The following is a 288358-nucleotide window of genomic DNA, read 5'->3' on the forward strand; positions in this document are numbered from 1 at the left end:
CATCAAGAAGAACAAGGACACCTGACATTTGGCACACATACGCTGGTCACGTTTCGTTTCAAGCCACCCAACAACCTGATTTGGAAATGTTGTTCCTTCAGTGTCTTTCTTTCAAAATTCCCTTCCTAATGATATTGTATTTCCTAGTACAGCACTTGGGATACAGCGATTCAATGTAGCAGCACAAGGCCTTCTTCTCAATGGCATCACGGGATGAGCAATAATTCCAGTTCCTACCACATTCCAGGAATAAACTAGAATGGAAATTATTGTCCAAACATGCTGGGCACGGAGGTTTGGGATTTTAGATCGCAGGCTGTTTGGGTCCAGTCAGTGCCTTGCTTGTTCTGATCAGCTGAATGGATATGCTGATTGGAAACAAACAGAGTCATAATGTACATTTCTGGCATGACCCAGACAATGGCATTCACATACCACATCACTGAACTGTGAGGTCACAGAAGCAGTCGACAGCTCTCTTCCTCCCTCTACAAGGATTTCAGTGAGTCCCTCTCTCACTGCACCCCCCAGGTCATCTCCTCTGCACAGAAACTCTTACCTCCATCTCCCCTCCCCCTATTCCCTCCACCCTACCCTTTATCTTAGCCTGCTAGGCTCTCTCTCTCTCTTATTCCTGATGAAGGGCTTATGCTCGAAACGTCGAATTCTCTATTCCTGAGATGCTGCCTGGCCTGCTGTGCTTTGACCAGCAACACATTTGCAGCTGTGATCTCCAGCATCTGCAGACCTCATTTTTTACTCGAAGATTTCAACCTACTGCGAATCCTCTTACAAGGATGCCTTCCTTGAAGAAGCTCTCTTCATCCCTCTACAAGGATTTCAGTGAGTCCCTCTCTCACTGCACCCCCCAGGTCATCTCCTCTGCACAGAAACTCTTACCTCCATCGCCCCTCCCCCTACTCCCTCCTCCCTACCCTTTATCTTAGCCTGCTTGGCTCTCTCTCTCTCTTATTCCTGATGAAGGGCTTATGCTCGAAACGTCGAATTCTCTATTCCTGAGATGCTGCCTGGCCTGCTGTGCTTTGACCAGCAACACATTTGCAGCTGTGATCCCCAGCATCTGCAGACATCATTTTTCACTCGAAGATTTTAACCTACTGCGAATCCTCTTACAAGGATGCCTTCCTTGAAGAAGCTCTCTTCCTCCCTCTACAAGGATTTCAGTGAGGCCCTCTCTCACTGCACACCCCAGGTCATCTCCTCTGCACAGAAACTCTTACCTCCATCGCCCCTCCCCCTAGTCCCTCCTCCCTACCCTTTATCTTAGCCTGCTTGGCTCTCTCTCTCTCTCTTATTCCTGATCAAGGGCTTATGCTCGAAACGTCGAATTCTCTATTCCTGAGATGCTGCCTGGCCTGCTGTGCTTTGACCAGCAACACATTTGCAGCTGTGATCTCCAGCATCTGCAGACCTCATTTTTTACTCGAAGATTTTAACCTACTGCGAATCCTCTTACAAGGATGCCTTCCTTGAAGAAGCTCTCTTCCTCCCTCTACAAGGATTTCAGAGAGTCCCTCTCTCACTGCACCCCCCAGGTCATCTCCTCTGCACAGAAACTCTTACCTCCATCGCCCCTCCCCCTAGTCCCTCCTCCCTACCCTTTATCTTAGCCTGCTTGGCTCTCTCTCTCTCTTATTCCTGATGAAGGGCTTATGCTCGAAACGTCGAATTCTCTATTCCCGTGATGCTGCCTGGCCTGCTGTGCTTTGACCAGCAACACATTTGCAGCTGTGATCCCCAACATCTGCAGACCTCATTTTTTACTCGAAGATTTTAACCCACTGCGAATCCTCTTACAAGGATGCCTTCCTTGAAGAAGCTCTCTTCCTCCCTCTACAAGGATTTCAGTGAGTCCCTCTCTCACTGCACCCCCCAGGTCATCTCCTCTGCACAGAAACTCTTACCTCCATCGCCCCTCCCCCTACTCCCTCCTCCCTACCCTTTATCTTAGCCTGCTTGGCTCTCTCTCTCTCTTATTCCTGATCAAGGGCTTATGCTCGAAACGTCGAATTCTCTATTCCTGAGATGCTGCCTGGCCTGCTGTGCTTTGACCAGCAACACATTTGCAGCTGTGATCTCCAGCATCTGCAGACCTCATTTTTTACTCGAAGATTTTAACCTACTGCGAATCCTCTTACAAGGATGCCTTCCTTGAAGAAGCTCTCTTCCTCCCTCTACAAGGATTTCAGTGAGTCCCTCTCTCACTGCACACCCCAGGTCATCTCCGCAGCACAGAAACTCTTACCTCCATCGACCCTCCCCCTAGTCCCTCCTCCCTACCCTTTATCTTAGCCTGCTTGGCTCTCTCTCTCTCTTATTCCTGATGAAGGGCTTATGCTCGAAACGTCAAATTCTCTATTCCTGAGATGCTGCCTGGCCTGCTGTGCTTTGACCAGCAACACATTTGCAGCTGTGATCCCCAGCATCTGCAGACCTCATTTTTTACTCGAAGATTTTAACCTACTGCGAATCCTCTTACAAGGATGCCTTCCTTGAAGAAGCTCTCTTCCTCCCTCTACAAGGATTTCAGTGAGTCCCTCTCTCACTGCACCCCCCAGGTCATCTCCTCTGCACAGAAACTCTTACCTCCATCGCCCCTCCCCCTAGTCCCTCCTCCCTACCCTTTATCTTAGCCTGCTTGGCTTTCTCTCTCTCTTATTCCTGATCAAGGGCTTATGCTCGAAACGTCGAATTCTCTATTCCTGAGATGCTGCCTGGCCTGCTGTGCTTTGACCAGCAACACATTTGCAGCTGTGATCTCCAGCATCTGCAGACCTCATTTTTTACTCGAAGATGTTCACCTACTGCGAATCCTCTTACAAGGATGCCTTCCTTGAAGAAGCTCTCTTCCTCCCTCTACAAGGATTTCAGTGAGTCCCTCTCTCACTGCACCAACCAGGTCATCTCCTCTGCACAGAAACTCTTACCTCCATCGCCCCTCCCCCAGTCCCTCCTCCCTACCCTTTATCTTAGCCTGCTTGGCTCTCTCTCTCTCTTATTCCTGATGAAGGGCTTATGCTCGAAACGTCGAATTCTCTATTCCTGAGATGCTGCCTGGCCTGCTGTGCTTTGACCAGCAACACATTTGCAGCTGTGATCTCCAGCATCTGCAGACCTCATGTTTAACTCGAAGATTTTAACCTACTGCGAATCCTCTTACAAGGATGCCTTCCTTGAAGAAGCTCTCTTCCTCCCTCTACAAGGATTTCAGTGAGTCCCTCTCTCACTGCACCCCCCAGGTCATCTCCTCTGCACAGAAACTCTTACCTCCATCGCCCCTCCCCCTACTCCCTCCTCCCTACCCTTTATCTTAGCCTGCTTGGCTCTCTCTCTCTCTTATTCCTGATGAAGGGCTTATGCTCGAAACGTCGAATTCTCTATTCCTGAGATGCTGCCTGGCCTGCTGTGCTTTGACCAGCAACACATTTGCAGCTGTGATCTCCAGCATCTGCAGACCTCATTTTTTACTCGAAGATTTTAACCTACTGCGAATCCTCTTACAAGGATGCCTTCCTTGAAGAAGCTCTCTTCCTCCCTCTACAAGGGTTTCAGTGAGTCCCTCTCTCACTGCACCAACCAGGTCACCTCCTCTGCACAGAAACTCTTACCTCCATCGCCCCTCCCCCTAGTCCCTCCTCCCTACCCTTTATCTTAGCCTGCTTGGCTCTCTCTCTCTCTTATTCCTGATGAAGGGCTTATGCTCGAAACGTCGAATTCTCTATTCCCGTGATGCTGCCTGGCCTGCTGTGCTTTGACCAGCAACACATTTGCAGCTGTGATCTCCAGCATCTGCAGACCTCATTTTTTACTCGAAGATTTTAACCTACTGCGAATCCTCTTACAAGGATGCCTTCCTTGAAGAAGCTCTCTTCCTCCCTCTACAAGGATTTCAGTGAGTCCCTCTCTCACTGCAACCCCCAGGTCATCTCCTCAGCACAGAAACTCTTACCTCCATCGCCCCTCCCCCAGTCCCTCCTCCCTACCCTTTATCTTAGCCTGCTTGGCTCTCTCTCTCTCTTATTCCTGATGAAGGGCTTATGCTCGAAACGTCGAATTCTCTATTCCTGAGATGCTGCCTGGCCTGCTCTGGTTTGACCAGCAACACATTTGCAGCTGTGATCTCCAGCATCTGCAGACCTCATTTTTTACTCGAAGATTTTAACCTACTGCGAATCCTCTTACAAGGATGCCTTCCTTGAAGAAGCTCTCTTCCTCCCTCTACAAGGATTTCAGTGAGTCCCTCTCTCACTGCACCCCCCAGGTCATCTCCTCTGCACAGAAACTCTTACCTCCATCGCCCCTCCCCCTACTCCCTCCTCCCTACCCTTTATCTTTGCCTGCTTGGCTCTCTCTCTCTCTTATTCCTGATGAAGGGCTTATGCTCGAAACGTCGAATTCTCTATTCCTGAGATGCTGCCTGGCCTGCTGTGCTTTGACCAGGAACACATTTGCAGCTGTGATCTCCAGCATCTGCAGACCTCATTTTTTACTCGAAGATTTTAACCCACTGCGAATCCTCTTACAAAGATGCCTTCCTTGAAGAAGCTTTCTTCCTCCCTCTACAAGGATTTCAGTGAGTCCCTCTCTCCCTGCACCCCCCAGGTCATCTCCTCCGCACAGAAACTCTTACCTCCATCGCCCCTCCCGCTAGTCCCTCCTCCCTACCCTTTATCTGTGCCTGCTTGGCTCTCTCTCTCTCTTATTCCTGATGAAGGGCTTATGCTCGAAACGTCGAATTCTCTATTCCTGAGATGCTGCCTGGCCTGCTGTGCTTTGACCAGCAACACATTTGCAGCTGTGATCTCCAGCATCTGCAGACCTCATTTTTTACTCGAAGATTTTAACCTACTGCGAATCCTCTTACAAGGATGCCTTCCTTGAAGAAGCTCTCTTCCTCCCTCTACAAGGATTTAAGTGAGTCCCTCTCTCACTGCACCCCCCAGGTCATCTCCTCCGCACAGAAACTCTTACCTCCATCGCCCCTCCCCCTAGTCCCTCCTCCCTAACCTTTATCTTAGCCTGCTTGGCTCTCTCTCTCTCTTATTCCTGATGAAGGGCTTATGCTCGAAACCTCGAATTCTCTATTCCTGAGATGCTGCCTGGCCTGCTGTGCTTTGACCAGCAACACATTTGCAGCTGTGATCTCCAGCATCTGCAGACCTAATTTTTTACTCGAAGGTTTCAACCTACTGCGAATCCTCTTACAAGGATGCCTTCCTTGAAGAAGCTCTCTTCATCCCTCTACAAGGATTTCAGTGAGTCCCTCTCTCACTGCACCCCCCAGGTCATCTCCTCTGCACAGAAACTCTTACCTCCATCGCCCCTCCCCCTAGTCCCTCCTCCCTACCCTTTATCTGTGCCTGCTTGGCTCTCTCTCTCTCTTATTCCTGATGAAGGGCTTATGCTCGAAACGTCGAATTCTCTATTCCTGAGATGCTGCCTGGCCTGCTGTGCTTTGACCAGCAACACATTTGCAGCTGTGATCTCCAGCATCTGCAGACCTCGTTTTTTACTCGAAGATTTTAACCTACTGCGAATCCTCTTACAAGGATGCCTTCCTTGAAGAAGCTCTCTTCCTCCCTCTACAAGGATTTCAGTGAGTCCCTCTCTCACTGCACCCCCCAGGTCATCTCCTCTGCACAGAAACTCTTACCTCCATCGCCCCTCCCCCTAGTCCCTCCTCCCTACCCTTTATCTTTGCCTGCTTGGCTCTCTCTCTCTTATTCCTGATGAAGGGCTTATGCTCGAAACGTCGAATTCTCTATTCCTGAGATGCTGCCTGGCCTGCTGTGCTTTGACCAGGAACACATTTGCAGCTGTGATCTCCAGCATCTGCAGACCTCATTTTTTACTCGAAGATTTTAACCCACTGCGAATCCTCTTACAAAGATGCCTTCCTTGAAGAAGCTTTCTTCCTCCCTCTACAAGGATTTCAGTGAGTCCCTCTCTCCCTGCACTCCCCAGGTCATCTCCTCAGCACAGAAACTCTTACCTCCATCGCCCCTCCCCCTAGTCCCTCCTCCCTAGCCTTTATCTTAGCCTGCTTGGCTCTCTCTCTCTCTTATTCCTGATCAAGGGCTTATGCTCGAAACGTCGAATTCTCTATTCCTGAGATGCTGCCTGGCCTGCTGTGCTTTGACCAGCAACACATTTGCAGCTGTGATCTCCAGCATCTGCAGACCTCATTTTTTACTCGAAGATTTTAACCTACTGCGAATCCTCTTACAAGGATGCCTTCCTTGAAGAAGCTCTCTTCCTCCCTCTACAAGGATTTCAGTGAGTCCCTCTCTCACTGCACCCCCCAGGTCATCTCCTCAGCACAGAAACTCTTACCTCCATCGCCCCTCCCCCTACTCCCTCATCCCTACCCTTTATCTTAGCCTGCTTGGCTCTCTCTCTCTCTTATTCCTGATGAAGGGCTTATGCTCGAAACCTCGAACTCTCTATTCCTGAGATGCTGCCTGGCCTGCTGTGCTTTGACCAGCAACACATTTGCAGCTGTGATCTCCAGCATCTGCAGACCTAATTTTTTACTCGAAGGTTTCAACCTACTGCGAATCCTCTTACAAGGATGCCTTCCTTGAAGAAGCTCTCTTCATCCCTCTACAAGGATTTCAGTGAGTCCCTCTCTCACTGCACCCCCCAGGTCATCTCCTCTGCACAGAAACTCTTACCTCCATCGCCCCTCCCCCTACTCCCTCCTCCCTACCCTTTATCTGTGCCTGCTTGGCTCTCTCTCTCTCTTATTCCTGATGAAGGGCTTATGCTCGAAACGTCGAATTCTCTATTCCTGAGATGCTGCCTGGCCTGCTGTGCTTTGACCAGCAACACATTTGCAGCTGTGATCTCCAGCATCTGCAGACCTCGTTTTTTACTCGAAGATTTTAACCTACTGCGAATCCTCTTACAAAGATGCCTTCCTTGAAGAAGCTCTCTTCCTCCCTCTACAAGGATTTCAGTGAGTCCCTCTCTCACTGCACCCCCCAGGTCATCTCCTCTGCACAGAAACTCTTACCTCCATCGCCCCTCCCCCTAGTCCCTCCTCCCTACCCTTTATCTTAGCCTGCTTGGCTCTCTCTCTCTCTTATTCCTGATCAAGGGCTTATGCTCGAAACGTCGAATTCTCTATTCCTGAGAAGCTGCCTGGCCTGCTGTGCTTTGACCAGCAACACATTTGCAGCTGTGATCCCCAGCATCTGCAGACCTCATTTTTTACTCGAAGATTTTAACCTACTGCGAATCCTCTTACAAGGATGCCTTCCTTGAAGAAGCTCTCTTCCTCCCTCCACAAGGATTTCAGTGAGTCCCTCTCTCACTGCACCAACCAGGTCATCTCCTCTGCACAGAAACTCTTACCTCCATCGCCCCTCCCCCTAGTCCCTCCTCCCTACCCTTTATCTTAGCCTGCTTGGCTCTCTCTCTCTCTTATTCCTGATCAAGGGCTTATGCTCGAAACGTCGAATTCTCTATTCCTGAGATGCTGCCTGGCCTGCTGTGCTTTGACCAGCAACACATTTGCAGCTGTGATCTCCAGCATCTGCAGACCTCATTTTTTACTCGAAGATTTTCACCTACTGCGAATCCTCTTACAAGGATGCCTTCCTTGAAGAAGCTCTCTTCCTCCCTCTACAAGGATTTCAGTGAGTCCCTCTCTCACTGCACCAACCAGGTCATCTCCTCAGCACAGAAACTCTTACCTCCATCGCCCCTCCCCCAGTCCCTCCTCCCTACCCTTTATCTTAGCCTGCTTGGCTCTCTCTCTCTCTTATTCCTGATGAAGGGCTTATGCTCGAAACGTCGAATTCTCTATTCCTGAGATGCTGCCTGGCCTGCTGTGCTTTGACCAGCAACACATTTGCAGCTGTGATCTCCAGCATCTGCAGACCTCATGTTTAACTCGAAGATTTTAACCTACTGCGAATCCTCTTACAAGGATGCCTTCCTTGAAGAAGCTCTCTTCCTCCCTCTACAAGGATTTCAGTGAGTCCCTCTCTCACTGCACCCCCCAGGTCATCTCCTCTGCACAGAAACTCTTACCTCCATCGCCCCTCCCCCTACTCCCTCCTCCCTACCCTTTATCTTAGCCTGCTTGGCTCTCTCTCTCTCTTATTCCTGATGAAGGGCTTATGCTCGAAACGTCGAATTCTCTATTCCTGAGATGCTGCCTGGCCTGCTGTGCTTTGACCAGCAACATATTTGCAGCTGTGATCTCCAGCATCTGCAGACCTCATTTTTTACTCGAAGATTTTAACCTACTGCGAATCCTCTTACAAGGATGCCTTCCTTGAAGAAGCTCTCTTCCTCCCTCTACAAGGGTTTCAGTGAGTCCCTCTCTCACTGCACCAACCAGGTCACCTCCTCTGCACAGAAACTCTTACCTCCATCGCCACTCCCCCTAGTCCCTCCTCCCTACCCTTTATCTTAGCCTGCTTGGCTCTCTCTCTCTCTTATTCCTGATGAAGGGCTTATGCTCGAAACGTCGAATTCTCTATTCCCGTGATGCTGCCTGGCCTGCTGTGCTTTGACCAGCAACACATTTGCAGCTGTGATCTCCAGCATCTGCAGACCTCATTTTTTACTCGAAGATTTTAACCTACTGCGAATCCTCTTACAAGGATGCCTTCCTTGAAGAAGCTCTCTTCCTCCCTCTACAAGGATTTCAGTGAGTCCCTCTCTCACTGCAACCCCCAGGTCATCTCCTCAGCACAGAAACTCTTACCTCCATCGCCCCTCCCCCAGTCCCTCCTCCCTACCCTTTATCTTAGCCTGCTTGGCTCTCTCTCTCTCTTATTCCTGATGAAGGGCTTATGCTCGAAACGTCGAATTCTCTATTCCTGAGATGCTGCCTGGCCTGCTCTGGTTTGACCAGCAACACATTTGCAGCTGTGATCTCCAGCATCTGCAGACCTCATTTTTTACTCGAAGATTTTAACCTACTGCGAATCCTCTTACAAGGATGCCTTCCTTGAAGAAGCTCTCTTCCTCCCTCTACAAGGATTTCAGTGAGTCCCTCTCTCACTGCACCCCCCAGGTCATCTCCTCTGCACAGAAACTCTTACCTCCATCGCCCCTCCCCCTACTCCCTCCTCCCTACCCTTTATCTTAGCCTGCTTGGCTCTCTCTCTCTCTTATTCCTGATGAAGGGCTTATGCTCGAAACGTCGAATTCTCTATTCCTGAGATGCTGCCTGGCCTGCTGTGCTTTGACCAGGAACACATTTGCAGCTGTGATCTCCAGCATCTGCAGACCTCATTTTTTACTCGAAGATTTTAACCCACTGCGAATCCTCTTACCAAGATGCCTTCCTTGAAGAAGCTTTCTTCCTCCCTCTACAAGGATTTCAGTGAGTCCCTCTCTCCCTGCACCCCCCAGGTCATCTCCTCAGCACAGAAACTCTTACCTCCATCGCCCCTCCCCCTACTCCCTCCTCCCTACCCTTTATCTTAGCCTGCTTGGCTCTCTCTCTCTCTTATTCCTGATGAAGGGCTTATGCTCGAAACGTCGAATTCTCTATTCCTGAGATGCTGCCTGGCCTGCTGTGCTTTGACCAGCAACACATTTGCAGCTGTGATCTCCAGCATCTGCAGACCTCATTTTTTACTCGAAGATTTTAACCTACTGCGAATCCTCTTACAAGGATGCCTTCCTTGAAGAAGCTCTCTTCCTCCCTCTACAAGGATTTCAGTGAGTCCCTCTCTCACTGCACCCCCCAGGTCATCTCCTCTGCACAGAAACTCTTACCTCCATCGCCCCTCCCCCTAGTCCCTCCTCCCTACCCTTTATCTTAGCCTGCTTGGCTCTCTCTCTCTCTTATTCCTGATGAAGGGCTTATGCTCGAAACCTCGAATTCTCTATTCCTGAGATGCTGCCTGGCCTGCTGTGCTTTGACCAGCAACACATTTGCAGCTGTGATCTCCAGCATCTGCAGACCTAATTTTTTACTCGAAGGTTTCAACCTACTGCGAATCCTCTTACAAGGATGCCTTCCTTGAAGAAGCTCTCTTCATCCCTCTACAAGGATTTCAGTGAGTCCCTCTCTCACTGCACCCCCCAGGTCATCTCCTCTGCACAGAAACTCTTACCTCCATCGCCCCTCCCCCTAGTCCCTCCTCCCTACCCTTTATCTGTGCCTGCTTGGCTCTCTCTCTCTCTTATTCCTGATGAAGGGCTTATGCTCGAAACGTCGAATTCTCTATTCCTGAGATGCTGCCTGGCCTGCTGTGCTTTGACCAGCAACACATTTGCTGCTGTGATCTCCAGCATCTGCAGACCTCGTTTTTTACTCGAAGATTTTAACCTACTGCGAATCCTCTTACAAGGATGCCTTCCTTGAAGAAGCTCTCTTCCTCCCTCTACAAGGATTTCAGTGAGTCCCTCTCTCACTGCACCCCCCAGGTCATCTCCTCTGCACAGAAACTCTTACCTCCATCGCCCCTCCCCCTACTCCCTCCTCCCTACCCTTTATCTTTGCCTGCTTGGCTCTCTCTCTCTTATTCCTGATGAAGGGCTTATGCTCGAAACGTCGAATTCTCTATTCCTGAGATGCTGCCTGGCCTGCTGTGCTTTGACCAGGAACACATTTGCAGCTGTGATCTCCAGCATCTGCAGACCTCATTTTTTACTCGAAGATTTTAACCCACTGCGAATCCTCTTACAAAGATGCCTTCCTTGAAGAAGCTTTCTTCCTCCCTCTACAAGGATTTCAGTGAGTCCCTCTCTCCCTGCACTCCCCAGGTCATCTCCTCAGCACAGAAACTCTTACCTCCATCGCCCCTCCCCCTAGTCCCTCCTCCCTAGCCTTTATCTTAGCCTGCTTGGCTCTCTCTCTCTCTTATTCCTGATCAAGGGCTTATGCTCGAAACGTCGAATTCTCTATTCCTGAGATGCTGCCTGGCCTGCTGTGCTTTGACCAGCAACACATTTGCAGCTGTGATCTCCAGCATCTGCAGACCTCATTTTTTACTCGAAGATTTTAACCTACTGCGAATCCTCTTACAAGGATGCCTTCCTTGAAGAAGCTCTCTTCCTCCCTCTACAAGGATTTCAGTGAGTCCCTCTCTCACTGCACCCCCCAGGTCATCTCCTCTGCACAGAAACTCTTACCTCCATCGCCCCTCCCCCTACTCCCTCATCCCTACCCTTTATCTTAGCCTGCTTGGCTCTCTCTCTCTCTTATTCCTGATGAAGGGCTTATGCTCGAAACCTCGAATTCTCTATTCCTGAGATGCTGCCTGGCCTGCTGTGCTTTGACCAGCAACACATTTGCAGCTGTGATCTCCAGCATCTGCAGACCTAATTTTTTACTCGAAGGTTTCAACCTACTGCGAATCCTCTTACAAGGATGCCATCCTTGAAGAAGCTCTCTTCATCCCTCTACAAGGATTTCAGTGAGTCCCTCTCTCACTGCACCCCCCAGGTCATCTCCTCTGCACAGAAACTCTTACCTCCATCGCCCCTCCCCCTACTCCCTCCTCCCTACCCTTTATCTGTGCCTGCTTGGCTCTCTCTCTCTCTTATTCCTGATGAAGGGCTTATGCTCGAAACGTCGAATTCTCTATTCATGAGATGCTGCCTGGCCTGCTGTGGTTTGACCAGCAACACATTTGCAGCTGTGATCTCCAGCATCTGCAGACCTCGTTTTTTACTCGAAGATTTTAACCTACTGCGAATCCTCTTACAAAGATGCCTTCCTTGAAGAAGCTCTCTTCCTCCCTCTACAAGGATTTCAGTGAGTCCCTCTCTCACTGCACCCCCCAGGTCATCTCCTCAGCACAGAAACTCTTACCTCCATCGCCCCTTTCCCTAGTCCCTCCTCCCTACCCTTTATCTTAGCCTGCTTGGCTCTCTCTCTCTCTTATTCCTGATCAAGGGCTTATGCTCGAAACGTCGAATTCTCTATTCCTGAGATGCTGCCTGGCCTGCTGTGCTTTGACCAGCAACACATTTGCAGCTGTGATCTCCAGCATCTGCAGACCTCATTTTTAACTCGAAGATTTTAACCTACTGCGAATCCTCTTACAAGGATGCCTTCCTTGAAGAAGCTCTCTTCCTCCCTCTACAAGGATTTCAGTGAGTCCCTCTCTCACTGCACACCCCAGGTCATCTCCTCTGCACAGAAACTCTTACCTCCATCGCCCCTCCCCCTACTCCCTCCTCCCTACCCTTTATCTTTGCCTGCTTGGCTCTCTCTCTCTCTTATTCCTGATGAAGGGCTGATGCTCGAAACGTCGAATTCTCTATTCCTGAGCTGCTGCGTGGCCTGCTGTGCTTTGACCAGCAACACATTTGCAGCTGTGATCCGCAGCATCTGCAGACCTCATTTTTTACTCGAAGATTTTAACCTACTGCGAATCCTCTTACAAGGATGCCTTCCTTGAAGAAGCTCTCTTCCTCCCTCTACAAGGATTTCAGTGAGTCCCTCTCTCACTGCACCCCCCCAGGTCATCTCCTCTGCACAGAAACTCTTACCTCCATCGCCCCTCCCCCTAGTCCCTCCTCCCTACCCTTTATCTTAGCCTGCTTGGCTCTCTCTCTCTCTTATTCCTGATGAAGGGCGTATGCTCGAAACGTCGAATTCTCTATTCCTGAGATGCTGCCTGGCCTGCTGTGCTTTGACCAGCAACACATTTGCAGCTGTGATCTCCAGCATCTGCAGACCTCATTTTTTACTCGAAGATTTTAACCTACTGCGAATCCTCTTACAAAGATGCCTTCCTTGAAGGAGCTCTCTTCCTCCCTCTACAAGGATTTCAGTGAGTCCCTCTCTCACTGCACACCCCAGGTCATCTCCTCTGCACAGAAACTCTTACCTCCATCGCCCCTCCCCCTAGTCCCTCCTCCCTACCCTTTATCTTAGCCTGCTTGGCTCTCTCTCTCTCTTATTCCTGATCAAGGGCTTATGCTCGAAACGTCGAATTCTCTATTCCCGTGATGCTGCCTGGCCTGCTGTGCTTTGACCAGCAATACATTTGCAGCTGTGATCCCCAGCATCTGCAGACCTCATTTTTTACTCGAAGATTTTAACCTACTGCGAATCCTCTTACAAGGATGCCTTCCTTGAAGAAGCTCTCTTCCTCCCTCTACAAGGATTTCAGTGAGTCCCTCTTTCACTGCACCCCCCAGGTCATCTCCTCTGCACAGAAACTCTTACCTCCATCGCCCCTCCCCCTACTCCCGCCTCCCTACCCTTTATCTTAGCCTTCTTGGCTCTCTCTCTCCTATTCCTGATGAAGGGCTTATGCTCGAAACGTCGAATTCTCTATTCCTGAGATGCTGCCTGGCCTGCTGTGCTTTGACCAGCAACACATTTGCAGCTGTGATCTCCAGCATCTGCAGACCTCATTTTTTACTCGAAGATTTTAACCTACTGCGAATCCTCTTACAAGGATGCCTTCCTTGAAGAAGCTCTCTTCCTCCCTCTACAAGGATTTCAGTGAGTCCCTCTCTCACTGCACCCCCCAGGTCATCTCCTCTGCACAGAAACTCTTACCTCCATCGCCCCTCCCCCTAGTCCCTCCTCCCTAGCCTTTATCTTAGCCTGCTTGGCTCTCTCTCTCTCTCTTATTCCTGATCAAGGGCTTATGCTCGAAACGTCGAATTCTCTATTCCTGAGATGCTGCCTGGCCTGCTGTGCTTTGACCAGCAACACATTTGCAGCTGTGATCTCCAGCATCTGCAGACCTCATTTTTAACTCGAAGATTTTAACCTACTGCGAATCCTCTTACAAGGATGCCTTCCTTGAAGAAGCTCTCTTCCTCCCTCTACAAGGATTTCAGTGAGTCCCTCTCTCACTGCACCCCCCAGGTCATCTCCTCTGCACAGAAACTCTTACCTCCATCGCCCCTCCCCCTACTCCCTCATCCCTACCCTTTATCATAGCCTGCTTGGCTCTCTCTCTCTCTTATTCCTGATGAAGGGCTTATGCTCGAAACGTCGAATTCTCTATTCCTGAGATGCTGCCTGGCCTGCTGTGCTTTGACCAGCAACACATTTGCAGCTGTGATCCCCAGCATCTGCAGACCTCATTTTTTACTCGAAGATTTTAACCTACTGCGAATCCTCTTACAAGGATGCCTTCCTTGAAGAAGCTCTCTTCCTCCCTCTACAAGGATTTCAGTGAGTCCCTCTCTCACTGCACCCCCCCAGGTCATCTCCTCTGCACAGAAACTCTTACCTCCATCGCCCCTCCCCCTACTCCCTCCTCCCTACCCTTTATCTGTGCCTGCTTGGCTCTCTCTCTCTCTTATTCCTGATGAAGGGCTTATGCTCGAAACGTCGAATTCCCTATTCCTGAGATGCTGCCTGGCCTGCTGTGCTTTGACCAGCAACACATTTGCAGCTGTGATCCCCAGCATCTGCAGACCTCATTTTTTACTCAAAGATTTTAACCTACTGCGAATCCTCTTACAAGGATGCCTTCCTTGAAGAAGCTCTCTTCCTCCCTCTACAAGGATTTCAGTGAGTCCCTCTTTCACTGCACCCCCCAGGTCATCTCCTCTGCACAGAAACTCTTAGCTCCATCGCCCCTCCCCCTACTCCCTCCTCCCTACCCTTTATCTTAGCCTGCTTGGCTCTCTCTCTCTCTTATTCCTGATGAAGGGCTTATGCTCGAAACGTCGAATTCTCTATTCCTGAGATGCTGCCTGGCCTGCTGTGCTTTGACCAGCAACACATTTGCAGCTGTGATCTCCAGCATCTGCAGACCTCATTTTTTACTCGAAGATTTTAACCTACTGCGAATCCTCTTACAAGGATGCCTTCCTTGAAGAAGCTCTCTTCCTCCCTCTACAAGGATTTCAGTGAGTCCCTCTCTCACTGCACCCCCCAGGTCATCTCCTCTGCACAGAAACTCTTACCTCCATCGCCCCTCCCCCTACTCCCTCCTCCCTACCCTTTATCTTAGCCTGCTTGGCTCTCTCTCTCTCTTATTCCTGATGAAGGGCTTATGCTCGAAACGTCGAATTCTCTATTCCTGAGATGCTGCCTGGCCTGCTGTGCTTTGACCAGCAACACATTTGCAGCTGTGATCTCCAGGATCTGCAGACCTAATTTTTTACTCGAAGATTTTAACCTACTGCGAATCCTCTTACAAGGATGCCTTCCTTGAAGAAGCTCTCTTCCTCCCTCTACAAGGATTTCAGTGAGTCCCTCTCTCACTGCACCCCCCAGGTCATCTCCTCTGCACAGAAACTCTTACCTCCATCGCCCCTCCCCCTAGTCCCTCCTCCCTACCCTTTATCTTAGCCTGCTTGGCTCTCTCTCTCTCTTATTCCTGATGAAGGGCTTATGCTCGAAACGTCGAATTCTCTATTCCTGAGATGCTGCCTGGCCTGCTGTGCTTTGACCAGGAACACATTTGCAGCAGTGATCTCCAGCATCTGCATACCTCATTTTTTACTCGAAGATTTTAACCTACTGCGAATCCTCTTACAAGGATGCCTTCCTTGAAGAAGCTCTCTTCCTACCTCTACAAGGATTTCAGTGAGTCCCTCTCTCACTGCACCCCCCAGGTCATCTCCTCTGCACAGAAACTCTTACCTCCATCGCCCCTCCCCCTAGTCCCTCCTCCCTACTTTTTATCTTAGCCTGCTTGTCTCTCTCTCTCTCTCTTATTCCTGATGAAGGGCTTATGCTCGAAACGTCGAATTCTCTATTCCTGAGATGCTGCCTGGCCTGCTGTGCTTTGACCAGCAACACATTTGCAGCAATGTACTTATAACTGACTGCAGAACATTTAGACAACACAGTGATAACGTTCCATTAAATCTGTTGTGTTTAGCAATATATTAGCACTCTATATTAATACATGGGAAAATAACTGCTCATTACGAGGTCCTTGCACTTAAAATTCACAATTTGCTCTTGGGTGTGTAACCAGACTCATCACTGCAAAACCTCGAACTATGATTTGTGCATTGCTTTCCTCATACTAAGTCTTAAAAGTGTACTGAATCGAATGGATTTTGTGCTTTTTGGAATATCGATCATCTGTGAACAGAATTTGCTGTTAAAATTCAGAACAATGCTGAAATTCTTTACATAGATATTTCCAGCTCAAGTCGCATGCAAGGACGTTGGGTTAGGATCATGCTGGCGTTAGTAGAGCTGCACAATTCTGCTTGGATACTGATGCAGAGCAGACATTCACTGGATATGATTTATGAAGGGCTCAAGGTAAGATAACATGTGCTGCAGATATCATGGATGCTGTCAGGTGATTTTTACAAATGTTGAAACTTCATTTTCACCAGCACCCAATCCTGTGCTTGTCAATTGACCAGTCTGCCCCACTCATTTTGCTGTTGTTCAGATACGTCGCTAACTGGTCTGTTGTGATGGAACTTATGAACAATAAGTGGGCGGCACGGTGGCACAGTGGTTAGCACTGCTGTCTCACAGAGCCTGAAACACAGGTTCAATTCCCGACTCAGCCGACTGACTGTGTGGAGTTTGCACGTTCTCCCCCGTGTCTGCGTGGGTTTTTTCCGGGTGCTCCGGTTTCCTCCCACAGTCACAAAGATGTGTGGGTCAGGTAAATTGGCCATGCTAAATTGCCCGTAGTGTTAGGTAAGGGGTAAATGTAGGGGTATGGGTGGGTGCCGGGTCGGTGTGGACTTGTTGGCCGAAGGTCCTGTTTCCACACTGTAAATCTAATCTCATCTAATCTAAAAAAAACTGTCCAGCTCTAGCTTGGAATCTATGTGGGCAGATTTTGGAGAGAGCTGTAGAGGCTCTCCAGCATCTTGTCCCTGATCTTAACATGAATCATTTGCTTACTACAGTCACTGAAATGCGTAATAGTTCGCTTCGTACGCTGGTAGATTAATTATTGTTCAGTTCATTAATTTTTAACTGAGAATAATGCTGTCTGGTTTACTTAAAATATGTAAGGCGTAAAGAGACATTAACTCTTCATTGAACAATACGTAGAAATCACTTGCCATACGGTTCCAACAGGCTAATCAAGGCGCAGACCTAAATTGTTTGCGAAACAGGATTCGTGAACAGGGCTATGTGCGAGGCAACATCACTAACCTCTCTGGTGGACACAGCTACACAGAGGGAGTAACTCTTTTCTACATAGTCAATGTAGTGCTCGGTATTAATGCTGGATCCTTTGGCTGCTGGATTTCCCTGCGCCAGGTTATGGGAAAATTAATAAAAGTGAAACATATAATTCAACACATCGTCACCAATCTGCCTGCTGCAGATACACGTAAAATATTAGTAAGACCAGCCATTTCCCAGTCCTTGTGGGCAAGTAGTGCCATGATCCATTTTGTTGACGTTCCTCAACATGTTATGTAGGTACCTGCGTGCTGAATGGGGCAGACTTCAAACAGATCGAACAACCAAAGACGAGGTCTCCATGAGGTGCAGTGAGCCATTGGCAACAGCAGAATCATATTCTGTACAACTCATTCAGACTGCAGCCTCATGAGCCCACATATTCCCACTGCACAGTGAGCTTCACGCCAGGAAGCCATCCTCGTTCAAACAAAACTACAGAAGAACATCTCATTAGCAGTCCCAAAACAGACCTAGATATGTGGGGACAGCCTGGAGAAACTCGTCCTCTCCAACAATGAAGCCCCAGTTATGGGGGAGCGCAGTACATCAGAGAAAATATAAAACTGTTGCATTTGTAACGAACTTTAGCCAGATGGGCTGAGCAGATGATCCATTTCAGCGATCTACTCTGGGACCCAGGACCACCGATACATACTTTCTGACAATTCGATCCACTCTTCACAAATTTAGGAAATGGTTGGAGACGCTTGAAACTGTTAATACTTTCCAGAGATTGGCACATCTCTAGCCCAGCTGTTCGATTTCAGTAAGTATATTGACATCTGTCAACAATGTGATAAATTGTCGAAGTATGTCCTGTACAAATGAAGCAGGATACTAGCACTGTAGACAGTCACTGACCCATCGGTGTACGGTCTACCATGTAAATGAGAAGGACGGTGTCTGCACTCATGTATTTGATCAGCAATAACCTGTTCTGTGACGTTCAGTTATTGTCCCGTCAGCCTGACACAGCTCCTGACCCCATTGCCAGCTTCAATCAAAAGACTGAAATTCTAAAGGGGCGAAATGTGCAATTATACCTCACATCAAGGCACCATTTAACAGTGCGTGACAACAGGAGCCAAAATAAAATTATAGTTAATCAGAATCTTGGCGAGGTACTCTACACGTTGAAAGAATCACCCGCAACAAAACTGATCATTGTCCGTTTTGTAATTCAAACTGCAGAATACCTCTGTAGCTATTGTTCGGGAAAGAGAGAGTCCCAGGCTCAATAATTTTCACCGGCTGCAATGACCCATTCTCCATCATGAAGTTCTGACGTGGTAACGGTCACTGATTATGCAGTTCCTGAAATAGTCCATGGTCAATGCCACAAGCCTTGGAATACGTTCAGGTTTGGTCCGACAAATGGCAGTTAAAGTTCACGTCACACAAATATTACACAGGTACGACAGTAAAGAATCAAAACATCCTTCTTTGATACTATCACTGATTACCCAACCTGGTATTTATCACCATCCTAGGTGCTCTCATTAACAGAAACTGTTCTGAACTAGATATATCAATAACATTGTCTTCAAGAGCAAGTTAGTGACCAGGAATTCGGCAAAGAGTAGTTCAGTTGTTGACTCCAAAATGCCTGTGATTAAAGATTGTGAGAAGATTTGTAGCTCGGGTGCTCGTTGTTATGGTTCTGTTCGCCGAGCTGGGAGTTTTTGTTGCAAACGTTTCATCTCCTTTCTAGGTGACATCGTCAGTGTTTGGGAGCCTTATGTGAAGCGCTTCTGTGCTGATTCCTCCGGCATTTATACTGGTTTGAATCTGCCGCTTCCAGTTGTCAGTTGCTGTCTGCTGCAGTGGTCAGTATGTAGGGTCTAGGTCGATGTGTCTGCTGATAGACTTCGTGGATGAGTGCCATGCCTCTAGGAATTCCCTGGCTGTTCTCTGTTTGGCCTGCCCTATAATAGTGGTGTTGTCCCAATCGAATTCGTGTTGTTTGGCATCTGAGTGTATGGTTACTAGGGATAACTGGTCGTGTCGTTTCGTGGCTAGTTGGTGTTCATGGATGCGGGTTGTTAGCTCTCTTCCTGTTTGTCCTATGTCGTGTTTTGTGTAGTCCTTGCATGGGATTTTGTACACTACGCTGGTTCTGCTCATGCTGGGTATCGGGTCCTTTGTCCTGGTGTGTTGTTGTCTGAGAGTGGCTGTTCGTTTGTGTGCTCTTATGAGTCCTAGTGGTCGCAGCAGTCTGGCTGTTAGTTCAGAAATGCTCCTGATGTGTCGGAGTGTGGCCAGTCCTTTGGGTTGTGGCATGTCCTCATTTCGTTGTCTTTCCCTAAGGCATCTGTTGATGAAATTGCGCGGGTATACGTTTCTGGTGAATAACTTGTATAGGTGTTCTTCTTCCTCTTTTTGTAGAAATATACACATAGACAAGGAAGAAACCACGATCTCATTCGATGTAATGGCACTGTTCACTTCTATTGACAAAACCATAGCTAGAGAAACAATATCCAACCTGCTGGACATACACAACAGACAACAGGACGCTGAACCTATTAACAAAGACGGCATACTTAAACTACTGGACCTGTGCCTCACAACACACTTCCCGTTCAACAACCAGATATATGAACAAATCAACGGAACACCCATGGGCTCACCGAACTCCGGACTCATAGCAGAAGCAGTAATGCAAAGGTTAGAAAAAACAGTTTGAACGCAATTACAACGCAAACTCTGGGTCAGATACGTGGACAACACCTTTGTAATCATCAAAAACACAAAAATAGCGAACACACACCGGTTTATCAACGCCACACTCACAGGAACCCGATTCACGAGAGAGGAAGAAAAGGACAACCAGCTCCCATTCCTAGACGTGATTGTACAAAGAACACCAAATGGAGAATTCACCACGAAGGTATACAGTAAAGCCACACACACAGACCAAGTCCTGAACCCTGAAAGCAACCACCCGAACACACACAAACGAAGTTGCATCAGGACATTATTCAAAAGGGCCACAACACACTGCAGCACACCTGAACTACAAAAAGAGGAAGAAGAACACCTATACAAGCTATTCAACGAAAACGGATACCCGCGCAATTTCATCAACAGACGCCTTAGGTAAAGGCAACGAAATGAGGACATGCCACAACCCAAAGGACTGGCCACACTCCCACACATCAGGAGCATTTCTGAACTGACAGCCAGACTGCTGCGACCACGAGGACTCATAAGAGCACACAAACAAACAGCCACTCTCAGACAACAACTCACCAGGACAAAGGACCCGATACCCAGCATGAGCAAAACCAATGTAGTGTACAAAATCCCATGCAAGGACTGTAAAAAAACACTACATAGGACAAACAGGAAGAGAGCTAACAACCCGCATCCATGAACATCAACTAGCCACGAAACGACACGACCAGCTGTCCCTCGTAGCCATACACTCAGATGCCAAACAACATGAATTCGTTTGGCACAACACCACTATTATAGGACAGGCCAAACAGAGAACAGCCAGGGAATTCCTAGAGGCATGACACTCATACACAAAGTCTATCAACAGACACATCGACCTAGACCCTCTATTCCGGCGTCTGCAGCGGACAGCAACTGACAACCGGAAGCGGCAGATTCAAATCACTATAAATGCCGGAAGAATCAGCACAGAAACGCTTCACAGGAGTCTCCCAAGCACTGAAGATGTCGCCTAGACTGGGGACGAAACGTTTGTAACAAAAACTCCCAGCTCGGCGAACAGAACCACAACAATGCCTTTGATTAAATGGACCGCCTGAGAAAGAGTTGGTCGTATGTCCTGTTAAAACATTAAACAGAAATTTGGATAAGCATATGATTATGAAAGTTTCTAGAGGAATATGGGCCAACAGCACGCATGTGGGCCGAGTTTAGTTTTAAGTTATGGTTGGGTACACTGTAGGATCCGAGTCCATGCTATGTTACTCAAAACCTACAAATATACTGTTGTTCCATTATTTTGAAAACACTGCTTTTGAAATTCAGGGAACTAAACAACAATTAGCCAAATACCAGCAATGGAGAAATTATTCAAGTGATTGTGCTGGACAGGAGTTACTTGCATTTGGAAAGGTGGATTGCTTAAGGATAGCCAGAACAGCTTTGTACATACGAAGTCACGTTTCACAAACATTATTGTGTTTGCTGAAGAGGTGGCCGTATATCGTCTATAATGACTTCATCAGGGTATTTTACACGGTTTGACATTAGATCACAAGGGATCAGAGAGATCGAGCCAGCTGAATATAAAATTAGCTTAACAGAATGTGGTGGGAGAAGGTTGTTTTACAGAATGGTGGCCTCTGAGCGGCGGTGTGCCACAAGGATCCTTGTTCGGTCCATTGATTGAATTATTCACATAACCATGTTCATTGAGAATACAGGAATCATTATTAGTAAGTTTATTCGTGTTTTACTGTGCACTGAATACGGTTATCAAAGAGGGTCTTGATGAACTGAACAAGTGTGCTGAGGAATGAAAAATATATTTTTATTCAGGTTTTGGATTTTTATTTAACAAATTAGTAAGTTCCTCTTACTTCGTGGCCGAATGTTAACTCGAAGGATGCCAAGCGTGTCGATTCATTTGGCGCATCTGCAATGGCAAACAATACGGATGGAATACCGTTATCCCAATTATTCGGGTAATCCTGACAGTATGCTCTCAACATAGTCGTCAATGCCTGATAACACATTTCTAAACATCACTCAGGATGATATGCACTTGATTTAAAGTGCCGTATATCTGAGCTATGCCTACTTAAACAGCCTAGCAGTAAAATGTGCTCATTTATCCGACTGTCTCTCTCTACATAGCCCATACGGTGAGAAGAAAGCTATTAACTTCACGACCAGCCTTTTTGCCTTGAAACTCCGAAATGGAATTGTCTCTGGAAATGTGGAAGACCCAATCATTATGGATCACAAGTACTGGGTCCCATGTTTAGTTCTCGGTTGTGGATCTACACAATCAATTTAACCCGAGTTAAATGTTCTTCAAATGCTGGAATTTGAACAAAGGTGCTGGACTCAGGAAAACCTCTGGCTTGCTTATCATTTTGGCGTGTATGGCAGGTAAGGCAAAAGCTAACCACATCCTTGTGCATTCTAGTCCAATGAATATGTTTTTGAGCCTGAGTCTAATTCTTTCACGATGTGACCTCCTACAGTTAGTTCGTGTGCTACGCATACCACCCCCTTCCAAGTTACTGGCAACCGAATCTGGTGCATTTCAACCCATCTCTCCTCTGCACTATCCTGCCATGGTCTCTGTTTCTGTTTAAAAATTATATTTATTCGATAATTACCCTCAGGAATATAATCGGCCTCCTTTTCGGAATATGTGCCCAATATGCATCTTTTGTCATTTTGTCTTACTGTTGCAAAGTTTTCACTCTTGTCGGACCTGACAACCTCTGTCTGACCCGTTACCTTTTTAGCTTTGTCCCACACCATTGGGTCTAATTTTCATCTGTCTCCTTAGTTTTTGCTAGCGCTGTGACTTCTGATATTGGGATCTGGTTTGTCCACAGTCTGAGAAAATATCAGCATATTTTGGCTTGAACTCTTCATATTCTTGGTTTCCCTTGGGCTTCTTCACAAAAGGGGGAGTCACTCACACCTTGAAATTTGCTAATTCATTCCCAACAAAGAACTGAACTCCTGGAACTATGACTCTGTCAATCAGTCACAGTGTAAATTCCTCAGTCTTCGGTTATCAATCCAAACAAATCTTACGTAGTAAACGTTGCATTTCTATGCATGTCGCCCAGAATTTGCCACACTCTCAGGTAACACATGAGAAACAACGAACCGTTCCACGCCCCCACCCCATGCCACTCCCCAACTCCCCCAGCTCCGCTCCACTCCAGGGATGCCTCTAAACACTGACACGTTCCTCTGGTGTAATAACTCATTCCTGAAACTATGTATAAACATATGCACAAGCATGATACATCAGCTTTTATCAAGCTGCCACTCAAATGAATGTTAATGCACCACGACAATATGAGTGAAATGTAAAATCAGAAAGGCGACTCATCCCTTATGATCAGTGGTCGGTTAGATCAGGGATCTCTCAAAATTATAACTTCTTGTTCTTTTCTCTCATTTCGTTCAGCATAAACTTTACAGACACAGGCGAATTCTTTCGAGATCAGGTACTAACTCAATTCCCAGCCACTGCCTGGGCTGTGCAACGTCCTGCAGCCCCTCGGCTTTTATTGGGGTTTCCTTTACGACCTTCATTAATGACACGGTCTAACCTTCTTTTTTAAGAATCTTTTCCCACAGGACCTTTCTTTCACGACCAGCACTGCGACTTTTTGAATTTATCAGTGGAATCAAGTCAGGCCCTTCATGTCCTTCACCCACTCATGGACTTATTATTTAATCTGTGGTAACCTCTTACCAGTGTTCTCTACTCTTCGTTTGATAGTGGACGATCTCCTCCTGTCCCACCTTCGATCCCTCACACGACAGAATTCTGCCTGGAATCCCGTCTTTTACACCAACATGTATTCATCACTTCCTGAAAGTTCTGTTCCACGAGGTGAATTCTTACCAGCTCTGGAAGTGAGTTTTTAAACTCCATCATCAGAATAGTCTTTCCTGTAGCCTCATATGTCCAATCTATCTTCAAGGCACGCGTTGATCCATCAAAATGCCGATATTTAATTGTTTCGAACTCAACATAAGTTTTACCTGGTTCCTTCTTTATGTTTCTCAACAGCTATCTGTGCACTTCTGGTAACAATTCATAATCACTTCAAATAGCCTGTTTGACCTCTTTATAATCATTTGACCTCTCATCTGACAGCTCGCAAATATCTCACAAGCTCTGCATATCAGTCTGGCCTGTAATAGCATTCCCCACATATCCTCGAATCACTCGATCTCCCTCGACATTAGTTCAATGAAATAAATAAGAAATTCAACATCTTGCTCAACAAAAATGTGGCAGAGATTCGACATAGTTGAATAAATTAGTACGTTCTGTTTTATGTCCTCACCGTAATTTGACTTTACCGAATAAGTGGCAAGCTCTCATGTTGAAACTCTCTCTCTCTCTTTATCTCTCTCTTTTTCTCTCACTTTCTACTTTCTCTTTATCTCTCCCTTCCTTCTATCTCTTTGCTCAGGCAAGCACCGTCTTTCTCTCTCTTTCCCTGTCTCTTTCTCTTTCTCTGACTCTCTCTCTACTCTGTTTCTTCCCATGTCTTCTTTCTATCATCCTTTGTTTATCTTTTAACTTAATTTCACTCAGGTGTATTGCAATTTTTGTGCCTGTACTGCACTTTGCTCGTTCTCTGAGACACAAGTTTTTGAATAACTCCCTTTCACTTACTGCTTTTCTTTCCTCATTGGTTAACCCCAAATCTAACGTATTTCCTAATTCTAAAACTTTGCTTTGTTTTTTCCTTCTAAACGTTCCCATCAAATTTGAGAATCATATTTGAATCTCAGATGATATTCAGCACTTTTAAGGGCTACTTTTTGCACTTTTAATTTAATCAAACACATGTCACCAGAATTAAACAAATCGTCTCGCCGATGTTTTATTTTACGATCTAGGACATTAACTTGTAAGTGTTTGAAACTACTGGGCATTTTTTCAAAACCTAAATCTATTCAAATCTCTCCAAACGTCAGACTGAATCTGTCAAAACCTGTTCAGAGCATGAATCCAAGCGCCAAAATCTTCAAATTATCCCCGAACTGTTAGGACACAGCGTAAACCTCTCTGCTAACTAACACAAGCAACACAGGAATGATTCATCCCGTGCTGTAATCTGTTCAAAATTGAGAGGCAACGAACTATCCTCAAAGTCACCATTTGAAGCAAAACTGAACAAGGTTATTTTTATGTCATAAGTTAGTATTAACTAAAAACTATTTTATAAGTCCTTCATCATAAACTTATCTTTTAACTCTCCGTCCACAATACGAGTTCGATTATTTAAAAAATCTGTTTACGACTTGCTGAAAAATAATCAAGTTGAATAACCAGTCAACTTTGCCGAGTTTCATCAGTCGATTTTACTCTGCAGATTGTTAATTCCGGTCGGGTTCCATGCTTTTCTGTGCAAAATCCTCCAGACAGATACCTCTCAGAGGCGCCTTACTTGCAGCCGACATCTCATGGCCTTTTGGCAATTATAATTGTCACGCTGACCATCTGTTCAAAATATCTGCCGTTTGCACCCCAAGTACCAGATCATTACTTACGTTTTAATATTATCAGAATACTCAATTGAAACGTGATTGAAGTTTGGTGTCTTGGGGTATAATTTAACCTGATTGGACGAAACTCATTTTGTCTTTGTCTCATCACAATCCAGCTCCTCAAGCCGTTTCGAAGAAATGTTACAATGTTACTTTCTGCCGGACATTTTGTGGTTATTTCAGTCCTTGCTAGCTTTTCAACTCTCTTAAAGGAACAGTAAGCATAACACAAGTCTGAAATGATTTTTGACGTCCTGTACATTTGTCTGACAGCCTAGACAATTCATCTCATGCGTTCTGTGAATGACGATGTAATTTTCAGAATATTTGGGTTACATATGACGTTTGAATTAAGTTCCAGCTGACATCAAATGAAAACAAACAACCTTGCAAACTTGAAATTTGACCCACATGCAGGAAATGCTGGGTAAAATCAGCAACTGTGACTGTATCCGTGCTTCAGAACTTTTCTTTACAAGGTACCAAGAAATATCTGTTGATCCTGAAACCTTCAGACGTTTGACAGCACTAAGAACAGGCTGGAAATGTAACGATGACCACGGCTCAAAATCGTATTCTGAAGCAAATTCTATTTACTCAGTCTAAACTATATTTATTCAATAACATGGAAAATAATGTGCAGTGTTCTATTCACAATATCCTGTCCACAGAAAAAGCAGTCTAAATCAGAACTGACTCATCACTGACTAATACATCTCCTGTCAGGTCGGAAGGATAGTGATAATACATTTTATGTTAATTACAATTCAGTTATAATTATTAAATATGATGGATTGAACCAGATTATGCGAACTAGGTATACTCATAATTTGATTCCAGTATTCCGATGATATTCATTTAACATTATCAAGGCCACGAGTTTCAATACATTTACTGAGGCTTGGATTTTAGACTGAGGTGGGGATTTCAATCATATGAACCAATTGCCAAACCTGAAATCTTTTACCTTCCCAGATGCCAAGAACATGCCCCATAATGATTCATGAAGTATTTTTTGTTATTGCTCATTTCACATTCAATTTCAGCGTTCTGTTCTTCACCAAGTCTCGATCTTGCATTGCGAAGAAAACGCGTGTCAATTTATCCATTTTACACCTTGCCAGGCCATGTGAGCTCATTAATGATTTCTGATCCGATGACAAGAGCTTCCACGTTCTCTAATAACGCAATATGTTCCATTGTAAGCGGTGTGGAAGTGGGGACAATTCTCGCTCTGCTCTTTATTTGCGGTTCGGTCTATCTTCATTTAGATTTTATGTACAGGCACGTAATACGCAGCGATTTGGTCAAATTGCAATGTATCAATTGAATTATAGATTATATATTTCCCTAGAAGATTTTCTTCAGCATTAAGTTTCAGTAGTGTGTTTATAACTGTGCAGCCTTTGACATTGATTTACCTAAATTTAAGGCTACATCAACTGCTGAACAATGCATGTTCTTTCACAACCTTGCCGTCGTGACGCTTTCTGCTCACTAAGGAAGTTATTTTAATGTCCCATTCAGCAAACTGCATTTGTAACCGTTCTTGTAAACTGTGAACGACATGCAACACCATTCATTGTTGTCTGCATTGTAACTGCACTGGCGAAAGCACCTGTGTATTCCCTGCTCAATTAAATTTGTCAGATAAGACGGAAAGTAAATTAAACACAGGAGGTGATATGGACACTCTGCGGGAGTTCTGGTTTGGAGCACTGAAATCACTGAAAAACTTAAAGCATGTTTAAGTCTGTTATATCGCAGCAGAATTAGGGTATTCACTCCATTAAAGGAATATTAAGAAACTGCAAGTTACAGACATCCTGAGAGAAATCTTGTTTCCAAATATTAGGAGGAAAGTGGAAGTTTCAGGATGTACGAACAAGGCTGCTGAGTATTTATATAACCATTAGAAATTAGAGATTGGAAGGTCTTTATCTGAGGAGTCATCGTTTATTCGGTCAAGAAAAGTAAGGGCTCTAAAGTAGTCGACATGGTTTGTCTTTACTTGATGTATAAAAAGGCTAATCCACAGTGGGGAGCCGAGAGATGACCTCAAAGCTATGGGTTGCTCCCCCCAGTCTCATCACATCGGAGGAGAAATCCGAGAGTATTAATTGCGCTTGCGACTCAGCATTTGAGCAGTAAATGTCTCCAGTGCACTCTTGTGGACGTGTGGGCATTCGGAACGGGAGCAGCGGCTGGGAATATGGCGGGACATTCGTGAGCCTGAGGGAATTTTCGGTAAAGTGGACGGAGAGGAGAGGCCTGTCAAGAGTGCATGGTGCTGGAAAAGCACAGCAGGTCATGCAGCAATCGAGGAGCAGGACAAGGGACTTTTTGGTCAGGAGTCCTTCATCAAGAATGAGGCTTGGAGCCTCGGGTGTGGAGACATAAATTCGGGGTGGGGGTAAGGGGTAATGCAGCTGAAAGTGCAATAGATGGATGGAAATGGGGTTGAAAATGATAGGTCAGAGAGGGCGGTGTAGCAGAGAGGTGGGAATGAAGATTAACAGGATGGGCATGACATGTGGACGGTTCTGAGCTGTAAGATCGGAACTAGGGTAAGATGTGGGATGGGAAATTTGGAAAATGGTGAAGTCCACATCAATGCCCTGGGGTGAAGGTCCCTGAGGCTGAAGATTAGGCCTTGTTCCTTCGCGTGGCATCGTGATGGAGTAGCAGTAGAGGTGTCCCAAGCACTTCAATTATTCGGCAGAGTGGGAAATAGAGTTGAAATGTTTGACCGGGGGCGGAGGAGTTCATTGGTGCGGGTGCCATGGCGAAGATCTCTGAAGCACTCTGCCAGAAGGCGTCCGGTTTTCCTAGTGCAGAAGAGACCGCATTGTGAGCAACTGATACAGTAAATTACATCTGAGGAAGTTCTGGTGAAACGTTGATGGGTATGGAAGGCTTCTTGGGGTATTGGAAGGAGGTGAAGTGGGAGGGGTGGGCGCAGGTTTGACAATTTCTACGGTGGTAGGCGAAGCTACCAGGCGGGGAGGGTGGTTTGTTCCAAAGCGTGAACCTAATATGGTGGTTGTGGAGGAGACATTTTTTTGCGGAAAGCAGATAGTGGAGTGAAGGGAAAAACATCACTGGTGATGGGCTCCATTTGTAGATGGCAGAAATGTCGGCGGATGTTGCAACTTATGCAGAGGTTGGAGAGGGCTAGCAGTAAAACAATTGTGTAGGATTGCACGGGCAGGAAGGGGAGTGCAATAGTGAGATGACGAGGCAGGAATACTGCCAGATCCTGGTCATTTACTACAGAAAGCGATACTGCTTTAGATCCTGTTGGATTGCTAATAGTCTGTCGAGGGAAGGAGGAGGAGCAGCAATCAATCAAGATCGATGATCATGCTAGTTTCTGCTGGATAGGGGAAAGGCAAGAAGTGTTGAAAGATATGATCCAAATATACGGAAGCCCTGAGGTTATAAAGCCCCCTCTGTTTGGTTCAGGAAGAAAGTGCTGAAAAACTGTTGCTGGAAAAGCGCAGCAGGTCAGGCAGCATCCAAGGAGAAGGAGAATCGACGTTTCGGGCATGAGCCCTTCTTCAGGCTGATGCCCGAAACTTCGATTCTCCTTCTCCTTGGATGCTGCCTAAATTCCTGCGCTTTTCCAGCAACACATTTTCAGCTCTGATCTCCAACATCTGCAGTCCTCACTTTCACCTCAGGGAGAAGGTGAACATCCAATCGTCAAAGGGTGCATTCACACCATCAATGTGTGTATAACATAAGGGACATGGCACTCAAAGCAGACGGTTTGGTATCAGGCAGCAAGCACAGCAGTTGCATCCCAAAAGCTGTGATGTCAAGATGACTCAGGATTATTACTTCTCATTTCCCTTCCAAAGCATTGTCCTGATTCTACTCAAGTGAACGTGCCTTCCCCACATTTCCAGACACAACATTCCCCCACGCAACGACTGGCTTGATGAGAAAGTTTTTCTCTCAACAACATCCGTTGAAAATAATTATAAAACTGAGCCATCTCACTTATTGGCCTTTGAAAGAAAGGTAGACAGTGTTTTCATGGCTATTCTGTGCTGAGATTTCATAGTTTTGAAATCCTCGAACTAATCCTCTCTTGCCTTCCGCTCTCCCCTCCAAATTTAGCACTCCCATTTTCAAAACTCGCTTAACAGCGATCTGTGAACCCTCCACTGCAGACTCTCCAACACATTTTCAACAACGTGCTGCCCAGAACTGTACACAGGACACCCAGAAGAATGGACTGACGTAGACAGTAAGGGCGAGGCAATATCTAGTTTGATAACCAACCTGCACACAACGGCAGTGACGGTGATGTGTGAGTGATTATTGACAATTGTAAAAGCAGGCAAAAAGGACATAAATAAATAAATTTACAACAGGCAGAAAGACTCAACTCCAGGTGCTGTTCCTCAATGGAGTTTCGAAGCAAATGTATAATCACTTTTCATTCTGCCTCAATGTCATTGTGATAACTTGCCGTGCAATGCAATTTTAATTTTGCAGAATCTTGTTCGATCCAGCCATGCCACACATAAAAGCAAGTTTTCTGAAGGAAGGAAGAATGTACAAAATGCAGACATGTCAGGAAAATGCAGAACTGATTTGAGAGACATATACCATCCATAAAACTGTATGGTGTTGAGGACACTGTAAAGATAAGACGGGACTGGGAGGTGCCATGACATCGTAGAAAGAAGTACTGTAAATGACGCAAAGAGATCAAAAGGTCAAGTTGGCTGTGAGTTTGAAGCAATTCACCCACTCATCTGCACATGTGTTATCGACGTCATCGGTCACTATTTTCAACACTGGTTACCAATTTGGGTGAACTTTAAACCAGCGTCTTACCCTTTCGGTGAACACATTGGAATCACGGTGACAAGGTTGAGATGATGCACAGTTTTATGTCTGAGCTATTATAGGGTTGAATGCAATGACAAAAAAGGGAGGAGGGATCCGCTTTAAGTGCAGATAATTAGTCAGTCTGGTTATGGCCTTGGTTAATATCAGTCATCACAGGTTTGGGTTTGAGGAACATGGAAGGGAATGCTGCTTTTATGGGATCTCGGGTGTGGGGCAACTTGGCAGGAAGGCCGAATAAGTGGGAGAGGGTGAAGGAGTTCTCTATTCTTGGCTCCTGTTGCTGAAAGGTCAAGCTCAATGAATAGAGAATTGTTCAAAGGGTCTCAGAGGTATACCGCATCGAAACAGATGCTTCGGCCCATCATGTCAATGTGAACGTTGTTTATCAAATGGAAGCAATTCACTTTGCCTGTAGTTTGTCTATATCATTTTAATTTAATGACAGATGTTCTGTTGATTGGAAACGGTTAAAGTACCCTGTCAGGCTGCGGCCTATAAATATTCCATAATCGACTTAACGACTGGAAGTGAATTCGTGCAAATTTCCTTCACACTGGATGAATTTCCTATGGACGAATCTCAGGAGGAAAGTCTCCATTTTTCATCGATGCACCCTCCTATACGTCTACAGAGCAGCCAAGGACAGAATTGCAGTTCCTGTGAGCAAATCCACAAAGGTGACATTAATAGAAGCACAACACTCTCGTCAGCCACACAGAGCAAGCACCACGCTGTTTTCCTGGATAGGAGCAGCAATGGACTGCAGTCGTTGTTCTCAACTTTTAGACATTCATTGAACATGGTCACAATCGCTTTTGAAGCTGTATCTGTTTTAGAGTATTAAGCCTATAAGAACGTTGCTTCAAAGGAACATCATTTTCTATGTCTGCATGATGCATGATCAGTTCCCTGCTTTTTCACATTTGTCTATGCAGGTGATTGTTACAACTGTTTGAGCTCATTTCGATTTTCGTTTGAAGGTATATCAATAATTTAACCCAATGTTCAAGAAATTCTTCATTGTTCATTTCGAGTAATAGTTTAGAACGGTTTGAAATTGAACCCCTGTTTTCAGGTGTAACACGTTTCCCCTTATTCTTTTGATCTAGTTCGTGATTGAAACATTTTTGAGCATATTCACATGACACATTTTGAGAGCTGTATAGATGATTGGCCAATGAATTGAAAGCGATGTGTGTTTTGGGATTGGCAACCAATGACTACCAGTGTGCCTCAGGGATCAATGCTGGAAACTAAATTGTTACCAATTATAGACTAATAGAGGTGTACAGCATGGAAACAGAACCTTCGGTCCAACTCGTCCGTGCCGAACAGGTATGCCAACCTATTTCTTTCCCACCTGCCAGCACCTGGCTGATAATCCCCCAACCCCTTCCTATTTATATATCCATCCAAATTCCCCTTAAGTGGTGTAATTGTACCACGCTTCAAGCCTACCTCAGTCAGCTCATTCCATACACATACCACTCTCTGTGTGAAAACGTTGCCCTCTCTCGCCTTAAAACTATGCCCTCTAGTTCTGGACTTCCCGACACCAGGGAAAAGACTTTGCCTGTTTACCATATACATGTCCCTCATAATTTTGTAAACCTATTTAAGGTCACCTCTCAGCCTACGACGCTCCAGGGAAAACAGCCACTGCCTGTCCCGCCTCTCCCTACTGTTCAAATCCTCCAAACCTGGCAACACCCTTCTCAAACTTTTCTGATCTCTTTCAAGTTTCACAACATCTTTCCGATGGGAAGGAGATTATAATTGCAAGCAAGATTCCAACAGTGGCCTAACCAATATCCTTTACAGCCGCAACATGACTTCTAAACTACTTGACTCCGTACTCTGCCCAATAAAGGAAAGCATACCAAACGACTTCTTCACTATCCTATCTATCTCTGACTTCACTTCCAAGGAGCTCTGAACCTGCACTCCAAGGTCTCTTTGCTCAGCAGTACTCCCTATGATCTTACCATTAAGTGTGTAAGTCCTGCTAAGATTTGCTTTTGCAAAATGCAACACCTCGCATTTGTCTGAATTAACCACTATCTGCCACTTCTCAGATGACCCATGAGCTCGTCTGGTCAAGATCCTGTTGTAATCTGAGGTAACCCTCTTTGCTGTCTACTCGACCTATAATTTTGGCGTCGCCTGCTAACTTACTAACTGTACCTCTTATGCTCACATCCAAATCATTTATGTAAATGATAAAAAGCAGAGGACCCAGCACCAAACCTTGTGGCATTCCACTGGTTACAGGCCTCCAATCTGAGAAACAACCCTTCACCACCACCCTGTGTCTTCTAGCTTTCAGCCAGTTTTGTATCCAAATGGCTAGTTCTCCCTGTTTTCCGTGAGATCTAACCTTGCTAATCAGTCTCCCATGGGGAACATTGTTGAACGCCTTACTGAATTCCATATGTATCACATCTACAGCTCTGCGCTCATCAATCCTCTTTACTACTTCCACAATAAAATCAATCAATTTTGAGAGAGATGATTTCCCACGCACAAATCCATGTTGAGATATCCCTAATCAGTTCTTTCCTTTCCAAATACATTTATGTCCTGTCCCTCAGGATTCACTCCAATAACTTGCCCACCATCGACATCATGCTCACTTGTCTACAGTTCCCTGGATTGTCCTCACCACCCTTTGTAAACATGGGACCACGTTAGCCGACCTCCAGTCTTCTGGCACTTCACCTGTGACTATCGATGATCCAAATGTCTCAGCAAGAGGCCCAGCAATCACTTCTCTCGCTTCCCACAGAGTTCTTGGTGACACTTGATCAGCCCCTGGGGATTTATCGTTTCAAGACATCCAGCACTTCCTTCTCTGTCATATGGACATTTTGCAAGATGTCACCATCTATTTCCCTAGATTCTATATCTTTCATAGTTTGACCTACTGTGGTTTTCCCTACAGTCTATATCTTCCCTATCCTTTTCCACAGTAAACACTGATGAAAGATACTCATTTAGTTCATCACCCATTTTCTGCAGCTCCACACAAATGCCGCCTTGCTGATCATTGAGAGGGCCTATGCGCTCCCTTGTTACCATTTTGTCCTTAATATATTTGTAAAATCTGTTTGGATTCTACTTAATTCTATTTGGCAAGGCTATCTCATGTCCCCCTTTTGCCCTCCTGATTTCCCTGTTAATTGTACTGTTGTTTCCTTAATTCTTGTCTGAGGATTCACTCAATCTACCCTGTCTATACTTACATATGCTTCCTTCTTTTTTAAACATCAAACTCTCAATTTCTTTAGTCATCCAGAAGTTCCTATACGTACTAGCCTTTATTTTCAGCCAAACAGGAATATACTTTCTCTGGATTCTCGTTATCTCAATTCTGAAGGCTTCCCATTTTCCAGTTATCCCTTAAGCTGCGACAATCCGACCCCAATTAGCTTTCAAAATTTTTTGCCTAACACCGTCAAAATTGTCCATTCTCCAATTTAGAACTTCAACTTTTAGATCTGGTCTATCCTTTTCCACCATTACTTAAAATCGAATAGAAGTATGGTCGCTTGCCCCAAAGTGCTCCCTCAATGTCACATCAGTCACCTGTCCTGCCTTATTTCCCAAGAGTAGGTCAAGTTTTGCACCTTCTCTGGTACGTACATCCACATAGTGAATCAAAAAAATGTCTTTTAAGACTTAACAAATTCCCCTCCGTTTGAACCCTTAACACTATGGTAGTTCCAGTCTATGTTTGGAATGTTAATCCCCTACAATAACCAACCCTATAATTCTTACAGATAGCCGGGTTCTCCTGGCAAGTTTGTTTCTCAATTTCCCTTTGACTATCGATGATTTAGAATCGGCAGCCAAGTGCAGTGTGTCAATTTTCGCAGATGACACTACGAAGAGTGGTACAGTGAAGAATACAGAAGGATACTGACAGGATAACTAAGTGTGCAAGATTGTGGCAGGTGCATTACAACGCCAGTAAACACAAAGTCATCTATTTTTAAAGGAATAACAGTAATATAGACTATTATTTAAGTCGTGAAAAATTGCAGCACGTTGCGACGAAGAGGTACCTGGGTGTCGTTGTGTATGGCTCACAGAATATTGCTTGCAATTGCAGCAATTAAGAAAGGAAATGGAGAAGTTTCCTTAATTGGTAGTTGGATGGATATTCAAAACACCAAGATGATACTGCAGCTGTATCCGGGGAGATGTGGCCACACCTGAACGAATTGTGTACAGTTTCCATCTTCGTAATGTAATGGCATTGGACGGGACGCAGAGGAGGTTCACTACATTGATACTGGCTTCTGAAGACAGTCTTCCTCGCTGAGAGGATACTCTTTGGAATTTAGATAAATGGGCGGGGTGTCTCATAGTCACATACAAAGTTAGGAAGGGAATAGGTAAGATAAAAGCAAGGAGATTTTTCCACTAGGAAGTCATATTGAAAGGAGGTGGCACTGCCATTAAACAAAGGGAAGCAGATTCCAGACTGAGTTGAAGAAATGTTTCTTCACTTAAATGATTGTGAATCTGTAAATGTCCCGACCAAACGAAGCAGTTGAATCCGTCAGGTTTTCTGATTTTCAGCCAAATATAGATCGATATTGGAACACTGAAGATGATAAAGGTTATTGTGACTAAGCGAGTAACTTGAACTCTGCTGGTGAAAACATTAGCAGCGATTTCATTGAATGGTGTAGCAGGCTCGAGGTACCAAGGACCAAATCGTCAAGGACGAAGGTGAAGAGCCAGAGGCGGTTATGCATGTCGGCAAAAATGACGTCGGGAAAAAGAGGAGGAACACACTACAGCGGGACTTCGCAGAACGAGGAAGAAGGCTGAAAAGCAGCACGTCCAAGGTGGTTATCTTGGGTTTGCTTCCAGTTCCTCGGGCTGGTGAGGCCAGGAAAAGGGCGATAATGGACTTGAATTTGTGGCTGGAGAACTGGTGCAGGTAGCAAGGATTTAAATTATTGGAACACTGGGGTATGTTTTGTGGTAAGCATCAATTATACAAGAGCTACGGTTTGCACCTAAATACGTTAGGGATCAGCATTCTGGCAGGCAGGTTTGCTGCAGCAGCACAACTACGTAGCAGGTCGGGGGAACGAACTGGATGTTGAAGAATGAAATTGGAGGGAAAGTAAGAACAAGCGAAGTCATGAAAGGCAACTGTATCAATGAGGCAGAAAACTCATAAAGGGATCATGCTGTAAAGCTGAGTGAAATATAAGTTGATGGAAAGGGTGACGGCAGTAACAAATTTAAAGAAAAGTACTATACATGAATGCAGGAAGCATTAGAAATAAGATGGATTAGCTTGATGCTCTTTTGGAAATTGGCAGATACGATATTGTGGGGATAACTGAGACGTGGCTTCAAGTGGACAGGGCCTGGGATATGACTATTCAAGGCTACACGTGATATCCTAAGGACAGACTGACGGGCAAAAGGGGTGGGGTGGCTATGTTGGTAAGGGATGATATTCAGTCCCTCGCACAGAAGGACCGAGATTCAGGGAATGTAGATTCAGTGTGGATAGAGCTGAGAAATACTAAGGTAAAAATACCATCTTGGGAGTGATCTACAGGCCACCAAATAGTAGTCAGGATGACGGATGTAAGTTAAATCAGGATCTGAAATTGCCCTGTCGCAAAGATGTTCCTACAGTTATTATGGGGGATTTAAACATGCAGGCGACTGGGAGGATCAGGATGGTATTGGACCTCCATAAAGAGATTGCGTGTAGTGCCTCCGAGGTGGATTCTTAGAACAACGGGTGCCGGAGCCGTCCAGGGAGAAGGCAATTCTGGATCTGGTATTGTGCAACGAACCAGAATTGATCAGGGATCTCGAAGTGAAGGACCCATTCCGTAGTAGTGACCATAATATCATAAGCTTCAATCTGCAACTTGAGAGGGAGAGGGTACAAGCGGAAGTGCCAATATTTCTGTTGAATAAAGGGAACTATGGAGCTGTGAGGGAAGAGCTGGCCAAAGTTAAATGCTGCAATGACAGTGGAGGAACAATGGCGGAGATTTTTGTGTATAATGCAAAAGTTGCAGGAACAGTTCATTCCAAAAAGGAAGAAAGATCATAGAAGGAGGTGGGTGGCCGTCGCTGACGAAGGAAGTTAACGATCATATAAAGTCAAAACAGAAAAAGCATAACATAGAAAAGAAAACGGAGGATTGGGAAAATTTTCAAGAGCAACAGAGGATTACTAAGAAGGCAAAACGCAGACAAAAAATGAGGTACGAAGTTAAACTGGCCAATAATATAAAGGAGGATAGTAAGTTATTTTTAGACATGTGAAAGGCAAAAAAAAAGTGAAGACTAAAATTGGGCCCTTGAAAACAGAAACACGGGAATAGATTACGGGGAACAAAGAAATGGCAGAACAGTTGAATTGGTACTTCAGATCTGTGTTCACTGGGGAAGACACAAGCAATCTCCTTGAGGTAACAGTGGCTGAAGCACCTGGACTTAAGGGAAGTTATATTTGACAGGAATTGCTGTTGGAGAGACGATTCTGTCTGAAGGATGATCAGTCCCCGGTGCCTGATGGTCTACATCCCAGGGTACTGAAGGAGGTGGCTCGAGAAATCGTGGATGCATTGGTGATTATTTTCCAGAGTTCGATAGATTCGGGAGCAGTTCCTGCGGATTGGAGGGTGGCAAATATTTACCATTTTTTAAGAAAGGTGGGAGAGAGAAAGTAGGAAAGCATAGACGAGTTAGTCTGAACTCAGTGGTGGGAAAGACTCTGGAGTCTATTATGAAGGATGAAATTACGACACATCTGGACAGTAGTAACAGGATAGGTCAGAGTCATCGTGGATTTATGAAGGGGAAATCATGCTTGACTAATCTTCTGGAACTTTTTGAGGATGTAACTCTGAAGATGGACAAGGAAGGTCGAGTAGATGTAGTGTACCTGGACTTCCAAAAAGCTTTTTATAAAATACCACATAGGAGGTTAGTGAGCAGAATTAGGGCGCATGGTATTGGAGGAAAAGTACGAACATGGATTGAAAGTTGTTTGGCTGATAGGAAACAAAGAGTAGTGATGAACGGCTCCATATCAGAATGGCAGGCAGTAACCAGTGGGGTATTGCAGGGATCAGCACTGGGGCCGCAGCTTTTTACAATATATGTTAATGATATAGAAGATAGTATCAGTAATAACATTAGCAAATTTGCTGATGATACTAAGCTGGATGCCAGGGTGAAATGTGATGAGGATGTTAGGAGATTACACGGTGAACTGTTCATATGCATGGCAGATGCAATTTAATGTGGGTAAATGTATGGTTATCCACTTTCGTGACAAGAACAGGAAGGCAGATTACTACCTAAATGGCATCAATTTAGGTAATGGGACAGTACAGAGAGATCTGGGTGTTCTTGTACACCAGTCAATGAAGGTAAGCATGCGGGTAGAGCAGGTAGTGAAGAAGGCTAATAGTATGCTGGCCTTCATAACAAGAGGGATTGGGTATAGAAGCAAAGAAGTTCTTCTGCAGCTGTACAGGGCCCTGGTGAGACCACACCTGAAGTGCTGTGTACAGTTCTGGTCTCCAAATTTGAGGAAAGACATTTTGGCCATTGAGGGAGTGCAGCGTAGGTTCACGAGGTCAATTCCTGGAATGGCGGGATTACCTTACACTGAAAACTGGAGCGACTGGGCTTCTATATCCTTGAATTTAGAAGACTGCGTCTTCACTCAGAGAGTGGTGGCTTTGTGAATGCTCTGCCCCAGATGGCAGTGGAGGCTCAGCCTCTAGATTAATTTCAGAAAGAGTTGGATGGAGCTCTCAAGGATAGTAGAATCAAGGGTTGTGGAGATAAGGCAGGAACAGGATACTGATTAAGGATGATCAGCCATGATCATATTGAATGGTGGTTCAGGCTGGAAAGGCAGAATGGCCTACTCCTGCGACTAATGTCTATTGTCTATTGACCAGATAAACTACTTCTGCTTTTTATATGTGTTATATCTGTGTGTTGAACATCGAACATAGAACGTCACAGCACAATGCAGACACTTCAGCTTCCATGTTGTGTCGACCTGTGAAACCAATCCGAAGCTCATCTAAGCTACACTTCTCTATTTTCATCGATGTTTAAAAATTATCTTTTAAATTAACCGAAACTTGGCGAGACCCCGACTGTTGCAGGCAGCCCATTCCACGTCCCTGCGAATCTCTGAGTGAAGACACTACGTCTGACTTCTGCGCTATATCGATCAACCCTCATTTTAAAGCTTCGTCCCCTCATTTGAACAATAATAGAGACATAAAGGCATAGAGACGCACAGAATGGAAATAGACTCATTGATCCAAACCGTCCATGCCGACCAGATATCCCTACCCAATCTCGTCACACCTGCTAGCATCCGGCCCATACGCCCCCAAGCCCTTCCTATTCGTGTACCATCCAAATGCCTCTAAAATGATGCAATCGCACCAGCCTCCACCACTTTCTCTGGCAGCCCATTCCATACACATACTAATGCTCTTACCGTCCACCCAATCTAACCCTCTGATTACCTTATACATCTCAATAAGTCGCCTCTAATCTTTCTTCTCTCTGACGAAAACAGACACAAATCCCTCAGCCTTTCCTTGTAAGACCTTCCTTCCATCCGAAAAAACAACCTGGTAAATGTGGGCGGCACAGTGGCACAGTGGTTCGGTGTGGACTTGTTGCACTGAAGGGCCTGTTTCCACACTGTAAGTAATCTAATGCAATCTAATGTTCTCTGAACCCTTTCTGTAACTTCCTCATCCATCTTCTAACCAGACTGCAAGCAATACTGCAATTTGCAGCCTCACCAGAGTTCTGTATATCTGAAGCATCACCTCATGGCTCTGAAACGCCGTCTCCCTGTAATAAAAAAAAGCTACCACACCGTATACCTTCTTAACCTGGTTGGCGACGCCAATGGGTAAACGGTCATGGAAACTGTGATCTCTCTACTCATCTACACAACCAAGCATCGGACCATTAGCACAGTTACCTGCATTTGTGTTACTTCATCCTTCAGCACTATCCACAACTCGAACCACCACAGGGTCTTCCACAACTTCATTAACTCATGCCCTCATTTCGGTCATTCATGAAAAAAATGAAAATCAGTTGTTGCTGCAAAGCACACACGTAGCTGAACTCAATGATGAACATTTCCCATCAACCACATTCTGTGTCTCTTGCAGTTAGCCAATTTCTCAGTCAAACCGCCCAATCACTCTCAAAGCCTCGCCTCTGTATTTTATGCAATAGCCACGGTAGCGAATTTGCCAAACGCCTTTCTCAAATCCATATCCACCACATCAATCGCCTTACCATCATCCACCTTTTCGGTCACTTGCTCAAAGAACCCAATAAGTTTGGTGAGGCACAACCTGCACTTCACAAAATCGTATTGCCTGTCACTTATCAATTTAATAATTTCTCGATGATTGTAAATAATATCTCTTACAATCCTTTCCAAGATTTTACTCACAACCGAAATAAGGCCCACTGCTCTATAATGGTCATGGTTGTCTCTATTTCCCTTCTGAACAAGGGACCAACATTTGCAACCCTCCAATCTTTTGGCACTAATTCTACAGACAATGACGACATAAAGATCATAGTCAAAGGCTCTGCAATCTCCTTCCTGGATACGCAGGGAATTCTGGAATCAATCCCACTCGGTCCAGCGGACATGCTGGCTTTCAATTGATCTAAACTTGTTAACACCTTCTCCTTGAAAATCTCAATCCCTTCTTGTCTATGAGACTGTATCACACTTTCCTCCATGACAACATGTTTCCTGAGGAGACATATTCATTTCGCTTTTCGCCTCTCTCCTTTGCCTCCAGCTACAACTTCCTACTGCTATCCATGATTGACCCTATTCTTATTGTCGCCATTCTTTAAACCGATATACCAATACTAAACCTTATACTTTTTCTTTATCGAATCTGTCAACGACATCTCATGTCCCATCTTGGCTCTTCTTACTTTTCTGATTCCGTATTTCCTCGCTAATATTTACTCTCAAGCGCTAGAACTGTGCCTTCACGTCTCATTGTAAAATAAACTTTCTCATTCCTCTTGACAGCATCTTCAACTCCTTTAAAAAGCACGGCTCCCTCTCTGTACAGCTTCCTCTCTGATGTAATGTTCTTAGGAAATAACATATTTTTTCCTTCGATTGACTGTTCTTATTTAATTAGAAGCCTCGCTCAATTTTATATCACATTTAATAAGGAAGACTACCGATTGGTCTTTAATGATCCCTCTCCCAGTTGGTGCACCACTAACTCTTCATCTCCACGAGTAAAACACAGGAACAGGAGAAGACCATTCAAATCATGGAACCTCTCTCACTTTTCAACAGTATCATTTGCTGCCTAGCAGCACATGTTTGCACTTTGGCCTCATTTCTCCTTTAACGACGCAAATTCTCTCATATTTCAATCTGAAAATTTATGGAGGGTCTACGTGCTTTGTGCACGTCAATTCCATAGCATCTTCACACCCTTCTTTTCTGTTTGTGTGCGTGTTTGTGTGTGTGTTTCTGTGTTAGTGTGAGTGAGTGTGTATGTGCTGGTGCATCTCTGTGGGTATATGGCATGCGTGAGTGTCCATGTTTGTGCGAGTGTGTGTGTGTGACTGAGAGTGTAAGGAAGAAGCTGCATGTCAGTTGGATTCAGAGTGTGTGCACGAATGAGTTGTGTATGAGTGTGTAAGTGTGAGTTGTGTGTGTCTGCGAGTGTGTGTATGTGAGTGCATGTGAGAGAGTATGGGTTTAAGGAGAGGACGTGAGAGCGTGCGTATGTGACAGATAGTATGTGTGTGTGTATGTGTGTGTGTGTCTGTATGCGCGTGCGCGTGTGTTTTTGTGTGTGTGTGTGTGTGTGTGTGTGTGTGTGAGTGTGTTGGGGAGTTGTGGTTGGGGGTAATCTGTACCAAAAGGCTCAGCGGCTAAACTCTCAGGCTCTTTCTCAGCAGGAAACTGCAATGGGATGACTGAACCTCTCGTCCGCACTCTGTGACTGTTGCAGAGCTTGAGGAGAGAAAGTTCCTTGGAATTTTCAGTTGTCTGAAAGGGAAGGAGCAGAGAACAGTCCAAAAGTGAAGGAGCAGAGCGCAATTTGCCCCACTGATTCTCTGCATTCCATTAATTGAATTAAGAGATCACCTTCTCTCTCTCTCTTTCTCTCTCCCTCTCTCTCTCTTTCTCTGACGTACACAGAGTTGTGAAATAGGAGGACTGCAATTGCTGGCCATCAGAGTCAAATAGTGTGGTGAATGACCACTCTGTCATACTCACCCCACACAGATCGTAAGTGCCTGGAATCTTCACGGCTTTAGTGATCAATTTCATGTGCTCTTTGACAAAATCCTCGCACTGTCAGAACCAAGATGTGGACAAGAGAGAAAACTGTTCAGCTAATTACATGGAGATGCATTTGAATATTCGAATTAAACCAGTCTCCGCCACTTCCACGACTAGTTCGCTGTATACACGTACCGCCCTTTGTATGGAAAGGCTACCCCTCTCTTCTCATTTATGTCTATTGCCACTCACCTTAACATTACACTGTTTGATTTTTAGACCATCCCACTGATCGAGATAATAACGGCGATTTGTTTCATCTCTGCGACTTATGATTTACTACATTTCTTTATGGTACCCACTCATCCTCATAAACTCCAGGAAAAAAAAACTTCCCAACGTCTCCAGCCTCACGTTATAACTCATACCTTCCAGAATCGGTAACAGCCTTGTAAATCTTTCCTTGCTCCTTTTCAAATTTATTATTACGAAAAGTGGTCTCTCCGATGTCTCACACAGCTCTAACATGACATCTTATCTCCTGCGCTCAATGCTCTGACCGATGTAGGGACGTGCACGAAAATGACATTTACATCACCTTGTCTACCTGTGATGTCACTTCAAGTAAATATGTACCTGCACCCCTTGGTCTGTCTGTTGGACAGCATTCCCCAGGCTCTAGCATAAACTGTGTAAGACCACCCTGGGTTGTCTTGCCAACACCTCACGTCCCAACCTGTTTAGCGTTTGCTCATTAATCAATACCTCCATACTAAAGGATCATCCTGGTGTATTTTCCTGGAAATGCTTTCAAGCAAACGATATATTTCCTTAAATAAGCTCATTTTCCTCCCGTTATGTTTCTTCCAGAACCTTCCATCTCATTCTTACTGAAACGCACCATCAAATTGGACTCATGCGGGAGCGAGTTGCAGACTTCCTGCTGCAGTGTTTCCATGTCTACGCCTTCCCTCCATTGCGACTGGAGCTTAAGGGAGATGTTCTCACACAGTTAACATGACATTGTTGACCAATCTAAAAGTCAGAGACATGGGAGAGATTCTGATTAAATAGGGAATGTTTCCCTGCAGACAATGAATGAACAGATTTCATACTTTAATTGAGTGTGGAGTGAGGGCGACTGACATTTTTTAAAAAAGAGATCCAGACTAAAGAGCACAAAAGTGGTTCTCTCGCTGTGTATCTTCGGGAGTGCGTGTAATTTCAAGATCCGTGGAGAAGATACAGTGGACTTGCTCTAGAAACTCAGCAATTCTGGAAGCAGCTGTGGAGTCAGAGCATGTACGCTCAATGTTTCAGATCCACGATACAATCTTTAGAACACATTTCCTCCTACACAGAGCAATCGAGTCATTTTACACGCATTTCTAAAAACTCTTCCATCAAGACATGCATCAGTGAGTGTTGGCCGTGACTCGTTAATCAGATTAACCGAATTGGGACTGATAGACAGAGAATTAGGATTGATAAGGGCAACACTGGGCAGCAAAGTCCTGCATAAAGATTTCAGAAGTAGTTTTCGCCTTTATCTCTCTCTGTATCCTTCTCTTCCGAGCTAACGTTAAATGTAAGCTTGGCGGTGGAAAAAATCACATATTTTCTTGTTGACTGTAGAGAATTGAGTTGGAGGATCCAGAACGTTAGGACAATCCAGGATTCCCCTTAGTCACCATCTGAATAATCACAATGTCTTGTGATGATTCTCAGTATGGGACTCTCAGACCTGAATGGTCAGGATTCTTTGTGCCATTTGAACTGATGTGTTTCTTGTCTCTCCTGCATAAGGACATTACTGGCTACAGGAGCTGTGGCTGCCTAAGACTCAACAGATTCTCACCTGGAATATGCTTCCAGAGAGACTGTTCAGGTCATAATGAGACTTTGCTTTGCTGAAATGCTGTTGGTAAAACGGCGCCATAAGGAGACATATTATCGCTCCCGGACGTGGAATCAGAATAGCTGTCAGGCACAGTTCTCATAACCCCTTATGTCGAAAGAAACACAAGAGTGCTTGTCACTATTGATTGCATTGTCGACAGTTTTGACAAGGTTTCATATCAATGACATATGTCTGAGTTATGAACTGTGAACTCAGCTTTCTGTCCCTGCGGATGATACGAGACCGGATTATTTTATAAAGCAGTTTTGGTTCTTTTTAATGCCGAACAGTGTAAAGAGAGCCCATTTGGTGCGTCACATCTGCCGTAGTGCATCCCACACTTTCCCTGTCACCCTGCATTTTCAGAAAATAGACATAATCTGCACATCCTTGGACTCTCAGAGGAAACCGTAGCACCTAGGAAACCCACGCTAACACAGGGGGGAGTCCATGCGATCAGTCGCCGATGGTGAAATTGAAACCATTCCCTGAAGCTGTCCTATAACAGTACTAATCATCGGGCCGCCCTGCATTGACGACTTTCAGAATCCACAGTACATTACCTCGTGGGCAATGCAGGGTTCGGTTGTGGAGTGGATCACATGCCCTGTCCCATTCTGACATGGCCTCCGATCACTCACTTCCTCAGAACAAGGGCAATTTTGTCGATAGTCCCGCTTAAATCGATGAGTTTCAATCAAGTCTAAATCGATTTCTCTTACCACGTAACCGAGGAATCTTCACCGGGTTATGAACTCTCGCAGAATTTCGCATTATATGAATACAAACATCGAAGCATCTTATAGAACCGATAAATTAATGCAGCTTTCCCATTGCTGTCACTGAGCAGGGAACATTTCAGATTACACTTTGAGCAGCAAAGGAGGAGTGAATCCCCATCAGCATCAGAGCAGTGGGAAGCCACAACCGCTGTTTTTCACAGCGTTTGCTAGACACCTACTCAGCGTTCCTCTTCTGTGTCAAGGTACTATAGAGGAAAAGTTTACAAAGAAGTCCGCATCTTACCTGGAGATAAGCAGAAAAGGAGGAGGAGCACAAAGAGCGCCATCACTGTTTTCTGACTATCGAAACCACATGAAATCCTGCTTTTATATAACAGGAAATAGCCCTGAACAACGGGTTCACTGTCCAATGATAGATTAGCTACCATAGTAAAACAGGTGAGCGCCCAATAGGAGCGCTGCTTTGTGTCCATGACAACCATCCCTGACCCCAACAGATTGATCTATGCTTTGCTGGGTTGAACATTGCGCCACATTTCCTCACTGCTTAGAGATTAAGATCATAAATCCTCGAAGAAAGAGAGAGAGAATCAGAGTTCCCGTTTGCATATGGTGTGCATTTCCCACAAGGGGCGTACCCTGTGCCAATTAAAGACCAGTCAACGATCCCATCCAGGAGGTCACTTGCGGATCTGAAGGCAGGGAGGTGACTGACCCCGAGAACTGACTGTTCCTACAATCAGTGACTGGCAATGATTTGGGTTTGGAGATTTAGTACATTGAAGGAAACACCGTGGACCCATCTTTATTTCGCATACGTAAAAACATTCGATCAGATGGAGAGCAAACATTATCCTACTGAGAAGGAGAAATCGGAGGTACACTTGGTTACAGCTCTCCCATTTTTTTCGTACCTTTCCCAGCCATCTCACAACTCTAACCTCACAAACAAGTGATATATATTTTTCCATACATTTCCCAACTCTAAACTCATAAAGGACGAATCTCTGACTCGGGACAGCCATAATTCGTGCTGTATATTCAAAATCATCTGTGAATCTGATTTGCAAATTTCCCCCTCCATGTTTACTTATTTGCAGCACGTGACACCGATAAAAGTGAAATCTTTTCCAATTGCAAACAGAGAAAACGTTCTGAAAAAGAATGGAAATGTTCAAATTTTGCTGACTCACTTGTGAAGTCGTTATATTCCGTTGCTGCCAGGTTAACCATAACGTGGACTGAGGCAGTTTCTGAAAGCGAAAATGGAACTGCAATAAAGTTGCTATTTTGTCAGAGGATCTCAAAATATAACTCCTGGCTAGGGCTAAATGATGCACATTGCCTGCTGCAAGTCGCAAATATCTAACACAAAAGGCCAAGCTGAATGTAACTTCTCAGCTCAGACAAATGATGGAGGGGGAACTCAGGAAAGCAGCAATGAACTATGTTAATTCTTGGAAAAAGAGAAGAGCAGTACAATCGTTAACAACAACAGATCCGATAGGAACGTTCATGTGTTTCTTTCGCTTTCTGTTCAACCAGGGGAATTATGAGTCTGTGAACTTCAGTGCCACAGAAAGCGATTGGATTTGAAATTTTACGCATTATTGTGTACAAACAACACATAGATATAGAGGATAATAGAAAGAGAAGGTATAAGCGCTTAATTGTGGGCGTGGAACATCATGAATGGAGACGCTTGAGAAGCTGCCCATCCGGTGTTTGAGTTGCATAAACACAATGCGTTGCATTTTGGTAAAACAACCGAGGGCAAGACTTATAAAAACATACATGGGGCTTTGGGAAGTGTCGTAGGATGGAGAAACAAGGGTACGGGTGGATATTTTTTCCTGGAGAAATGTGTGACGTCCTGGCCATCGTCCATTAGTGGGTATAGGATTAAGGTTGAGAGTTTTCCAAAGCGATTTACCAGGAGTTTGCTGGACATGGAGTGTTTGAGTAGCAAAGAGAGGATGGGAGCTTTTTCACTGGAGCCTATGAGATTGTGGGGCGACCTTGAAAAACTCTTTAAATAATGAGGTGCACAGATAAGATAAATGGCAGGTAACCTTTGCAAATGGTGGGTGATTTGAATGCGAAGAGTGTTTTTAAAGTGAGTGGAGGAAATATGCAAAAAAACATGAGGGGTATTCTTTTTAAACAGCAAGTGTTTCAAGGGAGAAATAACTTCCAAATGAAGTCTTAGATATGGGTACAGGTACAACGTTTGGAAGACCTGCGGATCGATACATGAATAAGTAAAGTTTCAAAGGACTCTGAACAAGATTGGTCAGGTGGGAATGGTTTAGTTTTGGATTATGGTTGCAATGGACTAGTTGGGCTCAAGGTTCTGTTTCTGTTCTGCATGACTTGATGCCTTACACAGATTTTGAGAGACCTTTGAAAGAGATGCCATAAGGGGAGCCTTGTTCAGTGTGGCCGTTTCTACCCTGAGGTGTTGCTTTGTTGCATTTGACTGTCACTGAAATTTTGTGGAAGAGAAACCGGCAATCGCAGCTCTTCAGAGTGGCTACCGATATTGTTAGGGAATGAATTACCAGAGGTAACCCAGGCGTTTCAGATCTCTGGTACAGAGTCTGACCGCGTTGCTCAGTACGGAAGGGGTGGGGGGTGGGAAATCAGAGCATCATTTATAAACGACTCCATAGCTGGGAGACAGATAGAAGTTTCTGCAGAAAGGAGAGAGACCTTAAAATGGATATGCTGTCTCCAAGGTGCCAAGGTTCAGGTTTACTCCGATCGTGTTTTTGGAATTCTTACTCGGGAGGGGGCACGATCTCAGGTCTTCTTCCACATAGCCACCAACGATATAGGGAGGAAAAGGAACAACTAGATTATGACGTGTGAATTTGCAACATGAGGTCGGATCTGGAATTTCGATGTTATGACCATTTCAGAGATGTGAATAGAGCAGGGTCAGCAATGAATGTTGCAGGTTCCAGTGTCAGAATAGGGATGCGAGGAGAAAGAGCGAAGTGTGGCATTATTTGTCAAGCACAGCATTAGGGTAGCTGAACGGACATTTGATGAACACTCGACTACCGATATCTGTGGGCTAAGAACTGAAACAGAAAAGAACAGGTTGGGAGTATCTGTGAGCCAGCGAAGATTTCCAGTGACGTACTGGAAACGATTGCAAAGATGATTCTGGATAGCAGGGAAAGGAACATGTTACTTGTTATTGGGGACTTTAAATTTCAAAATGTTGACTGGAAACTTTGTAATTCGAGCAATTCAGGTCGTTCACTTTTAGTCCAATGCATGCATGAGGGATTCCTGACACAGCATCTGGACAGGCCAACAGGATGTGAGGGTAAATTGGATTTGGTATTAGGAAATTAACCAGGTATTAGTTGTGCAGATAGATGAGCACTTTGGTTGCAAATGATTGCAATTCGGTTCAGAAATAAAAGAATAACTGCGTAAGCTTAGGGTCAGTGAAGGACAGCAGTGAAAGTTTTGCATGGAGTCTGAGGAGACAGGAGTGGCGCCAAATTAATATTTTCCGTCAGTATTCAAACTGGAAAAATACAATGTTGTCGAGGAGAATACTGCAATATAGGCTATTGAGGTTCATAAGGCAGGCCAGGCGAGCTCAAATCTTTGGGTGCTCCTCCTATACTATGGGATTAAAAGCAGAAACAATACCATGTCTTCGGACCCAACAATGAAACAGGTGGCGTCTCCAGTCCCAGCTCTTCAGAGCACAGGTTTGCTTAACGGGAGCTGGGGCTGAGAATACAGTTAGTTACCGGTGAGGCCGACTGAATCAGTGATAATACAAATCGGTGATAGGGATGAGGCTATGAGGACAGACAGAAGGATCGGAATTCCCGGGTAGCAAGGGAGATGGTTGTCCTCTTGACAGAGAGAGGGGACTCAGCAGGAACACTACCCCACTGTGGACATTCCCCAGAGAAACAGAGAAAACATTTTAACTTTTATGGATGACAAGTGAGCCTTCGGGATGAAGGCGGTACTAACAGACAATTGATTGAAACCCGTTGACTCCGCTGCAGAGGGAAATGGGGAAATGCGTGGGAAATACAGTCGTGAACCAATTGTAAGGGGAGGAGAACGGGTTTCCGAACTTTCCTCCAAAGTGCAAGAGGATGTGCGGTTTTCTCTGTGTTAGGTGACAGGATCTCTCAGAGTGGCTATATGGGATTCTGCCAGAATGTGGGTGAGCAGTGGACGAATATTCAATGGTCGTCGGGCACATTGGCACCAACAATATGTGTGAAAAACAAGGGTGGGGACCTAGAGGCAGAGAGCAGCGTGTTGGGAAGCAAGTGCAACAGTGTGATCTCAAATGCAGTGATCTTAGGATGATGTGAAGTGCCACGTGCCCATTAGTGTAGAAACAGAAAGGTATATCGGACAAAGATATGGCCAAAGAGAAGGCGCGATAAGAAGAAAGATGGAGTGGACGAGGTTCTAATTGTGGGCACCATTTCATTCAGAGGAGGAATCATTCCACACTGGACCTCCACAACTGGGCAGGCACTGAAATCATTGGGGTCGTGTGGCGGTGTGTTGCTCATTCAACCGGCATATATATGGACTGTTTTGCTCAGATGACCGTGTGCACAGTGTTCACAAACATGTTAAGAATGGCCACGAAAGCAAAAGGACAGGATTTCAGAGGAAACAGGACATTTCGCTCTATAAATGCTGGAAGCAGTTCTGAAGAGTTCCAACTTATAATCCCCTGGTTAAATATGGACTGCGATTAACAATGCCAATTTATCATGTGAGTTTAGCAGGTCACTGCTGTTTATTCCGTGTCAGTCCAACGATCTGGAGACATCGAGGCCATTACCTTTGGTTTCAGTCTAGATGGAGCTGAAACGACGGGAACCATTGCCTGCAAATCTGTTTCTGAGTGAGGCTGCTTGCTGGGGCAGTGCAGCTGGCGTGGGCTGCGGTGGTCTGCATCTGCCTGTGCACATAAGCAATGCAATAACACTCAGCGTGCGTGCCCTAGTAAGGCACCGCGGTATTAAAACTCTCTCACTCAGCGTTAAGTCATTCGCATGAGGAACAGCAAATTGAGCAAATTGTCGAACAGAATTGCTAAGAGATTTTTGATAATCCCTATCCATTTGCAATGTCGTCTGTTTGCGAAAGGAATTACATTTCTAATAAGCAATGAGATCCAGAGGACAAGGTGAAAATATTCATGGGAAATGCGACTGCGTGAATTCACATTGACAACGATAACATCAAATTCGTCCAAATATCCTCCACCCCCACGGCCCCTCATTCTGTTGGAAAAGCTGCCATTTTGTTTTCCACGTGAAATGGACAAACTTGTATTCTTCCTAAAAAGTGTTAGTGCCTTGACAATGCATCTCCGAAAATCATTGAGAGCAGATATTTGAAAGGTAAGATTGAAAATGACAGAGCGTCGTCCAAACTCAGGATGACGTTAGAGCTAGCAACACTGTGTCAGAAACAAGAACATATTTTAAGACAATCTTGGCCAATTTTTAAACTTTTGGATCTAATGCGTTCAGTTTTCCAAATATTGGCTGGATACCTGAAATGTTTGCTCCAAATAAATGACTATTATTGCGAGCCAATGTTTCAGTCACACTTTTTTATTACTTTTCTGTGCGTTGAAATTACTCCATAGAAGACGGCATCCCATTACCAAAAGGCACTCTTTAGGACAAGTGTCTAACAATTGACGTATGTTAGGCTTCCTCAGAGACAGCACTCAGAGAGGAAAGAACCTCTCACACTTTAATTGTATCTGTGAGCCAATAATACCTGGCTGAATCATATTAACTAATATTCTATAAAGTTCACCTGGCTGACCTAGTTTAAATCCCTCGAAAACAATTGCCATTCGTAATTCAAACCTAGAAATGCCTCATAATCATCACACGTGGAAAAAAATCCATTTCAGTTGCATTGATTGTCTCACTTGCAGTTGTACCACCAGAAAGAGCAACTCAACTTTTAACTGGGAACAAAGAGAAAGACGGAGAGAGAGGGAGAGAACTGGGGGAGGGAGATGCAGACAAAGAGAGAGAATTGGAGAGAAAGAGAGAGAGGGTGTGACTTGTAGATTTCACAACAACAACAGCTACAGATAGCTGAAACTAAAACTGTGATTTTGTGGGATACCTCACACATCTGGCTTCTTCTCTTGCATCAAAATAAATACAAGGGCTCCTAAACGTTTTGTTTTTGTAGGCTTCAGGTAGACCACTCGCCAATTCTGTCACATCTTCCATCTGTTTCAGAAAAAAAAAGCATGAGTGCACCTGTCAAAGCCATAGCATCTCCCCATTCAATGATGGTTAAGGAACAGATATTTGTTTTGGAAAATGAGACTGACGATTGCTTAGGGCGGATCCTGACGACGATGTTCTGAAAAATCTACTGTCGTTGCTATTGTAGACAATAGAGAGTATGAGTTTGGAAGGCGCTGTCTAAACAATATTGACAATTCTCTCAACTATTTCCGGCTGCGACTTGTGCACAGGCATTCGATGAAGAGGAATTTTAAGTCTTTCCAAATAAGACAGATACTTTGCCACGGATGCTATGAGACTTCTTGAGTATTATTGAGAAAGCATTCCACCTAGTAAGCTTTGCTGATTGTGCTTTGAAGATACTTGGATTCCCTTCTTGGGCGACTGTCTATGTAGAGATTGCACATTCCCTCCGTGTCTGCTGGGGTTTCCACTGAGTGGTCCAGTTCCTTCCACAATCCAAAGATGTGGTGGTTAAGTGATTTGGCCTTGCTGAATTGCCCATCTTGTCAGGTGCGTTAGACAGGTGTAATTATTGGGTACAGGAATGAGTCTGAGCGGGTTACACTTTGGACGGTCGGTGTGGACTTGTTGGACCGAAAGTCCTGTTTCCGTGCTGTTGGGAATCCAATCTAATAACTATGTACTGGTTCTCTTGCCAAAACTGTTTTGCCAGCATGTTGTTGCAATGTCTGCTTCAGAAACAGTGGTTAAACAGCTTTGAGACCCTTGAGTTGTTGTCTTTTGTTGAATTACACAAATGCAGCATATAGGGGTGGACGCAGGCTCACCTGGAAACAGGTTTGAGTTTTCCCGTCACTTTAAGTTGGGGTGGGATTTGTAAAGAGGTAGAAGCTCATAGACACAGATCTGTCCCTTTTGCTGAAAAAAAAACTTGTGTACTCTCTCTGCTGCTCCAGAGTTTAATTTTTTTGGATTTTTCTTTTCTCAATGACTGAAAATAGGAGGTTAAAAATACGAATCTGTGTTTATGGAAGAAAGAAAAAAACATCAAATACTGGGAAAAAAACAGCAGGGTTGACATCATCTCGAGAGACTAACCAGAGTCAACGTTGCGTGCACAGTCACACTTCTTCGGAAACCATGGTTTTTGGTGGTGCTGCTACATTTTAACAGTTAAGGATTAAAAGTTGAACAAAGTATACGTTTGGTCAGCCATTTAATGGAGTGGAAGTGATGCCAATTTAACATTCTTTGCTGTATGTTAACTTTATTTTTAAAGAAGAATGTGTGTTTTGGTTAAAGCCTAGTAGCTTGAAGAAATCAATCACATCTGGAACACTGCACCTTTAGCATGCCTTTAGATAAATGAAGTTTAGGGTCGGGGGTATCTTCTTGAAAAGTTGTGAACGGCGCTTGTCCAGTTCATAACAATTCCCACAGCTGTCACTGGACTAGATTCTGAAGTTTCAATGTAATCAAATCTGCATCAGACAAAAGGTTGAAAATCAGAATGAGAAACTACAAGGGTGTTGGAATCCGTTTTACTCTGTGAGTGACTTCTCTGCATTTGGTAAATACAACAGTAACATTTTTTAAAGAAATACAAAAGGTGCGGACTGTCTGTAAAATATAAAAATTAAACAAACTCGGCAATTCTGGTTGCATCTGTGTAGAAAAAAGCAGAGGTAACGTATCGAGTCCAGTGATTCTTCATCAGAAACGTCATTGAAATAAGTGAAGCTACCCTTCATTGTTAGGGATCCCTCCTTAACGAACTCCGCGATGTGCGTTTTGGTCGGAGTGTTGACATCAATTTGTGATTTTATTTCTTGAGCAGTTACAACATGTTTTTGAAACCGGTATCATAGCAGCTGATGTAATGATTTTTGCTCAAGTAAGTTCAACGAATACCAATGATGAGATGCACAGCCATGTTAGTGAGGATGTATTTCAATTGTATTCCAGGGCCCACTTGAATGGATCAGTTCAGAGGATCTTGTTGAACTATTAAGTCCAGACTAATTAAAACAGCTTCTTATATAAGAAATGGAACATGCAGCAATTAGTGAGTGAGAGTGCAGTCACTAGCCGATTCTAGCAGCTGTTCAGATCCCTGGTTATCTCCTTTGTAAACTGCTGACGTAAAACATCGCTGTTAGCTCTGTATGTTTGTGATAGCAGTCCAAATTGATTTTTCTCACAACTCCTTGTGCTTAAAAATTGAGCAAAGTGAGTTACTCTGTGTACAGTGTTACATTGCTGTAGCTTGTGTTGTTTCCGCAATGAGTTTGCTTTGTTAATTTCTAGCATTCAGTCGTAGTTTAACAAAACGGGGCATGTATATTTCAAAAATGGGGTACTTTTTGTTCTCGCGGGGGTAGTTGTGAGTCTTCAGAATTCTGAGAATCACAAGTTAATAAATGAGATTTTTAATGAAAAGAAACCATGACGGCAGAGCTAGTTCCTTGATGACCAATGAAGTGAAAGAAAAGCAGGGATACGCAGAAATATTCAGGAATGTCGATATGAGGATAAAGGTGTGTGAGCTCTGAAAATATCAATTAGCAATGCAGGCTCTAAGGGATAAATGAGCAACTTATGTCTTTTTGATTGCATCTTCAAATGGTTAAAGAATTGTGATTTTCCTTGAGTGCTTTTGTTGAGAAAAAGGCTTCCGGTCAAGAGATGGGAGTGGACAGTCATCAATTCTTACCAGGTTTTACTTGTGAGGCTGGCGATCAGAATAAGTATAATCAAATACCTTTCGTGTGAAGCCAGGTCGTTCGCCCACAGAATCCACATCAATCTTCCAAAGAATGTACAATCCAGTTACTGAAAACCTGTAGCTCGCACTTCACATGGCTAACACATCGACACTGCACATCCCTGAATATTATCGGCTATTTCCCAAGTATAACCTACGTTCTGTGCACATCTTTGTACTGTGACAGCTCTCAGAGGAAATCCACGCAGACACAGAGAGAATGTGGTCACCTGAGGATAAAAGTGAAACGACGTGTCTTGCACAGTGAAGCAGCTATGTTAACCCTTGAGTCACTGTGCCTTGGAAAATCGTTTGATTTTTTTTCAGGAGGAAAACAGTGTTTTCCATCCCTATAATACGTAGAGGAAGCTGGAAATCGCATCACCCTACTCTGAGGCTTATGTTTATTCGGATTTAACAATATTGACTATCAATCTGGTTTTGTATAGTATTGTGCATAACTGAGCCTAAAACAGTTGGGCGTTAGATTTTAATTAAGGGGACACAAAGATCAGAGATTATTGTAAGTTAGAAAGAGAATAACATCGAGCACATGCAGGCACAGAAGTTGATCAGGAAGAAGTTAGCACAGGTACAGATGTGGGGAGAGTGAGCATGATCGGTAACAGATTAGGAGAGATCAATGGATGAAGGGATCACACAGAGTGAAGAAAGACACAGGAGGAAGCAACTGTGGGTTTGAAAGTAGACTGTGTTTTGCAGAGTTGAGATTGAGACGCAAAATGGCAATTGGGAGTGTCTGAGAGAGAATGACAACGAGGGATAGAGAACAAATTAGAGAGATTGAAAGGGATGAAAAAGTATTGAGGTGGATGGGAGAAGCTGTGAAACTAACAGATCATGCACAATAATTCACGGGAGAAGCTGATTTTTGTTTCTTGACAGAATTCTGTCTTATTGAGCCATATTGCAAGTTGGCCACACTTGATGAAACTATGTTACTTTCAGTATAACAGTTTCTTCCACAAACCTGTTACCATTCCGAAATTCTAAACCGCATTTGTGTTCAGTGTTGGATCAATATCTTCATAACCCAGTGTTTTGAAACTAAGCATAAAAAGGCCTTTCTCACAGAAATCGAAAAAGCACAAGTCTGATGGGCTGGAATGTAATTTAATTGTATAAAAATCGGAATTTTAATTGTATAAAAATGGAATCCCTACAGTGTGGAAACAGGCCACTTGGCCTCACAACTCTACACTTGAAACTTCGAAGAGTATCCCATTCAGATCCATATCCCCACCCGATCACTCTGCATTTCGCCTGACGATTGCACCTTAATTACACATCCCAGAACACTATGGATAATTTCGCTTGGTCAATTCAGCTGACGTGCACGTCTTCTGAATGTTGGAGGAAACTTACTCCCACATATGAAGAACGTGCAAACGCCACACCGGCTGTCGTCCGAGGCTGCAACTAAACGTGGTTCTCTCGTGCTGTGAGGAAGCAGAGCTAACAACTTAGCCACCAGTCCACTGAGCTAACATTGCGTTGAACTATGAGCAAATGTGAAGGAAAACTGCCAGAAGCACAGTTGTCGTATTCTCAGCATTTCTATATGTCCATAGGTTATAATCCATTCGTAGTCGATAAATTTGAATTTAATGATTAAATAAACTCGCATAATGGCAGGTTTTCTCCCTGTTTCATTTCATGGAAGAAATCAGTCGACCTACGTGTGACATCAGAAGAGAGAAAAAAGAACTGCTGATGGTGAAATTCAAGGCAGACAAGCAGAAGGCTTGGAAAACAAGGCAAGTCAGGCAGCATCAGAAGGTGAAGATATCAACGTTTCGGGTGTAACCTTCCTTCAGTCCTGGAGATGGGTGCAAGTGTCTTCATAGATTAAGTGGGGTAGTGGTTGAGGATGGTAGTGTGGTGTGTTCAGGAGACGTGAAATCAAATAGAGAGTAAGGCCTGGTTGGTTGATGGGAACAATTCATTTGTTTAGTTTCTGGAAGAAATGCTTGTTTAGAGGAATGGAAGAGAGGGAGAGGGGAGAGGCTGGGGATAGGAAAGGAAAGTATTTGAAATTAGAGAACTCAATGTTGCGTGTCAAGGCTATATTCTCCTCAAGAAGAGGATAACCTGCGGTTTGCCACAACCTGCAGTCAGATACGCTGTGGCAAAGAAGGAGGCTAAGGATAGTCATGCTGGAAAAGTAATTACAACAGTCAACAACTCGGAGGTCAGGACGACTCCTGCAGGCCAGGCTGAGATTCTTTGTGAAACGTGGACTCAGTTTACGTTTGCTCTCGTTCATGACGAGTAGACCTCATCGGGATCACTGGATACCGTAAACTAGATCTGAGGAGGAGCAGATGAACATCAGTTTCACCTGGAAAGACGGTTTGGGACCCGGGATGGAGGTGAGTCAGTGTAGTTTGCCAATAGGTTTTGCATAACTTTAGTCGTATGGGGAGGTATCTTTGCTTCGGGAGCATTTACGGGCCAATGTTACCAAACATTTGGGGACTGAAACGATACTTGATGTGCTCATGAGGGGTTGGGAGAGCAAGGTATTCTTGGTGTTGTGGTTCAATTAGAGTTGTCAGAAATGTTTAAGGATGATGTATTGGATGTAATTATTGGTCAGCCATTGGGTGAGCGCAAGGGTGAACTTGTCTTGATTATGTGTAAAGGGGTTTTGAGAGAAGTGCAGTGGAGAATGGAGGAGGTGCGCTCGAGGGCTGTCTGAATGACAGGGCAGAGAAACACGTTGATTAAGATGGGTGGACATCTATGATGCTTGAGAATGGATTGTCTCATCATCCAAGCAGATGCAGTATCGGCTGAAGTATTGTGTTAATGCTGTGGACTGCTTGACAGTTATTGGCAGGGAAAAGATGCCGTTCAGGTAGAGATGAGAGGCTGTGGGTTTTCTAGCACTCATCCGCGTGGAGATTGCACCCGACATAGAAATGGAGATGTCAAGACAGAGGAGGGTGATGTTCGGCATGGACCAAGTGTGACTCCTTTAAGGTGCCTCATTGTTAACTGCCCTGGAGCATTTGAGGGTGAGTGATAAAATACTGACATATTATACTATTCAATGCATGAACTATTAATAGAATACTTCCATTCTAGCTTCACTTATTTAGAACTACCTAAATTTGTCTTCACGTGAGTTTCATAACCATTGCTCTTTTGAGGAACCAACGTTATTTTCAAAGTTAGAAATCACACAACATCAAGCTATAATTCAACAGGTCCATTCTAATTATTAGATGTTCTTTTCGTATTAATGTATGATAATCCATATCATGATTAGCGTATCTTCTGCATTTGTCTTTATAGAGAACGATGACAAAAGATAATTTCATACTCGACTTCAATTTTTAAATATTAACATGTTAAAAGTTTTATGAAGTGCTTTCTATCGTGATGAAAGCTACTGTACTGGATTGAAGAATGTTTTTATACAAGACTCTGTTTATGACTCTGTCAGTTTATGTTGAGATGACTGTAATGTCCCTTGGCATCTGTTGCTGCATGTCTGTGATCTTGTCTTTTCTGTCTGAGCTTGCGATCTTTCTCTGTCTTACTTCCTAAATCCACGCCTCAATATTCATGGCTCTCAATTACAGGAATACGAAATAGGGAAGAGTTGTGTAAGTTGTGTTTAGTAGTCACCAAGGAATTTTTTTGCAATTTTTCATTTTCCATCTCTCTGCTCCCTATTATGCTTTGATGTTTTTTTCAGTTTAACCATTTTGTGCTCTGGCATCAAGTTGGATGATCTTTATCTACTCAAATTAATCTGTTCTAACATTGCTTAGGCTACTTAGAGACTTCAGAGTGGTAGCCCCAGTCCCTTAAAATTACATAAAGATGGTTTAAAATTAAGGGTTATCTTTTTAAGACAAGGAAAAAAAATAACTCTTTGAGATAAATACTTTAAATATAAAAATAAGGATTAACGTGGAAGTCATTATTCAGTTGACAGTTATATATTGTACAATCGCTCGAGTGTCAAGGAAGAATTTTTAAAGTCTCAGCATTTAGTAACTTTTGGACAAAGCTTTGAATGGGTCTTTTTGATCTTATGTAGAAGGAAGTGTTCTTTGCGTGCTCCGGTTTCCTCCCACAGTCCAAAGAAAAGTGCAGATTAGGTAAATTAGCGATGCTAAATTGCCCGTAGTGTAAGGTGAAGGGGTAAATGTAGGGGAATGCGTCCGGTTGGGTTGATCTTCGGAGGGTTGGTATGGGCTTGTTTGTCCGAGGGGCCTGATTCCATATTGTAAGTAATCTAATCTTATCTAATCTCACCTAACAGGTCCATTTGGAAGCACTAGCTTTAGGAGAACTGCTTCTTCATCAGGTAGCTGTGGTGTTTCATACGTCTTAGAAAATATTGATTCAATTCCCACATTTCTCATGAATTCTGCCTGAGCAGAGCACATTCTCTCATTCTACTTAACATGTCGCAAGGATTTTTTTGCGGTCACACTTCACCAGCTTTCAAACTGGTGCCAGATCCGAAATTGTACATTGGATACTCGAATTGACAAAACTTATTGCCAGTTGCATACTTCACTGCATTTTACTTCAACCATTCATGTGGATGCCACGCATGTTTTTATTATATTACGGCATTGAGTAAATAAATGATAAGTTTTTTTTTATCAAAGTAAATTGTACAGAAATAGTGAGAAATGGAGGAAAACGATGAAAATTTCATCGTTAATTGCGACTTTGACTCTGCTTACGATCCAAGTATATTTTCTCTAGTTCGGTTAACCTCAGTTTAAACTTTACCCTGTCCCGCTGAAAGTGTGCTCTGATACTGTCGGATAGCCTTATTTATAAAACATTTGAACCCTTCCTGACATCACTGCACCTGAGTTCGGCCATTCAAATGGATCTCGTGCTTTTCCTTCTCAATTACGATATTGAGTAAATCCATGAGAAGTGATTTCCCATTTCTACCAAAGGAAATTGAATAGAAATACAGAGCAAAATTTTGCTTTCCTCATTGAAAATGTGCTGGCAACGGTCAAAAAAATCCGTCGAGACATGTTAATTGCGTCGTTGTCTTTGTACCTGAGGAGAAAGCTCTGTGATTTTTTTTGAGTTCTTCAGTTAACCACACTTCCGTTGTCATCCTCTCCCCCGCAGCAAATGTTCTTTCTTCAAAAGCATTCTTCACAATCGCTTGGTCATTCGCACTGGAGTTATATTGTGTTGGATAGATGCAAATTATTTCCGAGATTCATGCCTGCTCATCTCACGTGTTTGTTCTCTAAAGACCACTTTGAAATTTGCAGCCAGCGTTGTTTCACTGGTTCACTGTGGTTTTCTCCTCTGATATGTTTTTCTGGCCATTTGCTATGAAAAGCTTAAAACAATGCACTACACTGAAAAGCAAAACACTGACTTTGGTTCTAACAACAGTGAAGGTACTGGGGTGTTTGGAACCTCATCATCGAGGCTTTACACAGGAACCTAGATTTATTATTGGTATTGGTCCATGGAAATGCCGTTTGAAACTCTGCTTAATTGCTAACACGTCATGGTCCGCATTCATCATATTTCATTTCTCCCACCTGTTCTTGTTTTGCTGCTCAATATTCTGGCAGTCGCAATATAGTGACTACTAGAGAATGTCACGGGTTCCAGGACAGCACCATTGGAGAGAATCACAAAGACAGAGAAATGGTAAAGCGAAGGAGATTCATCATTTTACTCTTTAGTAAATCTGATACTTTCATGGTTTCATTGGCTACTGGGCTTGTTTATTATATATATATATATATATATAGATATATATAGATATATAAATATATATATGCGTGTGTGTGTGTGTCTGTGTGTGTACGAACTGAAGGCATTGATTTTCATACCTCTGCTCTGATCACTACATGATAACAGAACGCGCATCTGCCAAGATACAGCTCCTCAGCATATTTGCCAATACTTTCTTTTACGTGTAATACAGCATCAATTCTGAAATGAGCTCACTCACACTGAAAAATATCCAGGCGAATGCATTGCAAAATTATAATGGCTTCTGCCTATTTCGAGCGACTGTGGACTTGTTCCTGGCACAAATATGCTGACGACAACACTACACCAATATCCAGGACAGAATAAGCTTCAATGTGCAAGTGAATTTACATTTCTCCTCAGTCATCAAAGGATGTAATGCCTTGCTGAATGACAAGTATGAGGCTGTGAATTCTTCGAACGGACAAGCTGTGAATTGAGTAAAAAGTGAGGTCTGCAGATGCTGGAGATCAGAGCTCAAAATGTATTGCTGGTTAAAGCGCAGCAGGTCAGGCAGCCTCCAAGGAATAGGAAATTCGAAGTTTCGGGCCAAAGCCCTTCATCAGGAATGAGGAAAGTGTGTCCAGCAGGCGAAGATAAAAGGTAGGGAGGAGGGACTTGGGGGAGGGGCGATGGAGATGTGATAGGTGGAAGGAGGTCAAGGTGAGGGTGATAGGCCGGAGTGGGGTGGGGCGGAGAGGTCAGGAAGAAAATTGCAAGTTAGGAGGGCGGTGCTGAGTTCGAGGGAATCGACTGAGACCAGGTGGGGGAGGGCAAATGAGGAAACTGGAGAAATCTGAGTTCATCCATTGTGTTTGTAGGGTTCCCAGGCGGAAGATGAGGCGCTCTTCCTCCAACCGTCGTGTTGTTATGTTCTGGCGATGGAGGAGTCCAAGGACCTGCATGTCCTTGTTGGAGTGGGAGGGAGAGTTAAAGTGTTGAGCTACGGGGTGGTTGGGTTGGTTGGTCCAGGCGTCCCAGAGGTGTTCCCTGAAGCTTTCTGCAAGTAGGCTGAACCCCAAGGGATCCTTCCATATCCTTCTATCCAAGGCCTCATGGGATCTTTCCGTATCCGCCACAAATTCACCTGCACCTCCACACACATCATCTATTGCATCCGCTGCACCCGATGTGGCCTCCTCTATATTGGGGAGACGGGCCGCCTACATGGTTCGTACACAACATGGTTTGTTGATGGAAGATGAGGTCGTGGTTGTTTGGGGGCTGTAGGAGGAGGTGTCCGTGAGATGGCACCAGGCTTCAACTGTTTAGAATTCAGTGCACCAAACAAACACAACTTCCCGTCCCGTGGGTGGATGATGAGTTTGGGCTTGGAGTGAAGGGAACTGAGGACGGAGCATTGTGAGAGTGAGAGGTTGGAGTGAAGTGGACAGATTGAGGTGGTCAATGAAAAGTTGGCAGTTGCTGCTGAAGCAACAGAGCAGCACAGAGTATCAAGTGGATGAAGTATTTTGGAGGTAGTAAAAGGGATCTTCGGATGTTAGATGGGACTCCTGATGGAAAAAATAAGCACCGAGTCAGTGGCGGCAGAAGCAAAATATGATGTTTAACTGCTGTTGAAATCCTTCATCCAGGAACGTAGATGGCGCCTGACTTCAACTGAGGATTGAATGTTCATCCTCTGTAAGTGGAAAGTGTGAGGGATGGGTAAAAACACTCACCCAGGATGAGATTAAGGAACTGGCACAGAGTTGGAGTTGGAAGTTGGGGCAAAGGCTGTCATCAAACGAAGTGCCATGTTGTTTGGAGGGCAGAAGTGCAGCATTCGGTGACATGCTCGGGATTGAAAGTGTCCTTACCCATGAATTCGTGGGTCTTCAGCGGCGTTTGCGTTGATTGACTTCAATGGCAGTGGAACTGTCTTTGGGAGCAGCAACAACTGGGAAGGAAATGGCGTTACGATTAGCTTTGGAAGTGATTTCAGCAGTGAGGGCAAAACTGACTTAGAATTGTATCATGGTTTCTGCAGTGTGATTGAGTTTGTTTCCCAAAAAGCCCTCCCGATTGAAACTAAGGCTGCTCCTATTGCACAACCTTGCCACATCGTTATTAAAACTCTGCTCCTCTGTCACACGTTACATGCCCTTTCAATTCTTGGAAGACTGCCCTCTTACATCACTGTATGCCCTTTCCCAGTCTTAGTCTTATTCCTTCCCAGCCAATTCTGCAACTGCAAACTACTTGAACGTCAGTCTTCTCTTCATGTATGTTGCAGTTTGACTCTCCTTATGCATCATTCCATCAGTCTCCTTAAATTTGTAAATAATTTGGTGTATCAGTTATGACAAGAATCCGCTCCAGTGCTTTATACCTCACAATACGACTCTTCCGTCCTCCAGAACACACAAGATTTCATTGCAGAGACAGGTTGCTTGATCCATCGGGTCTGTAGCGTTAATGGTGCAGTTCGAAATAAGTCGTATTTGTCCATACATTGTTCATTTGCCTCTACAACCACGCTCACGCGCGTCATCCACTCTTCAATTGTCGGTTGAACTGCTCCTTAAATACTGAGACCACATCTGTTTCTACCTCTCCCCGGAAGCGACGTCCACATACCTACCAATCTCTGTGCCAAAAAATCTTTTCCTTTCGCATCTCCTATAAACTTGTCCCTTTCCACCTTAATCATTGTATTTGATACTTCTCGTCTCGGATAAAAAATTGACAATGTCCAAATCTCTCAAAATCGTACGGATTGTTATCAGTTCGCCCGTCAGCTTCCGACTTCCAACGAAGATAATCCAAATTTCTCAAACCTCTACTTATAAATGTTCCATTACCTTCCAAGAAACGACCTGGCATACTTCGATTACACTCGTTCCAAAGCACTCAGATCGTTCTTCTACTGTGGTGACCACAACTGTACTCAATGTCACATTTACCAACTTACTAAAGTATTATGGAGCCAAGTTTTATTCTGAGTTCCTTAACCTGATGAAGGTAAGTAAGTTGTACACCTTTGACACCTCGTTACGCTATAGTAATTTATCTTTGAAGGAGCTACGGACTTCCAACCAAAGACTCTCCATTTGTCATTAGTCCTCTGAGTCATGCCATTTGTTCATACTGTCTTCTTGCAATCAATGTCCTGAAGTGCATCTGCTCACACTGATCATGTTCCAACTGCCATTTCTACACCTATCTTCATATACACAGACATACAAATTTATAATGTAGAAATCCCAGGACTGATCCTTGCAAATCACCATTGGTTGCAGATTTCCAGTCAGAAAAAAACCCACTACAACTATCCTTTCTTCCTCTGACCAAGCCAACGTTCCACACTTGTTAATTCATTGGCATGCCATGTGAGTTAATCGTATGTTCCAGCACACCATGCTTGTTAGAAGTTTTAGGAAAACCACCTCAGATTATATTATGGAAGTTACTCTGGAAGTTATTTAGTTAACTTAGTGATGTAATGCATACCCGGCATAATATTACAGGGCACTAGTCCCCGATAATGGTCGTGTACTGCAATAGACTAGCTATTTCACTGGTAGGTAAGTTAATGCTGAAAATGATGGTGGAATAATGTGATCGCTTATTTGTAATGTACGGAAACAGTGTTGCAGACAATGATTAGTTCAGAAATGCAACGCAAGCCTATGTGATTGGTTATGTTAATTTTATCCGAAAAGCCTAGAAACAACAACTCTATAAACTGCAGTGGAACTAAGGTTTAGTGGGCAATCAGGTAGCAATTATGTGATTGCCACAGCTTTTCTTTGCCAATTAAAGTTTAACTAGTTGAGGGATTGTCTGCTTTTCCAGGCTTTTTTTTTACAGAATATTGAGTGATTCTTCCACAGCCATCTTGGCATGTCCAATGGGGCTGGGAAGGGACGTTTACCTTTAAAAAGAGGCTGCAGCATCCGAGGTTTAGCGAGAGCTCTCCTGAGACGGGCAGAATAAAAGTGTTGGCCACACACAAAAGAAAGGGTAAACATTTCGCTGCTAATCTGGGCTATATTTTGTAAAATAAGGGAGGTTCCCAGGAACACAAAAGTGTATAGAAAGCGTCTGGTGGGTCTCTCTGATCCAAATAACCAAAAGGTGGATGGTAAATCAAAGGTTGAGGATGTTCAGGAAAATGGCAATGGGGGTTGATTAGGATCCGAGTCAAAATTCCACGTCGTGTAAATAACTGCTGTGGATTCCGCCTGAAATAGTGAAGGAAAATAAATAAAAACAAAACAGAAAGAAAGGGAGTATCTGGGGACAGAATGGACAGAACCGGTGAGGACTGTTTTATTGTTCATATTATTAAAGTTCAATTAAATTGAAAGCCGGCAGATTGGAAGTCGATGATTAGAAGTAATATAGTAGAGAACAGCAAGTTTTCTAAAGTGTTACTGGATTGTTAATTTTTTTTCTTAAAGTGGCCTGGATGATAATCAGACTGAAGCTCTAGCTCGCAGAAAAACTGTGTGTGTGTGTGTGTGTGTGTGTGTGTGTGTGTGTGTGTGTGTGTGTGTGTGTGTGTGTGTGTGTGTGTGTGTGTGTGTGTGTGTGTGTGTGTTCGAGAGAGAGAAAGATTCTCGAGTTCAACCATTGTGGTCTGCTTTGTACGCACAATTTATTCTTGTGGTCAAATGTTTATGTCTTGTTCCCCAAGCTCGAGATGCAGGAGTGATTTGATTTTGTTTTGCACTGTAGAAATTTAAGATCAAGCTTTTCTTAAAACCTAGTTCAAAGAAGTATCAGTGATTACAGTATTGTTCAGACGCACTCCTCGAATTGTACAGGCAGAACGAATGAGAATAGATTGTCTTTATTAATTAGTTGAAACTTAGGGAGTTTCAAGACTGTTAAACCAATAAGAGACGGTTGCGAGTTGTAGAGTTATGGAATATTCACAACAATTGACGAGATGCTACCGGACATGTAAGGCATAAGGGAGTAAATTGTGTGATTACAGGCAATCGATCAACTTGATTGGAATATATCTCAAGTTGAACAAAGGGACTGAAGTGAAATCCTGCGTTTTTTCAGGATTAAGAAAAGATATCGTAAAAAATTCGAAAAAGTGCGTAAAACGAACTCAAGATTTACTAACTAAATGGTCGAAAGAGGTTACTTTTGATGAAAATTTCTGCGATGAAATGAAAGAATTAATTAGAAATTCCAGACCAAAGGAAAAATGTTTCTGAGGGCCGTTTTGGGGGTACTTGTGTACTTACATTTGGTGTTGTAAATGTCACTCCTTTTCGTGTCCGTGTGATACATGATGAGCTCGTTATGAAATTTCTGTTTGTTCCCTTGGCCAGTACCTGGGGGCTGTGTGGCCTCGAAAGCGGCTGTGTCCAACTCTTCCGTTTGGTAGGGATGGCAACTGCACGCGTGTGATGCTCTTTTGCCTCTCCACGGGCTCAGTTTGATGTTCTGCCCCACCGACTTTGCTCCGCCCAAAATGGGAGTGTGTCCCTGATCCTGCGGTGCCTGTTGAAGGTATTGGTCAGTCACAATGTGTTCAAGGTCAGTCGCTTACCCTGCCATTGGTATTAGCAAGAATACTGAGTGGACTAATCATATCTATTACAATTAGCAGTGATTTATTTAATACTCTGATGATGCCCTCTCTGCTTTCGTTGATTAATTGGATGTGACCAGTCAGACGGCATAGCTGGATAGGTAGGCCTTGGACTGTTTGTTAGTTTCGAAAGGTGTGTCCAGTTCTGGGGACATTGCTGGCCTGGAGGGATCCTTTCTTCGGTCTATGGATAGACTTCAGAACTTACAGAAGCAGCTTAAGGAGAATGCAGGGTGCGGCCACCGGGTCTATTGTCTGGTTGAATACTATTTTGAGTGAATTGGCGACTTTGTTCGGTAAGATTGTGATTGTTGCGGGTGTCATGTTGCTTGATGTTCTATTTGTCTTTTGCTATGATCTACCTCAATTTTTATATTTTTAACGTGTGACAAATCTCTGTTGTTCCAGTGGACTTTGGCTCAGCCCCACCTTCCGCTCTGGATCCGCAGCTTAACTACTATGATCTGATGTCTGGTGCAGTGCTGAAGCTTTGCTCCGATGGAGAGGCCTGATTGCATGTGTTGCATGCACATTTAGATTGTTTTAGACTTTGTTTTTCCTCTTCCAATGCGAGTGGTGTGAGCTTTTGGCCTGTGCTTCCCGTTGCAGAAGGATAATCCTTTGAGTTCTAATCCCTGGAAATTATTGTTGCCCGCTTTTGGGACAGTGCAATCGATTTGGCCTTTGTGCATCCAGCATCCTTGTATTCTTTCTCTGTATGAATGTTGTTGATCTCAAAGAGGTAAATGCATGGATGTTAATTTGGCAGTTATGTGCTAACTTTGTGTTGTAATGAATGCACAGGATCATTTTACAGAGCAGCAGTAACCAATAATGGTAGTTCACATTGGCATAGACTAATTCAATCACCGCGAGATGAGCTCGTACTGAAGGCGATTGTACTTTAATTTGGCAGGTTAAGTTTAATGTAGCGAACTTGTGTGGCAGAGGATTATTAGGTGAGGAAAACAAAGCTAGCCAGTATGACTGGGTATGCTACTGCTATCAGATAAGCGCAGGAACAAAAACTGCATGAAGTACAGAGAAACAGAAGGCTCTTGGTCAGATAGTGAAGCGATTTTCTAGCTGTCACAGCTTTGATTTCACATGATTAAAGTTTAATTTCGTGAATGATTTTCTGTGTCTCCTGGTATTTTTTAATGGAACGTTGAGTGATTTTTCCACAACAGTGCACCGTGGAACCCATACGACTTCATCTTCTCCATCAGTCTACCATGGGGAACCTAATCAAATGTTTCACTGAAATCAATGTAAATGACATATACAGCCCTTCCCTCTTTTATCAACTTTGTCACTTCTTTAAAAACGTCGACGAAGTTCGGAAGACATGACATTCCCAGCTCGAAAGTAAATTGCCTATCAATGCTAAGACCATTTTATTTCAAGTGGGAATAGATTCTATCACTCACTATCTTCTCCAGCAGTTTCCCTATCACTGACGTAGTTTCACGGGTCTATAGTTAACTGGATTACCCCTGAGAGCTTTCTTAAACAAGGAGACAACATTACCAATTTTCAAGTCTTGCGTATCCCCACCCCTGTTCAAGGATGCTGCAAAGATATCTGTTAAGACCCCAGCTATTTCTTCCATTGCATCCCTCAGGAAACTGGGATAGATGTCCATTCGGACATGGATATTTGACCACTTTAATGCCTTTCAGAATATTCAATACTTCCTCCCTACTTGTGCTGACTTTACTGAGAGTAATCATATATATATCTTCTCAACATCCTTCCTGCCCCTCTCCGCGATGAATACCGATGTAAAGTACTCATGAAGAAACTCACTCGTTTTCTCTGACTCCACAACTTTTCTCCTTTGTCCTTGAGTGCGCCAACCCTTTCTCTTGTTACCCGCTTGTTCCTTTTAGATGAAGGAAAGGCTATGGAATTTTACTTAAATCAGCTCGCTAAAGTTAGTTCATGACCCATTTTAAACCCATAAATTACTCGTTTCAGTTTGGTGCTACATTCCTGATATTTTTACAAAGCTTGGTCTGTCTTCAGTCTTCTCAAACTTACGTACATTTCTATTTCCTCTAAGCTAGTCTCACAAGTTCATCTGTCATTCTTGGTTCCCTAAACTTGTCATTTCTATCCATCATTTTGTTTGAAAGAGCCAGATTGATGAGTATAAGGATTCTCTAAAATTCGAGATTGTCAGCACACGGCAGGAGACCAAACCATATCATCATGAAATGTCACAATTGGAAGCAAAGTATTCGAACAAATGCCCACTGTTGTTCATATTGGAAAAGAAAGTTTGAAAAAAAATATTCTCAGAGCATCATGTATCTTTCAGCGGTTCATGTAATTGCACACATTGTTAAATATTGATTATTACTTTATTGCAGTTAACATATTCATGGTAGTCTATTAACACACTTTTTTTTTCTATGTGTTTTATTAACATGCAAAAAAAAACAAAGAAAAGACAAAAATAAGTCCCGATTTAAAGGGTGGAATATAACAAGATTAGAAAATTCTGTATATGTTTTGAAATGTTTCATTTTTCATTGTAAAAGTTTTCATTTTCTTTTGGAAAACCAAACAGTTTAGCTTTAAACGAGAAGTTTTGCCTTCATTCCAGAGAATCCAACATAAGCTCTTCTCTGGAAAAAGGCACTTTTTCTTCGAGAAATGTTTTGAAGAGGGGTCAGTTAATTGAGTTGTTTAGCTAAATGTTTGATTTTTACTTAATCTTACATGTTTGATATGTGTATGTGTGTGTGTGTATATGCATATCTATACATTTAAACATTATTGTCTGTCGCTGGTGAAAGGTATCATATAAAATCCTGCTTTTTGAAATAATGTTATTAAGACCATCAAAGAAAGTAGAGAAAGAGATGGCTCGAACAGTTTGGAAAGTTATTATCCAGCAATATCAGTCAGAAAGTTGGAGACACAGGAAAGATAAGAAGATAGTTGAAGTGCATCGGCTGGCTATTCCTTCCTCAAACAGATATTCAATTATTGGGACGTATGCAGAGGTAGTCTCTCCGAAGAAAATGGAAGAACCATCAGTTATTGAACACTTGGAACGATTTTAATATTTGGAAGCGTTTGACAAGATTTGATAGAATTGTTGCCACAGGGGATTTCTCTGACAGGGGCAAAACACGGGATTCTGTGGCAGTAAGTGTAAATTCAGGATAGCTTGTTGCTGTCCCGTTATTCGGTTAAAAAAAGTCTCTAAATATTTGAAGCATCTTGTTAAACATGAGATTGAGAAGCCTAAAATTATGGCACATATTGGTAGGAATGTCATTTTTAGGGAAAATAATAAATAGTACAGAGTAAATTTAAGAGTGGTGGGAGAAGACTTTTAAAAAGAAGTCAAAAGTGGTAATTTCTTGTTTGGTTCCAACTCTAAACTCAACCAAGGGAAGGAAAAAAAAAACGTAAGGAAGTAAAAAGAACAATTGCAGACGATTGATTGTTCAGGGATATAAGAATTTTTACAAAATGTTTGTTTTTTGGAATAGAAAAGACCAAAAAGGATTGGTCGAATCTAAACTGGAGAGCAACCAATATCTGAGAAAGGTAATTTGCTCATTCTTTCAAGGGAAACGTTACATCTGTAGAGAATGAAACAGGAGTTATTCTAAGGAGCATTATAAATGGTAGGATGATTGGAGAAGATAAGGAATTTGATGAAAGCACATCAATTAGAGGGGAAAAAAACAGACGAGAAAGTCAGAGAACATAGCAAGTCTGAAGAACTAAATTGCATTCATTTCATTTCAAGAGTCCTACAGGGAAGGCTGATGATCTCAGGCAGGTTTAAGAACATGGGATTGGGACATAATAGCTATTAGCAAAACCTGAATGAAAAATGTTCAAGAGTGGCAAATCAATGTTCCAGGCATAAGGTGCCATAAAAAGGATAGAAAATGAGACATGTGGTGGCTGGATGGGTTTAGAGTGCTTGCTGGAGGGCTGCAATTATGATTAGATTAGATTAGATTAAATTAGATTAGATTAGATTAGATTCCCCAGAGTGTGGAAACAGACCGTTCGACCCAGCAAGTGCACACCAACCCTCCAAAGAGTAACCCACCCAGATCATTTCCCTCTGACTAATGCATCTAACACTACTGGCAATTTTGTATGGCCTATTCACCTGACCTGCACATCTTTGGGCTGTGGGAAGAAACCGAAGCACTCAGAGGATGATGAGGGAATAAAATGTTGCATTAACGATGGAAGATATGAAAGTAAAGATCACGCTGAAGAGATTGAACAATATGCGCATTTGTGACAAATCGTCCAGTGAAATATATTGGTAGAAATTTAAAACAAGAAAGGAAAGAATACGTCAATGGGTTTGCATGATATGTTCCCCGACATTAAAAAGAAATTGAGGAACAAATATGTAGGGAGGTCGCAGATGTACATAAAGACATTAAGGTTTTCATAATGATGAATGTTAATTTTCCAAAAATTGACTGGGACTACCGTAGTGTGAACGTTTTGTGGTGAACATTTTGTTAAATGTTTTGAAGAAAATTGTCTTTGTCAATGCGTGGATGCTTCTCGAGAGAAGGAGCAAAACTACATCGTCTTCACTATAATAGGCAGCGCAGGTGACTGACGTAAAAGTGAGAGAGCACTTTGCGTATTGAAGTCATAATTCTATGCCTTTCAAAATGGTTATGGAACAGAATAAGCCAATTAACATTATATTCTTAATTGGAGTACCACAAATTTTGAAGGCATCTGCCAAGGACATTCCAAATTTGATTGATGTACACTGTTAAAAGGTAAAAAGAAAGTCGGACAAGTGGGAGACACTCAACAGTGTGACGACGAGAGTTGCAAGGCATTATGTTCTTTTTAGAGTGAACGGTAAACCTGGGAACATTAATGAACAATGGATGAAAAAAAGTTATTGCGGTTCTACTCAAGAATGAAGGCGAATCTTACTTCATATAAAATACTTATATAATTCAATTTAATTTATTAATCAAGATAAAGTGTGGGGGGCATTATTGAGATAAATATCAGGAAGGCAAAAAAGGATATAAGGTAGTATGAGCTGAAACGGTTAAGAGTAATCTAAACGTATTGTTCAAATACGTTAAGAGCAAGAGGGTAACGATCAGCTTGAGCTATATCTCCTATTTCAGAACCTATTGACCCATTTGAACAAAACTCTTTTGTAATCTTCGAAAACCTTCTTCACTGTCTACTTTGCCATCAATTGTGTTGCCATCCACAACATTACTAAGCGTAGCTTCTATACTCTCATTTAATTCATTTGTACAACTGACAAACTATGAAAACCTAGAACCAGCCTTTGTGAAAACTGCTGATCCCAGTCTTTTTTTTTCCTGAAAGCAAACGCCCAGCATTACTGTCTGCCACATGCCATAGCACCAACTGAAAGTGGGACACAGAACCTCATCAGTCTGGCTGTATCAGAGCAGAGAAAAAAAAACACGGAATTACGTTTTGAATCCAAAGTGATTTTTTTCAGAGAAACATCATATCCAACTCAGTATATTAACTCTGCTTCTCACTCCAGATCCTGTCTCATCTGTTGTATTTCCCCACCATTTTGTGCTTTTATTTCAGATTTCCATTATCTCTAATATTATGCTTTTCTTGAGAGGTCTAGATGTTGAATCTGGTTATATTTGGACAATATGCTTCATTTCTCTTCCCATGACCGGTGCAAGTAACAATTTCATTACACTGGCGTCTGTTCCTTCCAAAAAATAACTTTCCGTTTCTGCTATTTTCAATGCGCGAATCCCAACCAATTGATTTTGATTTGAAAGGTATTTTGGATACAGGGACACTCTATGATGTAATAGGAATACATTATAATTTATGTCATCTTCTGTGATCTTTTTGAATAGGCTTGTATCCACAGGCGATGAAAGTTTTTAATGCATTTCTCGAATAATTACAGCAAAGATGCTGATCATGGAACCCACCATCTCTGTACGAGCTCGGAATGAGCTTTATCACTTCTGTAACTCTGCTGTAATTCCCTGTCGCAGGACACATTTTGTTACCTATGTCTGTTTTTAATTCTGAATATAAAATCCAGATATAAATAATTTTATCAGCCTGTATAACCTGTGATTAAACAGTCCATATTTAAAATATAATTCTGTACATCAAATCAAATATTTTCCAATTCTAGTCACATTACCGCTCATCATTCTAGTTCCCAAAGGTGATCTGTTGTCTTGCTTTGCATTGCATTTCATTCCATTTTCCATAAAGTGCGATGGTTCAATATTCGTGACTGGGAGATATTGGTATACTCAGCTTACGTCTCCTCAGCTACTGGCCCACTTCTTTCTGTCTCCTAACCAATATTATATTCATTCCACTCCTGACTCATTTATCCATGGGATTTAATGGACAAGGTTATTGTACGTTGTTATGGACCAGGCCCGCCTCCTTAAAACATTTTAAAGAAAGTAGCTTAGACCGAAAAGTCGCAATTTTTTTTAATGTGCCATGCATATTCCCAACGTGTATTTGCTGGCCCGACTGCCAAGTTTTAAATAGTTGGAATTTATTTACAAAATCACGGATGAAACACAAAGAACAGAAAATAGAATAACGGATAACATATCCTATCTGAGCTTGACAGACTGTCAAGACATAACGGTGCTCCAAACTACTTGCACCATTCCCAATAAACAAACCCCTTAGAACAAGGAATAAAATGGCACAAAATATTTACAGCTTATGACGTCATAAAGGCAGAAGGAGGGGAAAAACATCCTGTTTTAACTGTGAACCAGACTCAACTAACCCCCTAACTGAACTGACCTGTTCATTCATAGAGCAGTCCACTCTAACTTGGTTATACCAGTTTCTTTTTCTAGTCATCTTCCTGAAGTATTACCTGTTAGGTATAAACAAAATGGTCCCAATGAACAATTCAAATTTCAGACATGTTGGCACCTTGTGTCGTTCAGAACACCTATGAAAAAGGTCGAGGACACCATAACGTTGTAAAAGGACCAGCTTTGGTACACATCCCCCACTAAGACATTGATCACCAATATCTAAAGAAGGCTTGATTCCTCGAAACCTTCCCCCAAAAGTTGCTTAGTATAGTAAAACACACACATACTCTCTGAATGTAAACATGCAAACATGTACAACAAACGTCGGAATAAGATTGTCGTCCTCCCACCACTGAATGCATTCATTACTCATTTGCGTCACGATGATAAGTCAGCAATCAAGTCAGCAAAAATAGTGGAGGTTCCCAGAAACACAAAAGTTCATAGAAAGCTTCTGGTGGGTCTCTCTGATCCAAATAACCAAAAGGTGGATGGTAAATCAAAGGTTGAGGATGTTCAGGAAAATGGTGCTGGGGGTTGATTAGGATCGAGTCAAAATTCCACGTCGTGTAAATAACTGCTGTGGATTCCGCCGTGAAATAGTGAAGGAAAATAAATAAAAACAAAACAGAAAGAAAGGGAGTATCTGGGGACAGAATGGGCAGAACTGGTGAGGACTGTTTTATTGTTCATATTATTAAACTTCAATTAAATTGAAAGCCGGCAGATTGGAAGTAGATATTAGAAGTAAAATAGTAGAGAACAGCAAGTTTTCTAAAGTGTTACTGGATTGTTAATTTTTTTTTCTTAAAGTGGCCTGGATGATAATCAGACTGAAGCTCTAGCTCGCAGAAAAAGTGTGTGTGTGTGTGTGTGTGTGTGTGTGTGTGTGTGTGTGTGTGTGTGTGTGTGTGTGTGTGTGTGTGTGTGTGTGTTCGGGAGAGAGAAAGATTCTCGAGTTCAACCATTGTGGTCTGCTTTGAACGCACAATTTATTCTTGTGGTCAAATGTTTACGTCTTGTTCCCCAAGCTCGAGATGCAGGAGTGATTTGATTTTGTTTTGCACTGTAGAAATTTAAGATCAAGCTTTTCTTAAAACCTAGTTCAAAGAAGTATCAGTGATTACAGCATTGTTCAGACGCACTCCTCGAATTGTACAGGCAGAACGAATGAGAATAGATTGTCTTTATTAATTAGTTGAAACTTAGGGAGTTTCAAGACTGTTAAACCAATAAGAGACGGTTGCGAGTTGTAGAGTTATGGAACATTCACAACAATTGACGAGATGCTACCGGACATGTAAGGCATAAGGGAGTAAATTGTGTGATTACAGGCAATCGATCAACTTGATTGGAATATATCTCAAGTTGAACAAAGGGACTGAAGTGAAATCCTGCGTTTTTTCAGGATTAAGAAAAGATATCGTAAAAAATTCGAAAAAATGCGTAAAACGAACTCAAGATTTACTCACTAAATGGTCTAAAGAGGTTACTTTTGATGAAAATTTCTGCGATGAAATGAAAGAATTAATTAGAAATTCCAGACCAAAGGAAAAATGTTTCTGAGGGCCGTTTTGGGGGTACTTGTGTACTTACATTTGGTGTTGTAAATGTCACTCCTTTTCGTGTCCGTGTGATACATGATGAGCTCGTTATGAAATTTCTGTTTGTTCCCTTGGCCAGTACCTGGTGGCTGTGTGGCCTCGAAGGCGGCTGTGTCCAACTCTTCCGTTTGGTAGGGATTTTTTTTTCCTTTTTTCAACACTGAATGCATTCATTACTCATTTGCGTCACGATGATAAGTCAGCAATCATGTTTTCACGAACTGCCACTTGCAAATTTTCAAATCAAATGTCAGTTATGCAGACTCCACCTGAACAAACTTGCATTTTGTCTTTAAATTACTCCACGAACTTTAATGAGTTATGATCAATTTATTAAAATGTCCCAGATGCGTTGCTTGTAAAATAGACATTGAACTGTTACAATGTTAGCAGTAAGCTAAACGTCTCTTTCTCAGCTGTCCAGTACTTCTGATGATGAACGTTCTACTTCCTGGAGAAATAGTTAACATGGTCTTTTTATCTTTTTATCGTCTAACTTCAAGAGTAACCATCGGCACCCACATCAATCGCATCGATAGCCGAATTGAAAATCTTTATGTAATCAAGTGTGGTTAATACCAGGGCAGTTTTTAACACAGCTTTCAGGCTGTCAAATCCCTTTTAACAGTCCGCTGTCCAATCTCTTGCCTTTCCTGAGCAACTCAGTGAGTGGAGCATCCATACTACAAAAATTCGACAAAAAGTTTCGATAAAATTCACCCTCTCCCAGGAACCATAGTACAGCTCTGTTTAACGATGGCGTGGGAAAGTCCCCAATTACTTTCCTTTTCGCATCTCATGGGGCCATTTGTCCGCGTGCAATAACATATCCCAGGAAGGTGACTTGGGCTATGGCAAAATCAGTTTTAGGCAAAAGTGACGGCTGCAGAATTTGGAAATCAGAGTCTAGATAAGAGTGATGCTAGAAATTCACAGCCGGTCAGACAGCATCTGAGGAGCATGACAATCGATATTTCAGGCAAAAGCCAATCATCATTTAAGGGCTTTTGCCTGAAACGTAGATTTTCCAGCTCCTCGGATGCTGCCTGACTGTCTGTGCATTTTAAGCACCACTCTAATCCAAATTCAGCTTTATTCAGGTTTATCACCAAGCCGGCCTTCTGAAATCGATTGAACTCGGCTATACTGTGAACAAGTTGAAAACATATTACACTACAAAGAAAGAACTGGAGGAACAGGTGTTCGTCACTGCCCAGCAGAGTACGGAATCAAATTCAGATGATTTGGATTTAATGGACCTCAAAACAGACTTTAAAATGAAGCAGTCCATAAGGAGTTGGATAGATTAGAAAACTGACAGTCTCAGGAGCATAGAAAAGTGTTGAAAGATGTTTTGTTACTCCAGTGTCAGGGCACATGCAAGAATCACATGGGGAGGACGAAAGCAATTGGACATGAAGTAGGCGTAAGGAATACTGCTGCGATAAAGCAGCATCCCTCTTGACGTAATCATCTTAAAGCCTAACAGATCAAGATGCAGGTGAACACCATGCTCGACGAGAACATCACTGAACCAAGCCAGAGGGCGTAGAGTTCGCTGATTGTCTAAGTTACCAAACCGGATGATTTGTGTTGGATTCCATGCGGATTATGAAATGGTCAACGCCATTACAAAATCCAACTCATATCCAATTCCTAGATTGGAGCATTGCAGCCAGGAAGTCGGACAAATCATTTACATCACCAGGTCAGGCAGAATGCGTGGCTACTGGCAGGTACCATCCTCAAAGTTGGTGAACAAATTTCTGCGTTTGTAACTCCATATCGGCTATGTCAGTTTAAAGTGATGCACTTTTGAATGAAGAACAAGCCCGCCACACCCAAAGACACTTGTACAGAGTTGTGGCCGGATGACAAATTGTGCAATCTATTTGGACGACGTAGTGATCCTTAGCAATTCAAGGACTGATCACAAGGGTCAGTTGGCAGAGCTCCTTGAACGACCACGAGAAGCAAAACTGGTGACAAACATAATAAAAGAGAATTCGCGAAAGCAGAGGTGATGTTCTTGGGATGTAACATCGGTCATGGAAGGTTGACCACACTCCGGAACGTAAAGACGAAGGCTTTTGAGGAATTTCTATGATGAACCTCGAAGAAAGAGTTTCTTCAATTCTTCAGACGCAGCAGACTATATCAGAAGTCTGTTGCAAACTATATTAGTGTAGTGGCATCGATCAACGATTTGCTGAAGAAGAACACAGTGTTTCGGTGGACAGTAACATGCCACGAGGCCGTCGACCATTTGAAGTCGATATTAACCACCAAACCAGTATTATCTACACCAAACGTCTCAAAAATGTTTAAAGTCGCCATCGAAGGTCGTGACGTTAGCGTTGGAGGTGTACTCCTACAGGAAAAATGAGCATGGGATTGAACTGCCAGTTGATAACTTTTCAAAGAAAATCTTCATCTACCAGAGGAAATGATCCACAATCTTAAAAAAAACTATTGAGCTTGGTACTGGCGTTACTAATTTAATGTATATGCTACGATCAATGGGTCAGAGACGGTTATGCACACTGACCATAATCCGCGAAAACGTTGTATATATGTAATAATATGAGACTATTTCGTTGGCTTCTTATGGTATAGACTTTCAATTTAAAAATCGTACATGTTGCGGGTCAGAAGAATGTATTCACAGACACGTTATCGCAGATTTAACTGATGGCGTTCACATGAGATTTGACTTTATTTAACATTTTATAGGAAAACATATATAGAAATAAGCTAAGTCGAAATTGTATGAAATTTATCGGTCTGTTAGGGTAAAGTATTTAAAAATTAAAATGAAAACCTATCTTCATGATGATGGTTCATTGTTTCCTGTACAGGCGAGGTATTTTAAACATATCAGTGCACGTTTAAGAGATTTGAAACAGCAGAACAACCAGGCACTGCAACAAGTGTTCTCAATAAGACAACAATGTAATACTGGTTCGAACAATTTATTCATTGCCTGGAGACATAAACAGTTCGAGTTTGGCCACTCAGTTTAAATATTAATTTGAAAAAAATATAAATTTTCATTCAAATTTTAATTGCGTCTTTTGAAAGTCTTTAACAAAAATAAGGGCCCAATCAGATGATCTGGGGTATGAGACGGGGGACATTGAACAGTTGAGAGGAGGACTGCCAAGATCTTGCATGTAAAAATCTTCTTGAAAAAAGATATATCTGTAAAGTAACTTTTCAATCCGTGATCCTTGACACAGAATCTCCGAATAGGGAAGAAGAAGAGACAGGAAGATGCGATGACAAGAACCTACAGCTGCCTGGTTTTGAGAAAAGAAGTGCTGTTTTGTAAACGTAACTGGGAGTTTTACCTGAATAGTGTTATCGAATGGAACGCCAAAATGCGTAATAGAAATACATTGTCAATCGTGGTTTGTTAATTAATCTCTCTTTTACTTTAGAAATGAATTGCTAATTTTTTACTTTGTGTCGTACTTGACCGATTTAATCGTTGCAGATTCCTGTACGGCATAAATCGTTTCTGTGTTGCTGGTTTTATTGTAAGCTGGAGGGTTTACGCTGTGTCATAACGAGTCTAAACAAATTTGGCAATGCGAGTGTGCATTTGTGCAGTTCATAGAGTGCACTGGAGATTTGCACCATTCATGACCGGGATGAAGTGATTCCCCTCGCCTTGATCTGAATCTCCAAACGCAGAATACCATGCAAACTCTGCCGTAGTTGACAGGATTCAAAACTGCGTGGGAATACCCTAAAGGATTTCAAGTCCATCGCCTTAACCACTCGGCTACAACGACAAACGGGCACTCAATGTTTTTATTTCAAGGTCTCTGTCTCTGAGAAGCTTATCAGTCACGTATCATTGTTTGGGTTATTTGAATTCAAAAACCACAGCTTTCAAATCGATGAAATGTCGGGACAAAGTGGGTCTGGGTGTTCCACCGCGATAGGTGGAATCGATATTCAGCTTAAACGAAGGCGAAAATTGTAGGAAAATACTCAGCAGGTGGAGCAAGATCTGGGCTGGGAAAAGGTGATTCAAAGTTTCAGAACTTCTTCAGAACTCTGTTTTCTCCCAGTACTACTGACAAACCTGGTGACATTCCCCAGAATTTTCTTTTTTTTCAGATTCCCAACATCCTCAGTCCTTTACATTAGCCATTAAAAGGATACAGAAATTCCTTTGCGATTCTGGATAAGATTCCTGTTTGGGGAACATTTTCCTGACCACATTATAAACCCGGAGCTGTGCAGGAGAGAAAACTAATGAAGTATGAGCAGTGAGAGATCCGACCCTGGAACATCCCTAACCACCAACCGTTCAGTTAATGGATGAACGTGTTGACCAATTACGCAACAGAGACGGGTGAACTGACTCGTCGCACCATCCAAAAACAGGCTTTTCACGAATTCAAACTTCAGCCTACCCTTTTCGAAGTGATTGTTGTCCTGTATCAGTTTTACTTTTGCAAAATATATCCTGGGACATTTCACTGTCGTGAAATGGCAACAATCCTCTGCCCTCTGCGAACACATCCACGTCACAACAACCAACTTTTCTACAACAGGAGTCCTGCTCTCTTCGAGGCTTTTTCGTAACTTATTTGTACCCGAGTATTCCCTTGGTCTTGTAGCCGTGGCGATGATTGAATTCCTGACGCGCAGGAAGGAAAATCCTTTAAATGTCTCAGATGGGTTCATGTCCAGAGAACAACAGAGTCAACGTCGCGACCTCTTGAAGACTGGCTGTGTTAAGTGGAGCAATCCACCCTTCGTTCACCTCTGATTTCGCTTCCCAAAGAGATTATAAAGTTTTCCAAAGCTGGAGACATACGTTTACTGTTATTTTTCCTTGTTTTCTTTAACCTAACAACTGGCGATATTTTCCCAAAATCTCTTCGCAATCCTCCGCCTTGCATTTTGTCGAGAAATTGTTGAGTTTGGGATTCTTCTCTTTGGAACTAAGAAGGTTAACTGGAGATTTTTATGGTCTGTTTATAATGATGGGGGAGAGCGCAGTGCGGATGGGTGGGTTGATGTTCTGGAGGAAATGTTGCCAACGATCAGGGGCAGTTTCCAGAGGACTGGGACGAAATATATTGAAAGAAAAACTAAATTTGCGAAGAGTTTATAGAGCCTAATCTTAGGGGAACAGTTAATCATTTAAGACACTGATGAGCAGGACATTCTGTCTTTCAGAGAGTAGCAAATCTGCAGAATTCTTTCCAATGAAGGGCTGTCAAGGCTGAGTATAATCAAGGCTGAGACGGCCGCCCAATTACTCACTTTGGGAATCAAAAAGAATGGGGATAAGGCGGAAACGTGCCGTTAATAATTAACCAAATCAGACATGACCTCATTAAAACGTGGAGCTGACCTGATGGGACGAATGGCTTCCATCTGTTCCAATATCTTATCTATCATTTGGAAACTGCGAGAGACAATTGTGAAGAAAGAAATTGCAGGACGTTGAGAAAAGATGATTGGAGTCAAACTGAGTCAACATCATTTGTTGAACGGAAAAACACACTTGACAACTTTGCCAGAGTTCTTTGATCATATTGCAAGCAGAGTTGATCAAATGTTTGTAGGCATTCCATAAGAGACCGTATCAAAAGCCATTGCACAAGGTCGGAGTTCACAGTGAAATGTTTAAAAAAGGCCAGGATTGTCCGTTATAGATTTAATGGAAGACACAGTATCTGGATTATTTCGTATTTTTCAAGTTGTAAAAATGTAATTAGTAAAGTGCTGCAATGGTCAGTCATAGAACTTCAATGATTTATATCTGCCTTAATGACTTGATGGAATTGGCAGAGTGAAATGTGCCCAGTTTTACTGACGATACACAATAGGTGGGAGAACATTTTGCAATGAGGACAGTGGAATCTGGAAATGGTTAGTGATAGGTTGAGTGGGTAGGCAAGCAATAGGTGCACGGAGGAGGTTGCAAAGTTGATCGTTTGGAGGGGAGGGTGATGCATATGGGTGGGAAGGAAATGGGACAGATGGGACAGGTCATAAGGACGGTGCTGGGCTGGAAGTTTTGAAGTGAGGTCAGGTGGAGGGAGGGGAAATGTGGAAACTGGTGTAATACTAATTGATGCCATGGGGTTGGAGGTCCCCGATGTGGAGATTTAGCTTTTGAACATAGAACAATGAAACAATTCAGCGCAGCACAGGCCCTTTGGCTTTCGATGTTGTGCCGACCTGTGAACTAATCAAAGCTCATCCCCCTGTATTATCCCATCATCATCCATGTGTTAATCCAAGGATTGTTTAAATCTCCATAATTTAACTGAGTTAACGATATTAACAGGCAGGGCATTCCACACCCTTACTTCTCTCTGAGCAAAGAACCTGCCTCTGACATCTGGCTTAAAACTATAAGCCATCAATTTGTAGCTAGAACCACTCGTATAAGCTGACATCATCTTCCTAAGAAAAATACTTCCACAGTCTACCCGATCTAATCTTCTTATCATCTTGTAACTCCCTGGAGTAGTTTTGATCGCTGAGCTGTAGATTTGCTTCAAACCAACAGCTCAGAGAGCAGACCTGCACTCTAAACCCCAACCTGACCTGCACATCTTCACAAACCTTGCAAAGACCTTGTAACTCTGTATCAAATCCGCTCTCAGACTTCTTTCCAATGAGAACAGATTTTCCTGATAAGACTTTCCTCCAGAACAGGCAATACCTTGTTAAATCTCGACTGCAACTTTTCCAGTGCTTCCACATTCTTCCTGGAATGGGGCGACCAGGCAGTTCAAAATATTCCAAGTTGAGCCGTACTAGTGTTTTGTATCGTTGCAGCATGACATTATGCTCAGGAACTCAATCCTCTACCAATAAAACCGAGAAGGACGTACTCTTTCGCAGTAGCACAGTGGTTCGTACTGCTGCATCACGACACCAGCGACCCGGGTTCAATTCCTCCTTCAAGCGACTGTCTGTGTGGAAAGTATGCATTCTCTGTGTGGGTTTCTGCCCAGTGCTCTGTTTTCCCCTCACAATCCAAAAAATGTGCCAGTTAGATAAAGGGGTAAGTGTAGAAAAATGGGTCTGGGTGGGTCGCGCCTCGGAAGGTCGATTTATACTTGTTGGGCCGCAAGGCCTGTTTTCACACGGTAAGTAATCCAAAAAAAAAATACCTGGCTGGAAACTATGTACATGGACTCCAAGGTCACTCTGCGCATCCACATCACCAAGAATCTTTCCATTAACTTAATATTCTGCCTTCCTGTTATTGTTCCCAAAGTGAATCACCTCACATTTAGCTGCATTGAACTTTACTTGCCTCCTCTAAGACCAATTTTGCAAGATATCCCAGCTCCCGTGCAACCTGCAACATTTTTCAACGCTGCCCACTACTCCACCTCCTTTAGTGTTATCTGCAAGCTTACTAACCCACCCACCTATGCCTGCGTCTTACTCATTTATGAAAATGACAAACAGCAGTGGTCCCAAAACAGATCGTTGTGCCAGACCACTCGTTACCAGATTCCAGGCTGAATATTCTTCATTAGCCACCACTTGCTGCCTTCTCACAGAAAGCCAGTTTCTAATCCAAACTGCGAAATCATCGTCAATACCATGCCTCTGCATTTTCTCCAACAGCCTAACATGTAGAATCTTATCAAAGGCTTTACAGACGTCATGTACACCACGTCAAGTGCCCTACCCTCATCCACATGTTTGGTCACCTTCTCCAAAATCTCACGAATCCATGTTGACCCTCTTAAATCAAGTTGTTGCTGGCTGAATGATTATACATCCTATCTCTCATACTCAGTTCCATATGCTTTCCTACAAGAAAGGTAAAGCTCACTGGTCCATGATTACTTGGGTCATCTGTATTACCCTTCTTCAACAAGGGAACAACTTTTGCTGTCTCCAATCTTCGTGTGCTATTCCTGTAGACAATATCGAAATAAAGATCAAAGGCAAAGGCTCTGCAATCTCCCACCTGGCTTCCCAGGGAATCCTTGGATAGATCCCAGCTGACCCAGGGGACTTACTTATTTTCGCACCTTCCAGAATTGTTAACAAATCCTCCTTGTAAACCACATTTACAAGTCTAGTAGCCTGTATCTCAGATTCTCCTCTACACCATATTAGTCTGAAACTAATATGAATACTAACGAAAAATATTCGTTTGGCGCCTTCCTACCTCCTCTGACTCCACACACAATTCATTACTCCTATTTTTGACTAGTCCTCATCTTACTCTCGTCGTTCTTTGATTCCTCATATACATGTCTAAAGCCTTCTAAGATTCGATCCGCAAGCGACTTCTCATGTCCTCTCCTGTCTCTTCTGGACTCTCTGTACAAGTCGTTCCTCACTAACTTGTAACTCTCAATCGCCCTAACTGAGCCTTCAAGTCAAATCCTAACATATGCCTCCTACTTTCTCTTGACATGAGTTTTAAGTTCTTCAGTAAACCACGGCTGCTTCGCTCGACAACTTCCTTCATAACTGACAGGTACATATTCATCAAGTACATGCAGTATCAGTTCCTTTAATAAACTCCACATTTCAATTGTGCTCATTCCATCCGTTTCCTTCCACATCCAGTGCAAACTAAATCTTGCCAAATTTCATCTTAATTGCCTTTCCCTCAGATACACCTTTTTCCCTGCAGTACATAACTATCCTTTTTGATTGCTTAAGTAAACATACAGAACTGTGTTCACGATCACTAAATTGCTCACCTACCTTCACATATAACACGGGGCAATCCATTACCCAGTAACAAATCCAATGTGGCCTGCGACTATTAATAAAAGGTAGTCTGGCCGCAGGTTATGGACATGTGTTGAGGATGAGGCAGGATTTATCAAAGTTGATAGGGACAAAGAGATTTTCTGCTCACCTCCCTCTGTTTCCCTCACTTGCAGGAGACTGCTATTATCATTTGGCGCAGCAATTCACAGATGATATCTTTGGTTGCTTCGAAACTTCTCAACACGGTGCAAGTGAGTAAAATAGTACACTAGAACCAGGCTCCAATGAGGGAGCCAAGAAAGCATGCATTGTCAGAGGGCCAGAACTGACGGAACGGCGCTATCTCCTTCCAGTGCAAAAGGTCAATGCTGAAAAGGCAGGCGCTTATGGAGATTCAGTGTTGTGAGAGATGACGCTGTCAGAGCATCAGAACTGAGAATGCAGAAACTCTCAGATGGTCAGTGCTGAAGGATCAGTTACTGTAATAGGCTAAATTCTAAGGGAGTGGGCACATTCAGAGGGTTAGTGTTGTGGGAGCAGGCACTGTTGGAGTGTTAGGACTGAGTGAGAGGGTACTGTCACAGGTCAAATGCTGAATAAGTGCCATCGGCGCCCGTTCAGTGTTTGGAGAGTGGGTGCTGTTGGAGGATCAGTGCTGAGGGAACATATTTAATTTATTTCATGCTAATATTTCCAGAAACAAATAAAATGGCAGCTGGATATGCAAACTGTTCATCAAAACATTCAATGGCAAGTCCGAACATAAATAAATTATCTAAAACCTCTCTCGTATTTGGGACATCGTGCCTATTTTTGTCACACATACGCTGCCTGTCTGGTCACATACATCATCCCTGTTATAGTCTCTCACAACCTCCCCATGTATTTCATACATTCTCCCACTCTCCATCTTACACACCCTCCATGACTTTGTCACACACATCTTCACCGCATGGGACAAACTCGAAGTCTGTCAGTACTGGAGTAGACTTCAGTTTACCCACTTCCAGGGATATGATTGTGTAAAAATGGTTAGGAGTTGGAGGAATCCAAATTCCACTGACTCACCCCCCCAATCCCACCTCCCAGTCTGAACTGGGATAATATTGCAGCGAGACATGACCGAGAAAGAGAGAGAGAGAGACAGAGACAGAGAGAGACAGAGGGGGAGAGAGTGAGTCATAGAAATTGAATGCACAGAATCAGATCCTTCAGTCCAACTTGTCCACACTGATAGTATATCATTCATAACTCTCATCTCATCTGTCAGCATTTGGCCTATATCTCTTCCTACTTATTTACCAATCCCGATGCAGTATAAACTTTTTTACTTGTACCAGCCTCTACCCCTCCCTCTGGTAGATCATTCCACTCTTGCACCACTCTGTAGGAAAAATGCTGTGTGTGTGGAAAAGGACACTCTCAGGCGTCCACGCTGCTGAGGCACCTGTGGGTTCACACCGGTGAGAAGCCATTCGTTCATTCCTTGTGTTGGAAATGACTCAAACAATCATCCGATCTGCTGTGACATTTTGGCAGCCATGCAGATGATAAATGTTTTATAACACTGACTATACCTGTTAATTTTATTCAATGGTAAGTAAACGTATTGGTGAGTGCAGGATACAGAAAGAGACAGGAGCGACAGAGATGAAATGCTTCAATCCTTCACTAAATCTATACCACGTACAGGTTGATTTCTGTTTCTTCCTTCACCATGATTACTTTTTTTTAATGTAGGAGGATAAATTAGGGACAAAAGTAATTCCTTAACTTAACCATGCGGTAAAATAATGCAGGAAGCACTCAGTTAATTTTCATCTGTTAACGTGTATTTTGGCAAGCTTAATAAATTAGATAAAAACATTTCCTCACAATCAGTGACCATCAAATGTTCACTGAAGCTTATTGGATGGGGCATCGTGGAGGTTGGTGTCCAGTGAACTTCCTTAGGGATTGGTTAGGGGAGGTCTGTCTTTGCGATGTTTATAAATATGTTGGATGAGGAAGAAGAAAGGTGAGGTAGTAATTTTGCCGATGACATGGAGGTTGGTGGAGTTGTCAATAGTGTATTCGGCTGTTGTGGATTGCAATGAAACATTGCGAGTTTGCAGAACTGGTCTGATATGTGGCAGATGGAGATAAACCAGAAAAAGTGTGGAGTCGTTCACTTTTGAAGTGCGACTGTCAATGTAGAATACAGGGTTAAAGGATTCCAGGCAGTGTGGAGGAGCAGAGGGATCTTGGGTCATACTGGCTCTCTTTGGAGTAAGATTCAGGCGTTGGTCTATCCCAATAACCCTACAAGTTAAAATCTACCAAGGAGCTTCCAGTTAGACAAACAAAGTTATGAAATAGTAGTTCAAAGTGACAATCAAAATGAAAGAACTTGTTTCTTGTGTACTTTAGGAGAGCCTTTGAATGAGGTATCCACCCAGGTTGCAATTAAAGTCGAGAAAGGTGAGATGATTTGAACAAGTTGATATGCCTCCTTGGAGATATTTCGATTGTTTGCCAATAAATTATGTTTTAGGAAGCTACATTTGATAATCTCGTCACGCCCAATCAGAGCAGAACGACGGAGACAGCTGTTGTGACTGACATTCATTTTAATAAATGCACCTGTAATTTCTGACATACCAGGATGTTTAACTTTCAGTAAATGTGCTGATATGATGTGTTATATATGAAATAAAGAACGTGTGAATTCACAGTGAACCTGCACTGGAATGGGTCCCAGATACATGTTACTCTTTGAGGAAAAGCCGGACATCAAACGATTTATGTGCCGGACAATCCCGCTGCATTTTGACATCATCAATACAGTGACACATTCTCCCGTAAGGAACTATTTTTAACCAATCAGAAGACAGTTAATTCTCGCGGGGAATGGGCAGGAGTGCAGCGAGGATAAACAGGAAGGGTCGACACACTAAGATTGGTATGATTAAGAACTGTTTACATTTCGAACACAACTGAATGAAAGGGATGACAAATTTTACACCAATGTTTAATCTGTTGCTTGAAATCCATGCATCTGTGTCTGAGTATTTTATAAACTCACGGCACTCCTCAGGAGAAGGACGGGTCGAGTGGATCTGACCGCAGCAGTTGAAGATGGGGATTTTTAACATCAACTGATCTTAAGTTACTAAATGTTTTCTTTTCTCTTTCTTGCACAGTGAAATCTTGTGGGAATCAATAGTAATGTGGAGATTTTTTTGATACGTGGGAAACTTCAGCTAACTCTTGCTAATGCACAGTTGATCAGTTATAACCCTGTAAATGAAGGTACGGAATCGAGATAACAGCTACATATTAAAAATGTCATAATTAAAACAATATATTAAAAGCAGCATCTGCAATCAAGAACAAGGTCAGATGTCGTGCCTGAGATTTGTGGGCGGACAGAGCGTGAAATACACAAATAAAATGAAGCTGACACTCAAAATACAGCTTCAATGACGTAGTTGAAAGGGAGAACTGCAGATGCTGGAGATTAGTCAGGAGCGTATTCCTCAAAAAGGACAGCAGTTCAGGCATCTTCCGACAAGCAGGAAAATCGAAGTTTCAGCAAAAGCCCTTCTTTATTGTTGAGGGTTTGAGACTCGCGAGAGGAGAGATTAAATGGCAGGGGCGTGGGGCTGGGGGAATGCAGCTGAGAGTGCAAAAGGTAAATGGAAGTGGGGGAAATGCTGATAAGTCAGAGGGAAGCAGGATGGACAGGGAGGACAAGCCATGAGTGCGGTGCTGAGGTGGAAGTTTGGAACTGGGATTAGATGGGGGGAGGGGATATGGGGAACCTGGTGAAATTTATATTGATGCCACGGGCCTGGTGGTTCCCGAGGCTGAAGACTAGGTGTATTTTCTCAAAAGTCAGGTGGAAAGGGAATGGCGATGGAGGAGGTCCAGGAGTGGCATGTCCTCGGTGGAGTTGGAGGGTAGTTGAAGTTTTTGGCCATGAAGTGTTTGGTGCAGGAGTCCTGAAGCGCTCTTCGCGTCAGCATGTGGTCTTCGAAACACAGATGAGAATGCATCTGGAGCAATGGATACAGTAACGGAAATGTACGGAAATGGCGGTAAAAGTCTGATGATGTGGAAGGCAGTTTTGTGGCTTTAGACCCTGGTTGGCGGGATGTGTGGGCGTTGGTTTTGCAATTCCTGTGGTGGCAAAAGAAACGGCCAAAATCTCTGGTTTTGCATTCCGTTTGTAGGTGGCATAAATGGCCAAGGTTGTACGTTATCTGCAGAGGTAGCTGGGGGTGGAGTGTGATAACCAGGGAATCCCTGCACTTTTTTGGGGTTGGATGGGGGTGTTTCGAATGTGAAGGTACAGGAAATGGACGAGATGTTTGGGAGGGCTTCATCAACCAGGTAGGAGGGGAAATTACGGTCTTTGCGAAGGTGACCATCTGATGTAATCTGTGATGAACTAGTCATACAGTCGTAGAATCATAGAGATATCCAGCAAGGAAACTAGCCCTTCGGTCAAAGCTGCCCATGCTGTCCAGATATCTCAAAGCAATCTAGTTCACCTCCCAGCAGCCAGCCCATAACCTTCCTAACCCATCCTATTCATATACTCAACAAAGTGCATTTTGCATGTTGCAATTGTGCCATCCTCCACTACTTCCTCTGGAAGCTGATTCCATACACGTACATACCTCTGCATGAAAACGTTGCCACTGAGATTTCTCTTATATCGTTCATCTCTCACCCTAAATTTATGCCCTCTAATTCTGGACTCTCACACGTCATGGAAAATACTTTGGCTATTTTTCCGATCCATGACCCTCCTAACTTTGTAAACCTCCTTAAGCTCATCCCTCAGCCTCCAACGCTCGAAGAAAAATTGCCCCAGCCAGTTCAGCCTCTCCCTGTAGCTCAAATCCTCCAACCCTGGCGACACCCTTGTAAATCCTTTTTGGACCCTTTCAATTTCACCGCATGAATTAGATAGGAAGGAAACCAGAATTTCATGCAATATTCCGAAAGGTGACTAAGCAAGGTCCGGGACAGCCGCAAAATTTTCGCAATGTTCTGAACAATAAAGCAAAGGATACCAAACGCATTGTTCACTATCCTATCTAGCAGCAACTACTCTTTCAAGGAGCTATGAACCTGCACTCCGTGGTCTCTTTGTTCATCAACACTCCCTATGTCCTGACCGTTTAGTGGAAAAGTCCTGCTGAGGTTTGCTTTCCCAAAATGCAGCATCTCGCATTTACCTTAATTAATCTCCACCTGCCCCTTCTCAGCCGATTGGCCCATCTGACAAAGATCCTGTTGTAATCTGTGGTAACATTCCTTGCTGTCCAAGACACCTCCAATGTTGATGTCATCTGCAAGCTTACTGATTATGCCTCACATGCTCGCATCCATATCATTTATAAAAATGACACAAAATCGAGGACCCAGTACTGATCTTATTGGCACTCCACTGGTCACAGACCTCCAGTCTGAAAAGCAACCCTCCGCCACCACACTCTTCCTTCTACCGTTCAGCCAGTTCAATATTCAAATGGTTAGTTCTCCCTCTATTCGTTTAGATCTAACCTTGCTCATCAGTCTCCCGTGGGGAAACTTGTCGAATGCTTGAGTGAGGTCCATATAGATGACATCTATCGCTGTGCCCTCATGAATCCATTTAGTTATTGTTATGGAAAATTATCCATTTAGTGTGGAATTTGAAAGAGAATGATTTTCGAACATTTAATGCTGTGCTGAGCTTTGTAAACAATACTTTGGTGAGGTTTGCAGCCAGATTCTCGCTGTTTCATTTTTGTAAACATTCAACTGGATCTTGCGGGGGTCGGACACAGTGAAAGCAGAAAAACTGTTATGTCCAAGACCAGGAAATGAGATAATAACAACTTGAGTTTTCCCAGTCGTTGCCCTTGAGTGTGAGATAAGAAACAATATAAGACAAGTATCTGAACAATGCTCCGATAACCATTACAATGAGGCATTGAGATGTAAGTACTGGTGTCAATTCTGCTGAATTTAAATAGAGCTCCTTTCTTTGCCCTTGCTAAGAGTTGAGTCAAGTCAATTTAATTTCCACGACAGTAAACTTGGGGTATCGTCCTGTTACCAGGCGACTGAGTGGGATTCTGAAGATTCCTAGGAGGCGTAGCCGCCAGCGCCATGGAAGTGTTTTTCTTCATATCGAGCGCTGAATTGGCCCTTTTGTGTGAGAGGATCACGAATCTGTCGATCACACAAGCGCCGGCATTTGAGTCGAATACGGTCACGGTAAGAGTCGTGACTTAAGTAATCCTGCATAGAGACTCATTCTAAGAGAATAAATAAAGCAGGAACAGGGTTCAGTGAACTCTCGCGTGGCATTAGAGCAAAACCCAAGGGAAGGGAATAGCCGTCTCTGGAGTGTTTCAGAGACAGCACATTTAAGGGTGGTATTAGACTTGGAGCCACCACTGGCTGAGTTGGACTCAGCAAAGGCGTACTGGATGCGTGGTTTCTTGGTTTACTTGTCCAATGCGAGAGGGGACCTCCGGAGGTAAGAAAGCAAGTCAAAGGGAAAAGATAACGGTACCACGTGAGACAGAGAGAGAGAGATGAACACCTTTTCAGTTATTCTAAAAATGTGCTCCGACAAGAGCAAACAAAAGGACAGTCTACACAGTACTTGATAGGGCCAACCAAAAATGCAATACATGCTAAATAATTACGTCACAGAGTGTGTAAAGCAGTTAGAATTGTGGATCAAGGATCCTGAGGGAGGAAGTTTTAGTAAATGACAGGTGGAAATATTGAGGTCGATGTTGGAGGAGAGAGAAGGAGAAAAGGACGGGAAACATAGAACCTGTGAATTGGAGTGCTTATAACATGAGTCTGATATCAGAGAAAGGAGATCTCAAGAAGGCGATAGATCAAATACACGTACAAACACCAGCACACATGCAGACGCGAGCGTAAAATAGCCTAACGACGCTGAACAGGGTCTTAATTAAGTTTCATATTCTGATCTTTTTGACTGGCCTCCGGAACCAACAGCCCCCATACGAGATCCGCCTGGTGAAGGTTCCACGTCAGCGGCCACCTCCTCATGGTCTGCGCAATCACCAGTCGCACGCCATACCTGCAACCAGTTGAAGGAATAAGCCCAAAAGAAGGACTTACACTCCAAGATGGAAAGGCATCCAGATGCTGGAATCTGAAACCAAAAGAGAAAATGCTGGAAAATCTCAGCAGGTCTGGCACCATTTGCAAGGAGAGAAAAGAGCTGACGTTTCGAGTCGAAAGAGCCTTTGTTAAAGATAACAAAAAGGGGAGAATTAGGGAGCTATTTACACCAGGCTGAGAGAAGGTGAGTTTAGGCTCCAGATGCAAAGGTGATAATGACAGTGCACGAAGAGATTAAAGGGAGATTAGGAGCCGCGAATGACCAAGTTTTAAGCCAGTGCTCTATGACAAAATATGTGGAGGGTCGGTGAAGCAGAGGCAAAATAGAAAACAGGGGAGAAGGGTAGCAAAGCGGGAAGAGGAGAGGAAAAATGCAATGACAGAGTGGAAAGCGACAGAAAATGAGACAATCAAGAAATAAGAGGAACAGAACAGTGAAAAATAAACACAAATAAAACGATAAATAAAATAATTGAAATAAGATTATCTGAGGTTATTTGAATTTAACAACTTCAGACAATTTTACTACATTATTTTATTTATTTTTTTACCAATTCACTTGCAATATCATAGAGCCATTAGATATGGACAGCACTGATGACATTGTCTTCGGTAGAACTCGTCCTTCCGAAGAGATATCCTCAACTGATCCAGCCATGATTACATACACTTGACCCATGTCTCTCTGAACCCTTCCTATTCAAATACACGTCCAAATTCCTTAAAAGTATTGGAATTGTACCAGCCATCACCAGCTCGTCTGGCAACTTATTTTCCGACATGCACCATCCTCTGCGTGAAGCCGTTGCTCCTCACTGCCTTTCGAATTCTTACCCTCCCACACCAGATTTGCACTGCCCCACCTGAGCGAAAGGAACTTATCTACTTACCTGATTCATTCCCCTCATGAGTGAAAAACCTCCATAAGATCAGCTCCCAGCCTCTGACGCGCCCCGCAAAATAGTGAGAGATTGTTCAGCCTGTAAATGTTTGCATCTTTTCCATTTTCAGATGTTGGATATAGCATGCTGCCTGAAGCAGTCATCTTAGCAGCTGACAAACGGTGCAAGAAGGCGTGATAACTTGCTAAATATGCTGTCAAACGAAGATTGCATAAGCAACATGAGTCATTGAGCAAAACGTGCATTTGATTTCTGCGCTATTGCTGACTCTAAAGCAACTGCGTCCTTCGGGAGCAGAAAGAATCCCACTGTTAGGTTACAACTCAAATGCTTTTGGCATGAGGTTCGCAGTAGTTTAACAGAAGCACATAACGCTGACGCCAATAGGTCTGTGAGTTTCCAGAAGCACAGTGAGCAATCGTTGAAGGTACGTTTCTCAAGATGATATTTGTCAACGTGACAAGCTGCAGGTGAGCTGGTGGCATTGTGATTGAAATTGCATGCGTCCGGACATTGCGCTTCATTTTGGATATTAGTGCAAATGGTTAACTCGAGTGTGCGCATTCGGAAAAGTCAATGCTTTTTTCGTTGAAAAGCTTTGCAACGAAAGGAAATACTTCAGACTATCGTACGATCGATAACAAGTCAGAAAATGAGTATCCGCTGTGGTTGTGAGCACCGGCAATATAGGTGTTTGCTTTCAGCGTGTGGTTGCATTGGTCAGTTAGCTCAGCCGGATAGCCTTTCGAAATAGTGAGAGAGTGTTCAGCCTGTAAAGGTTTGCACCTTTTCTATTTTCAAATGTAGGACATAGCATGCAGTCTGAATCAGTCATCTTAGCAGCTGATCTGTCACTGACAAACGCTGCAGGAAGGCGTGATAACTTTCAAAATATGCTGTTAAACGAAGATTGCATAAGCAACATGAGTCATTGAGTAAAACGTGCAAGTGAGTTCTGCGCTGTTGCTGACACCAAAGCAACTGCATCATTCGGGAGCAGAAACAATCCATGGATATCCAATTTGAGGTGGTTAATGTCTCAGCGGCAGTTGCAAATGAAGAGATCGAAGGCAGGTAATAGGATAGCACGGGGTGTCCTGGAGGATGGAGTGCATTGGAGGTAGGCAAAGGGAACCTTGGAGGTTGGCGGGAGTCTAAATTGTGAAAGTAAGCTCAGAGGCGACAGAAGAAATGTTCGACGTCACGGCGTGTATTAAATTCATTGATGCGTGGACGGAGGGGGATAAAGTTGAGGCCTTTGCTGAGGAATGATCATTCATCCTCCTTCAGGGTGAGGTCAGAGAGAATGGTGAAAACTCCCCAAGACTGGGAGCTGGGATCTGGCGTGATGTAGAGCTTGGGGAAGAGACCGAGCCTGTAACTGGAGAGTGTGTGGTGTTCGGGCGAATGGGGGTGGAGTCATGATCGGGGTGGTGTTCCCCTCAGGGTTCTGGGACAAGGATGCTGACAGTGGGAACTGGGTGGGTGTCAGCAGAATTCAGGTGATTGGCGTTGATGGGGGTAGAAGTGATGGCAAACACGGCAGTGGATGCCACGGAAGTCACAGAGTGTATGACGTCAGCGATGATGTGAGGGGGAAGTGATGTCACTTGTGGTGTATGAGGAATTGTGAGGGGGTGAAATGGCATTTACTTTATTTTAGCCAATAATTTCCTGTCACAAATCTGTTTGACAATGTCGTATTTTAATTAAACTCAGTCCCTTACTGTTTCTTTCTTTTGGTCTTCATCCACATCTCCATGGTGTTCCAATATTTCACCCTTTCTCTTTGGACTTACGAATTTCCATTCACCTCAAACCTGCTCCCTCCTCATCTGTGTCCTTTTATAGCACACTGCATAATCTTGATAAAAGATGAGCCTATCCCAATAAAATAGCTCAGTCTTCTCTGAGTACTGGGAGCAGTGCTCACTGGTCAGAACCACTTCTGCCGATGCTATCGTGTGTTGCTGACACATTCCTGCACTCTGCTGATATCACTTAGTTTCTCTCCATGTGATATCCCTCACTGTGTGGGTCTAATTGCTGCCTCTGTCAGTGTCTCTCGCTCTTGCAGGTACTCCAGATACTGAGCCAACAGCATTCTCCACTCCAGAGGGAAGCAACAGCACAGGCCATGGATGTAGATTTGAATTTTCCAGAGCTCTGTTGGACTCAGTGCCATTCTCAATGTGAAACATTCATTGCATTAGTCTAATTTCCCATTCTGTCTATTTCTCTGTCTCCTGTAGGTATTCTTGATGTCCCTGACTCAGCAGAATTTCCAATTCCTTTCTCGTCCATCACCAGATTGAAGACGGTTGGTCAGCCGGAGAGAGATGGAGAGTGATATCTGGAGCCTTCAGTAAATCCTGCAGCCGGTAAGATCACTCACACAGTAAACAGCACAGGGAGGAGTTCATGGGCTTTAATTCAGAACCTGAGGGCATGAATTGGGAACAATGCTGGGCAAGGAATCTTACAAAAATCTCAGGCTTCATTATCACCATCTTGTCTGTAAATTCATCTGTTCCACAGAATCCTCCTTTTGTCGGTCAGTTTCTCCACTGTCTGTTTCATAGATACCACCTTACCCTATCTCTATTAGCCCCTACAACACTGTTTATTCCTGTCAGCTCCTCCTACCAGTACAATTCTCCACGTTTCTGCCATTGCCTTTAATCCTGGATTCTGTCACATCTCTCCTTAACGGAAGAAAAACAACTCTTCAGTTCCTGAAGCCATGCCGGTCAGTGTCGTCCTTTCCAGACCTGAAAAACCTCCCTGTCTTTGTTACTTTTTTGAACTCATACTACCTTCATGATCTCTGTAACCTTCCATCACAACAACAAAACAGCTCTGTACCTGAGTAACCTCCTCCAGCTGTTAGACTCCTCCTTGTCTCTGGGCAGAAAGCAGAGTGACCCTGCTTCTCTCATAAATTAGTTTCTGCATTTCTAATGATGACTATGAACACTTCTTGTCTCTAAAACACACTCAGTCTCTGTAAACTCTGTTGGTCCCGATTGATCTAATTTCCTTCGGTAACTACAAACCTTTATATCTTTAATTTCCTCTAGACGCGACCACACAGTTTATTTCTATAGCCTCCATGAGTGATAGAGTGATAGAGATGTACAGCACGGATATAGACCCTTCGGTCCAACCCGTCCATGCCGACCAGATATTCCAAACCAATCTAGTCCCACCTGCCAGAAGCCAGCCCATATTCCTCCAAACCCTTCCCATTCATATACCCTTCCAAACGCCTCTTAAATGTTGCAATTGTACCATTCTCCACCACTTCCTCTGGTAGCTCGTTCCATACATGTACCATTCTCTGCGTGAAAAAGTTGCCCCTTAGGTCTGTTTTATATCTTTCCACTCTCAAACTAAGTCTATACCCTCTAGTTCTGGGACTCTCTGACCCCAGGGAAAAGACTTTTATCATATTCATGCCCCTTATAATTTGGTAAAACTCTTTCAGGTCACCCCTCAGCCTCTGAAGCTCCAGGGAAAACTGACCCAGCCTGTTCAGCTTCTCCCTCTAGCTCAAATCCTTCAACTCTGGCAACATCCTTGTAAATCTTATTTGAACCCTTTCAAGTTTCACAAAATCTTTCTGACAGGAAGGAGACCGGAAGGGGACAAAATATTCCAACCGTGGCCTTACCAATATCCTGTGCAGCCGCAACATGACCTCCCAACTCCTGTACTCAATACTGTGACCAATAAAGGAAAGCATACCAAATTCCGCCTTCACTATCCTATCTACCTGCGACTCCAGTTTACAGGAGCTATGAACTTGGACTCCAAGGTCTCTGTGGTCGGCAACACTCCCTAGGACCTGAGCATTACGTGTATAAGTCCTGCTAAGATTTGCTTTCCCAAAATGCAGCACCACGCAATTATCTGACTTAAACTCCATCGTCCACTTAGCCCATTGGCCCATCTGGTCCAGATCCTGTTGTAACCCTCTTCGCTATCCACTACACCTCCAATCTTGGTGTCATCTGTCATCGCATACAACGTATCATCCGCCGCCATTTCCGCCACCTCCAAACGGACCCCACCACCAAGGATATATTTCCCTCCCCTCCCCTATCAGCGTTCCGCAAGGACCACTCCCTTCGTGACTCCCTCGTCAGATCCACACCACCCACCAACCCAACCTCCACCCCCGGCACCTTCCCCTGCAACCGCAGGAAATGTAAAACTTGCGCCCACACCTCCACACTCACTTCCCTCCAAGGCCCCAAGGGATCCTTCCATATCCGCCACAAGTTCACCTGTACCTCCACTCACATCATCTATTGCATCCGCTGCACCCGATGTGGCCTCCTCTATATTGGGGAGACAGGCCGCTTACTTGCAGAACGCTTCAGAGAACACCTCCGGGCCGCCCGAACCAACCAACCCAATAACCCCGTGGCTCAACACTTTAACTCCCCCTCTCACTCCACCGAGGACATGCAGGTCCTTGGACTCCTCCACCGGCAGAACACAACTACACGACGGCTGGAGGAGGAGCGCCTCATCTTCCGCCTGGGAACCCTCCAACCACAAGGTATGAATTCAGATTTCTCCAGTTTCCTCATTTGCCCTCCCCCCACCTTGTCTCAGTCGGTTCCCTCAACTCAGCACCGCCCACCTAACCTGCAATCCTCTTCCTGACCTCTCCGCCCCCACCCCACTCTGGCCTATCACCCTCACCTTGACCTCCTTCCACCTATCCCACCTCCATCGCCCCTCCCCCTAGTCCCTCCTCCCTACCTTTTATCTTAGCCTGCTTGGCTCTCTCTCTCCTATTTCTGATGAAGGGCTTATGCTCGAAACGTCGAATTCTCTATTCCTGAGATGCTGCCTAACCTGCTGCGCTTTGACCAGCAACACACTTGCAGCTGTGATCTCCAGCATCTGCAGACCTCATTTTTTACTCGTCATCTGTAAACTTACTAACTATATCTCTTAGGCTCACATCCAAATCATTTTTGTAAATGACGAAAAGTAGAGGGCCCAGCAGTGATTCTTGTGGCATTGCACTGGTCTTAGGACTCCAGTCTGAAAAACAAGCCTCCACCACCATTCTCTGTCTTTTACCTTTGAGACAGTTCTGTATCCAAATGGCTAGTTCTCTCTGTATTACATGAGTTCTAATCTTGCTTATCAGTCTCCCATGGGGAACCTTGTTGAATGCCTCAGTGAAGTCCATATAGATCACATCTATCATCTGCCCTCCTCAATCTTCTTTGTTACTTCTTCAAAAAAACTCAATCAAGTTCATGAGACATGATTTCCCACGCACAAAGCCATGTCGACTATTCTGAATCAGTCCTTGCCTTTCCAAATACATGTGCATCTTGTCCCTCAGGATTCCCTCCAACAACTTGCCCACCACTGAGTTCAGGCTCACTGGTCTATAATTCCCTGGCTTGTCTTTACGACCCTTCTTCAACAGTGGCACCACTTTTGCCAACCTCCAGTTTTCTGGCACCTCATCTGTGACTATTGATGATACAAATATCTCAGCAAGAGACCCAGCAATCACCTCTCTAGCTTCCCACAGAGTTCCCGGGTACACCTGTTCATTTCCTGGAGATTTATTCGCCTTATCTGTTTCAAGACATCCAGCACTTCCTCCCTTGTAAGTTGGACGTTTTGCAAGATGTCACCATTCATTTCCATACAGTCTCTATCTTCCATATGCTTTTCCACAGTAAATACTGATGCAAAATATTCATTTAGTATCTCCTCCATTTTCTGCGGCTCCACACAAAGGCCGCCTTTCTGATCTTTGTTGGGCCCTATTCTCTCCCTAGTTACCCTTTTTTCATTAATATATTTGTAAAAACCATTTGAATTCTCCTTTATTCTATTTGTCAGACCTATCTCATGTCCGCGTTTTGCCCTCCTGAATTCCCCTTAAGTATACTCCTACTTCCTTTATACTCTTCTAAGGATTTACTCGATCTATCCTGTCTATACCTACCATAGGATTCCTTCTTTTTTTCTGAACCAAACACTCAATTTCTTTAGTCATCCAAAATTCCCTATATTTACCAGCCTTCCCTTTCACCCTGAGAAGAACATACTTTCTCTGGACTCTTTTATCTCATTTCTGAAGGCTTCCCATTTTCCAGGTGTCCATTTACCTGCGAACATCTGCCTCCAATCAATTTTCAAAAGATCTTGCCTAATTCCGTCAAAATTGGCCTTTATCCAACTTAGAACATCAACTGTTAGATCTGGGCTATCCTTTTCCATCATTGTTTTAAAATAAATTGAATTATGGTCGCTGGCCCCAAAGTGATCCCCCACTGACACCTCACTCACCTGCCCTGCTTTATTTCCTAAGAATAGGTCAGGTTTTGCACCTTCTCTAATAGGTATATCTACATACTGAGTCAGAAAATTGTCTTGTACACACTTAAGAAATTCCTCTCCATCTAAACCTTTAACACGGTGGTAGTCCCAGTCAATGTTTGGAAAGGTAAAATCCCCTACCACATCTACCCTATTATTCTTACAGATAGCTGAGTTCTCCTTACAAGTTTGTTTGGGAAATTCCCTTTGACTATTGGGGTGTCTTTAATACAATCTTAATAAGGTGATCATCCCTTTCTCATTTCTCAGTTCCACTCAAATAACTTCCCTGGATGTATGTCTGGGAATATCCTCCCTCAGCACAGCTGTAATGCTATCCCCTATCAAAAATGCCACTCCCCTTCTATCCTTCCTGTAGCATTTGTATCCAGGAACATTAAGCTTCCAGTCCTGCCCATCCCTGAGCTATGTTTCTGCAATTGCTATGTGACCCCAGTCCCATGTTCCTAACCATGCCCTGAGTTAATCCGCCTTCCCTCTTAGGCCCCTTGCATTCAAATAAATGCAGCTTAATTTATTAGTCCTACCTTGTACATGCCTGTTGGCTCACTTCTGTTCTCAACTGTACCCATTTCAGATCGAGCTCCCAAAATCCTCCCTGTGATTGTTACCACGTCCCATCCATGTATTCCTCCAAACCCCTGTAAAGCCCTCCCATTCCTAAGACCCTCCCTGTTCCAGCTTCCACAACCCTCCCTATCTCCGGAAGACACCCCGCTCCCACCCGTCCCAGTTACTACAGCCAGCTCTATCACTAAATGCCAGTAGTCACTATAATATCAGAGTAAGTGTGAAAGCAGGAATACTGTACTGTGTTAGATGATCAGTGCTGATCATATTGAATGGTGGGACTGACTGTGTGGTCAAATGGTCGATACCTGCTCGTCGTTCCTGTGCTTCTCTATAAATGTGCTATTTTTTATAACCTCCTTCAGTTCTCACAGCCCTCCCTATCTCCATGTATTCCTTCAGTCCCCACGACTCTTCCTATTTATGTCACCTGAATCATTCCCCACAAACCTCCCTAACTCCATAACCTCCAATATACCCCACGACCCTCCCTATCTCCATAATCTCATCCAGACCCGACGACCCTCCCATTCAGAGTAACCTCCTTCAGTCCCCATGATCCTCCTGATCTGTGCAACCTCCTTCAGGTCCAACAGATCTCTTTGGCCTCTTTCAGGCCCCACATCACTCCCTATCTCCATAATGTTCTTCAGTCACCACGAACCTCCCGATTTCCAAAGCCTCTATGACCCGTTGACCCTGTAAGCTACCTTTTTCAGATTGAGAAACACGAACTCCCACAACCCTTTCTGCTGTCAGTCTGAAACCAAACCGTGTTAGCCTGACAGTAAGTCGGGAGCTGGAATGTGTTAGAAAGGATATGTCAATATACAACAACTGGAACCTTAGAAACGAATTTAATAATAAGAGAATGTGGTTTTGAGCCTGTTGGATTGTATTTTTATCGGTGTGAGTATAAATGGAAAAATAGATACGTGTGTAGGAGTGTTTGTGCCGAGGATACGGTTTATTTGAATTTTCAGAAATCTTTACACAAGTTTCAATAAGGGCTGAGGAGTAACTTGGTAGAGAATATGGCACCTTAACTATCAGGAGGTGGGTGAGATATTAGAAATTTAGATAAATTCTACACAGAATTTACTGTGTAGGAAGACATGGAAGCTCGGGAACATAAATAGTGATGTCTTGGAAAAAATCGTAAGGAGATTAGGTTACATTACTTACAGCATGGAAACAGGCTCTTCGGCCCAACAAGTCCACATCAACCCGCCGAAGCGGCTCGCCAAAACACCTAACCTAACACTACAGGCAATTTAGCATGGCCAATTCACCTGACCCGCACATTTTTGGATTGTGGGAGGAAACCGAAACACCCAGAGGAAACCCACACAGACACTGTGCAAACTCCACACAGTCAGTTGCCTGAGGCAGGACTTGAACCCGGGTCTCTGTGCCACAGTGGCACACACTAACCCTCAACAGAGAAGAAACAAATGCAAGAATCTTAAAATAATTAATGGTAGATCAATCCTCAGTAGCTCATTCGATCTATCCTAGAATATTGTGGGAAGCTAGGGAAGAGATTGCAGTGTCCCTAACAGAGATATTTATGTTATCAACAGACACAGTGAATTACCGGAAGACTGCAGGGCTGCTAATTCAGCTGTTCCATCACTTAAAGGTTGCAGGGAAACACCAGGAAATTACAACCCCGTGAACCCAGTGCTGGGTAAGTTGTCGGTGGAGATTCTGAGGGAAAGGAGCTACATATATTTGGAAAGGCATGGGCTGCTTAGCGATAGCCAGCATGGCTTTGCGAGTGGGAAACCATGTTTCACAAACTGGACTGACTCTTTGAGGAGATGGCCAAGAGATCGATGAAGTTAGAACAGTCAACGTTGTCGACATGGACTTCAGCAAAGCATTTGACACGTTTCCAAGGGATGTAGAACATCTAGTCAAGAGGAAGAAGGAAGCTAAATTAACGTTGAGGAACCAAGGATCAGAAGCAGGGCTCTAGCGAGGTGCATGGGCCAGCACGGTGGCTCAGTGGGTCGCACTGCAGCCTCACAGCACCAGGGACGTGATTTCGATTCCAGCCACAAGCGACTGTCTGCGTGGAGTTTGCACATTCTCTCCATGTCTGCTTCGGTTTCCACGCAACGTCTAAAGATGAGCAGGTTATGTGATTCAACCATACGTTTTTCAAGAAATGGAATAAAGATAATCCTGGAACTGTAGACCTGTCAGTCTTCAGTCTGTGATGTGCAGATTTTTGGAGAGGACGCTGAGAGGCAGGATTCATGATTCCTTGGAAAACCATAGTTTGATTACAGAGAGTCAGCATGGCTTTGTAAGGGACAGGTCATGCCTCACAAATCTTATTGAATCCTTTGAGAATGTGACAAAATACATTTTTGGCTCATTGAAAAAGTACAGAGCGTGGGATGCAGGGAAACCTGTCCGTCTGGATACAGAATTCCTGGCCCATAGAAGACAGAGAGTGATGACAGATGGAAAACATTCAGCCTGGAGCTCGGTGACGAGTGGTTTTCTACAGGGAGAGCTTACAGGACCTCTGCTCTTTATGACTTTACGAATGACTTGGATGTGTGATTGGAAGAGTGGGATAGAAACTTTGCCAATGAGACGAAGGTTGGTGGAGTGGTCAATAGTGTGGAGGTCTGTTGGAGGTTTCAACGGGACATTGACGAGATGTAGAGCTGGCCTGAGAAGTGGCAGATGAAGTCAAATCTGGAAAAGTATGAAGTGATTCATTCTTCAGAATATGGGGAAAAAGACAGAATACTGGATAGTGTGGAGGAACAGATGGATCTTGGAATTCATGACCAGCGATCTGTCAAAGTTGCCACCCAAGCTGAAAATGTTGTTAAGAAGGAATATGTTTTATTGGCTTTCATTAGCTGAGGGATTGAGTTTTAAAGCCATGAGGTTATGCTGCGGTTCTAGAGAGCCCTGTTTAGACGCCACTTAGAATATTATGTTCAGTTCAGATCCCCTCATTACAGGAAGGATTTGGTAGCTTTAGAGAAAGTGAAGAGGAGACTTACCAGGATGCTGCCTGGACTGGAGAGCATGTCTTATGAAGAAAGGTTGAGTGAGCTTAGGCTGTTCTCATTGGAGTGAAGAAGGGTTGAGGGGCGAATTGGTAGAGGTGAATAAGAGGTTATGAGGCTAAGATAGAGTGAATAGTGAGAGACCTCTTTATCCCATGACATGCATGGTACAAGGGGACATAATTTTAAGGTGATTGGACGATGGGTATGGGGAGATTTCAGATCGAGGTTCTTTACACAGAGCGTGGTCGATGGGTGTAACGGGACATTTAATAGAATCTTGGTTAGGCACATGGATGATAGTAGAATGAAGGTTATTTAGGTTAGTTTGATCTTACTGTCGGGTAAAAGGTTGGCATGGCATCATGGCCGAAGGGTCTTGTGCAGTACTGTTCTGTGTTCGATGTTCTGTATGGTAAACTGGGTAATAAGCTGGGTAATAAATTCCTGAAGAAGGGCTCATGCTCGAAACGACGACTCTCCTGCTCCTTGGATGCTGCCTGACCTGCTGCGGTTTTCCAGCAACACATTTTCAGTCCTGATCTCCAGCATCTGCAGTCCTCACTTTCTCCTAATAAGCTCAGACCAGTGTAAAAGGATATGGCATTCAGGAGGAGCTAGTCAACTGGATACAAAATTGGCTTGATGGTAGGAGACAGAGGGTGATGGGAGACGTGTCGTTTTTCTCTGACTGGAGGCATGTGACCAGCGGTGTAGTGGGCCCAATATTGTTTGTCATTTGGATACATGGTTTGGGTGGGAATATTGGTTTCCTGGTAAGTAAGTGTTTTGGGTGATACTGAAATTGGTTGTAAAACGGACAGTGAAGAAGGCTGTCTGTGGCTTAACAGGATGAACAGTACTGCTGGGATAGTGGGCTGAAGAATAGCAGATGGAGTTTAATTAGATAAATGCAAAATGTTCCATTTTGGTAAAATAACCCAGAGTTGGACTTGTAACGTTAATGTTCGGGCCCTGGGTTATGTTGTCAGTCAGAGACTCATGGATGCAGGTACACAGTTCTTTGAACGTGGTGTCACAGGTAGACAGGCTGGTGAAACAGGCATTTGGGATGGTTACCTTCATTGGGAAGAGCATTGAGAGTAAGAGTTGGGATTCAAACTGCTGCCTGAACCGCTGTGCTTTTCCAGTACCACGATTATCTAGACTCTGGTTTCCAAAATCTGCTGCCCTTGTTTTTACCATGTTGTGCCTGTACAAGACACTGGTGAGGTCACCGTAAAAGCATTGCTGGTATTTAGGAAGAACTCATCAGGTTCACTTACCTCCTTTAGTGAAGCACATCTGACATTCTAACCTGGTCTGGCTAACATGTGACTCCAGACCCACAGCAATGTGGCTGACTCTGTGCTACCTCTGGGCAATTCGCAGTGGCACAAAGAATGCTGGTCCAATCAGTGACGTCCACATCCCATTAATGAATACTTTAAAATACATGTGTCCCTCCCTATCTCTGCAAACCCCTCCATCGCTAGCAATCCGTACTGGCTTTGTGACAACGTTCAGGCCCGGACCACCCTCTGTAACACTCTCATCACCTGCAGCAGCTTCACTTCTCTCTGTTCCTGTCGTATCATTAAATCATGATCATGATTCCCATTCAAATTGCCCTCCTCCTACTAGCAGACCCTTTGTAATCCCTTTAACACTTACTCCTCAAATATTCTCTTACTTCAGGATTTTAAGTACTTTTTGGTGATGGTCTTAGCCTCATAATCTAACATGATCCATTTTGTCCTGAGTGAGGGACGGGTGCGAAGTTCTTGCTGAGGTTTTATCTGTTTCAATGGGATGTCTTTTTGTTGAGTATTTATCACTGTCCCTCAAATGTTTTCCATTATTCATTTACAGAGACATTTTTCCGTTTGTTTAGCTTGTTTATCTTGGTCAGTTGTCCTCTCAACCTCGTCTAACTGGCTATTTTTGTTTCTAGTTGTAATTTGTCCTTTCTGTGATTCAATTTAAAAGTTTAAATTCTTTTAAATGCACTTTATCACAATTTCCCAGAGGATCTCGCCAGGTGACATGACTCAGTCACTAAGTTCCATCACACAACGGTCGATCTGACATAGTTACATCCCTAGCCAGTTGCACAATGTGTTATTTAAAGAAACACTGAAAAAAAAAACTCCCAACCCCTCTTCCAATATCACTGTTGTCAGTGTGATTGACAAGATTATACGAAAATTGAAGGTTCCTTTGTTAACAATTCCAATGAGTTCCTGTTTAATGCAGTGTTGAGCAATTGAATACTGTTCGTTGGCTAATACTGCTCTGCTGCCTGTGTCCTTGACAAGTAGTAGCCAGTATTTATATTCAGATTGACTCTACAACATGATCTATGGTGAAATGCTTTCGCCTTTGTTATCTATTATTGTTAGTGTTCCCCATTTTGCCTGAGTTTGCACAAGATTGTGAACCATTGAATATTTTTGTTCACCCTGTATCCAGATCTCTCTGTTGTCTAAATCTTTTATCTGAGTCTTAACTCCATCTACCTTATTCCAGCGACGTCGTCTATTCAAAATAAAACATAACTCACTCTTTCCCACAATTTTCCGTCACGAATCTATTCACTGATGTACAATTTTACTTAAACTCTGTCCCATTCTGTTCTTCGCTGCTTGTCTTCTACCACATTCCCATGCTATTGCGATGCTACACCTTTTCTCTTTAGATTTCGACAGCTCCTTTCACCTGAACCCTGTCCCTGCATCTTCTCTGTCAGTTGAAAGCTCTGTCCACAAACCTACCAATATGATTTGCAAGGACACTGGTCCCAGCAGGGTTCCGGTGGGACCATCCGAATAGATTATTTTTTTAAATCAGTTATGAGTTGTAGGTATCTCTGGTTGACCAGCCTTTATTGCCCAGCCCGAGCTGCCCTTGAGCAGAGTAACTTGCGCGGCCATTTCAGTGCGTAATTGAGAGGCAAACTCTTTGTTGTGGGTACGTCATGCAGACCACGTGAGGATGGGCAGATGTCCTTCTCGAAAGGACATTCTGTTTGGGTTTATTGTACATCAGCAGTGGTCTCACGCTTATTTGTGAATTGTTAATGACTATTTTTAAAATTATTGATTTCAAATGCCATTATTTGTGATGCTGGAATTCCAGCCTGCATCCCTTGAACATTAGCTGAGGTTTGGGATACATGCTCTAGCAATAATACCACGAGGCCATCATTTCATCTGCTCACAGGTTGGTCATTCCTGATCGGATATACCAGTGCATCATGAAGCAAAACCTGTTCTCACACCACAATTATGTATTCCTGATATCTTCCAGGACTCTGGTGATATCACTTAGTATCTCACTCTTGCTCTTGCTCTCGCTTTCTCTCTCTCTCTCTCGCTTTCTCTCTCTCTCTCTCTCTCTCTCTCTCTCTCTCTGTCTGTCTCTCTCTCTCAGATTTTCCAGTTCTCTTTGTCTTCAATAATTTGTAATCCTATAACAGTTCCAATCTCTGTAACCTCCTCCTAGCCCAATACCCCTCCACATACTTGAAATGTACTGCATTCCAGACTACCATCCCTTTCGCTGTAACTTGCTTCAGTGATTACAACATTCCTTGTCTCGGTAGTCTCCTCCTTCAATAAATGGAGACAGAGGCATGCAGCACGGAAACTGTTCCTTCAACCCAATTAGTCCATGCTGACCAGAGTCCATGAACGAGTTTCGTTTCCCTGCATTTGACCCGTATTCCTTCAAACCTTCTCCTCCCAATGTACCTGCCCAACGGTCACATGTTGTAATTGTACTTTTCTCTACCATTTCCCCTGGAAGCCAATTCCATAACTGCACCATCCTCTGTGTAGAGAAGTTTCTCCTAAAATCTCTTTTAAGTATTTACTCTCCCATCTCATATTAATGCCCAGTAGAACACAGAACATGACAACGCAATGCAGCCCCTTCGGCCTTCGACTTTGCGCCAATCTGAAACCAATCGAACCAACACCATTCTAATTCTTGTCCATATGCCAACCAAAAGGCCGTTTAAATGCCTTTAAAGTTGGCTGCAACTATTCTGAATAATGAACCTGCCGCTGGCATCTATCACATATCTATTTATTAATATTTATATCTGCCTCAATTTAAAGCTATCTCCCGTCGTGCTAAGCATCGCCATCCAAGAGAAAAGGCTCTCACTGTCCAACCCATCTCTCCTCCTGATTATCTTATCTATCTCAATTAATTGACCTCAAAAACATTCTCTTGAACAAAAACAGCTTACATCCCTCAGCCTTACCTCATAAGACCTTCCCTCCGTACCAGCTAACTTCCTAGTAAATCTCCTCTGAATCATTTCCTAAGCTTACACATCCATCCTGGAATGCAATGACCTGAACAAATGTGAGCAGAGGTTTTTTTCCAGCTGCAACATGATCTAATGGTTCTGAAACTCAATCCCTCTACCAATACAAGCTCACACACTGAATGGTATCTTAAGCTTGGGTGGCAACTTTCACTGATCGATGTACATGGACATAGAGATCCATCTGCTCATCTACACTACCAACAATCTTACCATTATCACTGTACTCTGTGTTCCTGTTACTCCCTTCAGAGTGAATCGCCTCAAACCTTTCCACATTAAAGTCCATTTGCGAACTGTCATTCCAGCTGTGCAGCTTATCTATGCCTTTCTGTAACCTACAACATCTTTCGTCACTATCCACATCTCTACCAACCTTCGTGTCTTCTGCAAATTTACTGACTCATCCTTCAATGCCCTCATTCAGGTCATTCATATAAATGACAGCAATAGTATACCCAACACACATCATGGCAGTATCTAATAGTAACTGAACTCCAGGATCAATCTTTCTCATCAACCACTACCCTCTGTCTTCTTTCAGTGAGCCAATTTCTGACCCAAACTGCTTAATCACCCACAATCCCATGCCTCCGTATTATCGGCAATAGCCTAACATGTGGAACCTTAACAAACGTCTTCCTGAAATGCATATACACCACATCAACTGCTTTACCGTCATCCATCTCTGTCTTTGTTCTCCTTCTTAAAGACCTCAATAAGATTTGTGAGGCAGGACCTACGCTTCACAAAATCGTGTTGACTATCCCTAATCAACTTACTCATCTACAGATGAACATAAACCCTATCCCTTACAAGCCTTTCCAACACATTACCCAGAATCAAATTAAGGCTCACACGTCGATAACTACCAGGATGGTCTCCAGTACCCTGCTTGGGGTGGCACGGTGGCGCAGCATTTAGCACTGCTGCCTCACAGCACCAGAGACCCAGCTTCAATTCCTGCCTCAGCCAACTATCTGTGTGGAGTTTGCACATTCTCCCCGTGTCTGTGTGGGTTTCATCTAAATGTTCCAGTTTCCTCCCACAGTCCAAAATGTGCAGGTTAGGTGAATTGGCCATGCTAAATTGCCAATGGTGTTAGATGAAGGGACAAATGTAAGGGGATAGGTCTGGGTGTGTTGCTCATCAGAGGGTCGGTGTGGACTTGTTGGTCCGAAGGTCCTGTTTCCACACTATAGTAATCTATTCTAGTGGGACAACACTTGCTCTCCTTCAGCCTTCTGGCACTATTCCTGTATACAATGACGTAAGAAACATCAAAGCCAAAGGCATGGCAATCTCCTTCCTGGATTCCCAGAGAATCCGAGGATAAATCACATCCAGCCCTGGGGACTTATCTATTTTTCGACTTTGCAGAATTGCTAACACCTCCTACTTCAGCACTTCGATCCAATCTAGTTATGGACTCCACTACTCTGGGGTACAGACATTGGCTAATCACCTTACCTATATTCCTCATGGACAATGACACAGATATTTCTGCTCGGGTCCCTGCCACTACTTTGCCACAATGTACTGGGATACAGATGTTCAGGACCTAGTGCTTTCTCTACCTTTGTGTGCTAAGATCTCCAGCACCACCTCTTCTGTCAAGGCAACTCTTTTCAAGCCAACACTGTGTCTTTAACTGACTTGTACGCAGTAATTTCTGACATAAATGTTCAATTAGGGTCTCGCCCATCTTCTGTGATTCCACTCATGGATGGCCTTGTTGATATTTGCGGGACCCTAGTGTCTCTCTAGTTGTTTTTCTTTTGTACTTGTGTGCTGTATAATTTCCTTGCATTCTCCTTAACGTAAAATGCCAATTCTATCTCATTTCTCTATGTTGCTTTCCAACTTATCCAGCCTCTCAGTTTCTGTCAAACCCTCCAGTATCAGTAACATTTTCATCAATCTTTGCTCCATTCACAGTGTCAGGTTATGCTTCCTAAAGCATGAGGATCAGAATTCTATGCAGTACTCCAACTGGGGACCCAGCAATGCCTTATACAGCCATTTCATGATGGACCAACTGATGTAGTCTTTGCTGTGACCTATGAGAGTAAGTCTGCTAAATTCCCTTCCCCACCCTGTGCACGTGTGATGCCACATCCAAAGAACAATATAACTGTACTCCTTGGTCTCTCTCTCTCTGTTCGCCAGCACTGCCCAGGGTCCGACCATTCAATGTGTTAGTCCTGCCTAGTTTGTTTTAACAAAATCCAGCATCTGAATTCAACTCCATCTTTCAGTCCTTGGCCCATTGGCTGTTGTTCGAGATCCCCCACGATAACGGTATTCCCTGCGCACTATAACCCGTGTTCTATCCGGACGTTCATCAAAAACTTACTAACAATGACTCCTATGCTCTTACCGAAATAATTTCTGTAAATGATGCATAACAGTGGATCTAGTACTGTTCCTTATTGCACACCGCTAGTGATAGGCCCGTAGTCTGCACAACAAGCCTCTCCCACCACCTTCTGTCTCCTACTGTAAAGCCAATTTTGTATCCAGTTGGATAGCTCTCCCTGCTCCCATGTGATCTAAACTTACTACCCAGTGTTCCACCCTAAACCCTGTCCAAGGCCTTGCTGTGGTCAGTATAGACAATGTCTCCTGTTCTGTCATCATCTATCTTCTTAGTCACCTCTTCAACAAACTCAGTCAAGTTTGTGAGACACTACTTGAACAGGCTTCGAGCTCATCCCCCATGGCTGTCATTGATATGAATACCTCTTTAAGGGGCACTTCTTCCTGAGTTTCCCCAATGTCCTCAGATATACATGATTAGCTCCAATGATGTGTCTATTTTTTACGCATTTTAAAATCTCCAGCAACATTTGTTCTGATATGCGGAGTCTTTTAAAGACTTTATTTCCCTGACTTCCCCAGTCTTTAAGTTCTGATGTGAAATTTTCGTTAAGGATCTCACCCATCTTTTGTGGTTCCACATATGGATTATCCCATTGATCTTCAAGGGGACACATTCTGTGCCTAGTTAATCTTCAATCGTTAGTATTCATGCAGAATCCCTTTGGATTTTCCTCAGCATTACCAGCCAAAGTTTTCTCAGGTCTCCTGTTTGCCCTCCTGCTCTCCCTCTTCAGTGTATTACTGTACCCACAATGTGCTTTGAGGAATCCAGCTGGCCATATATGACACGGACCGCCTTTTTCTTGACCAGAACCTCAATATCTCCAGTCATCCAGAATTTTCCATTACACTAACAGAAATATCCTTACCCTGAACTCTTGTTTTATCTTTCTATGGAAAGCTTTCCACCTGCCTGAAGTCCATTTACCTGCAAATAATCTCCATACTCAACTATTAAAAGTTCCGGACCAATACCTTCTGGATTGGGGCAGGCCAATTTTGATGTTTCACTTGTGGACCAGGCCTGTCCTTTTCCATAATTGTTTTCAAACTAATATAGTTGTGGTCACTTTGTCAAAGTGCTCCACCACTAACATTTCAGTCCCTTTCCTACATTGTTTCCCAAGGGGAAGTCAGATTTTGCCCTTTTGTCCAGGGGGAGGTCAAATAACCTATGATAATTGTGCACATCAGTACACATGACATAGATACAGTTCGTTGGGTTCTGGTCAAGTGAGTATTGGGAGTTAGGTCAGAAGTTAAAAAGCAGGACTACAAGGGTACTGAGCTCCAGATTACTCCCAGTGTTACTCGCCAGTGAATACGGAAATGGAAAGATAAGCCAATGAATGAGTGCCTCAGGAGCTGGTGGAGGGAGAAGGGTTTTTATGTCTTGGATCATTCAGATCTCTTCTGCAATAGAGGTGACCTGGACAAGGGGGCCAGGTTAGACTTGAACCAGAGGGGTACTAGCAACCTGGGAGGGAGATTTACTAGTGTTACCTGGGAGGGCTTAATCTGGCTTGCCAAGGGAGTGGAATTCCATAAAAGAGAGAAATCATCGGCCAGAGGAAATTACACCAGCCTCCGAGAGCAAGTTCCTATTCAGGATATCCAGGGGCACAGTATAGGGAGGGAAAAGACTTCTGGTTTAAAGGACATTTTTTTTCAATACACGAGGCCTGACAGGTAAGGCAGACGAGCTCAGAGCATGGATTGGCTCTGGGGACTGGGATATTATAGCCATAACAGAAACACGGCTGAGAGAAGGGGACAGGAGACAGAAGTTAGAGGGCGTGACAGAGGACAAGTAAGTGAGGAGGGGCAGCTGCCTTATTGAAAAGGGAGGACATAACAACAGTGCTTAGAGTGGATGCTCTTTTGGGCTGATCAAATGAGGTCATATGGTTGGAAGTTAGAAGTAAAAAGGGGATGGTCATTCTGCTGGGATTGTGTTCTGGACGCCCAAATAGCCAGTGGGTACTAGAGGAGCAGAAGTGAAGTGAGATTGCAGGCACCTATAGTAATAATTGAATAGTATTGGTTGGAGATTTTAACCTCCCCTGTATTGACTGGACCACCCAGAGTGTAAGACTCCTATATGGTGTGGAATTTGTCAAATGGGTACAAGAAAATTTCCTAGATTAATATGGAGAGAGCCCCACTCTACTCAGGCACCTGAAAACGAGACCTCCCCTCAGAAAACGCGTTCAGGCAAGTGATGGAAGTGTCAGTCGGTGAGCACTTTGGGTCCAATGACCACAACTGTCCTCGTTTGAACATAGTTATGGAAAAAGATCATGCAGGACCACAGAGTAAGGTCTTAATCTGGAGCAGGGCCAATTTTGGGGTTATTTGGCAGGATCGAGCAGAGGTCGATTGGGTGAATTAAAATCACACAACACCAGGTTATAGTCCAAAGATTTAATTCAAAGCATCAGCTTTCGAAGTCCAGGTGATCATTATGAAAGATGAAAACTTAAACTAAATTTGTTGGTATTACATTCGATCACACTGCAATCCTGTTGCTATAGATTCTGTGCCTGTTTATTGTGCATGTCAACCACGTGATGAAGCAGTACTTTGAAACTCAGTGCCTCCAAATAAACCCGCTGGACTGTAAGCTGGTGTTGTATGAGTTTTAATGTTGTCCATCCCAATCCAACACCAGCTCCTCCACATCATGCACCCATCCACTGGGTGAGTGTGTTTGAAGGAAAAGGAATGACTAGCAAATGGGAGGCTTTTAAAAGTGTGAGCTCAAGAATCCAGTATGTCCCGATGAGAGTGAAGGGAAACACTGGCGGGTTTAGGGATCCCTGGCTGAAGGGGGATATTGAGGCTCTGTTCAAGATAAAGAAGGCGGCACACGTTGTCTTCAATGCTTCGTATCTACGTAATCTCTTCCAGTTCTAAAGACACGATCACTCGGTGGAGACTCAACAATCCTCTCAGGTCCCTGCAGCACTCCCGATCTGTATAACCCCTGAAAGCCTGTGATTCTCCCGATCCTGTTCTCACAAGACTCACTCTCTGTGTAAAATCATCTCATCGCTAACACCCACCCTTTCAATGGAAGCCCCTTGTGTATCTCCATCCGTTTACTCATCTCCATAACCTTCTCCTGCTCTCACACCCCTTCCTGTTTAAACTCACCGTCCCCGACAACCCTTTCCACTTTGACCATTCTGGAAATGGTTACTAATGCTCCCTTACCTGTGAAACTGTGTCCAACCAAAATTAATAACCTTCTGGAAAATCTGTCAGACTCCACACCCTTCATAACTACATAATCTGAAAAAGTAAAACTTCCTATATCTATAAACATCTTCAGTCAGGACTACCCTCCATATCTCTGTTTGGTCCTCCAGTTTATACAACCACTTTATCTATGTCATCTGCTCCATTCACCGAAAATCCTCACTGTCTGTATAAACCACTCCATCCTACTAACACCCTTCTCCCTTTAAACTGCTCCATCCATCCCAACCTCTCCATCTTCATGAACACATTTAGACTGTACAGCTCTCCACATTTCTGTGACATCCTGTGGCCCCATTGGCACCCTGTGAAACCACGTCCAGTCCCAACAATCCTCCCAGTCTGGGTCGCCTTCTCCAGATCAGACTATTGCTGTCTCTATTACCTCCGACAATCCTAGTAAACCCTTCCTAATGTATCTATTCATTCAGATTCTATCCTATCCAGCCTCCTGAAACCTCTTCCTGCCATTGTAACCCTCCCTATTTAAAACACAGAAAGTCCAGCAAAGTACAGGCCTTTCAGCTCTTATTAGATCAATCTAACCTGCCGACCATTGAAAGAACAAAGAAAATCACAGCACAGGAACAGCTTCTTCAGCCCGCTAAGCCTCCGCTGATCCAGATTCTCTGTCTAACCCCATCCCCTATTTTGTGAGGATCTGCTCCGTGCCCATTCATGCATCTGTCTGGATACATCTTACCTGACATTATCATTCCTGCCTGTACCTCCTCCGCTGGCAAAGTGTTCCAGGCCCCCATCACTCTCAGCTTAAAGATCCTTCCAGGCAGATGTGCCCTAAACCTTTCCCCGTCACTGTGAACTCGTGACCCCGAGTAATTGAGTTACGCACTCTGGTGAAAAAAATGCTTCTTGCTATCCAACTTGTCCATACATCCCACGATTTTGCAGACCTCAATCAGGTCCCCAGTCAACCTTCATCTTTCTAATGAAAATAATCCAAAACTATTCAATCTCTCCTTATTGCTAGCGCCCTCTATACCAGGCAACATTCTGGTGAATGTCCTCTTCACTCTCTCCAAAGCATGCACATCCTTCAGGTAATGTGGAGACCAGAACTGTACGTAATATTCTAAACCAAAGTCCTATGCAACTGTAACATGACCTGCCAACTGCTGTACTCAATACCACATCCAATGAAGGAAAGCATGCCGTATGCCGCCTTGACCACTTTACTGACCTGCATTACCACCTACAAGGAACAATGGACCTGAATACCCAGATCTTAATTTTCCCCAGGACCTTCCCATTTACTATATAGTTCATTTTTGAATTGGATCTTCCGAAATGCATTACCTCGCATTTGCCCGGATTGAAATCCATCTGCCATTTCTCTGCCCGCCTCTCCAATCTATCTATATTCTGCTGTATTATCTGACGTTCCCCTTCACTGTCTGCTACTCCACCAATCTTAGTGTCATCTGCAAACTTGCTAATCAAGGAACTGTTACCTTCCTCCAAATCATTGATATGTATCACAAGCAACAGTGGGCCCTGCATGGATCCCTGTGAAATACCATTGGTCACAGGTTTTCATTTTGAGAAATGAATTTTGCTATCAGTCATGTGCCTATCCGAAAGTTACTAAAATGTCCCTAATGTATCTGACTCTACCAACCACACGAGCAGTCCACTCCACTCATCCAGCACACTCTGTATGAAGAAGCTACCTCTGACATCTCCTCTCAATCTTCCTCTAAATACCTTACAATTTTGTCTCCTAGTTATAGCCATTTTGGCAATGGGAAAAATCTCGGTCCACCCACCCTATGTATGCCTCTTATCTTCTCGTACACCTCTGCCAAGTCACTTCTCATCCTTTTTCATTCCAAATAGAAAAGCCCTGGCTCCTTCAAACTTTCTTCGTTAGACCTGCCCTCCAATCCAGGCAGAATCTTGATAAATCTCCTCTCCACCCTCTTCCAAACGTCCACATTTTTCCTGTAATGAGGCAACCAGAACAGAACACAATATTCCAATTGTGGTCTAATCACTGACTGTATCGAGCTGCAGCATGACCTCACAGCCCTTAAACTCAAGCCCCATGCAAACGAAAGCCGACACATGATTGACTTTCGTAACAACCCTAACAGCCTGGGTGGCAAATTTGAAGTGTCTCTGGACGTTGACCCCAAGATTTTTCTGTTACTCCTCACTGTCAAGAATCCTGCATTAACCCTGTAAAATTGTTTTGCTGAATCCTTCAATCTTAAACTCTCTCTAATTTGGTATTTTCCTCCAGTCCCCACTACACTCTTAAACTGTGAAACCTCTTGCAGTCCCTACAGTCCTCCTTAGCTCTGTAACCTCTGTCAGCATGTACGTAGTACTTGTGTAATTTAGGAAATGGTATAGAAATCCATTGGGGCTTGCCCACACAGGTTCGAATCCTGCGCAACAGGGTGGTGGGGTTGATTGATGCAGATGTCCGGAGATGTTCTCTAAAGTGCTCTGTGAGATGGTGTCCCGTGTCCTCAATGTAGAGGAAATGAGAGGACAGATCGCCTTCTCACTACGTGCATTAGAAAACATCTCCAGGACACCTGAAAATCCACCCATCGTCCCGTTGCCAAAGATTTCAACTCCCCCTCCCACTCAAAAGAGAGCATGTAGGTCCACGGCCTCCTCCATCGCCATTCCCTCACCACCCGACACGTGGAGGAAGAACGTCTTGTCTTCTTACTTGGGAGCCCTCAACCCCATGGCATCAATGTGGACTTCATCAGTTTCCTCACTTCCCCTTCCCCCTTCCCCCAGATCCAACATTCCAGCTCAGCACCGCCCTATGACCTGACCCATCTGTCAATCTTCCTTCCCACCTATCCGTTCCACCCTCCTCTCTGAGCTAACCCTCTTACCCCCATCTCTAACCACCTATTACACTCTCAGCCAACCCCACCCCGCTCCTGCTTATCGGTTCACCCCCGAGGCTTCCAGCCTCATTACTGGTGAAGGTCTCCAGCCCGAAACGCAAATTTTCCTGCTCCTCGGATGCTGCCTGACCTGCTGTTTTTTTTCCAGCAAACGCACTCTCCACTCTGATCTCCAGCATTTGCAGACCTCACTGTCTCCTCTTTATCAGATGAGTCAATGGAGTGAGGAATGGCTGATGGAGTTTAATTTAGATAAATGAAAGGTGCCTCATTTTGGAAAATAAAATCCTCACAGGACTTATACACTTAATGGAAAGGTCTTCGAGAGTGTTGCTGAACAAAGAGACCTTGGAGTACAGGTTCATATTACCTTGAGAGTGGAGTCGCAGGTAGATAGGATCGTGAAGAAGGTGTTTGGTATGCTTTCCTTTATTGGTCAGAGTATCGTGTATAAGAGTTGGGAGGTCATTTTGCGACTGTATAGGGCATTGGTGAGGCCACTGTTGGAATATTACGTGCAACTCTGCTCTCGTTCCTATCGGGAGGATGGTGTGAAACTTCGGAGGGTTCAGTAAAGATTTACAAAAATGTTGCCAGGGTTGGAGGTTTTGAGCTATAAGGAGAGGCTGAATCGACTGGGGCTGTCTTCTCTGGATTGTCAGAGGCTGAAGGGTGACCTTACAGAGATTTATAAAGTCAGGTCCTTTCCCTGGGTTGGGGAAGTCCAGAACTAGAGGGCATAAGTTCAGGGCGGAGAGGTGAAAGATTTGAAAGGGACATAAGGGTCTACTTTTTCACGCCAAGGGTACTGAGAAACTTAATTTATCTACAGATAGACTGGGTTACTGGTGGTGCAGGGTCATGAGGGGCAAGTATTCAAGAGAGATGCACTGTTGGACTAGACACATACTCCTACATGTAATCCAGGAACACTTGGTCTTTGGGAAAGAGGTGGAGCAAGTGGATCCAATGTCAGTAGGGGAAGGTTTTGGGGCACAGCGATCATTGTATTGTAAAGTTCAGGATGATAGTACAGATGATATGCAATAATTGAGATTGAGAGCAGCTTTCAATGTGGAAAGAATGAAGCTGGGAACTTTTTAACGACGCCAGTGAAATGGTAGCTTTAAATAGTGTGACCCAGGTCAGATGGAGCTGGGATTATGGAGATGGGGCTGCAGTGTGACCACGACAGACCTGGATAATCACAGGTTTTCCACATTTCTAAAAGAAGGATAAGTAGGACAACACAGTGAAGTAGCATTGTATATAAAGGATGGGATCAGTATTATTGTGATGCTAATCAATTCACACACTGCTCCTCCCTGCCCACTCCCCTCATCCCTGCGTATTGATCCGATTAGATGTTGGTAACCTTCAAAACTTCAGAAAATAGCACATTATAGAGGAGATCACTCTGTCCACTGTCTGCATTGGACAAGATGTAACGTTGTTGTTTGAAGCCCCAGTTCTGCCTCCACAGAGAATACAGGACTTCAGGTGCAGAACCCGGCAGCTTTTAAAAATGTTTTGAGAGTTTGTGCCTCTCCTCCACTTCCATGTGTGATTCCCAGTTCCCGACCATACTCTGGATGAAATAACGACTTTCCTCACCACTTCTCTAATCTTCAAACCAATTAGATTAAATATTCGCCACTGGTAACTGAACTCTCCAACAGGTACAAGGTGTTCTCTCCCTTTCTACCCAGGCCCCTTGACAGTATGTGCACCTCAATCAAATCTCCTCTCAGCATCCTCCGTTCAAATCTTTCCCCATAACTGCACTTCCACTGTCACAAGGTGAAGAATCTCCTCTGTACCCTCTCCAGTCCAATCCTATCCTTCCATGTGATGGGGTGATCAGAACTGCACACAGTCCCCAAGCTGTGACTGAACTCATGATTTATACAATTCCAGCAGGCGCCTCCTGCTCTGAAATTCTGCCCTTTGGCTGTCAGAGGAAATGGTGCCATTTTCTCCATTAACGAGATTATTAGCGTTTGCAGCTACCTTCATTTGTCTGTCCACACTCATTTAATGTACATTCCTCTCTGTTGTTGATGTCCCCACATGCCTTGCCTTGCACTTCTCTGGGTTGTTTGTTCCATTCATCTGAATCCTATAGTTTGTTTTAAAACTGTCTGCCATGGGATCTCTCGTTAAATCCAAGTAGGTCACATGCAGTTACAGGTTAGTGCCTCAAACCGACACAGTCAGAATAATTACACGTGATCTTCATTGAACAAATCCAGACCGACTGTCCTGGAGTCCCTGGGACTTCCTCAATGACCGTTTATTCACTGTCTCAAAATTCCAACCGCGACCTCTTCAGTCAGTTCCTTGCTTCACATTAAACAAAGTTGTGGTATTAGCCATTCTCCTTTCCTCCGGCACCATTCCTGCATCCAGTAAAGTTTGGATAATGTGGGTAACTATAAGGCAGGGGTTTTTCCTCGGCTCTGTTTAACCGTCTGGAACATTGTGTTCGATCTTTTTAATGAATTGAATCTCCTGTGTTTTGCTTTCCAATATGTCACACTGCATTCCTACTTTGATTCAGACAGACAAAGACCGAAACCACCTTATGATTTGGTCAAGTCTCATTTTAGTCGTGTTTATGGAGGGTTTCTCTCCACAAAGTAAAGTGCATTTTCTCATGACACCATCCCCAATCTGCCTCATTAACTACCTTCCCTGACCACGGGGTCTTCCTCTCATCTGATACTAACAGGATGATATTTCCCTTCATCAGAACAACTATCCACTGCCTGGATATCCCAGAATTCAGCAACCTACCTGTTCCAGGAGCCATCTTTAAAAAGTCATTACACTTTTGGATGGTCACTACGAAACTGCCCTGGACATGGCAGAGGAGGTAAAACTGGGGCTTCACTTCAAGACCAAGCCCCGGAGGTTCGGGTTGATGATATGTTACACAAACGGAACATTATCTTCCTCCAGGACTGGCAGTGGAGGCCATGAAACCAGACCCTGCCAGCTTGGTCCGAGGCTGACCACTGGGTCAGTGACGTGCCAGCCTTCTGAGTGAATGCCGAGCGGTGTAGGAAGGAGGTCAGTGGCCTTCTCAACTCCACCAGGGTAAGTGCCATCATCTGCACTTCGCGACCTCTCCCTCACTCTCTCTCTGTTACTGCACCCACCTCCTACCAAGACTCTTGTTCTTCCACCCTCACACATGTAACTGCATGTGACTTACCAACCTCCCTGCATGCAGCACCATCTTTCAGTCTCTCCAACCTAATCTCTGCCCCTCGAGCCAACTCTGCGTTGGTGTCTGTGCTGCCTACTCACTCAGGACACCTCGCCACCTTTCTCTCAGCTGTCCCAGCACTAACAGCTGTAGCAAACACTTTGACATCCCTTAATCCCAGAAAGAACCATCCCACAATAGGAGACAAAGAGCCAAGAGGGATAGGATTTTCCCCAACATTCAGCTCCTCACCTCATCACAGGGGAAGGATCCTGACCCTAACAACCATGAAAGGTTAACTGAACGTGGCCAAACTCCTGGACTGGATCTGAGACTCCTTCTGACTCACTGATGGGCACCGTGACGGAACATGGACAATGATATCAAGCTTCCTGGGTTTGTGTCTGTGCTAAACACCAAGACAATACAGTGGGTGGATGAGCCTGTTCGCTCTCGCTGAGGGGTAACACTGCTGAAGGCAGGGTGAGGCAAGGCAATAATTCTGTGTGAATTCAAGTCAATTCAAACTGAGTGTGTACAAACACTGAATGAGCATCCCAGAGGGACAGCCCGTGAGCTTGGTGTGTGACCCGGAGCAAAGTGTCCTTGCGGCAGCATTGAGTGAATGCAAACACTGAGTGAGCAGCCCAGAGGGACAGTCCATGAGCTGGGTGTGTCCCTGAGCAGAGTGTCCTTGCAGCAGCACTGCAGTGAGAGTTGTCAGTGCACCCTGAGCTGCAGCATTGAAGTACAGACACGTACTGTCAGTGGTTCGGGGATGTGCTGGGATGACATGGTGAGCCTGGCATGTGACAGATGCCATTATTGGAGGGTGTGGAGTGCATGCAATATCTGTCAGTGCATTGTCCCCCGAGACGTTGGTGGCCAAGATAGAAGGCTACAGGAGCGAGGGGCGTGGTGGAGTCACCAGTTACCAGTTTGGAAATTCATGTCAAATTCTCCATATTGAGTTTCCCTCCTGTGGGAGGGAGGGTGTGAAACTGCAAGTTGTTGGGGAGAGATCCACTGAATGTGGCTGTTGATCATCAGTAATCATTCAGTCAAGATCTTGCCACTGCCGTGCTCAAATCCTGTTTGAAAGAACAGTCCAGCACAGGAACAGGCCCTTCAGCCCAGAAAGCCCGCACTGACACATGATGTCGTTCTAAAGTTAACAAAGGTTTTGATCCGACACCCTTTATATCATTCTGTTCCCTACTTACTCATACTTGTGCCAAGATCCCTCTTAAACCTTGCTTATTAGCTTCTTCCCCTTTATCACTGCATTCCAGACACTTGCACATTCTGTCTGGAAAAGCAAAATAAAACTTGCCGATCATATCTCCTAAATTTTCTCCCTTTTACCTAAACCTACGGTGCTGAGTAATTGATATTTCTACTCTTGGGAAAAAAAAATCCTCTAACTGTCCTTCTATCTATTCCCCGATAATTTTATACATATCTATCAGGTATCCCTATAGCCAATGATGCCCAGGTGCAAACAAACCATGTTTGTGGCATTTCTCCTTCTGGCTAGTACCCTCCAAACCAGACAGCATGCTAGTAAAATCTTTCCATACCCTCTTCAACACTTCAACATCGTTCTGCTGGTGTGGCAACCATTGCCGTACACGACAATCTAAGTGTGTCCGAACTAAGTTTCTCTGCAGCTGCAATATGACCTGGTAATTTTCATAGTATATGCTCCGATGCATGTCTGCAAGTTTACCATCAGTCTTCTTGATGACTCTATCCACCGTGTAACCATTTTCAGGGAACTGTGGAGCTGTACACCTAGATTTCTTCGGATGTTGATGCGGCCAGTAGTTTTTCCATCCACTTTTTACTTCTCTCCTGCATTAGACCTTCTAAAACGCATCACATCACAACTGTCCAGATAAAGTTACATCTGCGTTTTCTCTGTCCATGTCTGTAGCTGACCTACATCCTGCTGTATTCTCTGGCAATCATCCTCACAATCTGCAACTCTGCCAATCTATTCACAGATCTCCAGTCACAAAAACACTGTTCCACCACTACTCTGTCTTCTATGACCAAGCAGTTCTCTCTCCATCTTCCTAACTGACCGCTGATCCAATTTCCCTTCACCTTCTATATGAGCCCGTCATAAGGAACCATATCAAAGGCCTTGCTAAGATCAAAACGGTCAACATTCAGCTCCTGCTGATGGCCCATTGCACCTCATAGTTGCATCATCATTTGTTACTCAATCTGTTTAAAGTCTGTCCCATTAGGAGTCCATATCATAGTGAGGAGGGTCTGCAAAATGTGAAGATAGCCCTTGCTCCCCATAAGGAATGTGCAGTCACCATTCTTACCGGTATATGAAATCGAGAGGTGTATCTCTAGCAGGCAGATCAGCGATCATGTGGTCAATTACATGTTTCCCTTTTACTGATTCCCTTATAACCTGCCAAAGTGCAGTGTAACAGCCACAGGATTCAGCATCAATGCTGAGCACCGTACTGACTATATATCAAGCAGCTGCCTCCTCTGCCAGAGAGGGTGGTGAAGTTGTCAGAGACATTGTCCTGTTCGCAGAATCCTGCGTTACAGGCAATATCTGACTGTTCTTTTTTATTAGTCCGTGGGAAATATTCAACAGGTCATGTTTACATTTTATATAATGAAGTGTTAATATCACTTTGTTTCTCACGTATTTTAAAATAAACCAAACATCAATATTTTTCAGTTGAAAACAATTGAAGTGAACAATAACTGAAATACCAGAGCGCACACTTAACTTATGCAATTCAGTGACTGTATAGTAAACAGCTGATTCATGTTCAGATCAGTGTACACATCATCTTGCAGGCAGCAAAGCTGTTGGAAATGACTTTGAGGAAAAACCTGAATTCAGACAAACTCTTGCTGGCCCTCACCATGACTTCTAAAACACTGGCCATCTCCACAATCTGGCCGGAGAGCTTTGAAAATGGAGCTGGGGAGTTACTCTCTCAATCCCTCACAATAGACTGGTTAGAGACATACCTGAACAACAGGGAGGTGTGTGTGGGCCAGACTGGTCAATGGACTAGCACATGGCGCTGGTCCAGGCGCAGTTCAATATTTATAACAACAACCTGTAAACAGCCATGTATTGCAAGCATATCTCTTCTTGTGTGCCACCTAAACTCTGTAATTATGAGTCTTGGACCCGATCCTGAATGAATGTGTTGTAAAGATGATGGACTCCTGCAGCACATAGCATCTGACATTGAATCCCTTATAAACCATATCCAGTGTATGTTAGCTCCACAATGTCAGTATTGAAACAGAATTGTGCAGCTCCATTGATGACTGGTATCAGCCCAGCCCAACATCTTTGTGTGTGACTTGAACTGGAAATCTCTGTGTAAATGTTTGCAGCATTGTTCTAACCATTATCAGCAAAGTCTCTTTACTGAAGGTCTGACATCCTTTCATAATATGAACTTCTAGATTGTCCAATAAGCACAAAATCCACCCACTTATCCCGTTCACTTTTACAATAACAATATGATGAAAACAGTGTACAACTCACAGTAAGGAACATTGAAATGATGAGTCTCATTCCCAAACCCAACACCACGTTATTATTAAATACAAGGACTTTGAAAATATACAGTTATTTTACCTTATATTAATATTGTGAACTAATAGTCGACTCCCCTGTGCTTCAGATGCTGCCTGAACGGCTGTGCTTTCTCAGAACCACCATTTTTTGACTTTGATATCCAGCATCTACAGTCCTCACTTTCTCGCTGCTAATACTCATTCATAATCATTTTTGTGGTAACAATATCACTGTGTGTTAAAACATGTTAGTCAGATATGAGCATGTTTTGAATTGCTTATGCCTGTCTCAGAGCTCAGTAACGTTGGATGTGAATGTCATTGTCCGTGTGTTGCTCGGTAAGTAGGCCATGCCGCTGAGAGAATGACAGATTACCCCTTCAGCTGTTCACAACAAGCAAGTTACGGACTAAACCCAACAAGCCTGAACTCACAAAACCCAAAGCACAGCGTCCAACATTTGGCAGGTCTGGATAGTATTTTCATGTTAATTTATTCATGGAATGTGATTGGGATGGTATTTATTGCCCGTCCCTTCTTTCCTTGAGAAGGTGAGGGTGAGCTGTCACATTGACCCGCTGCAGTCCACGTGCTGTAGGTAGGCTTACAATACCATTCGGGAGGAACTTGAAGCAGTGGCACTGAAGGAACAGCCATATGTTTCCCAATCAGGGTGGTAGGTGGCTTGGAACAGAACGCGAACATTGTGGGGATCCCATGTATCTCCTTCCCTTGTACTTCTTAATAGTCGGGGATTCAGAGGTAACTTGTAAGGAGCCTTGGTAAATTTCTGCAGATACCATGTAGATGGCAGGCATTGCTGCTACTGAGTGTCAGTGGGTGAGGGGTGAAGCTGCACTCACAGGCAAATGGGGATATTTAATCACACACTCATTCAACATATGTTTTATAGATGGTGGACAGGCTATCAGAAATTTTGAGTTAAGTTATTCCTGCAGGATTTCTAGCCCCTGACATATTATTGTAGCCAATGAATTTATATGTGTCAAAATGTGGCGCTGGAAAAGCACAACAGGCCAGGCATCATCTGAGGTACAAGAGAGTCAACGTTTTAGCATAAGCCCTTCGCAGGAATGGTTAATGAAACTATATGGTTAACGGTAATCCCATGGGTATTGTTAGGTGGGTGTTCAGCGATGGTGGTGGCATTGACCGTTAAAGGATATGGTTCAGTTCTGTATTGTTAGAGGTAATTGTTGTCTGGCACGTGTGTAATGGAAATGGTGCTTGTCACAGTTAAGCACACGCCTGCATATTTCCAGGTCCTTGTTGCATTTGGATAAGGACTGCTTCAGTATTTGAATAAGTCATTAATGGTGTTGAACATTGTTCAATCATTGGCAAACATCCCCAGTTGTGGTTTTATAGTCATTTATGAAGCAACTAAAAATCATTGGGCTGAAGCAGAGAGCACTCTTACAGCTCACTGATATTGTCCCTCTCTCTGAGTTAGGAAGCTGGCTTCTAGTTCTACCTGCACCAGAGGTGTCTACCAACAGATCTGAATGAAAAGAATATTACAATATCTACCCCAAGGAGCTGAGTGAGGACTTGGTAAACTCAATTAGTTGGATGGCTACTTTGTAATGCAGATTAATGCCAACAGTGTGGGATCAATTCTGCACTGGCTGAGGTGACTGTAAAGGACTGTCCTACCCACTTCTCCCTTGCTTGAGGCATGATGACTATCCAGTTAAACTACCGCCAGTCGTCTCTGTCTAACAAAAGAGCATCCATATCATCCTGTTGGGGTATGGTGCCCTACCTTTCCATTTCTGGTCTACAGGTTTACTCAGAAACCCCTCCGCTTGGGAACTGCTGCGGTGCTGTCTTGGAGCTCAGATGACTGCTCCGCACCAACCCCAGCCATCTTCCTTTGGACCAGGTATAACTTCAGCCAGTGCAGATGATTCCTATTTGCTGCAGTTTTGCCGTTAATCCTGGATACGACACTTGGTCAAATGCAGTTATGATGATGTTAAGTGCAATCACTGTCGCCTCACGTCTAGATTTCAGCTGTGTGTTTGCTTGTTGTACATCGTTAAAACAGGCTTCAATGATCCCAAGAGATGTGTGGCCCTGGCAGAGCCCAGATTGAATTTTTGTGAGCAGATTGGTGTTGAGGAAGTGCTACTTGATCCCACTGTAGACGGCGTCACTTTATTAATGATAGTGATTGGAGCAATGCGTCAGCCATTGATTGTCTGATGTTTTGTCTGTGTGTGTACAGGGGACACCCAGATAGTTTCCCAAATTGTCAGGCAGGTGCTAGTGTTTTATCCCTGCAGAAACAGCTTGAATGCAATGTTATCATGACCACAGCCTTTGCATTATCCAGTCCCTTCACTCGTTTGTAGATACCACACACAGAGAATCGATTTAGCTGAAGACTCCTATCTAGAGGAGACTAAAATATGTCATGCCATCGATACCACTGTCTGAACAGTGTTATGAATGTTTCAGCCTTATCTTTCCTAATATTGCGCTGGCTCTTCCATCACTGAGGAAGTTGATATTTGATGGACAACACAATTCACTCTGATTGCATGTGACAGGATTGCAGAGATTAGATCGAATTTATTGATGCTGCTCTTGGCAGGACCTCCTGTATTCTCCATTGAACAAGGGTTTATCCCCTAGCCTGATAGTCAGGATAAAGTGGAGCATGGTTCAGGCGGTGACAGTGAAAATTGTGCTGCAGTACAATTCTGCTGCTTTTGGTAATGATCTGTACCACCTCACACAGGTCAGTGCTGAGTTCTAGATCTTTTCAAAATCTGTCCCGACACACACACGCACACATAAAAGTGGGACATGTCTCCAGGAATACTGTGTGCGGTAGTCACCGTTCCCAATATTGTCATCCATCCATGTGTCTGCAGCCAGTAGGTTGGTGAAGATGAGATCAAGTATGTTTCTCCCTCTGTCGTTCCCCCCGACCAGGTGTAGACTCAGTGAAGCTGTTATGTCCTTTTGGACCGACCATCTAGATCTGCATTGCTGCTGCTTAGCCAGAATTGGTGGTGGGTTTGCAATGGCGCACCCAGTATGCATTCTCCAGCTCTGTCACTCTCTCAGTGCATCTTCCAAAGGTTGTTCAATGTGGAAGGACACATCTGAGGGAAGGGAGTCAGCAGGAGGTTTCCGTGTCAGTGTTTGATCTGACTGCGTGAGGTTTTGTTATGTCACATTGTTGCTTGAGCAGTCTGGAGGACATCTCTCTCAATTCTGGCATAAGCTCCAATACATGAGAAAAGAGGAGTTTGCAGGGACTACAGGGCCTTTTATTTTTATTACAGTCAGCAGAAGGGCTTCTTGTCTGTGTATGACACTGACTCTTTGGCTGTTGTGATTGGACACTCCAAGGTCTCATTCCTTCAATTACTTTCTGTCCCTTGTCTGTCCATTCATCAACGAACCTATCACTGCAAATATCTGCAGAATCTTCCTCCTCCCTATCTCTTTAAACTCATCCAACTCTATACATCTCCCTGTATCTGTAACGTCTTCCAAAACCTACACCCCTCACCATCTCACTAAACACCTCCAAACCTTACACCCCTCCCAGTCTCTCTAGCCTATTGCAGCCCAATACCCCACCTATCTCAGTAACCTCCTCCAAACCTTACCCTATCACCATCTCTAAACTCCTTCAAATGCTACACCTCCCTACTTCTGTAACTTCCTCCAACCCCTGTACCCCTCCCTATCGCTCTCACCTACTCCAGTCCCCATAAAACTCCCTATCTCTGCAAACCCCTCCAAACCCAGATCCTTCCTTATCTCTCTAAACTCGTCCAAATCCTATTCCACTCCCTGGCTCTCTTAGCTCCTCAAAACAGAGACTATTCCTAACTCTCTAACCTCCTACAAACCATGCAACCCTCCTTATCTCTCTGACATCCTCCAAATCCTACACCCATCCCTGTCTCTCTAACCTTCTTCAAATCTGACATCCCTTCTCACCTCTCTAACCTGGTACAAACGCTAAAACCTCCCTATCTCTCTGACCTACTCCAAACACAATACACCTCCCTATCTCTCCAATGCTCTTCACCTCATCCCTATTGCTGCTACCGACCTAAACCCAGATCCCTCCCTATCTCTCTAACCACCTGCAAAAACTACACCACTCCCTACCTCTCTAACCTCCTTCAAATCCAATACCACACTCCATCTCTCTAATAATTTCCAACTCCTTCACCTCTCCCTAACTCTGCAACCTGCTCCAAACTCAGATCCCCCAATATCTCTCTAAACTCCTCCAAAATTTGCACCCCTCGTTATCTCTCTCACCACTTCCAAACCTTATATCTCTCCCTATCTATCTAACCTCCTCCACCATCTACATAACTTCCTTTATCTTTGACTTACTTCATCCCCTACAACGTACCTATCTCTCCAAGCTGCTCTCAAATATGTCCTATCGCTGTAACCTTGTCCAGCCACGCCCCGCTCCCTACTCCTGTAAACCTCATCCAACCACTAGACTCTCATGATCTCTGTAACCTCCTCCTGCATTTCCATACCGCCCATAAGTCTGGCATTCTCTCGTACATCTACTTTTTATTATGTATATAACCTCCATGAATACGTTTATTTTAGTGATGGAAATTGATAGGTACATGCCACAGGCAAATAGTTATCTTGGGGGAAGGGCAATTGTGACATGATTAGGCATGGCTTATGATGCATATAATGGGGTAGCGAAATACAGGGGATGGGGGTAATTGAAATATTTTGGGAAGGATTATAAGAGATATGATTTATAATCATCGAGCAAGCAACAATTTGATTGCAAATAGTCAACATGGTCATGTCTCTCAAACCTCATTGAAGTTTTTAAGAAGGTAACCAAGCATGTGTAAGAGGGTAAGGCAGTTAATGTGGTGTACATGGACTTCAGTCAAGCCTATGATAAGATTCCACATGGTAGGCTGTTGTAGAAAATGCAGAGGCATGGGATTGAGGGTGATTTAGCAGTTTGGATTAGAAACTGGCTTTCTGTAAAAGGCAGCGAGTGGTGGTTGATGGAAAATATTCAGCATGGAGTCCAGTTACTATGGTGCGCCACAAGGATCTGTTTTGGGATCACGAATGTTTGTCATTTTTATAAATGACTTAGATGCAGGCATAGGTGGATGTGTTAGTAAGTCTACAGATGACACGAACGTTGGAGGAGTAGTGAACAGTGTGGAAATATTTTGCGGGTTGTAGGGGCACTTGGGCACTTGCAGAATTAGGCTGACAGGTGGCAAATGGAGTTTCAATGCAGCTAAATATGAAATGATTCCTTTTGGGAAGAATACCAGGAAGGCAGAATACTTCGTCAATGGAAAGATTCTTGGTAATGTGAATGTTCAGATGGATCTTGGTTTCCATGTACATAGATCCCTGAAAGTTGCTACCCAGGTTGGTCGTGCTGTTAGGGAGTCATACAGTATGTTAGGTTTTATTGGTAGAGGTACTGACTTTTGGAGCCTTAATGTAATGCTGCAACTATGCAAACTGCTAGTGTAGCCACACTTGGAATATTGTGTGCACTTCTGGTCGCCCCATTACAGGAAGGGTCCGGAAGCATGGGAAAAGGTGCAGTGGAGATTTACCATGATGTTGCCTGGTCCGGAGGGAAGGCCTTATGAGGAAAGGCTGAGAAACTTGGGTCTGTTCGCATTGGAGAGAAGAAGGTTAAGAGGGGATTTGATAGAGACATACAAGGCATACACAGATTTTCCTCCGATACCTTCTATGTCATTCTATTCCCTACTTACTCATACTTGTGCCAAGATCCCTCTTAAACCTTGCTATATTGTCTTCTTCCCCTCGATCAGTGCATTCCAGGCACTTTCTCATTCTGTCAGGAACAGCAAAAAAAAACTTATCTATCACATCTCCTGAACTTCCTCCCTTTTACCTAAAACCTACGGTCCTGAGTAATTGATATTTCTAGCCTGGGGTAAAAAAGCCTCTAACTGTCCTTCTATCTATGCCTCTGATAATTTTGTAAATATTTATCAGGTAGCCCCATAGTCATTGATGCCCATGTACAAACCAACCATGTTTGTTCAATTTCTCCTTCTCTCTAATACCCCGCAAACCAGACAACATGCTAGTAACACCTTTCCATACCCTCTCCAACACATCAACATCGTGTGCCAACCAGTACTGTACATATTCTAAGTTTCTCTGCAGCTGCAATATGACCTGTTAATTTTCATACTGCATGTTCTGATGCATGTCTGCAAGTTTGCCTTCAGTCTTCTTGATCACCCTCTCCACCCGTGTTACCAATTTCAGGAAACTGTGGAACCGTACACCAGGATGCCTTCGGATGTTGATGCAATCAGTTATTTTCCCATTCACCTGATAGTTCTGTCCTGCATTAGACGTTCTAAAACGGTTCACGTCACAACTGTCCACACAAAGTTACATTAGTGTTTTCTCTGTCTAAGTCTGCAGCTGACCTATATCATGCTGTATTCTCTGGCAATCATCCTCACAATCTGTAACTCCGCCAATCTATTTACAGATCTCCAGTCGCAAAAACACTGATCCACCACTACTCTGTCTTCTATGACCAAGCAGTTCTTTATCCATCTTACGTTGATCCCATTCCATTTCACCTTCTGTTTGAGCCTGCCATAAGGAACTATATCAAAGGCCTTGCTTAGGTCCAAATGACCAACATCAAGCCTCATATCGTCATCAATCAATTTTGTCACTTCCTCAATATAATCAATCAGCTTTGTGAGACATGATCCTCCCCACAAAACTGTGTTGCCTGTTGCTAGTCAGTCCATATTAAAGTACTGTTGGAGCTGCACTCATTCAGACAAGTGATTATTCCATTATATTCCTGACATGAACTTTGGAGGTAAATTAGATTCCCTACAGTGTGGAAACAGGCCCTTCGGCCAAAACAAGTCCACAGCAACACTCCGAGGAGAAGCCCACCCACACCAATTCCTTCTGATGATAACAATTAACAAATTATTATTGCCAATACACCAGGCCTGCACATCTTTGGACTGTACGAGGAAACCCACGCAGACGCAGGGGGCGGGGGAGGAGGGAATGGGCAAACTCCACACAGACAGTGAACCTAGAAACTTGGCGTTGTGAGGTAGTGGTACGAAACACGGAGCCACCGTGCCACACTCGGAGGTCCTGTTAGAGTGGGAGGTATGTCGGTCCGTGATGGTAACTCTACAGAAGGAAGTTATGTCGGGCCATGACGGTTACTGTACAGTGGGAGGTATGTCGGGCCATAATGGTTTTTGTACAGTGGGGAGTATGTCGGCCGTGATGGTTACTGTTTCTTTGGAGATACGTCGGGATGTGATGGTTACTGTACAGTGGGAAGTATGTCGGGCAGTGATGGTTTCTGTACAGCAGGAGGTATGTCAGTCCATGACAGTTACTGTACAGTGGGAGGTATTTCGCGCCGTGATAGCTACTGTATAATGGGAGGTATGTCGGGGCGTGACGGTTACAGTTCAGTGGGTGGGATGTCGGGCCGTGACAGTTACTGTACGGTGGGAGTTATGTCGGGCAGTGATGGTTACTGTATAGTGGGAGGTATGTCGGGTCGTGATGGTTACTGTACGGTGGGAGGTATTTCGGGCCGTCATGTTTACTGTACAGTGGAAGGTATGTCGGACCGTGATGGTTACTGCACAGTGGGCAGTATGCCGGGCTGTGACGGTTACTGTGCAGCGTGAGGTATGTCGGGCCCTGATGGTTACAGTACAGAGGGAGGTCTGTAGGTTCTTAACGGTTACTGTACAGTGTGAGGTATGTCGGGCCCACAACTTGGTCACTGCTAAATCATTCCCGAGAATAAACTGGATTCCTAGAAATGATAATCTGTCAGTCGCTCCCACGGTTACTTCCCCAGGCTTGAGTCGGCATTCCAACCTGATCTTATGTAGAGGAAAGCTAAATTTCTGTCCATCTACCCCACAAATTACGACACTCTCAGGTAACAGTTCAGAAAGACTGCAAATTTGCTCATCTTTTACTGTCAGAAACTGGATAGATCCTGTATCTCTCAAAATTATAACTACTCCTTCTCCTCCTATTGTTTCTGATTAAACTTTACTCACAGATGCGAATACTTTGTAGAGATCAGGTATGAACTCTATTCCCAGCCTCTGCCTAGGCTGTGCACTAACGTGCAGCTCCTCGGCTTTTGTTGGCCCTTCCTTTAATACACTTACTAATGCCACTGGCTTAGTTTCTTTTACCACATCTTCTCCCATAGTGCCTTTCCTAACAAGTTGCACTGCGACCTGATGTATCCCACCTTATGGCAGTGAAACACCTTTTCTCAGTGCCTTTTTTAAACCAACGGCACTGTAACTTTCTGTGTCCCACTCTAATGCAGTGAAAGCACTTAAGGCCTTTCACCACCTTTAGATCCCCTTGGGAATCGTCTTTAATCTGTGCTAAACTCTTATTCTCTTCTGTTTCTTTCATAGTGTATCATCTCCACTTCTCCCAAATTCGATCCTTGATAGGACGAAATCCTGGCTGGAAGCTTGTCGTACGCAGCAACATGTATTCATGTGCTAATTATTCTGCCCTTAATTTCTGAACTTCCCGTTCCTCCACGTGAATTCGTATCATCTCTGTTAGTGAATGTTTCAAATTCTTCAGCAGAATAATCTCCATTAGAGCCCCATAGGTCATATCTATCTTTAAAGCAATCATCCATCTGTCAAAAAGCCTGTGTTTAATTATTTCAAATTTAACATAAGAGTGACCTGATTACTTCTTTATGTTTATGCCCTGCTGTCTACATGATTCTGGTACCCATTCGTGAGCACTTAAAAGAGCTTGTTTGACGTCTTGAGAATCTCTTGACCCCTCATCTAACAGCGGAGAAAATACCTCACTAGCCCTGCCTACCAGTTTAGTTCGAAAAGCATTATCCATAAATCCTTAGACCACTCCATATGCCTAGCCAATTCTTCAAATGAGATAAACAAGGCTTCAGCATCTTTCATTAAAATGTTGCAGAGTATTGACATAGTTGCATTCAACACTACCGTCTATTTTAATCATCATCTTTTTAATGTGACTTACGCTGACTCAATCACAACTTCTCAAGTTCACATTCTCTCTCTTTTTTGTCAGCTAAGAACCTTCCTCTTCTCTTTTTTCTCTCTCTCTATTGCACTTGTCTGTGCTTCTGACACACCTTAGTGTTTGAGAAATTGCCGGACAATTTCAGATTTACTTTTGTCCTTGGTTATTTCCAAATCTAACGTCTTTGCTAATTCTAAAAGTTTGGCCTTTATCTTTCCTTCTAAGATTTCGTGGCAAATTTGAGAATCATCTTCAACCCCCTCTTAACATTTTTAGCAACCATTTCTCTCATTTCTAATTAAAACAAACACAAGTCATCGGAATTAAGCAAGTTGTCTCACTAACGTTTCTTTAAAGATCTCAGACACGAACTGCAAATATTTAAATAAACTTTATTTTCTTTTCATCCCTCAAATCTGTTCAAATCTGCTCAAATCTCAGACTGAGTCTGTCTAAACCTGTTTATATCGTGGACGAAAGCCCCCAAGCTGTTACGACACAGGGTTAACCCCTCTCCTAATTTAAACCAGCCACACAGAAAAAGTTCACCTCATGCCATAACCTGTTAAATTTCAAGACGCAAAGAGCCATTTACAGAGTTCACAATTTAAAATAAAATTAATAATTTTGTTACTTAAGTCCAACAGAGAATCATAAAACAAACAAATATTTAGAACTCCATTCGGTTAAATTTATCTTTGACCTCCCCATGTACAAAACTGTTTCGATAAATCAAAACAAAAATTAAGGCTTACAAAAACTTATCACGTTTCAAAACCAGTCCGCGTTGTCGATTCTCCTTTGTGGACTTTTCTCTGTAGAGTTTTCTCTCGGTTGCCATCGATGTTCTGCTGTACAAACCTCTTATAGACAGGTACCTTTCAGAAAGAACTTCAGTTCACACTGTATTTTTCTGGACGTCCTTGTCAGTTCTCCCCATAAATGTTCAAAATGCCCAGTTTTGTACCTCTAAACATAGGACCGTTTCATTGATTATGAAGTTATCAAGTATTTCAAACTCAATTTGATTTCAGTGTGTTGGGGCAAAATTTACACTGGCCGAATTTGAATTGATTTTGGTTTCGTGGCAACTCAGCTATTGGTTTCACTGTCAAATGTTGCATTTAACTTCTTTCAGAACACTTTGTGCCAGCTTCCAGTCGCTCTTAAATGTAACATATATCTCTACACCTTCATAACAATAACTTTTATCTGCCTTGCATAGCTTTCCATAAATGTGACCAAATTAGTAAGTTCATATTTTTTTTTCTGTTCCAAAAAGCCACATTTTCTCTCATCCTTCCTTTACCTAAATCCTTCTTTGCAGTTGTCATTCCAATTACTTACATTTTTCCTGCTATTCTTCGAAAAGGAATTACATTGTGCCGATGTGTGTGTGTGCACGCTCTTGCATGTGTGTGTGTGTATGTGTGTATGCATGTGTGTATAAATGTATGTATGCTTTTTGTGAATAATTCTCTGTAACTGTACTGAGATGAAAGAATGAGATGTTATCACATTCCTGTATGAAAGAGTAAATATGCAACATTTCCAAGCTTTCTGATATCAAAAAAGATGTAAAAACATCATTTACTCATGGATTGGGAAAGTGAACAAATGATGTTCATGGACAGAATAGCAGTAATGTAATGAACAGGGATCATTCAACGACCAAATAATTAGATTTGTCTGAAGAGTTTAAACATTTCTTTTTAATTCTGTGTTGCACATGTTTTTATCGACATGCACTCAACATCGGTGACAAAACCAGAGATTTCTGGAAATGCTCAGTTGTTCTGTTATTATTTCTTGTGAGAAAGCAGATTCAGCATAATCCAGAGGAATGGGTCTGGGTTGTTTGTGCTTTTACAATAGTGTTCAGCGATATGCCGCTTTGGTGCATTAGTCGGGAGTAAATGCAGAGTTACAGAGGAGGGGAGTGGGTCAGTAAGGGGTAATCTTCAAAGGGTCAGCGTGGACGTGCTGTTTGAAATGGCCTGTTTTCCCACCGTAGGGATTCTATCATTCTATGATTTCTTCATAAAAAGGGTGGTCAGTGCTATGATCAAGAATGTCTCCGAGCATGCCCAGTGGGAGGGTAAACAGCCAGCGGTCGTGGTTCACATTGACACCAATGACATAGATAAGAAGAGTGACAAGTTGAAAGATCCTGCAAAGAAACTTACGGGAGTTAGGAGAGAGTTTAAAAGCCAGATCTCCAGGATTATATTCTTGGGATTACTCCCCGGGCATCTGGAAGTGAGACAAGGAAGAGGAAGATAGTCGAGTTGAATATGAAGCAAAGAGCTAGTTTGGGAGGAGGGGTTCTGATGTTTGGATGATTCGGGGGATCGCGTTCAGGGCAGGTGGGAACTGAACAAAAAAGAAAGTGTGCACTTAAACTGGAGTGGCCCAAACATCCTGGAAGGGAGGTGTGATCATGCAGATATAAGCTAATGATAGAGGAGGATGGGAACCAAAGCAACAGGTCATAAAATGAACAGAAAGTAAAGGTTTGTCAAATAAACGTGCAGAGCCATTTTAATGACCATGCTGAGGGAACTAATCACAACAACTTTAAAAACGCGAGTTGAACGTTGGAGTAAATGACAGGCTAACTATTATCAGGGATCACTAAATAACGAAGGAGCGCCTGTGCACACAATTACTAAAAGAAAAAAGATAAATCCATAGAACTTACGTTAAAACGTGTTTTAACTAGATGGGTGCAGTATTTGGAATAAAATGAATGAGCTGATAGCGCAAACAGGAAAAAATAGGCATGGCATGTTGGGCCTGACTGAAATGTGGTTACATGAAGGTCAGGACTGGGGTGTTAAATGTCCAAGGCTACTTAGTACTCAAACAAGAAGGAACAGCATGTGGAGTGCCTGTATTGGTTAAGAATTATATCAAGGCTGCATTAAGAAATTATATTTGCAAATGGGACAAAACTAATGAATCAGTCTGGTTTGAAATAAAACACATTCAAAGAAACCTATTGGTAGGCCATTTCCAGTCCACAAGCTACCCCACCCCCTCCCCCACGACAAATTACTTTCAAAGTACGGAATAGCATGAACTAGGAAATAACGATGGCTTGAGACAAGAGCACAAGAATGATTATGGGAATATGAGCATGCAAATTGACTGGATTATCAATTTGGTAACGGGAGCCTCAAAGAACGATTCATCAAATTATATGATGGATTATTTCTTTGATTAACATGTAAGGGAACCAACCTGAGAACTGGCTTTCGTCTTATATAATGAGGAAGGAGAGATGAATCGCATTGTCGTATAGGATCATTTTAGAAAGAGTGACCACAATATGTTTGAGTTTTACATTCAGACTGTAACAACAAAGACAGAGTCACATAGGGGAGGTTTAGTGTCAGACAATGATAATTTTACTGGCCTCAGGAAGGGCTTGGCCTGAGTGGACCTGTCAAAAAGATTAAAGTGCAAGACATTTGAAGAACAGTGGCAACTACTTAGGGAGATAGTCAAACCCCCTCAAATAAATTGTAATCCTGAGTGGAAGAGGAATTGTGAAAAGGTGAAAAGCAATCCATGTCTTAACAAGGAAGTCAACAGTAAAGTGAAGGTTCTTGTCTGGTAGTATTATCGCTGACTGCTCATCCAGATAATGTTCTGGGGACATGGGCTCAAATATCGCCACGGCAGATGATGGAATTTAAATCCACTATGAACCTGGAATTAAGAGTCTATTGATGGTAACGAATCCATTGCTCATTGTTAGAAACACCCATATGTTTCATGAATGTCCTTTAGGACTGGAAAACACCATCCTTACCTGGTCTGACCTACGTGTGACTTCAAACCCGCACAAATCTGGTTGACGCTAAACTGCCTTCTAGGCAATTAGGGACAGACAATGAGTGCTGTCTAACCAGCGACACCCACATCCTTTAATGAATTAAACAAAAACACTAACTGTCAGCAAACGGCTACGAAAAACATAATCAAAATGGCTATGAAAGAAAACATAAGCAATGGTAAAGAACACTTCTCTGAGAAGTCAAAAAGTTTAAAATGCTGAAAGCAAATGTTAGCCTTTGAGATGCTGAAAATTGCGAGCTAAGAATGGGAAACCCAGAAATGGCAGGGGCAAAACCATCACTTTCTGTTTTCACAGTGCAAGATAATCTCATCCCAAAATTTAAAACAACTGCAAAGAATCATGATGGAAGTACGATGACGAGGAAGATATTAAATACATTGATGGGATTATAGGCAGGTCAGACCCTCGGCCTGCAGTATATCAAATTGAAGGATGTAACAGCAGAGATAGTGAATGTGTTAGTTAGGATATTCAAAAAATCCTTGAATTCTGGAACGGTACTGATGTATTGGAAAATTAATCATGTAGTCCTCGTTCCCAAAACAGGAGATAGGCAAAAATTCACAAACTGTAGGCCAGTGAGTTTAACCTCTGGAGTGGGGAAGTTTCTTCAGTCAACCGTAAAGTATGAAATAACTGAACACTCGGATAAACAAAGATGAATTCACCAGTGTCAGCACAGTTTCATGATGGGCAGGTTGTGCTTGACAGACCTGCTGGAGTTCTTTGAAAATGTAACCAGCAAGGTGGATAATGGGGATGCAGCAATTGCTGTACATCTGAACTTCAGAAGGCATTTGACAAGGTGCTGCATAAAGGACTGATCTAGTCGTTCAGATCTGAGGGGTTAAGGGTAGAGTTTGAATTGGATAGAAGATTGACTGACTAACAGAAAGCAGTGCATCGGGATAAATGGTCTTTCCCTGCCGAACTGAAATTGGTGAGGTGCTGCAGGGTTCAGTTCTCAGACCTCAATTGTTTACAGTCTGCCCAAATTACCCGGAAGGAGAAACAGATTGTAGCGACTAAATTCACAGATGGTATTCAACTAGGTGGCAAAACAGGCTGCAATGAGGAGCGAAACAGTTTACAGATGAATAATGGTAGGGTTAGAAATGGGGCAGATTGCTATATATGGCAGATGGTGTTTAATGTGCTTAACTGCACAGTTGAGTGTCCAACCGCCTCTAATAGTTTCTATTTTCTCGTGTTTAACCTTGTACAGTTCGTTGGATTTATTTACCGTTGGTGGCTGGGATCACAGGAGTCGAGAGGTTTGGTTGGGGGAGATGCAGGTTGCTCTGTGTGTCCGGAACAAGATATCAATGTGGACAAAATACCGCAGTCAGGCCTTATTGATTCCCACAGCTGGCCTGGCAACCAGGTGGCCTATCCCTGTTCTTACCTCCCAATGTTAAATTGTCTGGAGTAATCCACATCAAAATGTTACAGTCAGACAGACAGTCAGTAAATAATATGCTCAGTTCATAATAAAGGGACAAACGACCACTTAGATCAGAAGTAAAGACTTGGCAATTCTTTTGAGATTTCATGATTATTTGCTGCAACTGCAGGCTGGAACTGGGTGATGGTTCAGCATTGTTGCAAATTTATAGGTTAGATATTGAGTAAAAATGTTGTTATCAATTCTGTTAGAAAGTGACCATAATCTATATCTTATGAAAACTCTGTTGAAGGTAATTGTGGGAGAATACAAACATTGAATTGGTTAGAAAAGGAAGATGTAAAGTGGATATAAGTCATAGAACATAGATCGTAGAACAATACAGCGCAGTCCAGGCCCTTCGGCCCTCGATGTTGCACCGACCTGTCATACCAATCTGAAGCCCACCTAACCTACACTATTCCAGGTACGTCGATATGCTTGCCCAATGACGATTTAAACGTCCTTAAAGCTGGCTAATCTGCTACCGTTGGAGGCCAAGCATTCCATAACCTTAATACTCTCTGAGTAAAGAAATTACCTCTGACGTCTGTCCTATATCTATCAATCCTTAATTTATATCTATGCACCCTCGTGCTCGCCGTCATCATACTTGGAAAACGGCTGCCTGTGTCCACCCTATCTAACTCTCTGATTATCTTGTATGTCTCTATTACATCATCTCTGAACCTTCTTCTCTCCAACGAAAATAACCTCAAGTTGCTCAGCCTTTCTTTGTAAGACCTACCCTCCATACCATACAACATCCTAGTAAATCTCCTCTGCATCCTTCACAACGCTCCTCATAATGTGGTGAGCAGAACGGTACGCAATACTCCAAGTGTGGCAGTGCTCGAGTTCTATTCAGCTGTCTCATAACCTCATGGTTGCGCAATTCGATACCTCTATTATTAAAAGCTAAAACACTGTATGCCCTCTTAACAACCCTGTCAACCTGGGTGGCAACTTTCAAGGAACTTTGTACGTGGACATGGAGATCTCTCTACTCATCTACACGACCAAGAATCTTACCATTAGTCCATTACTTTGCATTCCGTTTACTCGAACCAAGGTGAATCATCTCACATTTGTCCACACTAAACTCCATTTGCCACCTCTCAGCCCAGTTCTGCGGCTTATCTATGTCTCTATGGAACCTACAACATCCTTCGTCAGTATCCACAACTCCACCGACCTTAGTGTCATCTGGAAATTGACTAACCCACCCCTCTACGCCCTCATCTAGGTCACTTATAAAAATGATGAACAGCAGTGGACCCAACACCGATCCTTGCGGTACACCACTAGCAACTGGACTCCAGGATGAACATTTTCCATCAACCACCACCCTCTGTCTTCTTTCAGCAAGCCAATTACTGGACCAATTTGCTATACCTCTCAATCCCATTAATCCGCGTTTTGTACGATAGCCTACTGTGGGGAACCTTATTGAACGCCTTCCTGAAATCCATATACACCACATTAACCGGTTTGCTTTCATTTTTTCCTGTCTAGTCACCTTCTCAAAGAACTCAATAAGGTTTGTGACGCACGACCTACCCTTCACAACACCGTGCTGACTATCCCTAATCAAATTATTCTTTTCTCGATGATTATAACTCAAAGCACTTATAACCTTTTCCAACACTTTAACCAACAACTGAAGTAAGGCTCACTGGTTTATAATTACCTGGGTTGTCTCAATTAACCTTCTTGAACAGGGGAACAACATTCGCTATCGTCGAGTCTTCTGGCACTATTCCTGTAGACAATGACGATTTAACCTTCAATGCCAAAGGCTCGGAATCTCCTCCCTGGCTTTTTCCATAGGTTGTTGGGATTAATTCCATCCGGCCCAGGGAACCTATCTATTTTCACACTCTGCAGGATTTCGAAAACCTCTTCCTTGTGAATCTCAATCACACCTAGTCTAGTAGCCTGTACCTCTGTATTTTCCTCGACAACATTGTCGTTTTCTAGAGTGAATACTGTCGAAAAATATTCATTTAGTGCTTCCCCTATTTCCTCTGACTCCACACAAAACTTCCCACTACGATCCTTGATTGGCCCTAATCTTACTCTAGTTATTCTTTTATTCCTTAAATACCTATAGAAAGCCTTAAGGTTTACCCTGATCCCATCCACCAACAACTTCTCATGTCTCCTCCTGGCTCTTCTGAGCTCTCTCTTCAGGTCTTTCCTGGCTACCTTGTAACCCTCAAGCGCCCTAACTGAGCCTTTGCATCTCATCCGAACAGAAGCCTTATTCTTCCTCTTGACCAGAGATTCCACTCCCTTCGTAAACCGTGGCTCCTGCGCACTACAGCTTCGTTCCTGCCTGACAGGTACATACTTATCTCGGACACTCAGGAGCATTTCCTTCAATAAGCTCCACTTTTCTAATGTATCAATCCCCGGCAGTTTCCTTCCCCGTCCTATGCTTCCTAAATCTTGCCCAATCGCATCGTAATTGCCTTTCTCCCGGGTGTAAATCTTGCCCAGTGGTATGCACCTATCCCTTTCTATCACTAAAGTAAACATAACAGAATTGTGATCGCTATCATCAAAGTGCTCACCTACGTCCATCTCCAACACCTGGCCGGGCACATCACCCAGTACCAAATCTAATGTGGCTTTGCCCCTTGTTGGGCTGTCTACATACAGTGCCAAGAAGCCCTCCTGCACACACTGGACAAGAACTGACCCATCTACATTATTCATACTGTCGTGTTCCCAGTCAGTATTTGGAAAGTTGAAGTCCCCCATGACAACTACCCTGTCTCTCTCACTCCTATCCAGAATCATCTTTACTATCCTGTCCTCTACATCTCTGGAACTATTCGGAGGCCTATAGAAAACTCCCAACAGGATGACATCTCAATTTCTGTTTGTAACCTCAGCTCATTCTACCTTAGTTAACGATTCTCCAAACATCCTTTCTGCAACTATAATACTGTCCTTAACTCACAATGCCAAACCTCCCCTCTTTTACCATCTTCTCTGTTCTTACTGAAACATCTATATCCTGGAACCTGCAACTGCCATTCCTGTCCCTGCTCTAACCATGTCACCGAAATGCCCACAGCATTGAAGTCCCAGGTACCAACCCAAGCTACAAGTTCACCTAATTCCGGATGCTTCTGGCGTTGAAGTAGACATACTTCAAACCAACTTCTTGCTTGCCGGTGCCATCTTGCATCCCTGAAACTTGATTCGGACGTCCCTACTCTCAATCTTTTCTATACTCGAACTACAATTTTGGTTCCCATCCGCCTGCTGGATTAGTTTAAACCCACCCGAATAGCCTTAGCGAATGCCACCCCCTCCCCCCCAGGATATCGGTATCCCTCTGGTTTAGATGAAGACCATCATGCTTGTGGAGGTCCTACCTACCCTTGAAAGAGGCCCAATTATCCAAAAATTCCAAACCCTCCCTCCTGCGCCATCCCTGTAGCCACGTGATCAATTCCTCTCTATCCCCGTTCCCCACCTTATTAGCACGTGGTTCGGGCAACAAACCAGAGACAACGACTCTGTTCCTCCGAGCTTTAAGCTTGCATCCTAACTCCCTGAATTTCTGCCTTAAATTCCCATTTCGTTTCATATCTATGTCGTTGGTGCCGATGTTGACCACGACTTAGGGCTGCTCCCCCTCCCTAAAAACACGATCAGAGATATCATGAAACCCGGTACCTGGGAGGCAACACACCAATCGTGAGTCTCTCTCTTCCCCACAGAACCTCCTATCTGTACCCCTAAGTATGGAGTACCCAATGGCTATTGCTCTGCTCCTCTTCCCCGTTCCCTTCTGAGCCGCATAGACAGACTCTGTGCCAGAGCCCTGTGCCTCATTGCTTTCCCCTGGTAAGCCCCCCCCCGCCCCCAACAGTATCCAAAATGGTGTACTTATGTTTGAGGTGGATGACCACAGGGTATCCTTGCACTGCCTGCCGGTTACCTTTCCATCGCCTGACTGTAACCCATTTGCATTTTTCTTGTACCTGAGGAGTGACTACCTTCCTGCAACTCTTCGGAATAACTGCAGATGTCTCCAGAATGATCCGAAGTTCATGCAGCTCCAGCTCCAATTCCCAAATCCTGTTTTCGAGGAGCTGGAGTTGGGTGCACTTCCTGCAGATGTAGTCAGCAGGGGCACGAATGATGACCCTTACCTCCCACATTCTGCAGGAGGAACATTCAACTGCCCTTACCTCCATTCCCATGATTCTAAATTCCCAAAGAATCTGTTGAAAAATAAGGAATTTTAAAAAACCCCGCTACCTTACCAATCCGGTGCACAGAAGTATTTATTTGGTCAGAGGAGGAGATGGGTGGGAGACACTACCCGTGTAGTGTTTGGAGTAACGCAACCACACAAATATATGACTTTCCAGACGTCGTTCCGTCCTCCCTCACACCTCTCAGCAAATGGAGACCCGAGTCCCGAGATAAGTCCATTTTATTTCTTTATATAGGTTTAGGCATGCCGAGGAACGGGCAAATATTCGTCTTTGGATCATGTTAGGAAAATATGTCTGTGTCAGTGCACAATGATGTGTGGAATGGAACAAAAATAGTGTATTATTTCAATGAATTCAGTTCAATGAATTATTTCCTTATTATTGAGCCTTCAAGTAAGGGGAACAGCAACTGTTTGTTTTCCTTGTCTAGACCTCTCATGTTGTTAAACACCTCCAGTTGGAGTGATGAGGATGAAAATTCAACTAAATTCTGTATCTCGACTCACAGCAGAAGATAAAATCATACCGTCACGTCTGCATTGAACTGGAGAAAAATTACATCATATTATAAAAAACATTTTCAAAAAATGTTCTGAGCAGCATGGATCTCATAGCTTCTCCTGGGATTGCAGGCAGTTAAATATTTAATGTAGTCTTTTTGCAGTTGATATTATAGTTTATTAATCTAACATAATTATTTCTATTTTGTTTTATTAACATTCAAAAACAAACAAAACAGCAAAAAACCTCACAATTTTCTTTCAAACGAAACGAAGCAAAAAAAAAGTTTTTTTAAGGGTGGTTTATAAAAAAAGAAAACTCTATTTATGTTTTAAAATGTCTATTTTATTACACTGCAGAAGTTTTTTTTGTTTTGTAAAATTAATTAAAATAAGGAGGTGCACCTTCCTTCTGGAGAGCCCTACACATTTTTAGCTGTGGGGAAGATTATATTTAGATTAGATTAGATTACTTACAGTGTGGAAACAGGCCCTTCGGCTCAATATGACCACACCAACCCACCGAAGCGCAACCCACCCATACCCTACATTTACCCCTTACCTATAACTACGGGCAATTTAGCATGGCCAATTCACCTGACCCGCACATTTTTGGACTGTGGGAGGGAACCCACGCAGACACGGGGAGAACACGCAAACTCCACACAGTCAGTCGCCTGAGTCAGGAATTGAACCCGGGTCTCAGCACTGTGAGACAGCAGTGCTAACCACTGTGCCACGGTGGTTTCTTCTCAGGCTTTATTGAAGAGGAATATTTTTATTCATTTATTTAGCTCCATTGTTGATTTGTTTAATTTTTCTATGTTTGATACGTATATGTATACATTCTTTCGATGTTAACATTATTGTCTGTAGGTAATGATAGGTAATAGAAGATGTCGCAAAAATTCTGCTTTTCGGCATAATGTTAAGGTCACATATAAGGCATAGACTGGATGGCTGGAAGAATTTGAAAAAAATATTATCCAGCATATCAGTTATATAGATGTGTGGCTCTTTGGAAAGATTACAAAGTAGCTCAAATGTCTCCGGTGGCTATTCCTCTATCAAAAAGTTTTTCAGGTTTTAGAACAGCTGAAGCGTATTCTCTCTGAGAAAAATGGATGAGCAATAAATTATTGGACACTTGGAATGATTCTTATGTTCAGCAGCGTTTAAGAAGATTTAGTAGAATTATTGCTTCAATGGACTTCTCTCTTAGAGGCATTAACAGAAGATTATATGGCAGTGGCCGTTAATGCAGGAGGGTTTGATGATTTCCCTGTGCTAAGATACAGAACGTCTCGAAACACTTCAAGCACGTTGTTCAAGGTGAGATTGATTAGCCAAACATTATTGTAGATGGGGGCAGGAATGATATTTTTTGGGAAAGATTAAAGCAGTACAGAGTGGACTTAAGAGGTGAGGTAGAGTATTAATAATAAAACCTTTAAAGCAATAATTTCTTATTTACTCCCAATGCAAAACCCAACTGGGAAGAAACAAAAGGTGAATGGAGAAAAAAACAACAGCTGAAGAGCTACTGTGTTGATGAAGGATTTCGATTTTTGGAAAATTGGGATCTATTTTAGAATAGAAGTGACCGGTTAAGAAAGGATTGGTCTAATCTAAACTGGAAAGCAACCAGTATATTAGCAGGGAGATTTGCTCCTTCTATCTAGGGAGACTTTATGTTAATAGAGTTAACAAGGGGGATATTCCAAGTAGAATTACAAATGGTAGGATGGGTGAAGATGTTTATGAATGTGAGAAGAGCACAACAATTAGAAAAGATCGAAGAGAGAGTCAAAAGTATATCATAATTGTGAAGCACGACATTGCATTTATTTCAATGTGAGTGGTCTCAAAGGGGAGGCTGATGAACTCGGGGCATGTTAATGAACATGGGATCGGGACATCATATATATTACAGAAAATTGGTGGAGAGATGTTCAATTCGGAAATGTAGTGCTGTGAAAGCACAGCAGGTCAGGCAGAATGTGAGGAGTAGGACAATCAACGTTTTGGGCAAAAGCCCATGAACAGGAATGAGCTGATGAAAGGCTTTTGTTTGAAGCATCGATTTTCCTGCTCCTTGGACGCTGTCTGACCTGCTGTGCTTTTCCAGCACCACTCTCTCAACTCTAACTTCCAGAATCTGCAGACCTCACTTTCGCCTGAGAGACGTTCAAGACTGGCAATTCAATTTTCCAGCTATTTAGTGTCATAGAAAGGGTGGAAAATATATGCAGAGGACAGGGAGGGGGCGGTCTGCCATTTTTGATTCAGGAATAAATTACTGCTGGAACTGGGGGAGATATTTCGGAAAAATATCCAGTTAAAATATGCTGGCAGTATTAAAAATAAAAAAAAACCCTTTGAACAGATTGCGCTAAATGCTCTTTTGTGTGAAAAACAGTCCTGTGAATGTATATTGATCGAAAGTAAAAAGAAGAAAGGAAAGAACACCTTGATTGTATTGTACCATATGTTCTCCAACAGTAAGAAAGAAATTGACAAACAAACATGTCGGGAGATCTCGGATATATATAAGCTTAATAAGGTTGTAAAAATGGGGGATTTTAATTTTCTTAAAATTAAGTGGGACTAGCACAGCGTTAAAGGGTTGGATGGTGAAGCATTTGTCAAGAATGTTCACGAAAATGTTCTTCATCAATATCCAGATGATTATAACAGAGACGGAGCAAAACTAGGCCTTCTGTTGTGCAATAGGCAGGGTAAGTAACTGCAGTAAATGTGAGGGAATATTTTGAGCATTGCAATCATAATTCTATTAGTTTCATAATGGTTATGGAAAAGAATAAGACTTTCATTTTTTTTAATTGGAGTACCATAAATTGTAATGTCATGGGACAAGGATTTACCAAGTTTAATTGGAGTAGATTGCTCGCAGGTGAAACGATGTCTGACAAGTGGGAGGCATTCAACAGTGTGGCGATGGGAGTTGAGAAGCATTATGTTCCTGTTAAAGTGAATGGAAGATTAAGGAGCAATGGACAACTACAGTTATTGACCTTTTACTCAAGAATCAAAGAAAACCTTACTATAGATATAGGCAACTTTATTCAATTTTATCTCTTAGTGAAAATAAAGAATGTGGGGCAGTATTTCGAGAGAAATCAAGAAATAAAAAAGGCGACATGAGATAGCACGGGCAGATAAGGTTAAGAATAATCCTAAAATATTGTGCAAATACATTAACAGCAAGAGGGTAACTGTATAGAAAGGTGACCCTCTCAAAGATCATGAAGGATATCGATGTTTTGAACCCAGTAGATGGGGAATAAAACCATCCATTCCTGGTGCAACAGACAGCAAGAAACACACACTATTGTCTGCACCTCGCATTCATCCAGCTTGAACTCTATCTGATATCTGTCAGTCTATTGACCCATTTCATCAAGATTCTTTTCTTCTCTTATGAAACATTCTTCACTGCCCACTGTGCCACCCGTTTTGGTGTCATCCACAAACTTACAAACCATGCCTTCGATATTCTCACGCAAATCATTCACATAAATGACAAACAAAGAAAATTCAGAACCAACCCCTGTGGAACACTGCTGGGGCACAAGGCTTCGGTTCGAAAAGCAATCGCCCACCATTACTCTGTTTCCTGCCATTGCACCAATTAAAAGTGCTGGAGAGAAACCCCACTGTTCAGGCAGTATCAGAGCAGAGAAAAATGGAATTAACTTTTTTTGAGTCCAACATATCTTGTTCAAGATAGGGTCATATAATACTTAGCATGTTAACTCTGTTTCTCTGCCCAGATCCTGTTTAATCTGTTGCATTTCTCCATCATTTTGCATTTGTATTTCAGATTTCCACTATCTCTAATATTTTGCTTTTTCTTGATTGATCTGAATGTTGGTTATATTTCGTCAACATGCTCCATTCCTGTTCCTGTCACTTGTGTCAGTGACCACAAGTATTGCAATGTAGTCTGTATCTTCTTTATGTTCTGAAAATAAATGCGCGGATCTCATCAATGTGATTTTGATTTAAAAGGCATTTTAAATACAGATACACTTGATGAAATGTAGGACTAGTGTATGAATTGTGATATTGTCTGTGTGTTTTATGACTAGACATGTCTCCACAGTGTCTGAACATTTTCAATACTTTTCTCTGAATAATAAAACAAAGATGGTTGTCATGCAGCCCATCATCTCTGTACCAGCTTAGTTTGAGCTGTGTCTTCGCTCTTACTCTGCTGCAACTCACTGTAACCCAACACATTTTGTAAACTGTGTCTATTTTTATTTCTGTGTATCCCATCCCGATATAAACAATCTTAACAACCTGTATAACCTGTGATTCAACAGTTTACATCTAAAATATAATTACGTATATCACATTTAAAATTGTCCTATTCCATTCACATTGTCGTTCAGCATTCCATGCAACAAAGGTCATCTGTTATCTTACTCCGCATTGCATTTCATTCAATTTGTCAGAAACAGTGATGGCAGAATAGTAGTAACTGTGAGATATTACTGCACACCCTTTAGGTCTCCTCAGCCACTGGCTGCAGCCTTTTCTGTCTCATAGCCATTATGATACTCATTTCATCCCTTACTCATTAGTTCATGAATTTTAATTATCAAGGTTATTGTACATTGTTATGGGCAAGGCCCGACCACTCAAAACATTCTTAAGCACGTAGCTCAGTCCGTAATGTTGCCATTTGTTGAAGGTAAGTGCAAAGTGGATATTCCCAGAGTGAATTAGTTGGTCCGACTGCCGACTTTTAAACATGATTTTGTAAAAATATGGAATGCAACACAACGAACCGAAAATGCCATACTTGAATGATTCATCCTATCTAAAACTGACAGGCGACCTCGAATTAAGGATGTTGATCCAAATTACTTGCAAGAATCCATTAAACAAACCCCTGAGTACAGAGAGTAAAAATCTCACAAAAGAGCTTGTAGTTTACGAAGTCAGAGGATTGAAGGATGGGGAGAGCGTCCAGTTTCAACAGTGACCCTGACTCAACTAACCCTCAAAATTAACTGACCTGTGCAGCAGGAGAGCTGCCGAAATCCTCTTGATTACACCAGTTTTCATAAAAATCTTGAAAGGCTTCTGCCCAAGGCATTATCTGTTATGCAAAACACTAAGGACCTCAATGAAGCATTCAATATTGAGACATGTTGGAACATTGGGTCGTTCAGAACCTCTCTGAAAAAAAAATCAAGGACAACATAAACTTGTAAAGATACTACCTGTGTGACATCTCCCCCAATATAAAACTGAACCTTCAATATCCAAGAGAGCTTCAATTTTCTAAACTCTCAAAAATCGTAGCTCGTACTCTGAAATTCGCATGTGCATTCGTTTACTATAAACATGCAAACATGCACAACTACATCCAGATTCAGTGTGTGGTACTTCCATCTTTGAGTATCTCCATTTGTCACGCAAGTCTCAACAAAGCAGAGAAAATCATGTTTTCAAGACCTGCCACGTGCACAATTTTTGAATTGAGTGACTGTAACAACAGGTTCCAACTAACAGTCCCGCAGTTTTGTCCTAAAATTTCTCAGAAAGACTTCATTGAGTTATGATCAGTATAAATGGTTATCTCTGATACGTTACTGTTAATTTAAATACTGAAATGTTGTCATACCAACACAAAGCTCGCAGTCTCTTTCTCAACTGTTGAATATTTCTACTAATGAGCATTCAACTTCTTGGAGGAATACCCAGTAGTTCTCTCTGTCTTCTCGTCATCTTAATACAGGAACCCAGCACCAATCTCCACATCAATCGCATTTAAATCCATCTTGAATGGTTTTGCATAATCAAGTGTGTCTAATTGTGGGTAGTGGTAAATACATATTTCAAATGTCTCAAATGCCTTCTGACCATTTTCTGTCCACTGAAACCTCTTGCCTTTCTTTAACAATTCAGTGTGTGGAGCAGTCACACTGTGAAAATGAGGCACAAACATTCGATTAATTCAACTTAATCCCAGGAACTGCTCCTTTTGTCAACAGAATGCGAAATTCCCAAATTACCGTCAGTTTTAAATCTCATGGCACAATTTATCTAAGTCCAATAGCATGGCAAAGGAAGGTGAATTTTGCTTTGGCAAATTCACTTTTCGCTAGGTTTACCACCAAGCCTGGCTTCCGATGTCGATCGAACAAGTCTGATAGATGCTGTAGTATTCCTTCCATGAGTCACTAAAAATCACAAGGTCATCGATGTAAACCACAGGTTGGATAATCCGGCAACGTATTGGTTAGTCTCTGAAATGGGGCTGGCACATTTTCATGCCAAATGTAAGTTGTTTGTCACACATTTTCAACACAGTCTTCCAACCGTGGAACTGGGTATACATCAACCTTTTTAACTGCATTGACGTTACGATAGTCCACACATAATCGTTGGGTACTATTTAGGTTTGGCACCATAACTATGGGTGATTTCCAGTCACTGTAACGCACGTTGGTTATGCCATCTTAGTGCTTGCATTCAATCTCCTTCTGAGCCTGTGCCAACTTTATGGAGGATTATGCCTGTAATGATGTTGTTTAATCATAACTTCCTACAGCTACATTATGCACAATTAGGTGAGTACTTCCAAATTAATATCTGCGTAATTCCACGTGATAGTAATAAGTCTTTATGATCATTTCAATTTTTCTCATGAAGGTAAATCAATAAATCATCGCAATTTCAGACAAGTATCTCATTGTCCACTTTAATTTGAGGAATTCCGATTCAGAATCCTCTGAAATTGATTCTCACTTCTGTGCCGTAATCATTATCACCTTGTCCTCTGGCTTTCCTTCCGCATCAAAGTAAATTTTGAGCATATTCACTTGAGATATGCTGTGAGATTCCTTTCTTTCTGGAGTCCCTATGAAGTGGCTATCCTCGCTTGATATCCGTTGAATTTTATAAGGTCCACAAACTTTGCTTTGCAAGGTTCACCTATAACTGAAAGTAACAGTAATACCTTATCCTCGATCACAAATATGCATTTTTTTGATTTCCTGTTCGCTTCCTGCTTTATTGCATGCTGCAATACTTTTAAATGCTGTCCAGCGAACTGCCCAGCACTATTAATAGTTCCCAAATGTTTGAGACCTAGTCCAAATGTGTGGCCTTTGAATTCCGATTTATTATTTTCTCCTTAATCAATATTAATGGTACTCTCACGTAATGCCCAAAAAAATTTCAAATGGATTGAATTTGCTCTGTTAATTTGGTGCATCTCTGATCACAAAAAGCGCAAATGGAATTCCCTTACCCTAATCACCTGAATAATCCTGATCTTACGGAATCAACGTAGTCTATAATGTTTATTGCCACCTTTCTGGCGCTCCCTGCAATTTTGGGTGGTATGCAGTCGATTTGAACTGCTTTATTCCTAAGACATCATAGTGAACAAATTAGATGTGAATTTTGAACCTTGACCTCACTATATCTCTATTGGTCGTCCGTGTCTTGTTTTTAAAAAGAGTAATTCCTTTGCAATTCTTTTAGCTGTGATACTGCATCTTGGGATGGCCTCCGAAAATCTAGTCGATACATCCAATATTGTTAACAAATACTGGTGCCAACCTTTTTGTTTGACGTCGGGGACCTAGCCAATCAATTAAGACTCTTGTAAAAGATTCTTCAAATGCAGGATTAGTTAAGAAAGGTGCATGTTTCATTATTGCTTGTGTTTTTTCCAATTACCTGACATGTATAACACGTCTGACAAAATTCAACTACATTCTGTTGCAGTCCAGGCCAGTAAAAGTGTCTCTGTGTTTCAGCCTGTGTTTTCCTCACTCGTAAATGACTTCAAGGTGATAGCCCATGCGCCATTCACATCACCTTTTTTCTGTATCCCATTGGCAATACGATTTGATGAACTTCTGCACAATTATCATCTCCTTGAGTATGTGATAGTCTCGAATTTCCTCATTTGGATATCATTATTAGGGTAATAATACTCAGGTATACATTAAAATTTCATAACGTATGTGCTTTTTGATAAAACTGCTTTAACCTTTTATCTTTCTGCTGTAACTCAATAAGTTTAAATGAACTGAAATATTTGCATGATTCCCTGTTTGCTCAATAGTTTTTTTTATCACAACCATGTGATGGAATAAAGTCTCTGTTAATGCCACTTCAGCTTCCTTATCTTGACATTTTTGATATCTCCTGTTTCAACTGGTGACATTGGGGCTTTTTTACCCACAGTCAGTAAACTTCCATGATAAGACTCCTGCATTGCTTCAGTTGCCTGCGTCTCCATTGACTTTCAACCAGAGGAGGCAGCACTGCTACCAGTGAATCAGCTGTAGATTTTGCAAGGATAGATTGTATTCCTGGAGTTGAGTGTTTGTCCAATATTCCAACCACAATTTCCCCACACTTTTCTGGACACTCTATCCTCACTTTACATCATTATGCGCTTTTTTTCTCAGGGTGAATCCCCTTTAGTAGTACCTATTCTGGAATCAGTCCTTCCGGAGTAAATATGTCATGATCTTTCAGCATCATGGACTAAGAGGATCCTGTGTCCCTTAATATTGCGTCCTCTTTACATGCTCTAAGTCTGTAAACTTTCCCTGTGCAGGTATATTTTCTAAGCAGATCTGCCATTTCCTCTTTAACAAACCTCTGATCAGCTTACACACTCTGATGCAGCTTTCTTGCTTCCGCTGTGCTTCCTGTTACCACTCCAACAAAACTTCCAAGCTTATCCTGTTTTGCTGCATCTGTATGCTTTTTTTTCCTGAACCCACCAACACAGTGATTTCATGTGACATAATTTATTGCAATGAAAACACCGGATCTTTTTTACTTCTTTGTTTCCTTCAAGTGTTTCCCTTTTAGCCTTTGCAACGTTATCCTTATGACCTTCTTCCAGATCTACTTTCCCTCCCACGTGACGATTTCTCTTTGCCTCAGTTTCTATCTCTCATGGACTGAAATTGATTCTAGACGCCAAACCATGTTTTGTGGAACAATTCATAATCATCAGCCACTGAAGCTGCCAGCCTTGCCGTTTTAACTCTCTGCTTTTCCAAATGTGTTAGCACTATGTCAGGCAGTGAATGTTTGAACTCGTCCAAAGTAATTGTCTCTCTCAGAGCATTGTAAATCTCTTTTCCAGTTATCAAAATTACTTTGTTTGATCCTTTCAAACTCAATATATATTTGATTACGATCCCTCCTTATATTCATGAAACGTTGTCTGTCAGATTCTGGCACAAGCTCATATACACTTTCTTTACCTCCTCATACAACCCAGATCCCTCATCTGTTAGTGTTGTGTTGTGAATACTTGCCAAACTCAATCTACAAGTTTTGTTTGGATCAACAAAACTCACATGGTCACTGGCCACTGCAATTGTTTGGCCACTTTTTCAAATGAAATGGAAAAGGTATTCATCTCCTACTCATCAAATTTAGGCAAGGCGTGAATATAATTAAAACGTTTCTTACCTGGCTTTTGACTACCATGGGTTTGCTCATCCTCACTCTGTTCTTCACAAAGGTCAACTTAAGTCTTCATCCCCATCCTTTTAAGCTGACTTTCCATTCCAAGTGTCCATCACTGAAGCACAAACCCTCCCAATTTTTCTTTCTCTCCTGCTAAGGACATTAATTGGTTTTTTTTCCAATGCTAAACCTGTTCATTGTGTTTCTTTCTCTTCTGATTTTAGCCGTAACTCAAACAGCTTCCTTTTCGCTTTTAACTCAAGTTGCTTCATTTGCAATTGAAGTTTGATCATCTCTACAGATCGTGATGGAGTTTCCAGCAAATTGGAATGCTGAGATACTGCTGCAATCAACTTATCTTTCCTCACATTTCGAGGTATTTTCAACGCAACCTTGTCCACTAATTCCAGCAGCTTGGAGTCATGTGCGTTCTGTTAAAAATCCAAAGGACACTCCTTCCACCTCCAAAACATCCTTGCTTCCTGCAAGAACCATTGCTATCTAAAGCTCTGTGTCCCCTTTCAAATAAAACAATATTAACTTTCAACACATTGTTTTATTAGAGCAACGAGAAGAATGTTCAGGCAGATCTACACTTCCTGTGTATGGTCAGGGCAAATATTCCCACTGAGGATCTATTGGCTGACGTTTGTTCCAGTTGACTAGAGATCAGAACTTTAACTACACGTAGATTGCGTATTTTGTGGGCGGCTGTGTTGGGTGGGGGAGGGGGTGTGCGGTGTTCAGGTGGTTACAGCATTGCATACGGCCAATACAGCAGAATCATCTAGCCTGTGATAAGGAAACATCCATCATTCTCGCTCACAACTAACTTCACGAGAACAATTGGTGATGGGAGATGTGATCAATAGTCACCAATGTCACCATTCAATTAAGTCCAATTGTTATTTGTACCACACTGAAAGGTGTTAACTGGATCTGTTTGTTCAGTGACTGTGATTGATGTTAGTCTCCATGGATCCTAATGAAGTCGCTGGATGGTTTCCCTTTTCTATTAGTAAGGGGCTTCTTGTAATGATTTATCCCATTGTAGCAGCAGATGCATCACCTGCAACACTAACAGGAATCAACAGTTGCAGAGACGGTGAGAGGAGAGGTCAGAATCTGAGAGTAGACTGGAATGTTCTAACAATGGATCAGAATCTGAGGATCCGAGGTTGGAATGCTGTAACAATGGACAGGAGTTTATCCTCGGGTCTTTTCTATGTTTTCAGGAATTGGAACAGATTACCACTTCGGATATACGGTGTACTGCTGATTATTCAGGCCGGTTACTATCCCATGCTTGCTATTGTTGGTGTTCCTGGTAAGTCTCCCCATCTCTATCTACTTATTAATCCCAGAAGCCATGGGGAACTTCATTGCTATTTCTGTTCACTATACTTGGCTAAATTGGAAACTACTGGCTTCAGTTTCAAATGCAAGTCCATTCATTACCACAAATTTCAAAACCGCCCACATCCCCGCCCTCACATACATCTGAGGACAAGACTGTTCACAATCCGGAAGCATTTTTTGCCCTGAATTGATGTATGTCTTCACATTCTCTCCATCATTAAACTGACCCACTACCAGTTCCATGGTATCCCCATTCCCCAGCTTGACGTTTGTGAAGTTGTTAAATACGCCATTGTACATGCCTTGGAAAAGTTAAGACTTCATGGTTAAAGCTCTCTTCTAATCACTCTTTCCATTACAATGTTTCCATCATGACCTTGTTCTTGTCTCTAAAGTAAATTTATGTCAGATACACTGTGTCAAAATAGTAATGTCACCGCTTACGTCATTCAGTGGTCCAGGTTGTATATTAAAGACATTGTTTCAAATCCTATCTCAGATGATGAAAGAACTTAAACACGAATGACGAGAACTTCACTAATATAACACCACTAGAATTTTGTTGTTTAGTTAACCTATTTCCCTGATGTCCTTTCGTAAAGAAATCTAACATTATTATCTGGTCTGGATAAAGATGGCGTCAGGTCCACAGCAATGTGCTTTGCTCTATACTGCTTTAAGGAATTGCCTCACAGTAAACGGCATTTAGTGAGGTCAACAAACGGGTCGTTAACAGTGATGCAGACATCCTATCTAATGACAACACTAAACATTGGGAAATAAGAATGATGCGAGAGATCAGGAGAATGAGAAAGTGCCTGAGAAAGTGAGCAGATTTGGCAGCCTCGGGTCGAGAGAAAAATGGAATTGACATTTCGAGTCCAATGACCATCCATCAGAAGTGCACACAACTGGGAAATAGTGTGATTGATTTTGGAGATAGGGATGTCTGTTGTGAAGGGGAGAAGGAGGTAGTTGAACAGATAGACAAAGAGAGACATAAAGAGAAAGAAGCAAATAGAGGATTTGTTGACCAGATAGAATGGAAATATAAATCAAGATTAATCTTATTTATTTTTCTCCTGTTGCCATATTAATGAAAATCCTGTCCATGTACATATCAAGGTCACTGTTTGAAGTGAGTTATGTCCCTTTGTCTTCCTTTCCTAAGAGCAATCATCTTTTTAAAAAAAATCATTAACGGGATGTTGGACAGCATGCAATTCCCTTTCCACCTTTCCTTGAGAAGCTGTTGGTGAGCTGCCTTCCTAACCACTGCAGTCCGTGGGCTGTAAATATTCAATGCTGCTTATCATGACACGGTTCTGTCCCCCTTAGTCCAAGAATTCCCCATCTACGTTCGGGACACCACCCACACCCTCCACCTCCTCCATGATTTTCGCTTCGGCGGTCCCCAACGCCTTATCTTCACGACGGTCATCCAGTCCCTGTACACCTCCATCCCCCATCACAAAGGACTCAAAGCCCTCCGCTTCTTCCTTTCCCGTCGTACCAACCAGTACTCTTCCACTGACACCCTCCTTCGACTGACTGAACTGGTCCTCAGCCTTAACAACTTCTCTTTCCAATCCTCCCACTTCCTCTAAACTAAAAAAGTCGCCCATGGGCACCCGCATGGGCCCCAGCTATGCCTGTCTCTTCGTAGGACATGTGGAACAGCCCATCTTCCGCAACTACACTGGCATCAGCCCCCCACCTTTTTCTCCGCTACATCGATGACTGTATCGGCGCTGCCTCGTGCTCCCACAAGGAGGTTGAACAGTTCATCCACTTTGCCAACACCTTCCACCCGGACCTCAAATTCACCTGGACCGTCTCAGACTCCTCCCTCCCCTTCCTAGACCTTTCCATTTCTATCTCGGCCTACCAAATCAACACAGAAATCTACTATAAACCGACTGACTCTCACAGCTACCTAGACTACACCTCCTCCTACCCTGCTCCCTGTAAAAACGCAATCCCATATTCCCAATTCCTTCGTCAACGCTGCATCTGCTCTCAGGAGGATCCGTTCCAATACCGTACAGCCCAGATGGCCTCCTTCTTCAAGGAACGCAGAGTTCCCCCAGATGTGATCGACCATGCCCTCCACCGCATCTCCTCCACTTCCCGCTCCTCCGCCCTTGAGCCCCGCCCCTCCAACCGCCACCAGGACAGAACCCTGCTGGTTCTCACCTACCACCCCACCAACCTCAGCATACAGCGTATCATCCGCCAACATTTCCATCACCTCCAAAAGGACCCCACCACCAGAGATATATTTCCCTCCCCTCCCCTATCAGCGTTCCGAAAAGACCACTTGCTCCGTGACTCCCTCGTCAGGTCCACACTGCCCACCAATCCAACCTCCACTCCCGGCAGCTTCCCCTGCAACCGCAAGAAATGCAACACTTGCGCCCACACCTCCTCCCTTACTTCTCTCCATGGCCCCAAGGGATCCCTCCATATCGGCCATAAATTCACCTGCACCTCCACACACATCATCTATTGCATCCACTGCACCCGATGTGGCCTCCTCTATATTGGGGAGACTGGCTGTCTACTTGCGGAACGCTTCAGGGAACACCTCAGGGACGCCCGGACCAACCAAACCAACCACCCCGTGGCTCAACACTTTAACTCCCCCTCCCACTCCACCAAGGACATGCAGGTCCGTGGACTCCTCCAGCACCACAATATAACAACTCGACGGTTGGAGGAAGAGCGCCTCATCTTCGCCTGGGAACCATCCAACCACAAGGGATGAACTCAAATTTCTCCAGTTTCCTCATTTCCCCTCTCCCGACCTTGTCTCAGTCGATTCCCTCGAACTCAGCACCACCCTCCTAACCTGCAATCTTCTTCCTGACCTCTCCGCCCCCACCCTACTCCGGCCTATCACCCTCACCTTGACCTTCGTCCACCTATCACATCCGCCAAGTCCCTCCTCCCTACTTTTTATCTTAGCCTGCTGGACAAACTTTCCTCATTCCTGATGAACGGCTTATGCCCGAAACGTCGAATTTCCTGTTCCTTAGATGCTGCCTGACCTGCTGCGTTTTTCCAGCAACACATTTTCAGCTCTGATCTCCAGCATCTGCAGACCTCACTTTTTCCTGTAAATATTCAATGCTTAGTTCTGTCTGGTTTAGTTCCTTTGAGACTTTATAATGAGTGATATAACTGTGTGGTTGGGCTTGGACATTTCAAATGGCAATCGAGAGTTAACAACATTGCTATAGGTCTGGAGCCACATGTAAGCCTGGTCAGCTGAAGATGATAGATTTCACTCCTTGAAGGGCATCAGTGTGCCAGGTAGGTTTTTCTGATATTTGTTTCATTGTTTCTTAATTCGTGATATTTTATTGAACTCAAATGCCAATATTTGCTGTGTTGGGAATTGAATCTTTGTTCTGGGTCATTTCCTGGTTCGCTGCATTAATAACCGGGAAATAATGCAGCTAGATTATCGCCTGCTAAGGATCTCCAAACATCTCCAATGACTGTAGTGATGTTGCTGTTGGCTTGGCTGTGCTAGAAATATTGCGTTTCACAAGGCAAAGAAATGATTTGGCAAAACATACCATCCTTCTCATTTTGTATTTATGAGAAAATGAGATGATGGGAAGTGGTCTTGGTGAAAACGAGCCGAATGCCCTCGGTCACGAGTTACTGACAGAATTCATACAGAGCAACAAGTAATCAGCACAAGATATCGTATAATGTCCTTCATTGAAACATGATTCAAATATAGGCATGAAGTCACCTCCCTGCTGTTATAGAGAGATATTGAGACAGCACGTGGGGCAATGTGAACAGATTTTCTATCCATTATAAGGAATGATCTCCTTGCCACAGTGAGATTGTGTAAAGGAGTTTGACCAGACTAATCACTGCAGTGATGGTACCATGAGGAGAGTGTGAAGGAAATGAGTATTTAATCTATAATGCTGCAAAAGATTAAAAAGTGATTGCATTAAAACTTGAGCGTTTTGAACCAGGACTCATTATTCCAATGACAAAACAATGATAGCGTGAAATGTAACGTGTTTTCCTGCAGAATATGTTTTCAGATGTGTGCAGATACGTTGATAGGAAAGGTTTAGCAGGGTATGGGTCAAGTGCAGAGAAATGGAGTTAACATGAATGGCCAATTTGTTTGGCATAGTCAAATTTGGACTAAAGGGCCTGTCTCCCTGCTTTTAAACTCTCTGACTCTATGATAGTTTACACTCTCTGTGGAGACCCCATGTCGGTTGTGAGAGAGTTGCCGATTCTAAATGAAGTCTCACAATCTCAATATACAGTTGGAGAGAGACCCTGTACTAAGCATCATGTTGTTCACAAACATGTCAGCAGCTACACTCTGATAGAGTTGGCCATTACCAAAAGTTTCTTAATCCATGCAGAAGACGAGCCTGTCTTCTCAGAGAGTGTAAATGCCTCCTTGTGACTTGGGACAAGCCATCCGGTGTGCTCCTGTCTATCAGCAAACAACATTAATGTAACACATGTGTAGCATTAGCAATGGAGCCAGGAGGAACAATTTGGGGCAGTCTGCCTGTGCAGTCTCTGCTTCATTGGTTTGTCGTGTTGCTGCATCAATGACATCCTCCTATTTCGATGTAACAGTTTGGAGGGACTGAATGGTCTCTTCTTTGCGTGTCTCAGCGTCTAGAAGGGTTACATGTCCACCTCCTCATCTCAGGGATGAAGTTCATTATTGGGTGACTCATGGTTGCTGCTAACTAGCGTCTTGTGCTGACTAGACTCCTTATCGTCCTGTGTAATAATAGACAAACAGGAGGCTGGAAGAACACATCAAGCCAGGCAGTATCAGAATGTCGAGAAGTCAATATTTCTGGTGTAACCGTTCTTCAGGATTGGGGGTAGTGGTGGGGGAGCTACAGACAAAAAGAGAAGGAAATAGTCGGGAGTGGGGAGAGCAAGGGAAGGGGAATTGTAATGGGTAGTGACTGGGAGGGCACTTCTGTCCCTTTGGGCTCGGCCGTGTTCGTTGGTAAAATGTGCCCTTAGTTTATGTTTGATCTCCCCAATGTAGGGAAGACCACATCGGAAGCACATGATGCAGTACACTAGGTTGGAATGGAGGCAGGTGAATCTCTGTTTCACCTGGAAGGACTGTTTGGGGCGCTGGATGGAGGTGAGGGAGATTGTGTGCCAGCAGGTGATGCATCTTTTCCGTTTGCAGAGGCAGTTGTCAGTCGGGGTTGGAGGGTTTGGTGGCGAGTGTGGCACGAACCAAGGATTAGCGAAGGGAATGGTCCTTGTGGAAGATGTGCCGGGTGTTGGGATCCAACCTAGTTTACTGTATCTGGTGGTCCCGATGTGGTCTTCTCTACATCGGTGTTCCCAAGCGTAAACGAAGGGGGTGTTTTGCTAAGCATCTCAGCTCGGCCCATAATGGCTGAACTGACATCCCAGTCACTGCCTATTTCAATTTCCCCTCCCACACCCTTTCCAACGTGGCCATCCTTGACTTCCTCCATTGCCACAATGGAACAAACCGCAAATTGGAGTAACAACACTTCACCCTCTGCCTGGTCAGCCTACAGCCCAGGGGACTCAGCATTGAGTTTTCCAATTCCAAATAAACTCCCATCCAATCACCCAAAAACATTTCCAGCCCCTCCTTCTCCCTTCCATTTCACTGATAAGCCCTTCTTCCATCTCCCACCTGGATTCATTCCTCCCATCGAACAACCCAATCATAAAACTCTACTTTTTTTTCACCTATCCCCACCTCACCATCCTGTCTAATCCTCCGCCACCCCACCTGTTTAAATGTAGACCCCGTACCACTCCTCCCCCCACACTCCCAGTCCTGAAGAATACTTTTACTCAAGTCGTTGACTTCTCACCTCCTGAAGCCGCCTCTCTTGTTGTGTTGTTCGGGCGTCCTGACTGTATACTTTGAATTCCAATATTTGCAGATTTTTTTTAATCTTCTTGTGTAAGAAACAACAGAGAGTGAATGGGCTGTGTCTCTTCTTATCGAATACTTTCGATGGGCTGAATGGCTTTGTCGCCAGCTTGAGATATTGAATGAACTCCTCTTTATATACTGTGGAAATGTTCAGGGTCCAAAAGTGCTGACATACGAATGGTACCTGCACGTTTACAGCATGAGCTTGAATATTGTCCAGGTTTTGATGCTTTATGTGATCTTCACTGAACATCTCCACTTCCGATCGAATGACGAAGGAAAGACATTGATGAAGCAGCTGAAGATATTTGTGCTGAGGAAACTACACTGAGGATCACCCACAGAGATATCCAGGGACTGAGAGGATTGATGCCCACCAGCACATTGTGTTCTGAATGGCACAACCAGTGGAGAGTTTCCAGCTGTTTCCTATCAATTTCAATCTTGTTCCGACCCTTTGAAACTTTGCTCAATCAAATCTTGATGTAATGTCACTTCCAGTTACACTGACGCTATGTTCATATATTTTGTTCATTTCAATAGGCCAAGGTATATGAGTGGGGGGTCTTTCCTTCTCTCAGAGGATAGTGCTTGTTGGGGACTCTCTATCCCAGACAGTTGTACCCCTGAAATATTTGGGAGGGGGTGAGGAGGGTGTCAATTGATATTGAGAGTGTCGAGTGCTACAAAGATTTGGGTATGAAAGAGAAATTGCTGCCAAGAGCAGATCAGACCTGACCTTACTGAAAGGAAGGGCAGATTTGAGGAACTCAATCGCCTCGTGTTATTCCAGCATTCCCTAGAGTCCAGTCAGTTTGTGGTCTCTTCCATGTCATGTCTTACTGACCTGAAGTAGCTGAATGGACTGATCATGTCGCTGCATAACAGGACACTGGTGCTTCATGATGTATTCTCAGTGCAATTGTATAGGTTTTGTGGGCTGCTTGGCCTCCTCCTGTAACTATACATCAGACTCCCGTGGTTGAAAAGCCTTATCTTGTCTGGTGCAATTGAAATCCATATTGATTAAATCTACCACCATAGCAGAAAGTGAGCACTGCAGATGCTGGAGATCAGAGTCGACAAGTGTGGTACTGGAAAAGCATGGCAGTTCAGGCACCATCCAAAGAACAGTATACTCGATGTTTCGGACATTCCTGATGAAAGGCTTATGCAAGAAATATCAATTATCTTGTTCCTGCCTGACCTGCTGTTCTTTTTCCAGAGCCGCACTTTTTGACATCTACCGCCCCGACCTAACACCTTTCCTGGTCACATCATCAAATAAATTACAGAAATTTTTCAAGCATGATCTCCCACGCACAACGCCATTCTTAATATTCCTAATGAAACCCTGTCTTTCCAAATTAATGTACATATTATCCTTCAGAATTTTTTCAAGTAATGTACCTAACACAGATGTTAAACTTACTGCTCCATAGTTTCAAGGATTCTTTTTCCAGTCCTTCTTAAGTAAGTGCGCAATATTTGATATCTTCCAGCCTTCCAGGATCTCAGCTGTGTTAATGATGATAAAAATCGTCAGCCAGGTCTCCCGCAAATGTTTCTCCAGCCCCTTACAGTCCTCTTGGATATATTTGGTAAGCAACGTGAGATTTATCCAACCTCCAGCATTCCAGTACTTCCAGTACCTCCTATACTGAGACATGGACTGTCCCTAAGAAATCACCACGAACTTCGCCCAAGTTCCTAAGTATTCATGTCTTTCTCCATGTTAAACACAGAGAAGAAATATAAATTAATAGCCTCGTTTATCTCTTACGGTTCCACACATACATGTCACTTTGGTCTTTGAGGGTTCCTATTTTCTGACTAGTTATTGTTTTTCCTTTAATATACTGAAAGTACCATTTTGGATTCATCTTAATGTTCCCATCCAAGGCTCTTTCATGTGCCTTTTCGCCCTACTGATTTCCTTCTTCAGTAAATTCCTGCATATCTTATATACCTCCAGAGATTCACTTGATCTCAGCTGCCTGTAATGGATCTGCTTTTTTCCGGTCAAAGTGTAAATATCTCTTGTCTCCCAGGGTTCCCCATTCCTGCCAACATTTCTTTCAGCCCCACAGTAACAAATAGACCTTGATCTCCAGTATTGCACGTTCAAAGGATTCCCACCTGCTAGAGGTCCCTTTGCCGGCAATGAACTGTTCCAACAAAACCTTGCAAACTCCTACCTAATTCCATCTAAATTCGTCTTGCCCCAATTAAGAACTTGAAGCTGTGGACCAGTTTTGTCTCTCTCCATAAATACGTGAACATTAATGGAACTATGGCCATTGGTTCCAAAGTGCTCCCCCAATATCAGCTCCGTCACCTGTTCTGACTAATTTCCTAAAAGTAGGTCGAATTTTGCCCATTCACGAGTAGGCCCAACTGTTTGAGGAAATTTTCCTGGCGCAATTAATGGATTCCACGTCACCAAACCCCTTAATTCTCGGGCAGTCCCAGTCAATCTTATAAAAATCAAAATCCTCAATTATGACAATCCTTTTGCTTTTGCATGTCCCACCATTCTGCAAGTATATTAGTTAATCTAATTCCTGGTGATTATTTTTGGGCCTATAGAAAAACTCCTATACCATCACCATACCTGTTCCTATTTATTAGCTCCATCCACAAATCCTCGCTGTTTGACCCTTCAGTTATTTCATCTCTGATTACTGCTATGGTATTCCCCTTAATCAGAAATGCAACTCCTTCTCCCTCTTTCCACGTTCCATGTCCTGCCTAAAGCTATTCTCTGGCACATTAGTCCTGTCCCTTCCTTAACTATATTTCTGTAATGCCCTTCACATCCCAGTCCCACATAGCTATTCATGCTCTGAGTTCTTCGGCCTTACCTGTAAGTGCTCTTGCATTGTAATAAATTCAATTTAATAAAAAGAGGCATTCTTGTTCCGTGTTGTGCTCCAGCCTGACTTGTCTTTTCAATTTTTTGTTTCTGATTACTGTATCTCCATCCAGCGTCGTGCTTGCCTCCCTGCTTTTGAGGATCTCACCCCGTGCCAATCTCGTTTAAACCCTCCCTTGGAGCACGATCAAGATATTGGTCCCCCCTCCAGTACATGTGCCACCTGTCCCTCTTCAACAGGTCAACTCTGGCACAGAAAAGACCCCAATGTTCTAAAAATCTGAGTGCCTTCCCCCTGCAACAATTCTTTAGTTATGCATGTATCTGCCATATCCTTCTATTCTTACTTTCATGAGCTCATGAAACTGCAAGTAATCAGGAGATTACCCCTTCGAGGTCTTGGTTTTTAATTTTTCTCCTAACTCTGTGTAATCACTCTGGAGAACCGCAATCCCATGTCTTCGTGTATCTTTGTGATGCCAACGGGCACAATGACTTCTTCCTGCTCTGCCTCCACCTTGAAAAAGTTCTGCAGCCTCTCAGAGACTTCCTGGATCCTGGCACCTGGGACGCAACACAACTTCCTGGATTCCGTTTGAGGCCCCAGAATCTCCAATCTGTCCCTCCAACAGTCGACTTTCGTATCTCTAAGAGCCTGTTTAAATTTACATTTTCCCGTTGTATCCCAGAGCCAGTGGCAGTGCCACCAACCTGGCTACTGCTGCTTTCCCTTGAACGGTCTTTCCAACCAGCAGTATCTCAAATAGTATACTTATTTTTGAGGTGAATGGCCACAAGGGCTAGCTGCATTGTCTGCCTACTCCCTTTACCATTCCGAACCTACTCTCTGCCTGGAACACGACAGAGAGCAAGGACTGGCTGTTGGATTAAATTATGTTTATTGAAATGCAACATGGATTACAGGTAAGACTGATGAACTCAAGGCATGGATCTTTATGTGGGACTGGGCCATTATAGTCATTACAGAAACATGGCCGGGATGGGTCTTGGGCGAACCATCACACTAAAGCACTTGCATATGAAGTTCGCAGCATCTCCGATAATCCTGAGTGCATCCAGCTCCAGCTCTCAAAGATGATCTCCCAGGAACTGCAGCTGAGGTGCACTTTCAAGACGTGTAGTCAACAGGGACGGTGGAAATCCTCTGAGCTCACACATCCCACAAGAGGAACGTGCAGCTGACCTAACTGTCATTTGACTGCTGTAATAGTAAATTAAAAGGACTTCATTTCAGCTTGCCTGTCCTTTTTATTCTGAGCTGCTGCTGTCTGAAGCTACTCCTTACTCTGCTCCCAACTGCGTTTTCTCTACTCCTCCATCTTTGCTTTTGTTTAGGGAAGAAGGGAGACACTACAGTAATGCAACGTTTGCGCCTTAAACACTCCTTGACAGCAAGCCCATGACGACCTGGTCTCAAGAACACGTCTTTACTTGGACATAGAGGGTGTCTTGCTGAGTCTTCCTCCTGCTGGTGCTGACTGTGCTAGGCAAATATTCACCCCAACAACCAATCCGCGTTGTCGCAGTCCCCTGGTCCTTTCTGTCTATTAATATTGTATTTATGAAATCCTTGAATCCGTCGATTACATTCCAAAGTGTGTCTCATTCCAAAGGGAGAGACGTTACGTTCCAGTGAATGCAGGGCTGTTGTAAAAAGAATTGCATTAGACTTTGGAACAAAATTCTGGCTGTCTGCGCACTGAGTCTACTTTTCTGTTCAATTCCGTTATATTTATTCTGATCATCCCCCATTCTACTTTATTGCATTTTCCCTATAACCAACAATTGTTAAAAAATCAGTCTGTCTCAGCCTTCCAGATGCATAATTATCTAGCCTCAACAGCCCTCAGAATTTTCTACAATTATTTACGTCTCACTGTTGGGAGACTTGGTGGTCTTTAATCCCATATCTTATTTCTAGCACTCTGTGTGAGAGTTGTGCCAACATTAGATTTTATAGTGTCCCATCACGTCTTTGCTGTGGCCAGAGACAAGAGAAAAAATAAAATAATGTCAGAGCCTGTACTCTTCTCCCTCATCTTCCACATCAGCCTATGTTACAGCTCACCCAAATCTGGGGATTTGCCCACTCTTTTCCCTGCATAAACTTCCAATTCTTCCTTGGCTTCTCTATCAATTCGTTCAAGGGGCACATTGTCTCTCTCCCTGAATCCAGGAACTGCTTCTCTCAACTGAAGACCGATATGAAGCCCACGTTTAACATATCCTGTGGCTCCATGCACAGGCTTCCGCCTTGGTCTCTAATACTCCCCTTTCTTTCTGCTGTTACCCTCTTCCTCTTAATAAACTGATACAATATGTTTGGATTCTTGTTAATCTTACCCACTAATGTTTTATCACGATCCCCCTTCTGCTTTTCTACTGAACTTTTAAGATTATACTGACACTGTCTATATTCATGGCGCGCATCCATTGACCTGCTCACTTTGTACCTACTTTAAGCTTCTCTTCCATTTTTAATTCTGTTGTGATTTTTTTTTTGTTGACACCCGTGGTTCTCTGGGCTTGTTTTCCAAATATTCATCTTTCGTGTAACACGTTGGGCGGACACTCTCATTAATTCCATTTTGATCAATGATCCCCCAACCCTCCCGGAACACGGTGTTCTGTTACAGTGTCGCCCAGATGCCACTGCACTTTGGCCAGATACCGTCATATCTTTTTCATAAAATCGGTCTCCCCAATCCAAAATCCTTTTATTTACTAGATAGTGCGTTGTTTTTACTCTTTTCCTTACCACACATAAAATGTATGATATCACGGTTACTAGCCATATTATTCTCTCCCAACCCTGCCTGCAATATCCTGACTGGCTTCATTCCCCACAGTGAGGCACATCTCTGCCCCACCCATTGTTGCTCACAATGTGGTATTCTTTACGTTGGGGAGATAGGATCTCTACTCTCAGAGCACTTCAGAGAACATCTCTGGGACACCCGCACTAAGCAACCCACTGCCCCGTGGCCGAACGCTTCAACTCACCCTCCCACTTTGCTGAGGACATGCAGGTCCAGGGCTTCATCCATTGCCACTCCCTTACCATCTCATCTTCGAACTTGGGACACTCTAACTCCATGGCATAAATGTGGATTTCACCAATCTCCACATTTCCCCTCCTCCCACCTTATCACAGTTCCAAATTTCCAGCTTAGTACCGCCCTCATGACTCATCCCATCGTTTTATTCAAAGTAGGAAAATGTTTTTTTTAGATTCCCTACAGAGTGGAAACAGGCCCATTGGCCCAACAAGTCCGTACCCAACCTTCGAAGAGTAACCCATTTCACTCTGATTAATGCACTTATTACTATGGGCAATTTAACATTGCCAATTCACCTGACCTGGACAACTTTGAAATGTGGGAGAAAACCGGAAAACGTGGAGGAAATCCATGTAGACACGTGGGAGAATGTGCAAACTCCCCACAGAGAGTCGCCTGAGGGTGTAATCGAAATTGATCCCGCTCACTGTGAGGCAGTAGTGCTCACCATTGAAACACCAAAGCCACCTGTTCATCTTCCTTCCCATCTATCCGCTCCACCCTCCCCTCTGATGTATTACCATTCACCACACCTCCATCCAACTATCGCCCTCTCAGTTTCCCCAGCCCCAAACCCTCCCATTTATCACTCCACCCTCAAGGATTCGATTCGTTTTGCTGAAGAAGGGCTTTTGCACAAAATGTCGCTTTTCCTGCTCCTTGGATGCTGCCTGAACTGCTGTGCCTTTCCAGCTCCAGCCTCACGACTCTTAATTCCAGCATCTGCTGTTTTCGCTTTTGCGTTGTTAACATCTCCACACAGCGTCTGTCCAGGTCGCAGATGTATGGAGTCTGAGAGGTAGGCCATATGTCTTCACAGTAAGTAAATAGTATGGTGTGCTTCTGACTCACTATGTCCACACATCTGCTCTCTGGGCCAGGGTCTGACTGGAAGTGAATTTGTAAAGCATGATTGCTAGCCAGTCAATGATGTCTAATTTGGACAGCATTTGCATTTACATAGAGAACAATGACAGCTTGGTGGCTAATTTCCACCCGGCCCAAGGTGGATTCCAAATGATTTGTTGTGAAATAATGCTTGCATGACTACCCTGAATCACGTGATCGAAATCTGGATAAATTGAGGTGCAGGCCGGGTTTTCGTTAAGTGCCACGGGCAGCTGTGAGGTTCAGTAACAATCTGCCTGAATTCACATCCTTTTAAATCTATATTTTCAATGAAGCTTATGATTGCAAGCTTGCAAAAAACTTATGGTGAGTTTAGTGATTCAAATATCATCGGATATTTGCTATGTTTCATGAAATGCGCAAAAAAAAAGATGTGAAGTAGGATTATTCAACAAAACAATAACTGCGTCATCTCTGAAAACAATGAACTTAATGTTATATTTATGGAACAAAAATACAACCTCCTGTCAACATTTAATGATTAAAAAATAAAGAATGCACATTTTATTTTATTTCGAACAAAGAATATGCTGTCTGACTATAGACGTGATGACAATTACATACTCATTGTCGGTATTCAAACAAATACATTGTCACACCAACATTTGGAAAGTGCTTGGCTTCTGGCCGATTATATATTCAGACTGAGAAAATAATTGAACAATCAGATAGAAAAAGCGTTCATACATATTTAAATAACAATCAGTTTAATTTCTCACTTAAATATACGAGCTTCATCTATTTCCCAACAATTTAGAAATGACAATAATTCAACATGCACTGTGAATATTAACGTGAATAAATGATTTGTGACATTGCGTTGCAGCGAACAATAATTTGAAATCTTACATTTTTGAAAGAAGAATAAATGGCATTTAATGCTAAATTTGGTTAATGAAAAAAAAAACGATGAACAGGTTTCCGTATGAGAGAAAAGTCAAACATTTACATCGTGCTTTGTGCCAAAGCAAAGAAATATTTGTATTAGTAATTGGGAGACAACATGTAAAATATTTATGTGCTGAGTAATAATTCGAGTTCCTCATCAAGCTGACATCGCAATGCTTGCATTTTAAATGGTTATACTGCAGCAAAGATGATCAGATATTTGCCACAATTTACAACAGGAAATAATCAGATACTGATGTTGACTTACAACTGTACATGATAGAGTACATAACTTTAATGGACAGAAGGAGGTTATTGGGCCACTGTGTATGCATCAGCTCCAGAAATGTCTCCCAAACTCCTCCCATTTACCACCCAGTCTCTCTAGCCCTTTACATTCGTAACTTACAAACATATATCCACTTCCCTTTTGAATCTTCATTCGCAAATCTCCCAGACAGAGCATTCTAAATTTTAACAAATATCTCATTAAAGAAGTTTTTCCTTATCTCGCTCCTAGCTCTTGTGCTGACAATCTTGAAACTAGGACTCCTAGACGCTGTAATGCCAACGGACAGAAACAGAATATTTGTATTTTAACTTGACATTTTTTGCATAATTTTGAGCACTGCAATAAGTTCACAGCTTTGTCCTTTCTGCTAAATGAAGAGTAACCCTAATTGCACGCATCCTAATTCGTTCATTCCAGTTGTCATTCTGATTATTTATAAAGTTGCTGATATTCTTCTTCAAAGGAATGTGGTGTGCGTTTGTCTGTGTGTCTCTCTGTGTGTGCGCGCTTATGTGTGTCTGGGTGTGCATTTGTGTGTATACGTCTGTCTGTGTGTGCAGGTGTGTGTGTGACAGAGAGAAAGAGAGAGAGAGAACAATCCACTGGAATGTCTGAATTACTCCCAGTTCCACGAGGAAAAGAGGTAATGATTAGAAATGCGGTATAGTTTAACATGTGGTTAAAGAACTAGTGCAGGGGTGAGGGTTTCAATTTTTGGATCATTAGGTTCTCTTCCAGGGCAAGTGAGAGCTTTCAAAAATGGACAGGTTGCACCTTTACTGGAGGAGCACTAACATCATTGTGGGGAGGTTTGCGAGTGGAAATTGGGTGGATTTAAACTAATAAACCAGGAACCAAAGTAGCAGGTCACAACCTGAGCATAAGGTAGAGGTGAATAGGACAAGAGGCATGGCCAGGCTCATGACCATGGTGAAGGACGGATCATGTCAATTCAAAATGTGAGTTAGAGATTGGAATGAATTATAGAGATGAGGCGCATAATTATTAGGGATTAGCAAATAAGGTTAGACAGTGTAGGGGATGTGAGGTAGTGAAGTGTGTGAGACCAGGAAGCTAGTGTACAAAAAGTATTACAAGGGAAAGACAAACGAATAAAACTCATTTAAAACTTTGTATCTAAAAACACAAAGCATTTGGAAAAAAAACATTGCTGACTTGACAACAGGTATAGAGACAAATGGGTATGATCTGGTGAGGATTACTTAAAGGGAGATCAGGACTGTGCAGTGACATGTCCATGGGCACTCACTATTCCGGAAGGTTAGACAAGGAGGAGCAAGAGGTGGAATTGATGTATTGGTTAAGGATGACATCAAGGCTGTATTAGGAAATAATATTCACACGAGGGAACGACATGTAAATCAGTCCAGAAATAAACAAAAGGCAAGAGAAGAAACCTCTTGGGAAGAGTAAAGTTCAGCCACTGTTCACCCGAAACATTTCTGCATTTGGAAATAAAGATGGCTGTTGACAAGGGCTCAACGGTGGGATGAACATGCATATTGACTCAAAGGTACCCTCGAAGAACAATTCGTAGACTGTAAGAAGGGTAGTTTTTGAGAGAAACATGTCATGGATTCAACCAGAGAATGGGTTAATTCAGAATTGATATTATGTGACAAGGAAGGATTGATAAATGATTTTGCAGTTAATGATCTTCTTGGAAGCAGTGACTGCAACATGATGTAGTTTCAAACTCAGTTTGAACGCATAAGGACAGATGCACATATGACGGTTTTCGTGTTGAGCAATGATACTTATATTGGGCCAAGGAAGGAGGTGGCTTGGGTGGACTGGCCAGGAAAAACAAACACAAAACTGTCAAGGGCAGGACAGATAAAAAGAATGGTAAAGACACAAGGAGATACTAAATAATCTCTAAAGTAAATTGGTGAGAGGAAGAGGAATTGTGCAATGGAGAGAAGTCATCCATGATTTGACACAGAAATCAATAATATCCTGAGGGAAAAGTCTTGGGCAAATCATATTATACAAGTCAGTCACACTCTGGAAGACTGGGCAAGGCAGTGGATTGGTGGTGTTATCGCTTAACTGTTAAGCGAGAGACCCAGCTAATGTTCTGATGACCTGGATTTGAATTCTGTCATGGGAGATGGTAGAGCTTGAATTCAAATGTGGAATTAAGATACTGATGGTGATCATGAATCAATTGTACGGGAAATTTCATCTGCTTCACTAATGTCCTTTAAGGAAGTAATTTCCATCCTTACCAAATACTCATCACTCTCTGGCTGAAGACATTTCTCCTTATCTCCAATATAAAAGGTCTTTCCTGAACTATGATACCATGCCTTTGTGCCCTTTCCCTCCTAACAATGGAAGCATCTTTCTGACATATTTTCTGTCCAGGCATTTAGTATTTTGTATGATTCAGTGAGATTCCCTCATCGTTCTCAACTTCAGCGAGATTAATCCCAGAGACCTCATATGTTCGGCTTTTCATTCCTGAGGCCATTCCTGTGAACTGCCTCTGAACACGCTCGAGGGGCAGTATATCCTTCCTGACATATGGGGTCCGAAACATCACACAATGATCCAAACGTGGTCTGATTAGAGACTTATAGGGTCTTAGAATTACATCCATGCTTTTCTACATAAGCCCTCTCAAAATAAATGTCATCATTTTATTCGCCTTTCTGACCAGTCTTGCCACCTGAAACACTGAAATTATAATGGACAATAACTAATTACCATGGAGTTACAAAAATGAACAATGATTAAAGCATGCTGGGAAATGGATCCCGGCCTTGAGTGAACTCTCTGTGCTAATCCACATGCTGCAGAATCCAGACAGGCTGCGGCTACGCACAGACAGTTTGAAAACAAACTTGACAGCTCCAGACCCTGCAATACAACCCTTGGGTGATCAATGTGCCACCCTCTGGTTGGCTCTGTTTGATCAGGGTAATTCATCATGGTTATTCTGTTGACAAATCCTCCATAATCTCCCAAAATAAGGTGAAGACTCTGAAGAATGAGAATCACCACAAAACCCATCTTAGTGCAGTAAATCGAGAATAACCACCAAAACAGAAGATACCTCCAAGTCCATCGTAACAAGGAGAAATCAGCACGTGGAGCCCAGCAACGTTCTGTTGGCGTGGTATACAATCATACAAAACTAAGTTAAAGCAAAAGGTAGTTTGCCATGTGTTTTGTTACATTATAGTAAAAATTATTGATCTAATATTAATTGTGTCAATAAACAGATGTTGTTTATGAGTCGACTCACAGTTCTTTTGGTGAATATAAAATTTTAAAACACGCTTTGTCGTGACAGAAACATTTCCAAAAAAATTGAGTTTTCCTTGAGACAACCTTTAACTAGAACTTCCGAAGTCTCTTTACACTTCAGACCGAAGAATCTTCCCGCACTTAGAAAACAGTCCATGCCTGTATTATTCTTACCTCACATTAACTCCCATTGTACTCCATCTGCCACTTCTTTGCCCAATCTCCTAACGTGTCTAAACCCTTCTGCAGCCTCTCCATTTCCGCAATGCTACCTGTCTCTCCACCTATGTTTCTAGCAACCTATGTCTTTGACGAAATATTCTGTTTGCATTATGGAAGAATATAAACATGTAAACCTGCTTGAGATTCCACAGATAATTTCAAATGTTTGTATTTTTCATAATATAAACCGAATGTTTGGTCAAAGTCATAGGCTGTTGCCACATTCCAATGGAATTGACAATGTAATATTTTTCCTTTACTTGTTTTTATTTGAAAATGAAGATAACCCGAGTTAATAAAATGATATAAGTGGGTTAAATGAACAACAAATATTGGTGTACGGAGAATAGAATGGAAAATGTGTCTGTGTTCTGATATGTTGGAAGTTTAATGGAAACGCACAAATTACTTAAATGGAGATATTCGATTGAGGCACAGGCGAATCAGGCACCTGGATCACACAAAAAAAGGTCGTGTACATCAAGGTTTTAGAAAGACCAGACAAATGTTGAAACTTTTTTGAAACAGAATTCATTCAGAAGTAGGAAAACTTTTCTACAGTTTTAGAGGGTACTGGGGTGACCACATTCAAAGAGCTGTGGCCATAATGACATGCAAAGCAGTCCAGAGAAGATTCACTCAACTGACTCCTGTGAAGAATTGTATTTCAGGAGGAAATATTGACCAGGCAGGTCCTGGATCTCCTGGAGTTCAGCTGGACAATATGTGATCTTGCTTAACCTCAGAATATTCCTAATAATCTTTTTAAGTTGAATTCAGAAATAATATTTCAGTTTGTATGAGAGATTACAATAAGTGGATGGAAAGTAAAACTGAAGAATATCTCATTTCATAAAATGTGGGTTGTTTCAGCTCTTTCAACGTGTTGTGTATTTGTGAAACTCTCTTCCCAGAGAGCGATGAAGGCTAGGACATTGAATATTCATAAGGGAGAGGCAGGCACATTCCAGACTAAGAATGACACGCTCACATTGTAAGGGCAAAGAAGGAACACTTCCGCCTGATGCTAGTTTCTACTTTTTTGTTGTCTCCAGCTACCGAAAAATTAGGAAATCATTCTCATGAACAGATTGATGTGCACAACTTTCCAAATGTGTTTTTTTTAAAAGTGAAAACTCCTTTGAAACTGTTTAGAAATTAGATAATGTCGAATAGATGTCTTAATAGTCCAGCTTCTTTTCAGTTGTTGTGAGGCGAGTTTCGTTAGCACAGCCACCGATCTGTTGCCTATGTCTAATTTTCACTCATAATGTGTTAGTGAACCCCAGTAGTCCTCGTGGTGCAGGAACACTGACATTTTAGTTTCAGAGAGATTTACAGGATTCTGATCAAGTGACAGTGAAGGGACACTGGTTTTGAATCAAGTAAGGATGCCGTGTGTCCTTGGAGATTATATTCTTCACCATTTGATACTCACAAGCTATGGAAATGGTGAGACTATTTTCTGTTTTCAAGAATGAAAAGGTAGAGTCATATGACGCACAAACAGGCCATTCAGCGCAACGTGTCTACACCAGCTAGAAAACACCAAACTACACTAATGGACGTTGACTCAAGGCGCATGGCTGACTCTGCTTTGGCATTTTATGCTCATTCTGCTGCTGATTAAAACTACATTAACTTGTGTTATTCGTGACCTGGGCTGTCATTTGGCCTTTTATTTCAATGTATTCAAGAAATGGTTTCTGCAAATGCATCACACTACTTCAAAGTCTGCAACCAGCTCATTAGATCAATAAACATGGTTATGTTGTTCAATTATTGTGAGGAAATTGGATTTTTCAAAAAATCATTTGGGATGTTAATGGAGCTAGTCCAACATTAATTGCTGATGAGAAGTTCCAGTACAGTTGGTGTTGGTCCATCCAAGTGGCTGTTTGGAGGGAGTGCCAGCTGTGAATCTTTTTTGCCAGTTTACCTGGGAGTAAGTATCACTGGTGGTGGACGTCGTGTTAAACAAGCCGCTGTGCTGTGATGAACAACTGGCAGAAAAACGCTGGAAAACTGACTCTTTGTCAAAGAGAATATGTGGCAAGGAATTTATTTCTCTGCAGAGAAATAACAACCTTACAACTAGTAGTCGATGATATTGGTGTCCTTAAACTAATGGTGTCAAACAGCTGGAATAATGTTGGTGGGCTTATTGAACGAAACTTACACTGAGCATATGAATTAGCTTGGATATTTTCAGAGTTGGATTGCTGTCTTTGCTTTAGTAAGTGCTGATGTTCCATGGGATGATGCTGATTTGTAATCTCCCTACTTAGGGAGCACAGTTCGATGGAACAAACCAACAATTACCATTGGGTAGTGCTTCACAATATTTCATGGAATCGTATAATAAAGAAGATGCATATCAAATCTGGCACCATCAAGTGCTGATACAAGTGTTTTGCCAAGTTTGTAAGGTTTCCTTCCTCAACCACCCTCACAGGCAATGCATTCCAGAAGCATATCACCCTCTGAGTTCAAAACAGTATTCACAAATCCTCACTTAATCTCTTGTCTTTCACATTAAACGTCTATCCCTTTGTATTTAACCGTTTGACGAAGGTCAAACAGCTGCTGTTTGTTCACTCTGTCTATACCTCTCATGTTGTTATACACCTCTATCGGGTTCACACCATAACCTTCTCTGCTCCAAAGTAAAGTAAAAGCAAATCTAGCCTATCTTCATGGCATGCGTACTCTCTTGTGTTGTTTTTCTTTCAAAATGCAGCATCTCACATATTGCAGTGTTAAGTTTTTCGGTCATTAATCTGGCCATCTGAAAAATCCGGTTGTACCGTCTTGTAACCTAACATTTACATCCTCACTGTGAATCACCGGAATACTCCATGTATCAGCCACAACATTGTTTATCACGCTCTTACCCCCATTCCCATCTCCTACATTCATACCATCAACGTGTATGAATATCAGAAACAAAGCTTGATTTTCAACCTGTTCTACAGTCGTTGTTGCAGAGGAAGAATTGATAATTCCAGTCGATAGTTTTCCCTCTTTTGGTAAATTTGCAGCATGATGCAGGAGAGGGCTTTTATTAGGGAGCCACGAATAGTATTTTGGACATGGAACTGAATTCTGGGTTTATACTCCGGCCCTCTGCATGTATTATTCATCAGGCTTGTACATCATTATTCTTGGACTCGCTTTTGGCACTGTGCACTGCAGCATTTCCATCTTATGTGGGCCTGCAGATCATTCTTTATAGCGTTCACTGTAATCCCGTCAGAGTACAGGGAACATTTTTAATCTGCAGGATGGACGCAGGCTCATTCATGAAGTTAGTTTGAAAGAACTAAGGTGATCAGGATAAAGATTCAATTAAATTCTGCATCATACGCATGCAGTAGAAATTCAAATCACATTCGCATTTCTACAGTGAATTGGAAGCAAATTCATAGAAGAAAACACTCACCGTTCTGGATATTTTTTAGTGACATAAAATGACATAATGTTGAGATAATAAATTGGAGAGAAAAAAAATGTCTGCCATTGATGGAGATACACAAATGTGGAGTGGATGTACAATATGAACAAGAATCCTGTTAATAAAAGAAGTATAAGAAATTTTTTTCCTAATATTCGAAGGAAACCATATCCCAATTTTCCTTAACAGTGATGTTGATTGTCCATCAATCTCAGTTTTCCAACTGCATGGTATTGCCTGCCACAGATGGTCCTTCTGACAGACTATCTCCTCGCCTTCCTACTCTTTCCTTACCCACCTACTTCCCTTGCATTGCCCCTTCTGCTGTGCCATACCTTTCCACTGACCATCTCCGTTCACACTTGTTGTACTGTGTATCACACCACTTTCATATTACTCCCAATTTCCCTGACTCTCCATTTCCCTTGTTGCTCTCACACTAAATGCTAAAAATTGCTGACTTCTATGCTACTACATGTCATCAGTGAATGGTGCGTTTGAAATGATCACTATCCAACAGCAACAGAAAATAGCATGTTTGCCACTGTCTGATGCTCCGTGAACAGGATGGTTTTGTTAACTATTGGTACAGAGTGGAGTTTCTTCTTGTCCCTCTATCACAGCACAACCAAACAGCCTCATCACCAACAGAAGAAACATCTTGGGACAGAATTGGAAGTCCATGTATCAATTTTCTTTTGTATATTATGAGGATATTGTTCAAAAAAACAGTATTTTTGTCTTATGGTCCTTGATCTTTCAACTGATCTTGCAATATCATTTGAGGTGAGATAAGAGAGACTTCCCTTCAAATCGAAGCAGGACTTGACTGAGCGTGGAATCAAGGACCCTGAGCAAAACTGTGATTAATGGGAATTTGAGAACATTCTGCACTGGTAATGGGAACAATGGGAAAACAATCTCTACAAGTTATCTTCCAAGTTACATGCCATCCTGACGAGGAACTAATTTGCTGTTGCTTCACTACCAGTTGTTAAAACATCTTGGAATGTGGCTACAAACAGCTGTGTGTACGAGTATCACTAGGACAGAAGACATTCAGATAGGCTGCTCTATGTCGCCTTTTCCAGAGTGATTGTGTTTGACACGTAAAATCTGCCCATGCCCGTGGATAACTATGCCCTGTATCAACGTATCTTATGTTTCCACAGTTTCGTCTAAAGTTTCAGAAATGTAAGACCTTGCTGAATGAGAATGACCCTTGTGACACCAGGAGCATAAGATGACATTAAGGTAATGATTGGTATCATTAATTCAATTGGTTACTAATAGAGGATTGATCATGTGATTCGTGGCCACTGAATTCAACATCCTCATGATGATTTATGACAAGGAAAATGTTATTAATATTTAGGGGTCTATCAAATAAAAACCTTTTACATTTTCATTCATTAACCATAACCAATACATGAGAGTTAACTGAAATGGCAGCTTCACTGTTCCCTTTCATATGAGAAAAATACGCACATTCCTAAAGAGAAAGGAAGTTGGAAGTGCTGGAAAACTTCAGCAAGTCTAGCAGCATCTGAGCAGAAAGATTATTAACGTTCTGAGACCAATATGACTTTTTTCAGAACACAGTTCATGTTCATCTCAATATGTTAACTCTCTTTCACTTTCAAGATACTAACTCATCAGCTGTGTTTCAACAACATTTTCCACTTGCATTTGAGATTTCCAAGTTCCTTCGTATACGCTAGCGCAGTGACATATTTGGATTGGTGGCACGGTGGCTCAGTGGTTAGCACAGCTGTCTCGAAGCACCTGGGTAGCTACACTCAATGCCACCCTTGGGCCACTGTCTGTATTGAGCTTTCATATTCTTCCCGTGTCTGCAGGTGTTTCGTCCAGGTGATTCTGATTCCTCCCAACTGACCATGAAAAATTGTCCATCTGCAGCTACTTCCTTTATATATGGGAGATAAAGGAATCGTGTAGGAGGTGGACCTGGGTCCAATGTTCTTCAGAGGATCAGTGTCAGCTCGATGGGCCGAATGTTTTATTTTAACACTTTAAAATTGTATATCATTGCGGCAACAAAGGCGGTGGTTACTGGGGTCAACATCTCTGCATCAGCACGTAATGAGCTATATTTATACTGATGTTGCACTGTATTCTTCCCATGGCCCAGCACATTGTGTTATCCATGTCATGGTTTTTGATTCTGAATATTCTGTGTTTAGAAGAGCCAGGAGGGGACATGAGAAGTCGTTGGTAGATTGGGTCAAGGAAAACCCGAAGGCTTTTGATAACTATATCAGGAATAAAAAGATGACTAGAGTAAGATTAGGGCCTATCAAATGTAATAGTGGGTAGTTGTGTTTGGAGTCAGAGGAGATAGGGAAAGAGCTAAGTGATTTTTTTCATCAGTATTCACACTAGTAAATAAACAATGTTGTCGAGGAGAATCCTGAGATACAGGTCAGTAGATTAGATAGGATAAAGGTTCACACGGAAGAGGTTTCAGCAATTATAGAAAGTGTAAAAATAGATAACACCGCTGTGCTGGATGGGATTTACCCTAGGATTCTCTGGGAAGACAGGGAGGAGATTGCAGAGCATTTAGCTTTGATCCTTATGTTATTGTCTACAGGAATAGTGCAGTAGGCTGGAGGATAGCAAATATTGTTACCTTATTCATGAAGGGGAGTAGAGTCTAATTCTCGACCAGTTAGTGTTACTTTGGTTATGGGTAAAGTATTGAAATTGTTAAAGAGATAGGGATTATACTGACCTAGAAAGCCAGAATTTGATTAGGTATAGTCAACACGGTTTTGGTGAAGGGTAGATTGTGCCTCAGAAACCTTATTGAATTTTTTGAGAAGGTGACCAAACAGGTGGATGCAGATTAAACGGTTGATATAGTGTATGTGACATTCAGTAAAGCATTTGGTAAGGTTCCCCACGATAGGCTATTGCAAAAAAAAACATGGAAGCATGGGATTGAAGGTAATTTAACAGTTTGCATCAGGAATTGGCCAGCTGAAAGAAGACAGAAGGTGGTAGCTGATGGGAATTGTTCATCCTGGAGTTCAGTTACAAGTGGCGTACCGCAAGGATCTGTTTTGGCCCACTGCTTTTTGACATTTTTATGAACGATCTGGATGATGGAGTAGAAGGATGGGTTCGTAAATTTGTAGATGACACTGAGGTCTTGCGAATTGTGATTAGTGCCAAGCGATGCTGTGGGTTACAGCAGGACAGAGATAATTTGGAGGCTGGACTGTGAGGTGGCAATTGGAATGCAATGCGGCAAAATGTCAGGTGATTCACTTTGGATGGAGAAAAAGGAATGCAGACTATTGGACTCTTTGTAAGACTCTTGGTAGTGTAGATGAGGAGAGATTCCTCAGTGTCCATGTACATAGGTCCCTGAAAGTTGCTACCCAGTTTGATAGGATTGTTCAGAAGGCATATGGTGTGTTTGGTTTTATTAGTAGAGGGATTGAGTTTCGGAACAATTGGGTCATGTTGCAGCTGTACAAAACCCAGGTGCAGCCGCACTTGCACTGTTGAATACAGTTCTGGTCACCTCATTTATGGAAGGATGTGGAATCTTTGGAAAGGTTTCAGAGGAGCTTTACTAGGCTGTTGCCTGGTTGGACGTCTAATGAGGAAAGGCTGAGGGACTTGCGGCTGTCTTAATTTGAGAGAATGTTAAGAGGTAACTTAATTCAGGCGTATTATATAATCAAAGATTAGATAGACTGGATAGCGAGAGCGTGTTTCTTGGATGGCAATGGCTAGCACGAGGATACAAAGATTTAAATTGAGATGTAAAGGATACAGGGCAGATGCCAGAGGTCGTTTCTTTACTCAAAGAGTAGCGGTGTGTGGAACTCACTGCCTGCAACAGAAGTTGACTCGCCAAATTTAAGGACAGGTAAGTGGTCATTGGATAGGTATATGGATGAAAAATCGAGTACTGTAGGTTAGTTGGGCTTCAGATTGGTTTCATAGGTTGGCACAACATTGAGGGCAGAACTGCGCTGTAATGTACTGTGTTCTATATGTGCACAATCCTGTAGAACTGTATATGCACTGATTACATACTTATGCAGCATACAATTCTTTCCATTTGACATTGTCGTGTTCACATTGATCAAATGCAAGTAGTGTGGAAACGGGTCCTTGGAAGAGTAACCTACACTGACCGATTCTTCAACCCCGATATTAACCCCTCACTAACGTGCCTAACCTACACATCGGTGAACACAATGAGAAGATTAGCTTCGCCAATTCACCTAATCTGCACATCTTTGAACTGTGGGATGAAATAAGCATAGACTTGGGGAGAATATGCAAACTCCACAGAGAATCACCTGAGGCTGCAATCGAACCAGATCCGGAGCACTGTGAAAGTTTAGCACTAATCCCTGACCCGCAGAGATACATCAGCAATCAGCATTCTATCTCAGTTTCGTTGCTGTGTTTTGCATTTCATTCTGTCTACCAGGAAGCGTGATGGTGATTGGGGAATTATCGTTGTCTTCCCCTCAAATGTCCACAACCACTGCTCCCATTCCTTTCTGTCTCCTAACTAATATTATTTTCATACTGTCCCAGGCTCATTAATCCATGGGTTTTAATGAACAAGGTCGTTGTACATGCCATTTTTTTTTCTATTTGGAATGAAGTAAAAAAAATGTAAATCTCACTGTTTTAAAGCGGATAAAACAGCAATAAAGATGCTTGCCAGTTTAAAAAAAATCCTGAGGCGCAACTTGTGTGTTGACATTACAACATTACTTCAGACAGCAGTCAGGGTCATTACCGCACCTATCCAAGCTTCCTCTCTAAGGCCAGGGCAACGCTGCCCAGGGACAATCTTTTGGATGGCAGTTGTTCTAGCGGAGGAGAGAAGAGCACAATAACAACAACTTGATTGTGTGATTTTTGGGGCTGCAAGCCATTACAACATTGTACATGAACAACACAGCAGAATCATCTAACCTGCGAAAAGAAAACATCCATCAGTTCCCCCCCACCATCACGCCCGCCGCGCCACTGACTGCATGAGTGAATGGAGATGAGACCAATACCTACTGATGTTGACATCCAATCCAGTCTAGTTGTTAATGTGAGCTGAAAGGCTGTATTGAATGGGGTGACCTGGAACTGTTCGTTCAGTAACTCTGATTGATGTCAGTCTCCATGGACTCTAACTGTGTCAATAGAGGCTTTCTCTCTCCTATTAGTAAGTTACATATTTCGGTGCTTTTTCCCATGGTAGCAGCAGATACATCACCTTCAACACTAACGGAGTCAGTAGATACAGAGACAGGGAGATGACATATCAGAATCTGAGAACAACATATTGGAATGTTCCAGTAATGGATCATAACCTGAGAACATTACACTGGAATGTTACAACAATGGATCAGAATCTGAGAACAATAGACTAGAATGTAACAACAATGGACAGGAGTTTAACCGATGGTCATTTCTTGTTTTCGTGGTCTGGGTCAATATTACCATTGCAAATATTCGATGTACCGATGATTATTCAGGCAGGTTATTATTCCACCCTCGCTATTGTTGGTTTACCTGGTAGGTTATTCAATTTCTATCTATTGATTAATTACATAAATCATGTTGAACTTCATTGCTTTTTTGTTATCTATATCTGGCAAAGACAGAAACTATTGTACTTAGATCATTATAAATTCCATTCATTATCCACAAATTTCAGACCCCTCCCTCACAAACATCTGAAACAAAACTGTGACGACCCTTTTTGCGTTGAACTGATGTATGTCTTGGTAATGTCTCCATCACCAAATCTGCCCACTACCAGCTTCATAATACCTTGAGTCTCCACCACTGTGCCCGTGCTGTTGCTGAATAAAACATTACCTATGCCTCGCTAAAGGTCAGACTTTAGAGTTGCAGTTGTCTTCTGGCCATTGCTCCAGTTACGAATAAATCGATCACAAACTTGCAATATCTTTAACGTAAATTAATGATAGGGACACCGTGTCAGAGTAGTAATGTCGCTGGATGTGTAATTCAGAGGCACAGGTTAGAATGCTATAGATACTGTTTCAAATCCTATCACAGCTGATCGCAGAACTTAAATTCAACTGATAAGAATAGAAATAAAAACAAATGCACGAACTGTAACCAGGAGCATTTTGTCTAAAAATCTATGTGTTTCACTAATGTCCTTTGGTAAAGAAATCTAACATCGGTATTTGGTCTGGATTGAGAGTAACTTCAGGCCAGAACACTGTGCTTGGCTCTGTACTGCCTTGTGGAGTGGTCACAGTTAAGGGCAATTAATGATGGTCATGAAATACTGCCCTTCACAGTGATGCTGACATCGCATGAATTACCAAAAAGAAACATTAACTCAAACAAAGAAAACTACTGAAGATCTGAAACAAAAATACACAAAGTTATGGGGAAATGGAACAGGTTTGGCAGCTTCTGTTGAGAGAAAAAATAGAGTTAACGTTTTCAATTCACTCACCAAGCATCAGATCTGAAAGCAGCTGGGAAATAGTGCAATTTCTGTTGGTGGAGTGAGTTGAATGTATGGAGGAATAGAGAGATAGAGAAAAAGATTAAAGAAAAACAATTGTTGATAATCAGCTAGGATGGAAATAACATTGGATATTAATCTTGTCGATTTTTCATTTTTTCCCATATTCCTGAGTGTCATGCCCATGTAGATATCTATCCAAGTCCCTTTTTAAGACGAAATATGACCCCTCTGTCCCTCTTCCCTGAGTGTGGTCATCTTCTTTCATTCATTAATTCGACATGGGTGTAACTGGCTGGGCCAGTATATATTTCCCTTTCCGGATTGCCCAAGAGAAGGCGTTGGTGAATTGCCTTCTTGAACCATAGCAGTCCACATGCTGTATGCTGCCACTGCTGAGATTTGTTTGGTTTCATTTCTTTGAGTCCTTGTGGTGATATAACTAAATGCCTGGCTTCGCCATTTCAAAGGGCAATTGAGAGTCAATCACATTGCTTTGAGTCTGGTGTCACATGTAGGCCTCACCATGTGAAGATAACAGATTTCCTTCCACCATGGACACAAGTGGGCCAGGTGTTTGCTTTTATTCGAGAATTGACAATCTCTCATTAAATTGTGAATCCAAATACTCCATTGAATTCAAATTCCACCATCTGTTGAGGCGGGATTCAAGTCCAGGTCTGACTCATAACCTGGGTCGTTGGATTAATAGTCTGGAGATAATAGCTCTAGACCATCGCGTCCCCAGGATATACACTGATAATTGTAGTGTTGCTGTTATTGTGACTGACGTCCAGAAAATTGACGTGCAGTTACATTGTCAACTACTTCCATGGAGAACAGAACCGGTAATATTTAAGGTCACAAGGACTGTGCAGAGCTGCAATGGATTGTCAGCCTGGAATAGAAATTGAGGCGAGAAAGTCATTTGTTATCTCTGAGTAGGTGTGACGTATATACAGAAATATGACTTTACCACATCACGGGAAAGTCAGACGAGGTTCCCTGGATGGTTTTCTTGGGTTTGTGTTATCAGCTGCTGCAATTATTTAGGGAAACCTGAGGGTCTGATGTCCCCACTCTGGGCAAGGTTTCGGCACTGCACTTTGGAGAGAGTCTGGGTCTACAGAGACTGCATAGGAAGGAGCAGGACACTGCATTATGCTTTCTGAGATGTTCACAAATATTTCTCAATGTTGTACCTTTGCCTTGTGCAAAGGGTGAAGCCAGTTAATGACAACAATGACGTCACAGAGCTGTGAAACCGCCATCAGCATAAATTGTAGTCTTAAACCAGGGAGTGGACAGTACTCAAAATGTCCACCAACTGTTTTGATTCTGGAACTTTCCAGGCAGGAGTGGGTGAAGTATGCATTTTGCCAGAGTGCGATCCTCTCATGTACTCACAAGGTGACAGAGGCCGAGGTGAATATGTCGGTTCTGTCTCCACAGAGGAAGGAACAGAAAAATCTTCCCGAAGTGTTAGGGAATACGGTGACTGGCGAAAATGTGGAACTGCAAGAAGTTAGAATTATTAAAGAGGAAGCACTGGGGCAAAACAAACAAAGCTCATTGCATTGAATATTGGTAATTTGCTGGACTAAATGAGTTATGAATTTAGAGTGCTACAGAGTTATGGCTGGAGAGTTGTGCTTGCCGGGTAGCTCTTTCGGGAGCAGGTACAGACACGATGGGTCAGTGGCCTAAATCTGTACTGTCAATTCCTTAACTATATGAGGGAGGGCAAAGTATGTCAAAGCCTTTTATGTTATGGAAAGGATCCTGCAGACTTGGAAGTAGCTATTGTGACCACAGACATTTAAAACAGGAGCGAGATGGAAAACAGCATACCAACTGATGAATAAATTGATGTCAATTGTGAAGAAAAATTTTAGAAATTTTTAGAAATTCATAACAAGATCTTTGGAGAATAATCATGTGATTCGCGGCGTCAGCCTAGATTTTAGAAAGGGAAATCGTTTTTGATAAACCACTTGGATTTTCAGGATGTTGATTGACATCAACAATTGAGAACCAATGGGAAGAGTGTATTTGTATATTCAGGAGGCTTTTGACAGGTGAGTGAAGAATATTAGATTCCTTGTGTAAGGGGTCGATAAGCTATAATGATTGACACTTGTATAATGGGGAGAATACAGAGAGTAAGATTCTGCTCTGGACTAAAGGTCATTGCTCATAGGGTATCCCATATATCAGTGCTTGGAGCACAGCTGTTCACAAGGCAAAGAAATGATTTGAATGTGAGCAACAAATAAAGTTCTTTACATTTTGTATTTATTAGAAAATGAGAGGTTGGGAAGTTATCACGTATACAATTCGCACTAAAATGTAAGAAATCAGGACAGTAACTGGTACGTTGCCCTTCATTATAAAATGATTCAAGTGTTGGAGTAAATTCATCATCCTGCAGTTGTACTGTTGCTTGTACAGTATTTCGGCCACTGATTGCAGATTCTCTCTCCATTGTGAGAAATGATGACATTTCGACTGAGATAGTGCACCAGACTTATTCCTGGGATGGATGGTACCATGAGAAAAGTGTGAGGAAAATGAGTGTTTAATACGTGGCGCTGAGAGGAAATAACATGCATTTATTATTAAACTTGAAGTTTAGGGACTACCATTAATTTTGTCAAGAAACACACAGTGATCATGTGAAAAATTACAGTTTTTCCATGATATTTGATTCCCAACAGTTCACATACCTGCCCGAAGCCTCCATGTTGGTTGAGAGGCAGCTCCAGGCTCTGAATGAACTCTCACTGTCTCAATATGCAGTTGGGGTGTGAACCTCCACTGTTCACAAATCTGTCTGCAGCCACAATACCTTAATCCGGAAAGAGTTAGCCATTCCGACCAGGTTGTAACCTCCATCGAAATACCAGTCTGTCTTCTCGGAGATAGAAGATTTTTCCTTGAGACTTGGCACAAACCAGCCACTTTCCCTTCTCACTTTCAGTAAACCAAGTTTAAAGTAACACGTGTACCACTGGCAATGGATCCAGGAGGAACAACTTAGAGCAGTTTATCTGTGTAGACTCTGCTTCACTGTCTGTCATGTTGGGGTATCAATGTCATCTTCCTATTTCGGTATAGTTGACTTGACAGGCTGAGTACCCTCTTCCTGGTCACATGGAAGAGACTCAAAGACCTGATTTGGAAACTCCTGGTTCCTGTTTAACACCTCGATGTGCTGACTACACTCCTTCCCTCCTCGTGTGATAGGCAGGAGGAAGTGAATGGGCTCTCCCTGTTCGTATTCAATAGCTTCAGTGGGTTGAAGATATTCCGTTGAAACCAGCTTGAGGTGCTGAATGAGCTCCTGTTATTTACCTGTGGAAGTCTAGAAAGAGACATTTCTAGTAAGACTGTTACAAGAATGTTACCTTCACTTTAACAACACAGTTTGGATGCTATCCAGGTCTTGCTGCACATGGACACGGACTGCTTCAGCAGTGGGCAGGTGCCAAATTATTCTTAATATTGTGTGATATTCAGAGAATGTCTCCATTTCTAACCGTAAGATGTGGGAAAGACATTGAAACAGCTGAAGAAAGCTACCTTGAGGATGCAGGCAGAGATGTCCTGTGACTGAAATGATTGATCCACACCAACCATAAATATCTTCCCTTTGCCTCCGAATGCCTTTAACCAATGGGGAGTTTGCAATTCATTCCTATAACATTCAATTCTGTTCTGGGTTCCTTGATACTGTCCACAGTTAAATCCTGCCTTGATATCAGGGTCAGTCACTTTACCACTTATGATATAATTTATTCAAGGTAATAGGTCACGGTGTGTTTGTGAGGAGTGTTTCCTTCTCATAGAGTGGATTGACTATCGGGACTTTTGTATTCCAGAGAAGGAGGGGAGGTAGATCACTAAGATATTTGGAAGGGGACACAATAGATATATGAGGCATCAGAATGTTGAGGGCTGCGGGGATTGAGCATAACAGAGGGGGTGTGGCTTTTGCAGATCAGCTATGATCATATTGAAGGGAAAGACAGGCCTGAAGAGCTGAATGATGTATTCACGGATCTGATGTTGTCTCATTCTGTTATTGGGAAGTTATTTTCCTGAAAATTCTGTTATTGGATGTTGCAGTCAGGGAGACCAGAGGAGTTTGTGGCCATCTCTGGGTGAGGTATGGACGCTGTATTTACAGTGAATCTGAATCGGCAACATGACCAAGAAATGAAGACAGTTCTATAAAGACAGAGGAGTGAGATGCTTCACACCATCACCCAAACTTTCTTTTCCCAAGAATATTTTCCAACGCTATGTCACACTGTGCGTGACAGTGTTCATCTGCTGAATGGACTCCGCTCTTTCGGTGCACCAGGTTACTGGGGTAAATGGCCTCCGACTGTTCCTGTGTATCATGTTTGACAGTTTCAGAGGAACCTAGGAACATGGGACCAAGGAGAAGAGTTGGTCATTAGACACTTTGAACCTTCTCCACCAGACACCAATATTGTGGCTGATCAGGTTGTAGTCTCAGCCTCTCTTTCCTGTCTGTAGTTTATTGACCTTTACCATCCAATGTCGAAGTAACATGGCTTAAAATAAAAACAAACACACAGGCACCACAAACTGCTGGGGAAGAGCATTCCCACTCAAACAACTCTGTGAATTTCTCCTCAACCCTGTTCACACTGGGTTTGGAGAGGTCTCTGTTTTATTTTCTACTCCAGCTCCTCCATTGGTCATGCCACGTTTTAAATGTAACTACGTTGGTGATATGGCCAATGATATAGTTCTCAGACTAGGTCAGTTTCTTTGCTAGGCACAAGTCAGGTAGATATCTTTAATTTGGTATAGCAATTCACCAAAGATAACTTACTCAAGCTAAGATGGAAAGATACATGGCAGGCAGATGGGCAAATATGTACGTTAATATTTATCTTTCAATCTATACTGAGACACAGTTTGTACACACAGAAACATACGCATACACAGACACATACACTGAGACAGTCACAGTGTCACACACACTAGTGCACACAGACACACACATACACATGCATGAAGACAAACAGAATAAAACTCTGCAGAATATCAGCTTGAAATATATTTTCGTAGCATAAGTTAAATTCAAGACAAAAGGAAATATTAAATTGTATTCTGCCACTGAGGTCATTCTGCTCACACAAATTGCTGGCAATCGAATTCCTTTTTTGGAACAGTTGGATTTGGCTAAATTCCCTTTGATTCAGGCAGTGTGGAGATTCCAATGAATCCTCAACTGGAAAGCTTCACGAGTGCTAAAGATGACTGATGAGTTTTCACCTCTTATACGTTGCTGTGAGAAGGAACAAGGTAAGAGAGGAAGAAATCAAGACTTTTCTAACAGGTTGCATCTTCTCCAACTTTGAGCGGAAATATACAATAATGTTACTTGACCACCTAATTGGGCCACATGATGCCTCGTTGAACATGCTCGGGACTGTCCGAATCCGTCCCTGTTCCCTGCTCCATGTAGGAGCAATTTATAAGCTGTCATTTGAAGATGCGTTTATATGTGTCCCTGTAACTTTGTCCAATAAATTCATGTATTTGCACTATCTGTGTTAAAATGATTACACTTTTCTCTTAAATTTGAATCTGGTATAGTTTCCTATACCAGAGGAAATGTTCATCAACCAAGCACCTGATACACTGTCCCCAAGATCTTATACGATTCAATATGAAAATCTCTCATTCTCTACCCTGAAGTGCTCTGGTAGAGGTTTATAAAATCATGAGGGGCATGGAAATGGTGAATAACCAAGGACATTTTCTGCGATTGGGGAATTTGAAAACTAGAGCACACAGTTTGAAGGTGAGAGGGAAAGCTTTAAAAGAGATAAAAGAGGTAACCTTTTCTCGGAGTGTATGGAATGAACTACCAAAGGAAGTGTTGGAAGCTGGGAAAACTACAACATTTAAAAGCCATTTGGAGGGGTACTTGAATAGGAAGCGTTGAGAGAGATATGGGCCATGTGCTGGCAAATGAGACGATGTTAACAGAGGACATCTGGTTGTCATGGACAAAGTGATCCGAAAGGTCTGTTTCTTTGCTGTATGACAGAATAAGGCCTTCTTTCCAGGAACAAATACAGAGAAACATCTAACAGAGCTTCAAAATCAATTGAGTATATTTGTTTGGCAATTTAAGGAATCATCACTGCACACAATGCATAAAGTGTGGCCGCGGAAAGCTCATGTACATCTGCATTAAAATGTGCTAATAATCTTTGCATGCAGTAGAATCATTCCTTATACTTTGCCGTTGCACCACTGAGTTGTGTAAACTCTCTCCTTTAAAATAGTTTACTGTTTTTTTACCCTTTTATCACAGCATATACTTCATTATCCCAGGTTATACCGTTTCTATTATAGGTTTATGCATTAACGTCTCTTGTCTCTATCCCATGACAGACTCTCTACCTCCACTTGACAATTTATTGAATGACGGTCTTGGTGGCTGAGCAATTGAGCTCCAATCCAATCAGTCCCCACATCCAAATCATTGACGGTTCGAAATCGTTGTTGATCTTGCACTGATCTCTAAGGCACTCCGCCAAGTTGAAGATTACCAAACTGAAAATAAACTTCAATTCCAACTGTCTATTTCCTGAGAGTTATCCAGGGTTCCATGTTCTTTTCAAGCAGCCTAGAAAGGTTGGATACCCTCCCCCTGTGCTGTGTAATGTACTCAAATGGCTGAATGACTTTACCATCTTCCTTTGTAAATCCTTAGAGTGCAGAAAGGTCTCCTCGTGCCTCATTGCTGACGGGCTGAATAGGATCTTTCTCTCCTTCTGTAAAATCAACAAGGGATTGAGTGAGAGGACAAGATATGGGTTAGGAGCAGCAGGTTGCCTTTCAGCCCCTCGCACCTGCTGCTCCATTCAGATTGCTCACTGTTGTTGTGATTGTAACTCAACATCTCTTTCCAGTCTGTTCCCAAAAAGCATGGATTATTTTGTTCATCAATGATCTACGGAATTCAACCTGGAATGTTTTCAGTAACCCAGTTCTGGGTTACTGCTCATTGTGTATGGGAACACAACAGATCACACAACCCTAAAGAGAAAGGAACATCCCTGTCTCAGCCTGAAATGGAAATGCCCTTATTCTTAAATGTGTCCCGCTCAAGCCAGTCATCACTATTTTGACACAAGGACTCAACAATTGGAAACAGATATACACCATTCAATCCCTCGAACCTGTCCACAATTCCTGTAACACTTCACATACAAATACTTAACAAATTTAGCCTCAATCGAAGTTAGATTAATTCCAGATACTATAAGCTCACAAGAGTGTAGGAAATTAGAACAGTGAACAGTGCAGCACAGTACAGCCCTTTAGCCTTCATTGTTGTGCCAACTTTTTATCCTAGTCTAAGATTAAAGTAAACTTCATACCCTTCCTTTTATTATCATTTATTTGTCTATCCAAGAGTTGCTTGAATATCCCTAATGTATCTGATTCTACTACCATCGCTGGCAGTCATTCCACGCACCTATCACTACCTGTGTAAAAAACCTGGATGTGACATCTCCCCGAAGACTTTCTCCAATCACTTTAAAATTATGCTCCCTGTGTGATAGCCATTTCGAACCTGCGAAAAAGTCTCTGGTTGTCCACTCTATCTGTGCCTCAGCATCATGCACAATTCTATTAAGTTAGCTCTCATTCTTCTTCGCTCCAATGAGAATAGCCTAACTCACTGAGAAATATTTCATAAGACATGCCCTCCAGCGCAGGCAACACCCTGGTAAATCCTGTCTGCACCGTCTCGAATGTTTCCAATTCCTTCCCATAATGGGGTTACCACAACTCAGCACAATACTGCATGTGTGGTCTACGCAGGGCTATATAGAGTTATAGCATAATCTCATGACTCTTAAACTCAATCTCCCTGTTAATGAAAACCAACTCACCATACTCCTCTTAACACCACTATCAACCTAAGAGGCAACTTGGTGATACCTATGGACGTGGGCCATCAGATAAATCCGTTCCTCCACACGGCATGAATGCTACCTTTGACCCTGTAATCTGCATTTGAACTCGACCTTCCAAAATGAATCACTTCAGAAAATAGGAACTGGGAGCAGAATGAAGCCATTTAGCCAATCGGATCTGCTGTACTGTTTGATCACGGGTGAAATGTTGCTCAGCCACATTCTTGTGCATTCGTGAACTAATCAATTGCTTTGGGCCGGATCACTTCATCAGGAATGCCGTCGAGGTAGTAGAGTGTGAAGACCAGCTTACACGATACTAAATAGACGTTCAACGTCACAACAATGATTTAATGCGGGCTTTGGAGAGCTGTAGCATAACCTCACTGCTCGGAAACTCAGTTCCCCAGCTTCTGAAAGCCAACACAATATGCACTTTCTTAACGACCACATCAACCTCGGTCAAGATAAGGATGATGTTGGAAAAGCACAGCAGGTCATGCAGCATCTGAGGGGCAGGAAATCAACGTTTCAGGTAGGAACCATTCATCATCATCTCCTTGGATGCTACCTGACCTGCTCTGCCTTTCCAGCACCAATCTAATCTTGACTCTGATCTGCAGCATCTGCAGTCCTCACTGTTGCCAATTTGACATCAACCTGTGTGGCAACTTTGAGGGATCTCTGGGCATGAACCCAAAGATCCCTCTGTTCCTCCACACTACCAAGAATACTGCCTTTATCCCAATATTTTACATTCAAATTCGATCTTCTAAAGTGAATGACTTCACACTTTTCCAGGTTTACTTCGATCTGCTACTCATCAGCTCATTTCTGAATCATGTGAAGATTCCGTTGCAACCTATAAACTACCTCAACGTTATCCAGAACTTCACCAACTTTTGTGTAATCGGCAAACATACGAACCCACCCTTCCACTTCCTCATCCAAGACATTTATAAAACTCGCAAACAGCAGAGATCTTAAACCGATCCTGCGGGACACCACTGAGCACAGAGCTCCAGATTGAATGTTTTCCATCTCCTACCACCCTCTGTATTCTATGGGCCAGAAATTCTGTATCCAGGAGGCCAGGTTTCCCTGTATCCCATGCCTCCTTACGGACTGAATGAGCATACCGTGAATAAGTTTATCAAACGCTTTGCTTAAATCCATTTACACCACATCCATTGATCTAACATCATAAATGTGTTTTGTCACATCCTCAAATGATTCAATACGATTCGTGAGGCATGAACTGATCCTCACAAAGGCATCCTGACTATCTCTATCAATGATTGTTTTTCTAAGTAATCATAAATCATTTCTCGCAGATTCCTCTCCAATACTTTGCCCACCGCTGTCATAAAACTGATTGGACTATAATTCCCAAGATTATCCCTATTCCAATTCTTGAACAAGTGAATAAATTTGCCAACCTCCTTTCATCTGGCATGACTCCAGAGGACAGTGAGAATGCAAAGATGATTGCCAAACGTGCAGCAATCAGTTCCCTCACTTCCTGTCACATCCTTGCTTATATTCCTCCGAGCCAACGAGATTTATCTATCATACTGTTTCTCAAATTTTCATCACATCCTCCTGTTCTACCTAATCAGCCTGTTTCACGCTGTCCCTATAAACTTCAATGCCCCTCTCAGTAGTGAATTCTGAAGGCAAGCATTCATTCAGGACTTCCCCGACCTCCTCCCACTCATGACGCAAATTCCCTCCACAATTTGTGATGAGCCCTACCCTCACTCTGGCCGTCCGCTTGTTCCTGATATAAGTGTAGAATGTCTTAGATTTTACCTTAACACTAACCAAAAGGCTTTTTCATGCTCGTTCCTTCCTCTCATGGGTTCATTTTTCAGTTCTTTCCTGGCTAACTTGTAACCCTCTAGAGGCCTGTCTGATCCTTGACTCCTCAACCTTATGTAAACTTCCTCCTACCTTTTGACTAGATGTTCTCCATCCCTTGGCATAATTGAAGTATGAAGCTGTAAATGGATGGGAGCTGCATATCCTGTCACTTCAATCATGGGCTGCATGTTTCCCCACCCTGGGCAGTGATCTAACACAATGTTTACTGAACAATGTACTGGGGTGTGGACACAACACTAACTGCTCCAGCTTTACAGTGAAATTCACGGTTTTACACTGCATATCTCCTCATGCGCCGTTGTGGTCTGCACTGTCTGTACAGAGTACTGGGTTGTATTGAGCATTACACTAGCCTGGTCTGCACTGTGCTCCATGCTAAACAGATATCTCATCTGGATTATGGTGTCTGATTCTGTGAGGTGGATAGGGCATCTGATATAACTTACCATTTGAGCGTATCTCTCAGTATATTTATTTCATGTTCTTATTCTTGTTATTGTACCCCACACACACCCCTACCTCCCAAAGTCTGATTCCTCCACACAGTACCATTTCAATGAGAAGAGCCACGTTTATCCAATTTTTCAGTCAAGTAATCATCCAATTCTAACATGAATATTCGAACTTCTGTAACTTAACGTAGCAGTTGGTGCTCATATCCCTGGATTTCCGGGGAAGTCACTATCAAGTTAGGACACAATGTACAAGATGTATGGTTTGAGATCTCCTGTATGTTTCGGCTGTGGGTCCCAATTGGCTCCTTACTGTATCGAAAACTGGCATTGTGTAGCCGTGATTGTTCAGAATTCTTTCTCCCATGGGGCATCTGGCACACCAGACACAATGCTTATGGTTACACAAAGGCCCTGACCAAAATAGCCAATAAGCCCGTGTCTCCATGATTCAACAAGGGCCGCCACTTCCTACCAAAGAGTTCCATTTTCTGGTGATTCCATTATTGCAAGCAAGTTCAGGGGTATGTGCTCCATAACTAACCTACACCACCCCGAGAATCATGGGGTATTTTCCGACACCCACCTCATCAGAATGCTCTTCCTCGCACAAAATGAAAGAATAGTAAACAATCTCTTCCCAAAGATAGATGATTCGGCGAACCCAAATGGAAATACACCAGATCTACCTTGACCTCGTTTCCCTAGACCCCTTCCAAAACACTCACTATAGCGCCCCAATACCTACAAAGTTTGTGGCATGAACACAAACAATGAGTAAGAGTACCAACACGTGTTTTACATTTGGGAACATTGAGGACGCTCCTTTCTTAAATTTGGCAAGCCACTCAGATGCCAAACAAACCCTGTGGAGCACCTTCAGCTGCATAGCTTGCGTCCTAGTGTAAATCAAAATCTTCCGGACATTTTCCCAAATATCTGGCCACTCCTCTGGTGAAGATTTCTACTCCCAAATGCTGAACACAAATTCCACACAACTGTTCGATGTTCTTTGAGACACTACCTCCTATTAAGTGCTAGAGAGTGCTGACCGAGAGAGTGCCCGTGAACTGAAGCACTTTCATCTCCATATTCGACATATAGGGAATAACAGTTAATGTACTCTTTTTCTGTATAAAATCTCTAATCTCTAAGTCAGGAAAAAGGTCCCTCCTAGATAGTTCATATTTCTGGTTCAGCTGCTCGAAAGACTTCATTCCCTCCCCGTCAAATAACTCTCCCAAACAGGAAACTCCTCTGGATTTCCAGAGCCAAAATCCAGAATCCATCAATCCTACAATGGGAGTAAAAGGAGAAGTTTGTTTTTGTAAATTGCCCTCACTTTGTTGTATCATTCTCCATGTTTTAACTCTGTTAATGACAATTGCATTTCAGCAATGGTCCATAACATTCCGCATCTTGTCCATGACCAACAGATTAACGAGGGGACATTTTGCCTGGGAGGCAACGATGTCCAACTACATTGACCGCGGGTCTTGACAAATCAATTCAGCCACATAGGCTAGGAGGGAACTCAATTGGTATATGGTAAAGTGTGTAAAATCCACATCCCACAGCCTCCGCAGAAACTGCAACTGGATGAACTTCGTAAGAGGCCGCCCGTGATGCCAAATAAAAGATCCAAGCCGACTGTAAAGCTCCCTCTAGGCTGGCTGAGCAGCACAAATAGGTGCATTTGCCTGGGATATAATAAACGAGGAAGTACATTCATTTTGACCGGAGATATTCTACCCAACCAGGATATAGAAAGATCCTCCCAGTGCTGAAGGTCCTGCCTTATTTTCTCGAGCAACTGCAAGAAGATAGGTTGTCTAATTGATTGAACGCTGGGGTGATAAAAATGCCTAAATACAGGAAACCTCCCTCTGACCAACTGAAAGTGAATCGGATTCCATCACCAAGACTGGGTATTCTAATCAGACCCTGAAAGGCATGGTCTCTGATTTCATAAAATTGACTTTATATCCTAAGAATGATCCAAATACATGAATCACTTGGGGCACAGATATCATCGAGTGAGTTAGAAAGAGAAGAACGTCATCTGCAAAAAATGCGATTTTATGACATCCTGATCCTACCTCCAGGGCAGTAATATTGTGGTCCCTCCAGATGGGCTCTGCCAAAGGTTCAATCACCAATATAAATAGTAACGGTGAAAGAGGACACCCTTGACGGCTGCCTCTGCCATTGGTAAAATTGCCAGACTTTATACCATGAGTGAGATCCGCTGCTTTGTAACTGGGCAATACTGTTATCCACCTGGCAAAGGCCCCTCCAAGGCCAAACCATTCCAGGACATAAAAGAGGTATGGTCCATCCACCAGGTCAAATGTTTTCTCTGCATCCACTACCAAGCCTGAAATCGACCCTTGCTGGCACACCTAAACCATATTAGCACTCTCCTATTATTATCAGACACCAGTGACCCCTAATAAAACTTGACTGGTCCTATTTCACAATGAAGGGCTAGCCCTTCTCCAGCTTCAGCGCCAGCATTTTCACTAAAATATTAATGTCCACGTTTAATTAGGCTATATGAAGTGCAATCATCGGGAGAATAAGATAAATATTTACTTCTCTCGGCTAGGATGGGAGGTCGGCCTGACTGTACGAATAATTGTACATTTCCCACATTGGCCCGGCCAGCATGTCTACGAACTCCTTTTAAATTTCACTCTAAAATCCATCTGGGCCCTGTGCTTTACCACTCTGGAGCTGCCTCACCGCCTCTTGCATCTTTTGGATTGTCAGAGGGGCATTCGAAAGTGACACCCACTCTGACGTTACACCTGGGAGGTCCAGGATACTGAAAAAAAGGGCTTCATTGTTGCCAATCTGTCCTTACAGCCCGCTGAGTGGAAGAGCCCAGAAAAGAACGTCATGAATGCTGCATTAATCTTTCTGGGATCGCAGGTGATTTTATCAGCACACGCGCTAATGGATGTGATCGACTTGGGGCACTCTTCTTTCTGGCCAAGTACACCAGATATCTACCCGAATTATCACCATACTCGAGTACCCGTTCAGAGTAGCGCGGAGCATTGTAATCTGCTGCAATTTATTTACAGACGGTCTGTCAAAATACGGTCTGTCAGCTGCTGCTCTCCCTTCTACTGCTTCCGAGTCGCCGAGTAAGAAATAATGAAATCCCTTGCATAGGTCTTGGGAGTCTCCCAGAGCACTGTCGGTTTACTGTCCGTCCAAATTAATGGACTTTTTTAAAAAATCCCATGAAAAATATTCAATAAGAAAGCAAATCTTAGCAGGACTTATACACTTAATGGTAAGATCTTAGGAAATGTTGCTGAACAAAGAGACCTTGGAGTGCAGGTTCATAACTCCTTGAAAGTGGAGTCGCAGATAGATGGGATAGTGACGAAGGCGTTTGTATGCTTCCCTTCATTGGACAGAGGTCTGAGTATAGGAGTTGGGAGGTCATGTTGCGGGTGTACAGGTCATTGGTTAGGTCAATGTTGGAATATTGCATGTAATTCTGGTCTCCTTCCTTTCGGAAAGATGTTGTGAAACTTGAAAGGGTTCAGGAAAGATTTACAAGGATGTTGCTGGGGTTATAAGATTTCAGCTACAGGGAGAGGCTGAACAGGCTGGGGCTGTTTTCCCTGGAGCGTCATAGCCTGAGAGGTGACCTGATAGAGGTTGACAAAATTATGAGGGGCATGGATAGGACAAATAGACAAAGTCTTTTCCCTGGGGTCGGGGAGTCCAGAACTAGAGGGCATATGTTTAGGGTGAGAGGGGAAAGATATAAAAGAGACCTAAGGGTCAACTGTTTCACGCAGAGTGTGGTACGCATATGGAATGAGCTGCCAGAGGATGTGGTGGAGGCTGGCACAATTGCAACATTTAAGAGGCATTTGAATGGATATATGAATAGGAAGGGTTTGGAGGGATGCGTGCCGGGTGCTGCGAGGTGGGACGAGATTTGGTTGGGATATCTGGTCGACATTTACGGGTTGGACCGAAGGGTCTGTTTCCATGTTGTACATCTCTATGACTCTATGACTAGCTCTCCCTCAGGAGGAAAGTATTCATGCACCACTGTTGCGCGCCTGTCCCATCACCACCATTCATAACCTTGATATACACTGCCACAAGATCAGAAATGGCTATGTTCCCAATTCTACAGAACAGCACTGAATTCAAAAAGGCCAATGGGACAAAAAAAAAACATGTCAATGCTCGTTTGGCACTAATGTGGGATAGGTAAAAATGTGAGGTCCCTACCCTAATGGTGGGCCATCTCCACACATCCACCAAGCCCAGCTCCCTGTTTAGATCCACCAGCTGCTAGATTGCAGGGAAATATCCGCGATAACCCAAACACCCTATCCACCTTGGGATCCCTATGTCGGTTAAATTCTCCCCCTATAATTTGATAACGCTCCCCAAGGGCCATCAACCTGGAGACCGCATCCGTCAATGTGAAGGGTGTACCAGCGGCAAGATGGAGGACGGGAAAACTTTGTGGCTTTTTTTGAGGTATTTTAGATGCTGGTGGTGATTTTCTCGAATTCCAGGAGCAGCAATTACTGTTTTATATGCTGTTGCATTGCTTTGGAACTTTGCGGAAAAACCAATGACAAAACAACTGCAGTTTCAAAAGCGGCAAGAACAGACAAAAGAAGCACATGGTGAGGACAATGTTGGGGAGAGAGACAGAGAGAGCGAGCGAGAGAGAGAGAGAGAGGCAGAGAGACGGAGAGACAGAGACAGAGACAGAGAGCGACAGAGAGAATCTGCACAATTATTGCCTTTGTTGTTTTTGAATTTATGTATCGCTGGACATCGGAGTGCGTCTGGGAAAATTAACAAACAGTGAATTTCACGTCTAATCTTGGAGAAACCTGTTCGGACGAAGTTCACAACACAGAATCAGATAAGTTAATCGTTGTTTTAAGTCTGCCCAATAGAAAGGCTGCAGTAGTGAGTATTGTGGGTTCTTTCTTGATTATATATTTTTGGATATGAGTCTCTTGATTAAACTTAAAATATAAGCCATAGCTGTTCATTTAACCTGGTGCATTGTTTTTAGGAGAAGGTGTTATTTACTGGGTGTATAAATTGCGAAGGAGCAAAAATGGCCTTTGCAATGAAATGTACTTCTTGTCAGATGTGGGAGTTTAAAGGCAGTTTAAGGGTTACTGCGGATTATATCTGCCACAAATCAAATGGATCGGTTGGATAAACAGTTAGAAGCGATGAGGAATTTGCAACAGCAACAGTATGTGATGGATGGCAGTTATAGGAAGGGGGGGAAGTCTCAGATGCAGTCACATAGATGGGTTAACTCCAAGAAGGTTAAGAGAGGTAGGCAGATAGCTTTTGTGAATGTACCCATCTTAAAAAGGTATGCTGTTTTGGAAAATGTAGGTGGAGATGGACTCTCAGAGGAACGTAGCACAACAGTCAAGTTTGTGGAATTGAGACAGGCTCTAATGCAACGAGTGGTACATCGGCTTCCAAGAGATCAATTGTGCTAGGAGATTCTGTAGTCCGAGGTACAGACAGATGTTTCTGTGGCCAGTAGAGGAAAAGCACAATGGAGTGATGTTTCCCAGGTTCCAGAATCAAGGATTTCTCAGAAAGGGTGCAGAATGTTCTCTCGGTGGGGGAGGTGGGGTGGGGGGAGGATTCAGCAAGAGATCGTTGTCAACATTGTCTAACAGGGAAGGCAGATGAACTCAGGGCATGGTTAGGAACATGGGACTGGGATGTTATAGCAATGACAGAAACGTAGCTCAGTGATGGGCAGGACTGGCAGCTTAATGTTCCAGGAAGGAGAGAAAGGGACGCAATAGAGGAGGGGGAGCGGCATTTTTGATAAGGGTTAGCATTACATCTGTGCTGAGGAAGGATATTCCAGGAAATATATCCAGGGACATTATTTGGGTAGAACTGAGAAATAAGAAAGAGATGATCACCTTTTTGGGATTGTATTATAGACCCCACCAATTGTCAGAGGAAAATTGAGAAACAAATTGAAATGATATCTCAGCTATCTATAAGAATAATAGGGTAGGTAAGGGAAGGGATTTTTACCTTTCCAAACATAGACTGGGACTTCCAATGTGTTAAAGGTTTAGATGGAGAGGAATTTCTTAAAAGCGTGCAAGACAATTTTCAAATTCAACATGTGAATACACCTACGAGAGAAGGTGCAAAACTTGACCTACTCTTGGGAAATAAGGTAAAGCAGGTGACTGAGATGTCAGTGGGGGAGACCTTTGGACCAGCGACCATAATTCTATTCGTTTTAAAATACTGATGAGAAAGGATAGGCGAGATCTAAAAGTTGAAGTTCGAAATTTGAGAAAGGCCACTTTTGACGGTATTAGGCAAGAACTTTCGAAAGCTGATTGCAGGCAGATTTTCGCAGGTAAAAGGATTGGCTGGAAAATGGGAAGCCTTCAGAAATGAGGTAACAAGAATCAAGAAAAAGTATATTCCAGTCAGGGTGAAAGGAAAGGCTGGTAGGTATAGGGAATACTGGATGACTAAAGCAATTGAGGATTTGGTTAAGAAAAAGAAGGAAGAATATGTCAGGTATAGACAAGATAGATCGAGTGAATCCTTAGAAGTGTATGACGGAAGTTGGATATACTTAAGAGGGAAATCAGGAGGGCAAAAGGTTGACATGAGATAGCATTTGCAAATATAAATAAGGAGAATGCAAACGGTTTTAACAAATATATTCGGGACAAAAAGGTAACTAGGGAGAGAATAGGCCCCCTCAAAGATCAACAAGGCTGCCTTTGATTGGAGCCGCAGAAAATTAATAGTTTGCATCAGTATTTACTGTGGAAAAGGATAGGGAATATATAGAGGGTAGGAAAATACATGGTAACATCTTGCAAAATGTCCAGATTACAGAGGAGGAAGTGCTGGATGTCTTGAAACCGGTAAAGGTAGATAAATCACCAGGTCCTGATCAGGTGTACCCGAGAACTCGTATAGAAGCTAGAGAAGAGATTGCTGGGCACCTTGCTGAGGTATTTGTATCATCGATAGTCCCACATGATGTGCCGGAACACTGGAGATTGGCAAACGTGGTGCCTCTGTTTAAGAAGGCCAGTAAAGACAAACCAGAGAACTATAGACCGGTAAGCCTGACCTCGGTGATGGGCAAGTTGTTGGAGCGAATCCTGAGGGACAGGATGTACATGCATTTGGAAAGGCACGGTCTCATTATGGATAGCCACCATGGCCTTGTGCGTGGGAAATCATGTTTCACAAACTTGATTGAGTTTTTTGAAGAAGTAACAAAAAGGATTGATGAGGGCAGAGCAGTGGATATGATCTATGTGGACTTCAGTAAGGTTCGACAAGCTTCCCCATGGGAGACTGATTAGCAAGGTTACATGTCATGGAATACAGGGGGAAATTTCTATTTGGATACAGAACAGGCTCAAAGGTAGAAGAGAGAGGGTGGTGGTGGAGGGTAGTTTTTCAGAATGGAGGCCTGTGACCAGTGGAGTGCCACAAGGATCGGTGCTGGGTCCACTACCTTTTGGCATTAACATAAATGATTTGGATGCGAGCATAAGAGGTACAGTTAGTAAGTTTGCAGATGACACCAAAATTGGAGATGTCATGGACAGCGAAGAATGTTTCCTCAGATTACAACAGGATCTAGACCAATTGGGCCAATGGGATGACAAGTGGCAGATGGAGTTTAATTCAGATAAATGCGAGGTGCTGCATTTTGTGATAGCAAATCTTAGCAGAAATTACACACTTAATGGCAAGGTCCAAGGGAGTGTTGCTGAACAAAGAGACCTTGGAGCGCAGGTTCATTGCTCATTGAAAGTGGAGTCGCAGGTAGATAAGATAGTGAATAAGGCGTTTGGTTTTTTTTTATTGTTTAGAGTATTGAGTACAGGAGTTTGGTGGTCATGCTGCGGCTGTACAGGACATTTTTTACACCACTGTTGGAATATTGCATGTTACTCTGGTATCCTTCCTTTCAGAAAGATGTTGTGAAACCTGAAAGGGTTCAGAAAAGATTTACAAGGATATTGCAAGGGTTGGAGGATTTCAGATATTAGGAGAGGCTGAACAGACCGGTGCTGTTTTTTCTGGAGATTCGGAGGCTGAGGGGAGACCTTATATAGTTGCACAAAATTATGAGGGACATGGATAGAGTAAATAGACAAAATATTTTCCCTGGGGTTGGGGTGTACAGAACTAGAGGGCATAGGTTTAGGGTGAGAAGGGAAAGATAGAAAAGAGACCTGAGAGGCAACCTTTCAAGGGTGGTACGTGTGTGGAATGAGCTACCAGAGGAAGTGTTGGAGGTTGGTACAATTGCAACATTTAAAAGACATTTGGATGGTTATATGAATAGGAAGGGTTTACAGATATGTGGGCTGGGTGCTAGTAGGTGCAACTAGATTGGGTTGGGATATCTGGTCAGCATGGACGGGTTGTACCGAATGGTCTGTTTCCATGCTGCACATCTCTATGACTCTATGACTCTCTCCCATGTTCCTCTCTATGTATTAAGGCTTTATGGATCAGAAACAGCTGGCATTCGTTTTTAATTTGAACAAACAACTGACATAGAAGATTCTTCTGAATGAGAAAATCTGCTCCTCTACGTTTTGAATTAAAGGATGAAAATAATACCCAGCCAAACACTCTCTTCTGGAACTGTAAATGTTCCTTATCGGTTAGATATCTTTTTTTCTGGCACCAAGGCTACATTGACTCTTTCCTTTCCAAGGCCTGAAAGCATTAATTGGTGAATGACTCCCGTTTCATGTTCCAGGAGCACCATTTAAATGAGCGGTTAGCCATAACCATCTGATACAGCCCGCGATCAACCTGTGAGGAAGGACTTCTTTTCTTGTGCACTGCGAGAATGTGGTAAACAGTTTGTATAAACTTGAAAATACAACTGCATAAACTACCAACTCTAAACTCCTAACCACTCCTTGTAAAATGAACTAACATATAACACAAATAAGAGGTGATTCTTCCTCCTTCCCCACAGGGAGCGCTTATACTACCCACTAATCCCCCTCGGCTCCTACTAGTTGAAGCTGCTCGCCAAACCCAGGCAAAACAAACTTTAAAAAGTCACATGTTCTTACACAAGAATATTAAAAGTGGGCACTCAATCCGTCTCATCCCTTTTCCAAGGCAGTCCTGGTGAAAAAAAGGAACCCTCCACCTACCCTCCCCCCGCCCCCACGAACACTGCCTCCATTCCGTACTAAGAGAGAGAAATGTATAGGGAATTATAGAGAAAAAAGCTTAATGGGAGGGAAGGAAGAAAGGAGAAAAGAGGGAAAGAAAAATGAATGGGACCTCTACATATTAAAAACAAAACAAAACCAGGTAAACGAGGGAAACCACAGAGGAAACAAAGAGAACATGATTGCCCATATTATTTGAGCCAGCCAATTTATCTTAAGGTGTCCAGGAAATCCTTTACATTTTCTAGTGAGTCAAAACTAAACACGGGCCCTCCGTGGTTGAAACGTAATATTGTCGGTATCTTACAATATACTGAATTTTCAATTCCCTCAGCTTCCTTTTTACTCTATCAAAGGCCTGCCTCTTGTGGATCATGGCCACAGAAAGGACATGGAAAAACATAATTCGTGATCCTTTGGATATAAGAGTTGTGGATCCTTCCCCAGTGCTGGAGAACCATTTGTTTCTCTCAATAGTGTTGGAGTTCTACAAGGAATAGGCGGCGGGTGTTGGTCTCACCCGGGCTCGCGCACTGCCAGCCGCTGGGCCTGCTCGACCTGCACCCAATCCGCCACGTATTCCAGCTTCAAAATCTACCGAAGCCATTTCTCCAAAAACTGATGGGCTGGCCTTATTCTTCCCGTTCCGGCAGCCCGAACAGGAAGATATTCTTATGATGGCTTCGATTTTTAAAGTCGACCTGCTCTTCCACGTCGGGTACCCGCCATCCCAAGGTTTCGACCCGACCTGCAGGGGATTCCACTGCAGTTTTGGAGGACACAGTCCGCTGCTCCACCTCCATGACATGTGTCTGAGACGCTGGATCTCCTAGTCATGCTTCTGCAGCATGGTCTAGAACGGTTCCAGCCTGGTCTGGGTCTCCTCCATCTCGGAATCAATCCTCTCTCGGAGTTTTACGTATTCCATGACCAAGCACTGCTCTAATGGTAAGTCCCTTGGCAGGTTCGCAGAGACCAACGGCAGGGCCGCGGGCGAATCCGTTGCTGCAGGGCAGTGCCTGCTAATTGCGATCCATGTGGTGTTTTACACTTGGTCATTTTCCTTACTCACTTCAACTGACAAATATCAATATCGGGGATCAGTATTTTTACCACAATGGATAAGAAAGAGAAGGTGAATTGACCACTTTGTCTGGGTTCTGGTGTAGAGCTGAGCAGGGCAAACCCACTGGGTCGGCAACATTTTCGATCTGCCCCGAAAAGAAATCACCTTTAATGACGTTTTTTGAAAAATGGTTTGAAGCTGTTTCTTGTAGACAGAGACAATGGCAAACTAGTAGATGTGATACAGTTTGATATTCAGTTTTAAGAGCTCAGACAGTAAGTAGTAAATAATATTAAACCAAAGTGGTTCAGGAGAGACATTTGGAAATTGAAAGGTAAAGGTGAAGTTGGCCTTCATTTAAAGGAAACGGGAACATGGAAGTAAAGATGTTCTGCACAGGCTGCATGGAATGCGGATGAGATTATACCTGTGTTCTGTACTGTTTCCAAAAATGAGAGGTGATCTCAGGGAAACTTAGAAAATTCAAATACAGGAGACTAACTAATACGAGTGCTTGAAGAAATGCAGCAGGCAAGGTTCGAGAGAATTCCAATATACTCTACAAAACAAATATCTAGTAGAACAGAATAACCAGGGAACAATTAGATCCAATTAGAAACCAAGGGGGCAATCAGTACGTGAAGCTGGAGAACATTGGTGGATTATTACACGAGTGCTTCTTACCTATTTTACCTGGGAGACGAAGGATGCAGTTGCAGAATTCGAGAAGATGCATTGAGAGCTCTAAACTAAGATGCAAGTTGGGATGATGTAAACCTACATGAGTTGTATCACAGGATCGTGTTTCAGACAAGAGACGAAATTATCTGACCAAATGTTTAAGTCTATTCTGACCAAAAGGTAGGTTCCAGACGACTGGAGAGCAGCAAATGTGTTGGAGATAGACCAGTGTCTTTTGGTGCACCACAGGGAGCAGTGCAGTATACTTTATTATTTGTAATATTCAGAAATTGTGTAATTATGAATGTGAAGGGGTCGTGTGAGGGGAGAATTAGGGCGTGTGATAGGTAAGATTCTGTTTGACACAAAGATTAGCCAGGTCGTTGGCAGTTAGGAGGAAGACCTTATTTTAGAGGAAGATACAGATGGAATGGTCAGAAGGTCAGATCAATGGCAGATGTAATGTAACGCTGATAAATATGAGGTGATGTACTTTGGAAGAAGGAGCCAGACAGGGGAATACTCAATGAATGGCAGCACACTAGGAAGCTCAGAGGTTACTTCTCCACACATCTCTGAATGTGATTGAACAGTGTAATATCTAGTTCAGAAAGCACATGGGACTGCAGGCATTTTGTTTATTCATCGAGACGTTCATAATATGATTGTAAACACACCATTGTTTAGGCCATAGATAGAATGCTGCGTGCAGTTCTGGGAGCTACATTACAGTAAGAATATGATTGCACTGGAGGGGGTACAGATGAGATTCACCGAGATATTCACTGGGATGGAATTTATCAGGGATGAAGAGAGATTGGATAAGCTCGGGTTGTTTACTTTCGAACAGATAGGGCTGAAGGGGAGGTGATTCAGAAGGATAAGATTACAAGGGACATGGACAAGGTGAACAGACAGCAGCTGCTCCTTTTGGTCAAAGGGCCAAGAACAAGGGATAAGACATTTAAAGTGAAGGTTTAGAGAGACTTTGGCAATTGTTTTTCACGCAGAGATTGTTGTGGTCTAGAATGCACTCCCTGAGAGGGGTGTCATCGTGGGTCACCTCACAACTGTGAAGAAGTACATGGACCAGCATCAGACTCTCATAACATTCCCAGCTACAGGCTGCATGTAGGAATGTGGGAATAATGTATATCATGCTGTATTTCTGATCTTGCAGAATATCTCCTTCTCTGATTGTATGATTGTGAAAGTGTAGTCATTGAGCAGCCTAAGGCAGACATTGCTGGGTTCTGAAAACACGTATCAATTAAGGTTATACGACTCAACTGCAATAACTTCCAAAAGTATGTCATTGTGAAAATAAACAAAAAATAGCAGTTTATTACAATCTGAAACCAGAGAATATGGAATCGAATCAGGGAATTCGCAAAACTGTGAAGCAAGTACTTCAATTCTGTCTTCACAGAAGAAAACATCAACAAAATAAGAAAAACTTCCATGCACGACTAGGAACTCCAAGTCATGTGAAAAAAAATAGAATTAAATTAGTAAATACATGGTTTTATAGAAAATATTGGGACTGAATGTAATGAACATAGACAACGTCAGCATAAATTTAGGCAATGGAAATCAGATCCTGGCTGGTTAGTTAATTATGGTGAAGCAATGGATGCAATGTATCTGAATATTTGGAAAGTTTTTCGGTAAAGTTTCAAAACTAGTGTGCAGCATCGCATCTTATGGAACTCGGGCTAACGTATGGATCTGGCCTTAGCACGGCATAGCTGGCAGGAAACAATGAGTGGAATATTTTGATATCGATTTTAAGTTTACACTCAGGTATATTTTACAGGGTAAATACAAGACATGTCTGCATCAAACTGGCACCGCTTTAAATGATGTGAACACTGAATATTGAAAAAAAGAAAGGTATAGCTGAAAGAAAGTCCATGGGTCCTGAGTCAGCTCCTTACTATCGGTAACACCTGCATCCCCCATCACCGGACACAAGCTTCATCACCATTTACACCAGAGGCCACGAACATCGAAGTTGCTGATCCTCAGGTGCCATCTTTGCCGCTGGGCCAATACTCTTCCATCACCGCCTCGTCGCCCCCAATGGCAGACCCTCCAATATCAGAGACATGCCACTTACATGTCTCATCGATGTTGCCATGATGCCCTTCCATCGTCGACTTCATCAGCATCAACGCAGCACCCAAAACAACAACGAAGTCCACAAGCCTCTGGCATCACCTTATGCTACTGGGCCTACCTCACACACGTTGCCCCTGCTGATGTAGCAGGCTACAATTCCAGGTCCTGTGCTTGCTCCGGAAAAGTAAGCAGGGACACACTCTCCTCTTCACTGGGCCCAGCTCAAGGTCCATACAATGTGCTGCACTTGAAACCTCTCGAGGGCCATGCCCTGAGTCCATTCAAATCCTGCATGTTTGGGCTCTCGTTACTGCTGATGCTGTCCAAGCTACAAGGTCAGTAAGTTACAGAGAGAAAAGAGAGGGAGAGAAAATAAGGGGGAAAAGCAAGTCAGAGGGTACATGCTCCAGTAAAGGAGCGCTTGAACCAGAAATACCGGATTAAAAAGACCTTTTTATTGGAGTCGAAGGCTCATGGTGTATCACAGGGATCGGGGATTGGACCCCAGCTATACCTAACACACATGCAACATTTGGTTGAGGAAACCAAATGCAATGTTTTCCATTCTGCTGACAGCACTAAACCATCTTAGATTGTCAGTGGGTATGGGGGATGTAGAAACGCTCGAAATTGATTCAGATAAGTGGAGTGAATGTTTGGCAGATGTAGAGCAGTATGGGTAGATGTGACGTTGTGCCCTTCGTTGAATAAATAGAACAGCAGCTGACCAATTTAAAAGTGCTTGGTTCTAACATGCTGATCTGGAAAGGGACTTATGCTCCTTTATTTGCTTCCATCTGCGCAGCCTCCGAGGTCCATGTAGAGCAGTGAGTCCTGAATCCAGAAATCAATACGAGAAATAGCATTGGTACGCTGACCAGTGTATATAGACCCAGGAAGTGGGGAGCTGTAACATCGAAAAATATCTCCCTGTACACCAGTCACTGAAAGCAATATTGCAGGAACAGAAAGCAGTTAGTAAGATAAATAATGTGTTAACCTTCATTTCAGGGTGATTTGAGTTCAGGAGTAAGGTTGTTTTACTGCAGCTGTACAGGGCCTTGGTGAGACCCCATCTCGAACATTTTATAGTATTGTGTGCAGTTTTGGTCACCTTATCTAATAACGGACAAACCTGACATTGACGGAGTGCAGTGAAGAATGGCCAGACTGATCTCTGGATGACAGGTGAGTTGTGGGAGCAGAGTATGACGCGACTGGGCCTCTATTCTATGATATTTATGAAAGTGCGTGGAGATCTCAGTGAAATAATAAAACTCTGACAGGGTGAGACATATTGGAAGTATGGATGATAACTCCGCTGGCTGAGATATCCTAAACCACGGGCCACAGTATTAGGTGCAGACTGGCCACACTGCATTGAGATGAAAATAAATGTCTCAGAGACTGGTGAACCTAGGGAATTCTCTCCCAGATCAGTTTCCAGGCACTGATTATATACAAGGATTTCTGGACAGTAAGAGGGTAGTGATAACAGGCTTATGGTGTGAGATGAAGGGTCAGCTGTCCTTGCATAAATGGGATCGAACACTCTACCACTGTAGTTCCTATTTTATATTTTTCCGATGGTTAATCACGTTGCGGGATATGTGTATTGTTTGGGAAAACAGTAAGGAGATTTCCTCCATGAGCTGCAATGGGGGGAGGCTCAGTGTGTTGAATGACCTACTAATTTCCCGATGTTTCTGTGCAGTCTGTGGAAAAGCTCTGTCAATGCTGTCAGAAGCTCTCAGATTTCAATAAGGAAGTCTCTGCAGGGACAACAGAACTGTGTTTCCCACACCCTTTTCCTATACTGACGCTGGTGCTGTGAATTCTGTCCGGGTTTGTCGTTTAAGACTTCAGAGCAGTTTGATGCAATTGAGTGTCTTCCTTGGCACACTTAGAGACATTTGAAGTTTGTATTACATGTCTGTGTTCTTGGAGCCAGTTTTAGGCCAGAATAGGAAAGCACGGGAGATTCACTTCCTTAAAGTACATTGGAGAAGGAGATTGGTGTTTACAAATTCGCTTCAAGGTCACGACGACTGACCAGATTTTACAATTCGATGTTTTCTTAATTGTTTTTAACTTCCACCAGCTGCCAGAGCATTGGTCTGGTCTGTATTAGTAATCCAGTGACATTTCTACAACAGCACCATCTCCACATGGGGACCTATCAGAAATCATAATGAGCAAGTTATTTCTGTGCTGCTTGACAGATCTGTCGGAAATGACTCCCTTTGGTTGGAATATCGTGATGGGACAGAGGGGGTAGTAATTGGACAGATTGTAATTTTTCCCTCTTGGGGACTGGATATAGCGGAGTAAATTTCCACATTGCCATGTAGGTGCCAGACAGTGTACGGCACGGTGGCACAGTGGTTAGCACTGCTGCCTCACAGCGCCTGACACCCGGGTTCAATTCCCGACTCAGGCGACTGACTGTGTGGAGTTTGCACGTTCTCCCCATGTCTGCGTGAGTTTCCTCCGGGTGCTCCGGTTTCCTCCCACAGTCCAAAGATGTGCGGGTTAGTTGAATCGGCCATGCTATTGTGTTCAGCCGTTTCTTCATGTCACGTGCAGCGAATCGAATCGGTTAAAGACTGGCATCTGGGATTCTGTGAGTATCATGGTGAGGATGAGGTGGATCATCAATACCATGCTTCTGGCTGAGGATGGTGTAGATACTACATCCTTGACTTTTGCACAGGTGTACACGGCTGTTTCGTTATTTTGGATGGGGACATTTCAGGAGTCCTCTCCACCAGTAAGTTGTTTAATGTTCCATCGACCTTTATCCCTGGATGTGGCAGTCCTGCAAAGCTTAGATCTGATCTGTTTGAATTGGGATCAATTCTCCCTCTCCATCAGATGTTAGTTCCTCTGTTTGGAGTGTAACCAATCCAGTGCGATAGCTTGAACAAGTTATCATCAAGTTTAGGTACACATGGTTCTGGCTCTGGCATGCTCACACACACTCACTAAACTATGGATCTGCTTGTGCAGCTGTTGTGGTTTTTCAGCATCACATGTTAACCCAGTTTTATCTGCAATATCTGAAATTTAATTCTTCCAGTGACCCTTCTACAAAACTCCTAGTCTGTGCGGCAATCTTTGACCTTTTAGGTCCACTATCCATAATTATTTGCTGACATGAACATTTGTGCTTATCCTATTTATTTCTGGAGAAATTCCGCAGGTCTGGCAGCATCTTCAGAGACAGAGAAACAGAGTTAACGTTTCAAGTCCAGTGTGATGCTTCTTCAGAACTGAAAATGATTGGAAAATGAGCTTTTGATCCTTATCCGAGATGGGGGATGGAAAAGAGGGTGTGGCAACAGATAATCGGACTTTTAGCAGTGGTGAACGAGACGATGATGTAAAACGTGTTTACATTAATATATGATTGGGGGAAAGGGGTTCCTTCTCTTGAGTGCAAGATAAAAAAACACAAAAAGTCAAGATCAGAGGGAGGCCAAGAGGGTGAATGTGAACTATGTGGTATTATGTAGATCTGGGGAGAAGTAAGTTTTACTGCAGAGGTCATCACCCCCTTTAGAAAAAAGGAATTCAGGTGTTTGACCTCGTATTGGAACTAGTAAATGTTTCATGCTGCCTTAGCATTGTAACATGGAGAAAAGCAAATCACAATATGAAATTTGGAGTGTGTGTTGTTTACCAGCCGCATGTAGTATTGTTTCCAATTTGAGATGTTGATTTTGAAAAACTTCATCTTGAAGTTAGTATCAGGTGGAGTGTAGGAGATTAATGTGTGACATTATAAAAATTAGAAAATCATGGGAGGCATGGGTATGGTGAATGGACAAGGTATTTTCCACAGGATGGGGGATTTCAAACATAGAAGGCATAACGTTAAGGTGAAAGGGGGATATTTAAATGGGACGAAGGAGCTACGTTTTTACACAGGGGTGGTGAGGGTATGGAATGAGCTGCCAGAGGAAGAGTGGTAGATGCAAGTACAGCCGGAACATTGAAAAGACATTTGGACAAACATATGATGGGGATACATTTAGAGGCATGTGCGCCAAATGCAAGCAGATGGGACTAATTTAGTTTGGAAAACCTGGCCAGCATGGACAATTAGAAAAGCTTCACGCAGAGTCAGTGTGGTTTTGTGAACGGGAAGTTACATTTTGCCTTTTATGTTCATGCAAAGTGTTTCTGGAGATCCCTGAGAATGGAACAAGCGGATTTGATAGAGGGGATCTCGTACTCAGGAGACTTTCCAGAGATTTTCCACAAGGTATCACAAAATAAAAGTTCTTACACAATACAGAACCTCATAGCCTGACGGATAATTTATTAGCATGGGATGACGATTGGCTAACACAGAGAAATCAGAGAGTTAGGATGAATAGATCGTTATGATAAAAGTGTATCTGCTGGAGTACCACAGATATGTGTCCGATGGCATCAGTTATTTCCAATCTTTACTGATAGCCTGAAGGAGGGCACCACAGAGTGCACAATACAATTTCATTGCGGGATCCGTTATTTTAAACTGTGTTAACCCAACATCAATTCACCACGTCTTTTCAGACAAAAAAGATACAGTAATTAGGAATAGACACACGCCATTCCGCACTCCAAACCTGTCCCACATTCCCACTGTCTCTTTCCGATCAAATACTTATCAAATTCAGCCTCTGCTGCTGTCTCAGGAAGAGAATACCTGATAGCATAACACCACACAAGAATAATAAAAGGAGCAGAATTAGGCCGTTCGACCTATCGAGTCTGATATGTCGTTCAAGAATTTATTGTATGTTCCTCAACCTCATTTCCCCCCTTTTGCCTAGAATCCTTGAACCCCTTATAAATCAAAAATTGTTCTATTTGTGTCTTAATGAGACGAGTGTCTGCGTGTGTTTGTGTCCATCTGTTTTTTGTATGAGTATTTGTTTGTCTACGGCTGTCTGTGTACCTGCCTGTGTATTTCTATCTGTGTTTGTTTCTATTGTGTGTGCCTGTATCTGTCTTTGTGTACTTCTAAGTGTGTGCACGCTTGTCTTCTTGTATGTAGTGTACATATTCGTATATTGGGGTATTTACCAATGTTTCTATGTAATTCTATGCCTCCATCTCTGTGCTGTGAGGTATCTGTTGTTTTTAGAGTGAGAGAGCTGACGCTGGAACTGCCAGTGGGTTTAAAGTGAGAATTTCCCTTCGCTGATCATTGCTCCTCAGTTGGTCGGACGTTGATGTTTCAGAATCTTCACACAAGTCGTCCCGGTTCTCTTTGGCTCGTACTAAGGTCCTCCCCACACGGCGTGGGGAAGGGAGAGGGAACGGATATCAGGCATCCCACCACCTAGATTGGCCCTTTCTCTCCTATTCCACGCTGTTTCTCCTGGAATGGGAGAAAGGGAGGGTGTGTTTTTGTGTGTGTGGGGTGGGGGCGAGTCGTTGGCCCTGCTGATAGTGCAGGTCCAGGTGGAGTGACATGGTGAGGTGTCCTGAGTGATTCAGTCCACAGTGTTGTATTCATTCGTTATTAATGTGGAGGCCACTGCATAAGTGACAGAGAAGGTGAAGAAAAGAAGTTCAATAGTGAATTCAATAGTGAGAGTGTTAGTGCCTGAGCCTTATTTGGAGATAGAGCTTGAGCCTTGTTCGGGGGTTGGGGCTATAATAGGTATGCACTGAGTGTGAGGGAGCAGACAGAATACAGTGGCACTTATCCTAGCAGAGCGGGGAAGCTTATTCATGCTTGTCCTGTATCGTTGGACATTTCTTCAGATCATCCCAGCTTCGAGGTGAGCCTCCCCGAATGTCTAGTCCATGTGTATCATTAATAACAATGCAGACTATGTCCCTCATCGTTCACAGAATCAGTGTAGGCAGAACTTACAAATAGCAAGGAGATGCATACATTGGTGGGTTATATAACTAAACCAAAACGGTAACAGAAAGTCTGAACATCATGTGCTCTGAAAATTACACATGCAAGTGTTGTGAATACTGCAGTCTTATTGGATGGTCTCAAGTTGTAGCTAAACTGCGTTAACTAAGTGACTGCACATGCTGTGGAAAATAAATTCCATAAGTGTATATGAGGTGCGTTGAAGTGTATGTTGTGAACCAAACTAGACAGCAGGTTATTTCGGAGTTTGTGTTGTGTGGTAAGAAAGATTAATTTCGACCTTACACTGAAGCAGCTTTTGAGGAATAGTGATGTTAATAAGGTTCATTTTACATGGCGTCCGCATACAATATCAAATGTGTGAACATTCTGGTCAAACCTCATGGTATCCCGGAGGGTAGAGGGTCAAGTTCACTCCAGTAAATTTCGAAAGAACAATATAACATTCAGTGGGAGAAAAACAATGGTTGTTCAGATCACAGAGTTCTACAGCACGGACTCAGGTCCTTCAGCTCAAAGTGGTCGATTCTGAACAAAATGTCCATTCACACCAACCCATTTTACTGCCATTGCCCTGCATCCTTCTAACGCTTTCCTATCCGTATATTTGTCCAAATGTCTTTTAACCCCTGCCAACTCATTTCATATGCAGACCAAGATGTGTGTAAAGGTCATTGCTCATCAGTGTCCCTTTTATTCTTACCCCCTGATCTTAAACAGATGCCCTCTCGTCCGCGATTGCTGTCCAACACTGGGAAGAAAGGATTGGGTGCATTCATGCCTCCTGTGATCGTTTAAGCGGATTGGAGAATGGCTAATGTTGTACCACTTTTAAAGAAAGGTGGGAGATAGAATGCAGGAAATTATAGGCCAGTTAGTCTGACCTCAGTGGTGGGAAAGATGCTGGAGTCTATTATAAAGGACGAAATTGCGACACATCTGGCTAGTAGTAACAGGATAGGTCATAGCCAGCATGGAATTATTAAGGGGAAATCATGCTTAACTAAACTTCTGGATTTTTTTAAGCATGTTAACTCTGAAGATGGACGAGGGAGATCCAGGAGATGTAATGTACCAGACTTTCATAAAGCTTTTGATAAAGTCCCACATAGGAGGTTAGTGAGCAAATTTAGGGCGCATGGTATTGGGGGCAAAGTACTAACTTGGATTAAAAGTTGGTTGACTGACAGGAAACAAAGAGTAGCAATAAACTGCTCCATTTCAGAATGGCAGGTGGTGACCAGTGGAGTGCCACAGGGATCAGTGCTGGGACCGCAGCTCTTTATAATATATATTAATGATATAGAAGATGGTATTAGTAATAACATTAGCAAATTTGCTGATGATACTAAGTTAGGTGGAAGGGTGAAATGTGAGGAAGGATGTTAGGAGATTATATGGTGACCTGGACAGGTTAAGTGAGTGGTCAGAATCATGGCAAATGCAGTTTAATGTGGATAAATGTATGGTTATCCACTTTGCTGGCAAGAAAAGGAAGGCAGATTACTACCTAAATGGAATCAATTTAGGTAAAGGGGCAATGCAAAAAGATCTGGTATACAAGTCAATGAAGGTAAGCATGCAGGTACAGCAGGTAGTGAAGAAGGCTAATAGCATGCTGTCCTTAATAACAAGAGGGATTGAGTATAGAAGCAAAGAAGTTCTTCTGCAGCTGTACAGGGCCCTGGTGAGACCACACCTGGAGTATTGTGTGCAGTGCTGGTCTCCAAATTTGAGGGAAGGCATTTCTGGCTATTGAGGAAGTGAAGTGTAGGTTTATGAGGTCAATTCCTGGAATGGTGGAACTACCTTACGCTGAAAGACTGGAGTGATTGGGCTTGTATACCCCTGATTATAGAAGACTGAGGGGGGATCTGAATGAGACATACATGATTACTAAAGGATTGGACACTCTGGAGGCAGGAAACATGTTTCTGCTGATGCGTGAATGCTGAACCAGAGGACATAGCTTAAAAATACGGGGTAGACGATTTAGGACAGAGATGAGGAGAAACTTCTTCAACCAGGGAGTGGTGGCTGTGTGGAATGCTCTGCCCCAGAGGGTAGTGGAGGTCCAGTCTCTGGATTTATTTCAGAAATAGTTGGATAGAGCTCTTGAGGATAGTGGAATCATGGGTTATGGAGATAAAGCAAAACCAAGATACTGATTAAGGATGATCAGCCATGATCATATTGAATGGTCATACACGCTCGAAAGGCAGAATGGCCTACTCCTGCGCCTATTGTCGATTTGCTATTGTCTAATGTCTATAAGAACCCTCTCAGTCTCATATACTCTAAAGTAAAATGTCCTAGCTTGTCCAACCTCTCCCTAAAACTCAGACCATTAAGACCTTGGCAACATCCTTATAACTTTCTTCTGCACTCTTTCCAATTTAATAACATCCCTCCGATAGCAAAGTGAACAAAACTGATCATGACGCTTCACAAAATGCCTCACTAGTTTCCTGTATAACTGCGACGTAACTCCTTAACTTCGATACTCAGTGCTCTGTTTGATGAAGGTCAGTGTGCCAAAAGCCTTCTGCACTGCCCTGTCTACTTGTGAATCAACTTTCAGAGCACCGTGCACCTGAACTCCAAGGTCCGTCTGATTCAATAAACACCTTAAGGCCCAACCATTCATCATGAAACTCCAACCTCGACTCGAATTTCTAAAATACAAGAACGCACTCCGATCTTTATTAAACTGAATTTTCCATTTCTCAGTCCACTTCTCCAGCTGATCAAGGTACTGCTGAAATTTCTAAAATTCCTGATAGCCTTTCTCACTCTCCATGATGTTGCCTATTTTAGTATCATCATCAAACTTAAAAATCATGCCTGTGCATTCTCATCTAGATCATACATGTATGTAATAGGCAAATTATACATATATATACAGATATATATAATACATCTGTGATGTGGATCAGAGAACATGTATGTATAATATATATATAAACAAATAATGTTCCCAGCACCGACCCCTGAAGTATTTCACTATTCAGAAGTCTCCAGTCCGACAAGCATCCTTCCTACATTACACTCTGCTTCCTACCACCAAGCCAATTGTGTAAGTAATTTACCAGCTCCCCTGGATTCCAGGGGATCAAACATTCCAGAGTAGCTGATCTTTTGTAACCTTATCAAAGGCCTTACTGATATCCATATAGGCTATGTGCATCATTCTGCCCTCATCACTATTCATCGTCTCTTCATCTAAGCACTGTAAGAAGTTTGAGAGCCATGATCTCTCTTGCACAAAACCATGCGGACTGCTGCTAATAAAACCCCGTCTTTCAAGTGCATGTACAGAGGAACCAATATTGTCCAAATATCAATTATCCGAAATTTGGATTATCTAAAGGGGACCTCAAGGTCCCGATAGCAACATTATGCCTCTCAACCCTGATTGTGTGTTTGTTTTGTAGGTACAATGATTTAAAAAAAAAATTGTCTTACTAAAATGCTGCCAAGAACAGTCCAGGCACCGTCTCCAAAAGGCTGACCGCCCGCCTTCTCTCTCTCTCTCTCTCTCTCTCTCTCTCACCCCACACTTTCCCTGGAATTCTACACTGGGCTTTCCCCTCAACCTGCCTCACCTGGAAAACTGCACCAACATAGTCCTGTACACAGCAAAGATGGAACTTGTCAAAACTTGTGTGTGTGTGTGTGTGTGTGTGTGTGTGTGTGTGTGTGTGTGTGTGTGTGTGTGTGTGGTATTTGAAGACTTACCCCACAAAGACAGCAGCAGCAGTCTTGTTGATGTACAGTCCGGCTGCTCCGGTGGAGGTGGTTGGGGATACAGGTTTGGGGTTCATGGCTGGGGCAGATGGGGGCACGGGAGGGAGTCCGAAAATGGGTGGGGATGGTTGGGGGTGTGGGGGTGTGGGAGTGCGGGTTTGGGGGTGCATGTTTAGAGGCGTGCAGGTGTGTGGATGGGGTTTGGATGATGGTTGGGGATGGTTGCGCGTGCGCGTTTGGGGAGCAATGTTGGTTTTGCAGGGTTAGGAACGGCCAGGGGCTGATGGGAATGGCGTTGGATGGGGTTATGGGCTGGTGGGGGCGGGGTTGTGGTGGGAGCGGATAAGGTTGTGGGCGGGCGGCTGGGTGCATGTTAGCAGGCAGTTTGGTGGTGCGTGGGGGTGGACAGGGACATGGCGGGGAGTGGACGGGGTTGTGGGCGGGCGGCGGGAGCGGTGGAAGTGGACAGTGTTCGGGGTGGATGGAGCATAGATTGGGCAGGGTAGGAGCGGACAAGGCGGGGACGGAGCAGACGTGGCGTGGAATCTAGCACACAGTGTGCTTTAGCCTTGTCTCCTGAATGGGGGCAGACTTCACAGAAAACTCCGAATCCCAGAGTAGATCAATTAATCGAATAATCAATTATCTTTTTTGAAATAGTGCTCCGTACATCCCAATAAGGTAATCGAGGTTCCTCGGTATATCTTATCTCTCAGAATCTTCTCAAGTAACTATCTACTACAGATGTTAGTTCTATTGGTCTATTGCTCCAGGTTTATCTTTGTAGCCCTCTTTGAATAAGGTCACAACATTCACTATCCTCCAGTCCTCGGGGAGCTCACCTATTGGCCAGCGAAGTTGGAAAAGTACCAACCTTTGCTCACGTAATTTCTTCTCTATCCACCTGCAGAGTTCCTGAATAGATCTGGTCAGGATCAGGAGATTAAAAGAAGTACTGCAAAGTCGGAAAATATATGTCTCTTTCTTGAACTTCAAAACACCCCAGAGTGAGCAAGTGACAGAATGATGGTGAACGTAACAAAGTAAATATTGTATTAATCATAGGAAGTGACTGCAGAAGAATTCCAGAATTGTGGAAACCTGAGAATTTTCAGAAATTGATGATCCAGGAAAGGAGGATCATGAAGCTGATAAGGAAATCAAAAAGCGAACATGCACGCTAACAAAGAGGAACATAACGACTGCATCAATCTACTCTCTATATTTCAAAAAAAACAACATAAAAGCAATGTCAAATGTGGAAGATTGTAATCGGCAGAGGAGAGTTCATTATGGAGAACAAGGAAATGGCCAAGAAAATAACCTGTTACTTTATATCTGTCTTCATGGAGGAAGATCCAGAAAACCACCCAGAAAACCAAGTGATCAGATGGAGCCTATGGAACTAAAGACATAAAGCCAATTTATAACAGTAAAAAGACAGCACTTGAAAATGTATTTAGATTGTGTGTTGCTAAGCCTGACAAAACCGATTAACTCCGTATCAAAATGTCAGAAATAAGGCACTAATGGAAGTATTAATTGCACAGTTCATCACCGTGTTTTATTTTCCCTGTACATTCTGCAGAGACTGGAAGCCATTATAGATAAATGGAAGGTAACAAATGTGTTCCAAGCATTTTAGATGAATGGAAGGGATCCAAGCAAATATTTGTGATTTGGAGGAGCTGATGTTGGATTGGGGTCGACAAAGTTAAAAATCACACAACACTAGGATATAGTCCAACAGGTTTAATTGGAGGCAAAAGCTTTCAAACTGCACAACCTCCTGATGAAGAAGCAGCGCTTCGAAAGCTAGTAACAGCGAATAAACCTTTTGGACGGTAAGCTGGTTTTGTGTGATTTTTAACCTTATCATTTATGGTTATCATAAATGGTGGAGATGAGAATGTGGAGGGAGAGTGGGGGTTAGTATTATAAATTAATTTGAGTTGGCCGGGTGGTTGGCAGTGAGGAGGAAGGCCTTATGTTGCAGGAAGGTACAGAAGGAATGGTCAGAAGTGCAGATCAATGGCAGATGGAATGTAACGTTGATAAATATGAGTAGATGCACTTTGGAAGAAGGAATCAGACCGGGGAGGACTCAATTAATGGCAGCACACTGGGAATCTCAGAGGTGCTTTTCCAAACATCCCTGAATATGGCTGGACAGGTTAATAGTTAAGCTAAAAAGGCTTCGGAGTCGTAGATATAGATTATAAGAGTTATACATGAATTTGTTTAGAGCAAGATGGTATGCAGTGTGAAGTTCTGGATACTAAATTATGAAAGGATGTCATTACACTGAGGCGAGTGGGGTTTGGTGGGGATTCACCAGGATGTTCCCTAAGATGGAGCGAATCAGCGATGGAGAGAGGTTGGATCAGCTCGGGTTGTTTACTTTGGAGCAGAGGAGGCTGAGGGGACATGATTCAGAAGGGTAAGATTACGAGGGGCATTGACAGAGTGGATAGACAGCAGCTGTTCCTTTTAGTCAAGAACAAGGGAGCAAGTGAAGTGCTTGAGGTTTAGAGAGAATTTTTTTAAAAAAGTCACCCAGAAAATGTTGGGTCCGGAAGAGAGAGAATGTTTGTTACAGGTAACTCCACAACAATTACGAAAGACTTGGACGAGTTTTTGCAGTGTCAAAACATGCCTGGTCCTGGGCCTCATGTCAGAAAGTGGGACTAATGTAGATCGTTCAGTATTTCGGACGATATAGAGTCTGTGTTTCTGTGATTGTATGATTTTGGAATGCTTATCATTAAACTGTATAAGACAGAAATTGATGCTTTTTCGAAGAGTATATCAATGAGATTTATACGAGTGAACTGTAACAGCTTCTAAAGATATGCTAATGTAAATGGTAAGAAAATGGCAGAACTATGAATCAACTACTTCATTCTGTCTTCACAGAAGATACCAAAGCAAAACAAAAGCTTCCTAGCAATACCATGAAACTTTAGTCTGATGAGAAAAAGAGAATACAATGAAATTAGCAACTAAACAGTTCGAGTGAAAGTATTGGGCATAGACAAAGTCAACATAGATTTATGAAATGGGAATCATATTTGAGAAAGTGAATTTCAGCAAAATTATGGAGAAGCTGTCAATGCATTACGATTGGATTTTCAGAAAGATTTTTGATAAAGCCCCAAGCTTATTGTGTAAACTTGAATCCTGTGGGACTGGGGCTAATATATTGTCATAGTTTTAGAATGGGAGAGCTGGCAGGAAACAGTGAGTAGGAATAAAACTTTTTTTCAGAATGGAAGGCTTGGAGGATATGGGGTTTGGGACCCAGCTATTCCCAATACACATCATATTTTTGCTTGAGGGGCTTAATTGAAATATTCCCAAGTCTGCTGATCGCATTAAACGATGTTGGATTGTGAGTAGGTGAGCAGGACGTAAAGAGCTCCAAGGTGATTGAGACAACTGGAGTGACTGGGCAACTACATGGCAGATGGAGAGCAATGGGGGATATCGGGGGGGGGGGGGGAGATGTGACGAAGTGCATTGTTGAGAACAATAGAATGCCACTCTATCAATTGAAAATGGATTGATTGAAAAATGTTGATCGATAGAGGAACTTAAACTGCATTTTTGTTTCCTTCTGCGCACCTGTGAAGGCCATGCATGGCTGTGAGTTGTGAAACCAGAAGTCAATACTGGGAATGGCAATGATACACTGACCAGTGTGCATAGACCCACCAAGTGGCCACCTGTAACATTGAAAAGGATTTAGATCTCCTTGTTCACCAGTCACTGAAAGCAATATTGCAGGAATGCAGAGCAGTTTGGAAGATAAATGGTGCATTGACCTTCACTTCAGGAGGATTTGAGTACAGGAGTGAGGATGTCTTACTGCAGCTGTTCAGGCCGTTGGTGAGATCCCATCTCGAACATTGTGCAGTATTTTGTGTGGTTTTGCTCTCCCTGCTTATACAGGACAAACCTGGAATTGAGGTAGAGAAGACAGGCTTTTCGTGGGAACAGAGTTTGAGGCTACTGGGCCTGTACTCCATGGGGTTTAGGAAAATGACTGGTGATCTCAGTGAAATATCTAAAATTCTGAAAGGTGAGACAGATTGGAAGCAGAGATGATAATTCCCCTGACTGGGACGTCAAAAAACAAGGGGCCATAACATTAGGTACAGACAGGCCACTCTGCATTGAGATGAGAATAAATATCTTCACTCAGAGACTGCTGAACTTGGTGAATTTTCTGGCACATAAGGCTGTGGAAGCCAAGGCACTGAACATAAATGAGGATTTCTGGAAACTAAAGGGATAGACAAAGAGCAGGAGTATCTTGTGAAGATAGAGGATCAGATATCATTCCAGGTTTTTCTCCATTAACCCGGTATTTGTATTCCTGTGGAACATCGTGTTATCGAAAATCATGTAATATTAATAATTCGGCCTATGGGAAAAAGTGGGGAAGGGGCGAACCACTTCCCACCAAAAAACAAGAAAAAACCTATCATATTAGTTAATCGAACACAAACGCACAAAGTCTAAAAAAAACTTTAAATCATATATTGTAATGAAACAATGCTGTAAATATTGCACTTTCACACTAAAGTCACTGACTACAGCACTGTACCTTTCACCAAGCTCTTCGACAGAAAGCCCGTGAGCCGACTTGGCCACATGATGCTGACATGAAATTCCGGTTTGAAATAAAGGTAATTCTAAATGTAGGTACAATTCCGAGTTTCAGTCTCAGTTTCAAGGCTTGCAGAGCAGATTACATTCCTGCTTTAGTGAACACACTGAGGGTGCATTCTGCAGACAGAGGGTCCTGAGTCTGGGTTTTGCTGTTCATCTGGTGCCTGGGATGGAATTGCGTGACAGTGAATGTGAGTTCGCTTTATAAAGAGGATGTGCAATTCACGAATTGTGTTGCAGACAAGTTGTTTTTGATAAACATGCATTATTGGAGAACTGTCTGTATACTGAAGGGAGGATCAAAATTGATGGACCAAAGCAACTACAGCAATTCCCCTTTTAGATATCCCGATGTTTAAACATGTTTAGTGATATGAAAACTGAACGGGGCAAATCGCATTGAGGAGATTTTCTCCACTGTCTAGAATGGGAGATGCTCAATGTGTTGAATGACATCCTCCTTTCCAGATGTTTCTGTGCAGTCTGTGGAATAGCGCTGCAAATGTTGTCACAAGCTCTCAGACGTTCGGATGGAGGTCTCTGCAAGAACGTTAGGACTGTGTTTCCCGCTTCCATTTCCAACAACAAGGCTATATCCAGGTTTTATTCTTTAAGTACGATGAGGGGTTTGATACAATTAAGTGTATTGCTTGCAAGTTTCAGAGACCATTGAAGAGTTTATCACATGTCTGTGTGTCTGGGGTCACTTTTAGACAGACCAAGAAAGCACGGGATACTAACTTCCTGAAAGTACACTGGAAAAGGAAAATTATGTTTACAATCAATATTGGCTTCAAGGTCACTTTCTGGACAGCAGATTTTAGATCTCGATATTTTATTAATTGTTTTTAACTTCCACCAGCTGCCAGATCATTAGCCTGGTCTGAATTTGTAAGCCATTGACATTTCCATAACACACCATCTCCACAAGGGGACCTGCCGGAAACCACATTGAGCATGTTATTCCTGTGCAGCTTGACAACTCTGTCACAAAGTGCTCCCACTAAAGTGTCAATCGTGATCGGACTGAGGGGGTGGTAATTGGACAGATTGTAGTTATTCCCTCTTGGGAACTGGATGTAGTTGAGTAAGTTTCCACATTGCCAGAAAGATGTCAGATTTGGAGCTGGAATGTAACAGCTTCTCCGGGGACACGGCTTGTTATGCAGCACAAGTCTTCAGTCCCATTGCAGGAATGGTGTCAGGGCCCATTGCCTTTGTCGTATACATTGTGTTCAGCTGTTTCTTCGTGTTTCGTGCAGTGAATCAAATTGATTAAAGGCTGCCATCTGTTATTCTGAGGGCATCATGATGAAGGTGAGGCGAATCATCCACCCAACACTCCTGGCTGAAGAGGTGCAGGCACTATATCCTTATCTTTTACACTGATGTATAGAGCAGTTCTATTATTTAGAACGGAGATACTTGTGGAGACCTCTCATCCAGTGAGTTGTTTAATAGTCCATTGACATTTATAATGGATGTGACAGGACTGCAAAACTTAGATCTGATCTGTTGACCTTGTGATAATTTTGCCCTCTCTGTCAGATGTTAGGCCTGCTATTTGGAATGTAACCGGTCAAGTATCATAGCTTTAATGGTTTGTCATCAGGATTAGGTATACATGGTTCTGACTCTGGTATTTGCAACCACGCTCCTGACTGAATCATGGATCAGTTTGATGGAAATGGTAGATTGAGAGATTATCTCAGGGAAAAAAGTTACAGTTTGTGATTGAACGCAATTCTGCGGCTGCTGCTGTGATCTACATCATCACATAAATGACCAGCTTGAGCTGCAATATCTGTCATTCAATTCTACTGACTGACTTCCAATACACACCGAGACCCATTCACCCATCAGCACTGTACTCAGTGATCTAACCTAGTTTCTGATGTGGTGGTATTTCCATTTTCATATTCTCATTCTGTTAGGATCTCTTCATGGTGTCACGCCTCGAATTTGTCATATTACTTAATTTTTTAACATATTCATGTCAATCTTTTCCATAGCCATAATAACATCTTCTATATTTAAAATGAATGTGTTTCCATCTATTTCTCTCCCTGACCACGGTTAGGAGCTCTGCAGTGCCCGTGATGCAGCATTATGAACCGTCAGAGCCAATGAATCTGTGCACCTAGTGTTATTGTACACTTCCCTGGTTCAAAGCGCTACGTATTGGACAGAGATTATGAGAATCTTTGACAGATATCTGTGGAACTAGTTCGAAAGCTGACATAGCTGAAGAAACTAACAGGTCTAGCAGCATTTTGAGGAATGAAAGCAGAATTCATTCAGTTTCTCCAGAAATATTTGTGTTTTTATTTCCAGTATCCATAAATATTTGTTAATTTGAAAATTTGTGCTGTTCCGATTCAACCCTTGAGAAAATCAGCAGGTCTGGCAGAATCTGCAGAGACAAAGAAACCGTTTTAGCGTTTCAATTCCAGTGTGACACTTCCGCACAATGGAAAAGGATCGGAAAATGGGATTTTTAATCCCTTGCCAGACGTGGGGGAGCGGGTGATGCGTAAAAGAGATGTGGAAAAATATAAATGGGCTTTTAACAGTGGTGAACGAGAAGATGATATGAAAGATGCGAATGGGGAAAGGGGTTCTCTCTGGTGAGTGAAAGATAAAGAAGACACAACCTCAAAAGATCATAGCGAGACTAGTAGAGAGAATGTATGAAAATGGAGAATAATCATAATGGGGTCAGGCTGTGAAATTATCAAATTGAATATTAACTCCTACAGGCTATAACGTACCAAAGTGTGAACTGAGGTGTTACTCGAGCTTGGGTTGTGCTTCCCTAGAACATTGCAGCAGCTCAGGACAGAAACGTTAGCAAGAGAACAAGGTGGGTTACTGAAATGGGAAGCATTGAAAGGTCAGGGTTATTCTTACAGACAGAGTGGGATTGTTCCTCAAAGCAGTTTCTGTTTAGTCACCTCAGTGTGAAGGATACTGCATCGTGAGCAGAATGACAGGATTTTTTAGATTAGCTTAGATTCAGCCCAACAATCCGTACTGAACCTGTGAAGAGTAACGCGCCCAGGCCCATTTTGCTCTAACGGATCTAATACAATGGGCAATTTACCATGGCCAATTCATCTCCCGCCTACATTTTGGACTGTGGGATGAAAACGGAGCACCCAGTGGAAACCCATGCAGTCGCAGGGAGAACGTGCAAACTCCAGACAGGGGCCGAGTCTGTAAACAAACCTGGGTCCTTGGTGCTGTGAGGCAGTAGTGCCAATCACGGAGTCACGGTGCCAGCCTCCAATTGTGTGGAGATTGTTTTGAAACAGTACAAGTGAATGAGGGTGCAGTGGGGGCGGCAACGCGAGAGATAGTTCAGTCACAGCATAAGGCCCTGTCCACCATAGTTAAGGTATTCCTGGTTTGAAGAAAAGCCGCTCACGCCAGAGGCAGCTCACTTGAATATGGCATCATTAAGCAGAATCATCAGAGACGGAAAAACTGGGAGAAATGGGTGACCCTCCGCTGATCATGTGTTCTGCCATATGCAGAAGTTACCTCTGAATGATTGAAAAGAATCAGACATTGAATGGAGGAGTTCTGACTCACATCTGGTCTGAAGCGTGATGTGGATGGAAACCCAGAGGAAGGTCAGTGGGTATTCATGGGCAGACATTCAAGCATATATCACATAATGCTCCGCAATTATTTGTTTTTGCTCAAAAAGAAGGACTTGATAAGGAGATGAACCACCCATAGTTGACTAAAGCTCTCAAGGATACCATTCATTTACAAATTGATGAGCATTGATATCGGCCCACATTTAGGATGTTTATTTCAGGGACTACTGGCAGATGCTAGGCATGAATTTCATCTGTGCTTCCTGTATTATCCCAGAAACCCCTGCCATTGCTGCTCCATCGTCTCCCTGCTCATCACCCTTTCCTGATTCCAGGTTCTCCCTCTCCAATTATAGAGCATATTCTCTCAAATTATGGTCACTCACCACATCACCTTAAGCTTTTTGATCCAGTCTACCTTCCCTGCAGCAGCATCAAGCTGCGTTTTGCGCTGCCACTTTGCCTTTGGTTTCTGTGACTCGGCCTCTCCAATCATGCTGTTTTACACCTTCCACGCACATCTCATTCCAGACAGTTTCCTTCTTGGAGTAAACCATATTGAAAACACCTCTCCCCCTTGCACTGAATTTGCAATGTGAATAAAATTTCAAAAAGTATACTCAACCTTCATCTCACTCTGCTAAAGGTAACTGCATGCTTAACGTGTGGTGTAAGAATTCCCTTCGTTATATAGATCTGGTCAGAGATACATCTTCACTGTAGAGATCATCACCCCCATTAGACAAAGGAATTTAGGTGTTTGATGTCGTTTTAGTACTAGTGAGAATTCCTGCTGCCTTGGTATTGCAACATGGACAAAAACAAATCACAGTATGAGGTTTGGGCTGAGTGTTGTTTACCTGTCATTTTAAATATCATTTCAAATTTGCAGCGCTTATCTTTAAATGTTTGTTCTTGAAGTTAGTATCAGATGGTGTGAAGGTGGTTAGGGGTGACATTATAGAAGCTTATAAAATCATGACAGACATGGATAAGGTGAATGGACAAGGTATTTTTGTCACAGGATAGGGAAGTTCAAACATAGAAGACACAGCTTTAAGGTGAAAGGAGAACGATTTAAAATGGACAATGGGGCAGGATTTTCATGAAGAGCGTGGTATCCATATGGAATGAGCTGCGAGAGGAAGAGTGGCAGATGCAAGTACAGTTGCAACATTTCAAAGATGCTTTAACAAACATATGAATGGGAAACATTTCGAGCCATATAAGCGAAGTGCAAGCAGATGGGGCGAACTTAGTTTGAAAAACCCGTTCAGCATTGGAAATTTGGATCAAAGGGTGTATTTGTGTTCTCGATGACTGTATGAATCTAGAAAGCGAGGAAAAAGGAAGAAAAGATATGATGTAAGTAAATTAGCAACAAACAGAAAAACAAGCTTCACAAGCTTTTCGGTGTATATATTAAAAAAAACTTTCAAGATGGGTGTGTGACCGAAGTTAGAAATTAAGTCAGGAGAACATATTGAGGACATTTGGAGGGTGTGACAGAGGACCTGGCTACAGCGAACAAATAATTTACGCCAGCATTTTCCACCATTCCTCACAGGGACTGTAAGTATTTCAATGAGATGAACAAAATGGTAATAGGAGGGAAGCTCTTGAACAGTCTCTAAAAAACGAACAAAGTTTTTAACAAACGGATAAGAGTTGGGAAGACAAGTAATCAATAATTCATACCTGGCTTTAAAAGAAGTGGTGACAGATTGACTAGTGGTACTGTGTGAAATATTCCATAACTGTGTGGATTTCAGGAGTGTTCCAGCGATACTGGAGACCCTCCAATGTGGCACCTGCCTTCAAGAAAGGAACGAGACAGAAAGCAGGAACCATTTAGCCTCACCATTATTTCTGGGAATCTGTGAAAGTCTGTTATTTAGGAAGGAATTGCAGGGCATTTAGAAAAGCTTCACGCAGAGTCAGTATGGTTTTGTGAAAAAGAAACTATATTTTGCCTGGACAATCATGTAAGTTTTATCTTCTCTCGAGATCCCTGAGAATGTAACAGGTGGACGTGATGAAGAGGACGTAAATATGAGGCTTTCCAGAGATTTTACACCAGGTATCACAAAATCAAGGTTTGTATACAAGACAGCGGCTCATAGTATGATGAATAATGCCTTAGCATGGGTTGAGGCTTGGTTAACACATAGAAATCGGAGAGTCAGCATTAATGGATCTTTATGATAAAATGCACTGGACTAAAAATAACTGGAGTACCACAAATATCTGTCCAATGGCCAGAGTAATTCGCAATCTATACTGATAGTCTGACCAACGGAGCGGAGTGCAATATACACACCAGTTTGTGGATGACACTGAGAATGAAAAAGCAGGTTGTTATTTAATTAAGAGGACTCACAAAAAGAAGCAGTACAAAGGGATTGGAGTGTTCCTTTGTCTGAAACATAACGTCAGTATGCTGATGCAGCAAGCAAGGAAAGGCTGAGGCACTTGAGGCTGATTTCATTAGAGAAAAGAAGGTTTAGGGGTGACTTGATAGAGGTGTACAAGATGATTATAGGTTTAGATAGGGTGGACCATGAGAATCCTTTTCCACGTATGGAGTCAGATATTACGAGGGGGCATAGATTTAAATTAAGGGATGGTAGATATATGAATGATGTTAGGGATAGATTCTTTACTCAGAGGGTCGTGAGTTCATGGAATGCCCTGCCAGTAACAGTGGTGGACTCTCTCTCTTTATGGGCATTTAAACGGGCATTAGATAGGCATAGGGAGGAAAGTGGGCTAGTGTAGGTTAGGTGGGCTTCGATCGGCGCAACATCGAAGGCCGAAGGGCCTGTACTGCGCTGTATTTTTCTATGTTCTATGTAACTAGGTTGATACATTAGGCGGGTTGCTGAGAAAAAAGGGTTGAATTATCTAAAATGGTGAGGCAATTATTCATTGTGGTTGAAATGAATGAGGGTGATATTACTGAAATGTATAAGATACAGAGTGGACTTGACAAGGTAGATGTGCTTCCACACCTGGGCAGAGTCTCGGTCGCTGGAACCTAGATACAGAATAGCAGGTGTTGATTTCATTCTGAGGTGCAATTAAAAAAGTCTTCTTTTAGAAAGTAGCGAATGTCTGGAATTCCCTAACCTAGAGAGTGGTGGGGGCTGGGTCAATGAATGTATTTACAGACAGGGCGGTTTATTTTCTGACATAACAGTAAGTTGAGGGATACAAAGTGTTAGCAGAAGAGTGGGGTTCAGCCGTGAAGTAGATCAGCCGTGTATCTATTGAATGACAGTGCAGGCTTGAGAGGCCGAATAACCTGCTCCTGCTCCAATTTTGTAAATACTCATGTCTGCTTTTAGAAAGTAATTGGTTATTTTACTGGAAGTTGTGTAGTACAATGTTGCATTCAGGGAGAGCAGAGGAATTATTTGAGTTAACCCTGCGTGGGGTATGGGGGCTGTATTCACAGTGAATCTGGGTCTGTTACATGACCCACATCTCGAGTAGAAGTTACAGAGAAGGGAAGCCTGAATACAGGAATTCGGGGTTGGAGGGGGGTTAACTCCTGACTCAGCCTGGATTTCCCAAGTACATTTCCCATACTACACACAACCATCGGAGTGGCCTCAATCTGCGCCTGTGTAGCAGGTCTGAAGGATTGAATGGAACATCAGAACACAGAGCTGAGGGACACGAGAGGGCCTTTCGGCCCTTTGACGCTACTCCACCAGTAAATGTGTGGCTCATCTCATTGTGGTCCCCGCTTTTCTAAACATGCACCATTATCCCTGATTCCCATGTCTGTGGAATATCAAATGAAAGATCCTTGATAAAGAATAAAGAGTCAACCCTTCCAAATTTCTGGGAAAGAGAATTCCCACTTGATTGAAATCCCACTTTGTGAATTTCTCCTCGTTCCATTTCTGACTGAGATTGGAGGTTGTCGCTGTTTCATTTTCTAGTCCCACTCCCCCACTGCTCATAACAAATTTTAGATGTAACCAGGTTGATGATATGGCCAATGATAAAGGTCTCAGACTGGATCAGGTTCAACGATAGGTACAAGTCAGACAGTTTTCTTTAGTCAGGCACAAGTAACTAATGGACCGAACTAAGGAGCATGGTGGACCTGTGGTTCACACTGCTGCTTCACATCACCAAGGAGCTGAGTTCAATTTCAAACTCGAGCGAACATCTGTGTGGAGTTTGAGCATTCTGCACGTGTCTGTGTGGCTTTCCTCCCATTGCTCCAGTTTCCTCCCAGAGTCCAAAGATATGCAGCTTAGAGTGGATTGATTATGCTAAATCCCCCACATTGCCCAGGGATGTTTAGGTTAGGTGGGTTAGTCATGAGAAGTGCAGGATTACATGGAGTGGGTAGGGGGCAGGTCTGGATGGGATGTTGTTCGGTGGGTCGATGTGGACTCAATGGGGCAGAATGTCCTGCTTCCACACTGTCGAGGTTCTCTGACAATGGCAACGAGTTTGGACTATACAAACATCCAGTCGATGTCAACCTGCTCCACTCTCCTCATACTCTTGTACGTTTCAATAATATCACCTCTCATTCCAAGAGTAACCTGTTAATGCCTCCATAGTATAAGCCCTTCATCTGTGGAATACGTGAAGTGTAACATCGCTGAACTGCTTCCAATGTAATTATATCCTTTCGCCGGTAAGTCGACAAAAAACATTTACACACAGTTGAGGTTAATTGTTGTTTCTCAGTGTTGTCAGTCTTTGGAACTCAATTCCACCGCAGACCATTGGAGGCAAAGGTATTGAATATTCTTTGAGGCACAGACAGAATGTTACAAATAACAACTGAGTGAAAGATTATCGGGGAATGGGCAGGAATACGCAGTGTGGGGAAAATGCTGACTGTGGTACAAAATCACACTGCTCCAGAACATCCAGGAATACAATGCAACCCGAAATGATAACTTAGGTAAATTTTAAAATGATAAAATAGAGTTCCAACGGATCATTAGAGGCAGACCACTCGTCGTGGTTTAAACTGAGTATCTGCATACCCCGGTGACAGGGTGAGGATGAGAGAGCGTCTCCTTCATGGTAACCTCTGACAGTGTGGAGAGTTGAACCTGCCCTGCTGGCCTCCCTCTGCATCACAAACCAGCAGTCCAGCCAACTGAGTGGGAGACTGTGTAACCGTTACAGACAGAATCAGTCACAGACAAAGTGCAAGAGAAACATTCATAACAAGGTTTAAAGTATAATTCAGATAATGGTCAAGATAACGGCCGAGGATAAAAAGTTTCTCTGCTCGAAATTGTAATTTAAACCGAGACAACTGTTTCGAACTTGTCTCTGGCTGAAGACAATAAGTGAGACAAGTGAAATAACTACAATAAGTAAATGTGATTGGATGTCGATAATCATAAAATAAGTGCATATATTGATTGGTCTACGTAAAATGCACTTATCATTACATAGAAGCATAAAGCTGATGGATTATATTGGAAGAGAATCTATTCCCATAGGAACTGCCCTCGAATAGGCATTTCAAGTAAACCGGGGTAAAAGTGCCTCAAGCGTTTTCTGTTCAGTGACAGGAATCCAGGGCGTTGAATGACTGAAATGTCTTGTAACATGGAGTTGAGAAAACCATCTGATCAGCAGCGATCTTATTAAACGCTAAAGCACGTTTGAAGCGACGAATGGCCTCATGGTGGATTTGAACTGTATGTGATTTGAGAAACGTGCATCTTTGCTCATTCGCCTTCTGTTACCTCTTGGGGTATTGACTTTTTCCGGAAAATGCGAATTATTTGGAACATTATCTGGAGAATTCCTGATTTGGCCCCCTCCAGAATATTCTATCACAATGTGGCAGTATTGGAAAGGCAACAGAGATGAGAGAGAGGGAGGTAGAAAGGTGCTGCATGCAGTAGCGAAAGAGGTGGAGCATAAGCCTTGTTGAGGCGATTCCGTAAGTATGAGGTTGCAGACACAATATGGTGACCCTTATTCTGGCAGAGCGGTGAAGGTTAATGATCATTGTTGTGTATTACCGGAAATTTCCTCAGACAGCAGATTTTACACTGAGCTGGGTGGTGTGTTCAGCCCATGCTCGGTGGGTCTGGTGGTTCAGCCTCCTCTGGAATGAGAATGAACCCCCTCTGAACTCGCCCATGCACCAGAACCTCTATACACCTGATGAAAAGCATGGTATAATTGCCCCTTATCTGCCCTGCTTAAGGTAATCTATGAAGGGCAGCTCCACACTGAGAAAGCTTAACTGTGCGTTCATTGGCCTTTTAAAGATGGCATCAGTGTCAGGGATCACGGAATACCCCGGGGTATTCGGGCGTTGGGAAGTACCTCCAGCCATGATGGGTGGGAGAATTGCGTTGGCATTGAATGAGAGGGACATCATAGGGTGGGGTGGGTAGTTAATGAGGTGAGTCCGTAAGATAGCACCAGGAAACTAGGTCGGCCTCGTGCAGACAATCCCTCTGTCACAGTTAATGAAAATGGCACTGAGACAAATTATTGTTATATTAAGCCCAGTGAGTCGAAGACCATGCAGACAAAATTCCCAGTTACAAAGCTGCAGAACAAATGCTCAGCCAATATTTTCCATCATTTGAAGAGACACCAGCATCCCGTTCAACCATCATTCCTGGCAATACTGGCTCATGTTGCAGGATGATGTCCAAATATCTTCATTTCAGCGTTCTGAAACCTGTGATCTCACATGATTTTCTTTCTCAATCTCCTTTTCTCTTTTTTCCTAACATCCTTTTGTTGGTACTTAAACTGATCCCCCCCACCGTCTCTCTCTGACAGGAACGAGGGAATAGGGAAGATGGACTATGGGATAAGGACTTTGTGTCAGAGTGATAATGCAACTGGACGGGTAATTCAGAGGCACAGATTATGACTCCAAAGGTTTAATGTCTTACCACAACTGATACGAGAGCTTAAATTCGAATGACAAAAGTTGGAATGAAACATAATTTTACCCATGGAAAACAGAAACCATCAGGATTTATTTTCACTGATAGCCTTTGGTAAAGCAAGTTAACATTATTGCCCAATCTGTACTAAGTTTATCTTCAGACTCACAACAAGGTGGTTGGCTCCATATTGTCTTGACAAAGTACCTCACAGTCAAGGGTATTTAGTGATCGGCAACAAATGCTGTCGTTGCCAGTGATGCTGACATCCCGGGAAACAGCAGCATTTAAAGTGAAATAAACCAAGGAATTGTAGATGCTGGAGATCTGCAATAAAATTCTCCAGCGTCTGAAAATCTTGGCGAATCTCAACAGGTATGGCGACCTCTGTAAGGAGAAACACGGATAACCATACGAGTCCAGTGACCCTGCCTCACAACGGGAAGCAACTGGGAAATAATATTATTTATTCTGGTATCAGGGATAGTTGAGTTGGAGGGAGAGATGGGTGGAGAAATGGACTGAAAGAGACAGAAAAAAGAAAAGCGAGCAAAGGTATTGCTGATGATGAACTGAAAGTAAGATAGAATGGGAAATTATTCTAACGCTTCCCCTTTCCCAAAATTCCTGAATATCACGTCTATTTAGGATGTCTGTTTAAAGTGAGTTACATTCCCAATGACTGTCTTCTCTAAGTGTGATAACCTACTCCATTGGCAATGCTGGAACTGCCCTTATAGTTGCTGAGATACAGATAAACGCAATGTTCCATTGTCAATTCTTGAGACAGTGGAACTGTTACTGTGGGACTGTGCAGAGATGTAATGGTTTCTCGGCCAGGAAGAGAAACTGAGGAAATGGAGGCGTTTTCAACACTGAATGGGAGCGCCATGTATGTGGAGAATTGCCTTTCTCCTGGCTTTGAAAAGTCAGTGGAGGCTCTGTGGACGTTTTTCTTAGGTTTGTGTTGTCAGCTGTTGGGGTCATTCAGGGAGACCCAAAGGTCTGGTTATCCCACTCTGGACACTGCATTTACAGAGTGTCTGGTTCCATGGTAAACAAATGGAGCGGAGAACCTTGTCTAAGCTGGACTCATTGCACGTGTAAAGTGTGAAACCAGGTTGTTGAAGCTATGAGGTAATCACTGAGCTGTAGCCCCTCCTTCAGTATGACCTGTAGCCTCACACAAGGGACAGGTCTGTACTGACACTCACCATGAAGTGAACTGGATTGATTCTGGAACATTACAGGCAGTGGTGGGTGACACATCCACCATCTCCGGAGTGCAGTCCTCCGATGTATCACGAGCTGACAGAAGCCATCTGCCTGCTGACAGGAATATAGTGGTTCTGTCGCCACAGAGAAAGGTACCGAAACAAACAGAGTGACTGGTGTAATAGAGGAACTGCATGACATTAGAATTAATAAAAAAAGTATGTCTTTGAAAGTGTCATTGAACTGAAGGTTTGTAAGGTGAAGCATCTGACGAACTGCTTTCAAGAGTATTGAGGAGGTGGCAACAGAGCTAATATTGATTATTCTTCAAAGCTGCTTGGTTTTTGGAAATGATCCTACAGATTGGAAAGCAGCTATTGTTAAACTAAATATTTAAAACAGGAAAGAGAGAGAAAGCAGAAAACTGTTTACTGGATTGGTTGAAGTCAGATGTGAGAAATAATAATAATAATAATAATAATTATTGTAGCCTTTTAATTGAATGTGACTACTTATCACTTGGAGAATAATCATATGATTTTGCAGAGTTCGCCTCGATTCAGGAAAGGGCATTGATCTTTGATAAACCTGCTGGGTTTTGTGGACATTGCTCGTTGTGACACCAACAATTGAGAACCAGTGGGAGTGGACAATTTGAATTTTTAGCAGACGTTTGACATGGTTGAATTGGGTGAATAGGGAATGTTAGTGTCTGTGCGTAGTTATGGGTGGAATATATACCACATCGATTAAAAATTGGGTAATGGAGGTACGGGAAGAGTAGTGTTTTTTTTCCTGGACTGAAGGTTTGATGGGTGGCAGAAAGATCAGTGTTTGGGCAATAGCTGTTCACAAGGTTAAAAAAATGATTCAGATGTGAACAACAAATACCATCGCATACATTTATATTCATTAAATTGTGAGAGTTTGTGAAGGGATGTTGTTGAAAAGGACCTGGATATCCTTGATCATATTTCACTAAAAGAATTCTTACAGGGCAGAAAGTAAATTATATGTGGCTCTTCATGCAAAATGATTGTAGTACCAGAGTTAGTATATCTTTTCCAAAGTTAGTGTTTCGTTGAGAGTATTTGGTGCATTGAGTACAAATTTGCTCTGCTTTATAAATAATGATTTCTTTGTCACCGAGACAGTGCAGAGGCGTTTTGACCAGACTAAACCCGAGCATGATGGTGCCACCAGCAGACAGTGCAGTAAATTTGTGTTTAATCTGGAGCACTGAGAGAGAATAAGAAGGTGAAACTCGATGGTTCTGGATGGACAATCATTATGTCTCAACCAGCTGAATAGGTTGACAATTCCATACTTTTAATTGGATGTTTGATTCCCAATAGTTTACATGCATCTGCAGAGCCCCCATGTCGATTGACTGATAGGTATAGGCTCTGAATGAACTCTGAAAACTTTAATGCACAGTCACTGAGTGACACTGCATTGAATGTCACAATGTACACAATCCTGTCATCACACACAATATCTTCATTCTGAAACAGTTGACCATTCTTCACAAGCTTCTGACCTCCAGGGTATGGTTTCTTGGAGATGGAAGACAATCTGGAGAATGTCTACAAACGTTGGGTTCATTCCGCCTGCCAGAAACCATGTTAAAGTAACACCCATGTACTATGAGTAATTAAGCCATGTGGTTCACTTTGGAGCAGTCTGTCTAGTCAATCACTGGTAATTTGTCTGTGATGTTGGAACATCTCTGACACCTTCCTGATGCTATGTCTGTGACTTGAGAAGCTGAATCACAGCTTCCTGCTCCTTTTTAATGACTCCATGTATGCAATGGTATCTTTGTGATCCTGTGTAAGTGACGTGTGGGAGTGAGTAAGTCCCTTCTCTTCCTGTGTAACAGGCAGGATGGGCTGAATGAGATATCATATGTATTATCGAGTAGTTTTGAAGTGCTGAAAGACTTTTCTATATTTCTGTGAAATTAGATTGAGGTGCTGAATAAGCTCCTCCTTTTACTGTGGAAATGTACAGTGCTGTTACATGAATGCTACCCAGACGTTAACAGCACGATATTGAATGTTGTCCCGGTCTTATTGCACATGAACACAGATTACTTCAGGAGTTGAAGGAGGGCAACTTGTTCTGAACATAATGGAAACTTCAGTGAATATCCCCATTTCTGTTCAGTTTGGACTCAATGGACTGAATGGCCTCCTTCCACACCATATGGATGCTGTGCTGATAAATTGCCTGGGTTGAGGGAACTAACCTGAGGACCTATTGCAGTGATGTTCCACGGCTGAAATGATTGATTCCTCTGATAATAGACATCTTCCCTTGTGCTGTGAATTACTCCAAACAGTGGAGAGATCACAATCGATTCTCATTAAGTGCGTTTTTGCTCAGGCTCCTTGATGTCTTCCTCAGTCTAATACTGAATTTGTACATCTTGCATTATTGTTCACTTCCCAGTCGATGGCGACTTCTGGTTTAGGGAGTTTAAGCAGCTTTGCCAAACGTCTTTGAAACTTGTTCAAACCCCAAAATTGCTTGAGAAACTCAGCAGGTCTGGCTGCATCTGTGGAGACTGAAAAACAGAAATAATGTCTCAAGTCCAGCATAACTACTGTTCAGAACTGAAAGTGACTTTCAAATTCTTTGGCAAAAGTCGACGAGGGCTGATGGGAAACAGGGCATGTGGGGGTGCAATGGCAGGGAGGATTGGGCTTTTAATTATGGTGAAAGAGGAACTGATGTAAAATGGGTATAAATCAATTCAGTGCAAGATGAAGAAGACACAACGTCACAGGGAGACCAGGAAGAAAAGGAGACAAGGAAGCAGACCGGATGAAGAATGGAGGACAGCCATAAGGGGGTCAGACTGCGAAATTCTGAAATTGAAGATTAGGTCCTGGAAGTTTGCAGCAGCCCCGGATCGAAATGTTAGCATGAGAGGAAGGTAGGTTATTCAAATGGGAAGCAATGATTGTGTCATGGTTATTCCGACAGACAGAGTAGAAGTGTTCCTCAGTGCAGTCTCTGTTTTGTCTCCCCAGGGTAAAGGAGGCGGTTTTGTGAGCAGCAATGAGAGGAGACTGGATTGAAAGAATAAAATGGGAATGCTGCTTCACCTAGTAGGTGTGATTGGGACCTTGTAGAGTAAGGGAAGAATAGGTGAATGAGCAAGTGTTGCAACTTCTGCAATTGCATGGGAAGTTACTAATGGGGGAGTGTTGAAGTGTTCGGGGTGATGGAGGGTTTCACAGAAGGGGTGGTTCCTGTGAAATGCTGATAGTGGACGGGAAGGGAAGATGTGATGGATGGTGCTGTCCTGCTGGAGGTGTTGGTAGTGGCAGAGGATGATTCTGTGAATGTGGATTCTATTGCAGTGAGAAGTGCGGGCAAGGGGAGATCTATCATTGTTCTGAGAAGGAGAGGACGGAGTTTGGGCAGAGCGTGGGAGATGGAAGTGTGCCAGCTGAAGACCCTGTCCACCGGACTTAGAGGATTCCTGGTTTGATGGAAAAGGAGGACACGTCAGAGGCTGCCCACTGGAATTTGGCATCACCAAACAGAAACAACAGAGATGGAGAAACTGGGAGAATTGAGTCAGCCTCCACTGATCATGTGTTCAGACACATGTGGAAGTTCTCACTGAATATTTGAAAAGCACCAGACATCTAAATGGAGGATTTCTGCCCCACATCTGGTCTGAAGCATGATGTGGATACAGACCGATAGGAAGGTCAGTGGGTATACATGGCAGATATTTAAGCAGATAATTCATAATGCTCAGAAGTTATTGTTTCTGTACCAAAAAAAAGGACGCGATAAGGAAATGAATCACTCACTGTTGACAAAAGCTGTCAAGGACTATATTCAATCACAATTTGATGCGTGTTAGTGTAGGGCCAGATTTAGGATGCTTATTTTAGGGACCAGAGCAGGTGCTAGGTATGAATTTGAGCTGTGCTTCCTGTATTACGCCCCCCCCCCCAAAACCCTTGCCGTATTAAGGACATTTCGAGAGTGTGACTGGGGGACTGGCTATTGGGAACAGGAAGATAATTGACTCCAGTATTTTACATTCATTCCGGACAGAGGAAGGCACTGTAAGCAATTTGATGACATAAACGAAATGGTAATAGGAAGGCAGTTCTTGAACTGTCTCTAATCAAAAGGAACAATGTCTTTTTTAACAAACAGATAAGACTAAGGGTAGGCAGGTCAGCAATAATTCATAGCTGGTTTTAAAAGAAGTGGTTACAGAGTTACTGGTGGCACTGTGTGAAATATTCCATAACTCTCTGGATTTCAGGAGTCTTCCAGCGAAACTGGAGAGCCTCCAATGTGGCGCCTGTTTCAAGAAAGGAGCGAGACAGAAAGCAGGAACCATTTAGCCTCACCATTATTGCTGGGAATCTGCAAGAGTCTGTTATTATGGAAGGTATTTCAGGGCATTTAGAAAAGCTTCACATGGAGTCAGCATGGTTTTGTGAATAGTGAACTGTATTTTGTCTGTAAAATCAAGCAAAGTTTTTTTTTTCTGCAGATCCCTGAGAATGTAATAGGCGGGCGTGATGAAGCTGAACTAGACTTGAGGCTTTCCAGCGGTTTTCCACAAGATATCACAAAATTAAGATTCTTATCCAAGACAGAAGCTCATAGTATCATCGATAATGTATTAGCATTGGATGACGGTTGGTCAACACATATAAATCGGAGAGTCAAGATTAATCAATCTTTCTGACAAAGACGTATCTACTTAAGTACCACAAATATCAGTTTGATAGATTTACATATTTGCAATTTGCACTGATAGTCAGATGGCGGGAGGGGCTAATTGCAACATACACCCGAGTTTGGTGACGACACTGAGACCAAAACGCAGGTTTTTACTGAATGAAGAGGCTTCACAAAGTAAAGAGCAGTGCAAAGGGATTGGTATGTTTCTGTGAAAGAACCATAAATTCAGCATGCTGACGCAGCAAGTTAATGGTTTGGTTCATTAGGCGGGTTCCTGGGATGAAAAGGTTCAATTATTGTGTACGTCTCAAATAGTGGGCGATTATTCATTATGGTTAAAATGAATGAGGGTGATATTTCTGAAAAAATACAAGATACAGAGGGGGGTTGACAAGGTAGATTTTGAGAATGTGGTTCCATTGCTGGGCAGAGTATCTCACTCGGGGACATATTTGTAGAATTAAGGATATCGATTTCAACTTGAGATGTAAAGAAATGTTTCCTCTCAGAAGGTAGTGAATGTCTGGCAATCCCTAGAGTTGTGGGTGGTGGGTCACTGAATGTATTTACAGACGGGGTAGATTGATTTTTGACACATCAGCGAGTTAAGGGACACAAGGCTTTAGCAGGAAAGTGAAGTTGAGCCCTGAAGTGTATCAGCCATGTTCTGATTGACTAACAGTGCTAGCTTGAGGGGCCAAATGGCCTATTCCTGTTCCCATTTCTTAAGATTCAAACGTTTTCCTTTTGGAAAGTCACTGGTTATTTTCCTACAAGTCGTGTTGTATAATTTTGCGTTCAGGGAGAGCAAAGAATTTTTTGAGATAACCATCGGGGGTGGGGGGGTGGGGGTGGTATGGACGCTTTATTCCCAGTCTCTCGGGGTCTGTCGTATGACCCACATGTCGAGCAGAACTTACAGAGAGGGGAAGCCTGGAAAGAGGGATTGGGGGGCGTGAGGGTCACGTCCTGACACGGCCTGGATTTTCTTCGATCTGCCCCTGTGTAGCAAGTCAGAAGGACTGAATGGAACATCAGAACACAGAGCTGAGGGACACGACTGGGACATTCGGCCCGTTGACACGACTCCATCCGGAAATAAGGTCGTGGCTCATCTCATTGTGGCCCTAGCTGCACGTTTCTCTCCATGCACTATTATCCCTGATTCACCTGTCTATGGAAAATCAGACGAAGCCAGCCTCGATATAATAAAATTATTCAGCCATCCCAAACTTCTGGGAAAGAAAATTCCCATTTGAATGAATTGCCTTTTGATGAATTTCTCCTTATTCCTGTTCTGACTGTGGTTGGAGGGTTTCATTATTTCATTTTCTAGTCCCACTCCTCCACTGCTCACAAATTTTAATTGTAACCAGGTTGGTGAAATGGCGAAAGAAAAACGTCTCCGACTGGGTCACATTCAATGATAGGAACAAGTCAGGCAGATTCCTTTAGTCAGACACAAGTAATGTGTATATCTAACAGAGGAGCATGGTGGATCTGTTGTTAGCACGGCTGGGTTCAATTCCAACGTCTAGATTAGAGTGGTGCTGGAAAGGTACAGCAGATCAGGCAGCATCCGAAGTGCAGGAGAATCGTAATTTCGGGTAAAAGCCCTCATCAGGAATGCAAAATCGAGCGAACCTCTATGTAGAGTTTGAACATTCTCCACGTGTCTGTGATGGTATCCTCCCAGTGCCCCAGTTTCCTCCGTCAGACCAAATATATGCAGCTTAGCGTGGATTGGCCATGTTAGATTGCCCATAGTGCTCAGGAATGTATTGGTTAGGTGGGTTAGTCATGCGAAATATGGGGTTACATGGGGAAACAGGTCTGTGCGTGATGCTGCTTGGTTAGTTGATCTGGATTCGATGGGCAGACTGTCCTGCTTCCACACTATAGAGATTCTATGAAATGACAAACCGTTTGGTCTATAAAAACACCCAGTGGGCATCTACCTGATACGCTTTCTGCAATGTTTTGTATGAATCAATAAGATCAGCTCTCATTCCAAGAGTAACCTTTTTAAGCCTTCATAATATAAGCCCTTCATCCCTCAAATATGTGAACCGTAACATATCTGATTTGCTTCTAACGTCATTAGATCGTTACTCAGCTAAGGATAAAGAAAATAATCTCTCATGATTTTTATGTTTGTTTTCTCAGTGTTGTGAGTCTTTGTAACTCTCTTTCCCGCAGAGTACTGGAGGCAGATGTATTGATTATTTTGAGGCACAGACGAACGGTTCATGAATAACCATGGAGTCAAGGATTATTAGGCAGGAATATGCAGTGTGAGGGTAATGCTGACAGTGATACCAAATCAGACATGTTCAAAACATCAATGCAAAACAAAATTATGACATAGATAAAAACAAAATGCAACAGTGATAGAATACAGTTCGAAAGGACAATGGGACTACTCTGTCATTAGAGAGAGACCACTCGTGATGTTTGCCCTGAGAGTTACCACACCTCGGGTGATGGGGTGAAGTTGAGAGAGTGTCCCCTTCATGGTAACCTCTGTCAGTGTGAGGAATTGAAACTGCGCTGTTGACTTACCTCTGCATCAGAAACCTGTCATCTAGCCAACTGAGTGGGAGACTATGTAACTGTTACAGACAGAAACAGGCACAGAGAAAGGTCAAGAGAAACCGTCATAACAAGGAAAAGGGTACCATTTTGATAACGTTTAAGATAACAGTTGAGGATAAAATCGTTCCCTGCTAAAATAGTATTTTATAACGAGAGAAGTGTTCAGAAGCTGCCTTAAGCTGAATAAAATAAGATTAGACAGGTGAAGTAATTAGAATTTTTAATTGCAATTTGATATCGATCTCCACAAGTAAGTGCATATTTTTGATTGATCTATGTAAAATGTGCTTATTATTACATGAAAGTATAAACCTGATGGAATACATTTTTGGAGAGCCCATCTCCTTGGGAAATGCCCTCGAGCAGACGCTTGAAGAAAACCCGGGTAAAAGTGCCTGCGTGTCGTCTGGTTTGTGACAGGAAGCGGGGGTTGAAAGACTGAAAGTTCCTGCAACATGGAGATGGGAAGAGCATCAGATCAGCAGCGATCTTATTTAATGCTAGAGACTTTTGAAGGGCTGAATGGCCTCATGATGGATTTGAATGATATGTGATTTTATAAATGTATATCTTCACTCATTCCCCTTATGGGTTTCATACTGGGGTACTGACACTTTCCAGAAAATTGGAATTATTTGCAACATTATCTGGAATATTCCATAATCAACAGTCTCTACAAAATTCTATCGCCTTGTGGTGGTATTGAAAAGGCGAGAGAGAGTGGAAGGGGGGAAGCTGCTGCATGCGGCAGTGAGAGTAATGGACCATGAGCCTTGTTCAGGGGTAGGTGCTATAACAGATATATAATGAGTGTGAGGGAGCAGAAAGAATACGGTGACACTTATCTTGACCGAGCAGGGAAGGTTACTGATGCTTGTCCTGGATTGCTGGACATGTTTACAGACCGCAGATACAGCACTGAGCTGGTGGGTCTGTTGGCGTACCCTCTCTCCCCCCTCCCGGGAAGAGAATGGTCCAACTTTGTACCAGCCCAGCCACCAGGAGCGCTGTGCCACTGTCGACAAAAAGTGGTGAAATTGCCCCATGTCTGCTATGCTCGCGGTAAACGGTGCGGAGCAGGTCCGAACTGAGAAAGCTCATATGTGTGCCCATTGGCCTTTTAAAGATGGCCCCAGTGGAACATCCATGGGCATCTGGACGATGTTGAGTGCCTCCAGCCATGATGGGTGGGAGAATCGGACTGGCATTGAATGAGAGTGACACCGTGGGGTGGGGTGGATAGTTTATGAGGTGAGTCCGATAAGATAGCACCCGGAAACTAGCTCGGCAACATACAGACAATCCCTCGGTCACACAATGAAAATGGCACTGAAACAAATTATCTTTCGATTCAGCCCAATGAGTCGAAGAATCTTCTGAACCCACTCACAGTTACAAAGCTGCAGAACAAATCCTCATGAATGAATCTCAGTCATCTGAACTCACACCGATATCCGGTTCACCCATCTTTCTCGGGAATACTGGCACACGTTGCAAGATGCCGTTGAAATATCTTCACTTCAGCATTCTGACCCCTCTGAACTTCCAGGAAATTGTCTCTTAATCTCCCTTTCTCCTTTTCCAAAAATCCTTTTGATCTTTGGTATTTTAACTGATTTCACTAACATCTCTCTCTTACAGTGATTTTCACACCCACAGCACCCCTTGTCATGTCACAATGGAGAGAGGGAGCTGTAAGTGGATGGAGTCTGCATATCCTGTCACTTCCAGCATGGACTGCAAGTTTCCACACGCTGGGCAGCGATCTAACACAGTGTAATGAGCAATGTACTGGGGTGGTGTATACAGCTCTACATGCTGGGACGGTAACTGCTCCAGGTTCACAGATGAATTCACTGCTATTCACTGCGCAGCTCCCCATACTGAACAAATGCCTTGGCAAAGTTTACAGAGCAAGGCACTGGTGTGGGCTGCATATTACCCCATGCTGGACAGACCGATTCGTCCAGATTTCTGAATCAATGCGTTGGTGCGATCTGTACTACTCCCCTTGTTGGACTGATAGTTAATGTATTAGTAAGATCTAGACAGTATTCCATCCTGGACAAATTGCTGAGTTGCATTCAGCCTGGTCTGCACAGTGCTCCGTGATGAACAGATATCTCATCTGTGCTTATACGTGTCTGGGCTGGATCTGTGAGGTGGATTGTGTATCCGATATAATTCCTGACACAGTTATCACTGGTCCAGCTCGGTGCATTCATCTGTCAAAACGCGTGTTTCTGCAACTCATTGTCCACCAACTAATTATCCAATTACAACATGAATACCTGTCCCTCTTGCTATGGAGCTAAGCAAACACTCCTCAAAATATATGAAGAAGGTCGTGTCGACTCAAACATTTTCTTATTTTAAAGGTAATAGTTAGGTGTTGTGTTTCAGTTGCAAATCGTTTGGTCAAAATTTTCGACATGAAGGACACACTATTTATTCAAACACTGTAGACAAAATGCAACAAAACCAAGAGGAGCTTGGAATAACTTAATTTATTGGAAAACTTAACGGATTAACAGGTTATTAATTTCCTAAACAGTAAATGTTCCAATATGGTAACATCCTTGAAATACGCACTTGTCACAAAACAAATTCATGAAACATATTGTTTCTCATGCAGTTCTCCAATCCAGAAAGAATGAACATCAAAAGTCAATTCTCAGAGTTTAACCATAACTCCACAGGAACCGGCCACCGTTGCATGGACCACAAGAAATGGGCTGCATCTACACCGTCTATGCCACTGTAGGAGCCTCTCAAAAATGCCTAACCCCAGCTAAGCCGCGCAGTGTTTGTAAGAAAAATGTCAAAGAAAAATATAAATAAATAAAGCCAAAGGATGCACTGGGCCTGGTGATCACACACGGACAGCCTCAGGAGCCCAGCAATTCCTACCCTGCCAAAACGCAGGAGAATAAACGAACTTGTGAAGAGAAAGCATCATCTCTCTGCCTCACGTCTACATTTACAATTGGAGATGTGCCATTAGCCCAATAGTCAGCGATGGCAACATCTCAGGAAGACCAAGTATTATTGTCATATGTCAGGGTTGTTGTGAAAGGAGTGACTTGGATCTGTTTGTAGAGTGACTGTGAATGATGTCAGTTTCCATGGATCCTAACTGTGATACTGGAGGGTTTCCTTTTCTATTAATAAGTGGCTTCCTTCAACCTGTTATCTCATAATGTCAGCGGCAGCGTCATCCTCAAGATGATTGGGATCAGCAGCGACAGAGAGAGAGAGAGAGGAAGGGAGTCTTAGAACAGACTGGAATGTTCGAACAACGGATCAGAATCTGAAAGTATTACACTGAAATGTTTCAACAATGATACGAATCTGAGAACAATAGACTGGAATGTTCCAACAAAGGACAGGAGTTCATCCGATAGTCTTTACTATTTTTCACTGGATTGGGCATGGTTAGAGTTGCGGATACAAGCCGTACTGATGGTTATTCAAGCAGGTTTCTTCCCATTCTCGCTATTATTGGTGTTCCTGGTAAGCCTATCCCTGTCAATTCTATAAACGATAGTGAAGGTGATTGCTATTTCAGTTATTAGTATGTAAGAAATGCATAAACTGTTATTTTCAGTTTGAGTCACAAACTCCACTTCATTTCCATCAATTGCAGACTCCTCACTCATAAACATCTAAATAGGAACAAAATTGTTCAGACCGTTGAGTCTTCGTTTTACCCTCAACTGGTTCTTTATATTGTTCTGTCATCAAAACTGCCTACACCCACCACTATTATCTCCCCAGTCTCCACCCCACCTCTGCCTTAGTGCTGTTGTTGAATTAGCCGTCATCTGCCCCCTTGTTAACTTCAGATTTTACGGCTCCAGTTCTCTTATGACCTCTCTTCCAATTGTAAATACTTTGAATATACACTTGTTCTTGCCTCTCCAGCTATTTCATAATAGGGACACCACATCAGAATAATAGTGTTACTGTACGGGTAATTGAGAGGCAATACCTTAAAGACATTGTTTAAAATCTTAACACAGCCGATGACAGAACTTAATTCGAATGACAAAAATTGGAATAAAATCTCACTTTACTAACGGCAACCATAATCCATCAGGTTTTCTTTCATTATTTCACTTACAGCATTTGGTAAAGAAACTAAGTGTGAATTCAGACCTATGACCACATGGTAGCTCCATATTGTCTTGACAAATGACCTCCCAGTCAAGGACAGTTAGTGATGAACAACAAATGCTGCCATTGCCGGTGATGCTGACATCTGTGAAACAACAACATTAAAGGTGTAATAAACCAAGGAACTGTGGATGCTGGAGATTTGAAATAAAATACTCCAGCGTCTCAAAATATTGGAGAATCTCAGTAAGTGTGGCAGCGTCTATCAAGAGAAACACAGATAAAGTTGCAAGTTTAGTGACCTTACATTAACACTGAAATCAACCGAGAAATCCTATTATTTCTATCAGGGATGGCTGGTTGAGTGAGAGGGAGGTTAGTTGAATGGATGGAGAAATGTCCATCAAGAGAGAGAGAGAGAGAGAGAGAGAGAATGAAATGAAAAGCAAAAAAAGGGACTGCCGGTGATGAAGTAGAAGGAAAATAATAAGGGAGCCTCTTTTAACATGACCCCTTTCCCCGTATTCCTGAATATCACGTCAATCTTGATATGCCCCTGTTTAAAATGAATTATATTCCTTCTATTTCTCTTCTCTGAGTGTGATGATCAACTCCATTGGCAATACTGATGTTGTCCTTATATCTGCTGAGATACAAAAGAACGTAATTTTACATTGTCAATTGCTTCTTCAGAGAAAGGGACTGTTACTGTGGGACTGTGCAGAGATGTAATGGCTTTTTCAGCCAGGAAGAGAAACGGTTTCAATAAGGAACGGGTGGTGTGTGTGTGTGTGTGTGTGTGTGTGTGTGTGTGTGTGTGTGTGTGTGTGTGTGTGTGTGTGTGTGTGTGTGTGTGTGTGTGGTTTTGATTTCAGCCTGTCATTACACAGTAAGGGAAGACAAGTGGGTGCTTTCCTCAGGTTTCTGTATTATCAGCTGCTGCATCCATTCAGAGATATGTGAGGGTCTGGTGACCCCACACTGGACACTCGATTTATAGCGTGTTTGGTTCCATGGGAAGCAAATAGAGCTGAGACTACACAGAAGGGAAGCTCTGTTAACAGGGAAAGGCTGGTCATTGTACTATCCTCCCTGGGATTTCCAGGAATATTTTTCAAAGCTGAAATAATTCCAAACGTAAAATGTGAACCTTACAAAAATGATGTGGTCACTGATTTGTGTCGCCTCCATCAGTAAAACCTGTAGCCTCACACCAGGGTCAGAATTATGCTGACACTCACCATGAAGTAAACTGGATTAATTCGAGAACTTTCCAGGCAGGAGTTGTTAACATTTTCATCATCTCCAAAGTGCAGTCCTCCGAAATACTCACTGGCTGACCGAAGCCATCTGTCAGCTAAGAGAAAGACATTGAGTCCATCTCCCTGAGGAAGGTACAGTAGCAAACTTCCAGATATACTAGGGAACAGGGGGACTGGTGAACAAGCAGAAACTGCACGAAACTAGAATTAATGAAGAGTAAGTTTTTGATAATCCATTCGAATTAAAGATTGGTAATGTGCTGCATCTGAAGAGTTCCACCCCAGAGTATTGAGAAGATGGCAACAGAGCCAGTGAAAGAATTGCTAATTATTCTTCCGAGCTGGTTAGATGATGGAAAGGATCCAGCAGCCTGATAATAGCTATTGTAAACATAAATACCTAAAACAGGACAGAGAGGGAAAACAGAAAACTAAATAGCTAGATGTCAGCTGTGAGAAAAAAAAACATTATAGCCTTTTATAATAAATGTGACAACTAGACACTTGGAGAATAATGATATAATTTGATAGATTTGACGTAGATACAGTAAACGGAAATGAACGTTGCTAAAACTTCTGGAGTTGTGGACTCTGTCCGTTGTGTGATTGACAATTGAGTACCAGTGGGTATGCAGAAATTTAATTTTCAAACCATTTCAGCTGACGTGGCTGATTGCAAGTGGGAGGAGAATGTTAGAGTTCATGGGTTGGTAAGGGTGGAATACACCGAATGGATTAAAAATTGCATAATGGGCAACATGAAGAATAGTGTTTTCTTTTCTCTGGACTGAAAGCTTGTGGGGTATCAGAATGATCATCTCTTGTGCAATAGCTGTGTTCAAGGTATAAAAATGATTCACATGTGAACAACAAATACCATAATTCACATTTAAGGTTATTTAATGGTGAGAGGTTGGAAAGGGCTGTTGTTGAAAAAGGACCTGAATGTCCTTGTTTATAAGTCACTAACATAATTCGGATGGGGCAGGAAGTAACTCCAACTGTAAAGGATATGTGGTCCATCATTGGAAATTATTAAAGTACGAGAGCAAATATATCTTACTCAGGATATTTAGGATATTGTGTACAGACTGAGTCTGCTTTATAAATAATGATCTCCACGTCACCGAGAAAATGCAAGTAGTTTCGCCAGACAGAACTCTGGCATGATGTTACTATAAAGACAGATTGTAGTAACTATGAGTTTAATCTGCAGCGCTGTGAGAGAATAAGAAGTTGAAGCTTGATGTTTATGGAGGGACCCTCATTATGCCTCAAATAGCCCTTGATAATGTGAGAAATTCCATATTTTCCACAGGATGCTCGATTCCTGTGCATCGTCCTCATTTTGATTGACAGAGAGGTACAGGCTCTGATTTAACTCTGAACAGTTTCATGCACATTTACTGTGTGGCCCTGCAGTCAATGATAGATTATACACAATTCTTTCAGAAGCCATAATACCTTCATTCTGAAACAGTTTACCATTTCTCCACCAGCTTCTTACTTCCAGAGACAACATGGTTCTGCTCTCTCAGCGATGGAAGATGCCTTGGAAATGGTTAAAAATGGGCTTCATTCCTTTTCCCAGGATACCATGTTAAAGTAAAACGTATGCGCTATGAGCAATGAAACCACGAGGAACAAGGTGGAGCTGTCTTATCTGTGCAGCTCCTGCACCATTTGTTTGTGATGTTGGAGCATCTCTGACATCTTGCTGTGCCTGGTTAGTGATTTAAGAAGCTGAATGACCTCTTCCTGTTCCTTTTTGATGACTTCGGGTGTGAAGTGGTCTCTTTCTGATTCTGCGTAAGTGACGTGTGGGAGTGAGCAGATTCCCTTTCATCCTGCGTAATAAGTAGGAGGGACTGAATGGGCTATCCCTATTTTTGCACAATAAATTTGAGAGGCTAAATGACTCCCACATTCTTGTGAAGCCAGATTGACGTGTAAATGAATTCCTTTACTATGGGAATGTGCAGTGTCTGGCAGCGCTTTCCATGAATGTTGTCCACACGTTCACTTGAACGCTGTCCAAGTCTTGTTGCACATGGGCACAGATTACTTTAGGACCTGAAAAATGGTTAAGTGTTCTGAACATTGTGTAACCTACAGTGAATATCCCCACTTCTGATTGGTGTGAACTCAATGGGCTGAATGGCCTGCTTCCACACTGCATGGATTCCCCGCTGACAAACTGGAGATGCCTGAGCTGAGGGAGCTAAACTGATGATCTCCTGCAGTGATGTTCCCCGGCTGAGCTAATTGATGACCACAGGTGATAAACATATTCCCTTGTGGTGTGAATGACTCCAAACTTGGGAGAGTTAGCAATGGATTCTCATGAAGTACGATTTTGCTTAGGCTCCTTGATGTCATCCTCAGTTAAAACCTGCCTTGATATCAGGGCGAGCCGCTCTTAGCAAAGTCCTTGTATTCACCTCTATCGCTCATATCAATCGGTTGTGGTGCATGAGCAGACAATGTTTTCTTTAAACAGAGGGTAGCGAATGTCAGAAATTCTCCATTCCAGAGAGTCAGAGGAGCTAGATCACTGAAAGGTCTCTGAACGGTCTTCCATATTTCTGTGCACCCGGTTATAGCAGTAAATGGCCTCTAACTGTGCCTGTTTAGCAGTTTAGAGGGGTGAATGGAACAATGGAACATCACATTCAGGAGCAAGATTTGGTCACTCGACACTATGAAACTTTTCCACCAGGCACTAAGTTTGTGGATGATCAGGTTGTTGTCTCAGCCCCAGTTTCCTGTCTGTATCACATTATCCATGAACCAATCTCTGTGAAATATTTAATGAATTCAGTTTGAATAAATGTGAACAAAGAGGCACCACATACCTCTGGGGAAGGGAATTTCCACTCAAATGGCCCTTTTAGAATTACTGCTCATCTCTCTTACAGTGTCACACTTCAGGAAACCCGTTCACATAAACCAGACATTCAATCTAATCTCAACTCATTTGCCAACATTAGGTCCATATCCTTCTAAATCTTTCCGAATAATATGCACATCTTGATATCTTTCAAATGTTATAACTTTAGCAGCGTGCATCTCCAACAACGTGCTCACTAATGACATCAGGCTCACAGATCTAAATTTCAGATCACTATTCCCTATCCTTGTCCCACGCTTCCACTACCCACTGCAAATTTTAATGCAATCGGGTTGGTGATTGACCAACAATATAATAATCAGATTGTGTCAAGTTTGGCAGGATTCTTTAATCTGCTAAAATTAACAAATTTATGACCCAAACAAAGTTACTCTGACAGCTCATTCCATACACACACCATCTCTGCATGAAAGTTGTGTCCGTTTAATGTCTTTCTCCTCTCATCTTAAGGCTTTTTTCGATAGTTTTGGACTCAGCGATATTGGGAAAAAACCTTGGGTATTCAGCTTATCCATGTTAGTCATGATTTTATAAACCACTATAAAATTACACCTCAGCCTCCAATGCTCCAGAGTAAACAATTCCCAGTCTGTCCCGCTCAATCCTATAGCTCAATCCCTCCATGCCCGGAAATATCCTTGTAAATGTTTTCTGCACCCTCTCAAGTTTAACAACATCCTTCAAATGTCAATGAGAACCAAATTAGACACAAAATTTTGAATGTCACCTCACCAATTTGATCTCCCAACTTGCATACTCAATGTACTGATCAATAAAGGCAAACATTCCAAAGCCATTCTTCACCACCCTGTCTACCTGCGACTCCACTTTCAAGGATCTATGAGCCTGCACACTTTCGTTCAACAACACTCCCCAGGACCTCACCATTAATTGTACATGTCCTGCCCTATTTTACCTTTCCAAAACGCAACACTTCACATTTATCTAAATTAAGTCTGTCTGTCACTCCTTAGCCCATTGCCCCATCTGATTAAGATCCCATTGTATTCCAAGGTAAATCTTGTTGGCCACTGCACCACCAATTCCGATGTCATCTGTAAACATAATAAACAGGCAAATATTTATATCATTTATATAAATGACAAAAGCTGTAAACTCGGCACCTTGTGTTACACCACTGGTCACAGGGCTCCAGTCTGAAAAGCAGTCTTCTATCACCCTTTGCGTCCTATCTTCACTGTAATTTTGAAGTGGACTGTCTAGCTTATCTTGGATCCGTTTATGATCTAAACTTACTACCTTGTCTGTCGTGTGGAATTCTGTCGAATTCCTTGCTGAAGTCTGTATGGACAGCGTCTACCACACTGCCTTCATTAAGCGTGTTTGTCACCTCAGAAAAAAACGCAATCAATTTTGTTAGAAATGATTTTCCATGCACAAAACCATATTGACTATCCCTAATCAGAATTTGCATCTGCAATTGCATGTATATCCTATCCCTCACAATCCTCTACAACAACGTGCCCACTAATTACATCAGGCTATCTGATCTATAGTTCAGGTCACTATTCCCTTTCCTCGACCCAAGCTTCCACTGCTCACTGCAAATGTTAATCTAACCGTGTTTGTGATTTCATCAACAATATAGGTCTCAGACTGGGTTAGGGTTCGGAACAAATTAGGCAGGATTCCTTGCCCTGTTAAATTAACAAATTTATGACCCAAACAAAGTTACTCAAACTACGTTCGAAAGATCAATGACAAATAGTTTGCATATTACAAATCTGAGCACAAATGTTTCTCTTTATAAACGTACTGACACATGCACGCGTTTGATAACCAACAGAACAGCATCTCGGCAGAGTGTTAATTGGGAAGAACTTTGCCCAAACATTAAATGAACTCATGACGAAAGGAAACATTAGTGATTGTTTCAAATATCATTCAGCTTTGGAGCTATTCTGCCTTTAAAAGCTACTGGTAATGGGATTACTTCCTGGAATATTTGGATTTAGCTGAATTGCCTTTACTTCAGGCAGTGGGGCGATTCGAGTGAATCCGCAACTGGAATCCACCAAGAGTGGTAAAGATGACTGTGGAGTTTTCAGCTCACACGCTTTGCTGGGAAGAGGAACAAGGAGAGAGAGAGCAATAGGCTGCTTCTTTTTAGGAAGAATACATTTGCTCCTTCTTTGAGTTGAATCACACAATAACATTATCCAGCACTAGACGTGAGCAAATGAGGTCTCTTTGGACAGTGTCTGAACTGTATGCATGCATTGCATTCCCTTCTCCATGGAGGTACATCATTGCTGCTGTCATATGCAAAGCCAATGCTTTCGTAACGAATAGCTCCATTAGATTTGAAAATACGTTTATATGTTCCAAGATACTTTTAATGTACAACTTTTAATATCTTCACAATATCTGTTTTTAAATTAATACATCTTCGTATTAAATTACTTCCCACTCTTATTCTCCCACACAAGATGAAATATTCATCAGATATGCACTCGCATAAAATCTTCTATGGTCAATAACAACATTTCTCATTCTTAGGCCTGAACATCTAATCGTACGTAACATAATGCTGTCATCCCAAGAATGAGTAAAGAGAAACATCTTTGAAAAGTAACAAAAGCATGTTGTTTTTCACTTCAGTGGACTTACAACCTACACACAGTATATTAGATGTGGTCTCAGCAACGGCCTGTATAGATGCAGTAAAATATCCTTAAGATCAGGCCCAATACTCTTTGCAAGAAAACGTATCATTGCATTTATTTTCCAAATCAGGTGCTGCATCTACAGACTAACTTGATGTGATTTATGTCCCAGTGCACACGAATCCCTTTGTACAACCGAGTTCTGCATTCTGCCTCCAGTTACATAATTTACTATTGTTTTATGCTTCTTCCAAAAACACAAACTTCCCATCATCCACATTGTGCTTTCTTCTTTGCTGAAGCTTTGCTCACGACTCCCCTGTCTGTATCCCATTGCAGACACTGTGTAGCCACTTGACATCTTATTGAATGACTATTCTGCTGCATGAGCAAATTGAGTTCCAGTCCATTCAACTCCTTCATCCAAATCAATAATCTGGATTGTAAATTATTGATGACCTCACACTGATTCCTGAAGAATTCCACTAGTGACAGCTTTCTATCATGAAAATAATTAATTATCTCTACTCTGCAATTGCTCGTAACTAACCAGGGCTTCCCTGTTCCCGTGTTCCTGCCCAGAAAGGTTGCATGGTCTCCTGCTATGCTGTGCAGCTGATTTTCGATTTGTTTCTGATCACAGTGATACTCCTTCCGGCATTTGTTGCCAGATGATCACATGTATTCCGTACCGCCAATGATCCTGATCCCTGAGAGTTTAAAAGATGAGCACAGAATATAGACTAAGATTTGTGGTGATCGCTACCCAGTCAAAAATGTGGTCTTTCAGATGCAGCAATAGAACCATTCTGCAATAACAGTCACGTGCTCAATTTTCACCAGACAGACATTGAGGAAGAGGGGATATTTCCTACTAGCCTGATTAACATGTGTCTCCTTAACAACACAACCAATAAACTTAATCATTAATTTCATTTTTGGCTGTTTGTGCTGCGTTGAAAAATTGTTGCAGTCAATACACATTAAAGTGAACGACTGTCTTTGAGAGGTGACCTTATAGATGTTTATAAAATCACGACGGGCATGGATAGGGTAAATATGCATTGTATTTCTCTTTACGAAAAGGAATGCAGAACTAGGGGGCAGAGGTTTAAGGTGAGAGGGGAAACATATCAAAGGAACCTAAGGGGTAAATTGATCACATAGAGTATGGTGTGTGTATGGAATGAGCTGCCAGAGGAAGTGATGGAGGCTGGTGTGATTACAATATTTAACGTCATCCAGATGGGTATATGGAAAGGAATGATTCAGAGAGATATGGGGGAAATGCTGGCAAATTAGACTAAATTACTGTTGGACATCTGATTGGCGCAGATGAGTTGGATCAAAAAGTCTGTTTCTCTGATTATATCTCTATTACACTATGACTGAATCCTTCATTCTATTCCTGCATATCTCCTTAGAGAGGAAGAATGGGCTCCTCCTGCCTCATTGCAGTGATACTGTCTGGCTGACTGGCGTCTTCCTCTCCCTCTGTAACAGGCTCAAGGGGTGCAATGAGAAACGACAAATGAGATAGGAGCTCCAGCTGGCTGCCTAGTTTATAATGATCATGGCTGGTTTGTTTGCGGCTAAAAGCGCTTTTCCTGTCTCTTCCCAATAAACACTGACTCCCCTGTACAACACAGGTCAGTCAAGGTCAGCATTGAATATATTCAATGACCCAGTTTTCACTGTTCTCTGGGATAAGAATACCACAGACAGCACAACCCTAAGGAGATAAGAACATCCTCATCTCAATCTTCAATTGGCGAACATCTAAATCTAAAAAATTATGAATTTCCCAGCAAGTCAGCTTTTCTGTTTTTAGATATGTAGGCACAACAAATAGGAAAGAAATGGACCATTCAGCCCTCACACCTATCCCTCATTCCCTTTGATTCTTTTCAGTAAAATATTTATCAAACTCAGTCTCACTGCTCTCTTGGGTAGACATTTCAGACAGTGTAAACCATAGAGTGTACTAGATTAGTGTAGAACTAGACTGTTTGGTCCATCGAGTCTGATCAGCTGTTCGATTATGACTGACATGTTTTGGAACAAAATTCTCCCGCCTTCTCACTGTAATGCTTGCTTCCATTATTAATCAAAACATACCTATTTCTGCTTAAAGACAGAACTGTTCTCTGTCTCGATATTCTGTTTGTGTGTGTGTGTGTGTGTGTGTGTGTGTGTGTGTGTGTGTGTGTGTGTGTGTGTGTTTCTGCTCATTGGCGGCAGACAGAGGATAGTAAAGGAGGGTTATCTTTTGGACTGGAAGCTTGTGACCAGCGGCGCTCCACAGGGATTGGTGCTGGATCCACCTTTGGTTGTCTTTTGTATAAATAACTTAGATGTAAATAATAGAAGGCATGGTGAGCAAGTTTATGGATGACACCAAGATTAATTATATTCGTGGAAGGTTAAAAAGGTCACATAATATTATGAAGAGATCATAATTAATAGGATCAATGAATTATAGAGTAGTACAGCACACCTTTTGGTCCAACTCATTCGTGCCAACCAGATGTCATGAATTAACGTTGATTCATTTTCCAGCATTCGTTCCATATCCTGTTAAAGCCTTCTAATTCATGTCCCTATACAGATGCCTTTTAAATGTTGTAATTGATCCAGCCTCCACCACTTCCTCTGGCAGCTCATTACATACATACACCACCACCTGTCAATCTTATCTTAATTCTATGTCCTCTAGTTGTGGACTTCCCTACCCTGGGATAAAGGCACAGACTATTCACACTATCCATGGTCTTCATGATTTTATCAAACGCTAGAATTTGCAAATGTGACTCCAATAAACACGAATGGCTGTGTGTTCAGTCATCGTGGGCGTAAACTTTGAATTTCAAAACTGGCACCTCTTCCTTCTCCATCAAGTCACAATTCTAAAACCATTTTAATCAACGTGTTCAGCCATATTATGAAACAGGTAAAAAATGAGGTCTGCAGATGCTGGAGATCAACGTTGAAAATGCGTTGCTGGTTAAAGCACAGCAGGTCAGGCAGCAATCAAGGAATAGGAAATTCGACGTTTCGGGCATAATTCCTGATGAAGGGCTTATGCCCGACACGTCGAATTTCCTATTCCTTGATTGCTGCCTGACCTGCTGTGCTTTAACCAGCAACGCATTTTCACATATTATGAAACACCTCTTTCGGATTTGAATCTGGACGTTTGGGCTCAAAGGTAGGGACACTACAACCACTTCGCAACAATCCCAAAAGCTGCAATATTTTTCTCCTGTGTGCCTGTTCATCAGCCTGATCTGAAATACTGTGACGTATCTCCATGACCGGCAGGACTTGAATCCAGGTGCTTTGATCCAGAGTGAGAGACACTACCACGCACGTTCAGGTATTGGAAACTAACCCACAGCTCTGGGTCAGAGGCATGGGCGTTACCTACTACACAAGACTTAAACCATGCCAAGATTTTGGATCACATTTTATATGTCAGCGTTCAATTCGATGTGGTTCATCAAACTTTGGTTCACTTTTACGGAATTACGCAGTTTAAAATATTACATTGTTTAACAGATGGAAGTTACTCACCTTAAATTTAGGATGTTGAGTTTATGTGCTCTGCTTTCGAAATAAACTATGAAGATCTTTCATTGTTTGGCTATGATTTCCACCTTAAGTAGCTATTATGATGGAAAGACATTCTACAGACACTCTGAGCACTATAAAGGATCTGGAATCGATACTGATCACCGAACACCAGAGATGAAGAAAGAGCATACTTTCTGGATGAAAAACACCAATCACTCTTTCTCGCCTGTAACGTGTGACTGCCCTCTTCTTAAAACCACGAAATCCTCCAATGCAGCGGACTACTTTGAACCCTTTCTTCCACAGTACTATCACTCACTGGGCTGAGGAGTGGCAGATGGAGTTTACTTTCGATAAATACAAGGTATCACAATTTGGTAAAACAAACTGTGAGAGTACGTGAACAATTACATGTCAGGCCATGGGTGGCGTTGTAGAACAGAGAGATCTAGGGGTTTTGGTATATTTCTTTGAAGTTTTCATCATGTGTAGGCAGGGTGGGTATAAAGGCGTTTGGCTTGCTGGCTTTCATTGCTCAGACCTTGGAGTACAGGAGGTGGCATTCTATCTTCAGGTTATGCTGGACATTCGTAAGGTCTCTCCTGGAGTACTGTGTGCAGTTCTGGTCACCCAGTCACATTGAGGATATGATTAAACTGGAGACGGTTCAGAAAAGCTTTGCCAGGATGTTGTTGGGACTGGAATGCTTAAGTTATAAGGACAGCCTCGATAGACTAGGACCTTTTCCACTGCAGCGTAGAAGGTTGAGACCTTATCAACCTTATAGAGTTTTATAAAATAATGAGGGGTATAAATAATGTTGAATGGCAGGTGACCTTTCCTTAGTGTGGTGGATTTCAAATCTGGGGACATTTTACGCTGACAGGAGAAAGTTCTACAGAAGAGATAGTGTCATAGAGTTGTCCAGCATGGAAAAAACCTTTCCATCCAACTCGTCCCTGCCGACAAGATGTCCTTAATTAATGTAGTTACATTTGCAAGCATTTGGTCCATATCCCCTAAACGCTTCCTATTCATGAGCCCATGCAGATGCTTTTTAAATGTTGTAATTGTACCAGCCTCCACAAAGTCCTCTGGCAGCTTGTTACATAGACACTACCCTATCTTTGAAACCGCTGGACCTTCGATCCGTTTAAATTCTTTTCCCTCTCACCTTCAACCTATGCCCTCTAGCTTTGGAACGTGCTTCATTGGGAAAAAAAAAATCCTTGGCTATTCATGCTATCCATTCCACTTATGACTTTAAAACTTCCAAGATCACCGATCAACCGCTGGTGCTCCAGGGCAAATAACCCCGGCCCACTCAGCCTCTCCAAAAATCTCAGAACCCGCAACCCTGGCAGTGTCTTTGCAAATCTTTTTTGAATCCTTTCAGGTTTCTCCCATCCTTCCTCTATCATCGAAACCGTTATTGCATGAAGTATTCAAAAGTGGCCTAACCAATGTTCTGTACAGCCGCAATATGACCTCCCAACTCTTACATTTAATGCACTGACCAACAGCGGCAAGCATATCAAACAACTTCTTCACTATCCTACATACCTACAATGCCACTTTCTAAATACTATGATACTGCACCCAAGGTCTCTTTGTTGCGCAACACTCCCCAAGAACTTAACTTTAAATATTTAAGCCAAGAATTAATTTTCCTTTCCAATATGCAGTACTTCACATTTACCTCAATTAAACGCCACCTGCCACTCCACAGCCCATTGGTCCATCTGATTACGATCCTATTATACTTTGGGTTAACCTTTTTTCTCTGTCCACTTCACCTCCAACGTTGGTGTCATCTATAAACGTACTAATCATGGCTCCTATGTTCATTTCCAAACCATTTATATAACTGACAAGTAGCAGTGGACCCAGCACCGAACTTTGTGGCACTCCACTGGTCACAGGCCTCCAGTATGAAAAGCAACCCACCACCACCACCCTTATACCTTTGAGCCAGTTCTGAATCCAAATGGCTAATTCTCCGTGTATTCCATGAGCTATAACGTTGTTAACCAGTCTACCATGAGGAACTTTGTCGAACGCCTTACTGAAGTCCATATAGATCACGTGTACTCATCTCCCCTCATCAATCCTTTTCATTACTTCTTCAAGCAAAAATAATCGTGTTTGTGAGACACGATTTGGCATGCACAAAACCATGTTGTCTATCTCTAATCGGTCCTTGCCTTTCCAAATACATGTACTTTCTGTCCCTCAGGATTGTCTCAAATAACTTGCCCACCACCGATGTCAGGCTCACTGGTCTACAGTTCTCTGGATTTTCCTTCCCAGTTTGTTTAACGATGGCGCCACGTTAGTCAGCCTCATGTCTTCCATCACCTCACCTTTGGCTATTGATAATAAGAGCATGTCATTAAGATTCCCAGCACTCACTTCCCGAGCATCCCACAAAATTCTCATTTATACCTGATCAGGATCCATGAAGTGCATTTTCATTACACATCATTTGGTTCCTTTATGGAATGAACGCCCTGAGAATTGATGAATGTGGGTGAAATTACAACGCTTAAAATACATTTGATTAAGTACAAGTATAAGAGAAAATATGGTCCAAGCGCATTCAGGTGAGACTGGTTTAGTTTGAGATTATCATCAGCATAGACTGTATGAGCCAATAGGTCTGTTTCCAAACACCCAGTGTAACTCTATGACTCCACGTGTGTTTGCATGTCCAAGCATGTATCTGCACATTTCTGTCCGTGCTTGTCTATCTGTGTGTGTTTATATATGTCTCTGTGTGCCCCTTGTGTGTATCTATCTCTCTGTGCATGTTATGTGTCTGTTTCTGTGTGTGTATGCCTGTGTCTGTCTATGCGTGCGTGGGTGTATCTATGTGTGTGAGTTTCTGCTTGTGCGTGTGTATCTGCATGTGCGTGTGTATGCGTGTGGTTGTGTTTGTCTGTGCGTGTGTCCGTGTGTGCCAATGGTGTTGTAAGCTGCTGCCCTCACTCTGTCCGTCGTAAACAGAATCCCTGATGATTTTCACCCTTCACTTCCACCTGTACAGTGGTGTGGGGATGCCAGCAGAGACTGACAACAACAGAAAGTTTAGGAAGCTTGGCAGCATCTGTGGACAGAGATGAAAATTAACGTTTCCGGTAGAGTGACCCTTTGTCAGAACTCAATTCAGGGGGATATTACATCACGTTAAGCACCAGAGAGATGCAAGACTCGCCCCACACTGATGCACACAGATACACACAAACACTAATACAGAGACATAGAGACACTCACTAATATGCAGAAACTAATACAGACATAGAGTGTCAGTCAGCATTTCTCTTGCTTCATATTTTTCCTGTTAATATTTCACTTACTCTGTCTGGTGTGCGTCAGTATTTAATTCTGTCCTCAGGGGGTGTGTTAGTATTGCACTTGCTCACAATAGTGAGTGAGTCAGTATTTCTGTGTGGTTGTAACTGTAGGAAAATTTCATTGTTTGCAGATACCAAACCTGGAAGAATTATAAAATTTGTGATGGATATTAGAACATAGAACGTAGAACAATACAGCACAGAACAGGCCCTTTGGCCCACGATTTTGTGCCGAACATCTATCGTAGATTAAGCACCCATCCATGTACCTATCCAATTGCCGCTTAAAGGTCGCCAATGATTCTGACTCTACCACTCCCACAGGCAGCGCATTCCATGCCCCCACCACTCTCTGGGTAAAGAACCCACCTCTGACATCTCCCCTATACCTTCCACCCTTCACCTTAAATTTATTTCCCCTTGTAACACTCTGTTGTACCCGGGGAAAAAAGTTTCTGACTGTCTACTCTATCTATTCCTCTGATCATCTTATAAACCTCTATCAAGTCACCTTCGCCGTTCCAACGAGAAAAGGCTGAGAACTCTCAACCTATCCTCGTACGACCTATTCTCCATCCCAGGCAACATCCTGGTAAATCTTCTCTGCACGCTCTCCAAAGCTTCCACATCTTTCCTAAAGTGAAGCGACCAGAACTGCACACAGTACTCCAAATGTGGCCTAACCAAAGTCCTGTACAGCTGCAACATCACTTCACGATGCTTGAATTCAATCCCTCTGCTAATGAACGCTAATACACCATAAGCCTTCTTACAAGCTCTATCCACCTGAGTGGCAACTTTCAAAGATCTATGTACATAAACCCCAGGATCCCTCTATTCCTCCACCTGACTAAGAACCCTACCATTAACCCTGTATTCCGCATTCTTATTTGTTCTTCCAAAATGGACAACCTTACACTTGGCAGGGTTGAACACCATCTGCCACTCCTCAGCCCAGCTCTGCATCATATCTAAGTCCCTTTGCAGCCGACAACAGCCCTCCTCACTGCCCACAACTCCACCAATCTTCGTATCATCTGCAAATTTACTGACCCACCCTTCGACTCCTTCATCCAAGTCATTAATAAAAATTACAAACAGCAGAGGACCCAGAACTGATCCCTGCGGAACTCCACTTGTAACTGGGCTCCAGGCTGAATATTTACCGTCTACAACAAAAACTGAAACACCTAGTCAGCGGATCCAAACACTCCATACAATCAACACAGGAATTCTTGGACGTCATCAGGAATACACACATAGACAAAGAAGAAACCATGGTATCATTCGACGTGACGGACGGCACTGTTCACTTCAATTGACAAAACCCTAGCAAGAGAAACAATAGCCAACCTACTGGACATACATAACAGAACACAGGAGGTTGAACCTATCAACAAGGGCGGCATACTTAAACTACTGGACCTGTGCCTCACCACACACTTTACATTTAACAATCAGATATACGAACAAATCAACGGAACACACATGGGATCACAAATCTCGGGACTCATAGCAGAGGCAGTTATGCAAAGGTTAGAACATACAGCCATACCACAAATCCAACCCAAACTCTGGATCAGATATGTTGATGACACCTTTGTAATCATCAAAAGCACAGATATAGAAAAAACACACCGAATCATCAACGCCACACTCACAGGAATCCGATTCACACGAGAAGAGGAAAACGATAGCCAACTCCCATTCCTAGACGTGTTAGTAGAGAGAACACCCAACGGAGAATTCACCACAAGGGTACACAGGAAACCAACACACACAGACCAAGTCTTAAACTATGCAAGTAACCACCCCAACACACACAAACGAAGCTGCATCAGGACACTATTCAAAAGGGCCACAACACACTGCAGTACACCAGAACTGCGAAAAGAGGAAGAGGAACATCTATACAAGGTATTCGCCAAAAACGGATACCCACGCAACTTTATCACCAGATGCCTAAGAGATAGACCGAGGAACGAGGACATGCCACAACCAAAAGGACTAGCCACTCTACCATACGTCAGGAGCGTCTCAGAACTGACAGCCAGACTACTGCGACCCTTAGGACTCATAACAGCACACAAGCCAACATCCACGCTCAGACAACAACTCACTAGAACAAAGGACCCAATACCCAGCATGAGCCAAACTAACGTAGTTTACAAAATACCATGCAAGGACTGCACAAAACACTATATAGGACAAACAGGAAGACAGCTAACAATCCGCATCCATGAACATCAGCTAGCCACAAAACGACACGACCAGCTATCTCTAGTAGCCATACACTCAGACAACCAGCAACATGAATTTGACTGGGAAAACACCACTATCATAGGACAAGCCAGACAGAGAACAGCCAGAGAATTCCTAGAAGCATGGCATTCATCCCCAAACTCCATCAACAGACACATTGACCTGGACACCATATACAAACCACTACAGCTGAAACTGACACCCGGAAACGGCAAGAACATCCATCAACAGACACATCGACCTGGACCCCACATACAAATCACTGCGGCTGAAACTGACACCCGGAAGCGGCAAGAACAAACCAATATAAATACCGGAAGAAACATCAAAGCAGCGCTTCACACGAGGCTCCAACAGCACTGATGATGTTCCCTAGCCAAGGACCGAAACGTTTGCAGCAAAAACTTCCAGCTCGTCGAGCAGAACCACAACATTTACCATCTACCTCCACTATCTGACTTCGACCGGTTAACCAGTTTTCTATCCAATTGGCCAAATTTCCCTCTATCCCATGCCTCCTGACTTTCCGCATAAGTTCCTATTCTGGAACTCCAACAGGACATTGACACGTTGGTGTAGTTTTCAGGTATATGGCAGACGAGGTACAATGCAGAGCAGTGTGAGGTGATGTACTTCAGTCGGAAGAACATTTAAATACAACATGAAACAGGGTGTACGGTTATAAAAGCGGCTGCAGGAACAGAAGGCCCTGGGTGTATATGAGCACAGATTATTGAAGATAATCTTTTGTTCACATCTGTAGGCTATGGTATAGGAGCAGCAAGTGTTTTCTTCAAACAGGGTGGCTTTGAATGTCAGGATTTCTCTTCTCAAGATTTTTGGGGTAGCTAGATTTCTGAAAGTATTTGAAAAGGAGGTAGATGGATATTGACATATCAGAGGCACAAGTTGCAGAGAGGGGAAGATCTGTGAAGGGAGACGAGGGGCCTCTTTCATACCCGTGCTTGAATTTTCCAATTACTTTTCCCTAATCACCTCCAAGCGTGTGTGCCAGTCTTGAGCGACTGAATGTTCCTGTGCACCAGTTTACAGCAGTAATTACCCTCCAACTACTCCTGTCTAGCAGGTTTGAGGGGCTGAATGGAACACAGAAACATGGGACTGAGGAACATGAGTGGGTCATTAGGCACATTCACCCTTCTCCCCCAGGCACTAAGATTGTGGCTGATCAGGTTTTGGCTCATCCCCACTTTCCTGTCTGTGTCCAATTATCCGTGTCTCACTTCCCTGTCAAATATTTAACTAACGCAGCTTTCAATCAATATGAACATAGAGGCACGATCAACTTCCAGTGAAGAGAATTCCCACTTGAAAGGTCCTTTCAGAATTTTTCATCATCCCTCTTATAGAATCAGAGAGCCATGCAGAACGGAAACACCCGTTAGTCCAATCTGTTCACTCCGATCAGATATCAAATCTGATCCAGACCCATTTGCCAGAATTTGGCCAATATCCCTCCTCTTTCAGATCTTTTTAAAATGTGTGAGTGTACCCTCCTTGAACACTGCCTCTGACAGCACTATCTGTATACATACCACTCTTTGTGTGAAACATTTACCTTCAAGGTCCGTTCTAAACCAATCGCTCTCTCCTCTTCAACCTATGCCTCTTGTTCTGGATTCCCCTATCCTGAGGAGCAGAACGTGGCTGTTCAGAATATCCATGCCCCTGATGGTTTTATAAACCTCTATAATGTCACACCTCAGCCTTTGCCACTCCAGGGAGGAAGGACCTCAACCTAATCACACTCTTCCTCAAGTCAAACCTCCAGTCCTGGAACAACCGTGTCCATGTTTTCCGCAGAAAACCGAATTGTACACAGTGTTCCTAAAGTCGCCTCACCAACATCCTGCACGGATGCAACATGGCACCCCAACTCCTATACTCAATGCTCTGACTGATTAAAGCAAATGTGCCAAATGTGTTCAGCACCACTCTGTATACCTGCGACTCCACTTTCAGGGAACTATGCACCTGCAGTCCTAGGTCAATTTGTTCCACAACACTCCCCAGGACCTTATCACCAAGTGAAAAAATATCTACACTATTTGACTTCCGAAAATGAAAAACCTCGTATTTATCTAAATTAAACTTCAACTTCACTCCTTGGCCCTTTGTCACATCTAATTGTTGTCTCGTTGTACTCTGAAATGATCTACTACACTACCTTTCTGATGTAATCTGTAAACTTACTCACTATGGCCCCAATATTCACATCTAAATCCTTTACATAAATGATAAAATGTTGTGAACTCAGTACTGATTCTTGCAGCACACTGCTGCTCACAAGCCTCCAGCTTCTTCTGTATCCCATGTGACCGAACCTTACTTATCTGTCTTCCAATCAGAATGAAATACTAACTATGAAGAGAGGCTGAGTAGATTAGGTTTATTTTCACAAGAATAAAGGAGATTGAGGGTGGACCTGATTGATGTTTGCAAATTCATGACGGGTATAGACAGGGAAGATAGAGACAAGTTTTTTTTTCCCAGAGTGAAGGATTCAATAACGAGTGGTCGTGCTTTCAAAGTGAGAGGTGATACTTTTAAGGGGGATACATGCGGCATGCACTTCACACAGAGGGTGGTGGACGTTTGAAACGCGTTGCTAGCAGAGGTGGTAGAAGCAGGCACGGCAGATTCATTTAAGGTGCGTCTGGACAGAGGCAGCAGTAGGTGAGGAGCAAAGCGAGACAAATGCTTAGGAATGGGGCGACAGATTTAGACAGTACATTTGGATCAGCTCAGGCTTGGAGGGAGAAGTGCCTGTTCGTGGGTTCGAAATTTTCTTTGCTCTTTGTTCTTTAAATGAACACCTTGCTGCAAACCATATAGACAATATCTACCAAACTGCCTTCATTCATCTTCTTTGTCAGCTCTTCAAAAAACTCAACCAAATTAATGACCCATGATTTCCCATGCAGAAAGCCACATTGTCTACTCCGATCAGTCCTTGCCTTCCCTAATGTATACAAATGCTATCCCTCAGTATCCCCTCCAGCAACTTACCCCCCACTGACATCAGGATCACCGGTGTATAGTTCCCTGGCTTTTTGGGTCACTGTTTCCTTTTCTAGTCCCACTCCTCTATTGCTCACAACAAATATTAAATGTATCCAGGTTTGTGATATGGCCGATGATATCTGTCTCAGTCTGGGTCAGGGTCAGTTTTAGGAACAAGTCAGGCTAGATTTTTAATCTGCTGAAACAACACGTTTATGATCCAGAGCAATGTTACTCAAACTATTATGGAAAGATTGTAAATATATAATCAATATTTCCCTTTCTAAAAGCAATGGCACACACACACAGAACGATAAACAAAATCTCTGCAATTTTAACTTGAAAGAACTTTGTCCAGATATTATTGTAACTCATGACAAAAGTAAAATTGTGAGATTGTCCAAAAAGTTATTCCGATTCTGAAGATACTGCACTCACACAGCTACTAGCAATGGGAATTCACCTTGGGAGAGTTGGATTTGGCTGAATTCCCTTTGCTTTAGGCAGTGAGTAGATTCCAATGAATTCTGGTCAGGGACCACCCAAAGGGTAGCACGGTGGTTAGCACTGCTGCCTCACAGCACCAGGGACTTGTATTCGATTCCACACTTAGGTGACCCCCTGTGGGGAGTTTGTACATTCTCCACTTTCCTGTGTGAGTATCTAAATGGGTGATCCAGTTTCCTACCACAGCTAAAACTGTGGAGCTTTGGTGGAGTGGTCATGGTAAATTGTAGTGTTCAGGGATTTCTAGGTTAGGTGCATTAGTCAGGTGCATGTGTAGCTGAATGGTTTGGGAAGGTTGGTATGGACTTGTTGGGGCGAAGGCCTGTTTCAACACTGTAGGGATTCTATAAGAATGGTAACGATCACCGTAGACTTTTTTTTTAGCTCGCACACATTGCTGTGATGAGGAACAATGAAGGAGTGGGAGTGCAATAGGCCATTCCTTCTCGGGCAGATTACATTTTCTCCCTCTCGGGGCTGAATCACACAATAATGTCATCCTCTCCCAAACTGGATCATGTGATGTCTCCTCGTACGTTGTTCAAACTATGTCTTCATCACATTCCCTGTTCCATGTAGGTGCATCATTGCTGTTGTCATACACAGAGCCGTACCCTCTGCAGAAAATGATCTCGGTCGATTTGAAATATGTTTACATGGCCCTGCGTCATTAAAAAATAAAATGTTTAATTTATTCAGAATACTTGTGTTAAAATGGATGCAATTTTTAAAGAAAGACAGAAATTGCTGGAAAAGCTCTGCAGGCTTGTCAGTACCCAGCATGCCTTTCACATGCTGTAGTTGTACCAACCTCCACCACGTCCTCTGGCAGTTCATTCCATACGCACACCACCCTCTGTGTGAAAAGGTGCCCTTTAGGCCTCATCAAAAACTTTCTACTCTCACTTTCAACCAATGCCCTCTAGTTTTGGAAGCTCCTAACCTGGGGGAAAGCCCTGACTACTCGCACTATCCAAGACCATTCTGATTTTATAAACCATTACTGCTGCAAAATGTGACTCCAATCAAAATGAATAGCTGTACCTTCAGTCATTCTTGGCCTAAATTCTGAAATTCAACACTGACACCTCTTGCTTCTCGAACAAGCCACAATTCTAAATCAATTTTAATCATTTTGTTCAGATGTATCCTGAGACAAATCTTTGGGCTTTACAGCTAGACCTTTGTGCCCGGAGGTAGGGACACTAGCAACACTCTGCAATACCCATAAAGCTTTAACAGTATTCTCCTGTTAGTTTGTTCATCAGCCTGTTCTCACATGCTGCGACATTACCCTGCAATACGCAGGACTTGAATTCGGTCTTCTAGTCCAGAGCTAGGAACATTACCACACAAGTTCAGGAATTGGAATCAAATCCAGAGCTATGGCTCAGAGACAGGGACACTACTCACAACACAACCATACCCAGATTTTGTGTCATATTTTAGTGCCCACTTTCAGCTCGGTGTGGATTTACTATAATCAGGTTACCATTACTGAACTACAAAAAACACTTTCTATTGTTAACAAATGCAAGATATTCGTCTCAACTGTAGCATGTTGAGTGTACGTTCTATGCTATCGAAATTATCTATGAACGTCTTTTACCACTATTATCTGTAGTCTGCAATATTAGGGAAAGAAATCCTGCAGACACACTCTGCACAGTGAAGGGTCTCAAATGGATATGTATCACTGAACACCAGAGACGAAGGAAGAGCTTACTTTCTGGTCACAAAACACCGATCACTATTACCCACCTCTAACTTGCCACTGCCCTCTTCCTAAAAGCATGAAATGATACCAAGCCGCTGATTACTGTCCAGCCTCTCCCCACTGACTCTGTCTACAATCCGTCCCTCCTCCCTCTAAGCACACAAGGCAAACCAAGCCTAGAGCCTTTGTGAAATCAAGACTGGAGTGTGCAGGCCTCCTGGAGAGGGGAATGGGCATTTTAACATTGAAGGTGGTGGTTGAGGCGGCAGTACTATCACTCACTGAGCTGAGGTGTGGCAGATAGAGTTTAGTTTGGATTAATGCGAGGTATTGGATTTGGTAAATCAAACAGCAGCAGGACCTATACAATTAAAAGTAGGGTTTTGTCAATGTTGTAGAACAGAAACCTAGGCCGTCAGGTATAATTCTTTAAAATTTGCATTTCATATAGATAGTGTGGTTAAGAAGGTATTTAATACATTTGTCTGCAGTGGTCAGAACCTTTGAGTATCGGAATTGGGACGTCATGTTGTGGTTGTACAGGACATTGATGGGACCCCTTCTGGAATACTGTGTCCAATCTGGTTATCCTGCACGCTCCTTCCATAGGCACACCATCCTCTGGGTAAAACGGCTGCCCCTTAGGTCACTGTTAAATGTTTCCCCTCTCACCTTAAGCCTATGTCCTCTATGTTTGGACTCCCTGTACTCTTAGAAAATACCTTGACTATTCACCCAGATATTACAGAACTTAATATTATTAAACTGGAGCCTGGTTCAGAAGAGATTAACTGGACATTGCTGGGAAATGAGGGATTGAGCTATCAGGAAAGGTTGGGTAGGCTGGGACATTGTTCATTGGAGAGTATGAGATTAAGAGGTAACTTTACAGAGGTTTATAAAGTAATGAGGGGTACAGATAAGCAGAAAGGCTGATGTGTTTTCCCTAGAATTGTGGATTCAAATCTGAGGGAAATTTTAACTGCGAGGACAAAGATTTACAAAGATCATGAGAGGTAAATATTTTAATCTGGCTTGTGTATGGAATGAACTTCCAGAGCAAATGGTGAAAGCAGGGACAGCTACAACGTTGAAAAAAACATTTAGATCAGTATATGGATAAGAATGGTGCTGTGAGCCACCGCCCTCTCTCTCCCCCTCTCTGAATGAATGGTTTTCACCCTCTGCCAAGGTCTGTGCAGTGGCGTGTGGAGGCCAGCAGAGGGTGGCATTGCAACACTTTAAGCACCACAGAGACAGCCAGACCTGCCCCACACGGTGACACACAGATATACACACAGGAATAGTTCGGATACGGCGTGAAGTTCATCTGGTAAGTTAAATGAAACATAAAGAAATGCTCAATTCGCCTCATAAACTGCTAAAATATGAGGGACAGATCTACCAAGTTCCACTGTTTAAATACAAACATCAATTTATTTTTTGACTCTGAAAGTGAACATTTTACATCAACTATTCACGACTCTGAGACCCTGATTCTACTAACTGCTTATTACTCGACTCCAGCTCTGTACCAATATACTGGTTCTGTGTCTTCCAACCTTACATATCTCAGGTGCTTGTAAGCTGTCAGTGCAGAACAGCATTCCCTCTCTCTTAAACGTACAGTACACGCTTTCAACTTCATCACATTATACCCTGATCAATATGGATACGTGGAACCTATCTGGATTTCTCTTGCTCTGTGGTTTGTCAATATTTCATCTACTCTGTCTCGTATGTGTCAGGATTTTTGTTGCCCCATTGACGACATGTCACTATTTGACTCCGTCCGTAGGAATATATCAGTATTTCACTTGTTCACACCCGTGAGTGTGGCAGGATTTCAGTTGTTTCATAGGGACTGTGACAATATAACAATCTGAATGTTTGTAGATGGCACGAAATCTAGAAGAACTCTGAAGACTATGGAGGACAGTGTGGAACTCTAACACGACAGTGACACGTTGGCGTAGTGTTCAGGAGTAAGGCAGATGGGGATTAATGCAGAACTATGTGAGGTGATGCACTTTGTTAGGAAAGACAATGAAAGACAGTTTAAAACAGGTTGTGCCATTATAAAGGGGCTGCAGAAGCAGAGGGCTCTGGGTGTATATGAGCACAGATTGTTGAAGATGTCAGGACAAGTGACGAGAGCAGTAAATATCACAGATTAGTTTCAGTATATGAGCTGGTTACAGGAGGAGGTGTAGGAGGGAGTCTCGGTGCTCCCTTCCTGGAGGTGGTGGTGGCAATGTGTTGAGAGCCCACCCTCCTGCGCACCGAGACCGTGGGGATTCCATTTGTACCAGCTCAACACAAAAGGAAGATGGCAACAGGGCCAGGGCTTCTACGTTGTGTAGGGAGAAACGGAGCTTCCTGTGGGTTTAAAGTGAGAATTGCTCTTCACTGAACATTGCTCTTTACACTGTCGGTGGGGCGTGGATGTTTCAGAATCCCCACACGAGGTGTCCCTGTCCTCTCCGGCTCGTACCAGCATTCTCCCCACATCGCAGGGGGAGGGGGAGTGAAGGAACGGATATCCGGCACTCCATCACCCGGCTTGGAAATTTCTCTCCTATTTCAGGATGTTTCTCCTTGAATGGGAGAAGGGTTGCAGGGAGTGACGGTGGGAGTGGGTCGCCCTGCTGTTAATGTTAGTTTGGTTGGGAGGAAGTCAATCCACAATGTTGAATCCATGCAGTGTTAATGGTGTGGGGGAGAAGTGGAGGGAGGGTGGGAGAGAGAGGAAGAGAGGGAGAGTCAGAGAGACAGAGACAGAGAGAGAAGGTGCAGCATGCGACAGTGAGAGTGGTGGACCATGAGCCTTGTTCGGGGATCGGTGCTATATCAGATATACAGTGAGTGTGAGGGAGCAGAAAGAATATGATGACCATTATCCTGACAGAGCGGGGAAGGTTATTGATGCTTGTCCTGGATTGCTGGACATTTCTTCAGACCACAGATACTGCACTGATCTGGCTTGTGAGCTCAGACCAAGCTCGGGGGTTCTAGTGGTGTTGTCCCCTCTGGGAAAAGAATGGTCCCCCTCTGTACTAGCCCATCCACCAGGACCTCCGTGCCCCCGTCGACAAATTGTGGTGTAATTGCTCCTTATCTGCCATGCTCGGGTAAACTGTACAGGGCAGCTCCGATTTGAGAAAGCTCAACCATGTGCCCATTGGACTTATAAAGATGGCACCAGTGCCAGGGATCAGGGAATATCCAGGAGCACCCGGGCGATGGTGAGTTAGTCCAGCCATGATGGGTGGGAGAATCGGGCTGGTATTGAATGAGGTAGACACCATGGGGTGGGCTGGGTAGTTAATGAGGTGAGTTCGATAGCACCAGGAAACTAGCTCAGTCTCGTGTGGACAATCCCTCTGTCACAAGCAAGGAAAATCAAACAAATATAAATTATTGTTGGAAGCGGCTCAATGAGACGTAGATTATGTTGAAACTAATTCCAGTTACAATGATGCAGAACAAATGATCATCTGACTTCACACCAATATCCCATTTTCCCACCTTTCCTGGGAAGACAGGCTCATGCTACAGGATGTTTTTGAAGTGTCCACATTTCAGAATTCTAAAACCTGGAACACATCCTTCCATGACACTGTCTCTGTCTCCCCTTCTCTGTCTATACTCCAAAACCCTCCCATGAGATGATATTTAAACTGATTCCCCCGCCTGGTCTCTATGGCAGTGATGTTCATACCCACAGCACCCCCTTGTCATGGCACAATGGGGATACGGAGATGTAAATGGGTGTAAGATGCACATCCAGTCACTTCCAGCATGGGCTGCAAGTTTCCCCACGCTGGGCAGAGATCTAACACAGTGTTACTGAGCAATGCACTGGGGTGGAGTACACAGTCCTACATGCTGCGTGGGGTGGGGTGGGTAACTGCTCCTGGTTTACAGATCAATGCACTGGGTTGGTGTACACAGTCCTATATGCTGGTAGGGTAACTGCCCCTGGTTGACAGATTAATTCATGGGTGATCACTGCACGGCTCGCTCTGCTGTTCAGACTATCTGGTTGAGGTTTATAGATAATGCAATGATGTGCTTTGTGTAGCTCCTCATGCTGGATGGATATTTGTTTCAAGTTCACATAGTGCCCTGCTGTGGTCTGCACAGCTCCCCGTGCTGGACAGATATCTAGTCTGGGTTTATACATCAATGCCCTTCTGTGGTTTGCACTTCTCCTGGTACTGTACAGATGTCTAGTCTGGGTTTACAGGTCAATGCACTGCTGTGGTCTGCACAGCTCCCGGGTCTGGACGGATATATGGTCTGGGTTTATAGATCAGATCTGTGCAGTATTCCGCTCTTTACAGATTGCTGGGTTGTACTGAGCAGTACACTGGCCCGGTCTGCACAGTGAATAACGGTGAATTGATATCTCCTCTGGGTTGATGGTGTCTGGGTTGGTTCTGTGAGGTGGATTGAGAATGTGGTAAATCTAAACATTTCAGCTGATCTGGCAATGCCTTTAGTTCCCATTCATTTTATTGGACTCTCGGGCACTCACCCCATTAATGTTACAGTGTGCCCTGTGCACAGCATATCATGTTGGTGGGATGGATAAGGGGAAAGGTGATGGACAGGTCAAGGAATTCCCGGAAAGTTCTGTCCCCAACATTCTATAACTGACATTCCCCGAAACATTCTGTCCCTGACATTGTTTGTGAATGGTTGGACATCAGTGAATTTAACAAATGATAAGATCCCGAGGGAAGAGATCCCGTTCCATGGGGAAGGAGACACTGTTCAGAAGGCCCCTCAGGCAGTAAGAGGGGTGAAATCGTTTTCCTGCGTGTACATTTCTTCACGACATAGGATCGACCACAATTTAGACCAAAATACAGAAATTCCCAAACTCCGTTTGTCTTCAGGAAACTGGGAGAGAATCCTTCAGGACAGCAACGTTTCCACCCTCCGTACTAGGAATTGGAAGGAGTGACGTGTGTCTGCTCTGGAGTGATCGAGTGTGTGGGAATGTTCTAGAAACCATCTGTCCTTATGGATTTGTCTTTGTGTATTTGGGGGGAGGGTTTCTGGTGGTTTATGTCACATTTTTGACAGTAATTCCGATCTTACCATTTGTTATTCCTGCTCCAATTATTTTAATACATCACTGAATACAGGGACATATTGGAAAATCTCACTGGGTCCCGAATCAAACGAGTCCCTTTGCCTCCAGGCTGATGGATAATGGGTTTGTTTTCCTTCCTCACAGTTAACGCAGTGACCATCTACGTCCTGCTTCATAAAGATTGTGGATTGTCTCCATGTGTCAGACGTTACCTGGGGGCCATGGCAGCGGCGGATCTCCTGGTTATTATCCTCGACCTGATCCTGAGACATATTCCCATTGTTTACCGGGAACAGTTTTATTTTCTGAGGGACTCCGTCCCCGTGTGTAATATCCAGGCCGTCCTGCTTTATGCAGCCACTGACTGCTCTGTCTGGTTCACCGTCACTTTCACCTTTGATCGGTTTGTGGCCATTTGTTGCCAGAAGCTGAAAAGTAAATATTGCAGTGAGAAAACAGCGGCTGTGGTTCTGGGAGCAGTGACTGTGCTGAGCTGTTTAAAGAACATTTTCTGGTATTTTATGTTCACGGCTCGGTATTGGCTGCGGAACGCCCCCTGGTTTTGTGATGTAACAGACACTGTTCGATTCTCCAGTGTCTGGGTCACAATCGAGTTCCTCCACTACATTCTAACCCCGTGTGTCCCATTTCTCCTGATTCTGCTTCTCAATGTTCTCACCGTCAGACACATTTTAGTGACCAGCAGCGCCCTCAGGAGATTCCGCGCTCACACCAATGGGGACGCTCAGTCTGACACAGAAATGAGAAACCGAAAAAAATCCATCATTTTACTGTTTGTGATCTCGGCCAATTTCATCCTGTTATGGTCAACGTTAATGCTGTATTCTATATGGAGAAGGATGTATTATATTGGGTATTACTCTGTGTATCTCCATCGCCCTGTGCGGGAACTGGGCTTCATGCTGCAGCTCCTCAGTTCCTGCACAAACACCGTGATTTATGCCGTGACCCAGACTAAGTTCAGGCAGCAGCTGAAGAATGTGCTGAAATATCCCTTCACCCAAATCCATCCATCAATCAAATTCCCTCATTAATCAATCCATCCGGAATTTTCTCATTTCAGTTCAGTGTTTCAGCGATGGAGCAGGCTGTCGGTATGGTAAAAGACTAAGGGTAGCGATGGTTTGTCCCTCCCTATCCCACGGCGGAGGCGGGGGGTGTTACAGGGAAACATTTCAATGTTTCTCACAACTCAGGGGCCAGTGAGAAAAGGCACTATCCCACTGACTGTATCCATCACTCCCATTTGTAAACAATAAAAATTTTCATTAAAGCGTGCCGAGCAGCATAGTGACCAATGTCGTTGTGTGTCTTTTTGTTGGAGAAGCTGACCTGGAGACAGACAGACTCAGTCCCAAATCCTGGTCTTCAGGGAAGGGGATGGAAACGCTGCAAATCCACAATTCATTGGCTGAGCTATTTCAGGTTTTGTATTATACAGTACATACAATTCCCCATAAACATTGTTTTATAGAGCTATTCGTGTATGCATAAATATTGGAGCTGATCTGTTGGCATTTAAATATTACTGTGCATCGAACTGTCTCAGTTTATTGAGAAATCTTTTTTGTTTGGGAACTGTTTGTTTATAAATACAAATATTGTTGTGGATGGGAAGTGTTCATGTTTATATTTAAATTCTGTTTTGTGTTGGAGATGTTCATGCTTTTTCATAAATATTGTTGTGCATTGAAATTGATATGAATAATATCCCAGAGCACAACAATTAGCTGTATCAAAACATCTGCCCCCTTGATACCTTTTGCTCAATTCGATGGGCCCTGATAACATCAGCGACAGCACATTTGCCTTGTGTGTCAGAGAGAGTAGTTACATTTCACTTAAACCCTTCCTCAATCTCATTAAGAAGTGATTAATTAAAGAAACGGCATGTTTTTACAGTTCAACCAAATAGAATAAAATTTAGTCCAAAGTTAGATAGATAGAATAATCTGGAGTGTACATGTCCACCCCTGTTTCCCTTCAGTGTTGTTTGGATTTGATTGGACTGGAAAGAGGGACTGCAGTTTTGAAATAAATAAATGAAAAACAGAAAGGGATCTTTTTTAAAAAAATTCACTGGAATTTCAGTGAAGATTCTGAAGTCTACTCTCAACCCACCAGATAGCAGACTTGTAAACTCCCCATGGAGCAGTCAGTCAAATTCACAGCAATGTGATCTGACCCCACTAGAGGGCAGACTATTATAACCTCCCCATGGGGCAGTCTGACAGACTCACAGCAATGTGCTCTGACTCCACAAGAGGGCAAACAGTTGTAAACTCCCCATGTGGCAGTCAGGCAGTTTCTGGACAGAGATCAGAAGAAAATTACATTGAATGTATGCACTGAAGACAAGAAGCAGTTTCAAGTTCCCAACATTTCAAAGCTTGGTAAAGCACGGTGTAATGAGAAGGAGAAAAGATACATTATGTAGCAATCCAAACCAAACAGCTTTTGGAGAGAATTATAGATTAAAAAGAGGATATATTTAACTGGACGTTAATTTAATGCAGCATGTTTTTCAGGAGCATTCAAATACGACTGGACCGATGCTTAAACCCAGAAAAGGAAAGGGACTTTGTTCATCCGGAGAAGATGTATTCTCATTCGGATCAAACTCAGCAAGTTCGCAGAGCTCACTGATGCAATGTTTTTGCATCAGTCTATGCAAACATCTTGTGTACATATATGGAATAAACTTGTGTTAATATGGTCACAACTGTTGAAGCAATCTGCACAAACCTCTTGTCTTAATTTGTGCAATAAGCCTGTGCTCCGCCGGCAAAAATGTTGAATGAATCATTCGAAAGAATTTGTGACAACTTGCACAAACGTCTTGTGTCAGTTTGTTGAAGAAGCTTGTGTGGTTTTGTGTTGTGTGTGCCTGGGATTGTTTAGGATTTGAACCTGCAGCTTTGTGTCTGTGTCTGTGTCTGTGTGTGTATTCCCAGGCTGGGCTGAATGGGTGGCTTCAGGTGGTGGTGGGGGGGGGGTGGTGTTGAACAGACACAGGTAGAGACTGGGTCAACCCTGGTCTAACCCATTGACCTGCTGTTTCCTCCCAGAAACCCCTGCAATCTCACAAAGATGGTAGTTGGTGTGTTCCATATTTGGGGAGGTGGGTTCCAGATAATGGAGCTGGGAGCCGACTGGATCAGCTAGGATTTGGGAGGAGATGAGGGTTGAGTGACAGACCCGGGCTAATTAAACCAGGCTCAGGAAGCCATCATTCCTTTTGCCATGTGGCATGCCCAGGGGTGAGTATTGGGGAGTTAGCACCTCTATGTGTGAGTGTGAGTTGAGTTTGAATCTCAATCCCACGTTTGACCCTTTAAACAGTCTCAGTCCCTGATGGGACACAGAGAGAGACCTTGGGGAGATGGAGACCAGAGCAGCTGGGATGGTGACTATGGGGCTCCTTACAATCTCCATGTCTCCCCATGCCTCACCTTTCTCTCGACCTCACTTTCCCACTTCCCTCTCTTTGTCTGTGTCTCTCCATTCACCTTTCTGTCTGTCTGTCTTGTGTTCTCTCCTTCTAACTCACTTTCTTTGTCTCTCTCTGCCTTTCTTCCATTTTATCTCTCTCTCTGTCCTCTTTTCTCTCTCTCTCTGTCCTCTTTTTTCTCGCTCTGTCCTCTTTTCCCTCTCTATGTCTCTTTTCTCTCTCTCTGTCCTCTTTTCTCGCTCTCTCTTTGTCCTCTTTTCTCTCTGCGTGTGTCCTCTTTTCTCGCTCTCTCTGTGTCCTCTTTTCGCGCTGTCTCTGTGTCCTCTTTTCTCTCTCTGTCCTCTTTCTCTCTCTCTCTCTACCCTCTTTTCTCTCTCTCTCTCTACCCTCTTTTCTCTTTTTCTCTGTCTCTGTCCTCTCTTCTCTCTCTCTGTATCCTCTTCTCTCTTTCTGTTGTCTTCTCTCTTTGTGTCCTCTTTTCTCTCTTTCTCTCTGTCCGCTTTTCTGTGTGTGTGTGTCCTCTTTTCTCTCTCTCTCTATGTCCTCTTTTCTCTCTCTCTCTTCTTTTCCCTCTCTATCTGTCCAATTTTTCTCTCTCTCTCTGTCCTCTTTTCTCTCTCTTTCTATGCGTCCTCTTTTCTCTCTCTTTCTATCTGTCCTCTTTTCGTTTTCTCTCTGTACTCTTTTCTCTCTGTCTCTGTCCTCTTTTCTCTCTTTCTCTGTCCTCTTTTCTCGCTCTCTGTCCTCTTTTTTTTCTCTCTCTGTCTGTCCTCTTTTCTCTCCCTCTCTGTCCTCTTTTCTGTCTCTCTCTCCTCTTTTCTCTCTCTCTATGTCCTCTTTTCTCTCTCTCACTGTCCTCTTTTCTCTCTGTGTGTGTCCTCTTTTCGCACTCTCTCTGTACTCTTTTCTCTCTGTCTCTGTCCTCTTTTCTCTCTCTCTATGTCCTCTTTTCTCTCTCTCACTGTTCTCTTTTCTCTCTGTGTGTGTCCTCTTTTCGCACTCTCTCTGTACTCTTTTCTCTCTGTCTCTGTCCTCTTTTCTCTCTCTATATATCCTTTCTTCTCTCTCTCTCTGTCCTCTTTTCTCTCTCTCTGTTCTCTTTTCTCTCTGTGTGTGTGTCCTCTTTTCTCTCTCTCTCTCTGTCCTCTTTTCTCTCTCATCTCTCTCTGTCCTCTTTTCTCTCTCTCTCTCTCACTCTGTCCTCTTTTCTCCCCAGCTCCTCTGTCCTCCTTTCTCTCCGGACCCTCTCTGCCCCTCTGTATCTCTCTCTCTCACTCTCTCTGTTGCAGTCAAATATCTGAAGGACAGGGAATCCCTAAGCAGAGACGCAGTGTTAAATTCAGTTTAAACTCTCTCCATCACACACACCCACACATAGAAACTGAATATAATGTGCAGAAATGCCCATGTGCAGCACAGATTTCCAAAGTAACTCAGTAGCAGTCGAAAATCCCCGTTCTCTGCCCAGTGCCCACTTCCAGACCCGGGGAGGCTTTGTCCCTGACCCAGAGCAGGTTGCTGACTGGATCTTATTACATTGCAACATGAAGGTACTGAGTGTAACAGTTTGCTACATACCCTCATACCATCTACTTTGCTGTCAGTGTTTTGTGAATTATATTGAAAACATTGGCAGGTGCAAGAGAATATTCTGGAACGTGATTTGAGTAAGAAATAGAAGAAGCAAAATGTTTGTGTTTAAAATGGTGAGAAATTCTGAAACTTTATTTTCTCGTGGGTCGGGCTGATCTTGCACATAAACATCAGAAGTTAACATGATGGGACACGGCTTTACTGACTCCCCACGGTCCTAGTTTGAGGACTATCCTCCTCTGTTTACCCCTTTCACTGAAAATATTAATATACCTTTTATACTGCACTGCCATTCTGGTTACAGCGCTGCCTATCTCTCACTGTCTCATTTATCTGCAATCCTGTTGAAAGATACTTAAACCAACAGACACACAAAGTTCCAGAAAGAGCTTTGTTTAATTGTAGGTGTATTTTTTTTTATTATTTGTAGACAACACACAATGTGAACCCACAGAAGGTCAGTGTGTGATTTGAGAAACCCTTCAATTTGGGGTGAGGACGAGCCAGGCAGGATTCTGATTCAATGCTGCAAATCTACAATTCAGTGGTTGAGCTCTTTCAGGTTTTGTATATTATGCTTCTCTCATATATTCGGAGGTTGGAAAGTAAGACGGACCTTACTGGACTGTCACATTGTCTTTCCACATTCACCGTAAACATGTTCCGGGATTTGCATTTTAATCATCGTCAAAGAGCTGTCTCCATTTCCTATCTCTGGTAGCATCAATGAATAGAAATAGCTTTTGACACATTTTCCCCTCTCACTTGCTGAAAGTATTCCTGACACACCCGTTCACATACCCACCTCTGGGTGAACAAGTTGTCCCTTAGGTCTCTTTCATATCTTTCCCATCTCAAACTAAACCTATGCCCTCTAGTTTTGGACTCCCCCACCAGAGAGAAAAGACTGTCTTTTAATCCTATCCCATCAATGCCCCTCATAATTTTGTAAACCTCTATAAGGTCACCCCTCAGCCTCCAGCACTCCAGGGAAAACAGCCCCAGCGTGTTCAACCTCTCCCTGTGGCTCAAATCCTCCAACCCTGGCAACATCCTTGTAAATCTCTTCTGAACCCTTGCAAGTTTCCCAACATCTTTCCGATGGGAAGGAGTCCAGAATTGCACGCAATTTTCCAAGAGTGATCTAATCAATGTCCTGTACAGCTGCAGCATGACCTCCCAACTCCTGTACTCGGTACTCAGGACAATAAAGGAAAGCATACAAAACGCCTTCTTCACTGTCCTTTTTACCTGCGACTCCACTTTGAAGGAGCTATGACCCTGCACTCCAAGGTCTGTTTCTTCAGCAACACACCCTAGGAACTTATCATTAAATGTAGCAGTCCTGCTAAGGTTTGCTTTTCCAAAATGCAGCACCTCGCATTTATCTGAATTAAACTCCATCTGCCGCTTCTCAGCCCATTGGCCCATGTGGTCCAAATCCTGTTGTAATCTGAGGAAACCATCTTCGCTGTCCACTACACCTGCAATTTTGGTGCAAACTTGCTAACTGGACCTCTTTTGCTCGCATCCAAATCATTTATGTAAATGACAAAAAGTAGAGGGCCCAGCACCGATCCTTGTGGCACTCCACTGGTCACAGGCCTCCAGTCTGAAAAACAACCTCAACCTCCACCGTCTATCTTCTACATTTGAGCCTATTCTGTATCCAAGTGGCTAACTTCTCCCTGTATTCCATGAGATCTAACCTTGCTAATCAGTCTCCCATGAGGAGCCTTGTCGAACGCCTTACTGAAGTCCATATGGATCCCATCTACTGCTCTGCCCTCATCAATCTTCTTTGTTACTTCTTCAAAAAACTCAATCAAGTTTGTGAAACATGATTTCCCACGCACAAAGCCATGTTGACGATCCCGAATCAGTCCTTGCCTTTCCAAATTCGTATACATCCTGTCCTTCAGGATTACCTCCAACAACTTGCCCACTGCTGAGGTCAGGATCACCGGTCTATAATTCCCTGGCTTGTCTTTGCCACGCTTCTTAAACAGTGGTACTATGTTTGCCAACCTCTAGCCTTCTGGCATCTCACCTGTGACTATCGATGATACAAATGTCTCAGCAAGAGACACAACAATCACTTCTCTAGATTCCCACAGAGTTCTCGGGTACACCTGACCAGGTCCTGGGGATTTATCCACCTTCAACCGTTTCAAGACATCCTGCACTTCCTCCTCTGTATTTCGGGGTTGGGTTTATATACAGAATAACAGATAGCCTGGAGAGTGTTACAGCCTGGAATCTAATCAAGGGGTTCAGGCTTTTTTATATCCAGAACAACAGATAGCCTTGAGTGAGTTAAAGTCTGGAATCTAATCGAGGGGTTCAGGGTTTTTTATATACAGAATAACAGATGCCACAAAATGAAATACAGCTTGGAATCTGATTGAGTGGGTCAGAAGTGTTTTTTTATATACAGCATAACAGACACCCGAGAGTCAGTTACAGCTTGGAATTTAATCGAAGGGTTCAGTGTGGTTATGTAGAGAATAAAAAGATAGCCCGGAGTGAGTTACAGCTTTGAATCTCGTCAGTGGGCTCCCAATTTTAACCCACAGAATGTCAGTGTGGGATTTGAGAAACCCTTCAATTTGGGATGAGGCCTAGCCAGGCAGGATTCCGATGCAACGCTGCAAATCTACAATTCAAAGGCTGAGCTCTTTCAGGTTTTGAATATTATGTTTCTCTCATATATTAGGAGCTTGGAAAGTAAGGCAGACCATACTGGAATTTCACATTGTCTCTCCGTATTCACTGTAAGCAGGTTCTGGGATTTGCACTTTAATCACCTTCAAAGAGCTGTCTCCATTTCCTATCTATGCTAGCATCAATGAATGGAAATGGCTTTTGACATATTTTCCCCTCTTCCTTGTGAAAGTATTCCTGGCAAAAATCAGTCTGGCAGACATTTTAGATTTGTCTACAGCCACCATTTTATATCAGCAAAACGACGACTTTCAGTTTATAAATAAGAAAAAGCAAAAGAGACTGGCAACAATACAGTTTGAAAATATATTAAACATTGAACACGCACACTCAATAACACACGAACAGACACACAGACTCACACACTCAGAGATACCAACACCTTCCCGGAGTTGTCTTCATTTCCTATCTTGCAAGGGAATTCATATTATGATGATGCATTCATGGAGGATATTAAACAGCTTTTGAGACTTTCGCCATTGTGACAGAAATTCAGCCTCAATCTGAAACTTGGCATATATAACAGAACAGAAATGAACCAGCAGCTTTCTGCTCCCAATGTAACATTTGACCTTTTAGTTTATCTTGTCTTTAGTCTAACATCCAACAAGGATCTCTTCACAGATCCAATAACAGATTCGCAAGAGTGAGTTACAGAACAACAGATGCCCTGGAGAGCGTTACAACCTGAAATCTAATCGAGGGATTCAGGGTGGTTTACATACAGAATAACAGATACCCAGGAGTGAGTTACATATTGGAATGTAATTGAGCGGTTCAGGGTGGTTTATGTACAGAATAACGGACACCCAGAGAGAGTTACAGACTGGAATCTAATCAACGGGATCTGTGTGGTTTATATACAGCATATCAGATATACAGGAGTGAGTTACAGACTGGAATGTAATCTAGTGGTTTAGGGTTTATATACAGAATAACAGATACCCAGGAATGAGGGACAGACTGGAATCTATTTGAGGGGTTTATGGTTTCTATACAGAATCACAGATATCCAGTTGTGAGAGACAGACTGCAATCTAATCGAGGGCTTTAGCGTTTATATACAGCATATCAGATACCCCGGAGTGAAGGACAGACTGGAATCGAATCGTGGTGTATCGACTGCCTCAATGGGTCCTTCCCTTTGTGGGGAAGTTGATGAAGCAACGTTTTAAAACACATTGTTAATGAAACACACAGTGCAACAATATCCCGCACTACACCTGAACCTTCTTTTTTTCGAGAAATCTAACAAACTCATTATCTAACATGTAGTACTCTATGGAATTTGAAGATTCAGCCAATTCTTAATTCCTACATGTCTGCTGTTACTCGCCTCATATTCCTGTTGTGAATCTGCTGTTATTCCTAACATATCCAGTGTCACTGTAATTATTGCTGGTTTAAAACGGATGTCTCTGCATGACTCAGTGATGGTTTTAACGTTAAAATATTCTGCATTGTTGCCACAGTAACCTCTTTCGAATCCGAGTCACTGCAGGTAACGTTCTCCCATTTTACAACTTGTGACACATGCTGAAGAAACACACAAAGAAATTAGTTGACTTTACGTGAAAATATTCTCCGAGATTATAACTTTTTCCATCAATCCCGTCTCTCTCACAAATCTCTGAGAGTCATAAACCAGGATTCAGACTCACTCATTCTCGGATATTTCTCTCCCTCCCACAATCATTTACCTCCTTTACGTTCTCCCGCCCATTTCCCTTACAATCACTTTCACATTGCCCCCTGTTCAGTCTGTGCTGCTGTGATCACTGTTACTGGGAGACCATGACCAAGTCACATCATCAGGACCTTCAAACCAGTTGATCCATTTCAATACCGCGGTTGTGAGATCAATCCTCATGTAGCAGCTTTTAACTGACATGGACCAGCGATTATTTAAACATCAGGCTCAGGAAAAAGGATGCAGGGCAGCATTGAGGAAAACAACAGTTATTGAAAAAACATCAGTTTCTGTGGATTTCCACATCATTTATTTCACGCATTCATTCGGCTCCAGCGAGACTATTGTGTGTAGTTATGCAATTCAGATGTACAAAATACTGAGGGACACGGATAGCATACACTGAAACACTGTGTGTTTCAATGACCATTCGATAGAGATTTCGTTCACAGAGGGCTATCGATTTATGGTCGGGGTGGAACGTTTAGAGGGAAGGCGTGGAAAAACGTTTTCAACCAGTGAGTCGTTGAAATCTGGAACACAGAGTATGCAAGGAACTGAGAGACAGAAATCCACATAACTTTCTCAAGTATTCAGATGTGAATTTGTGATGCCAAGACATATAAGACTGTGGGTCAATTTAAAAAGAGTTAGGATAGTGAAGCGATTGTTATTGAACAGTACAGATTTTCTGTTCCTCAATGTGGGTTATTAATACCTGTCTTTTCATTCTCGAAGTGGCATGTCACAGGTAGCACTATATTGTCTGAATCAATGTGGGGAACTATTCAAGATCCCAGGAAGATAGAATGACAGTGAAAGTGCAAAGACTTGACTTCTGCAAGCTGGACCGAGCATCCGTGCTAGAATGAAAATCATTCGATTATTTTGTTTCATACTTATAGCAGGAACCTCAGAAAGGTATGCATTCTACTGAACTTTCCACACTAGCTCATCCCACTGAATACTACCCATTACCGACACTATGCAGGAAAATTTCTCTCTATGCACCCTGGTCAAATCCTCCTTGAAACCAGCACTTCCCCATATGGCACTATTCCACGAAATCCCAGAAGGTGTAACGCTGCTCGTTTACGATGTCTCTCCTCACTGTGTAAGGTTCCAATGACTTGTCTGACAATCAGTCAACTTATCAAACTACATTTCCAACTCACAATGTGATATTGTCTTGACTGGGGAGAAAAAAACAGAGCGTTTGACAAACGTGGAACACCTACGATCTGTCTGCAAGCTAAATAGGAGCCTGAACTTCCAGGTTCCTGTCACTGCAACATCCCACTGTGTTCCCATGTCTTCATTTCAGTTTGGTCTGCTGCAGAGCTCCCGCAGAGCACAGCGTGATTTGGAAGAGCGGCACGTCATTTCCTACTGAGAGACCGTGCAATCTTCAGTACCCAACATCGAGTCCAATCATTTTAGACCCTGTCCGCCTTCTTCCAAGTTCCTGCCCCACCTGCACATACCATTCGTTCCAAACGCGGATCGTTTGGCTCGAAAATCTATCCCCAGATTGGACAAACTGGAGTTGATTTTCTTAGAGCAGAGGAGATTGAGGGGGGCATGATTAAGATGTAAAATGTACTGAGGGATATGGATAGCGTACACTGAAATACATATTTCATTTTGATGAAGATTTCAATCGGGGGTTAGGCGGGGGGCATCGATTTAAGGTCAAAGGCGGAAAGATTATAGTGAATGCGTGGAAAAAACGTTTTCAAACAGTGGGTGGCTGAAATCGGAAAAACAGTGTATGAAAGGATCGGAGAGGCATACAAGGCTATGAGTCAAGTGATTTGAAAAGGAGTTAGGACAGTTAAGCAATTGTTATTGAGCAATACAGATACTCTGTTCCAAGTGGGGATTATTAATACCTGTCCTTTCATTCTCGACGGGACATGTCACAGATAGAACAGTGCTGTCTGAATCTGCGTGGTGGAGAACTACCGCTCCCGGGGAGACAGAATGACAGTGATAGTGCAAACCAGTGACTTCTGTAAGCTGTACCTAGTGTCGGTGTTGGAATGAAAATCTTTCAGTAGTTTTGCTCCTTAGTGAGGTGTTTACATTTAGCAGGAAGCTCAGGAAGATATACATTTTACTGCCCTTTCCCCACTAACCCATATCAGTGAATTCCAGCACTATGCAGGACCATTTCTCTCTATACATCCTCGTCCAATTCTCCCTGACCCCCAGCACTTCCCATATGGCATCATTCCACAAAATCTCAAAAGGTGTAATGCTGCTGATTTTCGATGTTTCTCCTCACTGTGTAAGGTTCCAGTCATTTCTCTGCCCCTGACTCAATTTAGCAAACTATATTTCCTGCTCAGAATATCACCTCAATCAAGGATGGAGAGAGAAAAACAGAGTGGATGGCAAGTCTGAGTGCACCTACGCTTTGTCTGTAAGCAAAAAAGACCCTAAGCTTCCAGGGTCCTGTCACTGCAACATCCCACAGTGTTCCCATAACTTCATTTCAGTCCCTGATCTGCTGCAGAACTCTCACATAGCACAGCGCAAGTTGAAAGATCTGCACGTCATTTTCTACTGATAGACTGTGCAACCTTCAGGACCTAACATCGGGTTCAATCATTTTAGACACTCTCGTCTTCTTTCACGTTGCTGCCAACCTACACGTAACCATCAGTTCCAAATATCTCTCTCCCAGATGCACGAGACGTGCTGATTTTGTTCAGATTTTTCAGCTTTTTTTTGGAGAACTTGTTCTGTTCTGATCGCCAGACTTCACGAAGCATGTGTTTGCACGAGCGGATGTTCAGTGGAGATTTACCAAGGTGTTGCCAAGGGCTCGACCATTCCCAATGCGAAGATAGGCGGAAGTGAGGGCTGCAGGTGCTGAAGCTCAGAGTCGAAAGTATAGTGCTGGAAAAGCGCAGCACGTCAGACAGCATCTGAGGAGCAGGAGAAGCAATGTTTCTGGCACAAACCACTTCCTTTCCATCACCATCTGATGTGTGGAGGAAGGATGTCTCATATTCCGCCTTCGGACCATGCAATCACACGGGATAAATGTGTACTTGAACACTTTCTCATTTCACTTCCTTCCACATTATACCAATCGCAAGTCTCCAACTAGGCACCACTCTCTTGACCCGTCGATCGAACACCCCTCTGAACTATCAACTTCTCCCTCACCTTCATCCACCTGTCGCTTTCTCAGATACTTTACCACCAATAGAATTCCCCTCCCACTTATATCTCAACCCCGACCTGCAAGCCTCATTCCTGATGAAGGGCTCATGCCCGGAACGTCGATTCTCCTGCTCCACGGACGCTGTCTGACATGCTAGGCTTTTAAAGCACTATATTGTCGCCACTGCAAAGATAGATGAGCTCGGATGGGGCTCTTTATCTGACAGTGGGGAAAGCTGAGATAGGAACTGATTAACCTACACAGAAAGAGGATAGATATATGTGATAGGAATAAACTTCTTACGGGAAGGATTAAGCAAGAGAGAGGATATTCAGAGAAGTTTTAGGAAGAATGCTTACATCCTCAGAGTGTTGTATGTCTGGAACTGACTGTTTGAACGTATGGTAAAGCTAAGAGTCATCAGAACATTTCCAGAGTATTTAACCAAACACTTGAGTACCTAGCCCTTAATGACGAGGTACTGGAAAGTGGGGCAAGGACGAACAGATGTTCGATGGAAGACCTGAAACCGTATCTTTAGGTGCAGCAAAATGGAGGCAAGCGCAGCTCTGTGGCGAAGTGAAAGATGTTTTAGACTTCCACTGCGTTGTTAAGATTGTGATTCAAAGTTTGTTTGTTTGAGTCCCACCAGATTCGGAGTTTAGAACATAGAACATCGAACAATATAGTACAAAATAGGCCCTTCGCCCCTCGATGTTGCGCCGACCTGTGAACTATTCTCACTTCGTCTCCCCACATTATCCCAAAATCATCCATGTGCTTATCAATTTATTTCACATTTCAGCTGAATCAATGAGTGTTCTACCGATTCATCGTCAATTCCAGTCATCTGGAGTTCTCGTCCCGGCTTCTGACCAGAGGAGATTCCTCACTTTCTTGACGGTGAGCTTTGAGGGAATCGTATCATTTGAAACATGACCAGACCAGAATCGGCTCCTCTTTCACAAAACCCATTGCAGAAGCACACTGGTTCTGAGCACATTTCCCACCCACAGTTGCACAGAGATTATCGATTTATTCAGTGTATTTTTTCCCTTTGGGTGACAGGTTGATGTAGATGGGTTGGGAAAAGATATTGATGCATTTGGTCATCCATAATGATATCAAATGACAGGATAGCGCTGGCGGGTGAAATTGCCTCACCTTGTTCCTCTCCCTGTCTGTGCTGTTTCTGACACAAGGAATTAAACAATAGCATGATGAAGTCACTATGAATGTACACCACGGAATATCATGGACCTCCCCTTTATCCCACTGCTCTCACAGCTGGAATACACAGCTCCTGCTGCGGCTTAGATCAGAGTGTGGAGGATTCTCCCAGGTGCTCTGTCAGACTGCATGCTTCTTCACATAGGTTTCCAATTGTGCACATGGAGCAAACGACCGTGTGGATATTGGGGATTCAGGGACAGATTTCCCATTTGCTGGGCTAGAGTTCTGGCCACGTTAATAAACATGAATTTAAGCGATTCTGTATCTTTTTATGCATTCTTATCATTTTACAATTTAAACTGAAATTCAATTTACTCTTGTTTAACATTCTTATATCTTTCGTATTCATGAAAACTGTGCAACGTCCTCGGATGTAGGAATGGTGAAGATTGATGATGAGTGCAGTGTGCATGAAATTTCAGAAGGAAGTCAGTGAAGTGTCGTTGAATCAAATTCTGTTCCGAATTGAAGCCGACCGAATGAAAAGCCCTGTGACAGCGATAATGTAACATTGTCTGTAAACAGGATAGTGACCCACGGAAACGCAGCTTTCAATCTAGTCTAATTTGCACGACATTTTTCTATGTCCCTTTCCTGAACCTGGTGCTCCAATCGTCACAGGTCTTTTCCTCCTCCTCTGCCTTAACTTTAATTTCAGAATTACAACAAAAGTAGGGCAGGTTGGTCGAAGGTCCCAGAGGTAGGAATAGCGCACGTTACAGGTTGGTGCTCTGCTGCTCCCGTGGAGCAATTCATCATCACTTAACAGCGTGTGAAATGCTGCAGCTGTAATTTCAATTATTATCTGAAGCTGATTTTCCTGGTGTTGATCAGGGATCATTGGAGCACCAAACTGAAGTGTATTTGAAAAATAACGTCGAATAAAGCAGCATTTATTGTAAACCTCCAGCTTCTGAATTGTGGGATTGTTCTGTATTTGGGAAATGTGTCAATTATCAGCCGGAAAGCTCTCCATATTCCCTAGGTGATTATCCATCTGTGGATCGAGAAACAGAGGTAATGTTTTAGCATGATAACATTTTTCAAATCTTTGATCCTCCACTGTACTCCATTCTTGGAAAGGCTGTTTAACTCGTTTCATATTATCCCATTTGTTGCAAACTCGCACAGTTCATTAAACTGTTCAAAAGGAATTAGATCTATCTGTTTGGGTAGATTGAATGTTGCCGGTGCATTTGCTAAAGTCATAACAAAATAGTTTTGCTGTTGTGTAGAACAGAGCGTTCAAACAGGAATAAGGACGAGTCTTTTTGATGGGCTTTTCACGCGGAGCTCAGTGAGTATTAAATTGACTCATTTCCGTTCCTGGTCATTTTGACCAAATGTTCAAGGAAACAGATGGCAATGATGGTGATGCTTGACATCTACAGGGCCAATCCTACTCACTAGAGTCAGCATTGCATTACAGAGCAGGTGAGTGGGAGAGATGATGATCCTTATGGCAACCTGAGACAGTGCAACAATTAATCCCACGTTGTTAGTCTCACTCTATACCATAAACCAGTTAGCCAGCGGAGTGAGCTAATTGGCTTCCGTTTCCTGCAAAGCTATAACAAACAAATCAGTATATTAACAATTTGTCGTCGTTCACATAGAATCAGCCGCGACACCTTTCAACACCACCAGCTCTTCTTATACTTAACTTCTTCAGTTGCAGTTACTATACATTGTCTTTCCAATGAACGCTTAACAATGCGTGAGTGTGTCACTTTTGCATCCCTATCCAAGCAGCCCCGCATCCCTGACCCTGTTAAATTCGCTCCTTGTGTGTCTGCATGTCGCTTTTCAAACATTCTGGAATCAGCTTCTATTTTTTTTTCCTGAAAAATCATCTCCGATTTCAATAACTCTCTGAAAATGTACCTGCTGTAAACTTCTTTGTCGTTTCTCGCTGGTTTTGGTGCTCTAACTTTAAGTAATAAACTCACCTCAACGAGGGAATTTTCCTCCTATTTACCCTTACCAACCTCACATCCATTAGGACACAACTCAGTGATTCCTGATTTGTTCCGCTTATTCTTCATCTATCCCACCGTCCCATTAAAGCCATTAATAATTTTTACTTGGCTTTATCACCCAGTAAATCTCATTTCCGTCATCTCTAACGGTTTTGTATCAAAGGGAACTCTCACCATATCCTTCCTAACCATATTCCAATCCCAACCCCTGTTTATTTCATTATGTCTTTATATCCAGATAAGTTTCTTCCTGAGAAATGATGTTGCGTCTAATTCAACGCCTGAAAACTTACCACTATGCTATGCAATCTCATTGCTGGTACTGGAAAGATGTGGGTTATTTCACTTACTGAATGGGTTAGCTGCAGTAACATTGGTTCAAATCGCAGTAACATATGTGAAAGTTGTGCTAATTTTAGTTTCTTCTCAACGTATGCTGAAGTAACACAGTGAGGAATCAACTAATATCATAAGACATACATTAGGGGGCGTGTTAAGTGTGAGGTTATGAGATCAGCGTAATTTTGATTAACGTACAATAGAGATTGTTCAAATTTAAGGCGCATGAGATTGACAGAGAGCGATGTTGAGCGAAATAGACTATCTTGGCAAATACCAGTGTTATGTGGTTGTGGGTGTAATGTACCTTCAAGGGTGCTGAACTGTCTGGCGAGCATAAGGAATACAGAACAAGGTAACAACATAACATTTGGTCAAAATAGCGAACAGCTTTGTTACATGGTTTAAACAAAAACAAATTCGAATTCGCCTAATCAGTTTAAATTATGCCCCAATCAAGTTTGAATATGGTATTTATTTTAACAATGTTAAAATCAGTGAAACGATCCGACGGTTTGTGGAACAAATATCAGACATGTTGAACGGTTAGCCAGAAAGGCAAAAAAACAGCAAAGAGAGCAGCTAAAAGTCCAACAGATGTCGAATGCTAGTAAGATCTCAGAGATTTGCCTATCTGGAGAAAGAGATTGCATAGGAAAAAGCATCAACACCGACCTGGAGAGAAAATCTACAGAGGAAAATAAAACGAGAAGATTCGACAACTGGCTGGTTTTTAAATTTGAATATTTTTTGTAAATATTAATGGGGTCGGGTTTGGTAAAGGCTTTTCAGAGCAGAATTGTAGAGCAGAAGGTTAAAGACAGGTTTAGAGAAAGGAGGTGTAAGTTGTTGCAAGATAATTATTCACTGTAAAATGTAAAAAGAAGTAATAAAGTTGTTACTAACATTTGCCATAGTTCTTTCCCTCTTAAATTTTAAAAGTGTACAGCATGTGGTGAATCCTTCTGTTTTGCTGGTTTACATTAGCAGAGGAGTTTGCCCCGTTACGTAACACCAGTTACTGTAGTTGCTTTGTTGTTTCGCTCATTTGTGCATTTTGACTCATTAACGATTTTGAAGTTGTCCCCTCAACGCAAAAGTTCCATGCTTTTGCACCATTGTACAAAAGGTGCAGTGTGTCTAAGCAACATGGCTCCCTACAATAACATCCGACGCTGATTCAATCTATCTATCCTGGTATTGATCCATGGAAGCAGCACTAAGCACTCTACTCGAGTTTGGAAAACAATTCCCTCAAAGATAATGTAACATCCCCGCATTCAAGGGGATGTCATTGCATCGCCTTCAATTCCTCACAGAATCCGATTTAAAACGTTTTGTCGTTGAGTCATTTATTTGTTTGTGTTCAAATCATGGAAGCAAAGGGTCACAGTTGGAGCGTGCTGGTCCCATAAAACAGAGGTCAGACCATACTCTGTGCACTTTGCTCAGTTGTTCATCATTTCACTAACAAAAGGTTGATGCATCTATGCTCTGCAAAATTTTCACTCCTGTTTTAAAAAGTAAGATAAACAGTTCCTGGTTCCTACTTTTGTTGTCACACAGACCAAGATTGTAAATGATGGAAACATGCACTGGTCGAGACTGTCTGCTCTCCCAAATCCCTTTTCTCCCCAGCAGGTGGTAAGATGCTGGTCTGAATCGCTTTCTTCTGTTCCCTGTTACTCTGGGATGATGTGAGCTCTGAAAACACTTCTCTGAGCTGGGGGTAACATAGTAAATTTTATACACATCAGGTGCAGTGTGCCTGAGCGACAGGGCTCGCTGCAGTAACGTTCCATGCTGATTCAGACAACAAAGCCAATGCTGTGAATTCGAGACGTACACAGACACTGTTCCCGATTACTGGCAGAGATTCTCTCTTTCCCAGCATTTCTGCACTTTTCTAGCTGTCTCTGATGGAATTATTTGGACAAGGTTCACAAATGAATATGAGTTTCTGTGCATGTAAGTTCTCCCTTTCCAGAATTTCCATAACTCTCACTCCCACGAGCCCTCTCCCCTGCTGCAGAAGTCCGTGTTTGATAGGAAGCTGAAGAGCACATTCACCTTGCTCTCCCACAACACTGATTGCCAATAGAAGATGAATTCATCCAGCTGCCATCGGGGGAAAGGCTAGCGCATTCTCCTGGGAAACGGGAGACAGAATGCCAGGGAGTTATTATTAAAACCCAGTGCTGCGTTCACTCCGAAACAAAAGAAAAAGCCTTTTTGTAAACAAAGAGACTCACCTGATTTATAGATCATACTTAAGGTGCGGTTCTGTCTCGTTGGTCTTAGGTGTGATATCTCCTCGGCAGGGTGATGTACATGTGAGAAGTGACACGAGCCCAGGAATTTTGCATCCAGTCCAATTTTTGACTCAGAAACTATGATTTCGATGAGATCGAGGTCCCATCAAAATACTGAATCTTCAAGTCAGACACCAGCATCTTCTTCTGTGCCGTTACCAGACTGAGAAATGTATTCTCATACTTCAAATGATGCTGATCCTGTTAATGTGGATCTTACCGAGCACACGTCCTGTACGGAGTAATCTGAATGCCTTGTATTTTTTATTTCTCACGCTGTGTTCTGCATGTCCTTGATTACTATGATCTGCCTTTACCAATTGCAAAGGTTTTCACTGCACTCAGGTAAATGTGACAATCAATCAATCAAATATAATCAATCAATCGAATGACATAGACATTTCCTTACTGTTTGGATCCAGCACAGCGAAGGTGGGCTGTATGGCCTCGATTTGCACTATTGCGTGATTCTGAGTGAAATCACAGTTAAACCAACAGGAAGTGGGAAGTTACTTATAGGTTGTATTGACACAGCCGGGACACATATGCACCACAGTGTATCACACAATAATAGTGAAAACCTTCTTGAAATCATCGTCTGAGGCACATGCCACACGCCAGATTAAAAGCTGAAGACCGCTGGAAACTGCTGCATTCAACGTTAACAGAGCGATCCAGCGGGAGCTTACTGGGATCATAACCCAAAATTAATGGATTGAAAAAATCCTCTGCTCATTGACAATTCCAGGTTTCAGTGTGTGTACTGCCCTGCCAGTGTTCCTCTTTCACATAGCTCCATTCAACGTATTGCATGGTGTTTCAATGACCACTTCCTTTCTCTCAATGCATCTGAAATGAATATCGCGAACTGATACACCCGCCAAATGTACACAGGTGAGAAAACGCACTTGTGAATGTCTGGAAGCTCTTTTCCTGTTCTATATCTGTCTTCTCTGATCTGATTCGCAAAATCACTTGCCAGAGCTGGGAATAAACTGGCGTAGGCAAGATATATAATTTGCAGAGTGCTCTATGCACATGACGCCCAACATTTAGTCCCCACGCACTTTCATACAGAAATATCCTCCCGGTGAAATGCAAAGACATGAATGACAATTGAATCGTCTTGTCGGAGACAGCATTATGGCACAGACTCAGTTCCGCATTATTTGTACATGCATCACCAATTATGAATAACCACAGAGATATACAAGCGACCCAGGGTCGCAGTGGACCCGATGGCCTGAACTGCTTCTGCCGGCGCCTGAGTGACACCACACATTGATGCTGTCCCTCCTCTTGTCTCTGGGACAGAGTGGCTGAGGGTGAAACAATGTCTCATCTTTAACCGTCCTTCCGCGTTAGATTATCTGCACTGAAAATGTGTTGCTGGAAAAGCGCAGCAAGTCAGGCAGCATCCAAGGAGCAGGAGAATCGTCGTTTCAGACATGAGCACTTCTTCAGGAATCTTCTTCAGATTATCCGAAGCCCCGCAGCTCAGGGCTGTGGGAATGGCTCTCAGTAAGTGAGTTCTGGAAACAGTTCTAAGTGTTGACGTTTAGGAAGTGCGAACGTGAAATGATTGGAAACAGCGCTGAACAGGCTGACAGTAATGGTCTGGTGTTTGAGGAATGGCAACAATAAACGTCATTTGAAAAGCTGGGACATTCTCCTTGCAGAGTAGAAGGCCGAAAACTGGCTTTATTGAACCTTTCCAAGTCATGAGTGGTTTTAGACATAGGAGAGAAGGAAGGGAGAATGTTCCCTACGCCTGAAAGGATTAAGATTGAGTCAATAGAGTTTTAAAATCATTAGTAAAAGAAGAAAAATGTACATGAGGAAAAATGTTTTCACATAGGGAGTGGTTAGGGTGTAAACCACTGCCTGACATTGACAAAGACAGTTTCAATCGAGTTATTTAAAAACTAATTCGATGGTTATGTTGAAAGTAAAAGTGTGCAGAGTAACAGGGAGAAGGCAAGAGAATGATACCAAAACAGAAGCACATTTATCTCTGTGGAGAACCAGCACAGCTAAGGTGGTTTGTGACACATTTGTGATTCTGAGTGGAATCACAATTCGATCAACAGAATGCAGGTAATTAGATAACGGTGATATTGGCAAAGCCAGGACACATCCTGCAGGGTGTCCTGCCATCAGACACAGTGCACTTCACTATTCAGATTATACCAGAGTGAGAGCCAGAGAAGGCAAATTGGTTAATTGTACGTTTTGTCAGCACGGGAGTTAACGAACAATGAGGGAAAGTCTAAATACTGGTGATTTGTTCACATTTAAAGTGTATACAGGAAACAGGGATCTGAGGAAGACACAAGGTAAAGCCATTGAGATCTGACGACAGGAGCAGCAAATACGTTGGACAGCGCAGAGGAGAACTTTGAAGTCTTGAATTCTGGTAGATGGGCCGAGCGTGCTTTCACAAGGCCACACTGTTACAAAAGGTAATGTGTCCTTGTCTCTTAGCCTTGTGTTGTAGCAAGGCAAATCTCGCCGTTACACTGCAGGAAATTCCAATTTCCAACTAGAAGGCAGTCAACAGTTAACAAAGGATATATTGCAAAACCTTTCACATACATTGTTGCATTCCATTTTAGTGTCTTACTTTGTTTCCTTCCCACTTGCCCTGTCATTGTGCCTGTACTGAAGGTGTTTTGATTTTTCTGCATACATTTTACAGTCTGAGTGACATGATGAAGTGTATTGCCCCATCCTCTGATACAATTTTCCACTTGAATTCAGCTCACTCTGACTCCGCTATCTGATAGTTTTCCCCTTGCTTCGGTTTTAAGCGCTCCCCTTATACCCAAACTGTCCTCCTCCAAAATAAATACGAAACTCAGCCGCACTGTTATCACTGCAAACCAGCGACACCTTCAGTCTGAGGTCAATCATTACTGCTGTCACATTTCACATTATTAGCTACCGTGTTATCTGGTTGCTTCTACAAATCACTATTATTATAAACTGCTGCAACATCCGCCAATATGAAGTAAAAGCAGAACGATTCCGGAAATGTTATCATCCACAAACAAACGACAATAAGGAATGTAACTGTTGGGACAAACGTTAATGCAAGCACATTGCAAAATCGTAGTCTGAAAATCTTGCTGCAATTGTTTTGCTTTTAATGAGTAAACACATTGAGTTTAATGCAGAACCGATCCCAACTCGGAGAAGGAAATCGTGGGCTTTACAAATGCGTTGAGAATGTTCACTGCATTCATCCCAGTAATGGGAGGACTGTCCTCCGGGAGCATATGAGTAAAATCATTCAATGTCGAATGGGGTTTCCAAACATGAGTGTTGATGGGGATGTCTCTATTCGCAAATTAAACGTTGGGTAGGATTTAATACATGGACACACGAACAAACCAGACAAGAACATAGAAAGATGATATACAATAGATATGATAATTATTTTTTGGAAAGTTTTGATTTTAGACCCACGGTGATCTTTGGCGACGGGTATTTCATGTCCACAACCAGGCTGCAAAGAAAAGGACTGCAGCCCCTATGTGATGTGATTGAATCTCAGTTATCTTTAAAAAAAAGCTGAGTCTCGCTCAGGTCAAGGGGATTTAGGGATGCTGTCCCTACAAACCTTTTTCCCAAATTCCTTGGAAGTACAAAGCAATTTTTAATGGGGATGTTGTTCATGATCTGGCTAGATAATAATGAACATTGTTTGGGTTTATGAATAAGGAAATTGTATTACAAAGCAGAGTTCATAGTGTAACTGTAAAATCTAAAGGTCAAACTCAGTGCAAACATTGTTTGTAATCCTTGTCCTCACTCTTCAACAAAAAGAACTAAAGATATTAGAGAGGGCACAGCCGCAATTTCCTTTATGGAAAGGCATGAGGAAACTCAGGGTTGAGGTATACTGAGGCACAAAAACGTTACAAATTATGCAAACCGGTTTTATGAGCATGATCAACAGAATGAGGGATTTTATTCACATGATTTTGAAAATGCTGTGCCGGAAACATGCAAGTTTGGGTAGTAAACGAAAGACATCTTTCACATAACACAAGGTCTGAAGTGACTAAATCAGCGGTATTCCCTCTTTCGAGTAAATCAATAAATAGAGTCTCAGATTCAAAACCATTGGTCAATAATCCATAAAAACTTGGATCAGAGTTTTTTTCTGCTCAAGATCTATTTAAGTCCAGAACGTATTTCCAGAAAGAATGATAGAAACTGAGTCCAGAGTGTTTTATAAGACACATGAACAAGCACACAAGTAGGGAGAAAGTCAAAGTGTGCGTAAAAATTTCTAATTTTGTTGACTTATCAAAAATGACTTTTCATGAACACGTCCAGTTGGATAAAATGGGGTATAAATTGTTCATGAATTTGAAGGGTATGGTATATTATTCAACGTGAAACATTGTAAATGGAATTGATCTTCTAGAAAATTGAAAACAAAAGTTACTTCCTAATGAGAAGGAATTGAATTGTCACTCGGAGACACAATGCCTGCTTTAAATATTTGACCACATTTACATCATATTATGTATATTTCCTGCTTTCGGACCTCCACCCATTAAATTCTCAAAGTTGTCCCTGTCTTTTGTAGCCCACTGTTCTTTCCTACAGCACGCAATTTATCTGCTGAAAGAAGCTCTGACCAAAACTGAATGCAATATTCGAACGGTCCCATGTGATCAATACAATTAGTTTTGATTATTACAATGACTTTTGCGAGTTTACAGCAAATTGAGTAACATGAAACGGGATCAACACGTTTTGTTTTCTCCGAATTTAACGCAGTGCGCATGGGGAACGCCATTCATTTGTTGAAAAATTATTTTCGGTTCTCTGTCCACACATTGTCACGTTTTAAAACTTTGCAGCATGTTTGTTGGTAATGAGTCATTTTCCAGAAAATGTTGTGTCTCAATTTAAAAAACTGGTACTTTCCAAGCAACTTGGCTTTATCAACATCGCCTTCCGTCCTGAAACGTCAACACAATGACAAATTGAAGCTGCTTCATGTGAGGGTCAAATTTAAAACCTCCACTCAACTCAGCCTACTACATTGGCACAGAGATACCATCCACTGATTACCTGCTGCACAAGATCCACGCATTAATGCTTTCCTCCACATTCCTGGTTGTCAAAACGGATGGGAAAACGACTATCTCTGCTTCCATGGCTGGTACCTGGAATTTATAATCACCTTTACCAGTGGTTCCAACGTTCTATGAGGAAATTGGTTAGCTGCTCATTACTAAGATGAGTTAATTATTTAATAATATAATTGCAATATTTCCGTTAACTAACCCCTGAACTTTTTTTATTTTGATTTTAATCCGTAGAAATCTTTTAATTTTAATTTTGAACAAACTCAATGACTGCGGAATCAATTATAAAATTTCATAACACTTTGAGTTCTTCCATCTCAGTCCGTGTGTTTGGGAAGTGTTCCCATTGTGGGAAATTTACTTCACTGCATGAGTGCTGCTGCTCCTAGCATGCCCTGTGGTACTACACACATTTTACTTCTGCCATTTGCTCAGTGTGTCGCTGTGATTGTACAGTGACTTTGTGTCACACTGCTCAGGAAAAGAACAAAGGCCAAGGTTTAGCAGAACAAACTTTGTTGGTAAAGAGTCGCTCCTGTCCGTTTTTGCATTGTTCAATTCAATTTTCAGTTAGCCTTATTTTAGACTTTGAAATTGTTCGCTCTGTACATAAGAGCGATCGGTCAAAAA

Source organism: Hemiscyllium ocellatum, chromosome 8 (genome assembly GCF_020745735.1).
Source record: "Hemiscyllium ocellatum isolate sHemOce1 chromosome 8, sHemOce1.pat.X.cur, whole genome shotgun sequence".
NCBI classification, from domain to species: Eukaryota; Metazoa; Chordata; class Chondrichthyes; order Orectolobiformes; family Hemiscylliidae; genus Hemiscyllium; species Hemiscyllium ocellatum.